The sequence below is a fragment of the Pagrus major genome, chromosome 4 (assembly GCF_040436345.1).
Source record: "Pagrus major chromosome 4, Pma_NU_1.0".
NCBI classification, from domain to species: domain Eukaryota; kingdom Metazoa; phylum Chordata; class Actinopteri; order Spariformes; family Sparidae; genus Pagrus; species Pagrus major.
Genome location: NC_133218.1, coordinates 39807076 through 40052075, shown reverse-complemented (window position 1 = coordinate 40052075; position 245000 = coordinate 39807076). Strand labels below are relative to the sequence as shown.

At 44.4% G+C, this 245000-nt stretch overlaps 11 protein-coding genes across 14 annotated transcripts in view; 3 read left to right on the top strand and 8 right to left on the bottom strand.

Annotated features, from left to right (window-relative positions):
* Window positions 1-17305: 17305 nt before the first annotated feature.
* Window positions 17306-26142, bottom strand: LOC140994329 (uncharacterized). The gene is made up of 8 exons (XM_073463900.1): window positions 26119-26142; window positions 25811-26048; window positions 24887-25590; window positions 24464-24669; window positions 19446-19498; window positions 19266-19337; window positions 18450-18515; window positions 17306-18108 (listed from the first exon to the last, which is right to left on the bottom strand). The coding sequence occupies exons 1-4, from the start codon at window positions 26140-26142 to the stop codon at window positions 24574-24576; spliced, it is 1062 nt and encodes a 353-aa protein (XP_073320001.1). The 3' UTR covers window positions 17306-18108; window positions 18450-18515; window positions 19266-19337; window positions 19446-19498; window positions 24464-24573.
* Window positions 25833-38358, bottom strand: LOC140994919 (uncharacterized). 3 transcript variants are annotated; one of them, XM_073464760.1, is made up of 3 exons: window positions 38024-38358; window positions 28277-28358; window positions 25833-27356 (listed from the first exon to the last, which is right to left on the bottom strand). In XM_073464760.1, the coding sequence occupies exon 3, from the start codon at window positions 27341-27343 to the stop codon at window positions 26237-26239; it is 1107 nt and encodes a 368-aa protein (XP_073320861.1). In that variant the 5' UTR covers window positions 27344-27356; window positions 28277-28358; window positions 38024-38358; the 3' UTR covers window positions 25833-26236. The 3 variants fall into 3 exon arrangements, with proteins under 3 accessions (XP_073320861.1, XP_073320862.1, XP_073320860.1); XM_073464761.1 differs by lacking the exon at window positions 38024-38358 and adding an exon at window positions 31561-31725; XM_073464759.1 differs by lacking the exon at window positions 38024-38358 and having other exon boundaries at window positions 28277-28592.
* A 631-nt stretch (window positions 38359-38989) lies between these two features.
* On the bottom strand, window positions 38990-62317 carry emilin1b (elastin microfibril interfacer 1b). Its single transcript, XM_073463932.1, has 14 exons — window positions 61826-62317; window positions 56237-56362; window positions 54812-55149; window positions 48286-48527; window positions 47895-48068; window positions 46821-47774; window positions 45617-45938; window positions 44674-44901; window positions 44342-44590; window positions 43606-43797; window positions 41887-41994; window positions 40924-40941; window positions 40254-40388; window positions 38990-40047 (listed from the first exon to the last, which is right to left on the bottom strand). Exons 1-14 carry the CDS (start codon window positions 61957-61959, stop codon window positions 39725-39727), a joined length of 3543 nt encoding a protein of 1180 aa, XP_073320033.1. The 5' UTR covers window positions 61960-62317; the 3' UTR covers window positions 38990-39724.
* A 28847-nt stretch (window positions 62318-91164) lies between these two features.
* Window positions 91165-165983, bottom strand: vps13c (vacuolar protein sorting 13 homolog C). 2 transcript variants are annotated; one of them, XM_073464251.1, is made up of 85 exons: window positions 165800-165983; window positions 163866-163909; window positions 163671-163713; window positions 163343-163438; window positions 162767-162799; window positions 160986-161087; window positions 156165-156274; window positions 155917-155976; window positions 155753-155812; window positions 155039-155119; window positions 154412-154469; window positions 153913-154040; window positions 152413-152519; window positions 150923-151097; window positions 148648-148710; window positions 148429-148573; window positions 147113-147213; window positions 146832-146974; window positions 146516-146708; window positions 146297-146411; window positions 145093-145229; window positions 144693-144825; window positions 144446-144563; window positions 144226-144358; window positions 143072-143144; window positions 142740-142840; window positions 142492-142645; window positions 141881-141960; window positions 140564-140623; window positions 140064-140214; window positions 139868-139984; window positions 139678-139781; window positions 139272-139439; window positions 137264-137568; window positions 136377-136524; window positions 136187-136295; window positions 135872-136005; window positions 135515-135671; window positions 135221-135300; window positions 135004-135063; window positions 134425-134578; window positions 134146-134265; window positions 133961-134064; window positions 132545-132712; window positions 131861-132165; window positions 131386-131533; window positions 130250-130388; window positions 129954-130075; window positions 127203-127369; window positions 126463-126710; window positions 125134-125360; window positions 123985-124077; window positions 123610-123843; window positions 123393-123524; window positions 122500-122589; window positions 121861-122016; window positions 121490-121754; window positions 121021-121181; window positions 120807-120928; window positions 120233-120530; window positions 119470-119859; window positions 119063-119167; window positions 118566-118721; window positions 118057-118182; window positions 117813-117946; window positions 117396-117522; window positions 116741-116976; window positions 115202-115346; window positions 114973-115113; window positions 114817-114898; window positions 114415-114484; window positions 113690-113801; window positions 112789-112902; window positions 111603-111733; window positions 111334-111415; window positions 111019-111132; window positions 110589-110664; window positions 110125-110288; window positions 109031-109076; window positions 103459-103582; window positions 99346-99460; window positions 93654-93745; window positions 93402-93525; window positions 92111-92191; window positions 91165-92009 (listed from the first exon to the last, which is right to left on the bottom strand). In XM_073464251.1, the coding sequence occupies exons 1-85, from the start codon at window positions 165897-165899 to the stop codon at window positions 91908-91910; spliced, it is 11121 nt and encodes a 3706-aa protein (XP_073320352.1). In that variant the 5' UTR covers window positions 165900-165983; the 3' UTR covers window positions 91165-91907. The 2 variants fall into 2 exon arrangements, with proteins under 2 accessions (XP_073320352.1, XP_073320353.1); XM_073464252.1 differs by lacking the exon at window positions 162767-162799.
* A 49-nt stretch (window positions 165984-166032) lies between these two features.
* agrp (agouti related neuropeptide) lies at window positions 166033-188098 on the top strand. The gene is made up of 5 exons (XM_073464253.1): window positions 166033-166081; window positions 175402-175577; window positions 186600-186739; window positions 187588-187685; window positions 187785-188098. Exons 2-5 carry the CDS (start codon window positions 175528-175530, stop codon window positions 187974-187976), a joined length of 480 nt encoding a protein of 159 aa, XP_073320354.1. The 5' UTR covers window positions 166033-166081; window positions 175402-175527; the 3' UTR covers window positions 187977-188098.
* An 803-nt stretch (window positions 188099-188901) lies between these two features.
* Window positions 188902-192081, bottom strand: LOC140994597 (chymotrypsin A-like). The gene is made up of 7 exons (XM_073464312.1): window positions 192015-192081; window positions 191506-191609; window positions 191350-191429; window positions 190108-190186; window positions 189841-190021; window positions 189208-189341; window positions 188902-189124 (listed from the first exon to the last, which is right to left on the bottom strand). The coding sequence occupies exons 1-7, from the start codon at window positions 192064-192066 to the stop codon at window positions 188963-188965; spliced, it is 792 nt and encodes a 263-aa protein (XP_073320413.1). The 5' UTR covers window positions 192067-192081; the 3' UTR covers window positions 188902-188962.
* A 10543-nt stretch (window positions 192082-202624) lies between these two features.
* LOC140994598 (chymotrypsin A-like) lies at window positions 202625-206613 on the bottom strand. Its single transcript, XM_073464313.1, has 7 exons — window positions 206547-206613; window positions 206038-206141; window positions 205870-205949; window positions 203805-203883; window positions 203538-203718; window positions 202931-203064; window positions 202625-202847 (listed from the first exon to the last, which is right to left on the bottom strand). Exons 1-7 carry the CDS (start codon window positions 206596-206598, stop codon window positions 202686-202688), a joined length of 792 nt encoding a protein of 263 aa, XP_073320414.1. The 5' UTR covers window positions 206599-206613; the 3' UTR covers window positions 202625-202685.
* LOC140994596 (uncharacterized) lies at window positions 203890-205532 on the bottom strand. Its single transcript, XM_073464311.1, has 4 exons — window positions 204941-205532; window positions 204424-204843; window positions 204130-204367; window positions 203890-204060 (listed from the first exon to the last, which is right to left on the bottom strand). The coding sequence occupies exons 1-4, from the start codon at window positions 205476-205478 to the stop codon at window positions 203994-203996; spliced, it is 1263 nt and encodes a 420-aa protein (XP_073320412.1). The 5' UTR covers window positions 205479-205532; the 3' UTR covers window positions 203890-203993.
* Window positions 206614-215084: 8471 nt separating the features above from the next.
* On the bottom strand, window positions 215085-217811 carry LOC140994595 (chymotrypsin B-like). The gene is made up of 7 exons (XM_073464310.1): window positions 217004-217811; window positions 216464-216567; window positions 216277-216356; window positions 215926-216007; window positions 215660-215840; window positions 215444-215577; window positions 215085-215304 (listed from the first exon to the last, which is right to left on the bottom strand). Exons 1-7 carry the CDS (start codon window positions 217053-217055, stop codon window positions 215143-215145), a joined length of 795 nt encoding a protein of 264 aa, XP_073320411.1. The 5' UTR covers window positions 217056-217811; the 3' UTR covers window positions 215085-215142.
* Window positions 217812-227429: 9618 nt separating this feature from the next.
* Window positions 227430-235164, top strand: galr1b (galanin receptor 1b). The gene is made up of 3 exons (XM_073464309.1): window positions 227430-228140; window positions 229469-229534; window positions 234668-235164. The coding sequence occupies exons 1-3, from the start codon at window positions 227430-227432 to the stop codon at window positions 234983-234985; spliced, it is 1095 nt and encodes a 364-aa protein (XP_073320410.1). The 3' UTR covers window positions 234986-235164.
* A 4242-nt stretch (window positions 235165-239406) lies between these two features.
* The window catches only part of LOC140994328 (transient receptor potential cation channel subfamily M member 1-like), a 39487-nt gene continuing 33893 nt past the window's right edge, over window positions 239407-245000 (top strand). The window contains exon 1 of the mRNA XM_073463899.1: window positions 239407-239490. Within this exon, the coding sequence (XP_073320000.1) occupies window positions 239407-239490 (84 nt within the window). The remainder of the gene's footprint in view (window positions 239491-245000) is intronic.

Sequence of the window (245000 nt, the reverse complement as noted above, 5' to 3'; positions counted from 1 at the left end):
GAACACATCGCTCTCCAGCTATCTGAAAAAGAAGAGAATAGTTTTCAGTGTGTCATAGGCCTGAGGAAGACCCGGAGAGGGTCGAAACGTTGCAGCAGACACACCTTCCTTATTTGTTTAGATTAATATAGATTTTTATTTTATTTTTTCAAAAAACTAATTATTTCACACTCACCTGATGAGTGAGTATTATGATGATGATTGGACCCTGGTCCAACGGGGTGGTCGACGCCGGCCGGCGCGCCAGCCGTACCAGGACGAGAGAGGAGGGTGGACGGAGAGAGCACCTCCCGTTTCCTACCGGAGACGGGACGACTTCCCAGTCTCCGGAGGTTGGAGACGGGATCAGTTCCCCGCCCCTAACCCCCCTAACCCTAACCCTAACCCCTAACCACTCCTTTATCCTAACCCTAACCCTAACCACCTGTAGGCAGAAAACACATAAAAATTACTTCACAAAAACTTACTTCCAATCCACTCAGAATGGCTTGAAACGTGCTCCTGAACAATTTCTGGAAAAACAATTTTCTTAGGGTTACACTTAGAAAAAAATCACTAAATTTCAAGAAAATATAGGTATATATAGACTCCAAATGGCCTGAAACGTGCTCCTAAGCATCTTCTGGGGAACGTTTTTTCAAAAACACTTGGGCGGATTTCACAACTTCCCATTGACTTGAATGGGAGATTTAAAATCGCCATAGCTCCGCCCACGAACATCCTAGGCGCCAATCGAGGACAGATTCGGAATCCTCGTAGCCACATTTGGGGGGGTAGGTCAAGGTCCCATCGCTCTAAAATGTTCCCACGCGAATCGAACATTTTCACTTTTAAAATCGCCATAGCTCCGCCCACGAACACCCTAGGCGCCAATCGAGGACAGATTCGGAATCCTCGTAGCCACATTTGGGGGGGTAGGTCAAGGTCCCATCGCTCTAAAATGTTCGCACGCGAATCGAACATTTTCACTTTTAAAATCGCCATAGCTCCGCCCACGAACATCCTAGGCGCCAATCGAGGACAGATTCGGAATCCTCGTAGCCACATTTGGGGGGGTAGGTCAAGGTCCCATCGCTCTAAAATGGTCACACGCGAATCGAACATTTGTTCAACTGGTTATCATACCCTTTACCTAACCCTAACCCTAACCCTAATAATTGTACCTACTTACCTTAAAAATTGACAAAATACCTATTGGAAATTAAAACATAATTAAAAATTTACCTTATATTTTAAAAAATAATTCCTACTTATCTTTTAATTAATTAAAAAATCCATTTACTTACCTTTAAAAGCTCTACGTACAGAGCAAGGTGAAGCAACGGAAGAAAGGGGAGGATCCACTGGGAGAGTATAAAAGGAGGAGCTTCCGGGAAATAGAGCTCATTCTTGCTCAGACCTCTGTAGAGACAACATCTCACCTTGTGTCAGTCAGAACAGCCAGATTCTTTTTGTTTCAGTGTGCCCAGGCCTGAAGAAGACCTTCACAGGTCGAAACGTTGCCCCTTGGCACACATCTTTCTTTTATTTTTCACACACAAGCACAATCAAGCATTTTCATTTCATATACACATTTATTGTATTTCATATATAATTTTCTTTGAATAAATATAGCAATTATAATATAAATAAATACCTATTATAAATAACTTACCTATAATTATATAAATACACCGCTTTCAAAGCGATGGCTGACGGTTGGACGGAGGTCCGTTATGGCAGGAGACGCCAGCGGCCCCGCCAACCACGATGGGATCAGGGTTACGGGTGGTCTGATGGGTGGAAGGACAGAGCACCTTCCTTCTCCTTCCGGAGAAGGGATAAAGCCCCATTTCCTAACCGGCCAGTGCCTCCCCCTAAGGCTGCTCGTTACGTAGGTCCCCAATCCCGCTCTTACGCGGCAGTGGTCCGTCAGGACAATTCAAGATCAGCCCAGAGATGGAGGGCTCCACAGACCACAGGGTCTGATGTTAGGAGGGAACCAGCTGACCCCAAGCTGGGGAAACTGGTTCGTAAGTTGCACGCATTGATTAAAATGGTGCATCACTTACAGAATGTGGCAGACGAACCTGGAAAACCAGAGCCACGGATGATTACGAGAATGGTGGGGATTTTGTCAGAGATGATAAAGCCGGCAGCCCCTACCCAACGTACAGTGGACATGATAGATGGGAATGCAAAAAATTGGGGTTACAATACCTGTACCATCTTAAGAGACCATTACAAAACAGGCATTGACGAACTTTTGGAGGAACTTTCCGGTCTCCTTACTCCACAGTGGAAGACAGCATTTGAGGTGGCTGTCCGTTGGGCTAGACGGAACTTATCTCGCATCAAGCAGGATGTGATTGACCACACTGAGGCTATGATCACAGCTAGAATCAATGCTGTGGAAACAGAGGATCCGGGAGAAGGGCCGGCTCCACAGCAGACAGTTGCCACAGTTCAGACACAGGGTAAAAAGCAACTTACCAAGAAGAAAGGACAGGCGCCGATTCCACAGCAAACGGTGGCCACAGTCCAGACCCAGGCTAAACAGCAGCCTATAACTAGGAGCTCGGTGGCCACAATGACCGAACAAACTGATGATGAGACAGAGTGGTATCAAGCTGGTGCACAGGAGGAACCTCCCCAGGAGCAGAGGACTCCACGTAGAAGTACTAAGACCACCAGAGGTCCAGGGTCAGCTGGACTCGATGTTTTGCATGAGGAGTCTGAGGACGAGGTAGAGACGGAGGTGCTAAGGGCACCTAGCCGTACCGCTTCAGATTTAGCGCTGGAGGCTCTCTTTGATGAACTGCAGGCAGAGGAAGAGTTGCAGGGAGCTGAGGCTGCAGAGGCAGTTAGGCAGGTTGAGAGAGATGAAGTCCAGCAGGAAGCAAAGCCGGAGGAAGAAATTTTTGAGGAGTCCTTTGACCGTTTTACTTCCCCACAGCCACAAAGATTTAAAGTGCATAGACACCCGAACACCCAAAGAAAACTAACAGATTGGGACTTGGTAGTTCAGAAGAAGGTAGTTTTCATAGGAGACTCGAACCTTTGTAACTTCCCAGATTTTTTCAACAAACACCTACAGGTTGAAGCATTTCCAGGGGCGCATTTCCGGCATGCACAGGCTCTCATGGAGAAGACCGAACCACCGGATGACTTAATAGTTGAAAAAATCATCCTGTCATTCGGCATGAACAGCAGGGGTAACAAAGTAGAGTCTACGGTCAAGAGCCTACAAGGGGCTGTTAGATCTGCAAGACGTAAGTTCCCTTATGCAGGAATCTGGATTCCCCTGGTTAACTTCTCCCCGGCGCTTCCGTTAGAGGAAAGGGAGAACCTGGAGGCTCTAAATAGCCATATTGAGCGGAATATGCCGTACATTCCTCTCCTTCCAGAACACAGGTTTCAGACGGAGGGAGATGACGTACATTGGACAGATGAGACTGGAAGTGACATGTTTGACCACTGGATGGGACTTTTAAACTCCAGCACCCTTTGAGTCTGGAAGAAGAGGGGTTGGAGGGAATACAGTCCTTCAATGCTAAAGACGTTGTTGTCCTAGCAAAAAATTTTAAACTTACTAGACCACAACATAATCTTTTGGTCAGAGGACTATCCTTTATTCCAACTCTAGATATAAGCAGGGATCAGAAAGTACAACTTCAATTGGACATGCAAAATTATCACCGGAAAATTAAATTGGCCACTTATTACAGAAATTCAACTAGAAAGGAAATCTTACCTTTTGTAGGACCTTCAAATTGGACACCACCATTAGAAGAGCTACCACCGGAGATTAAAATTTTAATTCAGGAGGATGAAAACATTTTTAAAAAACATTATAAATTAGTAGAGAAAAAAGCAATATTTCATTACAAGAAGCAAATGCTTTGCGTGAGCTAAAAAATAATAAATTCATTGTAATCAAACCAGCTGACAAAGGACCAGCAGTAGTAATCCTAAATAGAGAACAGTATATATTTGAGGTTGAAAGACAATTAAACGATACCAATTATTATCAAAAATTGGAAAATCCTATTTATATGGACACTATCCCTATGGTGACTAAAATTGTAAATACACTAAAAAAGAAAAAGTTTATAAATTCAAAACAGGAAAAATATTTAATTGGCAATCTACAACCACGAGAAAGAAGATTTTACATATTACCTAAAATTCACAAAGATCCAGGAAAATGGACAATCCCATACGAAATTCCCGCAGGGAGGCCCATTGTCTCAGACTGTGGAAGTGAGACATATTTCACGGCTGAATTTTTGGATCATTACTTGAATCCGTTATCGATTAAACACCCTGCTTATGTCAGAGACACCTACCATTTCATAGACATTGTTAAAAATTTAAAGATCCCTTCAGATTTTTTTCTTTTCCATGGACGTAGAGAGTCTTTACACTAATATTCCAATTGAAGCTGGTGTTAATTGTGTTAAAAACATTTTTGAAAAATATCCTGACTTAAAAAGACCGGATGAGGAACTTTTAAAACTGTTAGAAATCAATTTGACTCGAAACGACTTCATGTTTGATGGTAAATTTTATTTACAAATTAAAGGGACAGCCATGGGCAAGAAGTTTGCCCCGGCGTATGCCAATATATTTATGGCAAATTGGGAAGAGAAAGCACTAGAAATGCAAAATTAAACCGGCATATTATCTACGATACCTTGATGACGTCTGGGGGACCTGGACGGGATCTTTACAAGAATTTGAAGAATTTGTTGAAACTTTAAATTCCCACGATCTCTCTATTAAATTGAAAACTGAAATTGACAAGCAATCTATTAATTTTTTGGACACAACAATATTTAAAGGACAAAATTTTATAGAAAATTCCAAATTAGATATTAAAGTTCATTTTAAAAGTACTGATACACATGCGCTGCTTTATAAAACAAGTTTTCATCCAAAACATACCTTTAGAGGGACAATAAAGTCACAGATTTTTAGGTTTAAACGCATTTGTACGAGAGAGGAAGATTTTTGGGAAGCAGTTAATGCTCTATTCAGGGCGTTACGAAAAAGAGGATATTCTAGATCCTTTTTGAGGCATTGTCTTAAAACCTTCCAGGAAAGAAGGGAGAGAGGTCGTGGAAATTTTATTCCCCTTATTACAACCTATTCTTCAACCAGCAAGATTATTAATAAAAACATCAAGACTAATTTTCATAAGGTCTTGGGAAATGGGGAACTGATTCCAAATTCATCTGTAATTTCAGCATACAGGAGGAATAAAAATTTAAAAGACCTATTAGTTCATGCAAAGTTACCACCATTAACTTGGAAAAAGACACAGAAATTGGACTCACATTTTTCACGATTAAAGTTTATTCAAAATGACAGACAGAAAACATGGACAAGGATTCAACAGGGTTTCTGTCCAAAGTCTAAAAACTGTGTATATGTCATTTATTGTGATAAATGTGGACTCAAATATGTGGGAGAAACCAAAAACACATTATCCACACGACTGTATCAACACAGATATAATATCAGGAACCAAAAAGAAACAGAGACACCGTTGGTTAATCATTTTTTGAATCATGGCTTGACATCTGTGAGAATGGCGGGACTACAAAGGGATATTAATTGGACAGATTGGGAACGAAAAAAGAGGGAAAGGTATTGGATATTTCAATTGGGGACTAGAGAACCATTTGGGTTAAATGTTTAAAAAAATTGATGGTTTCGGGAATTAAAATCTTACACCAGACCAGGACTAAACCCCTAACCTTAACCACACCTTGGTCTTAATCTTACCCACTTTTCTAAAACCAACCCTAACCCTAACCACTTCTTTTTCCTAACCCTAACACCTTTATCCTAACCCTAACCACTCCCTAACCCTAACCCTAACCACAACCCTAACCCTAACCCTTCCCTTTCCCTAACCCTAACCACTCCCCCTTCTTATCACTCCCCTTTTCCAACCCTAGCCCAAACAGGGACCAATTTATGGGTATTTGGGATACAATTATAAATAATTAATAAATAATTAATTAATGAATTAATTAAACATAGGACTAAAAAATTATAAAAACAGTGGGAATATTAGAAGACCATGATTAGGAAGACTAAAATGTAAGTTAAAAGAAATCTTTAGTGTGTAGGGTTAATGGGCCATAGTTTAATTCATAATTATTATTAATTAAAAAATAAATTTAATAAATACAGTAAATATAACATCAGGGTATGGGGGAGAATAAATATATGATGGTTAAAAAATTCTAATTCATTTAAGTAGTGGGCAAAAGTATAATTTATGATTAATATTAAAATTATTTAAAAGTATTAAAAATTATAAATTAAATTAATATAACTCCATGGATGATTAGAGGACAATTGGGAGAACACATTAGTAGTGGTTAAAACATTTTAATTCATATATATAGTGGGCAAAAATACAGTTTATGATAAATATTAAAATTAATAATTTAATAAATATGATTCCATGGACGGGCAGGGGACATTTGGGGGAACACATAAATATAATTTATTTGAGGACAGGTTAATTAGGGAGTGGCACAGAGAGGAAAAACTAAGTGCAAAAAAAGCACATTAACGAATTGAATTAGAAACACCAAATTTTAACTGAAGCAACCAGAGCCTATATAAAGGAGGAGCACCACAGGAGAGCTCAGTTGCTCACTGGGTTCTTGCACAGGACGCATCACTTGCCAGCCAGACCTACAGCTACAGTTTTTAGTGTGTCGTAGAGGCCTGAGGAAGACCGCGGCAACGGTCGAAACGTTGCCGCCTAAGACACACCTTCTTTCGTTGTTTAGTTTAATTTAAAAACAATTTTTTATTAAACAATATTTGTGTATTTTTTTTAGTTTGTCATTTTTAAAGAAAAGAAACTAATTTAAAAAGAAACTAAAACAAGGTGCTCAGAGAGCCGGATGGCGGAGCACCGGGATGATTGGACCCTGGTCCGGAGGGATGGGCGACGCCGGCCGGCGCGCTACCCGGATGAGGACCAACGAGATGGGTGGACGGAGAGAGCCCCACCAGTTTCTGACTGGAGGAGGGATGAAGTCCCAGCCCCCAGATGGGGACGGGATCGATTCTCCTCCTCCGACAGGAGACAGGATTTTTCCCCCTAACCCTAACCCCCTAACCCTAACCCCAACATTTACCTGTAAAACAATGGACAACAATTACAAAACACCGATTTAAAAAATACTTACCTAAGAAACAGTTCATTATACTTACCTTCAAACCTAAAAAAAAGGGGAGGGACTAAGTGGAGGATATAAAAGGAGAAACTCCACAGAGGGAGCTCATTTCGCCCCTAACCAGCAGAGAGGAAACATCTCCTGCAGCCAGTCGAGAGGAAAGCCAGCCTTTAGTTTTTAGTGTGCCAGGCCTGAAGAAGACCTTTTTGGTCGAAACGTTTTTTTTGGGCACATCTTCCTTAGTTTATTATTTTAAACAAAAACAACTGTTTTTTTAAAAACAATTTTATTTTTTATTTTTTATTTAAAAACCAAAAAACTTTTTGTTGGGGTGACACAAAATTCACTAATTGTCAAGAAAATTTCAATTTTCAATTTTTTTTCTCACTTACTAACTCTTCTTTTCTTTTTACTTGCACTTATTACTAACTTCTTTTTCCTTGTTACACTTATATTTTCTTGCCTTTTGTATTTCTTGCTCCCTTTCAGCCATTTCCACCAAACAACATGGCAGAGGTTGAGCTTCCTGAAAACCAGGCTGCTGGTGTACAAAACCACGACAACCTCTATTCTTCCTTCCAGTCGTGTGAGGATGTCAAGGACTTCCTCACCCGGACAGACATTCGGATCCCCCTGCACTCCGCCAAAATGCCAGATCCACCTTCTACTCTGCACTTTGACTTTGACATTGATGGGGTTTGCATTGAGTTGGCTTCCTTCGAAGCAATAAAAAAGGGAATCCACTACTTGTTCCTGCCAGAGATTGGCTTACGCCACTTGAAAAATCAATATTTCCTTTACAGGAAGCACATTGACAGGAAGAAATTTTCCCCCAAATGCATGGAGGTGATGAAACACTGCTGTGGGGTGGTGGTAGCACATCTGGATGGTGGCTACTTCCTCAACCTGACAGCTTTCCCAAAAAACAGGAAGGATCCCTCCTCTAAGCTGTCCACCAAGAGTGGCTATCAAAACATTGCAGTTGACGCTCTGAATGAAGTGGGAGAACACTTCAGACACCTCCTGAAGACATTGCCACCTGAAGACATCAGAAGACCTACAATGCTGAAGCAGAACCTGTCTAAAACTGACAAATTTGCGGTTCTGATCCAGGACCTCGAACTGATTTTAAACCTGCTTCAGCATGGGGTCAAACATGCTAACAGTATAGACGAAAATGTCGTGCTGGTGCCGTCACTGACAAGGTTTGGCCAGAAACTGGACAGTTCCCTCTACCTGGGATTTTTGTATAAATCCCATGTAGTGGGCGTGTCACTGCATTTGGCCTGCACCATAACTGCAAAGGACCCCATTGATGCACCTTATGTGGTCTAGATATGGTCTGCAAGAGAATGTGGGCAAGACCACAAGGGTCTTTAGCGCTCTGGGGATGCACGAGGTCGTGAACATCCAAACGGCTCTGGATAAGCGTCAGTTGGACCTGAGCGAATCACTGCTGGCAGTGTTTCCCAGCCAGCCCCTGCGTTTCGTACAGATGTACGTTGACCCGCCTCACGTGCACTTCACCCCAAAGTACCGGCACCCTGTCAGTGGGTCCATCGTTCTCTGTGGCTTGCAGCATCCACAAAGCAAGCAATCGATTTACAAGGCTGCTGAGGAATACATCGAACACATGAGGGACTGTACTCTGAAGATGGAGGGCCAACTGTCAGCACGGATGGAGGTCGTCATATACATAGACCACTCTTGGGGAATCCCATCAGTGGTCAACCCAATACTTTATTTCAATGAACCGGCCCTTTCTGACTTTCTTGCCAATCACCCGGTCCTGGTCCCATTTTGTGACTCCTCTGACTGCAGTCTGGTGGACCACAACCTCTTCCACACACAACCCGACGAAATTCACTGGACTCCGGAAACAGCCGCTCAGATGTTTGCTCACTGGTGCCTCTACCTGGGTTTATAAATTCGCCTAAAGCAAACACCGCCTCTGCCACCACAAATGCACATCACCCCCCACCGCCACCGGTTTTAACCCAACCACAGGTGTGTGTCACAACCTCCCCCGCTCCTCTCCCTCCCCCCGTCCCACCACTCGCTCGCTCCCTCATAATCCCGCCACTTACACTGTCCGTTTCTCAACTACGCCCGCCACACGTTCCCTATCTAACACTCCGCCCACCACCCATTGCGGCCCCCTCCGAACCACCGCTATAACACCCGCGCAGGCCCCCACCCCCCCACAACCAACCCCCACTGCACACAGTAACGTCCTCAATCTTTCAAAAATATTCACCCCCTCCGCTGCCCAAATGACTCTCCTGGAGAAGGGTCTCACCTTCGTCCCCACCCCATCCACATTTGATCATGCCAACCTCCGCAGGGACATCCACCTCTATCATAGACGTCTTAAAATCATCGACCACTTCTCCGACGAAACATACACACACATACCGTTCACTTTCCCATCCACATGGGAACCGGACTGGTCCACGCTCAGCCGACCCATAAAACAGCTCCTCTCACAAGACATGGCCACCCTCGCATCCTACCAACCTGACCCGGAAAAGACAGACAACCTCACAACCCCAGAAAAACTAGCACTCAAACAATTACAAAATAACCGTCACATCATCATTAAACCCGCCGACAAAGGCTCCAAAATAGTCATTATGGACAAACAACAATATTCCTTTGAAGCACACCGCCAACTCCATAACAATAAATATTACAAAAAAATCGACTCCACCATCCAAACACAAACTCGTGCAAAAATGACCGAAATCATCCTCTCCCTCTATCATACCAAATTTATCTCAGCCAAACAACGCAACTTCCTGTGCGGCCCAGACGACCCCCGCCCCCGCCTCTTCTATTTACTCCCAAAAATCCACAAAGACACTGAAACATGGACAGTCCCTGCGGAGATCCCACCCGGCCGCCCCATCGTCTCGGACTGCGTTCATTTTTTAGACACCATACGCCCCATCACCGTCCCGTCAAACTCATTTCTATTCACAATCGATATTGACAGCCTCTACACCAACATTAACACCACCATGGGCCTGCGCGCAGTCCAAAATGTATTCACCCGTCACCCCGACCCCGCCAGACCCGACACGGAAATCCTCCAACTCCTTGAAATTTGTTTAACCCATAACGACTTCACTTTCGACAACCAGTGGTTCCTACAGACGGAGGGGACCGCAATGGGCCACCGCTATGCCCCATCTTACGCCAACATCTATATGAGCGAATGGGAACGTGAAGCTTTAGTGAAATGCCCACTCCAACCCTGTTTTTATTTTCGCTATCTGGACGATATCATCGGCGCATGGCCACACACCAAACAAGACTTCCTCCATTTCACGCAAATACTCAATGACCACCACCCCTTCATAAAAATCAAACACACACTCCACCCGGACTCCGTCAACTTTCTAGACACCACCATCCGATTTTCACCTGTCTCCGCCACCCACAAATCCTTTATATCCGCCGTCTACTTCAAACCAACGGACACTCGCGCGCTATTACACAAAGCCAGCTACCATCCGCGACACACCTTTAAAGGAATCATCAAATCCCAGATACTACGCTTTCATCGCATCTGCTCCCACGAATCCGACCTCCACGCAGCCATTTCTACACTGTTTCAGAGTCTCCGCAAACGCAACTATTCATCCCGCTTCCTACGTCACATCAAACGCTCCACACTGGCCACACTCACCCTCGTCCGCTCCGTCTCCAACCCTACAAGCGAGGCACCAGCCGGCAAACAACGCACCACAAAACCACTCCCCCCGACAACCCCAACTCACCCCACTCATTACCACCTTCTCCCACAGACAAACCAGACTACATCGGCTGTTGAAAGACAACTTCACCCGTGCCCGCGCAACACACATCCCGCTACATAATTATTCCATTATAGCTCTACGCAAAAATCCTAGCCTCCGTGACATACTGGTCAAAGCCGCCTTTTCCACCCAAACACCGACGCGCACCCAACATCACTCCAGACTACATCCCCAAAAGTTCATTGTCAACTCCCACAGCAAACGCGGCGTACCTATAATACAGTCCCTCCACCTCAACACACCCAACATCGTTTATGCCATCACCTGCAAATCCTGCGGACTGCTGTACGTCGGGGAAACCGGCAAACCCCTGCTGGTCAGACTCAAACAACATCTGGCCCTGATCAGCAGGGGTAACCCCCAAACCAACCTCACACGTCATTTTCACCTCCACACATCAGATAACCTCATCATAACAGGCCTGGAATTGGACCCCAGCTGGACCAGCGAAAGCGAGCAGAGCGCAACTGGATGTCCAAACTGGACACACTGGTACCCCACGGCCTCAACTAGATGCCCCCGTCACCAACCCTCAACTGGCTCGATCATACATAGCTTATCCACATACACACACGTACATACACACACACGCACGCACGCACGCACACACACACACACACACACACACACACACACACACAAACACATCTTCCTCCCCCCGGAAAAATAATCCCCTGCAATAAAATCTAACAACAGGAGAAAAATAAAAAGATATCAAATACCCGGTCTTTGAGCACTTCTTCTTTTATCCCTTTTCTAAGTGTCTTCCTTCTCTTTTATCATGTATAAATGCTTTTTTAATGTTCCCTTGTTATTACTATGTTATTATACTCCCTTGCACTTACTCTCGTTTGTTTTATCAATTACTCTTTGTCATGGCTTGATATTTGCATGATTACAATGACTTGCACTTTTTTTACCCGCACTTATTTTTAATTATTAAATTATTCTTTGTTTTTATCCTTCCTTGTTTTATTATAATATTGCATGTCATCACGTTGCCCTGCCTGGGGACATACAGGCCTGCACTTACATTATGCACTTTCCTTCCATGTATATTTATCTTGTCTGTTTCCCTTTTTTTTCTGTCTCTTTTTACTGGCACATATTTTTATACCTTTTAACTTATTTTAATACTCTCACAATATAAGAGGGAGCCCACTGCCACGAGGGGAGATTCGGATTTCCCTCAGAGGACGACCGCCACAAGCATGCTTCCCCCATTTTAATAAGGCTACTCACATCTTGTGTGGTTTTTCAACATATTTCCTGTACAAATTTGCCTTGTTTTATGAATCGCCTTTTTTATGTCACCCATTTTAACCTCGATCTCCTCTGAGGGCTGCAATCCGACAGCTCCCCCTCCTCGCAGAAACTCTATCCCTCTTCCCTCCCTTGTCACACTCACACATTACCCACACCAACACAATAGCACCATCTTACAAACATATACACACACACAGAGTGAGGACCGAGTAACTGTGCATTGGTAGTGAGGACCACCCTTTCTGCTACACTTGGAGAGAGGTAGTTGCAACTTTTCCCCACTAGGTCACCCCCTGATTCCATTTCCCACCTCAAATTCTTTAAAAACCAAAGTATAAAAATCAGTTTTAAAAACCCAGTTTACTAGTCAAGTGGGGACTTTTTCATGGGCACCATATTAAATTAGTTTGCAGCCAGACAATTTAACAATAACTCCTTTTTTTTGCTCAATAGTCACCCTTTACCACTATATATGTTTGTATATATATTTTAACAAACCAATTATGTAATAATACATCATAATTATTATTATATGAGGTTGTGGCTTATAAACAAGTGGAATACTTACAAAATAATGTTGATTTAAAGTTAGTCAGTCTACTGCACAGAAGCTTAATTGTGTATTTAACATGTACACAGCACTCCACACAGCCCTTACATACCTGGACAAAAACAACACTTATGTTCAGATGGTGTTTGTGGATTTTAGTTCTGCCTTTAACACTATCATTCCCCATAAACTGGTACAGAAACTGAGCAACTTCAGCCTGGGGGGCAGCTCATTGTGCACTTTGATTCTGGATTTCTTCTGCAATAGATCACAGATTGCGAGGGTGGGGAATTTTACATCACATACGCTCACCCTCAACACAGGCATGCCCAAGGGGTGTGTCCTCAGCCCTCTCTGATACTCCATATTCACACATGACTGTTCTTCCGTTCACCATTGTCAAGTTTGCTGACATCAAACAACGAAGCAGCCTACAGAGAAGAGGTACAGCACCTGACACATTGGTGTCTACAAAATAACCTGGACTTAAATATCGGCAAAAGCAAGTGTGAATCTGAGAATTACTCTGAACCTCCTTATCCATGGGGAGGAAGTGGAGGGTAGAGAAGTTCCTCGGAGTCCACGTTTCAGCCAACCTCACCTGGATCATGCACATTGGCCAACACAACAGGTGAGGAAAGCCCAACAGAGACTAGGAATATCCTAAGATATATATCCTAAGAAAGTTAAAACACGCCCACCTACCCCACTCTGCTCAACTTATCAGAATCAGAATCAGAAATCCTTTATTTGTCCCGCAAATGGGGAAATTCCTTAGTCACAGCAGCCAAAGGACAGTATCACACTTAAACAATAATAAAAAGTAAAAAATAAACAATATAATAGAGATAAGAAATAGAATTAACTCGTATATACATAGTATTTACAATATGAACTTGGTATTTACAATATGACATAGTATTTATAATATGAACAGTGTAAGTATAAGCAGTTTTGTATTTTTATTTACAAACATTAAATAATAAATATGGGTATTAAAAAATTGTCCAATTAGTGCAAACCAGAAAGTGTGTGGATATGTGTAGAGTTTAGTATTGCACAGTGCACATGTGAGGTCTACTGGGAGCAGTGCTGGTTGTACAGTCTGACAGCAGCAGGAAGGAAGGACCTGCGATACCTCTCCGTCACACACTTGGGATGTATCAACCTGTCGCTGAAGGAGCTGACCAGTGCAGTGATAGTGACCTGCAGGGGGTGGGACTCCTTCACCAGCAGCGATGACAGCTTGTCCATCATCCTGCTCTCTCCCACCACCTGCACTGGGTCAAGAGGGCATCCCAGGATGGAGCTGGCCTTCTTGATAAGTTTATCAAGTCTCTTCCTATCTGCTGCCGAGATGCTGCTGCTCCAGCAGACTACTCCATAGAAAATGGCTGATGCCACCACAGAGTCATAAAAAGTTGTCAGGAGTGCCCCCTGCACCCCAAAGGACCTGAGCTTCCTCAGCAGATGGAGTCTGCTCTGACCTTTCTTGTATGTTGCTGCAGTGTGATCAGTCCAGTCCAGTTTATTGTTCAGGTGAACTCCCAGGTACTTGTAAGACGTCACCATCTCAATGTCTGTTCCCAGGATGTCCACTTGTGTGCAGGGTTGTTTGCGCCTGCGGAAATCCACCACCAGCTCTTTGGTCTTCCCGGCGTTGAGCTGGAGGTGGTTCCGCTGGCACCAGTCCACAAAGTCCTGAATAAGTTCTCTGTAGGCTCTGTCGTCCTCGTCCCTGATGAGGCCGATGATAGCAGAGTCGTCAGAGAACTTTTGTAGATGGCTGTGGGGTGTTTGGTGGGAGAAATCAGCAGTGTAAAGGGTGAACAGGAAAGGGGCCAGGACTGTTCCCTGTGGGGCCCCCGTACTGCAGACGACTGTGTCCGACACACAGTCCCGAGTCCTCACATACTGTGGCCGGTTGGTGAGGTAATCGAGGATCCAGTTCGTGAGGTGTTGGTCCACCCCTGTGAGCTCCAGCTTGTCCCCCAAAAGCGCAGGCTGTATGGTGTTGAAAGCACTGGAGAAATCAAAGAACATGATCCTCACAGTGCTTCCAGGCTTTTCCAGGTGAGACAGTGATCTGTCCAGGAGGAAGATGATGGCGTCGTCCACTCCGATGCCAGGCTGGTAGGCAAACTGGAGTGGGTCCATAAAAGGACCCACCAGAGGGCGGAGATGGACAAGGACCAGCCGCTCCAGGGTCTTCATCAGGTGTGAAGTGAGAGCAACTGGTCTGTAGCTGTTGAAGTCCTTAGGGTGAGGGATCTTTGGTACTGGTACCACGCAGGAGGTTTTCCACAGCAGTGGCACTTTTCCCAGCTTCAGGCTCATGTTGAAGATATACTCCACAATCCTGCACAGCTGGTCTGCACAGGACTTGAGGAGCCTGGAGCTGATCCCGTCTGGACCCGTGGCCTTCTTCACCTTCATCTTCCTCAGTTCGTTCCTCACCTGGATAGTGGAGAGGGACAGATTGGAGCAGGGGGGCTGAGTGTCGGGTGGGGGAGGTGGGGGGTGTCTGCAGGCTGAAAGCAGTGGAGATGGAGGTAGAGGTGAGAATGGGGCAGGAAACAGGGGGGATGGAAGAGGTGGTGGGGGGCAGCAGAGATGACTGGGCCGGGGGAGGGGTGGGTGTCTGGTCAAACCTATTGAAGAATAGGTTCAGGTCGTTCACCCACGTCTGATCCCCGGCAGCCTGAGAGTCTGGTTTCCTCAGCCCTGAGATTGTTTTAAGGCTTTTCCAGACTCCACTGATGTTAGTCTGCTGCAGCTGGTCCTCCATCTTCCTCCTGTAGCTGTTCTTCCCCTCTCTGATCTTCTTCCTCAGCTCCCTCTGCACAGCCTTCAGCTCCTCCTTGTTTCCTGACCTAAAGGCCCTCTTTTTTTCCTTAAGGAGAGCCTTTATTTCAGGATTAATCCAGGGTTTGCTGTTAGAAAAGCACCGCACAGTCCTGGTGGGTACAGTGTTTTCAACACAGAAGTTTATGTAGTCCGTTATGCATCCTGTTAAACTGTCGATGTCCTCCCCATGAGAAACACACAGTTCTTCCCACACAGTTGAGTCGAAGCAGTCCCTCAGAGCCTCTTCAGACTCCTCAGTCCATGTCTTAACTGTGCGGGTCTCCACTGGTTGCCTGTTTACGAGGGGCATGTACACAGGCAGGAGATGAACCAGGTTGTGGTCAGATCTTCCCAGGGGAGGGAGGGGGGCTGAGTTGTATGCCTCCTTGCTGTTGGCATAAAATAAGTCCAGTGTTTTATTGTCTCTGGTGTGGCAGGTGACATACTGTGTGAATGTGGGCAGCGTGGAGGACAGAGAGGCATGATTGAAGTCCCCAGAGATGAGGAAGAGGGCCTGTGGGTGCTGTGTCTGCAGTGAGCTTGTGACTGAGTGGAGAAGGTCACAAGCTGCATCAGCGTTAGCAGAGGGGGGGATATACACAGCGAGTACGATCACCTGTGTGAACTCCCTCGGGAGGTAGTACGGCCTCATGCTAACCGCTAAAAGTTCGATGTCCTTCCTGCAGACCTGTTCTTTAACAGTGATGTGCCCAGAGTTACACCATCTGTCATTAACAAACACAGCCAGCCCTCCTCCTTTCCTCTTACCGCTCTCTGCCGTCCTGTCCGCCCGCCGCATTTGAAATCCGTCCAGGTTAGCGTCCGTGTCCGGGGTCTGCGCCGTTAGCCACGTCTCAGTGAACACCATGATGCTGCTCTCACGGTAGTCCCTCTGATGCCGGGTCAGCGCCGTTAGCTCGTCCATCTTGTTGGGGAGAGATCTCACATTCCCCATGATGACAGACGGGAGGACGGGTCTGTAGCGTCTCCTCCTGCTACGGCGAACAGCTCCGGCCCGGCACCCGCGTCTCCTCCTCTTCAGCTGGCGGGGGACATCGGGCCGCTCGAGCGGCGGCACCGCGGCGCTACTGAGGGCCAACAGCTGATCCCTACTGTAAACAATAGGGCCGCGTACAGGTTCCCCGGACACGGCCGAAAACAGCGAAAAAAGCAGAATTAAGACCAGAGCGATAAAAACAACTCTGGTCTCCATACTGCCCGGAGAAAGAGCTCCAAAAAGAAGTAAATTAGAAAAGTTAAAAAGTACTAAAAGTTATATAAAAAGAAGAAAAAGCTCAAAGGTGAGCGAGAGCTGCTGTAACAGGCTGCCACTCACGCGGCGCCATTCACGCCATTCTCGTCCATGGAATCAATCATCCATGGAAAGCATCTTGACCTACTGTTGCACTGCAAGATTTACCAGCTGCACAGAGGACAACAAGAAGGACATCTGGCGGGTAGTGAGGGCAGCGGAGCATATCATTCTATCAGACGCTTTATTCTAGGATGTCTGTATTTTGCTTTTGATGAAGATGCCATGCTGGAGCTGTTTAACAGTGTTTCATTGTTTAACAGTGTCAAATAAATTCTATTCTACTTCACTAGTTAAGATGTAAAAAAAATAAAGCAGCAGGTGTCTGTAATTATATTTATTTCAGGTTATTTTGTTACTCTATTTCCCATTCTCTTTACAGAGTATGAAAAAAATACATCCACATTAGAATGTGTTGAATAAAGAACACTTAAGTACCAACCATCTTTTGTAATTATATTACACCTGAATGGGAAAACACTAATAAAGTGACAAAAACATGTGTCACATATTCAAACAGTAGTGTTGAATAAAGAACACTAAAGTGCCAACCATCTTCTGTAATTATATTACACCTGAATGGGAAAACACAATAATAATAATCAAGTGACAAAAACACGTCACATATTTTAACAGTAGATTATGAAATTACATGTCTTTGAGCTGCTAAAAGAACGACAGCATCCACATGTAGAATGTGTTCAATAAAGAACACTAAAGTGCCAACCATCTTCTGTAATTATATTACACCTGAATGGGAAAACACTAATAAAGTGACAAAAACATGTGTCACATATTCAAACAGTAGATTATGACATTACATGTCTTTGAGCTGCTAAAAGAACGACAGCATCCACATTTAGAATGTGTTGAATAAAGAAGACTAGAGTAGTCACACTATTCAAAATTTAAGGTTGCGCGAAGCAGACCTCCTTTTCAGCGTAACAATTCTGTTGTACACTAGGTTTTTAACATCCTTCCAGGTTCTCTTGCCCAGAACTTTCTCTTTTTTTATGCAGTTCATGCACGCTTCTTTTGCTGGTACTCGGCGCTGTTTGATAAACGCATCAAAGTGCTTGTGCACTGCTGTCCTCTCAGCCTCAGACCATCCTCTCCTTGCCTTTGCTAGGGGTGACAAATGACAGAAAACAATGCATACCTTAAATAAACAGGCATCAATAAACATTTTCATCTGTACAAACATAGCTTGCAGGTAGTCACAGATAGCAACCACAGTACTTATGTAGTATACAATTTAGTACCAATTTATACATTTCATTCAGAGTTTTGACCGTGTGGCAAGGCCATGCAAGGCTAGTTCATTTGTATAGCCCCTTAGTTTTTCTCAAAGGGCTTTACACAGCATCATAACATCATCTGCCCTACATCAACTGGGAAAAACTCCCAACAAAACCCCTTGGGGGGAAACGATCTGTATGCTTCTCCTGCCTAGTTTTAGAACCTACTTATTTCCTTGGACTTGGGCCGTTCTCCACTCTCTCTCTCGATCACATGTAGTCCTGGTTCCTGATCTACAACACAGACAGGCAAACATTGGGAGAAAATATAAATATAATTCTGATCATCAAAATCTGTTTAAGTCATCATGTCCGTGTCCAAGATCTGCTGATCTTGCCATTTCTCTGCATTTCTCTCATATGTCTGAGACTTCCCAGATTATATGTACAGTAGCATCTTAGTATTCCTCCTCGCTCATCGGGTCTTAGATTGCATCTCTAGGCCCTAGTTTTTTGGCAATGTGACCAGTATCTTCCTGCCTGCCTTCCTAATGTTCACCCTTTTTGGATTTTCAGTCGAAAGCAGGCTTGTCTCAGCTCCTGCTTTGTGTCCACTCACTGCTCATCTGTTGGCAACCAGAATTTTGCCTTCATCAAAATAAATAAATGTACTAACGGCCTCTGTTTAACAAGTCTGTTTGTGTATCCTAATTTATAATTCTATGTTTTAAGCTTTACGAAATTATTTCTTCAGTGACAAAAATCTCAACAGTACTTTTAAGGATGAAATTCAACAGTTTGGATACTAGAACAAAAAAAATAATAAATTCTGTCAACTGCAACATTTCATTGTACGGTAATTTAGACAGTAAACATCTGGGGCGGTGTTTAGCTCAGTTGGTAGAGGGTGTGTCATTGCGTGTCATTCCCCCCCATCTCTGCCTCCTATTTCCTGTCACTGTCTCTACTATCCTATCGAATAAAGGCATAAAAAGCCAAAAAATATACTTAAAAAAAAGAAAAAAAAGACAGTAAACATCTCACCATCTGTGTCTGACTTCCCATCCTCAGTTCGTGGTTCACGGCGGACTTTCCCTAACAGGTCCGAAGGTGCATCTGTAAAGCAAGAGCAACAATGAGATCATAATACCAGCTGTAGAGAAGGATGAAATTATTAATTATTTTGTATTTTACAACCCATGCTCTGAGTTATAACGAACTTACTGCTGGTTTTCAGAGTCCGAGCCTCATATCTGGGCTCGATCCCACACTCTCATCTACAACAGCAAAAGACCAACGTTAGTCAATCTTTACAGGTTAAAGTCTCGGATCAATACATTATTTAACGGCTACTAAAATAATTCAATAAAGATCCATCTCAAACACAACTGTAATGATGAAAAGGGATATAACAGGTGCAAATATAACAAATTTAAAGTCCCTGCAAGGAACTTTCATGTTTGTTGTAAAGTATATGTTGGCCTTTAATAGTGGAAGAGACAGGAAATGGGAGGCAGAGAGGGAATGGCATGCAGCAAAGGGCCACCTGCAGTCAGGACTGTAGCCTCAACACATAGGAGGCTGCTCTACCAACTGAGCTCAACGATGCCCCTTCTACTTCTTTTATCTAATAAGTTTAAGTAAGGAAAACACAACCACAGGGTACAAAAAGGTTGCATTTCTAAATTCCACTACCATCATTAATCTCACCATCTGTGTCTGACTTCCCATCCTCAGTTCGTGGCTCACGGCGGACTTTGCCTAACAGGTCCGAAGGTGCATCTGTAAAGCAAGAGCAACACAAGTGCAACACCTCTGTAAATATGAAAGGAGACAATGAGATCATAATACCAGCTGCAGAGAGGGCTGAAATTATTCATTCTTGGTATTTTACAACCCATGCTCTGAGTTTTAACAAACTTATTGCTGGTTTTCAGAGTCCGAGTCCTGGTCTGTTTTCTCTTCTTCTGGGAGAGCCTCATATCTGGGTTCGATCCCACACTCTCATCTACAACAGCAAAAGACCAACGTTAGTCAATCTTTACAGGTTAAAGTCTCGGATCAATACATTATTTAACGGCTACTAAAATAATTCAATAAAGATCCATCTCAAACACAACTGTAATGATGAAAAGGGATATAACAGGTGCAAATATAACAAATTTAAAGTCCCTGCAAGGAACTTTCATGTTTGTTGTAAAGTATATGTTGGCCTTTAATAGTGGAAGAGACAGGAAATGGGAGGCAGAGAGGGAATGGCATGCAGCAAAGGGCCACCTGCAGTCAGGACTGTAGCCTCAACACATAGGAGGCTGCTCTACCAACTGAGCTCAACGATGCCCCTTCTACTTCTTTTATCTAACAAGTTTAAGTAAGGAAAACACAACCACAGGGTACAAAAAGGTTGCATTTCTAAATTCCACTACCATCATTAATCTCACCATCTGTGTCTGACTTCCCATCCTCAGTTCGTGGCTCACGGCGGACTTTGCCTAACAGGGTTGGTTTAAAGGTCAATAGTGGAAAAAAGAATTTTGGGGTTGTTTTGTGGTCTGTAATGAGTGGGGGTATGAGTTTGTGTTTAACTGTTTTAGTTACTAGTGGAGCTGCTGAGTCAAGGCTTGACTTCAGTTTACTGTTAAAATTGCCACCAATAAAATCACAGGGTGCAGGTACAGTGACAGCGGGGGAGTTGTGTATGTTCTCAATAAAATTTGCAGCCACTTCAGAACTAAGATAGCGTTTCCTCATGGTTCTCACTGGAGCCTCCTCATGGCTAAAACTGGTGATATTAAAAAAGATGCAGTAGTGGTCGGATACAGCCAAGTCAACAACAGAGGACACACTGGTGGACAGGCCATGTGTTATGACCAGGTCCAGGGTGTGTTCTGTTGTGAGTGGGCTGTGAAACATGTTTAAAATCCAAGCAGTTAAGAAGGTTTAAAAAATCATTTGAGATGGAGTCCGACTTGTTATCAATGTGTAAGTTAAAATCACCAGTTAAAATGATTCTGTTGTATGTAGGGTGCACAAGTGATAGTAGGTCAGAGAATTCACTGATAAAACCACTGGAATGCCTTGGTGGCCTATAGATTGTGAGGCATAAAATAGGAGGTCTGCTAAAAACACTGGCATGGTACTCGAAGGTGGTGTAGTGGTGTAGTGAAATTTCCTTGGATGTTAATGATTCTGAAATAATTGAGGCAGTACCACCACCTTTTTTGCCCATCCTGGTAGAAAATAAAAAATTCAAATTAGGAGGAGAGGCCTCAGTGAGAAAAAATGGTGCGTCAGTGCCCAGCCAAGTTTCTGTTAAAAATAGACAGTCGATCTTATTATCTACTATCAAGTCGTTAATAATAAAAGTCTTGTTTAAAAGAGCGCGGACATTCAGAAGTGCCATGTTAATGGTCTGTGTTGGCTTGGGGTCCTTGGATGACGGTGTGATGGATGTCTGTGGTTTGATATGAACCAGATTTTTAATGGTCACGCCACCAGTCCGGTACCGATGGAGTCTATTGGAGATGATGGGGGGTATGGGGAAAGAGTTACGTGGCGGACGGCAACAGAAGATGCTGCGGTGTGGAGGTCTGTGGTGGAAAGTGATGGTGGGTGAGAGGAAGTGTGCTGCTGGTGCCTGTAGGGGGGGCTGTTACGGGAGGGAGTACAGAGGGAGAGAACCGTAGAAGAAGGATGACGGGGATAGGAAGGTGATGAGGGGGTTTGGCAGGTAAACAGTCACGCACGTGGAGTTGTTTGGACAGCGTGCTGAATATTGCCCGCAAGCATCTGGCTACCTAAGGAGCTGGGGTGGACTCCATCCCTGCTAAAAAGAGTCGGGCGGTTCCAAAACAAATTAAAATTATCAATAAAACCAAAGTTGTGGATCCTGCATGCGGACTGAAGCCAGGTGCTGAGGGCAAGGACTCTGCTGAAATGCTCAGATCCATGGATACGCGCCGGGAGGGGCACGCTAATGAAGACGGCCCTGTTACAAGTTTTTAACCTTTTAAGACTAAAAAGGGTGTTGAAGTCCTTTTTTGTCAGTTCGGACTGGAGACGGGCCGTGTCATTTGATCCTACGTGGATCAACGCCCGGGTGATGAAGGATGGGAGTGAGCGCAGCAGTCCGGGGAGTTTGTCCAGAATGACTGGGACAGTAGCACCAGGGAGGCAGTGGGTGATGGCGTTTATGAAGCGCATATCTCGGGTGTATGAGTCTCCTACAATTGCAGTGGAGGGTGGGAAAAGTGGTGGCAGTCTATCATGGCTCGCGAGGGCCGTGGGAGTCAACACACACACACCCTCCACGTTGTGCGTTAAGGGAGACGAACCCCGCGGGTGCGTAGCAGCGGCCGAGCCGGGGGAGAGGGAAGGGGACCCAGAATGCTCCTGGCGGTGTTGACAGCCAGAGTCAGGAGCGCCCTCATCCCTGAGAGGAGTATCATGAGCCCGGCCGCCGAGGAGACCCTTGGAGCGCCTCAGCACTGCCTCCTTCAGAAGCCTCTGACGCGAGACAGAAGTCGTGGTCCGGGACGACAGCTGTTGATCCGGGGCTCCAGCGGAACGACTCCGCGCACCACCGGATAGCAGTGGAGACGTCAATCCGGCTGAGTGGAGAGCCGCAGCCGCCTCGCCGTCCGGTGGTGGAGAGGGAGCCATGGAGCCCATGGGAGACGGGTCACCGGAGCAGGGAGCTGCAGGGATCGCACCGATCGGTGGCACAGAGGGAGCCGCAGCAGCCACTGGAGCCAGGTCCGAGCTCCAGCGCTGACCATCTCCCGGGTCCTCACCAAGCTGCGACAGAGCCTCGAAGCGATTGGAGAGGCGGAGGGGAGGCGAGCCGGCCCTGAGTAACCACCTCAGCCCATGATCGCTGGAGGTGGGGAGTGGAGCAGGAGGACGGCCATGGGCCGGAGGGATCCCAGGGCACGGTGTCTTGAAGGGCTGCTGAGAGTGAGTTGATCCGTAGCGACTGTTCATGGGCAACGTCGATGAACTGGGTCAACAGGGCCTCTTTGATCTTCAGCGAGTCGGTGGATGTCCTCCAACAGGTTAGCAATCTTCTTATGTGCTTTCTCGAGTTGAGAGTCGTCTCCAGGGGGCACGGAGGTAGCCATAGCACATAGCTTAGCTGTGTAGCTTAGTTTAGCTAGCTTATCACACCAAACAGTTTCTGGGCTCACCAAGTTTGATTGCTTAGAGTAAGTGCTTCTTCGTCTGCCTGTGCAGGTTGAAGATCCTTCAGTCAGAAGAGAAACCTGCGAGCTGCTTCTCAGTCTGATGCCAGCGTTCAATGATACAGGAAGTGGCCGGAAACAATAATGTCTGTCTGCCTGCAAGTCAGTCTGTCTGTCTTACTGCCTGTCTGTCAGTGTCAGTGTGTGAATTTGTTTCTTTTTGGAGGAAGAGCTAATCACAGTTTATTTGCTCATGGTTCTTCAGCCCCTCTGCCATACTAAGTTTTCAATCAATTGCACCTGCATGTTGTGATACCATTTAACAAAGAGAAAACATGCTACAGGATGTTAAGAGAAACACAGATCATGTGAAAATATTACATTATTCCATCTCCTCCTTCAAAAATGATAATGTGAATTATGCGCCTGCCCACTGAATAGAAGCATGAAACCATGAATGCGCTGTTGGGACACTGGGAGGCATTTTTAGTTTAGTTTAGCCGTATGTTGTGGACTCTTTGGTTTAGCCTCAGTGATTCTAGAGATTCTTGAGTTTCTCCAAGACACCACAGAAGCCCCCACGCCACGTCAAGGCAGAGCCCATGTGAGGGTTTGTTTTTTTTTTTTTTTTTTTTTTTCAATGAACTACTGTGAACTAATATTATAAATAAAAATGTCAAACATTGCAACAGCAAAAACATAGATATATATTTACAAACAGGTCTTTTTTTGTTTTGTTTTCAATGAACTACTGTGAACTAATATACAAAATAAACATTTCAAACTTTGCAACAGCAAAACATAGATATATATTTACAAACAGGTCTTTTCTTTCTTTTCTTTTTTTCAATGAATTACATTGTATTAATGAACAAAATTGTCAAACATTGCAACAGCAACAGATTTCTTCCTTTTTCTTTCAGTTCTTTTTTTCCCTCTCTTTTGTTTGCTTCATGTCATCAAGAGCTGTCTCTTGCGCTTGAATGCGTCAAATGACCTTGATGGCAATTTTCTCTTCCTGCATGTTTGTATGTAGTCATGGTATGCAACTTTGTGGCTGACCTGGGACTCTTTGGAAATGATGGATTCTTCGTCCGTGCTCCACTTCTGCCGAGAGTTGGCAGGCAAGCACATGGCAGCTGACACCACGTGGGGGTGTGACTTCGTCCTGGTCATCGACAGCTTCGACATCTTCCAGGGGTTGGACACTCCTTCTCCTCACTGGGCGCTGGTCTCAGAGATGGGATGGTGGTGACTTGTTTCTGCAACTTATACAAATAGAATAATAACAATATTAACAGTAATAACAATAATTGCTGTTATAATGACAATAATAAGAAGAATAGCTTCATTTGCACAGCACCTCAAAAGACACAGTGCTTGGCAAAACAACAACAAAAATAAATAGATAAACGTATAAAAACACAAATAACATATCACAAACAAGTGCTATGAAATGACACTGACAGGCCAGGCAATGCATACCTTGTAGGAGACAGTTGGATGCAGGCTCCAAATCCTCACATTCCTCACCTTGTCCAGGGTGAATTTCCCCAGGATCAGTAGCTGCTGCAGTCTGGCCTGTGACATGCCCCCCAAGCTCATTTGTTGCAGAAGCTCTTTCAGGTGCACAAAATCTATGTAGGCTCCATTCTCGATCAAGGCCACGCATGAGATGAAGGTCAGCGTGTTGAGGAGCAAACCTCCCGTTGTCTCCTTTGGGAGCCTTTGTAAGGCCATTGCCATCCAGGGCATGCCGTGCTCTCTGTACGTCTCCAGGTGTTTGGAAAAGCAGAGGGAGTGCCGCTGAATCTCAGAAAAGACTTGTAAAGTCTTGGAGGCCACGTCAGAGATCTGTAGGAGGGGTTGGTCCCCATGGCTGACCTGTATCCAGTCCTTGAAATTCCACCAGATCCTTCTGGTACTCCGGAGGTCTGTAAACTTAAAGGCTGGAAAGAAAATGATGCCCTCTGCTGTGAAGCCTTGGACGAGGCATTCCTCCACATCCTGTCCTGCATCTCTCAGCAGGGTGCGCGCCCTGCCGAAAGTGTGAGGGACGGGGAAGCTGTCTTTGGTGGCGAGTTGCTTCACATTCACCCCACCCGTGAGCCTGCCAGGGGGTTTGTCTGACCTTAGGGAAGTGCAGGGAAGCTGCTCATTCTGCTTGTATAGGTTCCCCCAGTAAGACCCTTATCAGGGCAGCCCCGACCACGGCCGGTCCAGCTTCCACACACTGACAGAGTGCCCACAGCCTTTCAATGTATGTTTTTTTGCAGTGGGTCCCTGGTCCAGTGATGGAGGGGTGGTGGCAATTCTTCCAGGCTGGCGCTGTTGTGGGGTGCCAGCCCGATGAACCCCCTCTCGTGGGTGGCGCTGCGTTCACTCAAGGGGCGTTCACTCCGGGCTGGCCCACCACCAGGGTGTTGTTGAGCGGTGAGAGTGGATGCCCAAAGAAGAGCTCTTCCAGAGCCAGCTCTGCCTGGAATGAATTCCAGGAGGGGTCATATCTGCCCACACCCTTGCTGTCTCGAAAGGACTTTCCGAGGATGCCGGCCAGGTGGTCGACAACACCCCGCAACGTGGAGAGGAGACCCCGGCCATCCCCTCTGTCCTGGAAGGGCACCAGCAGCGCATGGTCCTGGAAGAGCTTTTGCAGAGCAGACAGGTCAAAAAACTCTCTCGGGTCAAAATCGAAGGGAACATCTTCACCCTCGAACCGCACCACCTGCTCGCTGCGGCATTGCACCTGACACACTAGGTGGCGGCTCAAGTCCTGAACATACTTTAGATAGGTGAGCGCCCTGCTGATAAGGGTGGTCTTGAAGTCTGGGTGGCTCAAACCGCAAGTGACCAGCAACCCACTGTGACAGGGTGTTTGAAAGGCTGGTTGTAATGGATGTGTGGGGCGTCCACGTACAGCTGTAAGAATGTGACTGTGTCGGTTTTCGACAGCACACTCATGATGGCCTGGCCCACGTCCATACTTAGGGTGTTTAAGTTGGGCTGGAGATTGCACGTCTCGTGCATTCCCAGGGTGGAAAATAGCGACCCCCTCAGACCAATCAGGAGGCCGTAACGTGAGAGGAGGAGGTGTGTGTCCTCCCGCACTGCCAGCACCTTTGAGGCAAGGTGGACCGATAGGGACCCCACGGAATCGGAGCCGATCAAGTTGCTGAGCTGCAGGATGTCAGGATCCTGCTGGCCAAACTGCCCGAGGGTGGCGATGACCTGCAAGAAATAGCAGCCGTTGGCCTTCTCGACCGCCTGGTCCAGGAGGCTCAGGATAAATCCTTGATCCACCCTGAGGACTCGGTAAGACACGAGGTTGGTGGTACCCTGTTTCTGGACAGTGGGGCGGGACATGTTCTTCTGTGGCAGGTTGTTGAGGAGTCGGCCAAACTCTTCTGTTACCTCATTTAACTGTTCAGCCGCAAGTATGCCATACAAGCCTGGGTTTTGCAGCCTGAAGTCCGGCTCCATCAGGCTGCTGGGGATAGCGCAGAGCGTGAGAACGTAGCCGCCTGCGGCGTCTGCTATTTTGTGGCCAAGGCAATTTTTAAGTGCCGCCATGCCTTCTGGGCTGCAGCATGGCAGGGACACATGCTTTTTGAGGTAGCTGTACTGCCTTTTGAGCCTACTGGCTTCCAAACGGGGCAGGTTCAAATAACAGATGTCTGCATATATGTCTCTCATGTGACGCACCTGGATCACGATGCCGTTGACGTCAAATGTATACCTGAGGCAATGGGGATTGGTGGGGCTGGTGCAGTGTATGGGGAGGCCGAAATCAGCATGAAGGAATGCACTAAAGTCTCTGTGTTTGCTCATTTCACTTAGGAGAGCTTCAGTGTTGTCTGAGGCCACGGTGATGAAGTCTGCATCCGTGGTATCCGGGGTCTGGTGTGGGGGAGAGAATTGTGGACTTGTGGGAGCCGACATCATCTCAACCTGCAACCTTTCTCCCAGAAAAGAAAAGACACATTAGCAAATTATCTGAGCAAAGTAAAAGATCCTAAATTAATAAAAGCCTTGAATATGTACAGACTCAGTGACCACAGCCTCGCTATAGAGAAGGGTCGTTATAGACAGAGGTGGCTGCCATAGGAGAGACTCTGCTCCCACTGTGACAGACAAGAGGTAGAGTCAGAGCTACACTTCCTCACCTCATGCCCCAAATATCAGGCTCTGAGAAATCAACATTTTCCCCAAATAATAAAAGTACAGCCTGAATTTGAAAACCTAACAGACGCAGAGAAACTACCATACTTACTTGGAGAGGACAGCCAGTGGAACCTAAGACACTTAATTGTTTCTTTTTTAAGTATTTATTTATTGTACATATCATATCACCAACATCCACACTTTCCTTTCTTCCTTTTATTTTTATTTATTTATGTAATCCTTTGCTTTGGCAATATTGTATAACACATTCATGCCAATAAAGCCTGTTGAATTAAATTAAATTGAATTGAAAGAGTGAGAGACAGAGTGGGTGAATGCAGTGTATTCATTTAATCGGACTCATCACTTGATGACGGAGAATCTGACATCTGGTTAATTTGCAAAATAAAATACTCGCGCTCTTCTTCTAATCCTTCAGTCGGGAACACTTCACTTCGTGTTGTTGTGTTAATAACACATACATATAATTGCGGTCATGCGTAATTACGTAATTATCGAGGGAATTTTTCGGTTTCGTAACTCCACTTCGTAATGGCTGCTGTGAAATTCCCACCCTGGTAGCTACCCAGCTTGTCTGTGCACAAAATGGTGAAATAAACTTCTTGTATCTAGACAAACTAGGCTTATGACCTTGGGATAGTTTGCATAATTTTTTGGTTTAATGACAATGTAATAACAGAGCAACAAACTTACCTTGATAACCGAAGGTCAAATGTCACTGTCCCGTGCCCCACAGGTTCCCCGTCCCACGTGACTGCGGTCAGCGTTGCCAGGTCTGTGAAGCAAAGGCAAGAAAAAAAACAACTTAAATTTTGTCTTGTATAATACAGATTCAACATCTGGAACGCCTGGCTTTCCACATACGGGCTTCCTTCAGTTTTAAAACGGGGTAGAGCTCGGTGTGAAACCGAGTGAAAACCGCAGACCTGGCAACCTCTGGGTGTAGATCGCCAGAGAGGTTTTTTTTTCCTTCTTGTTTTTTTTGTTGAAAGCTAGTTGAGAACGGAGGTCAATCAGTCGAGAGCAGGTAAGAGGATTATTAATTGTTCTAATGTTTAATTTGCAGATGTAAGATGTTACCTTCATTCGCGTCGGCATCAACTTATTTGTTACTTCATGGTGTTACTTTTGGATTTTATTTGATGTAAAGGAGGGGTGGGGGGTGGACAATTGGAAAACTGTTTAATTGGCTTCTGCGTCAAGTTTTATCTTTCTTTATCTTTGTGTGCATGCGTGCATTGTGTTTTCACAGATAAAAGCAGTTCACCGAAAGACATTGGTTGTTACAGATGTAATTAAGAACACGCATGTGCTTGTGACTATAGACCTCACCTGATTACAATTGGGAGAAGGTAGTGCATATGCTGATACCTGATGAACGTATTCTCTCTCACACCTCTGTTTTGGAAGGGAGGGCCCTGACAGGCGACTGGTGTATTGCCTCAGGTGCAAGAGGGCGTACAGTGTACTGTCTGTCCACCTTAGGAGGGCGTGCATGAAGGATAACACGGCGGAAGAACGAGATGCCAAATTGTACCAGGCAAAGCAGTCACAGAGAGAGTGGACGAGGGTCGGTAGGTGCTGGGACTACCAGGAACTGTCGTCCGTGGTTCTGGATGAGGCATCTCGCCGGTCCCTGGTTGACCATCTCAAGGAAAAAGGGTTCTTTGTGATCAATGAACCGGTGGAGGGTGTGCAGGGTGCAGAGCCGAGGTTGGTTATGCTCATGACTTGATTTACATTTAAGGTGACTCTTTTTTTTTTATGTCTCAAATGTACATTGCCTTTATGAATCTGTGATGCATGTCAGCTCCTGGATTACTGACTACTTGACAGGCAGGCCACAGTTTGTCCAGGCAGTGTCCTGTCTGATGTGGTGGTCAGTGACTTTCAGTAAAACTCTGAGTCATGTTACCTGCAGAAGTTTTCTGATGACTCAGCTGTAGGCTGGCTATGTACTTGGTCTCAGGCTGGACTCTTTTGAGACCGTGGTGGAGAGGAGAATGCTGAAGAAACTTTAATCCATCATGGACAATGATCAGCACCCTCTCCATAACACAGTAGACAGAAAGTGGAGTACCTTCTCTCACAGGCTGCTTCAGCTCTGCTGTCGAAGGGACAGATACAGGAAATATTTCCTGCCACATACCATCACACTGTACAATAACAGCTAAAACTCTGGTCATAACATACAGTCTCTACGCACTTTATATGTTTGTACACTGCACCTTATATTTTAGTTTTATATATATACACACATATATATATATACACATTTTTATATTACATTTTATATTGCTATGTTAATATCTGTAGGTTGTTCTTTTTATTTCATTATGTTGTCATTGTCTCTGTGTAATGCTGCTGCTAAACTTTAATTTCCCAGCTTGGGATCAATAAAGTCTATCTATCCATCTATCCATCTATCCATTCATCCGGGGAAGGTCCATTCTGAGCACCAGCGTCTGCTGGAGATGGCAGAAGGATGGATGGAGGAGGCGTGCCATAGGCTCCAAACGGGGTGAGCGGCTGTCACATGGTCACACGACCAAATACCGGAACTTCTGCATGGCCATCCTAATGATCACGCACCGCAAACCAGAAAAGACGGTGGTGGATTTCAAAGTAAGCGTCCACGTATTCCAATGTTCCCTCGAGCTGGTTTCTGTTTCCCTGCAACTTTGGCTGTCGAACACTTCAAGTTATTTGTATCCAAGCATACAAAAATAATCCCCCATCACAGGTGACCAAGTGAAACGACAGGCAGTTGAGCCCCGGTGTTGGGGCGACGATCGCGTTCGGAGATAGCGCGGACATCGCTGTTATCAGCGTAGATGAGGATAGGGTGAGTTGAGCGTTCTTTTGGTTTTGTTTTGTTTGTTTTTTTTGTGAAGAAACCATTTTCCACGGACGACTGACTAAAAACAGCTTGGCATTTCGTTTCCCACCGACAGTGGTTCGGTGCATACTTCACGGCCATCAGGCCGCTCTACCTGAAGAGGCAGGAGGAACCAGAAGATGCCCAGGGCCGTTTCTTCCTGGGGATGACGGGACTTCCCGTGGCAATTCCCAGGTCGGACTTGTACCATCTATGGAAGCAGTGAGTGTACTTTTCATTTCTTATACAGGGGTGAGGCAATTTCCCTCATTAAGCGACCAGAACTAGCAGGTTGCTTATGTAACTGGTAATTACTAGTGCTAGTATTGTTAGTTGGTTTGTTCTTCACGTCAGACAAGGCATATTGCAACCACTGAACATAAGCTCTGACTTTAAAATTCCTTTTTCTCTGTCTTTCTTTTCCCCCTCTCCTCCACGACACAGCTGTAAGAAAATCTGCAAGGGAGCGGGCCCGAATCCGCCGTCCGGTACGGCCGAGGCCCCTGGGACATCCTCCCAGGACCAAAGGTAAACATTGTCAGTTTCGGTGCTGACGTCAACATGTCCCACTTCACAACTGCCTGATTGCAATGTGTGCTTTTCTCTTCCTGCAGTTTGGCATCTGCGAAACTGCCATTTGATGACAAATGGGACGCCTTCACAAAAGAATTTCCCATCACCGTCGGTGCCCTCGTGCCCTCTAAAGATGACATAGTCAGTGCCGGATTTGGAGATGAGCGGAGATATTATCACAAGTGGAGGCGCATGCAGCTGGAAAAACGTGTGCTGCATGTCGCAGGTAGGCACCGGCTTTGTCTCTGTCAAACAGATACTGTATGCTGTCTGTGAAAGCTGCTTAGTGTCTCACTATGACAGCATCTCCTTTTCCCATCGTCTGTGTGTCTCACTGACTCTCTCACACACACACACACTGATTGCCTGACTAACTGACTGCCTCACTACTTTACTCACTGCCTTACTCACTCACTCACTCCCTGTCTCTTTCTTCCCAGCTTCCAGTGGCAGTCAGCGTCCGACAAAGGGCCGAGTGAAAGCCATCCTGGCAAAGGAAAAGTGGGAAACCAATGTCCCCTCTTACCAGGATGTGCTTCAGGCACGGGTTTCCCCTGTGAAGAGCGCCATCGAAGATGACCAAGCAGTCATCAAGTCTGTGGTGGAACAAAAGTGGAAGGGGGTCGAGTTAAAGGACTTTGGAGAACCCAAGGGCAAAGGTGAGGAAGGAGAGAAAAGCACAGTGCAAACTTTCCTGTAATGACTTTGTCATGGCAGCAAAATATCAGCTGTTTGTGTTTTTTTTTCTTTCGCTCTTCTGTGCAGGCGTCATCGCCACCATGCCATTCTCTAAAGGTGACGTCGTCTACAATTGTCATGGGAAGACTAAGTTTTCAAGAAATTGCACCTGCATGTTGTGATACCATTTAACAAAAAGAAAACATGCTACAGGATGTTACCAACATCATTTTTTCAAAAAGTTAAACTTTGCCCTTCAATGCTGGCACAACAGAAACACAGATCATGTGAAAATATCACACAAAACATCCAGAATTACCCCAGCAAGCATGCCTACAGCCGCTGGCTACGGCCTGCGGTGCTTGTGGTGCCCGACTCCACACCTCCGGAAGGGGAGGTCGCACAGACTCAGGCCTGGCACCGTTGGAAAGCCGCTCCTCATTTTTTGGGGGGTGCACCTGCCTCCCATCTCTCTGGCACCTTCCTGTCAAAAGATATTCACCAAAAACGGCGTGCACCGGGGTGCACTCCTGCTAAAACCTCTTAACCTAACCCTAAATTCTAACCCTAATTTCATTCCCACCCTGACCTTAACCCACATTGACCAAGCTAGGTCGGACAACCCTAAAACGGTTACGAAAAGATTCCGTATATAGCCCACAGAAGGCAAAATTCATATACGAGGTACGCAAGGATACGTAAATTGCCGGTTAATGGTAAAGGATGAAGGATAGGTTATGGAGAAGGGAAATGAAGAGGGAAAAGGAAAATGGGAAATAAGGGTTAAGAACTAAATTAATTCATTAATATAAATATAATATAAATACAATAAATATAAAAATTCATAAGGGTCACATAATTCATTAAGTTAAAAACAACCCTTTGGGTGGACACCCTCCTCCCCCATCTCTCTCTAGGGAGTGTACATCTTGTTGTGTTGAAAAGCCTTACACTGTAAAATCACTGCAAATACTAAAAATGCTTCTTAGAACTGATTACCCAAGAATATTTAAGCAGCATCAATAATTTTTTTAAAAAGTAAAAAAAAATCAAAATAATGTCCAAGTCTTTTTTTAAATAGTTTCCTTGCCTGTGTTTATGACTTTATAACTGTTGGAAAAGGGTTAGGGGTTAGTTTTCTGAGTTAGGTTAATTTTTTATTTTTTTTTGGAGAAAAAAAACATTGTCAGGCTAATTCAGGTGTTTGCTATTGTAATACTCATTTTGACCACAGGGGGCTGAAGTGCACCATGACATCATGTTCTACATAGGATTAAAATACATTCAAACACAACATACATCTATTATGTGTTTGCAGGTTGTGTCATGTCTTTGATTTGGTGAGGAAAGTGTCACAGTTGGAACATTGTGTTTATCAGCAAGTCAGATTGAACAGTAACATTAATGTCCTCATTGTGATATGAGCCTTTTCATGCTACATCATAGTTAATGGTTATAGCAGCTACTGTCAGTTCAGCACTTTTGTGTTTTATGTTTCTTTTCAAAGTGTCATAACACCACCAGTAGTTACCAGAGGACTCCAGGAGGGGGAGCTACAACTGTTGAGCTGGCTTCATCCTTTGAGTCATTATATACATGATGGGAGGAAAGTTAGTGTTCCTGCATCAGTCATTCAAACACTGCCTTTCTATGCCACATGTTTTCCAAAGGCAGGTGTTGAATGGATACACAACACATGAACACAAGCTTTGGATTAGTTTACAGAACAATGGTCGTGTAAAAACTCCCTTAAACATGTAACATCAGCACTTTAAAGAGACATCTATGTATAATTGTTTAGATACACCTGCCTGAAACTATTCCTGCAGTAAATCCTTCATGAAAACTGTACAGCTCAGTTTTTGTTGAAACTATTTCATAGAGGTGTTGATTCACCTGTATCATCATGTTTGTATCACATTATACGTGCTGGTGTTTACTTTTGATATCGATGCTGTCAGGCTAAATAACAGAGATCCCGCTGTGTTTAACACAATATAGTCCATCAGACTACAAACAGTCCTCACCAATGACAAAAAGTTTCAATACCACATTGGAAAAATACTAGACAGAAATACTGTGGCCACGTGCAGAGGTATCCACTCTGCAGGTTCGGGCTGATGGGACTCTGTGTTCACAGCTGATAAAATGAAACATTCAACCATCTTACCGTTGTGTGTCTGAAGCTGGAGGAAACTCAGCACTCTACGTCCACCTGACAGGTCATTAACAACAGATATGGCTTTAAAAAGTAGTTACTATACAAACACAGTTCAATATTTACTGGCTGTTTATGTCTAAAAGCAAATTAATATATTTTGATATTGTTTTCCTGGTTGTTGCTTGACCAGTACTTGAATATGTAATATTTAGAAGGAAGGTAATGCCACACTGTACATTATTACATCTATTTAGTGGTTAAAACTACAGAATACTTCAACATGTGTGTCACAGTGTAGCAAGGTGAACCACAACACAGTAAAAGACATGAGATACCATATTTAGATACCAGTAGAGGTGGAGGACAAAACAGGCAGATGATCCTGAGGGACACGGAAATCTTCTTCATATTAAAGACAAAAAGAATTTATCCAGTATAAACTATAAACCAGACAGACAACAATGATCCAGTGAAGTGTAGCCTGGCTTGATCTCCTGGAGCTGATGAGCTGCAGGTGTGCAGAGCTGGAAGCCAGAGGAGTAGACCACGCCCACAGACAGGTGCAGGGGGAAACACCTTCTTCTTCTTCTTCTAGTTGGCATCATAGACATATATACATAGATGCCTCATTGAGCGGGTTGGCCCGCTGCTGCGATACGTCGCCGTCATATTGGAAGAGGCAGATCTGCCCCGTGAACTAACACAAGTGAATGGAGTGAACTTTAGAAAGCTCCTTCTACGAAGTGCTGTAAGTTAATGTCTCTCATTTACACATTCACACACGTACGAATATATTCAGGAAACAGACAGGAACCAGAAACAACGTCTGTAATGTTCTCTGATGATTATAAACGTTAACTACTCCTGACATGTTCAGTAAACAGGTAGGCACCAAACCACCGGATGTATTTTTATAATGTTTTTATGAGTGTTTACAGCTGCTACTGTGATGATACATGACGGTTAAATATTGAATCTGTGTCTATAATAACCAGATCCTGACGTGTAAATGTGATGTCTGTTGGAATAAAAAGTACCAACGTCGTTTTTACACAGTGATTTCTGATAATCTAAGTAATAAAATTAACAATCATGGAGACAAATAATTAAAAAGTCCACAAATCAAGATAAGAAACTGCAACTGGCAGTGAGCCTGCTTTCTTTTCTTTTAGCAGTGAAGTGATAAACTCCATGACAGAACATTATAAAATATGATATTGTATAAAATAACATTACATGGTAAAAAAAAAAGTAAAGTTGCAGTAGGCTAGTTTTATAAATATGCACTATATATATATATATATATATATATATATATATATATATATATATATATATATATATAGTTTGTATTATTATTATTATTATTATTATTATTATTATTATTTCTATTTTTCTGCATATTCTTGACTTTGAATGGGAGCAGCTGTAACGCAAGCAATTTCCCGTCGGGGATTAATGAAGTGTTTCTGATTCTGATTAATATATTATGCAGTCAGTTGTCCATATTTAAGTTGACAGTATGGTAGACAGACATCACATTTACACGTCAGGATCTGGTTATTATAGACACAGATTCAATATTTAACCGTCATTTATCATCACAGTAGCAGCGTTACATACGTTGGCAGCTGTAAACACTCATAAAAACATTATAAAATACATCCGGTGGTTTGGTGCCCACCTGTAAACTGAACATATGAGGAGCAGTTAACGTTTATAATCATCAGAGAACATTACAGACGTTGTTTCTGGTTCCTATCTGTTTCCTGAATATATTCGTACGTGTGTGAATGTGTAAATGAGAGACATTAACTTATAGCACTTTGTAGAAGGAGCTTTGTAAAGTTCACTCCATTCACTTGTATTAGTTCACGGGGCAGATCTGCCTCCTCCAATATGGCGGCGACGTCGACGTACGGTCCAGCGCTCAATGAGGCGTCTATGTATATATGTCTATGGTTGGCATCCTTTAAGTTGCATTACTATCTCCATCATCCCTGGGTCTTCACTTGTTCTAACTTCTTTTAACTTGTTCACTTGTTTTCAAAAAGCGACAGATTGCTTTTTTTCCCTCAAACATGTCACAGCAGATCTCTCACCTCTGTCCTTAATCTGGTGGACATTTGTCCTCTGTTACATAACTCCTACAGGAGCTGAAGACATGCTGCATGTTTCTGCTTCCTTACATTGCTCACAATATCCAATTGTGTGCTCTCCGATGATAAACGTGTATTGTTCAGGTTAATGTGTCCAATTCTTAATCTGCTCATCATAACTTGTTCCCATTGGTCGGCTCCACTGTATCTTATTGATCCTACTTTTTTGTATTTTGTGTAAATGTCTGCTCTTAGTTGCACTCTTCCACTATTTTTGCACTTGTTGAATTAATCAGACTGTGCTTTACCCTTCTGATGTCTGTACTTTTTCACATAGGGCCCGGTTGGTTTGCATAGCTTTTTTCCCTTAATAAATGAAATCATCATTTAAACAGCCACAGTCCAGTCTTGACCTGATAATAACACAGCTGTAGCTTTACATTCTGCTGAGCAGCAGGACACGAACAGAAACAGAGACAAAGCTTCAGGGATTTGATTTTATTTTTGTGGCGACAAAAGGAAAAGACAGCAATTTCTTTCAAGTAATGATTACTTTATGAAGAAAGAACTAAGTAATAGATTACTTGAATTGCAGAATGAACGCGTTCCATTACTCGATACAACAGAAAAGTAATCCAAGTACTCTAACGTCTTAAACACTGGTGTTAAAAAGGGTTGGTGTGGTCTGAAGTGTGTGTCTCTCAATCAGAAGAGGAGTGTGTCAGGAAAGGGGGGGGGGGGGGGTGGAGTGGGACACAGGTGCAGACCCAGGGGTGTCTCTAAGCTATCCCAGGGGGATAACCACAAAAATCGCAGTAGCGATAGGCTGGAAATGGGGGAAAAACAAAACAACGAAATTGTAGAGCCACTACAGGTTTCCTTAAAGAAACAATGCACCACAAATGATTAACAAAACCACCACTGCCAAGCAGCTGACTAAAACTAAAATTGTCCAGGAGGCCCAGAAAACTCTAAATGAAAGGCAAAGGCTGGGGTCGCAGCAAACTCTAAAGCACCAACTTATTCACTGGGAAAACTACAGGCAAAATTCTTAGTGTGGTGTTTTCAGACACACTGACAACGGGGAGAACCTCTCACTGCCTCTGAAGGTGAGACAATGAGTCAGCACAGGGCACTGGAGACTCAGGGTATATGAAGGCTCCCCACACCTGGGCTTAATCACCGCCAATCAGTGCCACACACACCTGATTGCAGTGAGTTGATTCTCTCACCACTCTCAGAGCAAGATTGAGTGCCCTCACAGAGTGTGGTGTGGTGTGCTGAAATAGCACAGGCAAAGGTGGTGCAAATGAGCAACAACCAGACCACACCCTATGGTACCTGCAACAGAAAACACCAACAACACGACCTGCCCGGTAACCAAAGAGGCATCATGGGAGTAACCCAACAACTGATCCGTTAACCTGAGTGAGGGCTTGCGTCAACATAAGCTGGCTTTGTGTTCAGGAGTGCTGAGAAGTATTTGTCTCTATAAAATACAAAAACCCCAGAACCCAAACCAAAATGTGATTCCACAGAGCCAAGATTCACTGTATGAAACAAACTAATGCTGAATGTTTTGACCGAGAATGACACAAAGTTAACGAGACCTAATGACCTAATGAGTTCGCGTGGGTTCATAAAGACAGCTCAAGTAAAAACTATCAAATCTAAAATGAAACGTTTCATCATCAAAGATTCCCAGACTTGAAAACACAATTCTGTTTGTGGATTTCTTTGGGAATAAAGAACAAATTAAAGGGGCATCACGCAGTTAATTTGTGTTGTTAACATCATCCAGCTGCTGTCGATCAATAACTGTGTGACAGAATGAACAAATATGACTTTAGATTATCAGTAAAGAGGCTTTTATTGTGTTCCTTAAAGGAAATGTTGAATTTTATCTAAAGGTAGACGACATGGACAATGACAATATCATAACTCTGTCACTACTTCTGTCATTTATTTATCTAATCTTTTCAAAACATTGGTCCACATTCGATGAGGTGCTATAAACAGAATATTGACAACTCGATTGAACCGAGGTTTACCTGCACTGTTCTTGGTTCGGTCGGGAGAAGGCCCTGGTCTTAGCAGCTGGTTCACTTGTCACCAGGTGTTCGTCTTCAGCCAGTTGGTGTGAATCATGTCGGGGGAGGGGCCCCGGTGCAGTCCACTTCTTCATGCTCTGTACTCATCGTTGGACGTCTGCACTGTGATGGTAACTGGCTCCTGTTCGACGATATTGCTTCCTCCTCTTCCTCCTCCCACATCCTTCCAGTATGACCCGGCCTCTGCTCAGTGTGTCTGATATTGTTTCCTTCTTACTTGATGGATGGTTCTCTGACAGAGCTGTGAGCTTCGGGGCTTCACTGATGGACTCTTGCTGCAGGGTCGGTTTTCCACACACCTCACACCTCTCTGTACTTGTATGTTTCTTATGGAGGGTTCTGTTGATGACGTGTGTTGTTTGTCCTGCACCCAAACATTAGTTACCAGGATTACAGTTACAGTCTCAGTATCCTGAGTAAATGTACACACAACACAAATTGTTAAGCAACCTGCTGGACTGACGTGTGTTTAAAACAGGTTTACATGACACTTTCAGCTGAAATCCACTCTGTTCACTACTTTCTCAGTTTAGATAAAAATGATGATCAGTGCTATAAATATCCATCCCCTCTTTAATCCATCAGTTTGTCTTTAGATGGTGAAGAGTCAAGATGGACTGATGGGAAGTTATAACACGTCTAAATGATTCATTTCTTCTCAGGTAGTTTATCCTCAGAACAAACAGCATCATCAGATCACACTGTGTCCATCATCTGTTTAACTGTGAAACTGAGTCTGATTTTGAATATTTCTGTTTTTGTTAGAATGTGTATCAAAGCCTGATATCTTCATCAGTCCCACAGAGCACTACTAGTGTACTTTACATGTACATACACTCAAGTAAACAGTTTAGAATATAGGATTGTAATGCAGTGTGATCTGACCTTCAGTAAACACTCTGAGTATTTATCCGCCACTGAACTTTTATTGATTTGTTGACAGTAAGAAGTGTTGAGTACTTCCAGCCTCGTCTTTTATTATTTGTCCAACATGTGAAACGTGATAACACTTTAAATACATCAATAAAACAAGAGGAAACATTCACAATGTGAACTCATCTCAGTCGTAAAACACAAAATACACGTTGCTTTTATAAAGCGTCAGAGCAATAAGCTTCCTCTGGTTTTCATATTCAAAGTCACACTGTCACACGTTGCTATGACAACGTCTGACCTGCTAGGGGTGGGGCTTAAGGATAGTGATCAGTGTGCATCTGTCTTTCAACAACTCTGTCCACAATCACATTACTCAACATGAACCAATCAGATGATCAATAAGTGTCCAGGTCAGCGGATGATCCAGGATCTGTCCTGTAGCGCCCCCCTCAGGACAAAATGTTCACACCCTAAAAGTGATGGATGGAGTTTGTTCATATTGTGGCTGCGATGGCCTCTGCAGCCTGCAGGGGGCGCTGGGAACACTTCAGTTCAGTGATCCTGGTCTACGTCTGTCCTCGGATCATGTGACCACATCAGATCAGCTGGCTGTCGTCCACATTCAACAAACACTGTTTAGATTAAAAACATCTGTTAGAGGACTGCAGGTTCATTTAAAAGATTCACTCCTGAAACAGGAAATGACATCACACTGTATGGTGCAGCCTCCTGTGGGTTGTCATCAGTCTACTCAGTCTGAACCAATCACATGTCCTCGTACAACAGCATGCCGTTGAAGATGGTGAGCGGCTCCACAGAGTGGGCGAGTTTGCCCATCACCAGGTCGATGCAGACCGTGTCCCGAGTCTGCAGCGGCAGGATGATGTTGAAGACGGCCAGAGATCCCGGAGTGGCTTTAGCCTCAGCCACAGGGTTGTTCTCCAGGCCCTCGGGCTGGTATCCTCCAGAGTCCACCCGGGCCATGCCATAGTTTGACTTGGACAGAACTGCCTCAATCTTCTCGTTCCTATGACCCGTCAGGATGGCACTGAAGAAGTAACGTCCATCCACGGGGGCAGTGAAGATGCCTGAAGATGACAGTCAGGGTGTGAAAGATCTGGAAGAGTTTTTTAACCCCAAATATTCGCTGTAAAACATTCACCAGTCAGCCGTCCAGTTTACTTGTCCTTGTGCTTATCTGTCCTTGTGTTTATTTGTCCTTGTGTTTACCTGTCCTTGTGTTTACCTGTCCTTGTGTTTATTTGTCCTTGTGTTTACCTGTCCTTGTGTTTACCTGTCCTCGGGTCGTAGAAGTCTCCTTCATTGACAAAGACCTTGTCGAAGACGATGGTTCCAGCTCGCTCCATGGGAACAGTGAGGGCAGCAGAGAACGACAGCTTTGGTACATGAGCATCAACACCAGGCAGACCTGAACACACACACACACACATTTTGAAGAACCGAAACTTTATTGAACATTACTGACAGAAACATGTTACTGAGAGACTACAGCAGCCTGTAAGGATTCAGCAGTTGGTTACATCAAACTATTATTATAGTTTATTTGAATGTTTTCCTGTTTTTAAATTGTCATAATTATGTTTTAGTTTCAGTTTAGAAAAGTATTTTGTTAGTTTTCAGTGAGAAATGACCAATACTGATTCATTAAAACAAACTGCACAGCTCTTATTCACATTAATATTTGAAAACATTGTGATGATGAGTATTCTTAGATTTGTAATATATTTGTTATATATTTACTGCTGTGACTTTATCCTTTTTGTTAAAGTGACTGTGAAGAATATTATGAGCCCAGCTGTGCAGTGAAGCAACACTAGCGAGTGATAATAAATAAAAATGTATTATTATCTGTTTACATTAAACAGTAAAAAAATGAATGAATGAAACATTTTCTGCTGTTTTCAGCCAGTTTACGACCATGAAAGCAGAAAAAAAATGTCTACCTGTTTCACCTTTGGGACCTGTAAGAAACCAGAAAATATAAAATCACGAGTAGCCCATAATAACAATAAATGAATAAATAGACACGGAGTTCCAGCTCTGATCCTGTTCATTCACTTTACATCTTAACAAAATCTGCTTCTGACTCAAGTTCAGCTGTTTATTCATCACATCACCTCATCTCTACATCGTGCTGTGAAATGCTTCGTTTCCTCCTGTGAAGCTTGAAACAGTAATTTACCAATCACAACGACAACATATGCAGCAAAGCATCTGAAGATATTATGGTGCAGATATTAAAGAATGGAGGGGAAGGTTGGAGCTAATTGCTGTCAACTGGCAGGTTCCCTCCTGATGGACCTCAGGCCCCTGGGACCATCTACCTCTCCTGGCTTCTGCTGCCTCACATACTGATGGATCTGGATCGTCACACTCTGGGCTCCGCTGGATCCTTGCTCTCCTCTGTTTTACTCTCTCCTTATATCTGTTTTTCTTTAAAATTTGATGCCTCTTCACTCAGATGAGGCACCACTTGGCGATGCCTCATCTGCTCAGTCGTCTCCTGGATCCACACACTTTACATATATTATAATCTGTATCAGATATTCTGTCAATGCAACTTGTAAACTGTGATTTGTTGTTCTGTTCTGTACATGCGACATCTACTGCATGTCCGTCCTGAGAGGATCCTCTGAGGCTCTTCATCAGGTTTCTAACATCTTGTTTTCCTGTTAAAAGGTTTTTTTTCCATCAACATGTGAAGTTGTGTGACTCGTCTCGAGGGTCAGAGGACAGAGGATGTCCTTCACTGTACAGACTGTAAAGCTCATTGAGGTGATGTGATTGTGATTTTTGGCTGTATGAATAAAATTGATTTAATTTGATTTGATCTTTCAGGAGCTCTTTCAGAATTTAATCATACGGTTTCTTCCTTCATAATATCAGGATATATAAATATGTCATACCGGGCAGACCTCGAGCTCCACTTTCACCCTGACGTCCAGGAAGCCCTCGGGGGCCCGGCAGCCCATTGAAGCCTCTTTCTCCTGGAGGTCCTGGGGGTCCAGGCAGGCCTGTGTAATGATACAAATGATCACTGACTTAACTTGAATTTATTTACTATCTATGGAAATGCTTCAATGCATCTAAATAAAGTCACAAGTATTTTAATGTGGTGTTGAAGCAAAGATTCATAGGTTAGCACAAGACAATTACCCATCATTCTCCCTGTTAACATCACAAAGTTTGAGTACACATGTGTTAGCATGTTAGCAGCTAGCTGACTTTTGTTTAATTCATCATGGCAAAGCAAACATTGTGCAGCAACTCAGTTAGTCAGAAACACATTTCATTATGAAACATCATCAAAAGACCGTCTGATATTTAAATGTTACATCTCTTCAGCTTTGTGCTTCTTTTTGCTACATTGATGACATCAGATTAATATTCACTTCACCTACACATCCTCTAACTGATCAGGGGCCTCATTTAAACGATGTGTATGTCACTTCATATGAAAACTTACTAACAGTGTTACAAAGTAATCCTTTACTTAGTTAGTTTTTCATAAAAGTAAGCAGCCTGACAACAGGATTTGCAGTGGAACAAAAACCACTAAAACATGACTCAGGAAAAGAAACACAAACTGAGATATCAGTTCAAAGACATTGTACAGATTGAACGAGGATGTGTGACTCAGTCTGATTCGCTGGTTCACTGCTATCATGATAAAAATCTGCTGTTCTTTATTCTGTCTGTTTGGTTCAGAGGACGACACCTCGACACGGTGGACTGAATCAAATGTGAAGAGTTAAAGACGCTGACGAGGGAACAAAGATGATGATGTCAACATGAACGGATCATATGTGTAACTGTTCATTTCCTCAGTTAACTTTTTTAAACAGACACACAGGTCAAACACAAAGAGCCAATTAACAGCCAGTATGAACATGTGACCTGATTCCAGTAACATTATTATAATCCATCATCCAGACACAGATGAACAGTGTGGGACTGCAGCTGGATGAACTGCTGAACAGTTAACATCTAAATCAAACTTGCAGCTTTTGGAGTTTTGTTATTTTTATATGTTTTGTGTTAAAACAACAGATCCTCTTCTGGGCCAGCAGTTAGTGAGTTAACAAACATCTACAAACTCAAACCTCTGTTGAGCAGCACAGTGCCTACAACACAAAACACACCAAATTACATTTGATTTTTCAGGTATTCAGAACGCTTCAGTTAATGTTTTACGGTTTTTCTCAGATGCTTCAGCACAGTTTCTGTCACAACTTCACTTTATAATGCTCATCACTTCACTTATCCTGCAGGGGGAAGCAAGTCCCTGAAAACATGAAGTCAATGATGAAGCTTCATCACTGCTGGAGTCACGATGGTCAAATGTCTGAAGAAGCAGAAAACACAGATGGAGCTGACGACTGGTCTGCAAATGGACCCTGATTGGTCGGAACCATGATATCAGGGATGGAGGCTCCGTCTCCTCGTCTGCTTCATGTTCAATAACATTCAAGCAAATGTGTCTGAATCTAGTTCATTAGAAAAACAGTCAAATCCATTTTGTCACCAAGACAAAGTGGAACAACAGAAATGTGTTTTGGGACCAAAGCAGCTGAGAAAAGGTAAATCTGCACTGAAACATCATTAAAGAATCAAGTCCAGCTCACCAGTCAGGTCCTGATCAGACAGACTCTGGAAGTCTTTGAGGACCTGGTGAAGGGTCGAATTCAGGCTCTTCATCCTGCTGTAGACGTCCTCCTGGTTCTTCTGAATGAAGTCCATGATTCCTCCGTGATGGACAACCGAGTCATTCAGACCGGAAACACACGTCCACAAACTGGACACATGACGGTTCAGTCCTGAACACGACACACCACAACACAAAAGGACACATTATAATATGGGACACATGACAACACAGAGGACACATGACAACACAGAGGACACATGACAACAGAGGACACATGGCAACACAGAGGACACATGGCAACAAAGAGGACACATGTCAACACAGAGGACACATGGCAACACAGAGGACACATGACAGTCGGGGACATGTGTTCATGTGTTCACAAACGGCCTGCTGACTACCATCTTTTTTATGTTTTGAGTGTGTTGATTTTATTATTCTACTTTTTAACCTTTAAAGTGTCTTTGAGTACCTTGAAAAGCGCTTTATAAAATAAATGTATCATTATCATTATCATTAATATTATTATTATTATTATTATTATTATTATTATTATTATTATCCATTCTTTATGTAAGACATCCAATCAGAGCGCTTTGTTTCCGGGCTACTGAACCGGTTCACTCTTACGAGCACCAATATGAACATATGATATAAATAAACACTTCACTCAAAGATTTGAGTGAAAATAAAAAGATCCAGATGAAGCGCACCTTCCTTGATCTTCAGGATGGAGTCAGAGACACCGTCCAGCCTCCCACAGACTCCCTCCAGCTTCGACAGTCTCTTCTCCAGCCCGTCTCCAGACCTCTTACAGTCTCCCACCTCCACCAGCAGCGTGCTCTCAAACCGCCGGACGTCGCGGTCCATCCCGTCCAGACGGTCGCGGCTGTCCTCGATGTGCTCCGTTACCTCCTGCTGGATTTTGTCCAGCTCAGAGATGATCTTATCTTTGGTGTTTCCTGTCAGAGGATGAATGTGTGAATGTTAGCCATTAAAGTGCAGTAATGAACGCAGAGAGTCACTGTCACTGATCTGGGCTCACCGAGGTCGGTGATGACGCTGCTGTGCTTCTGCACCGTGTGTTCGAGCCCCTTCAGGGTGTCATTGATGGAGCTGAAGGTGAGGATGACCTCGGACAGTTCGCCCTGCAGCGTCTTCAGTTGGTTGTTATTGATGGAGCCTCCGATGACACTGTGGCCGTCTAAAGGCTTCTCAGCATCCAACACAGGTCCACGTCCACCAGTACCACCAGTGTTTCCAGAACCACCACCTACAGGAGGTTTAGTTTGCAATCAACTTTATTTATCTGCTCATAACAACATGTAAACAGGGTTTTTTTTTATATTCACATACATTTAGATTTAGATTGCTGTCCGTGAAATGATTTAGTTCTAGCAAGAGAAAAATGAGATGAGGGTTGAGAGGAGACGACTCGCTGGGAACCAGAGACGTCAACAAATTAGATGTTTGAGTTGAAGCCAGAAAAATTTTCATGGAAAAAGCACATGAATCTATCTATTGTATGAAATTTATCTTATTTTCTTTTTCTATTTATTTTCTGTTTAACTTTATGCGTATTTGTCTGATTCTTTTTCCTGCACTGTGTTGTTCACACAAGTGAATTTCCCCATTGTGGGATAAATAAAGTCTATCTAATCTAATCTAATGAAATATTTGTGTCTGTGATGATTCCTAGTTCAAGAACCAAGAGAGAATGAAAATATAATATAAAATAAAATAGAGACTAAATAACTTTGTCAAAATGGCAGAAAGTGTAAAACACAAGATGACAATCTGAAAGTGTTTTTAATAAATGATCAGACTCTAAACACTTGAAGACAGAACGAGATGCACAAATACAAAGTTATCTCAACATCTTCAGAGGAAGACAGCCAACATGTTTTGTGTTCGTGGATGGATGGTTAGTGGTTAGTGGTTAGTGGGGGTGGGATTTAGTGAAGAATCACTGGATTGGTTGATCTAACCTGTGAGCGTGTCCGGGCTGGTCTTACATTGGCCGGTGCACCTCCTGACGTCTTCTCGCAGCAGGTGGACTTCCTCCTCCAGGTGTGAACAGATGCCAGAGCAGCCTTCACTCCCTGACTCCAGTCTGATCTGGAGTCTGTTGATACGTCCCAGTGCATCCTGGGATTGATTCTTCAGCCTCTGCAGCTCGTCCTCCACCTTCCCACACAACACACAGTCCTGACCCAGAAGCTCCACCTCCGTCACAATCCGGTTGAAGTGCTCGCCGTGGTCCCCCGTCAGAGCCTTGATCTTACGGACATCATGACTCAGGTTCACGACCTCGGTGATAAGTTCCATGTTAATATGCAAAATCATCATAAACAACAGGGACATAACGACTCTTGGGTCATTGTGTCCCTGTTGTGTCCCCTAGGTCCTTCCTGTTCATGGATTTTCTCAAAAATCATAAATTCTTTTGTCCATGTTACTATTTTGTTCAGACACAAGAGACAAAGATATCCACCAGTTACATAAAACCACTGCATGTAATATTACAGCCAGTGAAAAGTATGACATTTGATTGCAGGATGCAGTGATATGATAACATCTTTGAATTTGTTATAATCCAGTGACAAACCAGCAGTCTTAGAATCCAGCTGGAGGATTTTACCAGTTGCCATTACTTTAATAGAAGTTCAAAAAAATCCAGGACATGAAGCTTCATCCTTTGTTCATATAAAATATAAACTAAGGATAAAGATGAGAAATCGGTCAACAAACGAAAAAATTATAATTCCAAAAGGCTCGTCTTCCTTTTCATAAATTAAATATTAAAGAGCTGATTTTATGTGTTGTATTGACTGGTTTATGTTTTTTATTCGTCTTTTATGTAGTTTCATGTTGGATTAAATAATCTTCACAGATGAACGTAAATGAAATGTGTAGCAGTAAAAAGCTAATGTTAACAGACAACATCAAACAGACGACATCACGGTCACATGACTTAAACGTCACCACCACTGAGAGTCTTACTGCACAATTACTATCCAGGTTTACTATAAACTGATCAATGTACAAGTTGTAAAGTCAGTTACTATAGTTTGTAACTAAAGTGGGACCACACATCTTATTTCACACATTTAACCAAAATCAATTTAAAGACCTCGTAGGACTACAGACTACAACAGTCTGTTGGATTGATTAGTGGTGACAGTTTCTCACCTTGTCATTCAGAGAGTCTCCAGACACCGACAGGTCTTTGAGTTGAGTGTTGAAGTGTCGAATCTGATCCTCGTTGGCGACCACTCTCCACTCCAGTGATTTCTCTGTGTTTTCTCCTCCCATCCCTGGTAATCCTCCCCGTGAACCTTCTCCTCCTGTTGGTCGTCCTCCTCCTCCCCACCTTCCGCCTCCATCTCCCCGGTTACCGGTAGATGGTGACCCTCCTCCTCCTCCTACAGATCCTGAACAGCTGCAGTCCTCCAACTTCCTGTTCAGGAGGGAGGTGTTGTTTTCCATCTTCGATAGCCTCTTGTCCTGGTCGCTCACCCTGTCCTTCACCAGGCCCACATCCAGCTCCACATCTGCGATCCTGAAGGTCTGGTCATCAAAACGGTCCAGGAACACGGTCCTGAGGTCGCCCAGTTCTCTGTGGAAGTAGTCCTTCAGGTCGTTCTCCAGGTACGAGCAGCTCTGCTCCGTCCGCTGCACAGTACTGTTGATGCGCCGCTCCACGTCTTTCAGCCGATTGTCCAGTCTGTCCTCTGTCAGCACAACATCCCTCCCACCTCCCCCCAGTCCATCTCCCCCCAGCCCACCTTCCCCCAGTCCACCTCCCCCCAGTCCACCTCCAGCACCAAAACCACCTCCTCCACCTCTGAAGCCACCGTTCTCATTGTTGCTGCTGCTGCCACCTCCTCCACTTAGCTCCTTGTCTAGGCGGTTCTGCAGAACATCAAAGTCCTCTGAGGTCGAGCTGATCTTGCGCTCAGCATCAGTCATGCGGTTTTTGAGGTCATTGACGGTGTCGCAGCATCCTTGAGAACGCACTACATCCCGTCGCAACCCGTCCAGACCCTGCCGATACCGAACTTCCAGGGCGTTCAGCTGCTTCTCCAGAGCTCGAATCCTCTCTCGGTCTTCCTGCTGCTGCCTGCGCAGATCCTCCACACCGTCCTGGAAAACACAGTTTTATCTGACTGAACTACATGTGACTATAGCTGCACAATTTTTATTTCAAGCTGGTACCCTTCATGTTGTTTTTGATTACTGGCTAATTAAAGCAGATTCTGATACCTGACAAGAGGAGCAGGACAGTGACACCCTTGTCTCCAACTCCCTCAAGATCTCCTCCTTTAGCGAGTTCAGCCTTCCTCCACTCAGTCCTCCTCCAGTCAGACCTCCATCCAGGTCATTACCTTTCCCATTCACCAGGTGGTTGTTGATGCTGACCAGAGTTTTATCGTGAGCCTGTTGCAGGAGAAACACGTCAGCAACAGTTCTGATACAACATAAAAACAAAGATCTCTGCACCTATGTCCTCCCTCCAACACATGGTGATAAGAGGGTCCTCTAATGGGGAGTGGGCAGGACTACATCATGGTGATGGATGTTTCATAAGAAGACCAATACAAAACTAATGTCAATGTTTAGATTTGTCTCTGAATCTGAAAACTTTGACACTCACCTGTGTACGGTTGTCCAACTGGTCCAGTTTGGTTTGAATACTGTGAATTGTCTCTTTAATCTCCGGCTGAGCGGCATCAGCAGGGTTTCTTCCTCCTCCTCCTCCTCCTCCTCCTGGTCTGTTGACCTCCTGCTGGCTCTGTTCTTTCATGGTGCTGATGGTGGACTGGAGGTCCTGAAGGTTCTTGGTCAAAGTCTGGATCTTTTCCTCCATCTGCCTCATTTTCTCGTTCTCAGTTCGCCCTAAAGAAAAGGGAGCAGCAATGTCAGAGCTCCTCCAATCACAAAAGCTTTTACCTTCATGGTAACACGGACCAGTATAATTAGAGCAGTTCATACTGGTCACCAGCAGAGATCAGCACAGATAACAGATTTCTTTCTGTTTCTTTAATACAGAGGGAGATTGGTCCTGCTGTTTACTGCCTGTTCACTGAGAAGACACTGACGGGAAACCTCAGCATGGTTCAGTGTCTCAGTGTTTTAATGTGCTACCTGTAGATCACCTGGTCTGTTCTCTGCATGATGGTTGGTTTGTTTTACTGAGTGGATCTACATCTGCTGTGTGATGTGGCGGTGAATGAAAAGGATTTCTATCAGCACTGTGCTAGTCAAACCAGAAACAGTGTTTTATTGTCTTGGACCAAAGAGTCAGTGTGTCCACATGGGTTCAACCCCACTAATGGCACAGTCCAACAACTGAGGACACATGAGAGACACAAGTTTGTCCCCCTCAGTGTTTCACCTGTCAGTAGGTTCATCAGTTCTCTTTTCAACATCTGATCACCTGCCACAAAGATTTAACTTCTGGATATGTTCAAAAATGTCAAGGACTTCCGGTTTGGTGAGCGATGGAGTAGGCAGTGAGTCGGAAGGGCTCTGTCACCGTTCGACATCAATTTGATATTTGCACTATTATTTACTCATTCGAAGCATGGTGAATCCACTTCGAAAGGCTTTCTCCGCAGTTGTTACCTTTAACACTCAATTCATCATGGGTAAAAAAGGTAAAAAGCTGAAAACGAGAGCAGACAAGATGGCGGTTTAGCCTCCGAGCAGCTAGCTAGCAAAGAGCCCACAGAGGACGAAAATGAAGACAACCAGCCGGCAGCGTCCCTGGGGGACATACAGAAACTGCTCGCGGGCATGGAGGAGCGGATTATTACAAGCCTGACGGCACAAATTTCAGCCAGCCACGCCGCCATCACCAGACATGACCAGACAATCCAAGCTATTGAAACCTCAATGAATGACTTCCAGGGGAGGCTAACCATGATGGAGTCCACTGTCGGCAAACTTGTTAAAGTGAACGAACAACTGCAATCAAAGGTGGATGACCTCGAAAACAGGTCGAGGAGGTGCAACATTCGTATAACAGGCATACCAGAGGGGACCGAAGCCAACACCGAAGGTTTGTCTCTAGCTAATACAGACTTATGCCATGTGCTTTGGACACTATACATACGGCGGGGTGTGAAATATTTAATTTATCCATTACTGTTGCTGTTCTCTGTGTTGAACTTGGTGAGGGGGCTGTTTATTCCTACTGCAGTCATGCCTTGGTCACTCTGTTAATGACCCGGCCGCTTTTCCTTTCTCCTTTTTTAATAAATAATGCTGGCTGGCCTCTCCGCTAAGACTGTATAACCCAGGATACCAGTGTCATTTTATTACATTTAACACCCGAAATCTTCATCTACATCATCACTACATCATTATTAGTATTTATCTTTTTTTTTATCTTTTTTTTTTTCTTTTTTTTTCGGGTTGTATCTTTTCTTTCTTTTTTCCTCTCTTTTACATGGACACATTACTAATGTAAACTTTCACCAGAGGAATGAAGGGAAACGGACTTTTATGACAACTGCAGAACTCTATTTTTTTTTTCTTTGTGGTGAAACTAATATATGTTCATAGCCCCTGCCTCCCTGTGATTTTCAACTACAGTGAAGGTTTTAAGGGACAGACTCCCTAATTTACTAAGAACCAGTTACCTTAGTTCACAGCTGTAAAGGTTAATATCCCTTGTTGTTTGTTTACCGGGATTAATGTAGAAAAATCAGCTATTTTGCCTACTACCCAAGGATTTAAACATAATCTATAGAATTATTTCGAACACACCTTTATGCCTTGATGATATCTGATGACATACTCGTCGGTTATTTATAATTTTTCTTTCCAGGCTAACAATACTGCTTTTCATAGTACTGCTACCTAATTATTTGGGCGCTGACTAAGAAACAGTCTTCTTGTATGGCTTTGCTTGGATATTTGTAAAATAGTGGTCCACCAGACTCAAACCTACTTTTTTATGTATTCTATGGAAATGTTTTTCACAAAGACAGAGCTTGAAGTGCAGAGTTAAACAAAGCACAAATGAACAAAGGTACTAGCCGAGAGATAGGGACTATAGGTTTACACACACGTGATTGGAATATTGTTTCTTCTTCTCTTTTTTTTTCTCTTCTCTTTTTCCTCTTTTTCCTCCCCCCCTTCCACCAATGTTTTCTGCTGCTACGTATCCCTCAGACAATACATCGCCTTGTTGTCACTAATCCATTTTGCGTCTCCACCTACTATTCTCCTAAACAAATATGAATAACAATCTCAATAAGGGGATAGACAACGCCACTAAGTTCATGTCCTGGAATGTAAAAGGAGTCAACAACCTGGTTAAAAGACAAAAAATTATATCCCATCTGCAGCAGTTGAAGGTAGATGTTCTCTGCAATGCTAATGCTTCCAGCCTTAAGCGAAGCTGGGTTGGTCAAGTGTTTCATTCCAAATTTAATGCAAAAGCGAGGGGAACAGCCATATTAATTAACAAAAACATCTCTTTTCACTCCCAAGAGGTAATTAGTGACCCCAATGGGCGGTACATTATTGTTATTGGACAGCTCTTTGCCAACCCGGTAATTCTAGTGAACTTGTATGCACCAAACTGCGACGACAGTAATTTTTTCGAAAAACTATTCCTGACAATACCAAAGATTGATAATGCGTACCTCATAACAGGAGGAGACTTCAACCTCGTACTGGACGTCACCCTTGACAGGTCATCAACCAACCCCCAGAATCTTACCAGGTCAGCAGGAGTTGTGAGAGACTTTATGGGTCGGTGCGGCCTTTCAGATGTTTGGAGGTTTCATTTTCCCCACGCCAGAGCTTATTCCTTTTTTTCAAACGTGCATCATACTTACACCCGCATAGATTATTTTTTACTTGACAACAGGCTGTTACCCAAGGTTAGAATGTGTTCATATACCAGTATTGTGATATCAGATCACCGCTTAAGACTACAAACTGAATTTGACCTGTTAACCACTGATGAGGCAACACGTCTTATTATGAAGGCTAGGCACAATGCCTACGAGTTTGGGGACAAAGCGAATAGACTACTAGCTATGCAAGCTTGTCAGGCAGCTGCCTCTCGCTCAATTACAAAGATTCAGTCACATACGGGTGAGATACTGACAGACGATTCTGACATAAATAACACTTTCTTGCGATTCTACTCTGACCTTTACACCTCGGAATGCAGTAATGACTCCGATCTCCCTCGTAATTTCTTTGAAAATTTGACTCTCCCTGCTGTGTCTGAGGACCAAAATACCAAACTGAGCGCAGACATCTCAATTTCCGAAATTGTCATGGCTATAAAATCTATGCAAAATAACAAATCACCTGGCCCTGACGGGTTTACATGTGAATTTTATAAAAAGTTTGCCCTGCAATTAGCACCAACACTCCAAGCAATGTTTAAGGAAGCACTCTCACTAGGGACTCTCCCTATGACGCTGAGACAAGCCTCAATGATAAAGATCCACTTTTATGTTCATCATATCGACCAATCTCTTTGCTAAATGTCGACTTTAATATATTATCTAAGGTCTTAGCTAAGCGCCTGGAGAGTGCAATTCCCGATATTGTCTCACCCGATCAAACAGGATTTATCCAGGGCCGACACTCTTATTCGAATTTGAGAAAGCTATTCAACGTAATCCACTCGGCTCGGTCAAAATATCCTGAGCTAGTAATTTCACTCGACGCCGAAAAAGCTTTTGACCGGGTCAAGTGGAACCACTTATTTTTCACCCTTCGCAAATTTGGCTTTAAAGAGGAGTTCGTCACTTGGGTCAAATTGCTTTACTCCTCTCCTCTGGCATCGGTAATTTCTAATAATACTCAGTCTGCTTATTTTCCTCTTGGAAGGGGGACAAGACAGGGGTGTCCTCTGGTCCCCCCCCCCCCCCCCCGTTTGCAATTTTAATTGAACCTCTAGCAATAGTACTGCGACTCTGCAAGGATTTTAAAGGTATACAGCGGGACGGCCTAGAGTTTAAAGTCTCTTTATATGCAGATGACTTACTTCTATACGTCTCTGAACCAGCCTCATCACTTCCCTCCATTCTAGACATTCTGAAACAATTTGGGACAATTTTGGGATACAAGTTGAATTTGCAAAAGAGTGAAATGTTCTCCTTAAAAGCTGAAACAGATGCACCTCTTTCTAACCCTCCCCCCTTTAAAAGGATCCAAAATGGCTTTAAATACTTGGGAATTGAGATTACCCGCACTTTGTCTACTACTTTTAGAAAGAATTTCACTGCTCTCCTTAACAGTTGTAAACAGGACATGAATAGGTGGGCCTCTTTACCAATCAGTAGCTGGACGTGTTAACCTTATAAAAATGATAGTATTGCCTAAATTTCTATATCTCTTCCAAAACATCCCAATTTTGATTAAAAAAATCTTTCTTTAAAACACTTGATAAAATCATTATTTCTTTCATATGGGGGAATAAACCCAGTCGTATCAGCAAGATCCACCTCCAAAGACCAAAACACTCAGGAGGGCTGGCCCTGCCAAATTTCCTTTTTTATTATTGGGAATGCAACTTTCAAAAATTAATCCACTGATTAGAAGATAAACCAATCACAGGAAGGGCAGACTGGGTGCAATTAGAACTCTCATCATGCCGATATCACCTAGGCTCAGTGATTTGGCACAGCCTTGCCCCTTGTTTGTAATAATTTGACTTCAAATACAATAGTTAACCATTCTATAAGAATTTGGGCCCAATTTAGAAAACATTTTGGAATACAAAGGTCCTTCTATCCTCTCCCCTGTTAAGTTGAATCACGTGTTTACTCCCTCCTGTACAGACCCTACATTTACCCAATGGTTTGATAAAGGGATCAAATCAATTTGTAACTTGTACATAGAATTTGCACATTTGCATCTTTCTCACAACTATCCCAAGCCTACAATCTACCTAATAGCCATTTCTTCCGTTACTTACAGGTTAAAAGCTTCATACAAAAGACATTCCACTCTTTTCCAGATAAACCCACAAAATCACATATAGACTGTATTCTAGAATTGATATCAGACAGTAGAGGACTGATTGCCCAGATCTATGACCTCATTCAGAAAATTGACCCACACTCCACTGAAAACTTAAGGAAGGCCTGGGATTCTGACCTTGGAACAGTTTTCAGCGATGATCAGTGGAACTCCGTCTTAGATCTGATACATACATCATCTACGTCTGCTAAACACGGCCTAATCCAACTGAAAGTCGTACACAGAGTTCACTTTACTAAGGCTAGGTTGGCAAAGATTTATCCGAACCTTGACCCACTATGCCCCCGATGTAGAGGCCAACCTGCAGACTTAATGCACATGTTCTGGCTTATGTCCGAGCCTTTCTGCCTTTTGGATAAGTATTTTTAAAGCCTTCAGTGAGATGTTTGGAACCTGATTAGATCCCGACCCGATCTGTGCCCTCTTTGGTGTAACATCTGAGGAATCTCAAGCTGTCCTACCGACTAAAGCTTATGTTGTCATAGCTTTCACTACACTCCTTGCGAGACGCTTGATCCTTTTCAAATGGAAGCAACACACACCTCCATCCTTTTCTCACTGGGTCAAAGATGTCATGTATTTCTTAAAGTTAGAAAAAATCAAGTACACACTTAAAGGGTCTTTCCAATCATTTCTCAAGGTATGGAGGCCCTTTCTTGATTATTATGACTCCTTACAAGAACCCCTTGATAATGAGTAGGCTCAAACACATACATGACCTTTTGCATTGGTGGAATTTTCCCTCTCCCATTATTTTATGTTTGTATGTATTTATTTACTTTATTTTATCTTTTTTTTCTCTCTCTTCTTCTTTTCTTTTTCTTCTTTTCTTAGTTTTCATTTGGTTGCTTATCCAAGGTCCAATTCCTTAAGTGTGTTCTGTAACCTGTAACCCTATGGGTGAGTGAATGGGTGGGGGGTGGGGGACCAGTGGGATGTTGGGTGTGTGGGTGGAAGGGGTGGAATAAGAAGGAAAGGGTAAACTCAATGGGCCAATGTAACTGAAGAACAACGCACCCTGTGTTTTGGAGATGACTGTGTAAATTGAAATAACATGTACATGTGCTGTATTCTTGTGGGGTAAAAAATTCCAGAAAATCAATTAAACATATTTACAAAAAAAAAAAAGTCAAATCAACAAATGTAACTGAGAATCCACTCACCACCATGTCCTCCACTCTGTCCAGATCCAGAACTGCCTCCTCCATAACCTCCTCCACCCTGTCTTCCTCCTCCTCCCTGACCACCTCCTCTTCCTCCCTGACCCCCTCCTCCTCCATAACCTCCTCCACCCTGTGTTCCTCCTCCTCCTTGGCCACCTCCTCCTTCACCCAGACTTCCACCACCTGGTCCCGGTCTGTTGGTGGATATCTGGGGTCCTCCTTCTCCAACTGGACCGTGGTTGCAGTCCTCTCCACTATAACCTTGGCAACACTTCCACTCCATCTCTGTCACCATCTTGTAGGCCACTTTGTAGCGTGGCCTCATGTAGGTCCGATAGCTGTGGAGACATGAGAGACGTGTTTTAATGCCATCAACCTGCCAGAGACTGCAGATGAAAATTAGCCTGTACGGCTAAATGTGGCACATTTACATGATCGACATTAATTAACGTGCACATGTTAATTAATGTGCATTGTCCCTTTTTTAAATAAATAAACAAACAAACAAACAAACAAACAGAGAAACTGATATGGAGTGATGGAGATGAATCGATAGAAACAGAGTGAAGAGTGAAATGAGTTAAACATCTTCTTTATGTGTCTGAGTGGAGACGAACATTTCTAACAGGAAATATGTTTGTCCACGTTGTTCTCATTTAAATCATCTGTGGATAAATAATCTGTTCAATCTGCTCTGGCGTCCAATCAGAGTGAACATCATGACACGGCATGATGTCATGATGTGGAACGCTTCATGTGTTCCTTTAAAAACGTTTCATGTTCTTCTTCATGTCCAAGTTGAAGTGAAGTTTCATCTGCTGGGGGAGTAACAGGGAGTTACATTCCGTTATTAAAACAGTCACACTTAAACAAAACTATACTGAACAAACTGATCTCAGGTCTGCAGATTTAAACAGACAAAACTCTTCAACTCAAGCTCATCTCCAAACTGAGAGTAAAACTTGATGTTCAGAGGCTGCAGAGAGTCAACAAAGACAAAAGAAACAGAAATACTACAAACACATGTTTGAATAACTTCATGTCAGTAAAACTCAATCTGTGACACAGAAACATGAAGTTTAAAGCGTCGCTGTTGATCTGGTTCCACAGTAAACTTCAGACAGCCAGCAGATGTTTAGATACAGAATCAGAAGAAGATCTGAGCTCCAGCTGAGGTTATTGCAGACATCGGTTGAAAAGAAGAAAAGAGAGGGAATGAAAAAAACAAAGAAAAAGAGGAGAACAAACAACACAGACGGATATTTTGTGTTCCGCATTAAATGTTCCTCATTTACTAAAAGGTGAAGAAAGATTAAAGAACGAACAACGTGATGTCATCATGTCGTCACAGAAACAGTCAGCTGACTGCAGGTCACATTTACACACTGACTCTGTGTGTGTGTGTGTGTGTGTGTGTGTACTCACACCACCACCCTGCTGCACTGTCCACTCCCCCAGCTGCAGGGATGATAATCAGGCTTCACGTAGGTCTCCACTCCGTCCTCCACCACACAACTCACTGTCTTAGTGACGACGAACGCACACCAGTTCCTGTTAAAACACACACAAACACACACACACACACACACACACACACACACACACACACACAACCTTTTTTCTATAACCTGATTACCTCTATATTGATCAGATTTTCCTGATGAATGTTGTAGCATTTCTGTTGGTCAGCTGCAGATGTTGAATGTTAACATCTGTTTGGGTCAACTGAGGACAGAACTGAGCATGTGCAGATGTTTTCCGGTGGTTTAAAGAAGCAGCTGATTCTGCAGCAGACTGGCAGACGATTTCAAAACAGTCTCAGAACTTTTCTTTTTCCTCACACAGATTCAGGGGCCTGCACTTTTTCTCCCACTGTTTTATTTTGAAGTTCATGTTCAGCTAAAACTGGAAAAAAATCTCATGAAAGTCTGAATATTCTACACAGCGACCCTCAAACACCTGCAGACCCTCAAACACCTGCAGACCCTCAAACACCTGCAGACCCCCAAACACCTGCAGACCCTCAAACACCTGCAGACCCTGAAACACCTGCAGACCCCCAAACACCTGCAGACCCTCAAACACCTGCAGACCCTCAAACACCTGCAGACCCCCAAACACCTGCAGACCCTCAAACACCTGCAGACCCTCAAACACCTTCAGACCCCCAAACACCTGCAGACCCTCAAACACCTGCAGACCCCCAAACACCTGCAGACCCTCAAACACCTGAAGACCCTCAAACACCTGCAGACCCTCAAACACCTTCAGACCCTCAAACACCTGCAGACCCTCAAACACCTTCAGACCCCCCAAACACCTGCAGACCTTCAAACACCTGCAGACCCTCAAACACCTTCAGACCCTCAAACACCTGCAGACCCTCAAACACCTTCAGACCCTCAAACACCTGCAGACCCTCAAACACCTTCAGACCCTCAAACACCTGCAGACCCTCAAACACCTGCAGACCCTCTGACACTTAAATTAAAACAATGAAATCATGAATGATCAGTGTTGCTGTCAGACAGAGTCTGTTCTCTCTGTTCTGTAAGATCATGTGTCAGTTCCTCACTGTGTGTGTGTGTGTGTGTGTGTGTGTGTGTGTGTGTGTGTGTGTGTGTGTGTCCTGTTGTGGGTAAAATCTCAGGAAATGTTCAACACATGGTGCTGATGTCGTCAGTGTGATGATGATAAATGTGTCTCTTTGTCAGCCATGGTGGATCAGACTGTGTCTCTTTGTGTTTAAATTTAATTGTGTTGATTTTATTTTTCTGGAATCCAGAACAACAAGCAGGAATTTAACTTTTGCTGCTGCAGACACACAAACGTGTTTAACATCCAGATGTTTAGCGTTCACATGATGATTAATGTTTGAGAAGACAAAGAGAAACTAAAATGTAATGCTTCATCCGAACATACAGTGCATCCGGAAAGTATTCACAGCGCTTCACTTTTTCCACATTTTGTTATGTTACAGCCTTATTCCAAAATGGATTATGTACGTGGTATATTTTCGTTCTTTATTTTTAATAAAGTTGCAAAAATTTCAAACAAACTTCTTTCACGTTGTCATTATGGGGTATTGTGTGTAGAATTTTGTGGAAAAAAATGAATTTAATCCATTTTGGAATAAGGCTGTAACATAACAAAATGTGGAAAAAGAGAAGCGCTGTGAATATTTTCCGGATGCACTGTACAAAGCAACAGGTTTATTATTTCAGGTCACAGAGTTAAATAAGACGATGCAGGTGATTACTGTCATGAACTGAAAGGCAGCTTTGATCAATTCTGAAGTTCAGTTTACAATCAAACAATTCACTTTATTTAAAATCAAACAAGATGAGAAATAACATGATCTTAAATCATAATTAATCCTTGTGTCAAAATTGGTCATTATAATATCCATGAAATTATTAGTTTATTTTAAAAAGCACACACCTACATGAATGAATGTGGCATTTATTTAACAGAGGTGTTTATTAATGTATTAGACGGAAAAAGCTCAGAGAGCTCGCTGAACGTAGCGAACGAGCCTCCAACATATCTGCCAGCTGTAGAGCTGGGAGACCTTAGAAGACTAATCAGGGACAGGTGAAACTAATCAGGGACATGTGAAACTAATCAGGACAGGGACAGGTGTAACTAATCAGGGACAGGTGAAACTAATCAGGGACATGTGAAACTAATCAGGACAGGGACAGGTGAAACTAATCAGGACAGGTGCAACTAATCAGGGACAGGTGAAACTAATCAGGGACAGGTGAAAGTAATCAGGACAGGTGAAACTAATCAGGGACATGTGAAACTAATCAGGACAGGGACAGGTGAAACTAATCAGGGACATGTGAAACTAATCAGGACAGGGACAGGTGACACTAATCAGGACAGGGACAGGTGAAAATAATCAGGGACAGGTGAAACTAATCAGGACAGGGACAGGTGAAAATAATCAGGGACAGGGACAGGTGAAACTAATCAGGACAGGTGAAACTAATCAGGACAGGGACAAGTGAAACTAATCAGGACAGGTGAAACTAATCAGGACAGGGACAAGTGAAAATAATCAGGGACAGGTGAAAATAATCAGGACAAGGACAGGTGAAACTAATCAGGACAGGTGAAAATAATCAGGACAAGGACAGGTGAAACTAATCAGGGACAGGTGAAACTAATCAGGGACAGGTGAAACTAATCAGGGACATGTGAAACTAATCAGGGACAGGTGAAACTAATCAGGAACAGGTGAAACTAATCAGGACAGAGACAGGTGAAACTAATCAGGACAGGGGGGGGAAATGAGACCAAGACAGGAAGTAACACAACATGACACACACACTACAAAATAAAACAGGAAACCCAAACCTTGACAGCCTCATTTAAAAAGACTGAAACCACCAAAGTTACACGTGTTGATTCGATTTGATTTGATTGACTGTTTCACTGTGAAAAAAAACCTAATCAGATTAAAAAATGTCTAATAAAAAAAAATGTCCGACAAGTTTACTATGACATTAGGCCACTTTAATTGTTTCGTCTGGAATACAAATGTAAAATGTAAATACAGTCTATTCTGTATAGACGACAAGATAAATTAAAATAGAATAACGCCATATAAAGAGAAAAAGAAATAGAAATGTGTTCCTGTTTGGGTCGGAGAAGGCAAGGGCGGTGTCGGTGTGGAATTGGGCTACAGAGCAGAAACACTGTCAAAGTGATGACATCACTTCCTGTCTGTCTTCTGTACTGAGTTACAATCATTAATATGTCATTAATCAATAATACATCATTCTTTTATCAGTCACTAGTGTTGTACGTAAAATATTGATATATTGATACAAATCAATTCTGAATATTTGAAACTGCTCTCACAGCAAGTTGACACACACACACACTACACACACAATCACTACACACACACACACACAACACAAACACACACACACTCACACACAGTGATGTCACTCTCTTGAGGAAATGAGTCATACAGGCGTTTGAGTTTTCTGCTGATGACATCACAGCTGCTTCACTGCCAACAGAAGGATTTTCTTCAGCTTCCTGTGAATGAAAACAGAAGGAGGCCGCGTTCTGTTTCCTGTGTGTCCGAAAGAGAACCATAAACATCATCACGTTGTAATGTTCTAATGTTCCACCAACACACAACACTGTGACATCATCACGTTCTAATGTTCCACCAACACACAACACTGTGACATCATCACGTCCTAATGTTCTAATGTTCCACCAACACACAACACTGTGACATCATCACATCCTAATGTTCTAATGTTCCACCAACACACAACACTGTGACATCATCACATCCTAATGTTCTAATGTTCCACCAACACACAACACTGTGACATCATCACATCCTAATGTTCTTGTGTTCCACCAACACACAACACTGTGACATCATCACATCCTAATGTTCTAATGTTCCACCAACACACAACACTGTGACATCATCACATCCTAATGTTCTTGTGTTCCACCAACACACAACACTGTGACATCATCACGTCCTAATGTTCTAATGTTCCACCAACACACAACATTGTGACATCATCACGTCCTAATGTTCTAATGTTCCACCAACACACAACACTGTGACATCATCACGTTCTAATGTTCCACCAACACACAACACTGTGACATCATCACGTCCTAATGTTCTTATGTTCCACCAACACACAACACTGTGACATCATCACGTCCTAATGTTCTAATGTTCCACCAACACACAACACTGTGACATCATCACGTCCTAATGTTCTAATGTTCCACCAACACACAACACTGTGACATCATCACGTTCTAATGTTCCACCAACACACAACACTGTGACATCATCACGTCCTAATGTTCTAATGTTCCACCAACACACAACACTGTGACATCATCACATCCTAATGTTCTAATGTTCCACCAACACACAACACTGTGACATCATCACATCCTAATGTTCTAATGTTCCACCAACACACAACACTGTGACATCATCACATCCTAATGTTCTTGTGTTCCACCAACACACAACACTGTGACATCATCACATCCTAATGTTCTAATGTTCCACCAACACACAACACTGTGACATCATCACATCCTAATGTTCTTGTGTTCCACCAACACACAACACTGTGACATCATCACGTCCTAATGTTCTAATGTTCCACCAACACACAACATTGTGACATCATCACGTCCTAATGTTCTAATGTTCCACCAACACACAACACTGTGACATCATCACGTCCTAATGTTCTAATGTTCCACCAACACACAACACTGTGACATAGAGGTTTTTATTTCTAGAACATGGTTAATCCAGCTGGAACAACGTCTGAGTCCTGAAGAACTTCAGGCTGCTGTGGTTCTGCAGTTGTTGTTGCAAAAGAAGATGGAGAGAACGATGAAAACATGACGACATCAGACATTAATGTGAGGAAGACTATAGTCTCCTCTTCATCGCTCCACACTGACAATGTTTTCAGTGAGTCACAGAGACGTCACATGACTCATGACATCATCAGTCACTCACTCAGTCTGTTTGAACAACTTTTACACTTTTTACACATTAACAGTTTTTACTGTGACTGAAAGAATTATGTGTGTGAGTCTGTTTGTGTGTGTAGTGATTGTGTGTGTAGTGTGTGCGTGTGTTGAGTCTGTGTGTTAGTGTGTGTGTTGAGTCTGTGTGTTTGTGTGTGTGTGTGTGTGATATAACTTATCCAACAGGTGACGAGGAATAAAACTGATCAAACTGTGACATCACACTGACATCATCAGCGCTGTCTGTGACATCACACGTGCAAAACCACTGAGATTCAAACCAGCAACCTCCTGAAACTTCCTGTCCACTTTCACAATAAAATATCTGCCCCCCCCCACACACACACACACACTATACTGGTGAGGTCATCAAACCCTGACGTCACCGCCTCCTCCTTCATCTCCACCCTCATCATCATCATCATCATCATCAGACTTTTCGTGCACGTGACAGCCTACCTGTGTCTGCTGGCGGCGCGAGCTCCGTGCGCATGCCCGCCGGCATACAGGCTGTAGGATGATCGCAGCGGGAACGCGCTCTTGGCGTGTCCGCAGGTAGAGAGCGCGAGCAGCAGCAGCAGGAGCGCGGCCATCCCGCTGGTCAATACACGATCAATACAGCGGATCGATCCTCGATCAGAGAGGGCTCAACTGGCGGCAAAAACTCCCGTCTCCATGGAGACAGAAGGAAAAGTTTCCTCTAAGTCCGTCCGTCCTCCAGACCCATGATCTGGGTCCTGATCCAAACAGACTCCTGTGATCCGCTCCGGGTCCCGCTCCGGGTCCGGGTCTTTAATCCAGGTTCAGTCCGCTTTTAATCCAGTTTGATCCGGTCCCAGTCGGTCCAGCACAACTTTTCACGTGAAACAAAGAAGAAGAAGAAGAAAACGTTGCGACAGACTGAACTAAGAGCAGCTGCTCCTCCTCTTCATCACCGCCCCTCCTCTTCATCACCAACTGACCCCGCCCCTCCCGGAGGAGCAACAGGACACGTGCGGCTCCGCGGCCACACCTGCAGCAGCTGCAGTCCGTCAGAGGACAGAGGACAGATTTAAAGTCTTCTGACTCAACCACGTGACTCTCTGAGGAGGAAACAGGATCAATATTCAGCTTCAGTTCATTTCCAGCAGTTTTCTGTGTAATGTCTGAATGTAAAACACTTTATGAGTGACGTGATTCTGGAGATCAAAGAATAATGAAGGTGTTTTGTTAATGAATTAAAATATGTGCAAATCAAAGCTGCTTAATAAATTAAAGAAATACAAACTGTTGATGGAAACAAAGTTGACAAAGTTCATCAACAGTTTACATCTTATATATAGTTCAGCCCATCATAATTATGATGCTTGATGAGTGTAATGACACACTGAAATAAAACCTCTGAGTCACATTCACTACAGCTTCTGACCTGATCCAGAACCAGCTGAAGAACCAAGGACCAGACTGAGACCTCTGACTCTGGACAGGACCCAGCACAGCTGAGCAGGTGAACTAACTTGTGTTGCTTGTTGTTTAAATGTGTTTGAGAGTAAAAGTGAGCAGATTTGAGACTAAAGGAGGCTCAGAGAGATAGTCCACCAATCAGAGTAACTGTAACTGTAACTGACTGTAACTGTCTATAACTGTAACTGACTGTAACTGTCTATAACTGTAACTGACTGTGACCAACTGTAACTGTAACTGTAACTGACTGTAACTGTAACTGACTGTAACTGTAACTGACTGTGACCAACTGTAACTGTAACTGTAACTGACTGTAACTGTAACTGACTGTAACTGTAACTGACTGTGACCAACTGTAACTGTGACCAACTGTAACTGTAACTGTCACTGACTGTAACTGTGACCAACTGTAACTGTAACTGACTGTAACTGTAACTGACTCTAACTGTCTATAACTGTAACTGACTGTGACCAACTGTAACTGTAACTGTAACTGACTGTAACTGACTGTAACTGTAACTGACTGTGACCAACTGTAACTGTGACCAACTGTAACTGTAACTGTCACTGACTGTAACTGTGACCAACTGTAACTGTAACTGTGACCAACTGTAACTGTAACTGACTGTAACTGTGACCAACTGTAACTGTAACTGACTGTAACTGTAACTGACTGTGACCAACTGTAACTGTAACTGTCCAACTGTAACTGTGACCAACTGTAACTGTAACTGACTGTAACTGTAACTGACTGTGACCAACTGTAACTGTAACTGTAACTGACTGTAACTGTGACCAACTGTAACTGTAACTGACTGTAACTGTAACTGTAACTGACTGTAACTGTAACTGACTGTAACTGTGACCAACTGTAACTGTAACTGACTGTAACTGTAACTGACTGTGACCAACTGTAACTGTAACTGTCCAACTGTAACTGTGACCAACTGTAACTGTAACTGACTGTAACTGTAACTGACTGTAACTGTAACTGTAACTGACTGTAACTGACTGTAACTGTAACTGACTGTAACTGTAACTGACTGTAACTGTGACCAACTGTAACTGTAACTGTAACTGACTGTAACTGTAACTGACTGTAACTGTAACTGACTGTGACCAACTGTAACTGTAACTGTAACTGACTGTAACTGTAACTGACTGTAACTGTAACTGACTGTGACCAACTGTAACTGTGACCAACTGTAACTGTAACTGTCACTGACTGTAACTGTGACCAACTGTAACTGTAACTGTGACCAACTGTAACTGTAACTGACTGTAACTGTGACTGACTGTAACTGTAACTGACTGTAACTGTGACTGTAACTGACCAACTGTAACTGTCACTGACTGTAACTGTGACCAACTGTAACTGTAACTGACTGTAACTGTGACCAACTGTAACTGTAACTGACTGTAACTGTAACTGACTGTGACCAACTGTAACTGTAACTGTCCAACTGTAACTGTGACCAACTGTAACTGTAACTGACTGTAACTGTAACTGACTGTAACTGACTGTAACTGACTGTAACTGTGACCAACTGTAACTGTAACTGTAACTGACTGTGACTGACTGTAACTGTCTGTAACTGTAACTGACTGTAACTGTAACTGACTGTAACTGTAACTGTAACTGATTGTAACTGACTGTAACTGACCGTAACTGTAACTGACTGTAACTGTGACCAACTGTAACTGTAACTGTAACTGTAACTGACTGTAACTGACTGTAACTGTAACTGTAATTGACTGTGACCAACTGTAACTGTAACTGACTGTAACTGTGACCAACTGTAACTGTAACTGACTGTAACTGACTGTAACTGTAACTGTAATTGACTGTGACCAACTGTAACTGTAACTGTAACTGTAACTGACTGTAACTGTGACCAACTGTAACTGTAACTGTAACTGACTGTAACTGTGACTGACTGTAACTGTGACTGACTGTAACTGTGACCAACTGTAACTGTAACTGTAACTGACTGTAACTGACTGCAACTGTGACCAACTGTAACTGTAACTGTAACTGACTGTAACTGTAACTGTAACTGACTGTGACCAACTGTAACTGTAACTGTAACTGACTGTAACTGTAACTGTAACTGACTGTAACTGACTGCAACTGTGACCAACTGTAACTGTAACTGTAACTGACTGTAACTGTAACTGTAACTGACTGTAACTGACTGCAACTGTGACTGACTGTAACTGTAACTGTAACTGACTGTGACCAACTGTAACTGTAACTGACTGTAACTGTGACCAACTGTAACTGTAACTGTCACTGACTGTAACTGTGACCAACTGTAACTGTAACTGTGACCAACTGTAACTGTAACTGACTGTAACTGTGACTGACTGTAACTGTAACTGACTGTGACCAACTGTAACTGTAACTGACCAACTGTAACTGTCACTGACTGTAACTGTGACCAACTGTAACTGTAACTGACTGTAACTGTGACCAACTGTAACTGTAACTGACTGTAACTGTAACTGACTGTGACCAACTGTAACTGTAACTGTCCAACTGTAACTGTGACCAACTGTAACTGTAACTGACTGTAACTGTAACTGACTGTAACTGTAACTGTAACTGACTGTAACTGTAACTGACTGTAACTGTGACCAACTGTAACTGTAACTGTAACTGACTGTAACTGTAACTGACTGTGACCAACTGTAACTGTAACTGTCCAACTGTAACTGTGACCAACTGTAACTGTAACTGACTGTAACTGTAACTGACTGTAACTGTAACTGTAACTGACTGTAACTGACTGTAACTGTAACTGACTGTAACTGTGACCAACTGTAACTGTAACTGACTGTGACTGACTGTAACTGTCTGTAACTGTAACTGACTGTAACTGTAACTGACTAACTGTAACTGTAACTGATTGTAACTGACTGTAACTGTCTGTAACTGTAACTGACTGTAACTGACCGTAACTGTAACTGACTGTAACTGTGACCAACTGTAACTGTAACTGTAACTGACTGTAACTGACTGTAACTGTAACTGTAATTGACTGTGACCAACTGTAACTGTAACTGACTGTAACTGTGACCAACTGTAACTGTAACTGACTGTAACTGACTGTAACTGTAACTGTAATTGACTGTGACCAACTGTAACTGTAACTGTAACTGTAACTGACTGTAACTGTGACCAACTGTAACTGTAACTGACTGTAACTGACTGTAACTGTGACTGACTGTAACTGTAAGTGACTGTAACTGTCTGTAACTGTGACTGACTGTAACTGTGACCAACTGTAACTGTAACTGTAACTGACTGTAACTGTAACTGTAACTGACTGTAACTGACTGCAACTGTGACCAACTGTAACTGTAACTGTAACTGACTGTAACTGTAACTGTAACTGACTGTGACCAACTGTAACTGTAACTGACTGTAACTGTAACTGTAACTGTAACTGACTGTAACTGACTGCAACTGTGACCAACTGTAACTGTAACTGTAACTGACTGTAACTGTAACTGTAACTGACTGTAACTGACTGCAACTGTGACTGACTGTAACTGTAACTGTAACTGACTGTGACCAACTGTAACTGTAACTGACTGTAACTGTGACCAACTGTAACTGTAACTTTCACTGACTGTAACTGTGACCAACTGTAACTGTAACTGTGACCAACTGTAACTGTAACTGACTGTAACTGTGACTGACTGTAACTGTAACTGACTGTGACCAACTGTAACTGTAACTGACCAACTGTAACTGTCACTGACTGTAACTGTGACCAACTGTAACTGTAACTGACTGTAACTGTGACCAACTGTAACTGTAACTGACTGTAACTGTAACTGACTGTGACCAACTGTAACTGTAACTGTCCAACTGTAACTGTGACCAACTGTAACTGTAACTGACTGTAACTGTAACTGACTGTAACTGTAACTGTAACTGACTGTAACTGACTGTAACTGTAACTGACTGTAACTGTGACCAACTGTAACTGTAACTGTAACTGACTGTGACTGACTGTAACTGTCTGTAACTGTAACTGACTGTAACTGACTGTAACTGTAACTGACTGTAACTGTAACTGTAACTGATTGTAACTGACTGTAACTGTCTGTAACTGTAACTGACTGTAACTGACCGTAACTGTAACTGACTGTAACTGTGACCAACTGTAACTGTAACTGTAACTGACTGTAACTGACTGTAACTGTAACTGTAATTGACTGTGACCAACTGTAACTGTAACTGACTGTAACTGTGACCAACTGTAACTGTAACTGTAACTGACTGTAACTGACTGTAACTGTAACTGTAATTGACTGTGACCAACTGTAACTGTAACTGACTAACTGTAACTGACTGTGACCAACTGTAACTGTAACTGTAACTGACTGTAACTGTGACCAACTGTAACTGTAACTGTAACTGACTGTAACTGACTGTAACTGTGACTGACTGTAACTGTAAGTGACTGTAACTGTCTGTAACTGTGACTGACTGTAACTGTAAGTGACTGTAACTGTCTGTAACTGTAACTGACTGTAACTGACTGTAACTGTGACTGACTGTAACTGTAAGTGACTGTAACTGTCTGTAACTGTAACTGACTGTAACTGTAACTGTAACTGACTGTAACTGACTGCAACTGTAACTGTAACTGACTGTAACTGTAACTGTAACTGACTGTGACCAACTGTAACTGACTGTAACTGTAACTGTAACTGACTGTAACTGACTGCAACTGTGACCAACTGTAACTGTAACTGTAACTGACTGTAACTGTAACTGTAACTGACTGTAACTGACTGCAACTGTGACTGACTGTAACTGTAACTGACTGTGACCAACTGTAACTGTAACTGACTGTAACTGTGACCAACTGTAACTGTAACTGTAACTGACTGTAACTGTCTATAACTGTAACTGACTGTGACCAACTGTAACTGTAACTGTAATTGACTGTAACTGTCTATAACTGTAACTGACTGTGACCAACTGTAACTGTAACTGACTGTAACTGTAACTGACTGTGACCAACTGTAACTGTAACTGTAACTTACTGTGACTGACTGTAACTGTGACCAACTGTAACTGTAACTGTAAGTGACTGTAACTGTAAGTGACTGTAACTGTCTGTAACTGTAACTGACTGTAACTGTCTGTAACTGTGACTGACTGTAACTGTAACTGACTGTAACTGTAACTGTAACTGACTGTAACTGACTGCAACTGTGACCAACTGTAACTGTAACTGTAACTGACTGTAACTGTAACTGTAACTGACTGTGACCAACTGTAACTGTAACTGACTGTAACTGTAACTGACTGTAACTGACTGCAACTGTGACCAACTGTAACTGACTGTAACTGTAACTGTAACTGACTGTAACTGACTGTAACTGTGACCAACTGTAACTGTAACTGTAACTGACTGTAACTGTAACTGTAACTGACTGTAACTGACTGCAACTGTGACTGACTGTAACTGTAACTGTAACTGACTGTGACCAACTGTAACTGTAACTGACTGTAACTGTGACCAACTGTAACTGTAACTGTAACTGACTGTAACTGTCTATAACTGTAACTGACTGTGACCAACTGTAACTGTAACTGTAATTGACTGTAACTGTCTATAACTGTAACTGACTGTGACCAACTGTAACTGTAACTGACTAACTGTAACTGACTGTGACCAACTGTAACTGTAACTGACTGTAACTGTCTATAACTGTAACTGACTGTGACCAACTGTAACTGTAACTGACTGTAACTGTAACTGACTGTGACCAACTGTAACTGTAACTGTAACTTACTGTAACTGTGACTGACTGTAACTGTAACTGTCTATAACTGTAACTGACTGTGACCAACTGTAACTGTAACTGACTGTAACTGTCTATAACTGTAACTGACTGTGACCAACTGTAACTGTAACTGACTGTAACTGTAACTGACTGTGACCAACTGTAACTGTAACTGTAACTTACTGTAACTGTGACTGACTGTAACTGTAACTGTCTATAACTGTAACTGACTGTGACCAACTGTAACTGTAACTGACTGTAACTGACTGTGACCAACTGTAATTGTAACTGTAACTGACTGTGACCAACTGTAACTGTAACTGTCTGTAACTGTAACTGACTGTATCTGTAACTGACTGTGACCATCTGTAACTGTAACTGTGACTGACTGTAACTGTGACTGTCTGTAACTGTGACTGACTGTAACTGTAACTAACTGTGACTGACTGTAACCGTAACTGACTGTAATTGTAACTGTAACTAACTGTAACTGTAACTGTAACTAACTAAATGTCTGTAACTGTAACTGATTGTAATTGTAACTGTGACTGACTGTAACTGTAACTAACTGTAACTGTAACTAACTGTAACTGTCTGTAACTGTAACTAACTGTAACTGTAACTAACTGTAACTGTCTGTAACTGTCTGTAACTGTCTGTAACTGTAACTATAACTGTAACTAACTGTAACTGTAACTAACTGTCTGGAACTGTCTGGAACTGTAACTAACTGTAACTGTCTGGAACTGTAACTAACTGTAACTGTCTATAACTGTAACTAACTGTAACTGTCTGGAACTGTAAATAACCGTAACTAACTGTCTGTAACTGTAACTGACTGTAACTAACTGTAACTGTCTAACTGTAACTGACTGTAACTGTAACTAACTAACTGTAACTGTCTGGAGCTTTAACTGTCTGGAACTGTAAATAACCGTAACTAACTGTAACTAACTGTAACTGACTGTAACTGTGACCAACTGTGACTGACTGTAACCGTAACTGACTGTAACTGTAACTGACTGTAATTGTAACTGACTGTGACCATCTGTAACTGTAACTGTGACTGACTGTAACTGTGATTGTCTGTAACTGTGACTGACTGTAACTGTAACTAACTGTGACTGACTGTAACCGTAACTGACTGTAACTGTAACTGACTGTAATTGTAACTGTAACTAACTGTAACTGTAACTAACTAAATGTCTGTAACTGTAACTGATTGTAATTGTAACTGTGACTGACTGTAACCATAACTGTAACTGTCTGTAACTGTAACTAACTGTAACTGTAACTAACTGTAACTGTCTGTAACTGTAACTAACTGTAACTGTAACTAACTGTAACTATAACTGTAACTAACTGTAACTGTAACTAACTGTAACTGTCTGGAGCTTTAACTGTCTGTAACTGTAACTGACTGTAACTAACTGTAACTGTCTAACTGTAACTGACTGTAACTGTAACTAACTAACTGTAACTGTCTAACTGTAACTGTAACTGTAACTGACTGTAACTGTAACTTACTGTAACTGTAACTGACTGTAACTGTCCAACTGTAACTGTAACTGTCTAACTGTAACTGTAACTGACTGTAACTGTAACTAACTGTAACTGTCGTCCTTGAATTGAAAGAAAAGTTGAAAATGATTTTGAACACTTAATGTCACAGAGGAGAAACATCCTGCAGACTTCCTGAACTCAAAGGATGTTTCATATCTGCTGCTCCCCAAAATACACCAGGACAGATGACCCCTAACACACACACACACACACACACACACACACAACAGATAACAGTAGAAGCTGCAGTCTCTCACATGATAACATGACAGTCTGTTGTTGTTCTGTGGGTGTGTTTGATCCGTGTCACTGAGTGAGTTCACCGGGTGGAGCATTTGTCACTGGTTCATTAAAGACACACTGTGCAGGATTGGTGGGTTTCTGTTGGAAGACGCACGTTCAGTCACTCCGCCAGTCACTACAATAATCTTCATACTGATTGACACAGTCACAAAACATAAATATGTTGATGAGAAATTCACATCACAGATGTCTGAAGTACTTCTGGAGACACATTAGGTCAAATCACTTTGTCCCCGTCTGTCCTCACAGCCTCCATTCAGACAAAGAAGACAAAAGGACGAACGCTCAGGAAGAGAAACAGAGGAGGGACCCTTTTCAGGGCGGACAGACAGGAAACAGATGTCAGCAGAGAATCACAGCATATACAAAGTTTGATGACAGAAATTCAGAGTTGTGTAGACGGTAACAAAAGTGAAGAGCTTGGAGCAGCTTCAGGTGTCAGTGGACAGATGATCTCTCAACCAATGAGACCTAAAGAAGGACAGAACTGCGTTGACACAGAAACTACAGATATTAAAGAGAGTCAACAGTTTGATTCCTCATCAGCAGGACAAACACAGACTCTCAACACTAAAGCTGATGGATTCATTGAGACTGAGACTGACACACCAGAACAGTCAGTGTAAGAGGGACGAGGCCAGAATCACGAGAACTAATTTAACATTGAAGAGGTGAAGAAATGAGTGTTAAGTGTGGATTTAAAGGCCTCAACAGAGTCAGCCTGTCTGATGACAGCAGGGAGGAAAAAGCCTTTTTCAACTCCGGGGCAGACAGGAGGACTGAATTCTGACAGCATAATGTTCCAGCTGGAGTTAAAGGTTTACTGAGGTCAGACAGGTATGAAGGGTGAGACTGGCATCAGACGCACCTCATAGTCACATCGGACAATGAAGTGAGGAGAATTTTAGAGTAACATGATCAAATTGTCTTGTTCTGCTTCAGATTCCACCTGCAAAACAAACAATAAAACAGAATAATTTTTACTGTGACGAGTATGTGACAGAATGCAAGCGTGCTGATCAAAAGAAAGGGGACGATCAAATGTTGGACAGTACACAAGTTTAAGAACAGAACATGTGTCCGGCAGGATTTCAAACATAAACAGGCCTAATTCATAATTTCATCATTGTCGTCATACAGCTGAGCAGCGTCAGTGTGGTGCTGGGAAATATTTAAAGAGAACGTTTGAGGCTTAAGAACAGAGCCCTGAGGAACTGCACAGACAATATTGATGCAGTCTTATTATTATTATTATTATTATCATTTTTATTATAGGAAGCACACTGTGCTCATTCACGCGGCTAACTCTAACTCTATTTCTAACCCTCTGCTCAGCTCATTTCTTTCTAACATCACACCAACACATTTGTTTGACTCTCAAACTTCAGTCAGGTTGTCAGACTTCAGAGACACTAATGAATTTACACAACTTTAAAACATGACATGACTCAAGTGACTCAACCTGAACCATGACATCATCACAGACATTAATATTTGTTATTAAAGCAGGTTTACTGTTTGATAAAATGTCTGTTATGTTCAAACAGCAGACGAGTCGACACCTGAACAAACTTCATCCTGAGAAGAACAACAGAGTGAGACAGTGGAAATATGCTTTATCAGATCACACACACACACACACACACACACACTCCCTCCCCGGATGGAGAGGCGGACCACCCAGGCTTCATCACTCAGTCTAACCACTGTTTTCACTTTTATGAGGCTGTTTTTTAAAATGGAGTTTAGTATTAAACACAGTCACATTCCAGACTGAGAGCTTCAGGTGAGACACTTTGTCCTCAGACATCAAACACATCACAGCTACTCAACATATATATTGAAATTTGATTTTTTGTCTTTTAAATAATCAAGAGATTTTTGCTGTTGGAGGTTTTTCCTTCATATATTCTGCTCAACCTCAAAGAATTTCACCTTCTCTCTTTAAGCCTTGTTTATTCTCACACACTAAAATCACAGAAATGACAAACAACTGACCAGAAATGATTAAATGTGCCGGTACAGGAAAACCTGGTCTGACAGTGTGTCACTGTAATATAAAGCTAACTGATGGACCCGACCAGGTCAGACTGGATCCAATAAACACTGAAGGCACTTTGGAGGCAACCTTGATGCTGCTTTTTATCACCTGAGTCCATCTGTTACACCAGATGCAAAAACTGGTTCAGGTTTGGAAGTGATGGTGGTTTTGGTTCAGGTTGGGGAGGGATGGTGGTTTTGGTTCAGGTTGGAGAGGTATGGTGGTTTTGGTTCAGGTTGGGGAGGTATGGTGGATTTGGTTCAGGCTGGGGAGGTATGGTGGTTTTGGTTCAGGTTTGGAAGAGATGGTGGTTTTGGTTCAGGTTTGGAAGTGATGGTGGTTTTGGTTCAGGTTGGGGAGGTATGGTGGATTTGGTTCAGGTTTGGAAGTGATGGTGGTTTTGGTTCAGATTGGGGAAGTATGGTGGTTTTGGTTCAGGTTGGGGAGGTATGGTGGTTTTGGTTCAGGTTGGAGAGGTATGGTGGTTTTGGTTCAGGTTTGGAAGAGATGGTGGTTTTGGTTCAGGTTGGGGAGGGATGGTGGTTTTGGTTCAGGTTTGGAAGTGATGGTGGTTTTGGTTCAGGTTGGGGAGGTATGGTGGTTTTGGTTCAGGTTGGAGAGGTATGGTAGTTTTGGTTCAGGTTGGAGAGGTATGGTAGTTTTGGTTCAGGTTGGAGAGGTATGGTGGTTTTGGTTCAGGTTGGGGAGGTATGGTGGTTTTGGTTCAGGTTGGGGAGGTATGGTGGTTTTGGTTCAGGTTGGAGAGGTATGGTAGTTTTGGTTCAGGTTGGAGAGGTATGGTGGTTTTGGTTCAGGTTGGGGAGGTATGGTGGTTTTGGTTCAGGTTGGGGAGGTATGGTGGTTTTGGTTCAGGTTGGAGAGGTATGGTGGTTTTGGTTCAGGTTGGGGAGGTATGGTGGTGTTCAGTGTTGACTTGCAGCTGTTTCCTGTCAGTTAAAGTTTCTGGTTCTTCTTTCAGGATCTGAATTAATTCTATTTGTTATTTCATATTTTTTTCTTCTGTTTGTCTTTTAGGCTGGTGGACTTCCCTCTAGCATTAATAAAGTACTCCTAGAACTATATGTAGTACATGTAGAGTATATGTAGTACATGTAGTTCTATCTATCTGTGTAATCAGAAACTTAATGATCATTTACTGTCAAAAGACGAAGCTGCTGTTTTGCAGACTGTTAATTCTAAATGTTTCTTCATTAAGTTGATTAAATCTTTACAAATGTTAAAGATTTAAGATATTTAGTGTATCAGGATGCAAATGACTTGAGAGCAGCTGTTTTCCTGTTTGACCAGTAAGATTTTCAACATTCAGAACATGATTTAGTGACCCCAAAGGTGAAAGGTCAAACACTGTAAAATGTGTCTGATGCATTATCTCAGCTCAGCCTGAACACACCATAGGTCAGACTTCAGGGACTCTACTGGACTCTACTGGACTCTACTGGACTCTAATGGACTCCACTGGAGCCGTGCAGACACTGAAGCTGTGACTGAGCCAGACCACAGCCCGTCCGTTCAGTGCAGGTGAGACTGTTTGTGATGATTCACTGCAGAGAGACGGAAAAGTTGTGAGAACACAGAGGAAAACCACTCACACACGTGTCTGTTCAGATGTCTGCTGCTTGTCTGTCTGTGAGGGAATCAAACCAGCAACCTTCATGTTGAAGGATATCCTGTTTGTGTGTGGCCTTTTGGACCAAACTATCATGTGTATTTGTCCACTGTCAGGTCAAAACGTTATATTCTAGTTATCTGTCATGTCACAATGTGACGTCATGAAGAGAATTTAATTTTAAAAGGCCTCTTTGCAGAGCTCCCCTCATCTTCTGCACGACATTATGATGATGATTCTGTTCTTCTGAATCATCTCTGATTGGACTCGTCTTTGGCGTCTAAGTCAGAACAGGAAGCAGGTTGTTCACCTTCAGGCTGAAGCCCCACCCACTGCTCTGTCACTGGTCCGGCCTGCAGGTGATCACCTGGCAGTCAGAGCTCAGGCGTAAACTGTCAACCAGCTCATTATGTCTCCATAAAGACTTTATAATCTTTGTTTTGTCTGCAGCAGCTGAACTCTCCCTGCAGGGATCAATAAAGTTTCCTAATCTGTTTTTAAGTGCAGTCGTAAAACCATAGAAGAAGTCCTGAGGGTCCTGTAGTTTGTGGTATCTTCCATCAGTGGGTCAAAGAGTGAACAGTCTCATCTGTCAGAGTTCAGATCTGATCCTGATGTCTGATGGTTTTAATTTAAAAATAGCAAACAAGGAAACAAGATGGAACATGATTCGAACATTTTAAACTGGAAGCTGGAGTAACAGACTTTTACAGGTTATTAGGATAAAACTCTGTATTTTGCAGATTTGTGTCTGTGGCACCCTGCACTGGCAAATCAACAATTCCTTTCCTGCATACAGCCCAGTTCAATTCTCCCAACGGGCCTAGCAGTGATACCTACAGCTCCCTCAGCACCCATCCTCTTGGTAACACTTTATATTAAAGTCTTTGTATTAGACTTTAGGTAATAAGGCCATTATAAAATGCTTATTAACATTATTGTGTGTTAAGTATGAATTGACCGATCCAGACCATCCCCCCTTAGTTACTGTTGCTGGGTCGGACAAGCTTGACAACAAGAAACATGGCAACACCTGTCCCCATTAGCCGGGTGTCGCAGTGTTTCTTATTCAGGTTAGTAGTGTGGTTCAGTAGTGTGGTTCAGTAGTCTAGTTCAGTAGTTTAGTTCAGTAGTCTGGTTCAGTAGTGTGGTTCGGTAGTCTGGTTCGGCAGTCTAGTTCAGTAGTCTGGTTCGGTAGTCTGGTTCAGTAGTCTGGTTCAGTAGTCTGGTTCAGTAGTCTAGTTCAGTAGTCTGGTTTAGTAGTTTGGTTCAGTAGTCTGGTTTAGTAGTTTGGTTCAGTAGTTTGGGTAAGTAGTCTGGTTCAGTAGTCTGGTTCAGTAGTATGGTTCAGTAGTCTGGTTCAGTAGTCTGGTTCAGTAGTTTGGGTAAGTAGTCTGGTTCAGTAGTCTGGTTCAGTAGTATGGTTCAGTAGTCTGGTTCAGTAGTCTGGTTCAGTAGTTTAGGAGTCAGGCAGCTGCAAGATGTCGACAGCAAGGGAACGATTATTCAGCAAACAACGTATCTGTCCTTTTCCAAATCTTTTAATGTTACTTATAATAGTGAGTAGCACAGGTCTACCCCCTAACCCCTCAGGGGATGGTCCTGTCTCCCTTCCTGTTCACACTTAACACCTCAGACTTCTTGTGTCGGTGCTGAGGACTGACAAACTCTTCTTTTTCAGTCCCATCACAGTGTTCTCACAGCACACTTTATGTTCTGCATGAGAACAGATTGTGAACCAGAACAGATGTTGGGGTACAGTGTGTGTGTGTGTGTGTGTGTGTGTGTGTGTGTGTGTGTAACACACACTCCTGTGGTTCAGGCTGAACTCTGACTGATATCCATCATGGTTTTTTAAGGAATGTTTGGGAATGTTTGGGAATGTGCAGCGGTGGAAAGTGGGTCAGGAATTCTGGGCTTCATTTCTTAACCAGAAACATGGCCGCCACAAATTAACAGAGTTTCAACAGCGGAGGTGGAAACATTTGTGCCTGACTGACAGATGTGTTTCAGCAGGAGGAGGAGAGAAGAACAGGAACCTCCTCAGCTGCAGTGATGATGGAGAACCAGAGGTCGAGGAACTATTCACATCCTTTAGTTAAGTACACGCTCTACAATGTAGTGAACTAGAATGTTTCTTAAAATGTACTTCAAAGTACAAATACCTTAAATTTGTACTTAGTTACTTTGTCTGATGACACTGTAAATTAACTGTACACTGATACTGATGTGTACTGATCTGTTTCCCTGTTTGGATTCTATAGCATACAATAACAGTTTAGACCTCACGTTTCAAAACCGAAGGGTCCTGACCCTCCAAACAGACGTTCTGACTCCTACAACCTGAGGGTCTAGGCCCACCAACCAGACGCTCTGACCCCTTCAACCTGAGGGTCCTGACCCTCCAACCAGACATTCTGACCCCTCCCATCAGAGGCTCTGACCCCTCCAACCTGAGGGTCCTGATGCTCCAACCAGACACTTCAACCCCTCAAACCTAAGGGTCGTGACCCTCCAACTAGAGGCTCTGACCCCTCGAAACAAGGGGGTCTTGACCGTCCAACTAGAGGCTCTGACCCCTCTAACCAGAGGGTCTTGGCCCTCCAACCAGATGCTCTGACCCCTCCTACCTGAGGGTTTTGGCCCTCCAACCAGAGGCTCCAACCCCTCCAACCTGACGTTCCCGACCTCAAATGAACATTATTAATCATTCATCCTTTGCAATATTACAAATGATCTTCTTCTCTTCCTGTGAATTACTGAGTAATTTTGTTTAATTTAGGTCTGTATTTAAAAGAAAAAAAGGAAAAATAATGGCTCGAGATGACTTGGTCAGAACTCATAGACACGAGAGCGATGACGGGTCATCAGTTGACTGGTGGTCAGCTCCCACCAGTTAAAGTCTCCATTCATTGGATGGGTGAAGGTCACAGAACTCTAAAGATCAAATGTCTCTCACACTGACCCATCTAAAACTCAGCCATCTCCAACAGGCTGTAGATCAGCAGTGTTTCACTGATGGAGGTCTCTAGTGTGTGTTTATGGAGTTTTCAGTCAGCTGCAGATTCATGTCAGTGTGTTGATCCACTTCAAAAACAAAGAGCTGCAGATTTAGTCTGAGTCTGCTGCAGAGCAGCTAATCTAAACTGAGCCAACAGTCACTGGGGGGTGGAGAACATACCTGGGGGCCGAGTTAACCCTCGCTCTACTTTTTTCCACTCAGCTCTTTACCCTCCCCCATCCCCTCCCTGCCCTCTCTCTTTGTTTATTTTACTTCCTTCAGGATCTTTGCTTTTCTTTCCACACAGACAGAGCTGCTGCTGCTGCTGCTGAGGAAAAATCACTGAACTGCAGAATTACAGGGTCCAAAAACAGCACAAGACTGTCATCATCAACATCGTCATCATCATCGTTGTCATCATCATCATCATCATCATCATCATCATCATCACCATCGTCATCATCTTCACCATCAGTCAAAGAGGGGGAGAGCAGCTTCAAAAACATAAACTTGAGTTATTTCCTCATTCAGCAGAAAAATATCCAGATTTCATGTTCATCTTATTTCGTCAAGATCAGACCTCAACACCAAACCAAACTGCCCTTATCACCAATACAAACTGCCCTCATCACCAAACCAAACTACCCTCATCACCAAACCAAACTGCCCTCATCACCAATACAAACTGCCCTCATCACCAATACAAACTGCCCTCATCACCAATACAAACTGCCCTCATCACCAAACCAAACTGCCCTCATCACCAAACCAAACTGCCCTCATCACTAAAACAAACTGCCCTCATCACCAAACCACCACACCAAACTGCCCTCATCACCAAACCAAACTGCCCTCAACACGAAACCAAACTGTCCTCATCACCAAACCAAACTGCCCTCATCACCAAACCAAACTGCCCTCATCATCAAACCATCAAACCAACCTGCCATCATCACCAAACCAAACTGCCCTTATCATCAAACCACCAAACCAACCTGCCATCATCACCAAACCAAACTGCCCTCAACACGAAACCAAACTGTCCTCATCACCAAACCAAACTGCCCTCATCACCAAACCAAACTGCCCTCATCATCAAACCACCAAACCAACCTGCCATCATCACCAAACCAAACTGCCCTCATCACCAAACCACCAAACCAAACTGCCCTCATCACCAAACCAAACTGCCCGCATCACCAAACCACCAAACCAAACTGTCGTCATCACCAAACCAAACTGCCCTCAACATCAAAACACTAAACCAAACTGCTCTCATCACCAAACCAAACTGCCCTCGCCACCAAACCAAACTGCCCTCATCACCAAACCAAACTGTCCTCCTCACTAAACCAAACTGCCCTCATTACCAAACCAAACTGCCCTAATCACCAAACCACCAAAACAAACTGCCCTCAACACCAAACCAAACTGCCCTCATCACCAAACCAAACTGTCCTTATCACCAAACCAAACTGCCCTCAACATCAAACCACTAAACCAAACTGCCCTCATTACCAAACCACCAAACCAAACTGCCCTCATTACCAAACCACCAAACCAAACTGCCCTCATCACCAAACCACCAAAACAAACTGCCCTCAACACCAAACCAAACTGCCCTCATCACCAAACCAAACTGCCTTCAACATCAAACCACTAAACCAAACTGCCCTCATCATCAAACCACCAAACCAAACTGCCCTCATCACCAAACCACCACACCAAACTGCCCTCATCACCAAACCACCAAACCAAACTGCCCTCATCACCAAACCAAACTGCCCTCATCACCAAACCACCACACCAAACTGCCCTCATCACCAAACCACCACACCAAACTGCCCTCATCACCAAACCACCACACCAAACTGCCCTCATCACCAAACCACCAAACCAAACTGCCCTCATCACCAAACCAAACTGCCCTCATCACCAAACCACCAAACCAAACTGTCGTCATCACCAAACCAAACTGCCCTCAACATCAAAACACTAAACCAAACTGCTCTCATCACCAAACCAAACTGCCCTCGCCACCAAACCAAACTGCCCTCATCACCAAACCAAACTGTCCTCCTCACTAAACCAAACTGCCCTCATTACCAAACCAAACTGCCCTAATCACCAAACCACCAAAACAAACTGCCCTCAACACCAAACCAAACTGCCCTCATCACCAAACCACCAAACCAAACTGCCCTCATTACCAAACCAAACTGCCCGCATCACCAAACCACCAAACCAAACTGTCCTTATCACCAAACCAAACTGCCCTCAACATCAAACCACTAAACCAAACTGCCCTCATTACCAAACCACCAAACCAAACTGCCCTCATTACCAAACCAAACTGCCCGCATCACCAAACCACACTGCCCTCATTACCAAACCAAACTGCCCTCAACATCAAACCACTAAACCAAACTGCCCTCATCACCAAACCACCAAAACAAACTGCCCTCAACACCAAACCAAACTGCCCTCATCACCAAACCAAACTGTCCTTATCACTAAACCAAACTGCCCTCAACATCAAACCACTAAACCAAACTGCCCTCATCACCAAACCACCAAACCAAACTGCCCTCATTACCAAACCAAACTGCCCGCATCACCAAACCACCAAACCAAACTGCCCTCATTACCAAACCAAACTGCCCTCAACATCAAACCACTAAACCAAACTGCCCTCATCACCAAACCACCAAAACAAACTGCCCTCAACACCAAACCAAACTGCCCTCATCACCAAACCAAACTGTCCTTATCACCAAACCAAACTGCCCTCAACATCAAACCACTAAACCAAACTGCCCTCAACACCAAACCACCAAACCAAACTGCCCTCATTACCAAACCAAACTGCCCTCATCACCAAACCACCAAACCAAACTGCCCCCATTACCAAACCAAACTGCCCGCATCACCAAACCATCAAACCAAATTGTCGCCATCACCAAATGAACAAACCAAACTGCCCTCATCACCAAACCAAACTGCCCACATCACCAAACCATCAAACCAAACTGCCGTCATCATCAAACCAAACTGCCCTCATCACCAAACCACCAAACCAAACTGCCCTCATCACCAAACAACCAAACTGCCATCATCACCAAACCAAACTGCCCTCATCACCAAACCACCAAACCAAACTGCCCTCATCACCAAACCACCAAACCAAACTGCCCTCATCACCAAACCACCAAATCAAACTGCCGTCATCACCAAATCACCAAACTGCCCTATTCACCAAACCACCAAATCAAACTGCCGTCATCACCAAACCAAACTGCCGTCATCATCAAACCAAACTGCCCTCATCACCAAACCACCAAACCAAACTGCCCTCATCACCAAATCACCAAACTGCCCTATTCACCAAACCAAACTGCCCTCATCACCAAACCACCAAACCAAACTGCCCTCACCACAAAACTGACCTCAACATCAAAGTGCCCTCAACATCAAACTGCCCTCACCACAAAACTGACCTCAACATCAAACTGCCCTCAACACCAAACTGACTTCAACACGAAACTGACCTCTACACCAAACTGACCTCAACACTAAATGGACCTCTACACCAAACTGACCTCAACACTAAATGGACATCATCACCAGAGTTGGCAAAAGTGCACACATCATTTGCTCCAGTAGAAGTTCAGATACTTGTTTAAAAAAATACTCTGGTAACAGCAGAAGTACTGATTCAACTTCTTTACCCCAGTAAAAGTAATAGAGTACAGGCTCTGAAATGTACTCAGAGTATCAAAGTAAAAAGTCTCCCTCTGAAGGACCCCCAGGTGCAAAACCGAAAGCTTCAGGCAGTCCTTCATTGGACTCAGCGACAGTCTGTCATCTCATTTATCGAACTTTACGTTATATCACTTGTCACTTTAACTTCCCATTTATTACACAGAACATCTTAAAATTTCCAGTATAGACACTTTACTATAACAATAGTTACCTCCTATTTTATTTTAATGTATATTTATCTTTATCTATCTTAATTTCCAATTTTATTTGCAATTACCTACCTGCTACTTTGTCTTTGTGCAACACTTGACTTTCCCCTCTGGGGATCAATAAAGGATTCTTATCTTAGTTCTTGCAGCCATTTCTGTGCAAGGGGGGCTAACTGAACCTCACGTCATCCAAGTCACTGCCTTTGTCACCACACCAGTCTCCCTCTCTGTCTATTTACGTCTTCTTACGTCTTTGTTTCGTCTCGCTGCGTCTGCCGTGTGTGATGTGCTCTGATAGGTTGAAATCAGTCTTGTGATGTTGGGAAGGCAGCGTGCGATGACGCCAAATAACAATAATCCATAATTTACCTCAAATGCATCAAACTAAAGTAACGAGCCTGCTTGAAGCTGTGAGGAGGAGAAAGTTCAGATGTTTGTGTTCAGATGTAGAGAGAGAAAGTCACAGAGATACTCAGGTATAGTACAGATACCTGGCTGAAACATCTACTGTACTACTACTACTATCTCAAGTACAGTAACTAAGTATTTGTACTTTGTTACCTCTCACCTCAGAGAATCACCAAACCACACTAACCAACCTCACCCAGTAAAAATTAAACTGAGCTGAAACCTGAGCTGAGTTTCGTTCAGTGACGAGTCTGAAGATGATTCAAACTTCAGTAGGTCAAACTTTCTGTTTCTGACTGTGTAGAAATCAAACCTCCTACTCTGCTTGGCCTCAGGCAGCTGGAAGTCATTACACACTCCTCCCCTCTCCTCCCCTCCCCGCTCCTCCCCTCCCCTCCCCTCCCCCTCCCCTCCCCCTCCCTCACACAGCCTGACTGTGTTTCAACACATTATAAATCCATTCAGGACTCAGAGCCAGCAGAACCGGAGCCAAGTGTGTCGACTCAAACAACCATGTTTGCTGGTTAGAACTTTAACACGCCCAACAAATAGCTGAGAGCACTCAGAGAACATTCAGAGAACATTGTAAGAGCACTGAGACAATACAGAGAACACAGAGAAAACAATGACAGACTGCTGAGAGAACAATGGTAAATGGATTTCTATAGAACTTTTCCAGCATGCTGACTGCTTAAAGTGCTTTACAATACTCGTCTCAGTTACACATTCATACCCTCGCGTGGCAGGTGCCAACTGCTCATCAGGAGCAATGTTGGGTTCAGTATCTTGCTCAAGGGTACTTCAACATGCAGCCGGGGAGCCACGGATTTGAACCAGTGATCTTTCGATTACTGGACGACTCGCTCTACCTCCTGAGCTTCAGAACACTGAGAGGACAATAAGAGAACACAGAACAATGAGAGAACGCTGAGAGAATGTAATAGAATAATGAGAGAACGCTGAGAGAACAGTAAGAGAACACTGAGAGGACAATAAGAGAACACAGAACAATGAGAGAACGCTGAGAGAATGTAATAGAATAATGAGAGAACGCTGAGAGAACAGTAAGAGAACACTGAGAGGACAATGTGAGAACACTGAGAACAATGAGAGTGCTGAGAGAATGTAATAGAATAAGGAGAGAACAATGAGAGAACGCTGAGTGAACGGTAAGAGAACAATAACAGAACACTGAAAACAATGAGAGAGCGCTGAGAGAACAATAAGTGAACACAGAACAATGAGAGAACACTGAGAGAGCGCTGAGAGAACATAATAGAATGATGACAGAACAATGAGAGAACACTGAGTGAACGGTAAGAGAATAATGAGAGAACGCTGAGAGAACAGTAAGAGAACAATAACAGAACACTGAAAACAATGAGAGAGCGCTGAGAGAACAATAAGTGAACACAGAACAATGAGAGAACACTGAGAGAGCGCTGAGAGAACATAATAGAATGATGACAGAACAATGAGAGAACACTGAGAAAAAAAAGAGAACACAGAATAATGAGAGAACGCTGCGAGAACAATGAGAGCACTGAGAGGACTCTGAAGGAACATTAAGACAACACTGAGAGAACACTCAGAGAACATTGTAAGAGCTCTGATGGAACACTCAGAACACTGAGAACATTGTAAGAGCACTGAGAGAACACACAGAGAACAATGAGAACATTGTAAGAACACTGAGGGAACACTCAGAGAACACTATGAGAACATTAATAGTTGCAGGAATCAGATCTGAAGTGTTTGATCACCGCAGTGCTGCTGTTTTTATCGCAGAACCACACTCAGAGGTTTCTTGATTTCATATTCTGACAGAACCTCAGAAATGTTCTGCTTGTTTAGAACCAGGCAGCGCATCATCTCTGACACAGATTAAAGTCTGACGCCTGTTGTGGAGACAGAAACCAGTGAAAATTATTTCCAGGTTTGGTTCTGGTGCAGAACGTGTGTCAGGATGTGGGTTCTACCTCCCACAGATCTGATTTAATGAGTTCAACCTCCAGCAGAGAACAAACACTGTGACTCACTGCTGCTGTTCAAACAGTCGCCTGTTAAACTCACATTTACGCAGCAATAAAATCTGTAACACCGACAACAGCAGCAACATTAAACAACAGGCTGCAGGCAGACATGTGCAGGGTAAGGTACCTCCGTCATACTGGTTCAAGACCAGTTTAAAAGCCAATGAAACCAGTCTGACTGAACAAAGACAGACTGGAAGCAACAGAAGATAAAGAATAAAAACCCTCTGTGAGCTGGAGTTTGTATTTGTGGTGTTTTATCAGAAACAGAGGAAACCATCAGAAGACGTTCCTGAACAAACATGAGAATCAGTTTCATATCTGGACTTCACATCCTGAACTTTACTGGGAATTATCATCAAACTGGGTCCAGTTTCCGAAAAAACAGCACGATACATCAGCTCTGATCCAGTGACGGGACATTTTGAGCACACAAAGACTTTTTATCACACGATAACAAAACAACAATGTGAAAGGATCAAATAAAGGCTGAACACATGCTTGTGTTTTGGTCAGTGTGACCTTCACTGACCACAATGTGAAATGTGAAGCTGCTGCAGGAAACTAAAACGTGAAGAGCAGAAGAAGCAAAGAGGTCAAAGTGCTGCAGATGTTTGAGTTAAATGAAGGTTAACGTAAACAGGAAGCTCTCTGTCACTGACGCTGAAGGTTTGATTACAGTGAACGCAGCTCTGCTGTAAACACACTGAGGTCTCAGCAGGTCAGTGAACGCCTCGCTGTCTGCTGCTGTATTTAAAGAAAAGGCTCCTCTTTCTTTTTTCAGCAACATGTTGAAATGGAAAAGAACTTGATTCTCTTTTTATTGGTTTATTTAACAAAAATAATAAATTATTGTCCAACATCCCAGCTGACACACAGGAGCCCAGATCATCACAGGGCCAACACACTGAGACACAAAACCAATCACACAGACGGGCAATTAAGAAGATGCTAATTAACCTGCATGTGTTCGGCCTCCGGAGCAGGAGAACATGCAGGAAAACATGCAGGAGAACACAGAAAGACCTCAGAACTTCTTATGTGATGCGGCAGTTTAACCTTGTCAACCGGTTTAACCATGCTGTCCGTTGGCACATTAATATGTTTATTAATAAACACTGAGTTCATCAGAATGTTGTTGAGGTTGTGATCTGCTGGTCCGAGCGGTGGATACGGACAGACTGCATCAGTAATGTCGGCACATGTCCAAGATGTTTGAGAATGTCCACATACTGTTGAAACGATAGCAGCGCGCCATCCAGGCCACAAGTGTTAAAACAGCCGAAGATACACACCAGAGCTCCGGGATACTTAGCCAACATAGCTTTAGCATCCTCAGCTCCTCGTCTTGATGTTGGCACAGGGGGAAATATAAACAGCTGACCACAACTGTCAGGAATCCTGAGGGAGGGTTCGGTAGGTAAGGTAGGACATCTCCGTTACCGCAGTCAGATCAAGCACTTCAACTGAACATGAAGCTGCTGATGAGAACATCTGATGGACCTCAGTTGATATTCAGGATCAGCAGAACTAAAAACACCCGAGAGCAGGTCCACCTGTCTCCTTCAGGTTTACAGGTGTGGAGCAGCAGACAGGTAGAAAACTCAATCAATTTTTATTTGTAGTGCCAGTTCATTACAGAAGCCATCTGATGACACTTTCAAACAGTACTCCTCGATTCATTTATTTACAGAGACCCAACATTTCCCCCGTGAGCACTCGGTGACAGTGGCGGGAAAAAAACTTTCAACAGGCAGAAACCTGAAGCAGAACCGGACTCAGCGGCTGTCTGCCTCGACCGGTAAAGTTATAGCGGTAGTAAAGTTGTATATAATTATAGTGTTTCTGTTGACGTCTTTACCAGAATGTTCCGTCATGTTCCTTTTTGTTCTTCCTCTGAGCTGCTGAACAGCATGTTCATCAGATTCAGGTAGATTACAGGTGTGTGTCATCCTCCAGGTGTGTGCTCAGCTGTTTTGTGTAATGTTCTCAGACAGCTGATGATTATTTCCTCCCTCTGACTGTACCAACACATTTTATACACATCCTCTACATTTTAACCTTTGACAAACTGACAGACATTCACACAGACCTCAGATCAGATTGAAGGTTGTTCAGGTGTTTCACTGTGGACACACGCTGTCTGTACACCTGCAGCAGCACGTCAACTCTCTGATCACCATCACTGATCCAACCAGAACCACGTCTGAGGTCAAATGATAAAGCAGGTGGAGGCGTTCAGGTACCTGAACACCGACTCAGTCCTGATGGACTCTTCAGCTGCACCGTCTGAGGTCTCAGGTGACATTTTCAAACAAAGTTCAGGGTTTAAATCTGATTGATTGTTTCAGGTCAAACACTGTTATTTAGTTTGATATCAGTGAGGTAATTATATATATTGATCCTCCTCTTTGTATCATTTTTGTCTTGTTTGTCTTTTACTGACCAAGTTCTTGTTTTTCTGTCATGTTCAAAAGAGGACCGAAATGCAGAATTCAGAAGCAGGCAGGTTAAAAACTAAACACGAGCACCCAAATCAAAGTAACAACAAGGGAACAAGGACAAACCTTAAAACCAGAACACAGGGAGGACAGGAGGACAGGAGGACAGGAGGACCGGGGGACAGACGCTGGACCGACATGGAACCAGACAAAGTGACAAAGAGAGAAAGACACAGTGATGGAAGACTAATATGACACAGGTGAAACCAATGGGCAGGAAGACACAAAACAGGAAGTGGAAAGTAAAAAAAACAACAAAAAAACACTTGAGGATAATCTACCAAAATGAAACAGGAAGTCACTAAACTAAAAACCAAACCAGCCTCCGCCTTTTTACCTTTACTTGTATGTGCTTTTATTTTTGCACCTCTCACTTTTTATTCTTCTTCTCCTCTGTTCTGTCCTCCTGTTCTCTGTCCTCCTGTTCACTGTTCTCTCTCCTTTGTCCTCTGTTCTCTCCTGTTCTCTGTCCTCTCCTGTTCTCTCTCCTTTGTCTTCTGTTCTCTCCTGTTCTCTGTCCTCTGTTCTCTCCTGTTCTCTGTCCTCTCCTGTTCTCTCTCCTTTGTCTTCTGTTCTCTCCTGTTCTCTGTCCTCTTTCCTCTCCTGATCGCTGTTCTCCCCTCATATCTGTTATCTCCTGTCCTCTGTTCTCCTGTTCTCTGTTCTCCCCTGATCTCTGTCCTCTCCTGTTCTCTGTTCTCTCCTGTCCTCTGTTCTCTCCTGTTCTCTGTTTTATGTCCTCTGTTCTCCCCTGATCTATGTTCTCTGTCCTCTGTTCTCTCCTGTCCTCTGTCCTCCTGTTCTATGTCCTCTGTTCTCCCCTGATCTCTGTTCTCTCCTGTTCTCTGTCCTCCTGTTCTCTGTCCTCTCCTGTTCTCTGTCTCCTATTCTCTGTCCTCTTTTCCCTGTCCTCTTGTTCTCTGTTCACTATTCTCTGTCTTCTGTTCTCTCCTGTTCTGTCCTCTGTTCTCCTGTTCTCTGTTCTTTCCTGTTCTGTCCTCTGTTCTCTATCCTCTGTTCTCCTGTTCTCTGTCCTCTCCTGTCCTCTGTTCTCTCCTGTCCTCTGTCCCCCTGTTCTCTGTTCTCCCCTGATCTATGTTCTCTGTCCTCTGTTCTCTCCTGTCCTCTGTCCTCCTGTTCTCTGTTTTATGTCCTCTGTTCTCCCCTGATCTATGTTCTCTGTCCTCTGTTCTCTCCTGTCCTCTGTCCTCCTGTTCTATGTCCTCTGTTCTCCCCTGATCTCTGTTCTCTCCTGTTCTCTGTCCTCTCCTGTTCTCTGTCTCCTATTCTCTGTCCTCTTTTCCCTGTCCTCTTGTTCTCTGTTCACTATTCTCTGTCTTCTGTTCTCTCCTGTTCTGTCCTCTGTTCTCCTGTTCTCTGTCCTCTGTTCTTTCCTGTTCTGTCCTCTGTTCTCTATCCTCTGTTCTCCTGTTCTCTCCTGTCCTCTGTCCCCCTGTTCTCTTTTCTCTCCTGATCGCTGTTCTCTGTCCTCTTGTTCTCTGTTCTCTGTCTTCTGTTCTCTCCTGTTCTCTGTCCTCTGTTCTTTCCTGTTCTGTCCTCTGTTCTCTGTTCTTTCCTGTTCTGTCCTCTGTTCTCTGTTCTCTGTCCTCCTGTTCTCTCCTGTTCTCTGTCCTCTGTTCTTTCCTGTCCTGTCCTCTGTTCTCTGTCCTCCTGTTCTCTTCCCTCTGTTCTCCCCGTATCTCTGTTATCTGTCCTCTGTTCTCTCCTGTCCTCTGTCCTCTGTCCTCTCCTGTCCTGTTCTCTGTCCTCCGTTCTCCTGTTCTCTGTTCCCTGTCCTCTTGTTCACTGTTCTGTCATCTGTTCTCTCCTGTTCTCTGTCCTCTCCTGTCCTCTGTTCTCTCCTGTTCTCTGTTCACTGTTCACTGTTCTGTCTTCTGTTCTCTCCTGTTCTCTGTCCTCCTGTTCTCTCCTGTCCTCTGTCCTCCTGTTCTCTCCTGTCCTCTGTCCTCCTGTTCTCTGTCCTCTGTTCTCTTCCCTCTGTTTTCCCCTGATCTCTGTTATCTGTCCTCTGCTGTCCTCTGTTCTCTCCTGTTCTCTGTCCTCTGTTCTCCCCTGATCTCTGTCCTTTGTTCTCTCCTGTCCTCTGTTCTCTGTTCTCCTGTTCTCTGTTCCCTGTCCTCTTGTTCTCTGTTCACTGTTCGGTCTTCTGTTCTCTCCTGTTCTCTGTTCTCTGTTCTCCTGTTCTCTGTCCTCTGTCCTCTGATCTCTGTTCTCTGTCCTCTGTTCTTTCCTGTTCTCTGTTCTCTCCTGTCCCCTGTCCTCCTGTTCTCTTTCCTCTCCTGATCTCTGTTCTCCCCTCTTCTCTGTTCTCTGTCCTGTTTTATGTCCTCTGTTCTCCCCTAATCTATGTTCTCTGTCCTCTGTCCTCCTGTTCTCTGTCCTCTGTTCTCCCCTGATCTGTTCTCTGTCCTCTGTTCTCTTCCCTCTGTTCTCCCCTGATCTCTGTTATCTGTCCTATGTTCTCTCCTGTTCTCTGTCCTCTCCTGTCCTCTGTTCTCTCCTGTTCTCTGTTCTCCCCTGATCTGTTCTCTGTCCTCTGTTCTCTTCCCTCTGTTCTCCCCTGATCTCTGTTATCTGTCCTATGTTCTCTCCTGTTCTCTGTCCTCTCCTGTCCTCTGTTCTCCCCTGATCTCTGTTCTGTCCTCTGTTCTCCCTTGATCTCTGTTCTCTGTCCTCTGTTCTCTCCTGTCCTGTCCTCTCCTGTTCTGTCCTCCTGTTCTCTGCTGTTCTCTGTCCTCCTGTTTTCTGTCCTCTGCTCTCTGTTCTCTCCTGTTCTCTATCCTGTGTTCTGTTCTCTGTCCTCTCCTGTCCTCTGTTCCCTCCTGTTCTCTGTCCTCTGTTCTCTCCTGTTTTCTGTCCTCTGTCCTTTGTTCTCTGTCCTCTCCTGTTCTCGGTCCTCTGTTCTCTCCTGTTTTCTGTTCTCTGTCCTTTGTTCTCTGTTCTCAGTCCTCTCCTGTTCTCTGCCCTCTGTTCTCTGTTGTCTCCTGTTCTCTGTCCTCTCCGGTTCTCTGTTCTCTCCTGTCCTCCGTCCTCTGCCCTCTGCTGTCCTCTGTCCTCTCCTGTCTGTCTCTCATTAGGGTTCTTTGTAAACTGATTTGTAACCTGTTGGATGAAGTCCTCCTGACCTTCACTCATCACTGACACGACGACCTGCAGAGAAGTGATGACTCTTCACTTCCTGTCTCAGCTGTGCAGGAACAGGAAGTCGTTAATCCGTTGTCAAGGAAACCATCAATTTCAGTGATTATGATTCCGTGGAGACAGGATGAGTGGCAGTTTATCAGCTGACAGAAAGTTTACATGTGAGAGAGGAAGCTGAAGCTTCTTCATCATCAGGATCCTCAGGGGGTCGCTGCAGAGCTGAAGATACTGCAGGAGGTGAACTACAGTGTGAAACATGCCTCCTTCTCAGAGTTCTGCCTGAGTGAACACATGAATCAGTGTGACTTCACTTCCTGGTGACATCATTATCTGTGATGTCCATCCAGAATAAACGTCTGCAGACGAGAGCAGCTAACAGCTGATGAATGGAGAACATGGAGAACATGTGACATGTGAACAGATACAGACTTAAAACAGGTGAGAACAGCAGCAGTGACGTCATAATTAATATAAGAATATATGAACTGATTCTTATTAGTGCAGAAACCAAATATACAAATAACACAAAACAGTAGAAACTGTAATATCAACTGAATTATTATCATTATTATTATTATTATTATTATTATTATTATTATAGAGCTAAAAGAGAAAACATCTTTGGTGTTTACATTTTTTAATGTTGTCAGATTGAATCTGAGAGAAATCTAATCAGCTGCATTGATGATTGATCCTGATCGATTCTGTGTTCTCCTGTTCCTCGTGTGGTTTAACTAATCCAGGTTTAACTAATCCTGTTAATTGTCATTCACACAATCTGGTTCTGTGAAAGCAGATTGAGGATTGATTTGTTTGTCCTTAATAACACCACGCTCTTATTCCGAAATGAGGAGAGTTGAGACGATGACCCGCATGAATATGATTGGCTGATTCTCATTGTCACAAAAGAACCGGAATAGAGTCTCAGGAGAACCTTCTTCTGTCTCTCTGTCCGTCTGTCCTTCTCTCCCTCTGTCCCTGTCCTTCTCTCCCTCTCCCTCTGTCCTTCACTCCCTCTGTCCGTCTGTCCTTCACTCCCTCTGTCCTTCTCTCCCTCTCCCTCTGTCCTTCTCTCCCTCTCCCTCTGTCCTTCTCTCCCTCTGTCCTTCTCTCCCTCTGTCCTTGTGTCCCTCTGTCCTTGTGTGTGATGAAACCATTGAATCCATTCCAGATGTTTCCTCCGTCAGCAGCTGATCTGAGGGTCAGATTACCGCAGCAGGATTACCCATGATGCACCGGCAGCTGACTGAGGGTCAGTTCACTCTGCAGAAACATCTGGAATTAATCGACATTTTGGGTATTTTTTTTCTTATTATTGTCATGACAACGACCGCTGTGTGTGTGTGTGTGTGTGTGTGTGTGTGTGTGTTGCGGACAGCTGTTACACACATTAACCTCCATGATGTTTCTTCTTCTTCTCTGTGTTCACCAGTAGAACCAGTGGAATAAGTGTGTCTGCTGCCTCCTGCTGGTTCCTCTCAGAAGTGCGCAGACGTGGTGGTTGTGTACTAACAGCTGATTTGAACAAACAACAAACAAACAAAGGGTTATTAACGCTGAACATCATCAGACTCGTCGCTGCAGGTGAGGTCGCTTTAAAAACGCCTCAGAAAAGTGTTTTAGATGAAACAGCGTGGAACCAAAAACATTTTTATTACAGTTCTCTGGGTCATTTTAATTTCCACTTTGTTTTTTCTTTTGTTTTTATGGTCCTTTAATTATTAACTCATTCATGTGACATCACTGCAGCGTACACGCTACAAACTAATTATTATAGATTAAAACGATTTCTTCCATTTTATCTGAAGAGTGTTGTGTCAGTTCAAACTTATATACTCTTCCGAGTAAAATCAGCTCGTTACAACCTCGACACAAACACAAGTTAATTCACATCCAATCAGCTCATTAATAAATCAAATCAATAACAGCAGAGGTGATGTCTCACTCTTTATAGAGTCATAGATACTCAAGTCATTTCTTCTGTCACAAACAGGAAGACACAAACAGATGTTTGGTTACAGAAAAGATATCAAAATAAAAGTCAAGCTGATTAAAGGTCACATGTAAACATTCATTCTTCAGTTTGTAAACAGAAGTTCAGTATTTTAGTTTTCCATCATGTTGAATCAAATAAAATATCAATAAACTTAAAATAATTTTCAGATCTTTACGTTTATTTCTCTGAAGTTTAATGACAGCAAACATTTTTCATCATCAACACATTTATCGTGTAAATGTTCCTTTAGTGCAAAATGATTTTATGGCTTCATGTTCAAACAGAGACGAACAAACGCTGAAGTAAAAAATAAAATATAACAGAAAAAGAACATTCATAGATTTTAAACAAAATTTTCATCAGCAGGAGGATTTTTGAATTTTGGTTCATTTTAAAAATATTTACAGTTTTCAGCTGTATGAATGTGAAAACAACAATCACATGACTCCAGGTTTTACCCAGAATGCCTCACAGCATCATGACTGTGTGTACATTCAAACCAACAACTCTGCTGAGTCAGCTGTTTGGACGGGTTTACCTGAACAGGTGTCGACAGGAGTTAATTTCCATCTTTGGTTAGAGAAACACAGAATATTAACCTGTTTAATATGATGTAATGTATTAAGATGTAATGTATTATGATTAAGATGCAGATGCAGATGTTTGGGACAGGAAGTGACATCACTGGTTGTTGTTGAGTTTCAGGAAGCGCTGTGACTTCTGTCTCGCCATTCGCTGCTGCTGCCGTGACACCTGAGCATCTGATATGACCACCTGCAGCTTCTGTAGGTAAACATGGTAACCAGGTGAGGGCGGGGCCACACACAGAAACATAAAGTAGTAAAAGAAACCACACACACACACACACACACACACACACATACCTGAGCAGTGCTTGAGTCTCTGAGCTGAATGTTTCTCACCGACTCCTGAACGTCTCGCTTCAACTTCAGCTTCTGCTGCTCCTGGCAGACAGACAGGTGAGAGACAGACAGACAGACAGACAGAGAGACAGGTGAGAGACAGGCAGACAGACAGGTGAGAGAAAGACAGACAGACACACAGACAGGCAGTCAGACAGACAGGTGAGAGAGAGACAGACACAGACAGACAGACAGGTGAGAGACAGGCAGTCAGACAGACAGGTGAGAGACAGACAGACAGACAGACAGACAGACAGGTGAGTGACAGACAGACAGACAGGTGAGAGATCAGGCTTCCTTCATGCTTCCTTCAGCTTCCTTCATGCTTCCTTCATGTTTCCTTCATGTTTCCTTCATGCTTCCTTCAGCTTCCTTCATGCTTCCTTCAGCTTCCTTCAGCTTCCTTCATGCTTCCTTCAGCTTCCTTCAGCTTCCTTCATGCTTCCTTCATGTTTCCTTCATGTTTCCTTCATGTTTCCTTCAGCTTCCTTCATGCTTCCTTCAGCTTCCTTCATGCTTCCTTCATGCTTCCTTCAGCTTCCTTCAGCTTCCTTCATGTTTCCTTCATGTTTCCTTCATGCTTCCTTCATGCTTCCTTCAGCTTCCTTCATGCTTCCTTCATGCTTCCTTCAGCTTCCTTCAGCTTCCTTCATGTTTCCTTCATGTTTCCTTCATGCTTCCTTCAGCTTCCTTCATGCTTCCTTCAGCTTCCTTCCTGCTTCCTTCAGGCTTCCTTCAGCTTCCTACCTGCTTCCTTCAGCTTCCTTCATGCTTCCTTCATGCTTCCTTCATGCTTCCTTCATGCTTCCTTCAGCTTCCTTCATGCTTCCTTCAATGTTTCCTTCATGCTTCCTTCAGCTTCCTTCATGCTTCCTTCAGCTTCTTTCCTGCTTCCTTCAGCTTCCTTCCTGCTTCCTTCATGTTTCCTTCCTGCTTCCTTCATGTTTCCTTCATGCTTCCTTCAGCTTCCTTCCTGCTTCCTTCCTGCTTCCTTCAGGCTTCCTTCAGCTTCCTTCCTGCTTCCTTCAGGCTTCCTTCATGCTTCCTTCAGCTTCCTTCATGCTTCCTTCAGCTTCCTTCATGTTTCCTTCATGCTTCCTTCATGTTTCCTTCAGCTTCCTTCATGCTTCCTTCATGCTTCCTTCAGCTTCGTTCATGCTTCCTTCATGCTTCAAACTTGTGAATTACGTCTATTGAACAGAGGTCAGCAGCGGTCACATGTTTATTAATGAAAGGTGTGATGTGTTTGTACCTTACTGAAGATCTTCAGCTCTGATCCCGACACAGCTGCAGGCCGAGAGAAGTTCTCAAACAAACACTCCCACTCTTTGTTGAAATGACCGACAAAGTCGATCTCCTTCACACACAGAACCCTCCTGCACAGAAACACACACACACACACACACACACACACACACATACACACACACACACAAACACACACAGTAAATGCAAGTGTAAAACAGCAGTCTGAAGAACAGGAGGTGTTTCTGAGTGTTTGTACCTGTTGGTGACGATGATGTTGGTCTTTCTGTGTCCAGGATACTGAACATGATCTCTGAACACTTCACCGTCCAGCTGTTTGATCTCTGAACGCTGCGCACACACACACACACACACACACACACACACACACACACACACACACACACACACATCCTACCTGATCATCATCTGTTCTTCTTATCAATTGAAACATTGCTCTTTGATCAACTCAGACAGGAGCCCTTTTCACACAGCGACGCCGCATTATCACCGCAGCGGCGGTTTGCCAATTCTCCGCCGTTGTTTATTCACACAGAGCCAAGCAGCTCTGGGGTAAAGATGCACCAGAGTGTAATTCACACAGCAAGCTTGCACTGCAGATCCAAAAGAGGCTTGATAGTACATGTCACGATGATGATGGTACGCGTCATGATTATGACGTCTGTGTGTTTTTATCTACGTGTTTCCCCCGGTGTCCTCCTGTTAATCTAAACATGTACCTGCTGACTGTTTATCGTCATATGATGCTGTTATAATGTGTTGTGATTGAGGTCCTGACCCACCAAACATCCTGGAAAGAGACAAAGTTACGTTTTTCGCTCTAAATTACATAATTACATTATCTTCATCAGTAAACAGGAAGCTGTCTGACTCTGTCACTCACGGGGAGGGAGGCTGTTTTTTGGGGGGAAAGTTCACTGAAGTCTCGGTTGGGAGGGTTGACTGTCACCATGACAACAGTAACTACAACAACACAACACTGAAGGAGACAAACACTTGGTGAGTTATAGTTTTTTGCCGACACAGACACTGTTTTTCGGCCAGAAATGTGACGAAGAGTCGGTAGGACAGACAGGATGACAGACAGGATGCAGACAGGATGACAGACATAAGGACAGACGGGAGGACAGATGGGAGGACAGGATAACAGACAGGAGGACAGACAGGAGGACAGACGGGAGGACAGACAGGAGGACAGGATAACAGACAGGAGGACAGACGGGAGGACAGACAGGGGGGCAGACGGGATCACAGACACTTCTCCACTTATAACTGCGGTATTTTTTTCCTCACATAAGTTGCCAAAGACACGACCAGTTACTACGTTACTGTTGTGTGCTCCTGTAACGTTGCTTTGTGGGACATTTCTAAGGATCTGTTTAGTTATCAGACAGTGAACACCATCAGACTGACACGCCCTGCTCCGCGCCGCTGACTTATCCATTCACACTGGTACGGCTCGCCAATGCTGCGCCTCTGATATTACCTCTGACTCTACCTCTGACTCTACCTCTGACTCTACCTCTGACACTACCTCTGACTCTACCTCTGACACTACCTCTGACACTACCTCTGACACTACCTCTGATACTACCTCTGACACTACCTCTGGTACTACCTCTGACACTACCTCTGACACTACCTCTGACTCTACCTCTGACTCTACCTCTGACTCTACCTCTGACACTACCTCTGACACTACCTCTGACACTACCTCTGACTCTACCTCTGACACTACCTCTGACTCTACCTCTGACTCTACCTCTGACACTACCTCTGGTACTACCTCTGGTACTACCTCTGGCACTACCTCTGATACTACCTCTGGCACTACCTCTGGCACTACCTCTGATACTACCTCTGGCACTACCTCTGATACTACCTCTGGCACTACCTCTGATACTAACTCTGATCCTACCTCTGATCCTACCTCTGGTACCACCTCTGATACAACCTCTGATACCACTTCTGGTACTACCTCTGGTACTACCTCTGGTACTACCTCTGATACTACCTCTGACACTACCTCTGATACTACCTCTGGCACTACCTCTGATACTACCTCTGGCACTACCTCTGATACTAACTCTGATCCTACCTCTGATCCTACCTCTGGTACCACCTCTGATACAACCTCTGATACCACTTCTGGTACTACCTCTGGTACTACCTCTGATACTACCTCTGGCACTACCTCTGATACTAACTCTGGTACCACCTCTGATACCACCTCTGATACCACCTCTGGTACTACCTCTGGTACTACCTCTGACTCTACCTCTGACTCTACCTCTGACACTACCTCTGGCACTACCTCTGATACTACCTCTGGCACTACCTCTGATACTACCTCTGACTCTACCTCTGACTCTACCTCTGACACTACCTCTGACTCTACCTCTGACTCTACCTCTGACTCTACCTCTGACTCTACCTCTGACACTACCTCTGGCACTACCTCTGATACTACCTCTGGCACTACCTCTGATACTAACTCTGGTACCACCTCTGATACCACCTCTGATACCACCTCTGGTACTACCTCTGGTACTACCTCTGGTACTACCTCTGATACTACCTCTGGCACTACCTCTGATACTACCTCTGATACTACCTCTGGTACTACATCTAATACTACCTCTGGTACTACCTCTGATACTACCTCTGGTACTACCTCTGATACTACCTCTGACACTACCTCTGATACTACCTCTGGTACTACCTCTGGCACTACATCTGATACTACCTCTGGTACTACCTCCAGAGGTGCATCAGAGCCGAAGCCCTAACCTTTCACCCCTCACTGCATCTGAGACTTTCACACAGAAGAGGATGTGGAGAACTGGCGCAGGGAGGATGGGGTTAGATTGTGTTGGAGTGGGCTTTAAAACAGACTGAGAGGTGACATCTACAGGTCAATACACAGGAAACACAAACATTTTACTGGACTATAATCAATATGAACATACCATCATGTCTGTCTCTTCTTTGTCTTTCACATTCACTTCTTCTTTTTCTGTCTCAATTCCCTTTCACTTCTCCCTCCTCACCACTCTGCTGCAGTTTTTAGTAAAAACCTTTCAAATAACTGACACTTGTCTTTCGTTTTACTCTTGTTAAGTCAATCAAATCAATCTGGCTTCAAATAATCAGCTGTTTATCAGCTAAAATTTCATAGAACCTGATAAAGTCAACATCAGGACGATAATTATTCATACCTGCCTACTTTTAAATGTATTCATTTTCTCGTTATATTAAACGAATGAATCATCTGACACGCTGCAGTCGTACAGCTATGGTTCAGGAGGTCTCTTCCCGTCCATGTGTGCAGGTGTGTGTGTGTGTGTATGTGTGTGTGTGTGTGTGCGCGTGTGTGTGCAGGTGTGTAAACTGTTGTCTGTTAAGATAGAGAAGCACTGAATCTGTGCAGTCCGTTCACCTTACTGCCCCCTCAGACCTTCACAACACACTGTGACACTAACTGGTCCGCATCAACACCAGATACTGACGTCAACCGTTTTTATATGTGAAAAAAATTGTTTGCAGACCTGAGAAATGAAAGTGTGAGTTTAATTTTATTAAAATTCAGACGTCACACGCACACGCACACTGCTCAGCTGACACACACACGCACACTGCTCATTTGACACACACACACACATAGTTAAAGTTCAACAAAAGCAGATGAGAGGTCAGAGGTCGTGCTGAGACACTGATGAATAATAAAATAAATATATAATAATATTTATAATATTATAAAATAATAATAATAATCAGTTCAGAATGAATTATACAAAGAAAATCACAAAGACAGAAATATTAAATATCATATATTCATAAACAAGTTCAGAATGAATTGATGCTAAAACCTTTACAAAAATATTGCTACGATCTACGTGACATAGCACAGCTTTATAGCAAAATAATTTCCACTGCCTGTTTTTGGATAATTAAATTATAAATGGTTGTAAACCAAAAATATTATACAAACTATTATTTATAAATGGTTTAAAGCTGAAAATAAACAAACTACTTCAGTATTTGAGAAATAAAGAGCAGAAATGTTGTCAAACTGTTTGAGGTATGAGAGAGAGATTAGTTTTGGCATGCATAGAAACTTGAATTATCTCAGCACAATATAGATTAGGTTATATATAACAATATTCATAGATTAGAGTATAATTGACAATTAGTATAGATTATTGTAGAAATGAAATTAATTACAGGAGGAGAGAATGAATCATTAAACTTGTCTGAGACAGAATGAATATAGTTTATAGTCTTTAAAAGCACTTGAAGGATAAAGTTGATCCATCCAAACCCTTTTTATTCCTCATCAGGCTGCATGTGACACAAACACAAGAAGAAGAAAAAGAAGAAGAAGAAGAGGAAGGAGAAGGAGAAGAAGAAGAAGAAGAAGAAGAGGAAGGAGAAGAAGAAGAAGAAGAAGACAAACAGAAGTGGTTAGAAGCAGAAATAAGAAGAATCCACAAAGATATTTACTCTGCTGTAAAAGGGAAACTCCACAGAGACTGAAAACACAAACACACACGGACAGGGCCGTGACGACTGCTGAACCACAACTGCTGTACCCTGACATCTGTATCCTGACTACTTCACCCTGACTACCGTATCCAGACTGTTGTACCCTGACTACTGTGCCCCGACTGCTGTATCTTGACTACTGTACCCCGACTACTGTACCCTGAATACTGTACCCCGACTACTGTACCCCTACCACTGTACCCAGACTGTTGTACCCTGACTACTTCACCCTGTCTACTGTCCCCTGACTACTGTACCCTGTCTACTGTACCCAGACTGTTGTACCCAGACTGTTGTACCCAGACTGTTGTACCCTGACTACTGTACCCTGACTACTGTACCCTGTCTACTGTACCCTGTCTACTGTACCCAGACTGTTGTACCCCGACTACTGTACCCTGTCTACTGTATCCAGACTGCTCAACCATGACTACCTCATCCGCACTGTTGTACCCTGACTACTATACCCCGACTACTGTACCCCGACTACTGTATCCAGACTGTTGTACCCCTACTAATGTATCCTGTCTACTGTACCCTGACTACTATATCCAGACTGTTGTACCCTGACTACTATACCCCGACTACTGTACCCTGACTACTATATCCAGACTGTTGTACCCCGACTACTCCATGTAGACTGTTGTACACGGACTGCGACTGCTCAACCCTAACTACCTTATCCAGACTGTTGTACCCTGAGTACTGTACCCCGGCTACTGTACCCTGGGTACTTTGCCCCGACTGCTGTTACCCGACTGCTGTATCCAGACTGTTGTACCCTGACTACTCTTTCTAGACTGTTGTACACGGACTGCTGTACCCTGACTACCTTATCCAGACTGTTGTGCCCTGAGTGTTTTAGAAAAACATTTAACACTTGCATTTAGACGAGACTCAAATCTGAGCTTTCTGCTTGATTATTTTTACAACTGTTTATATCCTTCTTTGAAACTTTCAAAACCTCTAATATGAACATCCCACATTGCCACATGAGTAAAGGAAAGCATTGCAGGTCCGCTTTAATATTTTGTGGAATTTCCCTCAAAAAGTACCTCATGCCTGTTTTCCAACAAACAGCAGAACAATGATGTTGTTAGAACCGTGAGTTGTATATTTGAATATATTTATATAAAAGTTATCAGCAGCTTGTGTTGTTGATATGATTTGGGAGTTTTATATTACTGTAAATAAAATTCCCTCCAAAGATGAACGCGAGCTGAAACTCATGATGTTTCTGACCTTGAGCTGACGCTGTTTAAGTGATGAACGATGCAATTTGTTTTTTGACTGGGCACCTGACTGAAGTTGAGTTGGAGAGATGTGTCCTTTCAGGAAGTGACATTAGGTTGTCATAGAAACAGAGGAAAAGAAAGTGATCAAACCTGGAAGAGGTCGAAACCCTGCGACTCCGTCAGGTCATACGGGCGGATGATCCCATCCTCCCTGATCAGACGCACCGGCCGCAGTTTGGTGACTTCCTCTGTTGACTCCGCCGCTCTGACATCATAGATGACCACACACACACACACACACACACACACACACACACACACACACACACACACACACACACACACAGTAAATAACAAAGTCCAAATCAATTTAAAAACATTAAATCTCACTGAGCTGTTTTTGTTTTTCTCTGTTGAAGCTCATTAACGTCACATGATATGAATAAGTTGAAGTGAAACACGAACTAGAGGATCAGAAAAGTTTGTCTGAGTGAGAGTGTTGAGTTTTAAAGAATCTCTTCAGGTTTCAGCAGGTGAGCTGATTTACGTCATTTCATTAAATAAAAGCTGAAGCAGGTTTCTGTTGAGTGCACATGATGCTGTTAGAGGCGTCTGTCAGGTGGTATATCTCACCTTTCATGACCTCTACAGTGACAGCATGAAATAGTAACATTTAACAGGTTATCACGAACTGGCTGATGTGTCACATGACAGAGGAAGAGGAGGATGAAAATCACTGAGGCAGCTGGGAAATGTTTCAGGATCAGAAGCAGGTTGTCAAGGCGACGACAGATTTACTGAAATATAAATGTTGGAAATGTGTTTTCTGTTTGATTCAGCAAATAAATGATCCAGGAGATAAAATCTGAGTACTTAATAGTATGTATACACATTTACACATATGTTTAAGTACTTTAATGAATTTACAAGTAACTGCAAATATTGTATTTATAAGTATTTACTAATATCTAGATTTGCATGTACTTTCAGATTCACGTATTTCTAAGTATTTGCGAGTATCTATATGTATTTGATAAGTATACATTGCGGTCCAGAAGTCTGAGACTACATTGAAACAATCTAATATTGTCATGTAAACCTGGAAATATCAGAAAGTTCTAGGATTCATTAAGTAAATGAAAGTGTCAGAAGTCAATGTGTTATTCAACTCAAAGAGAGTCTTTCTCAGCATCAAATCGTGTTTAGACTTAAGGTTTCCTAGGGAGCAGAGCTGGAATTCTAAAACACACATCAGTTGTATCCAACGTGACCACACCATCAGAAGATCAATACATCATGCTCAGTCCACTGAGAGATACGTTGAAACGCTTGAGGTGGGCAAAGAAATACCAAAATTTCAAAGTGGATGATGAAAAAAGTCTATTTACTGATGAATCCCAGAGATGGGTCAGGTGTATGTACAGAGACACAATGATACCACAGTGTTTCAAAGCCACAGTGAAACATGTGGAGGAAGATGTTTTCAGACTCCACCCTGACTGAGGAGAAGCACCACTCCATCCTTCAGAGACATGCTCCACCCTCTGGTCTGATCGTTGTGGAGAAGGATTCGTACTGCAGCAGGATAATGAGCCCAGACACCTCAAAGCTTTGACACAACTACCTGACAATAACTACCTGACCTCGACCACAGTCACCAGACCTCAACCACAGTCACCTGACCTCAACCACAGTCACCTGACCTCCTCCACAGTCACCTGACCTCAACCACAGTCACAAGACCTCAACCACAGTCACCAGACCTCGACCATAGTCACCTGACCCCGACCACAGTCACCAGACCTCGACCACAGTCACCAGACCTCGACCACATTGACCTGACCCCGACCACAGTCACCTGACCCCGACCACATTGACCTGACCTCAACCACAGTCACCAGACCTCAACCACAGTCACCTGACCTCCTCCACAGTCACCTGACCTCAACCACAGTCACCAGACCTCAACCACAGTCACCTGACCTCCTCCACAGTCACCTGACCTCAACCACAGTCACAAGTCCTCAACCACAGTCACCAGACCTCGACCATAGTCACCTGACCTCCTCCACAGTCACCTGACCCCGACCACAGTCACCAGACCTCGACCACAGTCACCAGACCTCAACCACAGTCACCTGACCTCAACCACAGTCACCTGACCTCAACCACAGTCACCTGACCTCAACCAGTCACCAGACCTCAACCACAGTCACCTGACCTCGACCAAAGTCACCAGACCTCCTCCACAGTCACCAGACCTCAACCAGTCACCAGACCTCGACCACAGTCACCTGACCTCGACCAAAGTCACCAGACCTCAACCAGTCACCAGACCTCAACCAGTCACCAGACCTCAACCAGTCACCTGACCTCAACCACAGTCACCAGACCTCGACCACAGTCACCAGACCTCAACCAGTCACCAGACCTCAACCAGTCACCTGACCTCAACCACAGTCACCAGACCTCAACCACAGTCACCTGACTTTAACCACATTCAACATTTATGGAGGCACCTGAAGACTGAGAATGTCACACTGTCACATCATGCTGGAGGTCATGAAGGAGGACAAACCAAGTAATAAGATATTCTGACATTCAGGGACACTTTTCACTCAAACTGTTATCATTTGTTATAAAAAAATAATAATAATTACATTCAAAACAAATGAAAACAAGTATTTTGACTGCTGGTCTCAGACTTTTTGACCCCACTGTACTTGTGTGTATTTCACAGCATTTAGCAGTTAATAGTATTTATATACAGTTGTACATATTTGAAGATATTTAAAATATATGGGAAGTTTTCTCTCTCATGTGTCTTCAAGCAGATCTCTGTAGGAGTTCCACGCAAACAAACAAACAAACAAACAAACACCACAGCTGTTAGTATTCCTCCGAATCATCACGCTTGCTAGAATCTGACCAAACTGGCAGAACGCTGTGATCATTCAGTCAGCCAGTCCCTGAGGAGAGCTTCCATTCTGCAGGGGATTATGGGTAACACACCTCCCAAATATCTACACCACATACTGTGAACCTGCCCTTCAAGTGAGCTGATCGATTGACTTGACAAAAAAGGGTAAATGTTGTACACGTATAACTGAACACTCAGATGGTCGTTTGGCGATGTGCAGCATAAGACAGCTCAGCAGGAAGTAAGAAGGAGCTGTTGGTTGTCTGTTATATTTCTGTCTGTCTACCTAAATAAAACCAAACTCAGTGTACGGTACGAGGGCCCAGACCTGAACGATCTGACCCGACCACGCAGTCAAGAGGACAATGCTATGGAGAACGAGTAAAGCAAAGTAAGTTGAGGTCACCTGCGGCAGGTAAGGCCCGTGTCCTTTCCTGGTTGAGGTACAGCTACAGCTGTTTCTGTACGTTCGGCCTGTTAGCATCAGGTGTGACAAGGGTAATAACACGGTTCCTAACTGAAATCTTCTCCAGTTTCAGAGCAGAGAAGGGTCTCACGAAGACATTTTAAAAATGTAAACTGAACTAGTACCTGATTGGTTGTTTGAACACGTCACGCAGGAAGTAAAGATCAAATTGTGTTTGACAGTCATGTCAAGAAAGATCCTGATAGGACAGGTGACTCTCCTCAGGGGCGTGGCCTCTCGACTCACAATGCTGCAGCAAGCTGCGGGGGTGGGGCTTACAGATGGGTGGGGCTACTAGCAGTGTTAAAGTGATGGACGACGTGAGCATGAATCAGTTCAATGGACGATGGATGAAGTTTTTCTTTGTGACACGATGCAGCGACTTACCGTCCATCTGCTGCAAGATGACAACAACATGCAAGAAAACACAACAGCTGCACACTGAAGCTCAGCTCCTTCATCTCACACATCTTCTTAACATATTGATCTGATTGGGATGAATTTATCTTGGGTCAAAATGAAAGAGGAACTGACTGAACCTCTGTACTACACTAACAGAAGACTGATAACAGACTTTAGAGTGAGGGAGGAGCTCAGCTTTAGTGTGGTTAATGTGAAATACTCACACATTAAAACAACAAGAAAAAGAAAGAACCAAACTCCAGGAAACAACAACACGAGACAGAAAAAAAGCAGAAAATGTGAAAATTAGTGAGCAGACAAGAAGAACAGAGGAGAACACGTGAAGCACACAGACGACACAGGAAGTTCTTCACTGAGCAAAATACTACGAGTAAACAAACTCACAGAGAAACTATGTGAGAAAAAAACCCACATGTTCTGCAGCTTGAAGTGAAAGATAAGAAGAGAAGGTTACCTCTGGATGCCCTGGAAGGTGCTGCTGGCCATGTCCACGATGCCGCCTGTTGGCCGAGCGACCACACCCACCAAGCCTTTACCGATGCCCTTAAAGAAACCTGCTGCTCCCTCCTTCTTCGCCCCTGCAGACACATCATTCAAACCACCATCAGATTTGTTCTACTGTGGTTCTAATGCGGTTCTACTGTGGTTTAACAGTGGTTTTACTATGTTTCTACTGCACATCTGAACCACTTAAAACACAGATAGGGTCCCATGGTGGGCCCGGCACAAAGTGTCATTGTTACTTTCTGACCGATGCAGTTGTCACTGTCACGCCCAGCACCCACGATGACCTAATAGCAAATGTACCTGTGCCCACGTGTGACCCCCAGGGCATGCTCTTTTATTGAGATGTGGTCAAGCGCACCGATGGCGCATTGCTATTGAAAGCGATCACGCCACTGTTGGGACTGTCCACATGGTTCTGACGTCGGATTGGCCCGCGTGCAGCTCAATGCTTTAATGCGGCCTCCTTGCCCTGACAAAGCCTTATAAACAAAGGAAAGTGCACCAACCCTAATGTCCCGTAGTTGGCGCCTGCTCGTCACAGCCCCAAGTTTGAAACTCCCATCTCCCATTGTCTGTGAGCGCACCTGAACGCGTCAGTTTCCGCTGCACCGGAGGAGATAAATACAGCGGCAGACCGATTTCAATGCAGTCCCAGAGTTACGTGTTGCTGGAAGCATCGGCTTTCGCCTACGCAGCTATTACTCTAAGGGAGCATACAGATGTCTGGATTTATTTTTCCCACCTAGGCCGCAGTCTTTCATCTCGCTGGACGAGCCAAAACTGCCGTGTTCACCAAACACACTCCGGATCCAGAAAAGATGCTGCGCAACCAGCCTCTCTTTACCTGCCTGCAGAAGGAGGATAATTAAATTTTTCCTCAGAAAACGCCCGCTTTTGCCCGTTTTCTTATTGCCCGTCGACTACGCTGTCTTAACAGCATCGCAGGATGCTGCATCGCCTTTAATCCACGCCAAGGAAGCGAGCTGGATTAAGGAAGACATGACTACAAGTGAGGCTTATTTAGTGTCTGGGCAGATACTATAAGTTAGCGTGTACTGTATGCTTGTGAGCTACATTGTTCTTTGTGAGTTTTGTGGACCGCCGTGTCCCTCTTTTATTGCTGTTCGTTTTTCATGGTAAAACACGTTGTTTGCTTTCCCTTTTCGCTCATTACGAGCTGATTTGAGCCCTCCACGTCGTGGAGCGGGAGTGTTAGCTCAGCCGCCGCTAAGGGCGTTAGCCCATTGTCTTCCTCTCTTTCTCTCTCTCTCTTTAAGTAACCTACATGTACATGTACATACACATATTAGGGGTTACGCGCGCACACACGTAATCTTATGAGCGACCTGTTGGAGACTTATGATTGATGACCTCGCTATAAAATACGTGTGTCTCGTGATATCTCCCTTTTATGATTTCAGAGACGGACGCCTCGTGGTAGCACGTCCAACTCTTGTGGAACCGTAGGTCACTTTCCCTACAAATTCATCTCGTGTGCAATCAAAGTGCACACGAGGCCAACGGTGGTGTAACCGTTGTTTAAATCTTGCGCATTCGTTCATTTGACGAGCTTTACGTGACATATTCACCTCCACCATTTTTGGAATTCTAGACATATGATTCAGCAAAATCTATTGTCCTTTTTGAATTCGTATCCACGCGTGACTTCTCCAAGTCACGTTTCAGCCATTTTTGTAGTCCTTTCAACGGAACACTCCGTGACATCACCCTCCAAGGGAGCGTGACCACCATTTTGGCTCTCGGCCATCTTGTTTATTGGACTACAACCGCCATCTTGGCTCCTCTTTCTTTGTCTCTGACACACACACACACACACACACACACACACACACACACACACACACACACCCATGCTTGTTGGTTATTGATGCTTGAGTTTGTCTTAGTTTAGCTGCTTTGGTTGAGTAATTGATTTTTGTTTATTGAAAGTAATATTGATTTAATCAATTTGCTAACAATAATAAAGTCTATTATATCGTACATAGCAGTTTTCTGTGATTATTTTGTGCATATGTTTTGTAGCATTAGCTGGTTGTGATGGTCAGTGCTCGGATTCATTTCCTTCACTGTTCCTTTAATTGTAAATATTTTACAAATATTTACAATTAAAGTGAACCCTTTTTTGAGACTAATTTTGGTCTGGTTATTGGTCCCTGATTTCAGGGTGGTGCCCCGTTTTTAACGATTTGAAAATCAATTTTATTTATTTTTATTTTATTAATTTTAATAATTATTTTCAATAATTATTAATTCCTAATAACCACACCTGCCCTACCATCCATTCCCAACACCACTGATTAACAAACAACGTGGTCTTCAGTGAATGGCACAGTATTCTGATATTTAAAAGAAGCATTATTCAGGTGCGTTCGCCATGCACATACACTCTAATATAATGATCAGAGAGGCTGCCTTCAGCAAATATCAAGAAACATTTAAGCAGCAAAACTAAAAACTGTAGTAAGAAACTTGATAGGACAGAGGAAACTCTCTCTAACCCTTCTAGAATAAATATTTGTAGACAGCTCTGATGGAGCTCAGGATTTACTGCTTTACTCAAACTATTTCACTGTATGAACCTGAACTGTGTGTGAAGAACCCAGGACTTTTATTAACATTAAATCTTGACCGATTCCTGTTGGGTTAAGCTCCAATTCAGTTCAGTTCAGTCAGGGTTAGTGCAGATCAGTGCAGTCAGGGGCGCAAGATAAAAAAACATGCAAATACAAAAAACCCAAGTACAAAACAAACAGTACAAAAATGTTTCCTGTACATTGAATATACACACAATAAGACAACATAACAATCTCTAAAATCAGTGACCATATCCTTGGTTTTTGTGGCATTTATTGTAGATTGGCTTCATCTCACCATTTGACAAACTCATCTACCACTGGCCCACGCTCAGATTCCTCTTTATAGAGCAGACTGATGATAACTGTATCATTAGTGGATTTCAGGATGTGTCTGTCCACATGCTGGCTTTGACAGTCATTTGTGTAAAGAATGAGGAGACAGGACAGCCCTGAGGAGAGCCGGTGGAAGAGAAGCACCGTTCTGACAGAAAGGGTCTGAGACCTACATGTTAAAAAATCTACAATCCAACTCACAGATTTACATCAAATAAATAAGCATTTTTTTAGCTAAGGCATGTGGCTGAATAGTATTAAACGCAGATGAAAAATCCAGTAATTAAAGTAATGCATGTGTGCCAGGACCTTCTAATTGAGGCATCCTCTATTCCCACTCAAACCCTATATACAAACTGCATAGGGTCTAGATCCTCGCCCACTATTTCCACCAGTTTCCCTTTGACTAGCCTTTCAAATGACTAGGTGACAAGGGATGTCAACGCCACTGGTCTGAAGTCATTTAGCTCCTTAGGGGTTCCACGTTTAGCCACCGGGACGTCGATAGATGCCTTCTATAACTTTGGAAACTCTGACGGAGCTGCTCTGGACAAAACCTCAGCAGTCTCCCTGTGATACCATCTGGCCCGGAGCTCTTATTTGTCTTATTTTTCTGAAGTACTACCTCAACATCATGAGATTCAAACATCAGGTTTGAGTTTGTAAGGGGGGCAGACTGCCTGCATATCATCAAAGTCATGGGTATCAAATCTGAAATAAAAAGTATTTAGTGCTTCAGCTAAGTCTTTGTTGCTATCATAACCTGCAATGCTAACTGGCTGGTTTTGAGTTTTTTGCTGGCCCGTCAGTTTCCTCATTCCGTCCCATGCTGCATTCGGTTTTCCTCAAGCCTATTTTTCTATTGTAACTTGGCCCTCTTTATTTCCGCTCTCTTTGCCTCTTTTTTATCTGTCTCGTCACCTTTAAGGAAGGCCCTTTGTTTTCCATCTAGCACATTTTTCAGGTATTAAGTGACCCACAGCTTGTTATTAGGGTACACTATAACATGCTTCTTAGGAATTACAGAATCGTCACAAAATGTGATATAACCTCATACAGTGTCAGTGAGTTCATCAATATCTGAGGCAAAAGTGCTTGAACACAGACCGATCCGGACAGTCAAAGCATCCCTGTAGTTTAAAAACAGCATCATCACTCCAAACCTTGACTTCTCGTCTTCACTTTCTCCCTCACAAGCGTTGGCCTGTACACAGACGTGAGATAGATGGTGCTGTGGTCAGAGGAACCAAGCGGTGGCCTAAGAGAAGCCTTGTATGCTCCTTTTATGGAACAGTAACACAAGTCCAGAGTCTTATTTTTCCTAGTAGGGAAGGTGATGTACTGGTAAAGATTCACAGATTTATTCAGTTTGCGATTACTAGAATCTCCCACTACCAAGCACGGGCATCAGGGGAAGGGACTGGAGTCTTTGAGTCACCCTGTAGATGGTGTCAGAGGCAAACTGGGTGTTTGCTTTTGGGTGTATAGACAAAATAACTGGGGGAGCTCCCTGGAGAGACAAAATGGACGGACAGAGACAGACAACAATTCTGTTGGCTGTGCACATGGACTCCCTGATGGTGACATTATTGCACCACTGTTGATATATATACACAGACTCCGCCCCCTTGGGATTTCCCCGTAACATTTGTGTCCCTGTCTAGCCTGAGCCATGTCTCACTGAAGGCCATAATGCAGCCATCTCTGTATTCATGTAGATGGACTGTGTTTGCCTGCAACTTGTCGCACTTGTTTCTGAGTGACTGTACATTTGCAAGGATTATAGAGGGGAGCGCCGCAGTTTCTGCCGTTTTAATCTAAGTCGGACTCCTCCTCTTTTCCCATGTCTCTCATCTTTAGCGGAATAATTTCTATCCCATTCATGAGTCTTGTGCTAAGAGATCTCCGTATTTAGATCTCGAATGAAGAACGGGTCCATATGCATGTCCACGCTGCAGGTAATAAATATTGTCCTTATTAGAGACGTATTATTTCACCAACCCATCTCCCGTCCACACATGTAAACATCTGCATTGTAAATCAATAAATTCTGATAAACTTTTAGTTTTCCTTCATAGACACCTGATACTTCTTTTGTCTTTATTATGAACATCTCAGAGCTTTAGTGTCTTATTATCAGAATTATTAATATTTAATCTTTGTCTTAGGTTTAATTAAAAGAATTTGTAGATAAAATATGAACAGAAAGTCTGCTGAGCCCTTTCTTTCCAAAACAAATAAATTATTCTTTTTTTTTTAATGACCCACATGGACTCACACCAGCCTACACCTCCTCCATATTCTAGGTCCAGACTGCTCAGATCCAGATCCAGGTCCAGATCTTAAGTTTTTTCCAGAGATGACTGGAAATCAAAGGTCCAAGGCTGGATTCAAACCAGCAACATTTCAGTCCATGGTCCAGTCTTTGTCTCTCAATCGTCATTACTATCATTACTTTGAAATCTCACCGTCCCTTATAACTGCATTTAATTAATAATCAACGTTCATTAGTTACAGTTCTGCCCAGATGATTCTGGTTCTGTTGATTTTTATAAAACAAGTGAGACAGATACACTGATGGTCACTTACCCTCCACAGGTTTGGTGACGATGCCCGTGACTCCGCCCACAACTCCCTGCAAAGACACTTCCTGTTATTGACCTTCATCACTGATCTCCATTACTGACCTTCATCACTGATCTCCATCACTGACCTTCATCACTGACCTCCATCACTGACCTCACTGACCTTCATCACTGATCTTCATCACTGCCCTCCATCACTGAACATCATCACTGACCTCCATCACTGACCTCACTGATGTCCATCACTGACCTCCATCACTGATCTTCATCACTGACCTCCATCACCGATCATCATCACTGACCTCCATCACTGACCTCACTGATGTCCATCACTGACCTCCATCACTGATCTTCATCACTGACCTCCATCACTGATCTTCATCACTGACCACTATCACTGACTTCCATCACTGATCTTCATCACTGACCTCCATCGCTGATCTTCATCACTGACCACTATCACTGACTTCCATCACTGATCTTCATCACTGACCTCCATCACTGATCTTCATCACTGACCTGCATCACTGACCTTCATCGCTGATCTTCATCACTGACCACTATCACTGACTTCCATCACTGATCTTCATCACTGACCTCCATTGCTGATCTTCATCACTGACCACTATCACTGATCTTCATCACTGACCTTCATCGCTGACCACCATCACTGAACTTCATCACTGATCTTCATCACTGACCTCCATCACTGACCTCCATCGCTGATCTTCATCACTGACCACTATCACTGATCACTATCACTGACCTTCATCACTGACCACTATCACTGACCACTATCACTGACCTTCATCACTTATCTTCATCACTGACCTTCATCACTGATCTTCATCACTGACCTTCATCACTGACCTTCATCACTGACCTTCATCGCTGACCACCATCACTGAACTTCATCACTGAACTTCATCACTGACCTTCATCACTGACCTCCATCACTGACCTCCATCACTGAACTTCATCACTGATCTTCATCACTGACCACCATCACTGACCACCATCACTGACCACCATCACTGACCACCATCACTGACCTTCATCACTGACCTCAGATCAGCACATTGCTGAGTGACTTCGTACCTTCAGCAGTCCTTTTCCTCCTTTAGCCAGACTCTCTCCGAAGTCTTTGGGTGGTCGGTTCATCTCCTCTCGTCGTTTCTGTTGGTACTCTTTATCCATCGTGATGGCCGCCAGACCTTTACCCACAGAGCCCGTGATCCTGGAGACCATACCCGCAGCACCACCTGCAGGACACCAACACATTAGTTTGACTCAAGTGACATCACTCAAGGACATTTATCAGACTTCATACAGCTCCTCTGGACTTAGTTAAGGATTGACACTACTTTAAATTCCACTGCATGTGTAGTGGATCTCATTAACACCTGGAAACACCTGAGGTGGAGAATCACTGGAGTTCAACTGTAAAGTTTCCTTAACTCAAAGAAGTGTTTTAAAATCCCTGCAGCCTAAAAATATTTAATAAAATATTAAAAGAAGAAAATAAAGTAGCTCTTCAGTTTGTTTGTTTGTTTGTTCCTTACCGACGGTGTGACCCAGCAGGCTGCGGACTCCAATCACAAAACCTTCAGCAAACTCCTCCGGACCCTGAACAGCCCCCTGATGAACACACAGCAGTGTCACACGACTACAGATACACAGACTAGAACCAGACCAGAACTTGACCTGAACCAGGTCAATCCAGTCAGTCCAGGTCAACATGTGTCAGCATACATAGCTAACGAGTTATGTGGGCAAAGCCACAATTCGTGGGTCAAAGTTTGCATTTCCACAGAATGAACTGATGTCATCTTTCTGCCACGTTGTGTTGAAGATGTGTTTGTTTCTGACACAGAAAAAGCTGATTTGTGCGTCCGTGGTTGATGTCAGGGTCAGGACAGGTCTACAGGAAATGAATGTAAGTCTATATAAATTACCCAAAAGTGACATGAACCAACACATGTGTTGTGTTACCTGGAAAGGTTCATAGAAGAAGGCCTCCACTCCCTCAGACAGACCTCGGATCAGTCCAAACGGGTTTCCCAGGACGTCAAGACCCAAAACCAGAACATACATCTGCTTCAGGAACTGTAGCCAGAAACAAATATCATCTTACATCAGTTGTTTTCTTGTTGACACCAAAACTGACATTATATGACTCAAAATGGCAACATCAGGACAGAGCACCTCTGAACAAGAACATGATCCAACAGAGGAGAGACAAGAAGAAGAAGAAGTGAAGAAGACTTTAGGATGAAGAGTTCAGGGTTTTGATGGTTACAGTTTTACCTGTTCAGTGTAGTGTCGGACCACCGCCCACATAAGCTTCTCTCTGCGGTAAAACTGGTACTTCACCTCGAAGAAGGCCAGCCTGATGGAGGAAGACAGAAAACACCCGACTCTTACTTTGGACTGAACAAAATACAGTCTGGCTTTTTACTGGAGGTCAGCTACAATCACACTGCTCCACAGACACAGTATGGGAGCGCAGGAAATGATCCTTACATTTTTTTATTTAAAACTATTAGTCTCCCATGTAATTTCCACAAATAACTCACTTGAAGATAAGGTCATCAACGTCGGTCAGTGTTGCTCCGATACTTTTTAGCAGCAGGTTGAGAGACTGAACGGCTGCTACCTCCTGAGCTGAGTCCTCACCGCTGGAGCCGAGAGACAGACTGAGATGGAGCTGAAACATAAAATATAAATGCAGAATTCTGCAGACACATTTTACACGTACACAGAAACACACCAACAAATGCATGTAGAGCAGAATCAGGCAGATACCCACTGATAATTAACATTTAAAAGAGAACGCTCAACTTTTTAACCAGCTGAAATCAGCCAGAGACGCCCTCCACTCCAAAGCCTCCAGACTCAAGAGCTGAGCCCAGAAAAGAGCCCCTATGTCAGCTGGTACTGAGGCTGAATGCCCCCTCTCAGACAGTCTGACCAGCCTCACAACAACACTGCTCTCCAAACACCAATCAGAGGAAAGCACATTATAACACAATGTAAAGAAACCTGCCTGGAACATTGGAAAGAAGAAACTAAAAGCCAAAGTAGATCAGAACGTTATCTCGCCCTAAAAAGAGACGATGAAGAGCAGAACATCTCTCTACTGTCAGAGATAGGAAGCAGAGACAGATGCTCACCAAGTACAGGCTCAGTGACCACAAACTGACCATCCAAACAGGAAGACACAAACAATCACGGCAACCAAAAGACAACACAACATGTGGTCACTGCTGGACAGGTGAGGCTGAGACAGAGATGCACTTTCTCCTACAATGTAAAGCATTCAACGAAAGCAGGAACATTTATTTTAACAAGTTCAACTCTGTAATCTCAGAGTTCAAAGAGCTGAACCACCTCTCAACATTAAAATACTCCTGGGAGAAGGAGACAGGGCACACACACACACACACACACACGCACACACACACACACACTGTATATACTGTATATATAATTAATGTAAATCAATCTTGGTGTTGTGTTTGTGTTATTTGTTGTGTTCTGTCCAAATGTTTAGACAGGTGCTTTGGCAAAATTGTTGTTGAACTTTCATGCCAATAAAGCCCCTTTTGAATTTGAATTTGAAAAATATAAAAACAGAGAGACTGAGATGGAGCTGAAACATAAAATATAAAAAGAGAGACAGACTGAGATGGAGCTGAAAAGGCAGCAGAGTGAACAATTTTTAGGTTCACAGAAGAAGCTTGTAGCTGTATGTCTCCTCACCTTGATGGGTGAGATGTGGAAATGTTCGAAGAAACTGAGTCCTGACGCGTCGGTGAGCGACGCCTCCATCAACTCCGCCTGCAGCAGCTGCAGATCTCTGTCTAGCAGCCGTGACTGAAACACAAACAGCAGCTCCGTCACATGGCTGATCGAGGATCAAAACATTTGAAGAGGCAATGAGGCCAATACAATCTGATCAATAATACAGAAATACAATGGAAGAAAGGACCAACAATAATAAGACAATAACAAAAAAACACATTGGACATGCTGGAAATAAAATGGTGTACTAATAATAACTACGTTTAAAAATGACATTTAAAAGCTGTCTCTGATTCTGCAGCTTCAAGTCTTCAGGCAGAGTTCAGACCTGTTGAACCAGGTCTCCTTTAGTCCTGAACCAGGACCAGCAGAGTCCTGCCTGAGGCTCTAACTTAAAGGAGAGCAGCAATTCAGACATGTAAGTGCATGAAGAGCTTTTTAAAGGAGATAAGTAAAATCTGAAACTGACTGGTAACCAGTGAAAAACACTGAAACAGAGCTGGTCTGGTCCTGTTGTGTTTGTGTCTGTGTTTGGTACCAGCCAATGGCCTGCAATCATTTTTGTCCTGAAATCCTGAATATGAAGAACTACAGTAATGTAAGATGATGTAAAAGCATTAATGACCTTCTGGATATCAGAGAGAACAAAGAACGATCTTCCCTGATGTTCCTCTGTTTTAAATCAAAGGTCACGACAGGCTTGTGACTGCAGGTCTGACATGTGAAAACATGAAGTCAACATGTTTCTGTAAAGTGAGATTAACAGGAACAAAAACTGATTTCAGATTGGTTTTCAGTTCATCACATGAACCCTGTGTGTGTTGGGGAGTTGAACCATCAACCTGCTGCCTTGCTCTACCTTCTGTCTGTCGGCCTGCGGGTCAGCAACAGGTGTCAAGACAGCCAAGATGGCTCCCAGGAAACCCTGATCGATTTTCACTGCCATCTCCTGAACCAGAGCCATGAAGTACCTGAAGTACACAAACAAAGTACTTATTAACGTTCACAGAGATTATGAAGGACACAGCTCCACATCAGAAGGGTCAGCTCCTGCACATCTCTTACCACATTTAAACTGAGTCACTTCACCCGGGTCACCGCTCTGCTACAGGGGAACATGTTCAACACATGATGCAGCAACGTGCTCCAACAGAACAGTGTTCGGGAGGTGACCAAAACAGAGAAGCTAACAGCTGTTAGCTTGTTTAGGTTTGTACCGCTCGCGACCAGGTTAGTAATAAGTTGCTATGTTCAGTGTGTAGGTTGGGAGCTCGCAGCTTGTTCTTGTTTCCCAGCAACAGGGATTTAAAAAGACAGTAACGCACAGATAGTGGAAGGACAGTCTACACTCAGTGAGTCACACTAGGACTGAGGAACCCAACTGACTCGTCCTCCATTGACGAGACAGAGCTGAAGGACTTGAGAGAAGACTTGTCCATTTCTGCAGGTTCACCAGGTTAGGTGACTAGAGCTCATTTTAAACTGGTTAGAGCTCATTTTAAACTGGTTATGACTCATTTTAAACTGGTTATAGCTCACTTTAACTGGTTTCCAATCACTCATGTTAAACTGGATGTTACTCACTTGAACTGCATGACGCTGCTGTGCTGGTTGAACCTAGTGATGATGGACACGTCGATGAACGGCTTCGGCTCTGTGGAGGCAGAGTTTAGACTTAAAGATCAAACTGAAACACAGAAACTTTTCAAAGAATTAATCCTTACACGTCTTTATCAAACATTTTTTGTTATTCAGAGCAGCAGAACCTGACGCCGCTGCTCAGACCATCAGTCCCAGTTTGAATCACATCAAAGACTCTTAAAATCTTTTGCTCTGGAGAAAAACACTTTTATGATTTAATGTTAAACAAAACTGGATGAAGGAAACAGGTGGTAAATCTTATTGGTGACAGACTTTCAGCTCCTGGAGTTAAGACGCTGAACAGGTGAGATCAAACATGAGAAGCAGGTAATAATGAAGACCCACCTGAGTCCAGAGCGATGGATTTTGGAGGAGGAACAGGATGAAAGACGATGGGGAAGATGGCACCTGGCAGCTGGTTATCTACCTGCACACAAAAACCACGTCAGCCATTCAGGAGAGTGTTTCTAAAGGTGTGTATGTGTTCAGGTGTGTGTTTACCTGCAGCCAGTGCAGCTGGGCCCTCAGGCTGCGCTGGTGCAGCGACTGTTTGAACTCCACCTGGATCCCAGACAGGAAGTTCCTCCTCACCGGGCAGGAATACGGTTGACGCATCATCATGGTGGCTCGGCTGAGGTTCACCTGACGACCAGTGACATCACACACTCTCACCAGCTCTTATTGTGTTTACATTGTGTGTTTGGTGTGTGAGTATGTGTTGACCTCTGACCTCCAGGTTGGTCTCCAGTTTGACCCAGCCCCCCTCAGTCTTCCCGCTCAGCTGACTCTGGTAAGTTTTCTCCAGCAGATTGATGTTTTTCTGACTGAACGGCTTCCAACGATTCTTTGGCTTCATCTCCCAGACCACACCTGAGCTGTAGCACACACACACACACACACCTGAGCTGTAAAACACACACCTGATCTGTAGCACACACACACACACACACACCTGAGCTGTAAAACACACACCTGATCTGTAGCACACACACTAACACACACACACACCTGAGCTGTAAAACACACACCTGATCTGTAGCACACACACTAACACACACACACACCTGAGCTGTAAAACACACACCTGAGCTGTAACACACACAGACACACACCTGAGCTGTAACACACCCCCACACACACACACACACCTGAGCTAACGTGTTACCTGGTGATGATGTGTTCACCTGGCGACGCGTTCACCTGGTGATGACGCGTTCACCTGGTGACAGGGGCGGGCTGGCTATAGGGAGGTTCGGGAGTATTCCCGAACGGACGGTCTGTTCCAGGCCGAACTGGCCGGTGGTCGGAACGTTTTTTTTACCCCATAAAACGGCCGCAGGTGGCACAGAGCGGAACGTCAGACTGGGTCAATCTAATATTTTGCATATTAAGGGGGGATACGAGCTGCCCCTCCCAACTTGAGCTGATCCTTGTTTCTATTGAAATGTGATTGGCTCAGCTGCTCAGTCAGTCATTAAACCGTTATTTTCCTGTTTAAAAAAAAGAAAAAAAAGAAAGAGGAGCGGGATTAATTCAAATTAGCAAACATGCTAAAAAGAAAGAAGCCGGAGAAAGAGATGGGTGGAGCAGAAAAATTAAGGGCAAAAAAGAAAAAAAGGTTAATACAGGATGCAGCCAAATGCGCCAAATTAACAGAGCTTTTCCGTGGTGGAGGGGCGAAGGTCAGCGCGGCTAGTGTCAGCCAGGCCAGTGACGACACGGGACCCAGCAGCTTCGGGCAGACAATCAATGCGGTATGTCGGGCTGCGTCGGGTCGGGTTGTAATTTTCAGGCCCATTGAGAACTCTAGTTTGTGTTTTGGATGTCTTCAGGGCACACAGAACTAGGCTTTCCACCGATATTTTGCATTTTATGCAATTTGTGAGATCGGCCGTAATGTTTTTTTTGTTGTTTTTTTTTAATCTTTATTGACAATAGATCGCCCGTAATGTCTTAATTCACCGATCCGATCAATGACGTCATTGTCCTGCAAATAAAGTATTCGTGTTAAAATTACGGTTCCACGTTCGTCCGTCATGCGATCGGATAAAAGGCCTCTCCAAACCAAGCTCCCAGGCTGAATTTCCATCCCAGCCCGCCCCTGCATGGTGACGACGCGTTCATCTGGTGACAACGCGTTCATCTGGTGACGACGCGTTCATCTGGTGACGACGCTTTCACCTTGAGGTGACGCATTCACCTGGTGATGATATGTTCACCTGGTGATGATATGTTCACCTGGTGACATGTTCACCTGGTGACGTGTTACCTGGTGATGCCGATGTATGCGATCTCCTGCCGGCCGGTGTTGTTGATCAGAGACAGTCCGAGGTTTTGTAGCGACACCTTCACTTCCTGTTGGAACTGTTCCAGCTCCTCAGCCTGCCGAGCCTTCGTCACCACAGCAACATCCTCTGTGAACAGCAGCACCCGCTGACGTCCATCCAGGAAGGAGACCCAGTGGACCTGAGACAGGCTGTCATAGGAGAACTGACCCATCTGGTCCTGAACCACACAGAGACATGCTGACTGTCAGGGGAGGACTGAGGGATTCTGGGGTGTTTTCATTTTTAAAAGCTCCACATAATAACATTGTTTTTATCATTTTTATCTGGTTATAAATTAATTGATGCTGACATGTTTTCAGAAAGCTTCCTGTCTCCACATCTCGCTCACACTGGTTCTATTCTTGGTCTTCTACTTTTTCAATTCATTCAAAGCGTTTGTCCAGTTACTGTACTGATCTAGATTATGAAAATAAAAATGATAGATCACAAACCAACAGACAGAGTACGTTCATGCTGAGGCTGTGATTTTACATCACATTTCTTTGTCACACTCAAGTTCTTTGGAACAGTTTTTGCAGTTTTTGTTGTTGATGTTTTGCGATCTCGCACTTCTTGGTTAACAACATGGTGTCCCACCTTCAGCAGATCCAGCTCTCCAGAATGTTCCATGCAGCTCCAGCTGAGTGTTCGGACGCTTGCCGGGTCGTCCCACGCAAACAGCCGAGCCTCGCCGGGGTTCAGCTGGTGAACTGCCGCCGAGCCGCTGAGCAAAAAACAGAGAGAGGGGAGATGGTTCCCATTATACGATTTCATCGTACAGTGATTCAACTTCAACACGACTCATCATCATGATGTGTAAACATGTGCTGACAAACCTCCTGGAGCCAGGCATGGGAGGGGAGCTCCCACAAAAAATTTAAAAAACTCAAAGGATGTGAAATGTTTGTGTGTGTGTGTTTGTGTGTGTGCATGTGTGCATGCGTACGTGTGTGCGTGTGTGCGTGTGTGTCGGTGTGTGTGTGTGTGTGTGCGTGCGTGCGTGTGTGTGCTGACCTCTGCTTGTAGCTGATGGTGACCCAGGGTGTGTGGTTGAGCAGCAGAGCCGGAGCTGCTCCTTCATAATAATCTGTGAAGCCGATGATGGTGGAGAGATCAGAGATGTTGACATCCACAATGATCCCACCGCACTGAAAACACACACACACACACACACACACACACACACGTAAGAGGCCCTGAAATGTACCAAACTCAGATACTAGCGTCAGCTGATGTGATTGGTCGAGCAGACACTGACCATGTCGAGGCTCAGAAGCGTGCCGTTGTCCTGGCGGTTAAAAAAGAAGAACTTGGAAGTGGATTCAGATCCGACCACACGGACACACAACTTCCCTGAAGGGTTCTCGGGCCACAGAGGGAGACACTGCAGAACCACAACAACACATCAACAACCACACAACGTAAATCTTGGTATTCTGAGCTGCTGCTCTGTAAGACTGCAGATATAAACCAGAGAGCAGGAAACACTGGACAGGAAGACCTGCTGGGCCACAGTCCTCTGGTGCCATCAGTTTGGTCTGTGGAATGGCTCTAAATACTACAGTACCCATGAGCCTAAGCAGCTGTGACTATGGAGATGCCTCCATTGAGACAGTTCCGTCAGCACCGCAGCTACTAAACTCATTCAAAATCTACAGTCTGAAGCTCTCTGATTGGACAGTTCTCACAGCAACGCTCTCTGGGAGGTGTAGTGTGTAGTGTAGTGTCCCACAGACAGACTCAGGCTGAGTCAGGAGTCATATTCACCTCTGTGGAGGAGATGTAGTGCCACCTGGTGGAGGTCTGGCTGGTGACTTCTCCCACCTCCAGCTCGTACGACGACTTGTTCACCAGATTGTAGAAAGGACTCATGGTGACGATCCTGGTCAGGTTAAAACTGCTCATCTGGATACTAACTCCCACCTGGACAAACAAAGAAGAGCTGTGAAGCCAGCGGGCTATTCACAATTTCAAAGATGAAAAGAAATTTGTGGCATTTTTGTAGGAAATTAGAAAAACATGAATCTTCTATCAAAATTGTTTGCCTTCATTTTCCCTCAATCAACTTATCTATGAATCGACTGCTTCAGCTTCACCTTCCTCTTGACTCGACCACACAGTCTTCGTCATCTGCTCAGTTTTCATGGAAACTGTATGTTTTACATGTCACAGCTGGCTTGGAGATTATAATTTAGGTTTTTAAATAGTTAAATGACCAAAATGACCAAAATCTTTTATCTGAACAGAGGCGGGTTTTTAGTTACCAGGAAGTCCATGTTGTTGGTGGGACAGCGGACACAGCCGTAACTTCCCACCGTGTCCAGAGAGAAAGCATCAGACCAGGAGCTGGTGGAGACACACAACTGGAGCTGCAACAAACAGCAACACACAAGTTTTTGTTCAGCGGCTCAAGGAAAAAATAAATCAGTACAAACCCAAATGTTTTGTAGGACCTACATAAAAAGTTTACTCTGAAGGTAAAGACAAGAAATTTGGCTCAAGACACACAAATTTGGATGCAAACCCAAAAGTTTGGTGGAACCCAAAATATTTTGAGGGAAAGGATGTGTTTGTCCTGACAGTGGCGCTGGACGAGAGGTCATGTGATCATTGGAGTCTGAAGTTTTATTAACAGACGAACATATCTGAACCTGTCCAGGTGTTTTCTCACCTTGCTCTTGCTGAACAAGTTCTTCTTCCTAAAGGAGAACAGGATGATGTCTCGGCAGTCGGCCGGGTGTTTGACGTTGACGTCCTCAGCTCGGTACTGCAGCACTCGAGACGTCTTGTTGATGATCCAGTACGGGCTGAAGAGGGACAGCAATAGGCGGCTTGCTGTCCTCGTCATGTGAACGCTCACGTCCAGAGTCATGCTGGTGTCTGAGTCGCAGGTGAGACACACGGCGAAGAACTCTGGCATTTCCTGTTCGATACGAATGTGTCCGTGCCAGTCGCGGCCCTGATACCTCATCAGCACCAGCGACATGATCTCACCTGAGACACGAGCGTTCAGGAGGTCTGACGTGCTTCCTTCCTGAAGCTCGTAAGAGTCTGCTGAGCTCTGAGGAGACAAGACCACATCAGACCACATCAGAACTCATCAGTTCAGACCAGACCACATCAGACCTGATCAGATCACATCAGACCTCATCAGGCCACATCAGTTCAGACAAGATCAGATCAGACCTGATGAGACCAGATCAGACCAGACCACATCAGATTCCATTAGGTGCAGAAGACATAAATCTTAAGACTGACTAGTTCGTTTGTATAAATAATGAAGAGAAATTAATTTTGTGGATCATCTCACAGATTTGATTCTGATTCACATAAATTAACAAAAATCAATAAACTTGTTTCTATATAAAGATTTTGTATTGACCCTTTAATGTTATTTGTTTTTGTCTCTATTTGTTCTGGTTTCTGTGGTGTACCTCCATCATGTAGCGGACAGTGTAGGGTAGCAGGTTGCGTAGCGTGGCCACGGGGTGGAGGTGGATGACGTAGGCGGGGTCCCAGTCCTCCTCTCCGTGGCTGGCGATGTGTCGCAGGTCGTCAGGGACGGCCAGCGTGCTGACCATGAGTGGCAGCAGGCTGCTGTCGGCCGCTGGACACTGAAGCACCGAACGCACCTCAGAGCTGCGGTGCACCTGCTCCTTCCACGCGACGCAGGTGGAGGACGGGCTGTACTGACCATCCAGACATCCCGCTGGACGCACAAATAACTGACATCTGGAGGTAGAGGGGATAAAACTCCACTGTCAACATCATTTGTACACCTGGAGCAACACCTGGAGCTGAACACCAGAGGAGCTACAGACCAACAGTGAGAACACTGAAACTAAACATGCTATAGAAACTCTGGTTACAAGGTTGACGGACAGATATCAACCAGAAACAAACATGAAGCACTGACTGAAATCAGACATGAAAACACTGACAGTGCTGCATGCTAACCAACAAACACTTAGTTCCCTCGTGCCTCTGAGCAGGGCAGTGTGAGTCTACCTGTATGTTTCTAAGGCGATGTGAAACTCTCTCTCTGGTTCGGCCTGTCCCACGCTCTGCAGGCTCCTGGATGTTGGACAGTACTTCATGATGGTGAACGGCACAGAGAAGTGATTCTTTATCTGGAAACACAGTGAGAAAGAAGCCGTCCTGCTGTCAGTTCATGCTGTCACAGGAATGTATGCTGAGGTTTGTGAGTGCTTGGGAGTCAGACCTGCAGTGGCGAGCGGACAGTGATGACCTTATTGCCATCTGCAGCGTCGATCTGCAGCAGCACAGAAACCGCTTCCTGCAGCATCGGACCGCGGATGTTGTAGAGGCGGCGACCCGGTTTGTCCACAGCAATGTTGGAGATCTCACTGTATCCGGAGGGAACTGCGGGTTCAGAGACACATCAGCCACCTTTAATGTTAATTCACACGTCATCATTTACGGGTCTACAGGTTCTTCTGTTGGACAGTTTCCATAACCAGATATTAACACTGTCTTGGTCAGCGCTGTCACTCAGTGCTAATGGAATGGTACTGATCTATTATCTACCAGTGGTGTATGCTAAGTGTTAGCATGAACTCTGCTTCCAAACAACATATTCTGCTGAGCGAGAAAACAGATCAGAGCTGTTGCTTGTCTGTTCCTTCTACATGTAACAGGATGAGACTGTAGTGACAGTGAGGCGTTCTGACCGATGGTGAGGTTGAACAGGCCGCTCTCTTGACGTTGAAGCGCTGACAGTTTTCCTTGTGACGACGGTTTGAACATGGAGTGTTCCAGGTCCATGCTCTGATCCACAGGCAGCTCGTGTAGTTTTCCTTGTGCTGCTGGACCCACCGGCCTCAGGTTGGCGCTGTGCTGCACGATGAGAGGAATCCCGAGAGAGTTTCTGATGGTGAAGGGGGCCTTCTCCTTCAGAGAGTAGTCGAAGGTGGAGGCGGTGCCCTCAGAGAATGCCTGATCAAAACAATGTTAGCGGTTGGCGTTGGTTGTTTCTGCTGCACAAAAACTCATATTTTCGCTTTCTGATAAAGGCTGTAGAAGATGTGGTGCCGTGTTGTACCTTAGCGAGGTTGTGCAGGACGTTGAGGCTGCACTGAGAGACGGTGATGTTCATGGTGTCTTTGGAGCAGATGTTGATGGCTGTGCGAGGTTCTGGAAGAATGACAAAGTCATCCCCGTGGATGGGACTCTTGTCCTGGACCGGGTTGTTCTTCATCTGAAGGAATGAGGACAAAAAGAAGAGATTTTTCATCAAATGTTTTCTCCCCTGATTCGTCCTCCTGGATCCGTATTCTTATATTTTACAATCATACAGTATATCTATTTTTTAGAGATGTTCAGATACCTGAACATGTGTATCGGCCGGTACTAAGTAAAGATCTGATACCAGTGCTTAGAAAAGAAAAAAAGAAAGATATGCATCCATTTTATCCTGGTTAAACTTTAGAGTTGATTATTTTGGATCCCTCGACATGGCATATTTCTGTCACCCAAGGACAAATGTGAGTTTGTTGACATGTGCTTGGTGATATTACATACTGGCCCATAAAAATATGTTGAATTCAGGTGAAAACCAACCCATTTAAATGTCATCATAATTCATATCATAATTTGTGATTATTTTGTTGGTCTCTTCTGTACACATGACATCTGTGTGTCTTGAAGAGCTGTCACTCCTCTGGTGTTTCAACAGATTTACCTCAAGCTCCAGGTTCCACCTGCGTCTGCCGCTGTCGACTCGTTCAATCAGAGGCTCCCACACTGCATGGATCTCATTAAAGTAGTTCATCTACACACACACACACACACACACACACACACACACACACACACAAAACAGTGTCAACATTATAAACCATTCATGATCAACATGTTTATTTGTTTCAGTCACCACAGCAGCTGCAGCTTCAAATTGAGTTTTAGGTTTTCACTGACTCTGATGAAGTCAAAGTTCACAGTGACAGAAACATCTCCAGCCAAACAACGCAAGTCAGATGCTAAGTCAAGTTTTCTAAGATCGGTTGAACATGAATTTAATGTTAGGTTAGGTCACGTGTGAAGGACAGGATCAGGTGTGAAGGACAGGTTCATGATCAAGGGTGAAGGACAGGATCAGGTTCAGGTGTGAAGGACAGGGTCAGGTTCAGGCGAGAAGGACAGGGTCAGGATCAGGTGTGAAGGACAGGATCAGGTGTGAAGGACAGGTTCATGATCAAGGATGAAGGACAGGTTCATGATCAGGGGTGAAGGACAGGGTCAGGTTCAGGTGAGAAGGACAGGGTCAGGTTCAGGCGAGAAGGACAGGGTCAGGATCAGGTGTGAAGGACAGGATCAGGTGTGAAGGACAGGTTCATGATCAAGGGTGAAGGACAGGTTCATGATCAGGGGTGAAGGACAGGTTCATGATCAGGGGTGAAGGACAGGTTCATGTTCAAGGGTGAAGGACAGGTTCATGATCAAGGGTGAAGGACAGGTTCATGATCAGGGGTCAAGGACAGGTTCATGACCAGGGGTGAAGGACAGGTTCATGACCAGGGGTGAAGGACAGGTTCATGACCAGGGGTGAAGGACAGGTTCAGGATCAGTTCTCACCTCCAGCGTCATGTCAGCTCTCAGCTGCAGAAGAGACGACCAGTTTTTTGCTGACCCATTGAAGGAGGACTCAGCCAGCAGCAGAGGGATAGTCCGATGACCCAAACCAGATTCCAGAGTCAACTGGACCACCTGTGGGACAACAACTCCTTGTCAGCTGCAAAAAGACGTGACCACCTTTCAGAATGAAATATTAGGAGGAGCTGAAATGTCGTACCTTGACCTCTGCAGCAAAGCTCTCACCCTGGTTGCGTCCGTCTGGCTCTCCGAAGCTCTCGGTGACCTCGGCGGCCTGGTCAACCCCCAGGAACCAATAGTTACAGCTGTAGATGTTCATGACTGACCAGAGGTCATTGACCTTCGAGTTGGACTCCTGCGTCTGCTCGTCACGCTGCTTTGTCGTCATGGCGGCTGTTATAGTCATCACAGTGTTGAGGATGAACGGAGAGATCTGTAGGACAAACTGATGATGAGCTCACTGACCATCTGTTTACCAGCTGGACCCTCACCTGTCATTTGTCACTTGCTGTTGGATTGTTCAGTTCAGTAGACCCATAAATACATTTTTACAAAATGTGACACATGAATGTACCTTGACAATGACTTCCTCCACCGTTACAGAGCCATTTAGTGGCTGGTTGGGCTGAGTTTTTGTTTCCAGGGCAACCGAGCAGGGTCGCAACACCTATTGAACGGAGTCAGACAGACTGGTGAGTCAACAGTTTGAGCTGCAGGTGAAGACATGTTAATGTCACCTCCTGCAGCTCGGGAGGAGAATCTGCAGTCTGGACAACATGTACCTGCTGCTGTGTCCCCACATGTGACCTGCTGCTGTGTCCCCACCTGTGACCTGCTGCTGTGTCCCCACATGTGACCTGCTGCTGTGTCCCCACATGTGACCTGCTGCTGTGTCCCCACATTTGACCTGCTGCTGTGTCCCCACATGTGACCTGTTGCTGTGTCCCCACATGTGACCTGCTGCTGTGTCCCCACATTATCTTGCTGCTGTGTCCCCACATGTATCCTGGTGCTGTGTCCCCACATGTGACCTGCTGCTGTGTCCCCACATGTATCCTGGTGCTGTGTCCCCACATGTGACCTGCTGCTGTGTCCCCACATGTATCCTGCTGCTGTGTCCCCACATGTATCCTGCTGCTGTGTCCCCATATGTATCCTGCTGCTGTGTCCCCACATGTGACCTGCTGCTGTGTCCCCACATTTTCCTATCTTGCTGCTGTGTCCCCACATATATCCTGCTTCTGTGTCCCCACATTATCCTGCTGCTGTGTCCCCACATATGATCTGCTGCTGTGTCCCCATGTGTGACCTTCTGCTGTGTCCCCACATGTATCATGCTGCTGTGTCCCCATATGTATCCTGCTGCTGTGTCCCCACATGTGACCTGCTGCTGTGTCCCCATATGTATCCTGCTGCTGTGTCCCCACATGTGACCTGCTGCTGTGTCCCCACATTTTCCTATCTTGCTGCTGTGTCCCCACATATATCCTGCTTCTGTGTCCCCACATTATCCTGCTGCTGTGTCCCCACATATGATCTGCTGCTGTGTCCCCATGTGTGACCTTCTGCTGTGTCCCCACATGTATCCTGCTTCCGTGTCCCCACATGATCCTGCTACTGTGTCTCCACATGTATCCTACTGCTGTGTCCCCACATTATCCTGTTGCTGTGTCCCCACATGTGACCTGCTGCTGTGTCCCCACATGTGGTCATGTGATCTTACAGTGGTGACAGCCTTGGCCTCATTGTCTCGGATGAAGGGGCAGGCAAGGACCTTGAGCTCTCTCAGGTTGGCTCTCATGTTCTGTGTCCCATCGTCCTCAATTTGCAGGGTGAAGTCACACTGAAACGAGGCCACGAGGGCAGGGGCGTCAGCCTTCATCAGACTGGCCACAAACACCACCTCCGGGTCCACGACCACAGCCCGAACACGAGTCCTAACTGTTGGTGCTGCAGAGAGAAGATGAGATGTATTCAACATGTCAGAATAGGTTAGATCCTACTGTAGTTTCTATTTCTGTTTATTTAGTTTGTCTGAATCTTAATTCTTAATTATTGTTATGATAAATAATAAAGAGAAACACAACTCTTCAGGTAACTCTAAGTTCTGTATTGAAGTCAACAGTTTGTTGAAGACGTTTCACGTCTCATCCAAGAGGATCTTCACTTCAAACTAACTGGAGGAGCTGCAGGCTTTAAACTTTGTGTGGGAGTGTCCTTACAGAATATGGTGGTGTGCTTACGGAGTGTGGGAGTGTCCTTGTGTAGTATGGGAGTTTCCTTACAGAATATGGGAGTGTTCTTACATGGTGTGGGAGTGTCCTTACAGACTATGGTGGTGCCCTTACGGAGTGTGGGAGTCTCCTTATGTAGTGTGGGAGTGTCCTTACATAATGTAGGAGTGTCCTTACAGAGTCGTTAAGGACACGTGTGAGCTCTGAGTTTCAGAGTCGTGAGGGCCACTTGTGGGTTGTTGACCCAACTGGCCTTCATGTGGGTTGTAAAGTCTAGGTGAGCCCAGGTGCATAACATGACCTGGATGAGTGAGAACCTTCATCAACCCAGAGAACTGTGTGTCACAGACAGTCTGTCTGTTCTGTCTGTAACTGTTGCCTTTCAGCTGAATTATCCACAAACATGCACATGATTCACCTGCTGATCTGAGCGTCAGTTGAAGCAGACATCATCAGTAATTGGATACTTCAAAAGGACTAAACTGAGATTTACTTAACATTTTAAATCTATTTTACCTCAGTGGTTTCCAACCTCATACCACACCTACGACCAACCTTCTTAGATCAATTTAAAGCATTAGTATTTGTAAGACAAAGTAAAGATTAGAACAAATTCTCAGAAAACTGAGCCTGATTCTGTGCAGCAGATTCTGTTAATCATCTCACAGCTCAGATGTGACTGTCCTGACCCTGTATCACTGTAGTAAATGTTACTTATTCACTGTGATTTTTTTTTTTATTTTGCTTTGTTTTTAATGTTGCTTTTTGTTAGATATAGGCAGACCAGCCCTCCCTTTCTGTTGGTTTCTGGGTCTCACCAGTCTTGGCGTCGGCTCGCGGCTCGGTGGTCTGTCTCAGCGGCAGTCTGTCGCTCGCTGCAGAGGTTGGATATGAACTCTGTGGCAGAGCCTGCAGGAAGAAATCTGTGACGGCCATCAGAAACTCCACGCTGGCACACACGTTGAGTTTCTGCAGAACAGCCACCACCTCCCGCTCTCCAGCGCTCTGGCGATACGTCACGTCGATCATCGCCTCAGAGCTCTGCTCATCTCTCCGGCCGACCATCCTGCAGAAACACAAGAGAGTTAACACAGGCTTCTCTGAGACTGAGACCATAATCAATATCATTAAACATTGATAAACAAAAGATTTACAGCTGTCACTACAAACTACCTGATTTTAACCTAAATGTATCCAGAAGAGAATTCATATATGAAAGTAATTCTACATATTTTGTTGAAGAGATTTATTCTAAAGCCCAAAATACAAGTTTCACATATTTTGCTGTAAAGTGAGGTTTGCTGTAGTAAAACTGTTGAGGATTATTTAGTGAACAGATGTTCTGTTCTGACCAACACAAAAAATGTGAAGTTAAAGAACCACAAGGTGTCAGCAGAGGTCTGGAGTCAATCAACTTGCAACCAAACTAACACTCTGAAGAAGAAGAGAACAGAGGAGGAGTTGTCTCTTCTGGACATTTCTTCTTCTCTTCCTGAATAAACTAAGATTCATCAGACACACTCTCAGACAGGCTGAGAGAAAGCAGAGGTCGTGTTACCGTGAGGTCACCCTCTCCATGCCCATCCTCAGGTCGTCCAGAGTGCAGGCGGTGAGGATCGTGGTCACCTCCATGCTGCCGTTGGTCAGGATCCTCCCTGAAGTCTTCAGGAGGTGGAGGGTGAACTCACCCAGTCTGAGGTTCTCCTGGTGCTGCAGGTCTGACGGCTGCACACAACAAGAACAACAATCAGACACAAGGTCCAACAACCAGAGGGCTGATCCGGAACCAGCTGATCCTGGACCAGCTGATCCTGAACCAGCTGATCCTGGATCCTGGACCAGCTGATCCTGAACCAACTGATCCTGTTTGAGGTGATTTAGGCCGTCTTTAGGATCGGTCGGAACTTTAGGATTTTCGTTTTCAAAATTAATCCAAAAATGAAATGGCATTTATCCTGAAGAATAGAAAACGGATCGATGATAAAGTCTTATGATCACAGTTCATCACTTCAATCAACTGAGACCTGGAAGCCCTTGTTTTGTTTTTTTCGGTCACCTTACAGGACCTGCTCATGATGATAATTACATATTCTTACATTCACTGTTTAAAAAAAGAGTTTTAAAAATATGTTTCTTTATCTAGCTGCTTTCTTAACAAATAGAGACCAAAAAGCAAAAGCCGTGTTTCCAACCAAAGCACTGTTGGGACCCACAGATGAAGTCATTCATTGTGGATTTCAAAATGGACTCTGAACTGAACTCAGTGTCCCAGAATTCCCCATTGTTCACACCTAGGTGCAAAATTCAGCTTTGAGCTACTATTGGTCAGGGTGGCAGAACCCCCTCTCATCAGAGAGTCAAAACTCCAGCGCCTCTCTTCTCCTCAAGCCTCTCTTACTCTAACTCCCTCCACTCCTTCGACTTCTTATCCTCAAGGGTTCCTCTCCATTTCCCCCCCACAGGGCTGCCTGCCCTCAAGATCTCTTCTTCTGGGCCTAACAGCTGTGGAGAGCTGCAAGCTGCATTTGCAGCAGGCCCAAAGAACTTCTCCTCACTGCAGCGACACGAGGTTCTGCCAGTGTTCCTGATCAGTTAGCACCAGCAGCTGTGACACAAAGCTTGCCAGCTAACTTCACAATCTAAGGAACACCAAGCAAGTTAGCACCGAGCTGCTATCCCTGCAAAGGAAAGGAGCGAAATGTTTCCTCCTCTGCCGACTTTCATCCGTCCTTGCACAGCAAGAACAGCATTCAACACTGGAATCCCAACGTTCTCGCACAGGACTTTAAACTCTGGTTAATGTAACGCATGTGTGTTCAATTTATGTGTGTCCACTGTTTGAGTGTTATTGTGATCTCAGGTCAGGTTATTGGTAGTTTGCTTTCCTAGACGGCTAATTCAACATTAGTCGAATGACGCTTCACACAGACTCAGGGTCTTTGCATGCAACTAACCATCTTCTATAACCTGGCATCACGTCACACACACACACACACACACACACCTGTATATAGTACATGTTAGTTAGTGTGTTTTCATCTTTGTGTTAAATAAAATACTTTTGAACCTTCATTTTGTCTATTTAATATTGTACAAGAGTGAATGTTGCCGACTTCGACTCTGTCAAGAACTCCAAAATCCTTCGACCATCACAGCTGTTATGGTAATATTGGTTGTAGTTATTAAATTAATTATTAATCAGAGTTACAAACAGTTTAGTACCTTTTCTGAGACTGATTTGGTGAATTGGCTCTTTTCCCTTCTTCAAGGGTGGTTCCCCGAGGTAATCTAATGTAAATTGGATCTTATTATTAATCGTAATTAATAATTATCCCTGATAATCATTAATTATTATTGATAGCCAAATTTAACCCAAAACTCCCTGTTACTGTTGCATTAAGCACTACATTATGGTGCCTCGTGTGATGTGAGCACAACAGCACCCAGGAGCTAGTTTAGCAAGAATTAAAAGGTTCCTTCAACCTGTGATTGCCCGTGTTTCCACCACCGTCTAAAGACTGCAAAGATTTGACAAATTAGTCTGCTGACGTATGAAAAAGTGAGTGCTGATGGTGATCATTTTGTGCACAACGATACAAGAATGATCTTTAAACCCATCTGATTAATGCTTTTTATGTTACTCCATGTTACAAAAACACATCTAAGAGAGCTCCAGAATTGAGTCTCCTGTTGTCTTGAGCCTGAGGAGAAGAATGACCATCAAACCCTGATCAGAGGACCTCACATCACTACTGCTGATGGAGCTCTTTAATGTCATGAACTTCTGGTTTGTCAGCATTTAGTTAGAGAAAATTATCTAACATCAAAAGTTTTTTGGAGTTGAGGCAACAACAGTTGAGTTTGAGACATTTTGGAGGCTTTTATAGTAAGACAGATAGTAGAAAGTAAACTTGTAGATGGGTGGATTTCCACACATGCTCAACTCATTTCACTTAAAACAGTGACATTATCCAGGAGGAAGAGCTGATCGCAGGAGCCAATCAGCTCTGAGTAGGAGAAACTTTATATGTGCCTGAAAGGCAGAATCCACCATCAGTGTTGGACATAAGAACGTCATGAAGAGCAGACAGACAGTTCAGGATGACACTCGTGTCCTGTTGACATAATAAAGAATCCAAAATCAAAAGAAAAGTAAAAAAGCTGCTGACTTGTCTTTCATCAATCTTCCACGAGTTTCCTCATCGAAACATCAGGAGGAAATGCACACAGAACTTTCCAGAACACTGAGAAAACCTAATCAGGAGTCTGCTTAAACCCATCAGCAGCTGTTCTTTATGTTCTGACTCACCTGGTTTGGGTCATTGTTGTACAGAACCAGTCCAAGAGACTCAATGTTGAAGTTAAACTTCATGGTCTCCAGAGCTCCGTCCTCCTCTTCCTCGCTGATTGCAGTCGGCTTCCCAACATCACCTGAGCTCGTGAGTTATATTCAAGATTAATAATTAAGGTTAATAACACACATCATATCAACACAACACTGAAAGATCAAAAAACATCACAATTATAAAACTGATCTCATCAGTGACATCAGCTGGGAGACAGAAGCTGAATCAACATAAATATGTGAATATGAATCTGTCAGACCTGTCGGGGGGCCTCCGGCTGCTTGCAGCTGCACGCCGGCCTCCTGTCTCAGGGCGGCGGGCTCCAGACCGCTGGCCTCTCCCAGATTCTCCATCAGGATCCTCAGCAGCACCTTCAGGTCGTCCTGACTGAGCTCCACCTACAGACGGAGCACAGACACTGCACTCATTACAGACACGAACACTGACCTGGTGATTACATACAGCTGTGACATAATGTCAAGACCTCTACAGACTCAGGTCACTTCAGTAACGATCCTCTAGGAGGTTAAAGGAACAGTACAACATACCTGTGTCAATAAATACAGCAGTATATTTACATTAAAGAGTGATGTAATGCGTCAGAGACTCGGTTAAAATAGAAACCACGTTTAAAGATCATGGAGCGGATCGACTCCAGCAGCGACTATGCAGCAGGATTTCATGGGCGTTGATGTGCAGGGCAAAGCTCTGGTCATCAGGCCGATGGTGAACGTAGATACGAAGTTTTTTCAGATGGAAAAAGGTTCAGAAACAGATTTCAGTAATTGAAGGTTTGTAGTCATTGGACCTGCCAGTCGGCCAGAAACACGTCCTATAACAATCATCTCTTCAAATCTGACCGGCAGTCATCACAACCCTGATCCTGATCACGATGTCTAAAGCGTCTCCACGGGTCAGATCACTACAGACGACACAGACACTAGTGATGCTACACTTCAACACTACAGGAGAGGACTGTCCTCAGAGAGAACTGTACCTTCGGTGGTGTACATGTTAACTGGTTGCAAAAACAAAAGCAGAGGAGTTAGAAACAGAAAACAATGAGTCAGTGGTTATACTGGTCTTTGAATGTGGAATGGTTTCAGTCACTAGGTTCAAAATGAGTCCAGCATCACAGTAATTATTCTATATACTTTGTTTCTGTTTTTTCAAATCAGCTCAGTGAACTGAAGACATCGTCTGTGGACAGACAGTGAGACGGATAAAAAGGGACAATACCTCCATTAGTCAAAAACATCTGGACGATGCTTCAGAGAGTCGGTGTCACATTCTGCTTCAATAACAAACAGGTCAAACCCGACTGATTCTGAAGAACAGAGCCAGGCTGGAAAAAAACAGCCATCAGTACTGGGCTCCTCCTCCTCCTCCTCCTACCTTCATGGGCTTCAGATCTCCATCGATCTCTATGGCAACCATCTTCTTGTACCAGGAAGCTGCCAGGTTCCTCTTGATGTTCAGGTGCAGGTTAACTGGTTCTAGCAGCTCGGTGCCGGGTTGACCCGACGTCCAGTTGCCACAGGTCCTGATGGACAACAGGTACCACAGTTGAAAAAAAAAAGAATGCTCCTTGAGAAATGTTATACATGGTTTATTTAGACAATGACCCAGTCTGTATTAAGTGTGTGTGTGTCACACAGTCCTGACTAAAGAGGTCACCAAGAAAAAAAACATCTTGAGGTTATCTTGGTTGTCAGGTTGTCTTGGTGACATCTTTAGTCCTGACTAAAGATGTCACCAAGACAACCTGGTGACCTCTTTAGTCAGGTGACATCTTTAGTCCTGACTAAATGCTGCAGAGTCTCTCTGCTGTCTATAGAGCAGATCCCTGGACCTGAATCCACTCACTGACCTGGAGAGTTTGAGGTGTGTCAGCTGGACGTTCATGTTGTCAATGACTACTGGCAGCGGGCATCCGTCCACAGTCAGCAGAGAGAAGCTGTTTCCCACCGTGATCAGACCCAGGTCCATCACAAGTGCATTGTGGGAGGTGGAGGACTGTGGGATGATGATGAGGGGAGCCTTCAGCTTGATGTCCATGGACAGACGGAAACTCTTCTGGGCGAAGTCTCGCACGCTGGACGCCGCCTTTTCCGCTGCCTGAGCCGTCGCAGCGCTCAGAGCTTCTTTAGCAGTCTGGAAGTTGTTGGTGAAGTTCTGAATGAAAACAGACACAAACAATGAAAACTGTCACTGACTACTACACCAACATAAAGCCAACATTAAAATCTGCATTCGAAATATCTTTATTATCCAGAAAATGGAAATGACTTATAGTGATCAGAAGGTTACTCTACTATCACTATCAATTCAATAAAAATGTCAAACAGTTCTGTAAAAAAAAAAAAAAACATTCAAACCCACAAAGAAATAAAATGACTCAACTTATCGTTAGTATTGAAAAAACCTGATGCAGAGTTACATGAAGCGTTTCAAGCTTTTATTGTTTCTGACACAACTAGAATAACGTTTTAATAACATCACATTGTTCTTTAAAAACAAACGAGTCATTCTGACTCAGCTGTGTGAAACTCACCAGCAGAGACATGATGAACTTGTGCAGGTAAACCACCTGAATGCAGCCCACGCTCAGCTTCACTCTGCCATCAGTTTTGGAGGTGTCGGCGTAACCAGCGCCCTCTGTGGCATTAGGAGTCAGACTCATGGTGAAGCTGAACACCTCATCACCCACGATGGAGATGGCCTGAAGGACAGTAAGGGTCAACATCCTTTATTCAACAGGACTTCAGCGGCAGAGAACAGAGTTAAAGGAATAGTTGCTATACTATGCTGTATCTGCCTGGAGGCACGAGGCTCCTCACAGCGTTTGCACTACGGAAGCTGCACCGGACAAGATGAACGAGACTCGCAATAGATACACACCGGTATTTACTTCCTGCTGTGAGTGTCAAAGTTTCAAATCACCAGTGCAGCAGATCCCTCTTGTGTTTGTGTGTCGCTCGGTCGCTCACAGCAGGAAGTAAATACCGGTGTGTATCTATCGCGAGTCTCGTTCATCTTGTCAGGCGGCTTCCGTAGTGCAAACGCTGTGAGGAGCCTCGTGCCTCCAGGCAGATACAGCACAGTGACTGTTCAGGCTGTAAAATGTACTAAATGACGTTGTTTCCAGTAAACTCTGGATGTCGCCACTTCAGGACACTTGGATTGCACCGGACGAGCAGTATGGAGGAATATTACAAAGTTTTTGTGTAGTTTTATGGACCTTTTCCTCTCCACTTACGCTCGTTATATGGATTTTGCTGCAGGAGGGAACCCTGCGGGTCTCCAGCTGCACTTTGAGGAATAAGAAACTACACTGGACTTCTCATCAGCATGAGGGTGAGTCCATAATGACTGAATTTCGTTCTAGAGTGAACTATTCCTTTAAGTCATCTGAAGCAGTCCAGGGTAGTTTAAGGTAATCCAGACTATGTCCGATTAATCCTGGGTAGGACCTTCAGCATACCTGACAGGATTCTAGTGTCATCTGTGGCAGCACATGGTGCTAAAGCAGAGTCTAAGACACATTAGAAACTCAAGAAATCAAGGCCGGTGTGAGTGCTCTGAGGCAGTCTGGAGCTGTCCACAGTAGTTTAACCTATACATAATTTACTGTAAACTATAATTTGTGCTTGAAATCTCAAATCTCTCTTATATGATCCCAATCAGTGCCATCAAACCAAGACCTGCTTGATTCTATTGGGACAAGTCTCTACGCAATCCTGTGGTGCAGCTCATCTAACACTAAATTCACCAGGGCAACTTTCAAGAGCAAGTGAAAACCGGTTTATGTAAAATGTATGAGGAATAAATGTAATATCATCAGTCTTGATGCCAGTACTGAAAGAGAGACAGACAGCTTACAGAGTCTTGAAGCATTCAGAGTGAACTTTGTTTCTGATTAAATGTGATCTCTATAATCGGCATTACCACACTAACACAACTGACTGACCTTCTTGTGGATGCTTTTCGGATCAACGTTGAGGACGATGAAATCTCTCAGGCAGGCGGTTAAATGAGTTTGTGGTCCTTGCATCAGCAAAGAGCCATTAAGACCTGAAAAACACAACACATCAGGTAACTTAGGGTTAGTGCCGATGAAAGAAAGCAGAAAGAAACTCAGCTGTTCCTCAGTACCTTGGATCTTGATGTCAGCCATGTTGCAGCTCTGGTCGCACACCAGGACATTGAAGGCTCCCAGCGTCATCATCACCTTCAGGTCGATGATCTCATTGTCTGCAGGTGACACCAGGGCAGCTGACAGGAAACACAACAATAAGACAAGTTGAAGATAGGCTGAAAGTATTTCAGATTTTGAGGACAACGTTCAGACTTTTAGACCCACAGAGCGGCAGTTTGTTTCACTGCACTTTTAACAGGATGACATTTAAGATCGTTTTTGTGAGTTGTACTGACTGGACCTGGTGGACACCGTCTTGTCCTCTGTCTTTGGTCTGATCTCTCTCTCTGGAGACAGGACGCTGCCAGACGACAGCGCTGCCGACAGGAAGTTGATGGCCGACAGCAGAGCCTCAGTGTGAAGCATGAGGTCGAGAGAGGTGAAGGTTACCTGCAGAGAGAGAGAGAGTTAATGAGTGTAATATTCATCTGTAACACTTTATTTTACTTTAGGCCTGTAATTTCAGAATAATTTTAAGTGCTTTCTAGGAAAATAAACTCTGTAGTTTAGGGGACAGACTTCATTTGTAGAGCTTCAAAAGATCAATTTCGACTAACTGCACGTGTGACCTGCAGACCAACGTCTTCAAATTCATGTTCCCCACAGTCACAACTAGGAATCAGAGTTCTTTCAAAGCCATTCCATGAACACTATTAGGAAATTAAGAACAAGACAGCATTGAATAGAAAACACTTAGCTGTACGTCATTGTTCATCTGACCACCAGAGGGAGCCAAAGACTTTCCATTTCCCACTGGAACATTAATTACATGATTGTGGGAAGAACAGCTGATCAGTGAGTGTGGACAAACTCACGTTGATCATCTGCTCCGTGTTCTTGTAGACGGTGGAGAAGTTCGGCCCCGAGCGGTCGGCCTAAAGAAACACAGAAGTTACAGAAGAAACAGATGTTCAAGGAGATTAAATGTCTTTATTCTCTGCTCAAGGGTCATCTTGTGCTCTCACATATGATAGCACACCTTGTGCACCTCAACAGGTAATCTGTGGAAAAGTGAGTTAATGATGTCATCACCTTGAAATACTGCACTTTGAGCAGTTCAGCTCCAGACTCCACTGAAGAGCTGATGAGACACAGCGGCTCACCACTCGAGTCTGAAACCAGAAGAAACCAAAAAAATCACGTCATGGAAACAAACAGCTGCTGCACATGTTTCTGTTTGATCAGCGGCTTCCTGTCCACACAGGAACCAGTTGGGACGGCAAAGAAAACACTACAGGGTGTAAAAGTAAAAGTTGATCATCATGGACCTTTACACACAGAGGAAGGTAATTATCACTCAGTCATGGTCTGCTGAGGGGCTCTGACCTTTGAACTCCAGGCACTTCATTGTGATCTTGTTGATGTAAGTTGTGGCACACATGTCATACTTCCTGACTTTGGTGTCGATGCCAAGCTGAGCGACCTGAAAAACCAGGAAAGGTGACTCCTTCTGCTCTCTGGGCTTCTTCAGGGTTAGCAACACCTTACGGAGGAAACAGGAAACAGAATCAGATGAATAAGACACCTGCAGGCTGGTCGGCAGAAAGCTGCTGTGTTGAGGAGAAATCCAAACAAAGTGACAAATGATTCCTGATCACACTGGGAGCTACAGTAACATTTCTGTTTCAAGAAAAATTTTTCAAGTCTGGATGAAACTTCTCACAGCATTTGCAGATTTCATACCTCTTTGATTTCAAAGTTGAGGAGAATATTGATCGTGTTTTCCGTCAGACCTCCATTGGTGGCGGCCAACACACCGTCAGATCCCGTCTGTAACGACACCACCTCGGCCTGCTGCTCAGCAAGCTCTGCCTTCTCTGAGGAGGGAAACCAGTCAGTAAAAATCTGATTTTCTGTTTGCGTCTGATTGGGGAAATTAACCAGATTCACACCGGAGCTCAAAGGTAGCAAGGTTTTATATAACACCAGTGTTGATGCACAGGTGAAACATCATGAGTTTCTGTCAGATTTCCCATCATGCACTGAGAGTAAAGTTACCTTGAGCCACCTGTCTCCTGACATCCATGCTGTGTTCTTTACTTCCCTCCCCGATGTTCTCCAGCAGGATCTTCATCAGCACGCCAAGGTCTTCCTCACCCAGACTCATCTGACGAGCACGACACAGTTTCATGTCTCACTCCGAGGAACGTTACATCCAATTAAACAACACCAAACATGTGAGACCTACGGTGAGGGACCGGAGGACTCCCTGGACCTGGACCCCGGGGATCTTGGTGAACCACGAAGCAGCCAGGTTCCTGGTGATGAGCAGCTCCAAGTTGATTGGCTGGAGGATCTCGATGTCGGGCTGCAAGGAGTCTGGCTTCAGCGTGGTTCTAAGAACACATATTCAATGTTTAATCAGCATTCTGTTTTTATCCACGTGGTCGTCATCATGTGTGAGTGATCAGCGCAGGAAGTGTCGGTGTGTTCAGGGTCGCTCAGAAACACAAACAGCAAATATTCACAGTTTCTGCGTCTAATCAGAGGTTCTGCCCTGATGAAGACGCTGTGACGTCACCATTTTAAACCAATACTACAGCAGCTGATTGGTCTATTCACAAAATTCTGCCATTTATTTTGTCATCTTCACCTTCAATCATACAGACAGAGAGAAGAGGCTGACAGGAAATGAGGAGAAAGACTCTCTGAAGATTCTCAGGAGAAATTATTGCGTCACAATAAAGTGGAGTTCTGCTGTCAAGATGCTCCGATCCTGCCGTCTGTTCGGACCTCATCCTTTCTCCTCCCTGCCTGTTAAATCTTCTAAGTCAAGAGAATAATAATAAACACTTGTGAATAACGCAGAATGTTCTCCTGTTTTGTTGTATTACAGAGAGTCAGCTTTAAAAAATGTCTGCTCATTTGTTTGTTTGTTTGTTTGTTGTTCTGGTTCTGAATGATATTTCTTCAGTTTAGTGAATTCACTGCGTTACTTCTTTGTTCCCTGTGTGACTCTGAACATTTTTCTTGTTTGTCCGATCAGGCTGATTTCTGACTCAACCACAAACCGGTTTCTAGATAAATAAGTAAAAATGGACCTTTTTGTTTTATTCTGAGGTTTTGTGTTGATACCTGGAGAGTTTCAGCTGACTCAGCTTGACGTCCATCTTCTCCACCACTGCCGGCAGAGAGAAACCTTCAGCCTGCAGCAGAGAGAAGCTGTTCCCCACCGTGATCAGACCCAGATCCACCACCACGGCATTGTGGGAGGTGGAGGACTGTGGGATGATGATGAGCGGAGCCTTCAGCTTGATGTCCATGGACAGACGGAAACTCTTCTGGGCGAAGCCTCGAACGCTGGACGCAGCCTTCTCCGCCGCCTGAGCCGTCGCAGCGCTCAGAGCTTCTTTAGCCGTCTGGAAGTTATCAATGAACATCTGAAGAACAGAATACATCAGCAGTGAGACAACAACCAACCCAGCGTCACAGGATGAAGACGCCATGAGGAGCAAAGTCAGAGGGAGCCGATGTGAGGCGTTCACTGCCTGGACGGAGTGTACGGTCATTTCTGTTTCATAAACCTTCAGATGAATTAAATGAGCCTCTGACTGATAATCACGTCATTCATTTAACTCATAAAACAACATGTTTCTGCACGTACACGTCAGCTGGTTCAATAACAAACTTTATCGTATAAAGACGATTGATTGAAAATAAACGCAAACTTTTCAACGTGTAAACGCAAAAACACATTTATGAATCAATAATTGTAGGAATAATCAGAGGTTAATTTAATCAAATCTGAAGTTTTTCAAACAAATAAAGTGCAAAACCATTTTCAAGGAGGGAAGTGAGGTCACAGGCAGAGTCATGTGACTGACGGGGGGGGTGATGGCAGCAGAGTGAGTAGCATAGCACTTATGGAGGAACTGTTATGAAAAGCATGAGTTTCTGTTTTTTTGTGCCACTGTGATGTTTGTTAAGGTAGTATTTTTGTTAAGGTGGTACTTTTTAGCTTTTCTCTCCTTCTGGGTCAAACTGGGTTCAAACATCATCAATGAACTGGTTCTGGCTCAGATTAACCCAAGTTCACGATTAAAAACCAGCCGTGAAGTCGAGGACGAGGGTTGACCTGATCACAGAGGCTGCGTCATATTCTGAACCTTAACCCAGATGATATTTAAGGTGGACTGGGGTGCAGTGGAGTCGCTGAGTGAAGCTAAAGCAGAAGGATTGATGCAGTTCAGAGCTGCATGCTGGACGCTGTACCTCATCAGCAGACCAATACTGAAAGATAAAAGAAGCCTGAAAGAACAAAACACATGAACAAGACCAGAAACATGAGAGACTGTAGAGAAAGACATGCAACAAGAGACACCACACACACACACAATCATTTCACACTGCCATGTTACATATAACGCATATATATTACAGCTACAGACACATCAGAGGTTAGAGTTCATTTTAATAATGTGGAGATTTTCAAAATGTTATTTCCTTTAAAACTGAGGAGAGAACCTGCCGACTTCACTCATCACCGGTCCTGTTTGTGTCTGTAGAAGATCTCAGTGTCTCATTAATCCCAAACAGTGAAAGTTTTAGTCCCACAGACATTTTGTGTGATATCATCCTGAACTCGAGTTACACTGACACACACCTGTGACAGGTAAGACTGTCAATGCTAACTGCTACGGTTCGATTGGTCAGCTGGTCAGGTGGTTTGCTTGCTGGTTGGTCGGTTGGACACTCAACATTTTGTCCAGATCGGTCTGTACCGACACCGATTCAGGACACTGCAGAACATATCTATCAAATGTGAAGCACGGCATTGTGGGATTTCTAGTAAAGAAATAAAGATAATAAAATCTCATGTGTTTGCAGTGCGATGACTTCCTGTTGATCAGACACACAACACAATACACTCAAATAAATATAAAACACTTTTAAATAAATTTAGATTCTAAAAAAAAAAACTAATGCAACTGAAAAACAGAAACATCAATTACACAGAGCGTGTGCAGACATATGTGTGCTTAAGTATTCATGTACAAGTGAGCTTGTGTGTGTAGAGATGTATTTATGTTTATGTATTTGCACATATATAAATGTGTGTGTCTGTCCAGGTGTGATATCTGACCAGCAGCGACATCAGGAACTTGTGCAGGTAGACGATCTGGATGCAGCCCAGACGCAGTGTGACCTTCCCGTCCACCTTCGACGTGTCACTGTAACCCTCCCCCTCCGTCGCCCCCGGAAACAAGCAGAGTTTGAAGCTGAACACCTCCTCACCCATGATGGACACCGCCTGTAGGGGGGGAAGAGGAGGGAGGACAGCATCGTCTCATAGAGCTCATGAAGGTGCTACTATCACTCTACTGTTACTCCTGATACTCGTCCTGGTTCTGCTGAAGATTTAATCCAATTAAAACAACAAGGCACAAACTGGAGCTCATCGTTCATTCGTGTATTTTTATACGGGATCATAAAACTAAATCTAACAAAGTGCCTGTATGAGAACTAAACAGTGAACAAGTGTTGGGGACCTTTCTGTGGATGGTTTTGGGGTTGACGTCTGTGACAACGATGTCTCGGAGTCGAGCGAAAACCTCCGTCTCCTTCGCCTGCACCAACACTGATGCATCGATTCCTGCAGGGCAGCGACAGTCAGGTGACGCATTAATGAGTAAAACGTGTTGGCGTCACTTCAGTTTGTGTTAAAACATGTTTCGGTACCTTGGACTCTGATGTCAGCGATGCTGTGGCGATCGTCACACACCTCCACATGGAAACAACCCAACATGGCGAACAGCTTAAAGCTGAACACGCCGCCATCTTTGGTTCCTTTAGACACTGGAGAGAGATCAGAAACATGACGAGCCAAACACATTTTAGACGAGACATTCTGACACACCTGTGAGGAGACACTCACCTGTCCGGCCCTGTCCACTCTTCTCCACCTGCTGTTTGGTATCTCGGTCGCGTGCGGCGGAGAGTTTTGGTGGCACGACACTGGTCAGGTAGGTGATGGTTGACAGCAGAGCTTTAGTGTGAAGGAGGAAGTCCAGAGAGGAAAACTCCACCTGAAACAGCAGCAGGTGAACAGCTGTGAGACACCTGTGAACACCTGACTGTCAGCTGAGAGGAAGAACAAGACACTAAGAGACAGAAACACAAATATAATTAAATTCTACTTTTAGGAGCCCCTTTTACTTCAGCTTTCATCAACACCACACCCCTCCACCCCTCCACCCCTGCATCCCTGCACCCCTCCACCCCTGCACCCCTGCACCCCTGCACCCCTCCACCCCTCCACCCCTGCATCCCTGCACCCCTCCACCCCTGCATCCCTGCACCCCTCCACCCCTGCATCCCTGCACCCCTCCACCCCTGCACCCCTCCACCCCTCCACCCCTACACCCCTCCACCCACCTTCAGGGTTTGTTCGGTGTTGTTGAACAGAGTCTGGAAGCTGGGACCGCTCGGGTCGGCCTGCAGGACGACACACACACACAGAAACATGTTCAGATGCGGAGTCGGTATGGTGTGTGTTCATGTGTCTGAACCACACACACACAAACACACACTACTTGCTTCATCTGTTTGTGGTGCTTTGACGTTTCAGTCACAAAAATCTTTGTCGAGACACAACAATCACACAGAGGCTGTGTCCCATGTACAGAGGCTGTGTCCCATGTACAGAGGCTGTGTCCCATGAACAGAGGCTGTGTCTCATGTACAGAGGCTGTGTCTCATGTACAGAGGCCCAGGGTTCGAGTCAGACCTGTAGGCCTTTGCTGTGTGTCAACCCCCCTCTCTCTTATCCCGTATCGAATAAAGACATGAAAGGCCAAAAAAGTAATCTGAGTTCTTTAAAACTCGTGGCCACATTATTATGAACGGTATCGTGTGTCTTTTGTTATCCATTGTGATCCTTTTATAAATGTGTTTGAGAAAATGTAGATGGATGAATTCAGAGCTCAACATATTTTATGATCTCCTCAACAAAGACTCAGCTGTGAAGTCTTCTCCGCCTGCAGAGGACCGGCCTCTGTCAGTGAACTCCTGCTGGGAGTGAATATAAATAAGGCTGCTGGTCCAGATGATTACCTGGACGTGTAATAACAACATGCTGATGTTATTACTGACACCTCATGTTCCCTCCTGCCTCACGACAGCAATCATCGTCCCTCTGCATAAAAAGTCTAAAAAATTAAATTAAATCTTTTTTTAAAAATGTACATATATTAATTTTCTTTTTATTGGCCATTTGTGAGTGGATTGTAATGTGACTTATAACTGAGACCTCCTCCGTCTCTCTCAGTTGCCTCTATCAGCCTGTGGACAATTTGTTGAAAAATGAGTTGAAGTTGTTTTAAGCTGCTGGACTTTGCATTTCTTTGTGAAGGACGCACGTCAGATTTTCTGCGACAGTCCAAAGGATTTGACCTTAAATTTATTTAATTAGTGCCTCGTCTTAGAGGCTCTCTGCACTCCGCTAACAGAGAGCAACAGTAGCTAACGTTAGTTTAGAAATGAAGTCCAATAACATAAACAACTGGCTTCCAGCACAGTTCTAGAAATTAATCTTGACTGTGTCTGTTTGAGTAAAGTTTTCTTGGTCTTTGTTTGGTTTGATCTTTATTCAGGCAGCATTATATATTTGCAGTGTTATCCATCACTTCATTCATCACTCCCAAAAGTTTTTCTGTCACTCATTTAACTTCACGTGAGTGTGTGTGTGCTCACCTTGATGAACTCCACCTTCAGCAGGTCAGAGCCTTGCTGCTCCGAGGAGCTGATCAGGTGGAGCGGACGATTCATGCCGTCTGAAGACAAACACATTAAACCACATTACATCACATGACCTTCCTCAGGACCCATACCAAAACTAGTTTTAGTGATCAAGTAGACCGGTAAGTGTAACCAAGTACATTCACTCATGTTCTGTACTCAAGTACAATTTTGACATACTTGTACCTTTTCATTTTCTGCTACTCTGTATTTTAAACTCCAATACAATTGTTTGATAGTCTTAGTTACAAGTTACTTTGAAGAATCAAATTTTCAATAGAAAATACAAATCAACTACTAAATTACAACAATTACAATTTAACTGCCCAGCAGTGTATTAAGTCATTAACATGAGCTCCATCTTTACCAGCTGCAAGTGCAGGTCGATTTTTAAAGGATGATATAATAACAATAGTTTGGAGAAGAAACAGCTGTTAGCAGATTGATCGGCTGATTATAGGGCAGCTGTGGATCAGGAGAGCCGGACGTTTGTTTTTTGGTGATTACATGATTCATATAAGGTAGAAATCATAATCAAATAATAATTATTATTATAGTTATGTTACCTGGTACGTCGCAGTAGTCAAGTGTGACTCTGCGCAGGTATGAGGTGACACTCATGTCGAAGCTCCGCCTCTTCCCTTCAGCTCCCAGCTGACGGACGCTGAAGGACAGGATGGTCTTCTCCTGGTCCACCTGTCGGGTCAGCTCCAACAGCACCTGAACACACCAGACACTACTGTCTCACATAAACTTAATATAACTATGACTCTAAGCCCCTAACCCTGACCTGAGACCAGAGAAACAAACAAACCTCTTTAACTTCAAACTTGAAGTGAAGGTCGGTGAGTTCCTCCAAAGCTGAGAGCTGGTGATCCTCATCTGTCGACTTCTCGCTGGTGTCTTCATCTGAATCTGAACACAGCACACAAACACTAATTACAACATGATAATCAACATTAAAACTTAACATTCAATAAACAGGTGGACGGCTTCACTCCCTCCGTTAAATAAATAAATAACTAAAATTAAGAAACACACCTGTAACCAATTTGTAATTCTTTTGTTTCATATCAGTTATGTGACACTATCAGTTTTTGTGATTCAACAATGTTTAACAACCAATCGGAGCGCAGCAGCACCGACCTGTTTCCAAGGTGTCAAGGAGTGCGGGGTGAAGGCTGAGCGCTCGAGGTCTGACCTCCGCCAACGACAGCACCTGCAGCAGGAAACACACCCAAATATGGTGACATCAGTCCTGAGCTTCAGTTCAACCGTCACAACCCAAATTTCCTGTCACACCCTAAACTTTAGCTGTCAATCCTTAAACTTCAACTGTCACTCCCCAAACTTCAGCTGTCACTCCCCAAACTTCAGCATCACTAAACATATCTGAAAACTCTCCCGACAATCCCCAAAGACATTTTTATTTAATCCAAACTTTCCCTGTCAATCCCCTAAATTTCCCTGCTCTGTGACAGCCATCATTCTTCATCCCTCCTCTGAACATTTTTTGTCATTTTTTGCTGTTACTCCCATAAATATGCCATCATCACTGCCCTAAACTTGGCCCTGGTACTCTCCTAAACTTTTTTTCTGTCACACCTACAGACTTCACCCGTCACTCCCTAAACCCTTTCACGTCAGGTTCAGACAGGACGCCGAAGCGCAGCGATCGGAAATTCTCGCGCGAGCCACGGCCCTTCTGTTCACACCAGACACGAATTTCTCCACACCGGTCGGCAAGCGGCTCTGCTCCTCAGCTGTTCTGTAGTCACACTTGGAGCTGTTTTTCACCATAGGAAATTAAATAACTGCATAAAATTACAACCCCATGTTTTCCTGACAACTGTAAATGTATGTCCACTTCATAGTAATGAGTAGTTTTCTGTCAATCGGGGTGTTTAATTATCAAAATAGTTTTATTTTGAAATTTGTTGTATTTTTAAAATCGACCGGATTCTCTCGTTGTTGCTTTGTTTGACTTCCTGCCTGGCTTGAAACATTCGGCCGCGGCACGCGAAAAAAAAAGACCAGATGCCGCAACGATCGCTGCACGGCGTGCGCCGGCAGTGGAGCAGAGCGCCGCGGCGCTACCTATGTGAACCATGGGCGCCAAATCGAAAATGGCTCTGCTCCTCAGCGCTTCGGAGCTAATTGTGGCGCTTCGGCGTCCTGTCTGAACCTGGCGTCAGAGACTCATTGACTGACTGAAGCTCACAGTGACAGTTTCACCTCCTGAATGGTTTGTTTATTTCAGTGGGTGCGGCTACAGTGGGATCGGGCTGTATCAAGTCTACCTTCTCTGTGGGGGTGGAGGGGGAGGAGCCTGTGTTGGGCAGTGGGATGCTGTCGACCAGGTCCAGAACGTTCTGGATCTTCTGGTCTGAGATCTTAATGTGCAGCAGCGGCAGCTCCCCCGACACCTTGAACCTGAAGCACAAACACTCAAAATTACTGACACAACATGTACAGGTGAGTGAACAGATGAGTCAGCAGACTGGATACCTGGAGTCATACCTGGGCATCCTGGCATCCTTCTCCACCATACACTTTGCCAGCTGGACAGTGAAGTCCATCGGCTGGAGGATGTGTTGAACTGATGAACCCTGCAGCCGAGCCGACTTCCAGGCCTCACCTGGAGGTCATTTACAACTGAATCAATGAAGTATGGACTTCCAGGAGGTGTGTCCTTGTTGTGTAGTTGATGTGTAGGTGTTGTGTAGTTGTTGTGTAGTTGTGTAGATTTTGAGTAGTCATAGTGTACCTGACTTGCTGTAGAGCACCTGGACTCTTCGAAGCTCCACGTTGTATCTCTCGTAGGCTCGATCCATGATTTCCTCCAGAGAGGAGAAGGAAGACGAGGACGAACTGAGACCGCTCTGCTCAACACTGTTCAACTACAGACACACACACACGTTACATTCAACAATGTTCAACTACACACACACAGCTCGGACTACTGAACTTTGTGGTCTTAAACTCTCCTTTCATTCAGTCTGAACAGAAAAAACAACAATTTAAAAACCAGATCATAAACCCCAAAAAACTTTTAAAACAATTTAAATGAAAAACATGATTTAAATTTCTAAATATAAAACCTTTAAAAAAAAAAACCTGTCTGACAGCAGTTAATAATAAAAGTCCAAATAAAAATGAATATTCACCTGCAGGCTGCCAAAGTCCACGATGATCAGGTCCGATGTGTTGCTATAGAAACCACACTTTGGTACTAGCAGGTAGGACGGCTTCAGGTCGATCCTCAGGTCCAGGACCTTCCTGGTCTCAATGATGTGAGACAAACCTGCAGAAACCAGAATGCATCAGAGTCCTGATAAGGACCAGACTGTCCTCTACCGGATCAACTGAACTGAGGAGTCTCACAGCCTGAGGACAGAAGCTGCTCTGTAGTCTGGTGGTACGGCACAAAGCGTCATGTTTTGTCCACAGGAGGCGTCACAATCAACAAAACATTAATGTTCCTTGAATTAGCTTAATGCTAACTTTGCTATGAAGCATGACATGCCAACATTTATCAGTGTTTCCCACAGAATCAGACTTTAATTGTGGCGGTGGCTGTCCAGCTGGGGTACTATAGAGCATGCAAACTCGAGACTTCCGCCAACCGAGACGGCTAACTTTCGGTTTAGCGCCAAGCTAACTTGGATGGGGATAAAATGTAATCGGGTGGCTCTTCTAGACTCTCCAAATTTTATTGGACCAAATTGCGCAAATGCTGACAGTAAAACAAGTCATCTCACGGGTTGCGAGGCTTTTATTACCGTTTTACAGATGCGTGTTTCACAATGTTGCATCACATAACGATATAATTACACAGCTTGGCCACGATTAAAACTGGCTTCAAGGCCTGGGGCTCTTTGTGGGGGCTTGATCTCGACGATGAGGCCAGCCGTCTTCTTTGCAGAGGAAATTACGGTCAAGCCAACTGTGTTACATAGTCCTCCTCCTCTTCTTCGTTGGTTTTACCGGCAGACTAAAAACCACACCGCCATCCACTGTATCGGAGTATATAACATCATGCTATTCACTGACGGTGCCTGTCTTGAGTGAGTGAGAACGGGATGCACGGCTCCAAAAAAAGAAAATCAATATGTGGTGGCCAATGTTGATATTGTGGCTGACCGCCACAAATAAATTAATGTGTGGGAAACACTGTTTATGTTTAATATTGTGCAAATTCTCTTAGAAATACAATCAATCAATCAATAAACACAGAGAGATAAACTGTTTCTGACAAAACACATTTCAACACCGGACTCAGACTTGGTGAAAAGTTGAAGCTCGAGCAGCTGTTCTCAGACTCCAGGTGATTCATCCAATAAAAACCTGTTAACATCTGAACCAACTGACCTGTGGCAGTTTTCTCTTTGATCTCCTCCAGTTTGGAGAGCGTGGCTGAGGTCAGCACCTCCAGATCGACACCTTTCCCCGTCTTGAAGAACTCAGCCAGACTGTTGACGGTCAGCTGGAGGACAAACAGCAGGAAACACAGGTGTCACTCTAGTGGTTCATTACCTGTTCTTACAAGTGAGTCATGTGATCTGAGGTCACATCCTGCTTCCTGTTTACCGCGTCGTAGATAATCTCCACAGGCTGAGAGTGAACTCTGAGCAGCTGGTCGGCCACACTCTCCTCGGGGTTTAACTCGAACATGACGCTGAGCAGAGAGGAAGAGGCGTCTCCCACTGAGGCGATGAGTGAAGGTACCGCCCCCTGCTGCTGTAAGCCTGTAACGTACCAGTGCTGCAGTGCCGCCTCCACCCTGCAGGACCACAGACGTTTCATTCATTAACAAATGATAAATTGTTTGGTCATGTCCACCATACAACACAGACACCACACAGGTCAAACCTGCGACAAGTGGTCACAGGATGAAGAGGCTCACCTGAAGGCCTGGGCTCCAGGTCTCTGAGAGATTCTGGTGCTGAGGTCGATCATCTGGACTTTGAGGATCTCTGGGACGTCCGGCTGCTCTCTGACCGTCACAGAGGTCCTGAAGAGCTGGAAGGTGACAACCACGGCCACGTACTGAGCACACACACACACACACACACACACACACACACATACACACAGTTACAGTCTCAGTCATCAATAGTGGATTTAAACAGTCTGTCCCGATGGTGGATTTAAAGGGAAAGTTAATAAATCAGCAGGTGTGTTTACCTGTTTGGGTAAAGCTAGATTGTGAGAGCTTCCACTGTAGCCAATGGCAGTGTAGAGTTTTTCTTTTTCGTCAGCCGTCATGAGGTCCTCCAAACCTGAACCTGAACGTGAGAGGCAGAAATGTGTTTAGTTCACTGAAACATAAAGTCTCTACCAATAAAACATCACCTGAACACCTCTGACAAACCATCATCCTAAATCCCTTCATGTCGACCAAAACACAAAGTCATCTGAACACCACATGATGTCAAATCAAACACATCAACCGTCCAATCATCCAAACATCAACATCAAGAATCATCCCAACATCAACCGTCACGAATCATCCAAACATCAACATCAAGAATCATCCCAACATCAACCGTCACGAATCATCCAAACATCAACATCAAGAATCATCCCAACATCAACCGTCACGAATCATTCAAACATCAATCGTCACGAATCATTCAAACATCAGCCGCCAAGAATCACCCAAACATCAACTGTCAAGAATCATCCAAACATCAATGTCAAGAATCATCCGAACATCAATGTCAAGAATCATCCAAACATCAACTGTCAAGAATCATCCAAACATCAACCGCCAAGAATCATCCAAACATCAGCCGTCAAGAATCATCCAAACATCAACTGTCAAGAATCATCCGAACATCAACGTCAAGAATCATCCAAACATCAATGTCAAGAATCATCCGAACATCAGCCGCCAAGAATCATCCGAACATCAATGTCAAGAATCATCCAAACATCAGCCGCCAAGAATCATCCGAACATCAACGTCAAGAATCATCCGAACATCAACTGTCAAGAATCATCCAAACATCAACGTCAAGAATCATCCAAACATCAACTGTCAAGAATCATCCAAACATCAACTGTCAAGAATCATCCAAACATCAACTGTCAAGAATCATCCAAACATCAACGCCAAGAATCATCCAAACATCAACTGTCAAGAATCATCCAAACATCAACTGTCAAGAATCATCCAAACATCAACTGTCAAGAATCATCCAAACATCAACTGTCAAGAATCATCCAAACATCAATGTCAAGAATCATCCAAACATCAACGTCAAGAATCATCCAAACATCAACTGTCAAGAATCATCCAAACATCAACTGTCAAGAATCATCCAAACATCAACTGTCAAGAATCATCCAAACATCAATGTCAAGAATCATCCAAACATCAACTGTCAAGAATCATCCAAACATCAGCCGCCAAGAATCATCCGTTGGATTTTGTTGTTTTTGTAATCATACTGATGATGACAATGATCTCATTGGTTGTTTTCAGATGAGTCACTTACTCTCTGTCTCCTGGCTCTCCTCCGGCTCCTGCTCCTCCTTCTTGGCCTTTCTACCAAAGAAGTTGCTGAAGAAACCTCCTCCTCCTGCCTGCTTCTGCCCTCCCGCCGCCTTCTTCCCCACCACCTTCTGTCCCGACCGGATCACCTGGAGGAGGAAGACGATCTGTAATTAAACTGGACTCAGGTCTGTGTGTGTTCCTCAGTCTTTATCATGTTTACCTCCATCTGGGCCTGCTGCCGGGCCAATGTGATGTTGAAGACGTCCAGGACTTTCTCCAGATCCTGCAGGAAACAAACAGACTCCATCAGCAGGTCAGTAAATGTAACACAGATCATCTCTATCGGACTGAGGTCAGTGAATGTAACACAGATTATCTCTAATAGACTGAGGTCAGTGAATGTAACACAGATTATCTCTAATAGACTGAGGTCAGTGAATCTAACACACATTCCAGCCTACAAGAAAACTGGGTCTTATTTTAATCTTCAATATTCACTATCAGGTCTGAAACTTTGACACCTGTATTTTATCTTCTGACACAAAAAGTGTAAAAAGCTCTTCCAAGACTCTCAGAGTCCACAGTGACATCTTCAGATATTTCTAAGTGTTGTATTGTAGTCAACTGGACTTCTACCACCTTCTTCCACCTCTAATCCAAGACTCTTCTTCACTTCTAACTAACTGGAGGAGTTGCAGGCTTTTAAACCATGTGTGGGAGTGTCCTTACAGAATGTAGGGGTGTCCTTACAGAGTCGTTGAGGACATATGTGAGCTCTGAGTTTCAGAGTTAGGGCCACTTGTGGGTCTTTGACCCAACCAGCCTTCATGTGGGTTGGGTCTGGGGAGGGAACTCAGTACTGCATTGTACGTCAGACAGATCCCCCCCCCCCCCCCCAAACCATCTGTCTTCTCTGGACAAGATGTTTACATTGTGGTCCTCAAAGGAATGATTTGTCTCCTTCAGATTGGACAGCAGAGTCTTGACCTGAGGAGTTGGCCTGCGACATGAGGAATAACGATGTTGTTACGTTTTCTTGTCTCCTCCTCTCTGTCTGCTCTGGATCTTTTAGCGGTTTTGACAAAGGTCCAGTTTGGGTAGCCACAGGTTTTAAGTTCTCCCCTGATGTGCTCATGGATTAAAGCAAAAAAAAATCTTTTGACTGAAATGTTTTTTCGAGCTGTAGCCAAGTCATATTTCCAATTTGTAATTTGTGAAACATGTTACAGGGCATTTTAGTTGACACATGCTAAAAAAATAAGATAAGATTTACAGCCTCACCCCACACCATGTTCTCTAATGCAGACATCAAGTTTAAATATTTGACCAACAGTGTTTTACAGGAGGATGATCTGAACAGCTGTTCTATTCACACTTAAAATGTTTTTTGTCTTTTCAATGTAATTTTCAATCTATGAAATCAATCTGTGCCTTTTTTTGCCAAGCTTCTCTCAAGTTTTACTCTTTCAAATAATAATAACTATCTACAGAACTTTTTAGTACGCTATTTTTCTACTTCCTCTTCTCATCATCATTACCATTAAGTATTATTATTAATAATATTGTTTAAAGTGAGCCTCTTATCGTTTAACAGAAAAATACATCATACAAGCAGCAACTTTTGCAGCCTTGTCAGTCTGATGGCGAGTTATCACCTTTCTGTCATCACTAACACACTGTTAATAATCAAAGAAGCTCTGAGGCTTTGTTATATGTTAATACAAGATTTCAGCATTGAGCTACAATCAGGCAACATTCATGATTCTGTACAGTCAAACTAACCAAAAACTTCTTATTGATCATTATAAAGTTTCAGGGCGTTCCTGTAACCATGGTAACTCACGGTGCCAGAGGGGAGGGAGAGACGCTGAATGAAGCCGTTTACACAGATACACTGCAGACAAAGTCCAGACTATAGTTGTTATTTCACACATGTAGCACACAACAGGAGACTCTCCGTGTCAGACGGGTTCTCACGTGCTGACTAAACTCAGCTGATAACGTAGCAGCGCGACGAGTCCTTGCTAGCTAAGCAGCTAAACTTTAGCACCGCTCCGTGCTGAGATCCCGCCCTGTGTGGGTCACTACACTGTCATTGGTCAGGCGCGCACACGCTGTTAACGATACAATTGGCTGTAGAGTGTGACAATCTGTCAATAAAAATCAGCCAACAGTTCTCCTCCGATCTACATTGATCTCACAAGTCGCCTCTGTTAAGTTTGAATGACGGAAATCCGTCGCAGCGACGGAGAACTTTAATCCATGTGTGCTTCTGTTCCTTCTCCTTGTCCATCCTAAGGACAAAACACCCAGGCATAAACAGAGTAATGTAGTTGATGATGTTCAATGCAGCCAGGGCTGCACAGATTTGTATAGTGGGGAGACAAAACAACCTCTCCATAACCGAATGGCACAACACAGGAGGGCCAACTCCTCAGGTCCAGACTCTGCTGTCTGTCTGTTTAAACCAGGTGTTTGTGTACGTTCGGCAGCACCTGGACATGTCGCTCGGCGTCCTGGTTCGGTTTGTTCTGACTCAGCAGTTTGGTCTTGTAGGCAGTCCTGTAGGCCTTCAGGGTCTCTCGGTGCTGTCTGATGTTGGACCAGGACCACATGTGACTGAAGCGTCTGATGTGGACCTCCACGATGCTGTTGAAGGCATACCTCCACCTGGAACAGACACACAAAACAAACACACCCAAAACTGTCAGATTTACCTGAAACACCTGAAAACAGCTAAGAGCCAACGCCATAACTGGATCACATGATCTCTCTCTGCTGATGTCATCAAGTCAAATGTTACCTGTGGTTTGTCCTCTGGTGTCGCTGTCAGGACGAACCTTAAACAAACATCAGATATCTGACAGGCCGCCTGTGAGTTAACTATCTGATCTCCAGAGGATAAACCTGTTTACATGTCAGTGACATGGTGACGTTTCCTCAGGTGTGTGCCTCAGATGCATTCTTCAGATGTGTTCTTCAGGTGCGTTCTTCAGCTGTGGTCTTCAGGTGCATGCTTCAGGTGTGGTCTTTAGATGTGTTCTTCAGGTGCGTTCTTCAGATGTGTTCTTCAGGTTTGTTCTTCAGATGTGGTCTTCAGGGGTGTTCTTCAGATGTGGTCTTCAGGTGCGTTCTGGTCTTCAGATGTGGTCTTCAGGTTTGTTCTTCAGATGTGGTCTTCATGTGCGTTCTTCAGATGTGGTCTTCAGGTGAGTTCTTCAGATGTGTTCTTCTAGTGCGTTCTTCAGATATGATCTTCAGATGTGTTCTTCAGATGTGGTCTTCAGGTGCGTTCTGGTCTTCAGATGCGTTCTTCAGAAGTGGTCTTCAGGGGTGTTCTTTAGATGTGTTCTTCAAACGTGGTCTTCAGATGCGTTCTTCAGAAGTGGTCTTCAGGTGTGTTCTTTAGATGTGTTCTTCAAACGTGGTCTTCAGATGTGTTCTTCAGAAGTGGTCTTCAGGTGAGACTCAGTTCAGATAAAAGCCTCATTTTCAGGTTTTGTTTTATGTCGTCTCATCCAAACTTCAGGGATCTAAATGTTTGTGTTTCCTGCTGATCTGGAGGTGAGTTTTTTTAAACTTTTAGATTTTTTCTTTGAATAGTTGGTGTTTATTTATTCATTATTCATTCATTCATTCACTATTCATTCATTCATTCATTCATCATTGGCTGCTGTGACTAAGGAATTTCCCCATTTGCGGGACAAATAAAGTAATTCTGATTCTGATTAAGTTTTTCCTTCAGGCTTCACTGATTACATAGAAACCAAATTTCACACTCAGAGGTTTATGGGTTTTTCAAATGACTTGACGCAGTTTTTTTATCTTTAGCACCAGCCTCAGGACTGAACGAGACAAGTGACCAGGAGGGTGTTTGTTGATGTAATGGACTGTGCAGCCTGTAGGAGGCACTGACAGGATGTCAGCGTTGTTTCAAAGTAAAAGTGCATAAACCAAACTGTGAACAGATTTCGTTTCCACTGACCAGAGTCTTGCACTGCTGTGGACGCAGACGTCAGGCCTGAACTTCCTGTAGGGTGCGTTTTTCACCATGCAGTCAATGGACTCCAGCAGCTCCACCATGGTCAGGTACTGCAGAGAGCAGAACACATCAACACCTTCACAAGACTGAAGATAAAAACACCATAAGAGCTGTTTTCAAAGAAAAGGAGGCTGTGGTGAGACAGTAAACCACATGACTCAGTGACACATGTGGTTTGGACACGATGCATCACACCTACACCACGTGTCTTAACCATCAGTATTATCTGCACATCTAAACCCTAGTCTTAACCTCGTGTCTTAACCTCGTGTCTTAACCTCGTGTCTAAACCTCGTGTCTAAACTTTGTGTCTAAACCTTGTGTCTAAACCTTGTGTCTAAACTTTGTGTCTAAACCTTGTGTCTAAACCTCGTGTCTTAACCTTGTGTCTAAACCTTGTGTCTAAACCTTGTGTCTAAACCTTGTGTCTAAACTTTGTGTCTAAACTTTGTGTCTAAACTTTGATAACAAATAATCACGTCAATGAGCAAAGCAATTCATTTAGCAGAATGGTTGCCAAGCAACACAAAGAGGCAACCACAGCAGAAAACGTCTCACACACGTTTGATTCTGTCTCTCACCTGTCTGTCTGTCTGTCTGTCTGTGTCTCACCTGTCTGTCCATGTCTTACCATCTCTGTCCGTGTCTCTGTCTGTCTGTGTCCCACCTGTCTGTCCATGTCTCAACTGTCTGTCTGTCTGTTTGTGTCCCACCTGTCTGTCTGTGTCTCACCTGTCTGTCTGTCTGTCCATGTCCCACCTGTCTGTCTGTGTCTCAACTGTCTGTCTGTCCGTGTCTCAGCAGTCTGTCTGTCCATGTCTCACTGTCTCTGTCCGTGTCTCAACTGTCTGTCTATCTGTCTGTGTCTCACCTGTCTGTCCATGTCTCAACTGTCTGTCTGTCTGTTTGTGTCCCACCTGTCTGTCTGTGTCACACCTGTCTGTCTGTCTGTCCATGTCCCACCTGTCTGTCTGTGTCTCACCTGTCTGTCTGTCTGTCCATGTCCCACCTGTCTGTCTGTGTCTCAACTGTCTGTCTGTCCGTGTCTCAGCAGTCTGTCTGTCCATGTCTCACTGTCTCTGTCCGTGTCTCACCTGACTGTCTGTCTGTGTCTCACCTGTCTGTCCATGTCTCAACTGTCTGTCTGTCTGTCTGTGTCCCACCTGTCTGTCTGTGTCTCACCTGTCTGTCTGTCCGTGTCTCAGCTGTCTGTCTGTCCGTGTCTCACCTGACTGTCTGTCTGTGTCTCACCTGTCTGTCTGTCTGTCCGTCTCTTACCGTCTCTGTCTGTGTCTCACCTGTCTGTTTATCCATCTTTCACCTGTCTGTCTGTCCGTGTCTCACCTGTCTGTCTGTCTGTGTCTTACCGTGTCTCAACTGTCTGTCTGTCCGTGTCTGTCTGTGTCTTACCGTGCCTCACCTGTCTGTTTGTCCGTGTCTCACCTGTGGTTTGGTCATCTCGATGGCGATGTTCTGAACCTCCAGGTGCAGGTCGGCTTTGGGACTTTTCAGTTCCAACTCTGCGTTTGGGTTGATGATCATTTTAGCCGAAGCAAAGATCGGCTTGAAAACTACAAATAAAAGAACCAATCAGCGAAGCGTAAATATTTACAAACAATCAGCTGATGATCAATACATGATTCATTTGTCCGCCTCTTCCTGACGCCACATCAGATGTCAACAACAACAAAAATAATATCAGTTTGTTGTTTGCAGCAGCTTCTCTGATCTCAGTAACGTGTTTCAGAAAACAAAGAACTAACAAACTAAGAACACAAGCAAGCAGCAGAACTTACCGTTAACATAATGTTAACATAACATTTCACATAACGTTAACATAACGTTAACATAACGTTAACATTACATTCACATAACGTTTCTGTCAGCAGGAGTTCAGGACTAAAAACTGATGTTGGTGTTCTGATCTGTGTGAAGAACTCACTGTACTGATAGTGAGGAAGCTCCTGATCCTTACTGCTGATCCCACACTTCAACTGATCCTACAGGAGGAGGAGGAGGAGGAGGAGGAAGAGGAAGAGGAACAGGAGAAGAAGGAGGAGGAGGAGGAGGAAGAGGAAGAGGATGAGGAAGAGGAGGAGGAGAAGGAGGAGGAACGGAAGGAGGAGCAGGAAGAGGAAGAGGAGGAGGAAGACGAGGAGGAGGAGGAGGAGGAACGGGGAAGGAGGAGCAGGAAGAGGAGAAGGAGGAGGAACGGAAGGAGGAGCACGAAGAGGAGAAGGAGGAGGATGAGGAAGAGGATGAGGAGAAGGAGGAGGAACGGAAGGAGGAGCACGAAGAGGAGAAGGAGGAGGAAGACGAGGAGGAGGAGGAACGGGGAAGGAGGAGCAGGAAGAGGAGGAGGAAGAAAACCACACACCGTTTTTAATAAAATAAAAGAGATTGAATAAATGAACGTTTCTTTAAAGATAAAATCAGTCAATACTAAAGAAATACAGTCAGCAGCTTCAACAAACAATAATGAATTTAAGAGTCAATAAAGACTCAAACTTCACTCATTGCTCTTCAACATGTTTCTGCGGGCTGCAGCTGTGACGCTGCTGACACTCACCACGATGTCTTCCCATGATCCTTTGTAAAAGATGGGACTGTTGACGTTCCAGTAGGCACAGAGACACTCCAGACGACCCAGCTGACACAAACACACACACACACACACACACACACAAGTCAAACACACTGACTGTGTCTACATCAAACCAACCAATCAGATGAGTCAAATATAGTTTATTTAAAGTGAACATCTGTCAGTTATAACGTTACTATAACAACAGCACTGAGGTTAAATAAAAGTCCAGGTCTTATTCCAGACTCTAAGAAACTGTGCACTTGTAAAGATTGAAGTAAAATCCATGAAAATGAATCAGTCTGGATCCTACAAGCGACACTTGAGTGTTTTCAGATACTGACGTTCTCTGGTTTAATAATTTGAGAGGAATCACAGATTGTCTCAGGGGGATAGAATAGAAGTGATCTGAGTCCTGGTTCCTGTGGAGCTCTGGATTTGACCTCACAGCAGCAGGATTCAGTGTTCATGGAGACGGTTTCTGACAGAGTCTGTTTGTGAACTTCAGTTTTAACTCATTAAGACCTGAATTTAATAAAGTATTTTGTTATTTACAGATTCAGTCTCCGTGTGTCCATGAACACAGAGAGCAGGTGAGTCAGATAACTGTTATGAAGCTTTTCATATCATATTCAGATCAGGTTTCTCTGACCCGACTCTAAGAATCAGTCAAACAGACAACAGACAAACATCTGTCACCTTGTAGATGATCTTTGCTGCTTCGTTCAGGATGCACGACTTCCAGTTTTCATCAGTCGTCTGAAAAATGAAAAAAAGCAACAGGTTACAGGTGTGTGTGTGTGTGTGTGTGTGTGTGTGTGTGTGTGTGTGTGTGTGTGTGTGTGTGTGTGTGTGTGTGTTACCTGCAGGCTGAGCTCTGACAGTGTCAGTCCCATCGAGAGGGGGCGCTGTGGGTCTAACAGCTGAAACAAACAAACAGGTGACAAGCTTCACTTCCTGTATGTTGGTACAGGTGAGAACTATGGCGTCACAATGAACAGGTGAGCTTTAAATTGACTCACTGTCCACCTGACTGTCAGACAAACACAGGGCCTGACCCTGGATCAGACTTTGAACCTGAACCTGGAAGTGGACCTGGATCAGTACTCACGTCGTCCTCATAGCGCAGGTGGATGCTGCTGATCTTCACCTGTAGGTTTTTGATCACTTGAGTGGCCAGTTTCTCCACAAATGTGTCCTTCTTCTCCTCCTGAGGTTTCTCTGAAAACACAAACAAACAACAGAAAACTATGACAAGAGAGCTGAAACCAGGACCTGATCAGACCTGGACCGGAACAGACGCCATCCACAGACCAGAATCTGTTTGACTTAAAACTTTACATCATCTCTAAACTTCACATCATCTCCAAACTTTACATCATCCCCAAACTTTACATCATCCCCAAACTTTACATCATCCCCAAACTTTACATCATCTCCAAACTTCACATCATCTCCAAACTTTACATCATCAGAAACAGATTTGTGACAGAAGAAGACAAAGAGATTAGACGATGAAAATAAAAATGTTGTAAGTCATAATTAGAGTAAAATTTTGGGATACTAAATGTTGAAGACAGAAGAATTGAGAAGTAAAGTCAGAAAAATATAAGCCAACTCAGTAACAGGCTGCTTAGCCAGAGAGCTGATGACATGTTGAACATTAAAGAGTACGGTCTAGACCTGCTCTAACTGGATGGGGTCATGAGATAACTTTTGTTATAGGAATAAAGATTGACTGATTTAATGAAGATGGAGAAACGTGCTTCACGTTCAGTCTGACCTCTGTCAGGATCACACTCATCTTCTTCCCCCTCAGAGAAACCACAAACCTCACCTGTTTTGTTGTCGTGTCGTTTCAGCTTCTTCAGGCCTTTTTTGGCCTTTTTATGTTTTTTAAATCCTTTTGAGACTTTGGCAGCGTTAAAGAGAGAGACGGAGGTTAGTGAGAGAAAAGAGCGAGAGACAGGAAGCAGAGACATTGAATTCACAGACAACGTTTAAACCAGCAGCACCGTCACAGGTGGAGGTGAGAGATCAGCCAATCACAGACAGTTATGTTAATGACACAAACTGCTTAGTCAACATGTTATTAACAGTTTAAAGGATCAATACGTCCAGTAAATGGAAATAAATAACACTATACACTATACTATAATACTGCAAAACTATGAGACCAAAGAAAAGAAACGTGTTTCCCTCCTCGTCTTATATTTAATGTTGGATCACCTGAGCTGAAGTATGTTTTATATAAACTCCTGAACACCTGGATGATCTAAACACCTGGAGGATCTAAACACCTGGAGGATTTAAACACCTGGATGATCTAAACACCTGGAGGATTTAAACACCTGGATGATCTAAACACCTGGAGGATTTAAACACCTGGATGATCTAAACACCTGGATGATCTAAACACCTGAGGATTTAAACACCTGAGGATTTAAACACCTGGATGATCTAAACACCTGGATGATCTAAACACCTGGAGGATTTAAACACCTGGATGATCTAAACACCTGGATGATTTAAACACCTGAGGATTTAAACACCTGAGGATTTAAACACCTGAGGATTTAAACACCTGGATGATCTAAACACCTGGATGATCTAAACACCTGGATGATCTAAACAGTGGACAGGTTGTCAAAGAGCTTCAGGAGGAACTGTAAACGGACTGAAGGATTAAAACTTTCAAAAGGTTTTTTAACCTTTGACGTGTTTGTTGAGCTTTTTGTGTGTGTGTAATAATGTGTGTAACACTGTGTGTTACTGTGCGTGTGTGTGTGTTACCGTTTTGCGGCTCCTTGTAAACAACACTCTCCAGACTGAACAGCAGATCTCCAGTTTGAGACGCTGACAGCAAACGCAGCATGAACAGTTCAGATGGCATGTTAATACACTCATCTGGTACTGGGCCCAGTGTGACCTCCCTACTGGTCTCAACACACACTGAAGATACACACTCGGATCAGAGTCAGCTGGTGAGTCAGAGGTCAGTCAGAGGTGAGAGGTCAGTCAGAGGTCAGTCAGGTGAGTCAGAGGTGAGTCAGAGGTCAGTCAGGTGAGTCAGAGGTGAGTCAGAGGTGAGTCAGAGGTCAGAGGTGAGTCAGAGGTCAGAGGTCAGTCAGAGGTCAGAGGTGAGTCAGAGGTCAGAGGTCAGTCAGAGGTCAGAGGTCAGTCAGAGGTCAGTCAGAGGTCAGAGGTGAGTCAGAGGTGAGTCAGAGGTCAGAGGTGAGTCAGAGGTGAGTCAGAGGTGAGTCAGGTCAGTCAGAGGTGAGTCAGAGGTCAGAGGTGAGTCAGAGGTGAGTCAGAGGTGAGTCAGGTCAGTCAGGTGAGTCAGAGGTGAGTCAGAGGTGAGTCAGGTCAGTCAGAGGTGAGTCAGAGGTGAGAGGTCAGTCAGAGGTCAGTCAGAGGTCAGTCAGAGGTGAGAGGTCAGTCAGGTGAGTCAGAGGTGAGTCAGAGGTGAGTCAGGTCAGTCAGGTGAGTCAGAGGTCAGTCAGAGGTGAGAGGTCAGTCAGGTGAGTCAGAGGTGAGTCAGAGGTGAGTCAGGTCAGTCAGGTGAGTCAGAGGTGAGTCAGAGGTGAGTCAGGTCAGTCAGGTGAGTCAGAGGTGAGTCAGAGGTCAGAGGTGAGTCAGAGGTCAGAGGTGAGTCAGAGGTGAGTCAGGTGAGTCAGAGGTGAGAGGTCAGTCAGAGGTCAGTCAGAGGTGAGTCAGAGGTCAGAGGTGAGTCAGAGGTCAGAGGTGAGTCAGAGGTGAGTCAGAGGTCAGAGGTGAGTCAGAGGTGAGTCAGAGGTCAGAGGTGAGTCAGAGGTGAGTCAGAGGTGAGTCAGGTCAGTCAGGTGAGTCAGAGGTCAGAGGTGAGTCAGGTGAGTCAGAGGTCAGAGGTGAGTCAGAGGTGAGTCAGAGGTCAGAGGTGAGTCAGAGGTGAGTCAGAGGTCAGAGGTGAGTCAGAGGTGAGTCAGAGGTGAGTCAGGTCAGTCAGGTGAGTCAGAGGTGAGTCAGAGGTCAGAGGTGAGTCAGGTGAGTCAGAGGTCAGAGGTGAGTCAGAGGTGAGTCAGAGGTGAGAGGTCAGTCAGAGGTCAGTCAGAGGTGAGTCAGAGGTCAGAGGTGAGTCAGGTGAGTCAGAGGTCAGAGGTGAGTCAGAGGTGAGTCAGAGGTGAGTCAGAGGTGAGAGGTCAGTCAGAGGTCAGTCAGAGGTGAGTCAGAGGTCAGAGGTGAGTCAGAGGTGAGTCAGAGGTCAGAGGTCAGTCAGAGGTGAGTCAGAGGTTAGAGGTGAGTCAGAGGTGAGTCAGAGGTCAGAGGTGAGTCAGGTGAGTCAGGTGAGTCAGAGGTCAGAGGTCAGTCAGAGGTCGGTCAGAGGTCAGTCAGAGGTCAGTCAGGTCAGTCAGGTCAGTTAGGTCAGTCAGAGGTCGGTCAGAGGTGAGTCAGAGGTCAGTCAGAGGTCAGTCAGAGGTCAGTCAGGTCAGTCAGAGGTCGGTCAGGTCAGTCAGAGGTCAGTCAGAGGTCGGTCAGAGGTCAGTCAGGTCAGTCAGAGGTCAGTCAGAGGTCAGTCAGGTCAGTCAGAGGTCAGTCAGAGGTCAGTCAGGTCAGTCAGAGGTCAGTCAGAGGTCAGTCAGAGGTCGGTCAGGTCAGTCAGAGGTCAGTCAGAGGTCGGTCAGAGGTGAGTCAGGTCAGTCAGGTCAGTCAGAGGTCAGAGGTGAGTCAGGTCAGTCAGAGGTCAGAGGTGAGTCAGAGGTGAGTCAGAGGTCAGTCAGAGGTCAGTCAGGTCAGTCAGAGGTCAGTCAGAGGTCAGTCAGGTCAGTCAGAGGTCAGTCAGAGGTCAGTCAGAGGTCGGTCAGGTCAGTCAGAGGTCAGTCAGAGGTCGGTCAGAGGTGAGTCAGGTCAGTCAGGTCAGTCAGAGGTCAGAGGTGAGTCAGGTCAGTCAGAGGTCAGAGGTGAGTCAGAGGTGAGTATGAGGTGGGTCAGGTGAGTCAGGTGAGTCAGAGGTGAGTCAGAGGTCAGAGGTGAGTCAGGTGAGTCAGAGGTCAGAGGTGAGTCAGAGGTGAGTCAGAGGTGAGTCAGAGGTGAGTCAGGTCAGTCAGAGGTGAGTCAGAGGTGAGAGGTCAGTCAGAGGTCAGTCAGAGGTGAGTCAGAGGTCAGAGGTGAGTCAGAGGTGAGTCAGAGGTCAGAGGTGAGTCAGAGGTGAGTCAGGTGAGTCAGGTCAGTCAGAGGTCAGAGGTCAGTCAGAGGTCGGTCAGAGGTCAGTCAGAGGTCAGTCAGAGGTCAGTCAGGTTGGTCAGAGGTCAGAGGTCGGTCAGAGGTCAGTCAGAGGTCAGTCAGGTCAGTCAGGTCAGTTAGGTCAGTCAGAGGTCGGTCAGAGGTGAGTCAGAGGTCAGTCAGAGGTCGGTCAGAGGTCGGTCAGAGGTCAGTCAGAGGTCAGTCAGGTCAGTCAGGTCAGTCAGGTCAGTCAGAGGTCAGAGGTCAGTCAGAGGTCGGTCAGAGGTCAGTCAGAGGTCAGTCAGGTTGGTCAGAGGTCAGAGGTCGGTCAGAGGTCAGTCAGAGGTCAGTCAGGTCAGTCAGGTCAGTCAGAGGTCAGTCAGAGGTCGGTCAGAGGTGAGTCAGAGGTCAGTCAGAGGTCGGTCAGAGGTCAGTCAGAGGTCAGTCAGGTCAGTCAGAGGTCAGTCAGAGGTCAGTCAGAGGTCAGTCAGGTCAGTCAGAGGTCAGTCAGAGGTCGGTCAGGTCGGTCAGAGGTCAGTCAGAGGTCAGTCAGGTCAGTCAGAGGTCAGTCAGCGGTCGGTCAGAGGTCAGTCAGAGGTCAGTCAGAGGTCGGTCAGAGGTCGGTCAGAGGTCAGTCAGAGGTCAGTCAGAGGTCGGTCAGCGGTCGGTCAGAGGTCAGTCAGAGGTCAGTCAGAGGTCGGTCAGAGGTCGGTCAGAGATCAGCCCGTCTCACCTCTGCGTGCAGCCATCTGTAGCGCCTCCTCGATGCGTTGCAGCTCTCTCTGCTTCGCCTCCTGCTGGTAGCGCTCCTCCTTTGCTGCATCGAACTTGATCGCTGAAAAAAACATGAAAAAATCAAAAACAAAGTGACACATTTTGTCTTTCAGTGACCTGCTCAACTGACTGAAGCTGCAGGATGAGAGCGACAGGACCAACAGCATCGTTACAGGGTGGTTAGCTTCATGCTAGCCACAGCAGATACACAGACGACATAAACAGACAAACAGCTGCTGTCAGTGAATCTGCACACATTCTGTTTTTTGTTTCATGAGCTCTGTGAGTTTCTCTCACTCAGTCTGAACGCTGCCTGTTCTCCAGGTGAGGTGAACACCTGCCAGTGTCTGTTCTGATCTCCAGGTGAGGTGAACACCTGCCAGTGTCTGTTCTGTTCTCCTGAACTAACTGAAGAAACTAGAGACTCAACAAAAACTCTTGTTTGTTCCAATAAGGATCCAGGTGTGTCTGTGTGTGTTTAATGCGTTTTAAAGGGAAACTCCATCTTTTCAGGGTCCAACTGTCTCTTCCTGCAGACTAAAGTTCAGTTTCTTTCAGTCACTGCTTGTTTCTGAAGTTTTCTTCATGAGGAACGTTATATAACACTCTTCTTCTTCCTTGATCCTGAACTGTAGAACCAGACTGAGTCAGGACTCAAAAACTGACCGTTTCACTGTGTTCATCAGTTGGTTTTCTGCAGTTTAACCTCAGAGACCAAACGGACGCTGCTGACAGGAAGTCAACTGACAAACAGAGCAGTTTCTGACCTACAGACACAAAGTCGGACTGATTACAGCTCAGAACTGATCAGTGAAAACACGAGCAGACGACTGGTGAGTCCAGATGGACACAGTCACAGTTTATTAACTCAATGCAGCCAAGTCTTCACTACAAAGTCCAGAGTCAGGACTCAGTCACTATCTTTGTTTAATGTTTTCAGAAATAATGCACAATTTTAAATATTTTGTTCTGATTCTTTTACATCAACTTCCTGTCATCTCACATGAAACTGATCTTGCTCTGTTTTTATTGTCGTTAAGTTAAAATATTTGATCATTTCTGAGCTGAATGACTTCTGTTTTCTGTCGAGTCACTGAAAGTCAAATGTGTCATGTGACACCTGTGCTGCTCAGGACTCTGATACAGACACCCTGTAGGTGAGTCATTAACTTTAAATTAGTTTCCTGTGCAGTCCAAAAGATTGTTACAAGCCTCCACCCTGCTGACATGACAGCTCCGGTGTTTCTACAGAAACCAGAAAATCCTCCAAAACCTCCCAGAGACCCCGGGATCGGATCGGACTGGAGTGAACCTCAGATTTAGAAGAAAATCCCAGATTAGAAACCAGGAAAATCTACATGAAACATCAGAGCTGTGAAGTAAAAAGGTTCAAGAGGACCAGAGGTGGAAACAGCGAGGGCTGCACGACGTGTTAATACACTGACTTTAAACAATATTCAACTGCAACAGACACTTTTTCACTTAACTTCTCATTCACAGTTTAATGTATGTAGAAAAATGACGTATCCACATACAGACTGGTTCACTTTAAACCTCACCGTCACCGTGATGTTCAGTCTGACACCAGGCTGGACTTATTACGGCACAAAGAAAGGAAGCACATCAGCTGCTGTTTTCCTCAGTTATTATTATTATGTAGACATCGTGCAGCCCCACCAAGAAGCACAGAAACTGGATCAGACCTGAACCTGAACCACCACCTGAGCCTCGGCCTCTTACCGTTGTATGGACACCTTTTCAGTTCAGATCCAGCTGGAACACACACACAACAAGTGAGAACACACACTCCTCCATCTACATGTGTGTCGATACGTAGAAACTCCACCTCCAGACCAGACCAGCCAATCAACAGGCTTTATTCAGCAGGTGCTGTACATCATTCTGACTACGGACGCAGCACCGCTGACAGTTTAACGGATGTGTCATCGTGAAGTTTCTGCTATCAGAACAAACATTAAGCTGTGTAGACGTCTCTGTGTGTCCCTGTGATCCTGAGCACCTGCTCTTGATCTGGTCCCACAGTCAGACCTGGTCCCACAGTCAGACCTGGTCCCACAGTCAGACCTGGTCTGGTCCCATGTTTGACGGACTCATCTCAGCGTGTCTCAGAGCTTCACGATCTCTTATTCTTTTAAAAACAAACAGAATCATGTGGCTTCATTCTGAAACATCACTTGTACAAGACAAAGGTCACCTGACGGAGGTGAGCAGCCTGACATGTGACTGGCTGATCTGGTGATGGAGCGGTCTCATTAGACTTGAATCTGTCCACAGAGCGTACAGATCAACACTTACTGGCTCCAGGAACAACCAGCAGGTACAGACCGTCCAGCGTGGCGACCACGGCGTCGTTGTAGAGATTCTTCCAGGGAATCTTCAACGTCAGCTTCCCTGAAACACAAACAGGACATCAGTTTATCAGCTCAGTGGGTTTTTGGTTTGACGCACTTCCTGTCCAGTGGAAGTGTTGAGTTGTTTGTTTTCAGTTTGTTTTGTGTTTTTTAATAAGAGAATCAATTTAAGTAATTTAATCAATCGACAGATACAAACTAAATCAACGACACTCCCTCCAAATATTAATCACAACATCCAAGAATAAAACGTTTTCAGACTTCACACTCACCGATCTGTCCGGCCTTCACTCTGAACGGAACATCAAACTCACTCTGAAACACAAACACACATTATTACACGATTATCATTTTAACAATCAATCATTCAGTACGTTAAGTTGAGTGAGTGGACGCCATCCGACGTCTGATATCAGAAACACTGTGGCTGATGACATCATAGGGATGGGGCGGGGCCTCAGACTCACCAGAGCGTTCTCCTTCACCTTCAGGTTCTCCAGGACAACATTTCCTGCAGACAGACACAACGAAGTCATTAACTCTTCATCATCGTCATCACGTCTGTCAGGCTCACATTGTGAGCAGGTGACCGTCTAACTGACAACATTACATTTATTACATGAATATAAACTAATGATCGTGTCCTTCACACAGCGCCCTCTGGTGGCTGCTTCACTCTGCTGACACATATCATCCAGGTGACTGTCATAAATGGGTTATTTTAGGACACTTTGGTAAAATAATAAAGGTGATGGTTCATGTTTTATGAACGTTTCTTCTGCAGCTGTACAAACTATTCAGATGACTGAGGTAACTGGCCGCCATGTTGGTTATCTGAAGTGAACACGTACTCCTACTTCCTCTAAAAGATCTAATAAAGAATCTTTTACTTACTTTTACTTACTTTGATACTTTAATTACATTTCACTGATATCCCTTCACTTTACTGAAGTATTATTTTGAGTGCAGGACTTTCACTTGTCACGGAGATGATTGTATGTGAATACTTGTTCCAGATCTGTAGAATAAATATTGAACTCTTTCCTGGTGGAGGTTTGTGTTTCCACCTTCATCAACACGCAGCCACTCAGAGCTGCCAGCTGATTGGTGGAGCCTGTTTGTGAGTGTCTCAGGTATGTTTGACTCCCACAGGTGTGACAAAGACATGAGAACAGGTACGAGGAAGCTCCAACAGATCCAGGCTGAACTGTGATAATGTCCAACAATAAACATGATATTATTAAACGGCTCTGATGATCATAGACACATCATCAATACTTCAGGTGGATCAATAAAAGATAACATGAAAATCAGAACTTCTGTTCCTGAAAGACCAGTTTTAGAAACACATCTTCTGTTCAGTGTGTGTGTGTGTGTGTGTGTGCGTGTGTGCGTGTGTGTGCGCGTGTGTGTGCTGGATCAGGTTTCTTTACATTCACACACACTGATGACGTGTTAATGGAGGATGACACAGTTTCCTGTTTCTGCTCTCAATAATAACAAGTGATTTTTTTAAAGACAAACTTTGTTTTATTTTATTCTGTTTCTCACATGAACTCCTCGTGATGAAGATAACAGTGTCCACATGATAACTGTTAAACTCTACTGGACACTGTGTGTGTGTGTGTGTGTGTGTGTGTGTGTGTGTGTGTGTGTGTGTGTGTGTGTGTGTTGAGCTGATAAGCGGCAGGTTTAAATTGTCAGTTAACTGAATGAACCCTGGTGAGACTTTGTGTCCATCTGTCAGTTTAACCGTTTAGTTTCTGGACATTTTTAAACTGATCCTGGGTCAGATCGATACCCACTGTGTGTGTGTGTGTGTGTGTGTGTGTGTGTGTGTGTGTGTGTGTGTGTGTGTGTGTGTGTGTGTGTGTGTGTGTGTGTGTGTGTGTGTGTGTGTGTTGAGGGTGTGTTTGTTTACCCGATTACTGACGCTCTGTCTGAGAATTAGCACACCGAACCTCGCTAGAAAATCTGATAATTGACTGTGCTTGAGGTGAATTAAAACCTGACCGCGGTGACTTTCTGTTCCCTGTGACTCGCTCTCCACTTCGGCATAAATGTAACGCAACAATAGTCCTTCTACTTAATGAACTGACAGAAGCTCATACTCATAAGAACCCGCTTCCGCCAGCGTCTCTGTGTGTTTTGGTGGAGGCATGGCGGGGACAGCTGGAAAAGCTTTGATTAAAATTAAATAAATTAAAGCCGGTCGGTGGGTTGTATTAAAGCCGAGTTTTAGAAAAGAACATGTTCTTTAACATGACCTGTTCAGACATGTTCTAGTATATGTTAATATTTGTTCAGGAAGGAGAGAGTTTTAAAATGTGGTATTTCTGTACGGAGTCCGGCCTCTGTCCGTGTGCCACCGCGGTGGCTGCTAGCTAGCTGCTGAGCTCACCTCCCCAGATCCCGATCTTGAGCTGGGACTTGTCCAGGTTCTCCACGTAGTCTCCAATGAACCTGTTGAGCAGGTCGCTGACCAGAGACTCGAAGACCATGACTGAAAGCTCCGGGTGGGACCCTGCTGAAGGGTCGCTGTCAGCCTTCACCTGATTTCCGCTTTCGGATGAAAACAGGAATCAACGATCGACTCTCTCTGGGATCGACTGCTGGGTGTCATCGATTAGTGCTGCCTTTGTGTTAACAACATTGTGGGAGTGAGATAGAATCGATCAGTCAGGTAACGATGAGTCACACAGTCTCACCTTACTAACTGTCTGTCTGTCTGTGTGTGTGCCTGTCTGTCTGTCTCTGCCTGTCTGTCTGTCTGTCTCTGCCTGTCTGTCTGCCTGTCTCTGCCTGTCTGCCTGTCTGCCTGCCTGCCTGTCTGTCTGCCTGTCTGTCTGTCTGTCTGTCTGTCTCTGCCTGTCTGTCTGTCTGTCTCTGCCTGTCTGTCTGCCTGTCTGCCTGTCTGCCTGTCTCTGTTCCACATAATAAACTTGCCGAAATAAAAGTAATAAAACTGTAAAAAAAAAACCCATAAGCCACATTTTCACTGAACTTATCAGAAGTAAAATTCCAGAAAGTCTCATCAGAGTTTATATTCTACAAATATGACACATTCAGTCAAAACCTGAAGTATGACAGAGCTGACAGTGTGGAGCAGGACGTGTCCTGGAGGAGGACGGGCCCTGGAGGAGGACGTGTCCTGGAGGAGGACGGGCCCTGGAGGAGCACGGGCCCTGGAGGAGGACGTGTCCTGGAGGAGGACGGGCCCTGGAGGAGCACGGGCCCTGGAGGAGGACGTGTCCTGGAGGAGGACGGGCCCTGGAGGAGGACGTGTCCTGGAGGAGGACGTGTCCTGGAGCAGGACGTGTCCTGGAGGAGGACGGGCCCTGGAGGAGGACGTGTCCTGGAGGAGGACGGGTCCTGGAGGAGCACGGGCCCTGGAGCAGGACGTGTCCTGGAGGAGGACGGGTCCTGGAGGAGGACGGGCCCTGGAGGAGGACGTGTCCTGGAGGAGGACGTGTCCTGGAGGAGCACGGGCCCTGGAGGAGGACGGGCCCTGGAGGAGGACGTGTCCTGGAGGAGGACGGGCCCTGGAGGAGCACGGGCCCTGGAGCAGGACGTGTCCTGGAGGAGGACGTGTCCTGGAGGAGCACGGGCCCTGGAGGAGGACGGGCCCTGGAGGAGGACGGGTCCTGGAGGAGCACGGGCCCTGGAGCAGGACGTGTCCTGGAGGAGGACGGGTCCTGGAGGAGGACGGGCCCTGGAGGAGGACGTGTCCTGGAGGAGCACGGGCCCTGGAGGAGGACGGGCCCTGGAGGAGGACGTGTCCTGGAGGAGCACGGGCCCTGGAGGAGCACGGGCCCTGGAGGAGGACGGGTCCTGGAGGAGGACGGGCCCTGGAGGAGCACGGGCCCTGGAGGAGGACGGGCCCTGGAGGAGGACGGGTCCTGGAGGAGGACGGGCCCTGGAGGAGCACGGGCCCTGGAGGAGGACGGGCCCTGGAGGAGGACGGGTCCTGGAGGAGGACGGGCCCTGGAGCAGGACGGGCCCTGGAGGAGCACGGGCCCTGGAGGAGGACGGGTCCTGGAGCAGGACGGGTCCTGGAGGAGGACGGGTCCTGGAGGCAGTCTGATCTGATCCTGTTTCAGGATTTTCACAATAAGGGCGTTTGTTTTTCCTTATATTTATAAGGAACACTGACCTCCAGTGTTGCCTTGGTAACAGCTCAGTTGCTGTTGATCAGGACAAACACGTCTTATTAGGAGTCATTTCCTGCTGATGGACGGACGCCGTTTGCCTGATTTGTGTTGAGTGCAGCTGTGACATCATCAGCGTGTCACAGTTCAGAGAACCGGGCGCCATGTTTGCAGACGGAGGATGAGGAGGACGAAGAGTTTAATGAAGGAAGCAGCTGATCTAATGTTCTCAATCAAACACACTGAGAGGATCATTACTGAGACAAACAGCCCATAATACTCACAACAGGAAACACATGATGATCAATCACAGACGAAAAGGACAAAAACACAAACAAACAAACAATTAACACAAAGTGATTTTTCTAAGTAACGAAACACAAACATGATGTTTGTTCACAGAGAAACAAACAGACACACAAACCAAGTTAAGTCCATCTGGGACAGACACGGAGCTCCGTCTCTGAGGGACGGTCCTGGACTGAACCGGTCAGCCACAACAGTTCACAACAACATGAATCATGATGTTCTACAACAACACAATCAGATACACACGAAAGGAACAACACATGACAGTCATCACATGACTGGTCTCTGCAGGTCTCTGCAGGTCTCTGTTGGTCTCTGCAGGTCTCTGCAGGTCTCTGGTGGTCTCTGCAGGTCTCTGCAGGTCTCTGTTGGTCTCTGCAGGTCTCTGCAGGTCTCTGGTGGTCTCTGCAGGTCTCTGTTGGTCTCTGCAGGTCTCTGCAGGTCTCTGCAGGTCTCTGGTGGTCTCTGCAGGTCTCTGCAGGTCTCTGGTGGTCTCTGGTGGTCTCTGCAGGTCTCTGGTGGTCTCTGCAGGTCTCTGCAGGTCTCTGGTGGTCTCTGCAGGTCTCTGGTGGTCTCTGCAGGTCTCTGCAGGTCTCTGGTGGTCTCTGCAGGTCTCTGCAGGTCTCTGGTGGTCTCTGCAGGTCTCTGGTGGTCTCTGCAGGTCTCTGCAGGTCTCTGGTGGTCTCTGCAGGTCTCTGTTGGTCTCTGTTGGTCTCTGTTGGTCTCTGGTGGTCTCTGGTGGTCTCTGCAGGTCTCTGTTGGTCTCTGTTGGTCTCTGCAGGTCTCTGCAGGTCTCTGATGGTCTCTGCAGGTCTCTGTTGGTCTCTGTTGGTCTCTGCAGGTCTCTGTTGGTCTCTGCAGGTCTCTGTTGGTCTCTGTTGGTCTCTGCAGGTCTCTGTTGGTCTCTGTTGGTCTCTGTTGGTCTCTGGTGGTCTCTGTTGGTCTCTGTTGGTCTCTGCAGGTCTCTGTTGGTCTCTGTTGGTCTCTGCAGGTCTCTGTTGGTCTCTGCAGGTCTCTGTTGGTCTCTGTAGGTCTCTGATGGTCTCTGTTGGTCTCTGTTGGTCTCTGCAGGTCTCTGTTGGTCTCTGCAGGTCTCTGTTGGTCTCTGGTGGTCTCTGTTGGTCTCTGATGGTCTCTGTTGGTCTCTGCAGGTCTCTGCAGGTCTCTGCTGGTCTCTGCTGGTCTCTGCAGGTCTCTGTTGGTCTCTGGTGGTCTCTGGTGGTCTCTGCAGGTCTCTGTTGGTCTCTGCAGGTCTCTGCAGGTCTCTGTTGGTCTCTGTTGGTCTCTGCAGGTCTCTGTTGGTCTCTGTAGGTCTCTGATGGTCTCTGCAGGTCTCTGTTGGTCTCTGTTGGTCTCTGATGGTCTCTGGTGGTCTCTGTTGGTCTCTGTTGGTCTCTGCAGGTCTCTGTTGGTCTCTGTTGGTCTCTGCAGGTCTCTGCTGGTCTCTGCAGGTCTCTGTTGGTCTCTGTTGGTCTCTGATGGTCTCTGTTGGTCTCTGTTGGTCTCTGCAGGTCTCTGTTGGTCTCTGCAGGTCTCTGTTGGTCTCTGTTGGTCTCTGTTGGTCTCTGATGGTCTCTGCAGGTCTCTGGTGGTCTCTGGTGGTCTCTGCAGGTCTCTGATGGTCTCTGCCGGTCTCTGTTGGTCTCTGCAGGTCTCTGCAGGTCTCTGTTGGTCTCTGCTGGTCTCTGCAGGTCTCTGCAGGTCTCTGTTGGTCTCTGTTGGTCTCTGCAGGTCTCTGATGGTCTCTGGTGGTCTCTGGTGGTCTCTGCGGGTCTCTGCAGGTCTCTGTTGGTCTCTGCAGGTCTCTGTTGGTCTCTGGTGGTCTCTGCAGGTCTCTGTTGGTCTCTGCAGGTCTCTGCAGGTCTCTGTTGGTCTCTGTTGGTCTCTGCAGGTCTCTGTTGGTCTCTGTTGGTCTCTGTTGGTCTCTGCAGGTCTCTGTTGGTCTCTGATGGTCTCTGGTGGTCTCTGTTGGTCTCTGTTGGTCTCTGCAGGTCTCTGTTGGTCTCTGCAGGTCTCTGTTGGTCTCTGTTGGTCTCTGCAGGTCTCTGCAGGTCTCTGCTGGTCTCTGGTGGTCTCTGCAGGTCTCTGTTGGTCTCTGGTGGTCTCTGTTGTTCTCTGGTGGTCTCTGCAGGTCTCTGTTGGTCTCTGCAGGTCTCTGCAGGTCTCTGTTGGTCTCTGTTGGTCTCTGTAGGTCTCTGTTGGTCTCTGCAGGTCTCTGTTGGTCTCTGTTGGTCTCTGCAGGTCTCTGTTGGTCTCTGATGGTCTCTGGTGGTCTCTGTTGGTCTCTGTTGGTCTCTGCAGGTCTCTGTTGGTCTCTGCAGGTCTCTGTTGGTCTCTGATGGTCTCTGTTGGTCTCTGTTGGTCTGTGCAGGTCTCTGTTGGTCTGTGCAGGTCTGTGCAGGTCTCTGCAGGTCTCTGCAGGTCTCTGTTGGTCTCTGCAGGTCTCTGTTGGTCTCTTGTGGTCTCTTGTGGTCTCTGCAGGTCTCTGTTGGTCTCTGCAGGTCTCTGCAGGTCTCTGTTGGTCTCTGTTGGTCTCTGCAGGTCTCTGGTGGTCTCTGGTGGTCTCTGTTGGTCTCTGTTGGTCTCTGCAGGTCTCTGTTGGTCTCTGCAGGTCTCTGGTGGTCTCTGGTGGTCTCTGCAGGTCTCTGTTGGTCTCTGCAGGTCTCTGGTGGTCTCTTGTGGTCTCTTGTGGTCTCTGCAGGTCTCTGTTGGTCTCTGCAGGTCTCTGCAGGTCTCTGTTGGTCTCTGTTGGTCTCTGCAGGTCTCTGATGGTCTCTGGTGGTCTCTGTTGGTCTCTGTTGGTCTCTGCAGGTCTCTGTTGGTCTCTGCAGGTCTCTGGTGGTCTCTGGTGGTCTCTGCAGGTCTCTGGTGGTCTCTGTTGGTCTCTGATGGTCTCTACAGGTCTCTGTTGGTCTCTGGTGGTCTCTGCAGGTCTCTGGTGGTCTCTGCAGATCTCTGCAGGTCTCTGATGGTCTCCACAGTGATCAGGAGAACACCATCAGACCACAGTGCCTCGGCTGCTGACCTGGACTTCATATTCAGACAGGTGGAGCTGCTGCAGGTGTGGAGAGACTCACCTGTCCTCCTGCTCAGACCAGGTGAGGACAGACGCTACGCGAGGACGAGCTGAGTCCAAACACTGAGTGAAGAATTCATTCACATCAGTCTGGTTCTGAAACAAAGATCTGATCTGAGCATATTATGGGATGTTTCATGTGTGTAACTGTACGCCTCACCTGTGTGGACTTCAACGTGTGTTGTGTTGTGTTGTGTTGTGTTGTGTTGTGTTGTGTTCTGTTGTGTTCTGTTGTGCAAACAGACACACACAGACACACACTTTAACAAGGTGACATCATGGATATAAACAACAGATAAATGTTAGGTAAGGTTTAATGTTTAATGTTTAATGTTTAATGTTTAAGGTTTAATGTTTAATGTTTAAGGGTTAATGTTTAATGTTTAATGTTTAATGTTTAATGTTTAAGGGTTAATGTTTAATGTTTAATGTTTAATGTTTAAGGGTTAATGTTTAATGTTTAATGTTTAATGTTTAAGGGTTAATGTTTAATGTTTAATGTTTAATGTTTAAGGTTTAATGTTTAATGTTTAATGTTTAATGTTTAAGGGTTAATGTTTAATGTTTAATGTTTAATGTTTAAGGGTTAATGTTTAATGTTTAATGTTTAATGTTTAAGGTTTAATGTTTAATGTTTAAGGGTTAATGTTTAATGTTTAATGTTTAATGTTTAAGGTTTAATGTTTAATGTTTAAGGTTTAATGTTTAATGTTTAAGGTTTAATGTTTAATGTTTAATGTTTAATGTTTAAGGGTTAATGTTTAATGTTTAATGTTTAATGTTTAAGGGTTAATGTTTAATGTTTAATGTTAATGTTTAAGGTTTAATGTTTAATGTTTAAGGGTTAATGTTTAAGGTTTAATGTTTAAGGTTTAATGTTTAATGTTTAATGTTTAAGGGTTAATGGTTAATGTTTAATGGTTTTAATGTTTAAGGGTTAATGTTTAATGTTTAAGGTTTAAGGTTAATGTTTAATGTTTAAGGTTTAATGTTTAATGTTTAATGTTTAAGGGTTAATGTTTAAGGTTTAATGTTTAAGGTTTAATGTTTAATGTTTAATGTTTAAGGGTTAATGTTTAATGTTTAAGGTTTAATGTTTAAGGTTAATGTTTAATGTTTAATGTTTAAGGTTTAATGTTTAATGTTTAAGGGTTAATGTTTAAGGTTTAATGTTTAATGTTAATGTTTAAGGTTAATGTTTAATGTTTAATGTTTAAGGTTTAATGTTTAATGTTTAATGTTTAAGGGTTAATGTTTAATGTTAAGTTTAAGGTTTAATGTTTAATGTTTAAGGTTTAATGTTTAAGGTTTAATGTTTAAGGTTTAATGTTTAATGTTTAATGTTTAAGGGTTAATGTTTAATGTTTAATGTTTAATGTTTAAGGTTTAATGTTTAATGTTTAAGGTTAAGGTTTAATGTTTAATGTTTAAGGTTTAATGTTTAATGTTTAATGTTAATGTTTAATGTTTTAAGGGTTAATGTTTAAGGTTTACATGTTTAAGGTTTAATGTTTAATGTTTAATGTTTAAGGGTTAATGTTTAATGTTTAAGGTTTAATGTTTAAGGTTTAATGTTTAATGTTTAATGTTTAAGGGTTAATGTTTAATGTTTAAGGTTAATGTTTAAGGTTTAATGTTTAATGTTTAATGTTTAAGGTTAATGTTTAATGTTTAATGTTTAATGTTTAATGTTTAAGGGTTAATGTTTAATGTTTAATGTTTAAGGGTTAATGTTTAATGTTTAAGGTTTAATGTTTAAGGTTTAATGTTTAATGTTTAATGTTTAAGGGTTAATGTTTAATGTTTAATGTTTAATGTTTAAGTAATGTTTAATGTTTAAGGTTAAGGTTTAATGTTTAATGTTTAAGGTTTAATGTTTAATGTTTAAGGTTTAATGTTTAAGGTTTAATGTTTAAGGTTAATGTTTAATGTTTAATGTTTAATGTTTAATGTTTAAGGGTTAAGGTTTAATGTTAAATGTTTAATGTTTAATGTTTAATTGTTTAAGGTTTAATGTTTAATGTTTAGGTTTAATGTTTAAGGTTTAATGTTTAAGGTTTAATGTTTAATGTTTAATGTTTAAGGGTTAATGTTTAATGTTTAATGTTTAATGTTTAATGTTTAAGGGTTAATGTTTAATGTTTAATGTTTAAGGGTTAAGGTTTAATGTTTAATGTTTAATGTTTAATGTTTAATGTTTAAGGGTTAAGGTTTAATGTTTAATGTTTAATGTTTAATGTTTAATGTTTAAGGGTTAATGTTTAATGTTTAATGTTTAATGTTTAATGTTTAATGTTTAAGGGTTAAGGTTTAATGTTTAAGGTTTAATGTTTAATGTTTAATGTTTAAGGGTTAAGGTTTAATGTTTAATGTTTAATGTTTAAGGTTTAATGTTTAATGTTTAATGTTTAATGTTTAAGGGTTAATGTTTAATGTTTAATGTTTAATGTTTAAGGTTTAATGTTTAATGTTTAATGTTTAAGGGTTAATGTTTAATGTTTAATGTTTAAGGGTTAAGGTTTAATGTTTAAGGTTTAATGTTTAAGGTTTAATGTTTAATGTTTAATGTTTAAGGGTTAATGTTTAATGTTTAAGGGTTAATGTTTAAGGTTTAAGGTTTAATGTTTAATGTTTAAGGGTTAATGTTTAAGGTTTAATGTTTAATGTTTAATGTTTAAGGGTTAATGTTTAATGTTTAATGTTTAAGGTTAATGTTTAATGTTTAAGGTTTAATGTTTAAGGTTTAATGTTTAATGTTTAATGTTTAAGGGTTAATGTTTAATGTTTAATGTTTAATGTTTAAGGGTTAATGTTTAATGTTTAAGGTTTAAGGTTAATGTTTAATGTTTAAGGTTTAATGTTTAATGTTTAAGGTTTAATGTTTAAGGTTTAATGTTTAAGGTTTAATGTTTAATGTTTAATGTTTAATGTTTAATGTTTAAGGGTTAAGGTTTAATGTTTAATGTTTAATGTTTAATGTTTAATGTTTAAGGGTTAATGTTTAATGTTTAAGGTTTAATGTTTAAGGTTTAATGTTAAGGTTTAATGTTTAATGTTTAATGTTTAAGGGTTAATGTTTAATGTTTAATGTTTAATGTTTAATGTTTAAGGGTTAATGTTTAATGTTTAATGTTTAAGGGTTAAGGTTTAATGTTTAATGTTTAATGTTTAATGTTTAATGTTTAAGGGTTAAGGTTTAATGTTTAATGTTTAATGTTTTAATGTTTAATGTTTAAGGGTTAATGTTTAATGTTTAATGTTTAATGTTTAATGTTTAATGTTTAAGGGTTAAGGTTTAATGTTTAAGGTTTAATGTTTAATGTTTAATGTTTAAGGGTTAATGTTTAATGTTTAATGTTTAATGTTTAAGGTTTAATGTTTAATGTTTAATGTTTAATGTTTAAGGGTTAATGTTTAATGTTTAATGTTTAATGTTTAAGGTTTAATGTTTAATGTTTAATGTTTAAGGGTTAATGTTTAATGTTTAATGTTTAAGGGTTAAGGTTTAATGTTTAAGGTTTAATGTTTAATGTTTAAGGGTTAATGTTTAATGTTTAATGTTTAATGTTTAATGTTTAAGGGTTAATGTTTAATGTTTAATGTTTAATGTTTAAGGGTTAATGTTTAATGTTTAATGTTTAAGGTTTAATGTTTAATGTTTAATGTTTAATGTTTAAGGGTTAATGTTTAATGTTTAATGTTTAAGGTTTAATGTTTAATGTTTAATGTTTAATGTTTAAGGGTTAATGTTTAATGTTTAATGTTTAAGGGTTAATGTTTAATGTTTAATGTTTAAGGGTTAAGGTTTAATGTTTAATGTTTAAGGTTTAAGGTTTCATGTTTAATGTTTAAGGTTTAATGTTTAAGGGTTAATGTTTAAGGTTTAAGGTTTAATGTTTAAGCTTTAAGGTTTAATGTTTAAGGATTAATGTTTAAGGTTTAAGGGTTAATGTTTAAGGGTTAAGGTTTAATGTTTAAGGTTTAATGTTTAAGGTTTAAGGTTTAAGGTTTAAGGTTTAATGTTTAAGGTTTAAGGGTTAATGTTTAATGTTTAATGTTTAATGTTTAAGGTTTAATGTTTATGGTTTAATGTTTAATGTTTAATGTTTAAGGTTTAATGTTTAAGGTTTAATGTTTAATGTTTAATGTTTAAGGTTTAATGTTTAAGGGTTAATGTTTAAGGTTTAAGGTTTAATGTTTAAGCTTTAAGGTTTAATGTTTAAGGATTAATGTTTAAGGTTTAAGGGTTAATGTTTAAGGTTTAATGTTTAAGGTTTAAGGGTTAATGTTTAAGGTTTAAGGTTGTTATTATGAAATATTAAAAGATTTATAATCATTCACATTTTCAGAGTCGCTGAAATTAAAACCTTAAACCTTAAACATTAAACCATTAGAATCATTTTAAGTTTTGTTTGTTTATATTTGGCTTTATACATACATGTTATTATAATTAGTGATGTCATTTCCCAGAAGCCCCTCCCCCATTAGGCTCCATCTGATGTTTCTCCACAAGGTCACAAACCTTTATGATGACCGTGGCCATGCCCCCCCCCAACTAGTCATGTGACCCGCGAGACGCACCCTCCAGGTCTTTAAATGGTGCTCGTCCCCTCGAGACGGAGACAGACGACAGGACACAGCCACAGGTGAGTCACCTCTCTCTGACAGTCAGGGTCTCTCTCTCTCTCTCTCTCTCTCTCTCGCTCTCTCTGACAGTCAGGGTCTCTCTCTCTCTCTCTCTCGCTCTCTCTGACAGTCAGGGTCTCTCTCGCTCTCTCTCTCTCTCTCTCTCTCTCTCTCTCTCTCTCTGACAGTCAGGGTCTCTCTCTCTCTCTCTCTCTCTCTCTCTCTCTCTCTCTGACAGTCAGGGTCTCTCTCTCTCTCTCTCTCTCTCTCTCTAACAGTCAGGGTCTCTCTCTCTCTCTCTCTCTCTCTCTCTCTCTCTCTCTCTCTGACAGTCAGGGTCTCTCTCTCTCTCTCTCTCTCTCTCTAACAGTCAGGGTCTCTCTCTCTCTCTCTCTCTGACAGTCAGGGTCTCTCAATTTCAATTTCAAAGGAGCTTTATTGGCATGAAAGTTTAAGCAATTTTGCCAAAGCAACAAAACACAATATACAATGTTGACACAGTAAATAATTACAGAATAAATAATAGATATATGATTAATAATAATGATAATAATGATAATAATAAAACAAATAAATTAATAAAGAAAAGAAAAGAAGAAGAAAAGAAAAGAGAAAAAATAAATAAATAAATAAATAAATAAAAATAAAAATGGAAAGTGTGTGTGTGTGTGTGTGTGTGTGTGTGTGTGTGTGTGTGTGTGTGTGTGTATGTGCGTATCAGTGTGCAGGTAAGTGGAGGAGATCATGTCCGGTGTTTGCAGCTTCTCTTTTTCTGTGGCAGGCACTAACATATTTTGCTGCATCTGCAGCAGTGGCACTTTTCTCTCCCAGTAAATATTGTATTTTTTCTGTGTCTGGGAGTTTGTCAAAATTTGGGGTTGTGTGTGTGATTTTGTTGTAAAGTTTTGTTCTGATATCTGTGTATTTGTCACAGTGCAGCAGGAAGTGCTGCTCTGTCTCCACCTGTCTGTGTGGACAGAGCCGACACAGCCGCTCCTCTCTGGGCAGCCACGTCTGTCTGTGCCGGCCGCTCTCCAAGGCCAGGTTATGGCTGCTGAGTCTGTACATAGTCAACGTTTTCCTCAGTCTCGGGTCGGTTACAGAGCTCAGGTATTCTGCCATTGTGTATTGTCTGTTTAGGGCCAAATAGCATTGGAGTTTGCTTTGGGTTTTGGTTGTAGATGTCCAATAGTTGATGTAATTGTCTTTTTCTTTTGCTATAATTTGGTGGGGCCGGATTGTGTGAGGGCGGTCTTGGTGCCCGGTGCTGTTGGAGCTGAGCCTGTGGACCAGCTGGCTGAGGGGACTCCTGTCTTTGCTCTCCTCTTGGCATTGTAGGGCTTTGTAGTGGTAGGAGCCGGGCTCGCTGGCTTTGAGGTGTTGGTAGAATTTTATGGCTCTTTTTTGGATCCGAATTAACAGGGGAAATTGGCCTAATTCAGCTCTGCATCCGTTGTTGGGGGAGTTCCTGTGGACTTTGAGGATGCTTTTGCAGATCTCTGTGTGCAGGCTTTCGATTGGGTGTTTGTCCCATTTTTCAAGGTCTTGGTTGATGAGAGGGCCCCACACTTCACTGCCGTATAATATAATTGGTTCAATTATGGATTGGAATATTTTGATCCAGATTTTGACAGGTATGTCTATGTTTGAGGATTTTTTTATAGTCCAGAAAGCTCTTCTGCCCTTATCTCGGAGATCTTTAATGGCCAGATTGAAATTTCCCGTCGATGTGATGTTTAGTCCTAAATATGTGTAGCTGTGTGTGTGTTCTATGTCTGTAGAGTCCAGGTGGAACCGGTGTTGGTTTTTCTGACTCTTAGGTCGTTTCTGGAAGACCATGACTTTTGTCTTTTCCAGGTTAACGGTCAGGGCCCAGGTCTGACAGAACTTTTGCAGGTGATCTAGCTGTTTTTGTAGAGCCTCCTTTGATGGAGCGAGCAGTATTAGGTCATCTGCAAATAATAAGCATTTGACTTCTATGTCAGAGAGGGTGAGACCAGGGATATCGGACTCTTCCAGGGATTTGGCCAGTTCATCTATGTAGATGTTAAACAGGGTGGGGCTCAGACTGCAGCCCTGCTTCACTCCTCTACTTTGGGGGAAGAAGTCTGTTTCCATGATTCCAATTTTTACAGCGCATTTATTATTTATGTACATTGTTTTGATGATATCGTAGGTTTTTCCTCCAATACCTTTTTCTAATAATTTTAGGAATAGACCATGATGCCAAATTGAGTCGAATGCTTTCTTGAAATCTACAAAACAAGAGAAGATTGTGTTTTTGTTTTGGTGGACGTGTTTCTGGACGAGGGTGTGGAGGGTGTAGATGTGGTCGCTGGTTCTGTGTTGTGGTGTAAAACCAGTCTGACTCTTGCTCAGGACATTGTGCTCACTGAGGAAGTTTTGCAGACGGCTGTTTAAGATGCTGCAGAATAACTTCCCCAGGTTGCTGCTGACACATATGCCTCTGTAGTTGTCTGGCTCGTATTTGTTTCCACTTTTAAAGATTGGAGTGATGATCCCTCGGCTCCAGGTGTCAGGAAAATGTCCAATGTTCAAAGTCAGATTGAATAGTTTCAATATGGCAGTCTTGATTTTATGGCTGCTGAACTGAAGCATTTCATTTAAGATGCCATCAGGGCCACTTGCCTTCCGTGACTGCAGGTTCTGGATCTTAGCCAGCAGCTCCCCTTCACTAATTTCATAATCTAAAGGATTTTGGTTGTCTTTAACGATTGATTCAAGGGTTTCTAGTTTGTTGAGCAGATTATTTTGGGCTGAATCCAGAGTGATTGCACTGTATAGGTTTTTAAAGTGGTTTTTCCATATTTCCCCGTTTTGAATAGCCAATTCTTCCTTGTGTGATTTGTTGAATGAATGCCATTTTTTCCAAAAATTATTTGAGTCAATGGACTCTTCAATGTCTTTAAGTTGGTGCTGTTCATGCTGCTCCTTTTTAGCTCTCAGTGTTTTCCTATATGATTTCAGTGTTTCCCAGTACTGGAGGCGCAGCTCATGATTGTCAGGATGTCGGTGTTTTTCGTTGGATAGTTTCCGGAGTGTTTTTCTCAGACACCTGCAGTCAGAGTCAAACCACTTTTCATTAGCTGAGTTTGAACTGTGACGCTGAGATTTTTTCAGATTGGACAGAGATGCTGTGTTGTCAAATATGAAGTTAATATCCCGAACAGCCTGGTTCAGGCCGTCACTGCTGTGGGGATATGAGGTGGTGATAAAATGGTCTAACTGGGATTGGATTGTTGGATGACCGATTGCTTTTTGGTAGTCATCCTTGCTATTACTTGTCCATCTATAGGGTTGTTTGGAGCGGTTGAGTTTGCTGGGCTCTGCTACATGGGGGTCTGTTGGTGTCTTCCTAATGTACAGGGTGATTTTGCTGTGATCAGATAAGGGTGTTAGGGGGCTGACGGTGAACGCTCTCAGACAGAGGGGCTCTAGGTCTGTAAGACTATAGTCCACTGTGCTGTTGCCAAGAGGAGAGCTGTGTGTGTAGAGACCAAAGGAGTCCCCTCGAAGCCGACCGTTGACTATGTACAGACCCAGCGTGCGACACAACTGCAGCAGCTGATGCCCATTTCTGTTGACGGTTTTGTCAAAGTTGTTCCTGTGCCGATGTGAAGGAGAGGGGATGTTGATCTGGCCCGGTATGTGTTTGTCTCCATGTGCATTAATCAGATCTGGTTCTGTGCCTGTTCTGGCGTTAAGGTCACCACAGATCAGCACGTTTCCCTGTGTTTGGTAGAAGCTGATTTCATCTTCAAGAATGGAGAAGCTGTTTTCGTTATAATAAGGGGACTCTGATGGGGGGATATAGGCTGCACACATGAATATGTCTTTGTCTGTGGAGACAACCTCTTTTTTTATTTTGAACCAAATTGAAAAATCTCCTTTTTTGAGTAATTCTATTGAGTGTGTGAGGTTCATCTTGTACCAGATCAACATCCCTCCTGAATCTCTGCCTTGGCTGACACTTTTCAATTTGGTAGATGGGAAAAGGACTTCTCTATAACCTGAAGGACAACCAGTGGACACGTCTCCTCTGTTCCAAGTCTCCTGCAAAACAATGATGTCTGAATTTTTTAACTCTCTATTAAAGTCTGGGGTCCTGCTTTTAAGGCCAAAAGCAGAGGACCTCAGACCCTGGATGTTCCAACATGAGATAACAAACGATTTAGATTTCATTAAATTCTAAAACTCAAAATGTAGCATTCAGTGTTAAAAAATGAGATAAACTTCCAATCCTAGTGTAAATGAAGAGATCGGTTTTAGAACATGTTAGGTATTATCTTACCTAATAATAATATAACTCTTTAAAATGAATGAATAAATAATAATTAAATAATTAAATATAATAATAATAATAATAATAATAGTAATAATAATAATAACAATAAATAAATAAATAAACACTCTAGGGTTGTCTACTGTGTTTGACCTATCAGGTGGGAGCAGAGCAGGCTGAGCATGTGCTGGATGTCTCTCAGTTGGCTCTGTGGGGGTGTAGGGGTGGGGTTGGAGGTTGGAAGGGTTAGGGGGGGGTCTGCTGCTCTCCTCACCACCTGAGCGTAGCTCAGTGGGCCGGGGCGTGGCTCCTGGTGATGGTGCTGGGGTGGGGCTCTTGGGGGGAGGAGGGGCTCTGGTCGGGTGTGAGGGGGTTCGTAGCTGTGCTGGTGGGGTCGTCGTGTAGGGGGATGAAGATAGTCAGGTCTCCGTGGGGGTGGTCTGGATGGTCTGGATGGCAGTCTGGGGGTGCCGCAGTCCGACCTGCTCCTTCTTTGGGGAGTGGACTGGTCTCGGTTGAGAGCGACGTCCTTCAGTGTCCGGGCGAAGATGGGGACGGTGTTTTTAAGTAGATGGACATAGTCATAAAGGCAGCTGATGTCCAGGGTGGGGTGGTGGGCCAGGTGGACGTTGGGCCTCAGGACACAGTCTCTGGAGACGCTGCTGTTGATCCTGTGGATGGTGTCTGGGTGGAAATCTTTCCTGGGCAGCAGGGTTGATATAACCACTCTACTGTTTGGGAAGGTGCTGGAGGCTTTTTCTATCACTCCTTTGAGTGACTCTGACACTCTCTCCTGCTGCGTCTTCAGCTCGTTGGAGCCGGTGTGGATGATGATGTGACTCGGAGAACCCAGACGCTCCTCTGACAGCAGCTCCATGGCATGTTGGCTGGTTGGGCACCAGAGTTTGGCCACCTTGTGGTTGGGGAAAAGTTTCTTTTCATTTAAGAACTTTCCATTGGAGTCGATGAGGATGACGATGTCTGGCTGCTGTGCCAGTCTGGATGGACGAGGGGTGGAGTCATCCAGTGGGCTGGGGGGTGGTCTGGGTGTGGTGTTGGTCTGTGGACTGGAGGGAAGCTGCTGGGTGGGTGGAGCCTCTTGGTCCTGGTGTCTCTGGGTGGGTGGAGCCTCTTGGTCCTGGTGTCTCTGGGTGGGGCTCCCAGGGTCCTGGTTGTGGTCTGGGTGTGAGTCCTGCTGTCCTGTCAGGTCTGGGGTGACTCTGTCTGTCTCCTGGAGCTTCTGTGACAGAGAGGCCAGCTCTCTCCTGTAGCTCTCTCCCTCCTCTCTCAGCTCCTTCACCTCCTCTGTCAGGGCGCTCAGCGCTGCCAAGTGGTTCTCCTGGTGCTGCTGCAGCTCTCTGATCTCAGTCCTCAGGGTGCTCAGCTCTGTTTTGTTCTGCTCCCTGTCCTGCCTCAGTCTGCTCAGCTCTGTGCTGAGGCTGCAGGCCTCCTCCTGGTTCGGCTGATGGCTGATCAGCTCTCTCAGCTGGACCAGCTCTCTCTCCAGCTCACTGAACTTCACCTTCATGTCGGTGATGGTGGAGGTCAGCTGGGGGTCCTGGGCCTGTTCAGAGCTGGGGGGCTCACTCTTCTGGTCAGCAGGGGGGCAGGTGGGGGTGGAGGTGGTGTCTGTGTCTGGCAGGGTGTGGGTGTCATCAGATAGGGGGCTCTTCTCCTGCTGGGCTCTTTCCTTTAAAAGGGGAAAGTCCAGCTCAAACTGCCTGAGGTTTCCCTGCACCATGACAGTCCCATTCTTGTATATGTTGACTGATGTCATGGGGGAGTCTGGGTCTTCTGCTTCTTTGACCTTCAGTTTCCAGCCATTACAGATGCCCTCTTTCTTCACAGAGGGGTAGTGGGTCCTTATAGCAGTGTGCCATGCCAGTGGCTGCTCTGTGAAGAAGATCAGGTTGCTGACGTCTCCATTCTTGTAGGAGTCAGAGAAGAGTGTCTCTGGTCTGTCCTTCATTACTTTCTGTTTGTGTGCCTTCCTGGCACTTTCATTTTTGAGATCTTGTGTGTAGAAGAGAGGAACAGCTCCTGTCTGAGCTGAGTCTGAGGCTGCAGGGCTCTGCTGCTGCATCGCTGCTGTTACAACTCCTTGGTAACCGTTGCTAAGGCTTGCAGTCTTGTTAGCTAGCTGTTAGCTTTAACTGAAACTAACTTAAATTAGTTTGTAGGTAGTTATTTTGTTTTTTATAAGCCCTTGTGCAGGTTGTATTGTCTCTGGTGTTCTCACTCACTTCCTCTTCTTGCTGTGTTCCTCCTCTTACTCGTTGTCAGGTGTATTTGTTGTCTTCAGGACAGTTTGACTAACTGTCAGTTTGTCAGTTGGCTGGACTTTTCTGCTGGACTCCTCGGTTCAGATGATTTCTCCAAGTTTCCTTTGGCGTTTTCTTTTCTGTTTTTCTTCTTTCAGGGAGGTAATTCCTCTAAAAGTGTTTCCTCTTCAAAATTTGTCACAAAATTGAAAGTTTATCTCATCTTAAAACACAAAAAAGAGATAATTTTCAGGAGCTCATGTTGCTGCTAACTGCTGCGGAACTCTCGCTCTACCTCTCTCTCTCTCTAACAGTCAGGGTCTCTCTCTCTCTCTCTCTCTGTGACAGTCAGGGTCTCTCTCTCTCCCTCTCTCTCTCTCTGACAGTCAGGGTCTCTCTCTCTCTCTCTCTCTCTCTAACAGTCAGGGTCTCTCTCTCTCTCTCTCTCTGTGACAGTCAGGGTCTCTCTCTCTCCCTCTCTCTCTCTCTGACAGTCAGGGTCTCTCTCTCTCTCTCTCTCTCTCTGACAGTCAGGGTCTCTCTCTCTCTCTCTCTCTGACAGTCAGGGTCTCTCTCTCTCTCTCTCTCTCTGACAGTCATGGTCTCTCTCTCTCTCTCTCAATTTCAATTTCAAAGGAGCTTTATTGGCATGAAAGTTTAAGCAATTTTGCCAAAGCAACAAAACACAATATACAATGTTGACACAGTAAATAATTACAGAATAAATAATAGATATATGATTAATAATAATGATAATAATGATAATAATAAAACAAATAAATTAATAAAGAAAAGAAAAGAAGAAGAAAAGAAAAGAGAAAAAATAAATAAATAAATAAATAAAAATAAAAATAAAAAAGGAAAGTGTGTGTGTGTATGTGCGTATCAGTGTGCAGGTAAGTGGAGGAGATCATGTCCGGTGTTTGCAGCTTCTCTTTTTCTGTGGCAGGCACTAACATATCTTGCTGCATCTGCAGCAGCGGCACTTTTCTCTCCCAGTAGATATTGTATTTTTTCTGTGTCTGGGAGTTTGTCAAAATTTGGGGTTGTGTGTGAGATTTTGTAGTAAAGTTTTGTTCTGATATCTGTGTATTTGTCACAGTGCAGCAGGAAGTGCTGCTCTGTCTCCACCTGTCTGAGTGGACCGAGCCGACACAGCCGCTCCTCTCTGGGCAGCCACGTCTGTCTGTGCCGGCCGCTCTCTCAGGCCCGGCTGTGGCTGCTGAGTCTACATAGTCAACGTTTTCCTCAGTCTCGGGTCGGTTACAGAGCTCAGATAATCTGCAGGGAGTATTGTGTGTTTAGGGCCAAACAGCATTGGACTTTGCTTTGGGTTTTGGTTGTAGATGTCCAATAGTTGATGTATTTGTCTTTTTCTTTTGCTATAATGTGGCGGGGCCGGATTGTGTGAGGGCGGTCTTGGTGCCCGGTGCTGTTGGAGCTGAGCCTCTGGACCAGCTGGCTGAGGGGACTCCTGTCTCTGCTCTCCTCTTGGCATTGTAGGGCTTTGTAGTGGTGGAGCCGGGCTCGCTGGCTTTGAGGTGTTGGTAGAATTTTATAGCTCTTTTTTGGATCCAACAGGGGAAATTGGCCTAATTCAGCTCTGCATCCGTTGTTGGGGGAGTTCCTGTGGACTTTGAGGATGCTTTTGCAGATCTCTGTGTGCAGCTTTCCATTGGGTGTTTGTCCCATTTTTCAAAGTCTTGGTTCATGAGAGGGCCCCACACTTCACTGCCGTACAATAAGATTGGTTCAATTATGGATTGAAATATTCTGATCCAGATTTTGACAGGTACGTCTGTTTGAGGATTTTTTTATCGTCCAGAAAGCTCTTCTGCTCTTGTCTCGGAGATCTTTAATGGCCAGATTGAAATTTCCCGTCGATGTTATGTTTAGTCCTAAATATGTGTAGCTGTGTGTGTGTTCTGTGTCCGTAGAGTCCAGGTGGAACCGGTGTTGGTTTTTCTGACTCTTAGGTCGTTTCTGGAAGACCATGACTTTTGTCTTTTCCAGGTTAACGGTCAGGGCCCAGGTCTGACAGAACTTCTGCAGGTGATCTAGTTGTTTTTGTAGAGCCTCCTTTGATGGAGCGAGCAGTATTAGGTCATCTGCAGATAGTAAGCATTTGACTTCTCTGTCAGAGAGGGTGAGACCAGGGATATCGGACTCTTCCAGGGATTTGGCCAATTCATGGATGTAGATGTTAAACAGGGTGGGGCTCAGACTGCAGCCCTGCTTCACTCCTCTACTTTGGGGGAAGAAATCTGTTTCCATGATTCCAATTTTTACAGCGCGTTTATTATTTATGTACATTGTCTTGATGATATCGTAGGTTTTTCCTCCAGTACCTTTTTCTAGTAGTTTCAGGAACAGACCATGATGCCAAATTGAGTCAAATGCTTTCTTGAAATCTACAAAACAAGAGAAGATTGTGTTTTTGTTCTGGTGGATGTGTTTCTGGACGAGGGTGTGGAGGGTGTAGATGTGGTCGCTGGTTCTGTGTTGTGGTGTAAAACCAGTCTGACTCTTGCTCAGGACATTGTGCTCACTGAGGAAGTTTTGCAGACGCTGTTTCAGATGCTGCAGAATAACTTCCCCAGGTTGCTGCTGACACATGTGCCTCTGTAGTTGTCTGGCTCGTATTTGTTTCCACTTGTAAAGATTGGAGTGATGATCCCTCGGCTCCAGGTGTCAGGAAAATGTCCAATGTTCAGAATGAGATTGAATAGTTTCAATATGGCAGTTTTGATTTTATGGCTGCTAAACTGAAGCATTTCATTTAAGATGCCATCAGGGCCACTTGCCTTCCTTGGCTGCAGGGTCTGGATCTTAGCCAGCAGCTCCCCTTCACTAATTTCAAAATCTAAAGGATTGTGGTTGTCTTTAACGATTGATTCAAGGGTTTCTAGTTTGTTGAGCAGATTATTTTGGGCCGAATCCAGAGTGGTTCATATGATTTCAGTGTTTCCCAGTAGTGGAGGCGCAGCTCATGATTGTCAGGTTGTCGCTGTTTTTCATTGGATCATTTCCGGAGTGTTTTTCTCAGACACCTGCAGTCAGAGTCAAACCATTTTTCATTAGCTGAGTTTGATCTGTGACGCTGAGATTTTTTCAGATTGGATAGAAATCTCTCTCTGTCTCTCTCTCTTAGTGATCTATAAAGTGTTCACTGTGTTGAAGCTGATGTTGGTTCTCAGTAGTTCTGATGTGGCCTGGTCACATGTACAGGTGATTTGGTTCTGCAGATAAAACTGAGACGACCTGATGGAGACTGAAGACTTTAGTTCTGAGTTGACTTCAAGCTTTTCTCTCAGTTCTGGACGGTCCAATGTTGCATTGTGATGTTTTGGTTGGTTGACACACACACACAGACATCACTGACATGATGAACTGAGATCAGAAAGTAATCAGAGTACAGCTGCAGAACTTCACAAGGTGTCATCTGTTTGACTGTGACATGAACGGAGGTGAGCTGGTGCTGAATACTAAAGCCGAGACGACCACGTTCCACTGAGAACACATAGAACCTCCCCCTTAATGTCCTCGGGCGTCTCTATGAATAAATCTTAAATAAAATATTAAAAACACTTTTCTGTTTCCAGTTTAACATGTCAATGCAAATATTCTATGAGTAACAGCAAGACTGTAAGTAACTGTACTTAGTTACTTGATGAGTTCTGTGATGTTCTTCAGATGTATGAAAGAGTCAGGATTCTTCTCCTTCATCCTCTTCTTCCTCTTCCTATTCCTCTTCCTCCTCTTCCTCTTCCTCTTCTTCCTCTTTTTCTTCCTCTTCCTCTTCCTCCTCTTCCTCTTCTTCTTCCTCTTCTTCATCCTCTTCTTGCTCTTCTTCTTCCTTTCCTCTTCCTCCTCTTCCTCTTCTTCTTCCTCTTCTTCCTCTTTTTCTTCCTCTTCCTCTCCATCCTCTTCTTGCTCTTTTTCTTCCTCTTCTTCTTCCTCTTCCTCTTCATCCTCTTCTTGCTTTTTTTCTTCCTCTTCTTCCTCTTCCTCTTCTTCTTCCTCCTCTTCATCTTCTCCATCCTGTTCTCCATCCTCTTCTTGCTCTTTTTCTTCCTCTTCTTCTTCCTCTTCATCCTCTTCTTCCTCTTCTTGCTCTTCTTTCTCTTCTTCTTCTTCTTCTTCTTCCTCTTCTTCATCCTCTTCCTCCTCTTCTTCTTGCTCTTTTTCTTCCTCTTCTTCCTCTTCTTCTTCCTCTTCCTCTTCATCCTCTTCTTCTTCCTATTCCTCTTCATCCTCTTCATCTTCTTCTTGCTCTTCTTCTTCCTCTTCCTCTTCATCCTCTTCATCTTCTTCTTGCTCTTCTTCTTCCTCTTCCTCTTCATCCTCTTCTTCCTCTTCTTGCTCTTCTTCTTCCTCTTCATCCTCTTCTTCCTCTTCTTGCTCTTCTTCCTCTTCTTCATCCTCTTCTTCTTCTTTCTCTTCTTCTTCTTCATCCTCTTCTTCTTCTTCTCTGACAGGATGTTCGGCTCTGTGCTGCTCTGCTGGTGCTCCTTCACACTGCTGCGTCTCTCTTCTTCTCTGGTTCATGGAAACATCCAGCTGGACGATGGTCCGGCTGCTGCCCGCCGTGCCGAGCCCTCATACCTGTCTGAAATGGGTCAGTAACACCTGTCCAGTCCGAGAGCTCCAACCGCCACCTCACCTGTCACCTGACACACAGCAAGGCTGAGGAGTCCAGTGTGTTGCCTCAGAATGAGTCTTTATATCTACAGAGGGAGTCGGCCATGTTGGACCCCCATGTTTCTACAGGAGCCCAGAACCCTGACTCTACAGAGGGACTGTAGGGGAGGGTAACATGAGGGGTGTTCAGTTGGTTACAATCAGCATCCTTTATTGTAACCACAGCGGTGGGATGAAGTGATGCTGTGTTCACACATCATTTTATTTCATCACAGTGACATCAGCTCATATTTCAGGGTAGAACATCATCACTGATAACCACCGGCTATCGTTAGCATTCAGATACTTCCGAGCTGACGTTACTATTTTGTTATACGACAGGAAATTAATTCTGAAATATCAACACTCATCTTGGACACGATGAGGCTGGAAGTGAAACACACCGGATGTAATCAAACACTAATGTTAGCTAAGAAGTGGTTGAATGCTAACGTTAGCTAATAGACAATCAAATATGTTGTTTTAGTTTGAAATATGACTCGCCAGATTTTCACCGTCCATCACTGCTTCAGTTGCTGATCGATTGGCTACCGATGTGTCAGGTTCTCTACGTGTATATGACCGACAGCAGCATCACATCATCACTGTGTTTTTGAGCTTCCCACCATGACATCAGAGGAAAATGGCCACCGTGTGAACATAATCAATTCTTTTAAGTCACTTGGTAAATAAATGTCATGTGATCAGGAACAGCTGACTTTTCTATAAGATCGCAGACGACAGGTAACACAGTAGGTCCGCTGTTTTCTGTCTTGTGTCCTGCAGACAGAAGCCACGCCCCCGACCCCGTGCTTGACCCCGCCCTCCTACCCGTCGACTCAATGGAAGATCACTTCCTGATGGATGCAGGGTCCTACGATGAGGTGGGTGTGGCTTATTTGACCTCTCAGTTAACAGATTTAAATGTGACTGCAGTGAGTTGATCTGTTTCCTGTTTCCGGACACTCACTTCCTGTTTCCAGGACTCTTCGGCAGCCTTACAGCTGCAGGGTCGGGCCATGCGTTCACCTCGTCGCTGCATCCCCCACCAGCAGTCCTGTCTGGGTTACCCTCTGCCCTGCTGCGACCCCTGTGACACCTGCTACTGCCGCTTCTTCAACGCCATCTGCTACTGCCGCCGAGTCGGCCACACCTGCCCGCCCAGACGCACCTGACGACACACTTGACGACGCACCTGGCGACGCACTTGACAATGAGGTGTTGTGAGGAGACGTGCAGACAGAAACCTGTTGATACTTTCTGTTACATGTTGGATAAATGTGCTCTTTGTGTAATAAACGACTGCTGAGGAAAATATATTTTCAGATGTTTAAAGTGTTTTGTGAATAAAAGACAACATGATAACAACAACGCTGATTAATTAATTAAAATAAGATGTGTTCACTGAGCTTTGATGTGTTGCTGCATTTCAGTGAAGCAGCTGGTTTTCTCTGCTTCAGCCTTGCTTGTGTTGTAAAATGTAGCAGAAAGTCAAACTTGTGTAAAAGATGTCCTGTAAAAAATATGACTGATGCTAAGCTAGGCTAACAGATGCTGCCTGCAGCTGTGTACTGAAGACTGTGTTCAGGCTGATACGGTCTTGACGTCTCCATGTCGGGGGAAACTAAACACATGTTTAAAACCTGTCGTGTTACGATCGTCCTCCTGTCCGGAGATATTTCTGATTGGTTATGAATTAAATGTATGATTGTGTCGTTAAGTCATTAATGTTTAATCTTATAGTTTAGTACCAAACTAGAGCTGTAGCTGCATGAGCGACTGCAGGGTTAGCGAGTTAACCAGTTAGCTAACTTGTGTTTTGTGTCAGTAAAGACAACATGCTGATTGATTCATTCAAATGACAGAAGAATGTGTTTAATGACCTTTAGAGATGCTGGTGTATTTTGAGTCAGGCCAGCTGTTTTCCTCTGCTGCCAGTCTTTATGCTAAGCTAGGCTACCAGCTGCAGCTGTGTAGTGACGACTGTGTTCAGGCTGATATGGTGCTGACGTCTCCCTCTCAGACAGACAGAGAAGATCAAACTCACTGTTTGACTTTTTCTTTACATTCAGTGTGAACAAACGACAACGACAGCACTGCTTCAGTTTCTGTGTTTTATTGATGATCAGCTTCAAACAGGAAGCTGCCCTGTCAGACACGCTCAGTTGGCAGCAATGGTCGTATCCATCCAGGCGCGGAGCTCGGTGACGCGGGCGTACACGCCGGGCATGGTGGGAGTGCAGGTTCCACTGCCCCAGGACACGATACCGACCAGAGTCCAGGCTCCAGCCTTCTCACAGACCAGAGGACCGCCAGAGTCGCCCTGAAAACAACAAACAAGCATGTAAACAACAAACAGCAGCTCAGATCAACACTTTGACAGGAGCTTCATGTGTCACCACCCACCATGCAGGAGGAGGCTCCGGAGGCTCCAGCACAGATCATCAGGTTGCTGATCTTGCTGCCCCAGTACTGACGGCACTGCTCATTGGTCAGCAGGGGGAGGGAGGCCTGCTGCAGCAGGGCGGGGGTGTCAGGAGCTGCAACAGACACACACACACACACACACACACACACACACACACACACACACACACACACACACACATCAGGATCACAGCTGGTCACACTTCAGTTGACTTGTTTGAACAAAGCCAGCTCGTCTCTTGACTTGACCCTCACTGACCTCTGATCAGTTCAAATTCAAATTCAAAGGGGGCTTTATTGGCATGAAAGTTTAACAACAATTTTGCCAAAGCATCTGTCCAAACACTTGGACAGAACACAACAATCAGTTACAGTCTTTAGCTGTGACTCAACACAAAGTGAGTCATGTTCAGCTCAGTGTCAGATTCCCACAAAGACCCACAGACCCCTGAGCTGGACTCCAGCTGACTAACAGAGCGTGTGCTTCTGTGTGATTGGTTATCTCCATGTGTGTAGTTCATTTGCTGTGTCTTTGTCTGTGTGTGTGTGTATGTGTTGTAGAGACCCCGCCCTGCTCTGCTCTGATTGGCCGGCTGATGCAGGTGCTCTCACCGTTGTAGCGGGTCAGGCCCCAGCCGCTGGTCACACACCTCATGCCTCCGGGGAAGTTGTCAGCGGTCTCAGCCACACACACCGGGGAAACACGCACACCCATCTGAGCGGGGCTGGCCAGCTTGATGAGCAGGATGTCGTTGTTGATGGTGTAGCCGTTGTACTTGGGGTGCTTGAACACCTGACAGGAAATGACATCATTATGAGTGGTGGACACACGAGAAGGCACCGTGATGAGATGAGACACAGACGTTGTTTGTCACCCACCTTTCCGACCTTCATGACCTGGATGGACTCAGCGTTGGAGGAGCGGTCGTGTTCTCCGAGGATCACACGGTGGGACGTCCTGCAGGGAAAAGGACGGAAACGTCAGGCGGCCATTTTGTGCCAAAAACATCTTTTGACAGGTGACTAATGGGAGGCGGAGCTTCGTGTAACTACAGAGCACCTCAATGGTTAAGACAAAGGTGACAGGATGAAGGTGACATGATGGAGGTGACAGGATGGAGGTGACAGGATGAAGGTGACATGATGGAGGTGACAGGATGGAGGTGACAGGATGCAGGTGAAAGGATGAAGGTGTCATGATGGAGGTGACAGGATGGAGGTGACAGGATGAAGGTGACATGATGGAGGTGACAGGATGGAGGTGACAGGATGCAGGTGAAAGGATGAAGGTTCAGGATGAAGGTGACAGGATGGAGGTGACACGATGGAGGTGACAGGATGCAGGTGACAGGATGGAGGTGACAGGATGGAGGTGACAGGATGCAGGTGACAGGATGAAGGTGACAGGATGGAGGTGACAGGATGAAGGTGTCATGATGGAGGTGACATGATGGAGGTGACAGGATGGAGGTGACAGGATGAAGGTGACATGATGGAGGTGACATGATGGAGGTGACAGGATGGAGGTGACAGGATGAAGGTGACAGGATGCAGGTGACAGGATGAAGGTGACAGGATGGAGGTGACAGGATGAAGGTGTCATGATGGAGGTGACATGATGGAGGTGACAGGATGGAGGTGACAGGATGAAGGTGACATGATGGAGGTGACATGATGGAGGTGACAGGATGGAGGTGACAGGATGAAGGTGACAGGATGGAGGTGACAGGATGGAGGTGACAGGATGAAGGTGACATGATGGAGGTGACAGGATGAAGGTGACAGGATGGAGGTGACAGGATGGAGGTGACAGGATGCAGGTGACAGGATGGAGGTGACAGGATGGAGGTGACAGGATGAAGGTGACAGGATGAAGGTGACAGGATGGAGGTGACAGGATGAAGGTGACAGGATGGAGGTGACAGGATGGAGGTGACAGGATGCAGGTGACAGGATGAAGGTGACAGGATGGAGGTGACAGGATGGAGGTGACAGGATGAAGGTGACAAGATGGAGGTGACAGGATGCAGGTGACAGGATGGAGGTGACAGGATGGAGGTGACAGGATGGAGGTGACAGGATGCAGGTGACAGGATGAAGGTGACAGATGAAGGTGTTTACCTGACGTTGCAGTGAGCAGCTGTCACCACCCAGTTCTCGTTGATGAGAGAGCCGCCACAGAAGTGGAAGCCGGTGTAATCCTGAAACAACAGAGAGACGACGTGTTTATGAACACATCATCTGCGTGTGTGTGTGTGTGTGTGTGTGTGTGTTTACCTGCAGGGACACCTGCCAGGGCCAGGAGTGAGGCACCGCCTCCTCACCGTTCACAATACGAGAGTAACCGGTGATGATTGGTCTGATGGCGGGAGTGCCGCAGCCTGGTGACATCATCATGACATCATGAACAAGGACATGGTGAAACAGGTGCAGGTGTTAATACTCAGCTCTTCATACTGAAGTTGATGTTTATGCTGCAGTCAGTGTCTTCATATGATTGTTGACATGTAAAATAATTGAAGACTGATCTCTTCTGACTGTCAGGAACATTATAATGTAACATTTGTTGACGTCACATCAGCTGATCTGAGAGCTGCAGACATGATGTGTGTTATCTTTAACGTCCTGAAGAAGCTCATCCACTCATCATCACCTGAATCATGTCAAAACAATAAATCATCTCAAATGTGGGCCAATAATCAATCAAGCATAGATTATGGATGAGAAATAACCCAGCATGCTTCACTCCCTCAGCTGTGACTCTGATGGTAAAGAGTTTGTCTCACCGTAGGCGGCGCCGGCGAAGGCGAGGCAGGAGAGGATCCACAGGAAGGCCATGGCTCGATCATGTTGGGTCTGTGTGAGCCTGGAGCTTTTATACTGCCGGGGAGCGGCGTGATTGGACGAGACAGGAGGGGACATGTTATCAGAGAGGGTGGGAGTTTGGACAGGTGGAGCTGACGGAGAGTTTTCCACCTGAGGAGGCAGGAACACGACAGTTAGAGACGAGACACAGCAGCCAATCGCAGAGCAGAATGGTCTCTGCTGACCTCACACTGTTAATGTAAAGAAAATACCACGACAACTGATTTCACACACAAACGACTAACAACAGCTGAACACATGTCCCCTTCAGGGTTCATCTGTCACTTCCTCAGCTAACAGTGAGGGTTTGATTGATTGATTGATTGATTGATTGATTGATTGATTGATTGATTGATTGATTGATTGATTATTGTGTCATTCTGCCAGCTGTCATGTTGGTTCAACACGGCAGCCAATCACAGAGCAGAACACTCAGTCCAAACTTTCAGGTTTTTATTTTTAGTTCGATTCACAATCAGAAAGTTTCCAGCGTCAGGCTGCAGCTACAGATTCTATCCATTATTGATTAATCTGTTCAAGATATCATTCACTAACTGACTTGACTGTTGGTTCATTGTCTGTTCACTGTGTTATAAAGTTTAGAGTCAATGAATGAATGTTAATCAATGAGTTGGTGGTGAATCATTATTCATCAGTCTTCAAACTGAAGCCTCGTCCATGACATGAAGGACTTTTCTGTCCTTCACAAACAAACTGGATGAACTCAGTCGGTCAGCTGTGATCCTTCTCATCACTGCTCCTCTGCGCCTCACTCAAACTGATACCGGTCCCTGACCTGAACCCTTTAAAGTACACGATGATCCAACTCAAGCCTTCGTCACGTCCTTCAGATTTCATACCTGTCAGATGATCTCAGTAGTTCACCAACTTCAAGAGCCTCTGGATCATAAACACTTTTTATTAAACATTTCAGAGTATCTTTGATGAAATCCAGTCATGAGTTGACACATCACACTGAGACTGCCCTCATCACTGACACAGTTCATCATGTTATGATAAGTGGGTCAACACCAGGTCCACTGCTCTGGGCCTTACATTAAACAGACTCACGTTCAGTTTGGATCTTAAATATGACCTGAACAGAAAGTAGTTGTTTATAAAAACTTACTTGAATGTTGAAGTGATCTCATCACACTCGATGTGACGTTATGTGTCTGAGCTGTTTGAACGACGTGCAGCAGCAACTTCAGCCTCTATCACTGTGTCATCTGACTTCAGCCTCCATCACTGTGTCGTCTGACTTCAGCCTCCATCACTGTGTCGTCTGACTTCAGCCTCCATCACTGTGTCGTCTGACTTCAGCCTCCATCACTGTGTCCTCTGACTTCAGCCTCCATAACTGTGTCCTCTGACTTCAGCCTCCATCACTGTGTCGTCTGACTTCAGCCTCCATCACTGTGTCGTCTGACTTCAGCCTCTGACTTCAGCCTCCATAACTGTGTCCTCTGACTTCAGCCTCTATCACTGTGTCCTCTGACTTCAGCCTCCATAACTGTGTCCTCTGACTTCAGCCTCTATCACTGTGTCGTCTGACTTCAGCCTCCATCACTGTGTCCTCTGACTTCAGCCTCCATAACTGTGTCCTCTGACTTCAGCCTCCATCACTGTGTCCTCTGACTTCAGCCTCCATCACTGTGTCGTCTGACTTCAGCCTCTGACTTCAGCCTCCATCACTGTGTCGTCTGACTTCAGCCTCCATCACTGTGTCCTCTGACTTCAGCCTCCATAACTGTGTCCTCTGACTTCAGCCTCCATCACTGTGTCCTCTGACTTCAGCCTCCATAACTGTGTCCTCTGACTTCAGCCTCTATCACTGTGTCCTCTGACTTCAGCCTCCATAACTGTGTCCTCTGACTTCAGCCTCTATCACTGTGTCGTCTGACTTCAGCCTCTATCACTGTGTCGTCTGACTTCAGCCTCCATCACTGTGTCCTCTGACTTCAGCCTCTATCACTGTGTCGTCTGACTTCAGCCTCCATCACTGTGTCGTCTGACTTCAGCCTCCATCACTGTGTCCTCTGACTTCAGCCTCCATAACTGTGTCGTCTGACTTCATCCTCTATCACTGTGTCCTCTGACTTCAGCCTCTATCACTGTGTCCTGTGGTTCTTTCTGTTCCTTTGAAATGAAGAATGGAGATCAATTTAATCGGGAAGTTACACTTTGGATATTTGACCGTTAACTAAAGAAATTATTGAATTGATTTTCAGAATTTTATCAGTTATTCTTTTGTCTGTCAGAATTAAATGTCCCCAAACTGGGTCCAGCTGGTGAGAACAGATCAGAAACATGTGAGTGATATTTAACAGTGACGCTCATTTATTCTTTCACATCATCTAAGTCATCGTTATTCTTTATATTCAGGATTCAAAGATAAAAAATGATCTTGCATGTTCAAATCCAAATACAAGATAACCAGATGACATCATCATGATTCTGCTGATCACCTTTAAAGATCTTTTATTCACAATCTGGTTTATTGGCGAGTAGGTTTTCACATTGACCTCATTGGTATGTTGATGCTGTGACAGCAACAGGCAGGTTCAGACACAGACGGTGAGCCTTATTCATTTAACATGAAATAATCCCAAAAAATAAACAAGAATCCAAGAAATGCAAAAATACAAAGTAGACTTAGACTTTCTTTATTTGTCATTCAAATGAGACCTCACAGTGCAGATCGGTTGGCTCAGTATGGCACAGGACAAAGAAACAGCAGCAAGTATTTACATAAAATAAATAATAAAGAGTGTAAACATAAATACTATATAAAATATAAAAATATATTGCACAATGTGTATTATTTATATTGCACAATCAAGTGAAGCAGTCCTGAGCGGGTGTGTGAGGGAGGACGGAGGGATTTTTTTATTTTGTGTTTAACAGTCTTATGGCTTGTGTTATAGAACCTGGCTGTTCTGCTTCGAAGGCTGCAGAACCTGTTTCCACAGTAAAATAAAGTCCAAACACAGCAAAGTTCAAACCAGTAATGACGAGAGTGAAGCAGAAACATAAAGCCAGAAAACAGACCACAGACACGGGACACGAGACACGAGAGACGAGACACGAGCAGTAACATGGGTGAGAAACACAGGGACGAACTGATGAAGACAGAGCGAAGCACACAAGCTTAAATACAAAGAAAACTACTGAGGTCACGAGGTGCAGCTGGAGCGAGGCGGGCAAAGGATCGCAAAAACACTGAGGGAGGGAAAAGCTGCAGAGCCGGTGTGGACCACAAGAACCTGATGGAAAAGCTGCAGAGCCGGTGTGGACCACGAGAACCTGATGGAAAAGCTGCAGAGCCGGTGTGGACCACGAGAACCTGATGGAAAAGCTGCAGAGCCGGTGTGGACCACAAGAACCTGATGGAAAACTGAACACTGGAAAAAAGGCAAAAGACAACACAAGACCAGAAAACACGATAAAACACAACGAAACACAAACACAGAACCGTGACAGATGGGTCACAGTAAGTACTGTGGAAGTAAATACGATCAAAGCAGGTTCAGCAAGTCCAGAAGGTCTTCGCTGATCTCCTGTGTGGGTTAGGGTGCCTCAGGAAACAGGACTCTGTCAGTCCTGGTTCAGGACTAAAGCAGTCCTGGTCTAACATGTCTCAACTCTCACTTTAAGACCATATCAACTCGTTTCTGCCAGTGTTGTTTAAAGGTTTGATGATGAAGATGATGAAGATGAAGATGATGATGAAGATGAAGATGAAGATGAAGATGATGATGATGATGTTGATGATGAAGATGATGAAGATGATGATGATGAAGGTGATGATGATGAAGATGATGATGATGAAGATGAAGATGATGATGAAGATGATGATGACGAAGATGATGATGATGATGATGATGATGAAGATGATGAAGATGACAAAGATGAAGAAGATGATGATGAAGATGAAGATGATGAAGATGACGAAGATGAAGAAGATGATGATGAAGATGAAGATGATGATGATGATGATGAAGAGGATGATGTGTAGCTTCTTTACAGCCCACAGTCTGTAACTCTGAAGCCTGATGACAGGATGACATTTACATCTGGATTCTGCTGACAGTCTGACAGTGAACTGAACACAGACAGAGACAGACAGAGACAGAGACAGACAGAGACACAGACAGAGACAGACAGAGACAGACAGACACAGACAGACACAGAGACAGACAGAGACAGACAGAGACAGAGACACAGACAGAGACACAGACAGACACAGAGACACAGACAGAGAGAGACAGACAGACACACAGACACACAGACAGCGACATAGACACAGAGACACAGACAGAGACAGACAGAGACACAGACACCAATAGACAGCGACACAGACACAGAGACACAGACAGACAGAGACACAGAGAGACACACAGACAGACACAGACAGAGACAGACAGAGATACAGACAGACACAGACACAGACAGACACAGACAAAGACAGACAGAGACACAGACACAGAGACACATACAGAGACAGACAGAGACACAGACAGAGACACAGACAGACACAGACACAGACAGACACAGACAGACACAGACAGAGACAGACAGAGACACAGAGAGACACACAGATGGATACAGAGACAGAGACACAGGCAGAGACACTAGACAGATACACAGACAGAGACACAAACACAGACAGACACAGACAGAGACACAGACACAGAGACATAGAGACAGACAGAGACACAAACACAAACACAGACAGACACAGACAGAGACACAGACACAGAGACATAGAGACAGACAGAGACACAAACACAGACAGACACAGACACACAGACAGACACAGACAGACAGAGACACAGAGAGACACACAGATGGATACAGAGACAGAGACACAGGCAGAGACACTAGACAGATACACAGACAGAGACACAAACACAGACAGACACAGACAGAGACACAGACACAGAGACATAGAGACAGACAGAGACACAAACACAAACACAGACAGACACAGACAGAGACACAGACACAGAGACATAGAGACAGACAGAGACACAAACACAGACAGACACAGACACACAGACAGACACAGACAGACAGAGACACAGACAGACAGAGACACAGAGCCAGAGTCCGCCCGTTTCTCTCCCAGGCCAGTACGGAGGTGCTAATGCATGCTTTTGTTTCTTGTCTCTTGGATCACTGTAATGCACTGCTCTCTGCTCTTCCCAAAAACAGAACTTCAAATCTCCAACTATTACAAAACTCAGCCGCACGCGTGCTGACGAGGACCAGACGGCGGGAGCACTGAGGTCCTCCGGCAGAGCCGGCCCGAGGCATAAGCGAACTAAGCGGCTGCTTGGGGCCCCCAACCGAGAAATAGTTATTTTAAAAATTAAAAAAATATTTATTTATTTATTTATTGCTTGTGTAGTCAGGTGAACAAGAGACCAGGACTGTTTTCAGACTGCTAAGACAGTGTTTTATTATTCTGTAGGGAATTATTACTATGTTAGCAGTTTCTTTTTGTTTAGGTGACACTGTCACTTTAAGAGCGGCGCAGCGGTAGGTTGCACGAGATCGTGGGAGATCACAGCGTTCTCATGCAGAGTTAGTTACACAGAAGTAGCAGTAGTGGGAGTGAAAGACGGACTGCTGAGGTGTGTATTTTGATGTCGTGTGTGAAACAAGAATGGTTATGAGTATCAGCAAATAAGATGATGATTAGTTTGATGATTTGTTTTTCTGTTTTTTATTTTATTTATTCAGAAAGAGCCACTACTGTTGTCTAGTCAAGTCTAGAGTCACTTTTACAGTACAGTGAGGAAAAATATTTTGTTTGTTTAATACTGATTACCTCAAATCCTCAAAATTGCAGTATTAATGCTGTTTGTTTTATAAATTGCAGTCAGGGAATAAAAGACCCACAATAATTATTCTACTGTGTCCAGTCTCCTCATTTATGACCTGGCCACACTTGTTTACAACAAATGCAATCTCTGCTGTTGTATTTTGTTATTTTTCAATTCAAGTTCGGTAAATCACACTTAGTGCTTCACTTTGAATATGAAAGTTTAAAATCAATTGTGAATTTAGTACCCTCTAAGGTTAAAAGGTGACTGATTTGGTGTAAATAACAACTTTATTAATGCAGGGGTCTACCAAGCCCAGGGGGCCAGAGGTCTAGAGGGGCCAGGAGCCCCAAAACATTTGTGGCATGTGAGCAAGGATGGATTACTGAATGAGCCTACCGGGCCCAAGAGGTCAAGGGGCCCTGAAGCCCAAGTCGTTGCGTGAAGTCACTACCTCAATAAGTCAAAAAGCAAAAGGCTATGAATCTGAATGAATTTAGGTATTGCCCTTCTCCAGCTGGCCGTCCCAAAAATGCACCAGAATACAGGAAATCACATCTACCAAATTCAGAATTTTCTGGGGGAGGACCTCCAGAACCCCCTTCCCCCATTTGCACCCACTTTCATACAAATAAGGTGGGGGGGTCGTTATGCATCTGTGCCCAGAGGGACAGTAGTTCATAATCCGTCACTGTATTAATACAATTTATAATGTAACATTATAGTGTGACATTTGTGTCAATAATTGTCAAACACAGGTGACTCCGCGGTGGTGGGAGGGGGGCCCCAAATCAAATTCTGCTTAGGGCCCCCAAAAGGCTTGGGCCGGCACTGTCCTCCGGCACCGGCCTTTTATCCATACCAGAACCCAGAACTAAAACCCACGGTGAGGCGGCATTTAGCCACTATGGCCCCCACCTGTGGAACAGCCTGCCGGAGAGCCTCAGGCCTGCAGAGACTGTGGATATTTTTAAGGGAAGGTTAAAGACACCTTTTCAATCAGGCTTTTAACTAATATTTTAAATTCTTCTTACGTTCTTATGTGATTCTACCTTATTTTATGTTGTTGCTTCTATCTTGTTTTTTAAGACGATATTAATCTTAAATAACTTAATTAACCTTTTAACTGTTCACTCCATTTACTTATCTTTTGTCGTGGTTTTTATCCTATCTTATGTTTTTAGTTTTTTAGGTTTAACTCCAGTGTTTCGTCAGGGGGTCCTCCACACTGGGAGCTGTGTCTGGGCTGCTGCTGGAGGTGCTGGCCGACTGTTGTCTGTCGGGGTCGGGGGGCCTGAGCGCTGGTGCCCCCTGTGGCACAGCCTGCGACTCCTCCCAGTGTGGACGGCCCCAAAGCTGACGCTTCCTCAATCCTCAGTGCCATGTCTCCCTATTGTCAGTAGTGAGAGTGTGCAGGTGTGTGTGTGTGTGTGTGTGTGTGTGTGTAGTATGGAGGGTGGGAGGGAGGGGCTTTCTTTGTAATTGTTTTGTCTTTCGTGTGTAAAGCACTTTGTGTTGCATGTCCGTGCATGAAAAGTGCTCTATAAATAAAGTTTTGATTTGATTTGATTTGAAAAAACACAGACAGAGACACAAACACAGACAGAGACACAAACACAGACAGAGACACAAACACAGACAGAGACACAGACACAGACACAGACAGAGACACAAACACAGACAGAGACACAAACACAGACAGAGACACAGACACAGACAGAGACACAAACACAGACAGAGACACAGACACAGAGCCATCAAATTCTACAACCACCTAAAATCAAGTGACCCCCAGAGTTTCCACTACAAAGCACTAAAATCCCAAGAGATGAACTTGGTCAGCTCGCCCTGACTCTCAGCTCCCTGACCTCAACACCAGACCCTCAGGACAGACCCCAAACCATCCGGCCCAACCAAATCATAAGCAGACAGAAAGAGAAATACACCACCTACTGGAAAGACACCACAAAGAACCACAGCAAAATGGATTGTTATTCAGCCTTAAGCAGGCCGTACACAGTGGCAGAATACCTGAGCACTGTACCTGAGCACCGTACCTGAGCACTGTACCTGAGCACCGTACCTGAGCACCGTACCTTAGCACCGTACCTGAGCACCGTACCTTAGCACCGTACCTGAGCACCGTACCTTAGCACCGTACCTGAGCACCGTACCTGAGCACCGTACCTGAGCACCGTACCTTAGCACCGTACCTGAGCACCGTACCTTAGCACCGTACCTGAGCACCGTACCTTAGCACCGTACCTGAGCACCGTACCTTAGCACCGTACCTGACCACCGTACCTGAGCACCGTACCTGACCACCGTACCTGAGCACCGTACCTGAGCACCGTACCTGAGCACAGACTCAGAAAGACTCTGAGCAGATACAGACTGAGCGGACACAGTCTGGCTCTGGAAACCGGCCGACACAGACAGACCTGGACTCCCAGGGAGGACAGACTCTGCTCGCTCTGCTCACAGGGAGAAGTAGAGACTGAGCAACATTTTCTACTCCGCTGTGACAAATAGAAACAAATTAGACAAACGTTCTTCCCCAGATTTAAAAACCACTGTGAAGAATTTGAGACACTTCCAGATGTAGACAAATTAAAATATGTTTTAGGTGCTGCAGACTAGCAGCTGAGTATGTGTCCTCCTGCCACAGACTGAGGGACGACCACGGAAACACCACATAGGAGCAAACAGCCGACTCTGTTCCTGTAAATATGTTGTGATCAAATGATTTTCTTTTGGATGTTTTTTTTTTTATTTATTAATTTTTTAAATAATATTATTTTATTGTTATATGCTTTGGCAATATAAGCACTGCCTTGTCATGCCTTGACACAGACAGACAGAGACAGAGACACAGACAGACAGAGACACAGACAGAGACACAGACAGACAGAGAGACAGACAGACAGAGACACAGACAGACAGAGACAGAGACACAGAGACATAGAGACACAGAGACATAGAGACACAGACACAGACACAGAGACAGGCAGACACAGAGACAGAGACACAGACAGAGACACAGACAGAGACACAAACACAGACAGAGACACAAACACAGACAGAGACAAACACAGACAGAGACACAGACAGAGACAGAGACACAAACACAGACAGAGACAAACACAGACAGAGACAGAGACACAAACACAGACAGAGACAAACACAGACAGAGACAGAGACACAAACAGAGACAGAGACAAACACAGACAGAGACACAAACACAGACAGAGACAAACACAGACAGAGACACAAACAGAGACAGAGACAAACAGACAGAGACACAAACACAGACAGAGACACAAACAAAGACAGAGACAAACACAGACAGAGACAGAGACAAACACAGACAGAGACAAACACAGACAGAGACACAAACAGAGACAGAGACAAACAGACAGAGACACAAACACAGACAGAGACACAAACAAAGACAGAGACAAACACAGACAGAGACAGAGACAGAGACACAGACAGAGACAAACAGAGACAGAGACACAAACACAGACAGAGACACAAACACAGACAGAGACAAACACAGACACAGACAGAGACAAACACAGACAGAGACAAACAGAGACAGAGACACAAACACAGACAGAGACAAACACAGACAGAGACAGAGACAGAGACATACTTTTATGAAAGACTAACTAAGTAAAAGACTGCTTGAATTGCAGAAGTACTGCGTTACGCTATGAAGTTACTGCAACTCTGCTGCTTCCTGTCTCAGTGGTACGTTGACTTTAATGAGCTCTGCTGAAATACTTCAGAAAGCTTGTTTGTAATCTGTTACTTCTGCAGGTGTTTTGTTCAGAAGGCTTCCAGGTTGAGTACCATCTCTGTTTGGATCAGTACTCTGTGGATCTCATCATGTTATGCTGTAACTTTCTCACCAACAGTTACATTAATTATGTTGTTTTGTGTTTAAGTAATATTTGGAGCTTGATGCTGTTCTGTTGTTACCAGAATAACTGCGACATTACCCCCGTGACACATGCTGCTATCAGAACCGCCGGCACCACGGGCCGGGTCGCACAGCGTGCTTTAACCAAGTCAGACATTCTCCTGGTGTTGCACAACGCTGAAATCAGCAGGATGAAGAAAAGGTTTCTGTTTTCCTGGTTTCCATTCTGTTGTGCTTGTTATGTAACCTCCTGTTTTAAATCAAATGTTTCAGTCAGTCTTAAAGAACTTTAAATTAATAACCATTAAGAAGCTCAAAAAAACTAAACACATGTTTAAAACCTGTCGTGTTACGATCGTCCTCCTGTCCGGAGATATTTCTGATCATGTCGTTAAGTCATTAATGTTTAATCTTATAGTTTAGTACCAAACTAGAGCTGTAGCTGCATGAGCGACTGCAGGGTTAGCGAGTTAACCAGTTAGCTAACTTGTGTTTTGTGTCAGTAAAGACAACATGCTGATTGATTCATTCAAATGACAGAAGAATGTGTTTAATGACCTTTAGAGATGCTGGTGTATTTTGAGTCAGGCCAGCTGTTTTCCTCTGCTGCCAGTCTTTATGCTAAGCTAGGCTACCAGCTGCAGCTGTGTAGTGACGACTGTGTTCAGGCTGATATGGTGCTGACGTCTCCCTCTCAGACAGACAGAGAAGATCAAACTCACTGTTTGACTTTTTCTTTACATTCAGTGTGAACAAACGACAACGACAGCACTGCTTCAGTTTCTGTGTTTTATTGATGATCAGCTTCAAACAGGAAGCTGCCCTGTCAGACACGCTCAGTTGGCAGCAATGGTCGTATCCATCCAGGCGCGGAGCTCGGTGACGCGGGCGTACACGCCGGGCATGGTGGGAGTGCAGGTTCCACTGCCCCAGGACACGATACCGACCAGAGTCCAGGCTCCAGCCTTCTCACAGACCAGAGGACCGCCAGAGTCGCCCTGAAAACAACAAACAAGCATGTAAACAACAAACAGCAGCTCAGATCAACACTTTGACAGGAGCTTCATGTGTCACCACCCACCATGCAGGAGGAGGCTCCGGAGGCTCCAGCACAGATCATCAGGTTGCTGATCTTGCTGCCCCAGTACTGACGGCACTGCTCATTGGTCAGCAGGGGGAGGGAGGCCTGCTGCAGCAGGGCGGGGGTGTCAGGAGCTGCAACAGACACACACACACACACACACACACACACACACATCAGGATCACAGCTGGTCACACTTCAGTTGACTTGTTTGAACAAAGCCAGCTCGTCTCTTGACTTGACCCTCACTGACCTCTGATCAGTTCAAATTCAAATTCAAAGGGGGCTTTATTGGCATGAAAGTTTAACAACAATTTTGCCAAAGCATCTGTCCAAACACTTGGACAGAACACAACAATCAGTTACAGTCTTTAGCTGTGACTCAACACAAAGTGAGTCATGTTCAGCTCAGTGTCAGATTCCCACAAAGACCCACAGACCCCTGAGCTGGACTCCAGCTGACTAACAGAGCGTGTGCTTCTGTGTGATTGGTTATCTCCATGTGTGTAGTTCATTTGCTGTGTCTTTGTCTGTGTGTGTGTGTATGTGTTGTAGAGACCCCGCCCTGCTCTGCTCTGATTGGCCGGCTGATGCAGGTGCTCTCACCGTTGTAGCGGGTCAGGCCCCAGCCGCTGGTCACACACCTCATGCCTCCGGGGAAGTTGTCAGCGGTCTCAGCCACACACACCGGGGAAACACGCACACCCATCTGAGCGGGGCTGGCCAGCTTGATGAGCAGGATGTCGTTGTTGATGGTGTAGCCGTTGTACTTGGGGTGCTTGAACACCTGACAGGAAATGACATCATTATGAGTGGTGGACACACGAGAAGGCACCGTGATGAGATGAGACACAGACGTTGTTTGTCACCCACCTTTCCGACCTTCATGACCTGGATGGACTCAGCGTTGGAGGAGCGGTCGTGTTCTCCGAGGATCACACGGTGGGACGTCCTGCAGGGAAAAGGACGGAAACGTCAGGCGGCCATTTTGTGCCAAAAACATCTTTTGACAGGTGACTAATGGGAGGCGGAGCTTCATGTAACTACAGAGCACCTCAATGGTTAAGACAAAGGTGACAGGATGAAGGTGACATGATGGAGGTGACAGGATGGAGGTGACAGGATGAAGGTGACATGATGGAGGTGACAGGATGGAGGTGACAGGATGCAGGTGAAAGGATGAAGGTTCAGGATGAAGGTGACAGGATGGAGGTGACAGGATGCAGGTGACACGATGAAGGTGACATGATGGAGGTGACACGATGGAGGTGACAGGATGCAGGTGACAGGATGGAGGTGACAGGATGGAGGTGACAGGATGCAGGTGACAGGATGAAGGTGACAGGATGGAGGTGACAGGATGAAGGTGTCATGATGGAGGTGACATGATGGAGGTGACAGGATGGAGGTGACAGGATGAAGGTGACATGATGGAGGTGACATGATGGAGGTGACAGGATGGAGGTGACAGGATGAAGGTGACAGGATGCAGGTGACAGGATGAAGGTGACAGGATGGAGGTGACAGGATGAAGGTGTCATGATGGAGGTGACATGATGGAGGTGACAGGATGGAGGTGACAGGATGAAGGTGACATGATGGAGGTGACATGATGGAGGTGACAGGATGAAGGTGACATGATGGAGGTGACAGGATGAAGGTGACATGATGGAGGTGACAGGATGGAGGTGACAGGATGAAGGTGACATGATGGAGGTGACAGGATGAAGGTGACAGGATGGAGGTGACAGGATGAAGGTGACAAGATGGAGGTGACAGGATGGAGGTGACAGGATGCAGGTGACAGGATGGAGGTGACAGGATGCAGGTGACAGGATGAAGATGACAGGATGCAGGTGACAGGATGAAGGTGACAGGATGGAGGTGACAGGATGAAGGTGACATGATGGAGGTGACAGGATGCAGGTGACAGGATGAAGGTGACAGATGAAGGTGACATGATGGAGGTGACAGGATGGAGGTGACAGGATGCAGGTGACATGATGGAGGTGACAGGATGAAGGTGACAGGATGGAGGTGACAGGATGAAGGTGACAGGATGAAGGTGACATGATGGAGGTGACAGGATGAAGGTGACAGGATGGAGGTGACAGGATGGAGGTGACAGGATGCAGGTGACAGGATGAAGGTGACAGGATGGAGGTGACAGGATGAAGGTGACAGGATGGAGGTGACAGGATGAAGGTGACAAGATGGAGGTGACAGGATGGAGGTGACAGGATGCAGGTGACAGGATGGAGGTGACAGGATGGAGGTGACAGGATGAAGGTGACATGATGGAGGTGACAGGATGAAGGTGACAGGATGGAGGTGACATGATGGAGGTGACAGGATGAAGGTGACAGGATGGAGGTGACAGGATGGAGGTGACAGGATGAAGGTGACATGATGGAGGTGACAGGATGCAGGTGACAGGATGAAGGTGACAGATGAAGGTGACATGATGGAGGTGACAGGATGGAGGTGACAGGATGAAGGTGACATGATGGAGGTGACAGGATGAAGGTGACAGGATGAAGGTGACATGATGGAGGTGACAGGATGAAGGTGACAGGATGGAGGTGACAGGATGAAGGTGACGGGATGAAGGTGACATGATGGAGGTGACAGGATGAAGGTGACAGGATGGAGGTGACAGGATGGAGGTGACAGGATGCAGGTGACAGGATGAAGGTGACATGATGGAGGTGACAGGATGGAGGTGACAGGATGCAGGTGACAGGATGAAGGTGACAGGATGAAGGTGACAGATGAAGGTGACATGATGAAGGTGACAGGATGGAGGTGACAGGATGGAGGTGACAGGATGAAGGTGACAAGATGGAGGTGACAGGATGCAGGTGACAGGATGGAGGTGACAGGATGGAGGTGACAGGATGCAGGTGACAGGATGAAGGTGACAGATGAAGGTGTTTACCTGACGTTGCAGTGAGCAGCTGTCACCACCCAGTTCTCGTTGATGAGAGAGCCGCCACAGAAGTGGAAGCCGGTGTAATCCTGAAACAACAGAGAGACGACGTGTTTATGAACACATCATCTGCGTGTGTGTGTGTGTGTGTGTGTGTGTGTGTGTGTGTGTGTTTACCTGCAGGGACACCTGCCAGGGCCAGGAGTGAGGCACCGCCTCCTCACCGTTCACAATACGAGAGTAACCGGTGATGATTGGTCTGATGGCGGGAGTGCCGCAGCCTGGTGACATCATCATGACATCATGAACAAGGACATGGTGAAACAGGTGCAGGTGTTAATACTCAGCTCTTCATACTGAAGTTGATGTTTATGCTGCAGTCAGTGTCTTCATATGATTGTTGACATGTAAAATAATTGAAGACTGATCTCTTCTGACTGTCAGGAACATTATAATGTAACATTTGTTGACGTCACATCAGCTGATCTGAGAGCTGCAGACATGATGTGTGTTATTTTTAACGTCCTGAAGAAGCTCATCCACTCATCATCACCTGAATCATGTCAAAACAATAAATCATCTCAAATGTGGGCCAATAATCAATCAAGCATAGATTATGGATGAGAAATAACCCAGCATGCTTCACTCCCTCAGCTGTGACTCTGATGGTAAAGAGTTTGTCTCACCGTAGGCGGCGCCGGCGAAGGCGAGGCAGGAGAGGATCCACAGGAAGGCCATGGCTCGATCATGTTGGGTCTGTGTGAGCCTGGAGCTTTTATACTGCCGGGGAGCGGCGTGATTGGACGAGACAGGAGGGGACATGTTATCAGAGAGGGTGGGAGTTTGGACAGGTGGAGCTGACGGAGAGTTTTCCACCTGAGGAGGCAGGAACACGACAGTTAGAGACGAGACACAGCAGCCAATCGCAGAGCAGAATGGTCTCTGCTGACCTCACACTGTTAATGTAAAGAAAATACCACGACAACTGATTTCACACACAAACGACTAACAACAGCTGAACACATGTCCCCTTCAGGGTTCATCTGTCACTTCCTCAGCTAACAGTGAGGGTTTGATTGATTGATTGGTTGATTGATTGATTGACTCATTCTGCCGGCTGTCAGGAGGTGATTCATCCATCAGATCAGGGAGTTGTTGTGTTGTTGTTGTGTGTTTGTTGTCTTCAGTGTTGGCCCCCAGTTGTTTTGAGCTGGAGATCATGAAACACGTCCCGTCCTCGTACGTGGGAGCGTATGTTTCAGAAATGTTGAAATTTAATGTTGTCATTTTGGTACTTTTCTTTTGTTGATGTTTTAGTTTTATGTTGTGACAGCGTTGTGTTTATGTTATGGTTAGGTTTAGGTACATAAACAACTTGGTTAGGAGAACATCATGGTTTGGATTTAAACACCTGGTTCTGACTCCACAAAAACGGCTGGAAAATGTCTCTACGTGTTGTTAACAGAATCCAGTGGACACACAGTCAGCTCACAGATGTGATGTGTGAGTGTGACAGCATGTTTCCTGCCAGTTTCATTTGTTAGAGAAGATGTTGTGTTACTTTTCTTAACCTAAACTTAACCTTTGGTTAAACCATTGAATAGTTCCAGAGTCAAAGCTCTGATAAGATTAGTGCTGGACAGTATCAGAAACCTTTTAAAGGAAATAATGCAGATGTGACTTCCTGTCTTTTCAAGGCTGGGTTACATGTGAAATCAGAGGGGTTACATGTGAAATCAGTGGGGTTACATGTGAAATCAGTGGGGTTACATGTGAAATCAGAGGGGTTACATGTGAAATCAGTGGGGTTACATGTGAAATCAGTGGGGTTACATGTGAAATCAGTGGGGTTACATGTGAAATCAGAGGGGTTACATGTGAAATCAGTGGGGTTACATGTGAAATCAGTGGGGTTACATGTGAAATCAGAGGGGTTACATGTGAAATCAGTGGGGTTACATGTGAAACACATACAAATGTTCATGTGAAACTCGTCAAAACTCTCATCTCATGATGTGATTAACTGAGCCTCCATCACTTTATTCACTGATTTTGGTGAAACTGGATCATATTTTAATGCATAAATGTTTTCTGGTTATCTCTCTAATGTGCTCTGACTCTGCCTGAACCCTCTGATTTAAGAAATGATGGTTATGCTTATTGCTCAAGTAACCGCTAACAACGGCTAAATGTACCAGGCTCCAAGTGAACAAGGCTGGTGTCGGGACCGAACACAAACTCTGAGACCAGTTTGACAAAAGGAAATGCAGTTCTGAGCTGGTTTACAGAGTTTGGCTGCTGTCAGTGTCGCAGAGCGTCTCTGTAACACGAGAGGAGCTCACACTAACATCACCTCTGACTTTTATTTGGTCCAATGACAAACAAACAAAATGTAGAATCAGGAGTGTGTGTGAAAGGATCCATGTGGAGAGCTGAATGATGGTGTCCATCATGGTGAAGGAGAGAGAACCAGAGCATGGTCTGGAGCCAGCTTAAATACAGGTGAGCCAGGAGGCACAGGTGAGCCACATCTGCTCTGACGAGCCCACAGGCACATTCAGCACTACTATTATTACAAGTTTACCTGTACAATATATGTCCATTTAATAATCTTATTCTATAATCTCACAAAGACGTGAATCAAAACACACACTTTGATCTTCCAGTGAATAAACTGTGTGTGTGTGTGTGTGTGTGTGTGTGTGTGTGTGTGTGTGTGTGTGTGTGTGTGTGTGTGTAGGAACATGTGTGTGTTTCCCAGCAGTGTGTTTATCAGCAGCAGCTCGACTGAACGTTTCACACGTTGCATCAGGAACTCTTGTGACCTTCAGACAGACTCATGACTGTGTTCATGTGTTCATGTGTTCATGTGTTCATGAGATCATAAACACTGATTGTATTCATGATACTCAGAGTCAAAGGAAACTTGTTCTCAAATATCTGATCTGACAATAAGAATAATCAGAAAACTCCATCCTCAGTGTTTCAGAATAATCTGTCTAACTGACTGTCTGTCTGTCTGACTGTCTGACTGACTGACTGTCTGTCTGTCTGACTGTCTGTCTGTCTGACTGACTGTCTGTCTGTCTGTCTGTCTGACTGTCTATCTAACTGACTGACTGTCTGTCTGTCTGTCTGACTGACTGACTGTCTGTCTGTCTGACTGACTGTCTGTCTGTCTGTCTGACTGTCTGTCTAACTGACTGACTGTCTGTCTGTCTGACTGTCTTACTGACTGACTGACTGACTGTCTAACTGACTGTCTGTCTGACTGACTGTCTGTCTGTCTGTCTGACTGTCTTACTGACTGACTGACTGACTGTCTAACTGACTGTCTGTCTGACTGACTGTCTTACTGACTGACTGTCTAACTGACTGACTGTCTGTCTGTCTGACTGTCTGTCTGACTGACTGACTGACTGACTGTCTGACTGACTGTCTGACTGACTGACTGACTGACTGTCTGTCTGTCTGACTGTCTGACTGACTGACTGTCTGTCTGTCTGACTGACTGTCTGTCTGACTGTCTGACTGTCTGACTGACTGTCTGTCTGTCTGTCTGACTGTCTGTCTAACTGACTGACTGTCTGTCTGTCTGACTGTCTTACTGACTGACTGACTGACTGTCTAACTGACTGTCTGTCTGACTGACTGTCTTACTGACTGACTGTCTAACTGACTGACTGTCTGTCTGACTGACTGACTGTCTTTCTGACTGTCTGTCTGTCTGACTGTCTGTCTGACTGACTGACTGACTGACTGTCTGACTGACTGACTGTCTTACTGACTGACTGTCTAACTGACTGTCTGTCTGACTGACTGTCTGTCTGACTGACTGACTGTCTAACTGACTGACTGTCTGTCTGTCTGACTGACTGTCTGTCTGACTGACTGACTGACTGACTGTCTGTCTGACTGTCTGTCTGTCTGTCTGACTGTCTGTCTAACTGACTGACTGTCTGTCTGACTGGCTGTCTGACTGACTGTCTGTCTGACTGACTGTCTTACTGACTGACTGTCTAACTGACTGACTGTCTAACTGACTGTCTGTCTGACTGACTGACTGTCTGTCTAACTGACTGTCTGTCTTACTGACTGACTGTCTAACTGACTGACTGTCTGACTGACTGTCTGTCTGACTGACTGACTGTCTGTCTGTCTGACTGACTGTCTGTCTAACTGACTGACTGTCTAACTGACTGTCTGTCTGACTGTCTGTCTGTCTGTCTGACTGTCTTACTGACTGACTGTCTAATTGACTGACTGACTGTCTAACTGACTGTCTGTCTGACTGACTGTCTGACTGATTGTCTAACTGAATGACTGACTGTCTAACTGACTGTCTGTCTGACTGACTGACTGTCTGACTGACTGTCTGTCTAACTGACTGACTGTTTAACTGACTGTCTGTCTGACTGACTGTCTGTCTGACTGTCTGTCTGTCTGTCTAACTGACTGTCTGTCTGACTGACTGTCTGTCTGACTGTCTAACTGACTGTCTGTCTGACTGTCTGTCTGACTGTCTAACTGACTGTCTGTCTGACTGACTGACTGTCTAACTGTCTGTCTGTCTGACTGACTGTCTGTCTGACTGTCTGACTGACTGTCTAACTGACTGTCTGTCTGTCTGACTGACTGTTTTTTGATATTTTCAGTGAAATGCTTTCATTGTGAAGATGTGAGACTTTATTTTGAAAGGATTGATACTTGTCCATGTCACTGTCAAAAATAAACAGTTCCTGTCAGGAAGCTGCACCTCTTCACAATAAAAGCCTGTTTAATGTTAGGCTGTAGCGCTGCAGGGTGATAAAGTAATAAAGTGGCAATGTTCCTTTAATTTGATCAATGATCAGTGATCAATGATCAGTGATCAATGATAACTTGACATCTTGATTTGTTCAGTGAATCTTTTTAGATTTCATACATTTTATTTTAGTTGTTTTTATCAACTCGTGTTTTCTGTGTTTTTGTTTTCTGGAACAAACGTGAGGCAGCTGAAACTTTCTGTCGTCATGGAAACACAAATATAAGGTGATGATGTCATCAGTTATGTGATGATGACCATGATGAATAATTAAGGAGGGCAAAGGTCGCGACTCTCCGCTGTTTGTTATATCAGCCTGCTGAATGATTGATTATTGATGAGCGAAAGAAGAAATGTTTTTTTTTTTTTTTGATGTTCTGATGTTTACAGAATCGAAATTAATCTGAGAAAGAAACATTTTAATCAGCTGTCAATCAAACCTTTTCTTTATTGATCTGTTAACTCATTATCAGTGATTTATTAAATGTTTTATTGAGCTGACGTTCTGCCAACATGAAGAGTCAGTAAACTGCTCCAGGATCAGTTATTGTATGAGACTGTTGGTCCTAGTTCTGGTTCTGGTTCTGGTCTTGGTCCTGGTCCTGGTTCTGGTTCTGGTTCCTGTGAGTGTCTCAGCTGAGATGAAATATCAGATTATATTTTTGACACCATGTTGTTGTGTGATCGTCATGACTCCACATTATGTAATGATCTAACAGAACAGTGTTCTCTGTGGTGGACCGACCTCGGGCCTTCAGTCTGTTCTCCTCCAGCTGATTCTGATCAGGTTACCTGTTCATTCTCTCTCATTAAATATTATATATATCTGATGTATATATTAAATATTTTTTATGTTTACCTGCTGGACACCAGCTGTCTCCTCCACTGTAAACGCCATCCTCAGTGTTTCCGGATTACTCTGGACCCATTAAGCTACAGCAGCCCGGCACCACTGCTGACAACAGACCCACAACCATTTTCATCTTTTTACTCCAATGAATTCCCAGAAGTCAGGAGAACTCTGTTGTAAAGTATGAGGACGACACCGCCGTCATCTGACGACTTTTCCAGCAAGCAGAGGGAGCTGGCTGCAGCAGCTGTCAGCACAGTCCATGGGAAGACTGTAGAGGTTGTGGACGAGTATAAATACCTGGGCACAATCTTCGACTGCATGTTGAAATTTGCCCAAACGCAGAGGAGATTCTCAGGAGGTGCCAGCAGCGGCAGTATCTCCTGAGGAAACTCAACACGTTTGGGGTCAACACAAACATCCTCCGGACATTTTATTACTCATTCATTGAGAGTGTCATCACATTCTCAATAACCTGCTGGTTTCACTCCACCAGCCTGCAAAACAGGACCCGCCTGCAGAGCGCTGTCACAGTCTGCTCTAAAACCATCGGACTTCCGGTCAGAACACTCAGAACCGTGTGTGAGCAGCAAACACTGAGGACAGCTCAGGATCCGACAGGACCCCTCACACGCTCTGTTTCCAGTGTTTGAGTAGCTCCGCTGCCCGGGCTGCAGGACACAGAGGAGGAGAACAACCTTTGTTCCCAGAGCTGTTCAACTCCTCAACTCCCAACCATCCCTGCCCCACTGCCTCCCTGCTCTGCCCCACTGCCTCCCTGCTCTGCCCCGCTGCCTCCCTGCTCTGCCCCGCTGCCTCCCTGCTCTGCCCCGCTGCCTCCCTGCTCTGCCCCACTGCCTCCCTGCTCTGCCCCGCTGCCTCCCTGCTCTGCCCCGCTGCCTCCCTGCTCTGGACCCTTCTGTGTCTGCTGTCACCTGACGACAGATACTTCTGTCTGCTGTCACCTGACAACAGATACAGAAGTATCTGCTGCCACCTGACGACAGATACTTCTGTGTCTGCTGCAACCTGACGACAGATACTTCTGTCTGCTGTCACCTGACAACAGATACTTCTGTCTGCTGTCACCTGACAACAGATACTTCTGTCTGCTGTCACCTGACAACAGATACAGAAGTATCTGCTGCCACCTGACGACAGATACTTCTGTGTCTGCTGCAACCTGACGACAGATACTTCTGTCTGCTGTCACCTGACAACAGATACTTCTGTCTGCTGCCACCTGATGACAGATACAGAAGTATCTGCTGTCACCTGACAACAGATACAGAAGTATCTGCTGCCACCTGACGACAGATACTTCTGTGTCTGCTGCAACCTGACGACAGATACTTCTGTCTGCTGTCACCTGACAACAGATACTTCTGTCTGCTGCCACCTGATGACAGATACAGAAGTATCTGCTGTCACCTGACAACAGATACAGAAGTATCTGCTGCCACCTGACAACAGATACTTTTGTGTCTGCTGCCACCTGACAACAGATACTTCTGTCTGCTGCCACCTGACAACAGATACAGAAGTATCTGCTGCCACCTGACAACAGATACTTTTGTGTCTGCTGCCATCTGACAACAGATACAGAAGTATTTGCTGCCACCTGATGACAGATACTTCTGTGTCTGCTGCCACCTGACAACAGATACAGATACAGTCGTCCTCAAAATTATTCATACCCTTGCTAATTTTTGTGATTTACTATTTTTGTGATGAAATGACTGCATTTTTTCCAAGTTTGTTTATGAGTTATACGTGACCAACAAGTGAAAGAATGACAACAATACACAATACAAGAAATTCTTCATTTCAGGGGTATTTTATTCAAGGATTCCCAAAAAATGCCATGTTCAAAATTATTCATACCCTAGTCCAATGTCTTTCTTTAATAGTCAAAAGCATAGCCTTTGTTTTTTATGACTGCTTTGAGACGATTCTTGTATGTGTCCACAAGCTTCCTGCATGTCTCCTGTGGGATGTTTGCCCATTCCTCTTTTGCGAAAGCCTCAAGCTGGGTCAGGTTGGTCGGTTTCCTAGCCATCACTCTGGTCTTCAAGTGATGCCACAAGTTCTCGATGGGATTCAGGTCAGGACTCTGACTTGGCCATTCTAGGATGTTGACATCATTGTCCTTGAACCATTTCTTCACTACCTTGGCAGTGTGTTTGGGATCATTGTCTTGCTGGTACGTCCAGTTGTGGCCAAGCTGTAGTTTCTCAGCAGATTCCTTCACGTTTTCATCAAGGATCCTGATGTAATCTTCCTTTTTCATTATTCCTTGGACCTTGACTAGGTTCCCTGTGCCACTGGAAGAGAAGCATCCCCATAGCATTATGCTTCCACCACCGTACTTGACTGTGGGCACAGTGTTCTTTGGTTTATATGCTTCGCCTTTCTTCCTCCAGACATATTGAGCATCCATATGGCCAAATAACTCCAACTTGGTCTCATCAGACCACAGGATGGTTGACCAAAAGTTGGGATCTTGCTTCAAATGACCTCTAGCAAAGGCCAGGCGAGCCTGCACATGTTTCCTCCTGAGCAGCGGCGTCTTCCGAGGCCTATGTCCATGGAGACCTCCTCTGTGCAAGACTCGCTCAATGGTGGACCGTGAGACCTTTGTCCCTGCTTGGTCAAGCGTTTCAATTAGGGCCTTGGTTGTGGTCTGGGGGTTGTTGTTGACCTCTCGGCATATTTTCCTGGCAAGTTTGGGGGACACCTTACGCTTCCTGCCACGCCCGCTGAGGTTTTTAACAGTATTGAATTTCTTGTACTTGTTAATTATGCTCTGGACGGTTGCCACAGGGACATCATACTGCTTTGAAATGGCCTTGTAACCCTTTCCTTCACTGTGGGCACGCACAAGACGTCGACGTAGGTCTTCACTGAGCTCCTTCTTCTTGACCATGATGACCAGAAATTGAGAATGACCAGAACACTTTTCCTCTATTTATACTCTTCTGGAAAGATGCTATTTTTTTAAATCAGTGTTTAACATTTGTTCAACAATGTTAATGGTATTTATTCCATTGTAACATTTTGAAATGACCACAGGACAAAGATTTTTGTTGAGATATTGTCAGGGGTATGAATAATTTTGAACATGGCATTTTTTGGGAAACCTTGAATAAAATACCCCTGAAATGAAGAATTTCTTGAATTGTGTATTGTTGTCATTCTTTCACTTGTTGGTCACGTATACCTCATAAACAAACTTGAAAAAATGCAGTCATTTCATCACAAAAATAGAAAATCACAAAAATTAGCAAGGGTATGAATAATTTTGAGGACGACTGTATGTCTGTACCAGACCTCAGAGCAGCTTCATTCCCCAGACTAAGACCCTGAACTCATTCTCAACACTTAATTTTGTAAAATAGTTTTGTTTGTATTGATTCTTCACTCAGCGTAAAGGAACTTAAACTAATTTGTTTTTTGCAGCCTGGTTTGTAAAAAGACACATATATATTAACCTTGAGTCTTTGATGTATGTCACTACTTTAAACCAAAGGATTCGACTGAAAGGACACAAATTCAAACACACATAGTCGGTGATGTTCACTGTTTTTATTATCAGTCATTGTCCACACACTGGACTTCCTCTGAGCTTTTAGTTGGCGGCGAGGATCTGGTCGACCCAACCACGGAGCTCGGTGACACGGGCGTAGACGGCAGGAGTGGAGGTGGAGCAACGGCTGCTTCCCCAGGAGACGATACCGACCAGAGTCCAGGCGCCGTTGTTCTGACACACCAGAGGACCACCAGAGTCTCCCTGACAACAAATAAACAATAAACAAAAGTGATTAACATGTAAAAAAAATCTCCTAAAACTTTAAGCCCAACACAAAAAAACTATGTGACAAAGTCATGTGAGGGAGGCAGGTGAGACAGGTAGGTGGGTGGGGCCTCACCATGCAGGAAGTGGCTCCGTCTCCTCCGGCACAGATCATGACATCAGAGATGTTGCTGCCCCAGGTCTTCTTACACTGCTCGTTGGACAGCAGGGGCAGGGCGGCCTGCTGCAGCTGGTTGGGAGTATTGGCAGCTGTGGGAGACACAGGACACACAGACTCACTTCATGCTGCCCTTTCATAGTAAAAGTAAAACTCTTGTCCTATAAATCTCACCATTGTACCGGGTCAGACCCCAGCCGGAGGTGACGCAGGTCATTCCAGCAGCATAGTTGTCGTTGGTCCCGGCGAGACACACGGGGGACACATTGGTGCCGAGGCGGGCGGGGCTGGACAGCTTGATGAGGGCGATGTCGTTGTTGATGGTGTAGGGGTTCCACTGGGGGTGGGTGAACACCTGGGGGGTGGGGTGGGGTAGGGGGGTGTTAGTGGGGTCAGGATGGTGTGTTCTCAAAGCTTATTGGCTGATGGGGGGTTCTCACCTTGGTGGGCTTCAGCACCTGGATGTCCTCGGTGGAGCCGTAGCCCCTATTGTGCTCTCCAGCGACCACTTTGTGGTAGGTCCTGACAGGAAACAGGAAGTAAGTTCACCAAATCTCACAAAGACACTTCCTGTTAATACTTCCTCTTTTTTGATGATTTACAAAGTTTAACCTGAGCTGATTGGATAATTTAATACGACACAAAGTTTATCTTCAAACATGTTTCAAAGTCTTTAATATGTTCTGATGTTCGACTTCTTAATGTCTTCAGGAGGAACCACTGAGACACACACAGGGTGTTGTGTTGTGTTGTGTTGGGTTGTGTTGTGTTGTGTTGTGTGTTGGACTAACCTGACATTGCAGTGAGCGGCGGTCACCACCCAGTTCTCGTTGATCAGAGATCCTCCACAGAAGTGGAAGCCGCTGGATTGCTGAGAGAAAAAAACTGGACTGAGTAACTCAACAAAGAAGAAGAAGAAGAAGAAACAGCAGAAGAAGAAACAGAGCTGTTTGTGTGTGTTGACATCAGCTGTCTCACCTGCAGAGACACCTGCCAGGGCCAGGAGTGAGGCACCGCCTCCTCACCGTTTACGATGCGGGCATAGCCGGTCACCTGGGGGGGGATGGCGGGGTTGCCGCAGCCTAAGAGGACGACAGGAAACACACTTAAAGGACTATTCTGCTGAAGCTGCTGATGTGACTGAAGTGTGGACACAGGAAACTGCTGAGTCATGAGTTATTTTAAAGGTAAATGTGTGAAACTGAAGCAGCCAATCAGAATCAAACGTGACTTTAACCACAAAACTCTTCAATCTGAAAAGAAAAACATCCGTTAGACTTCCTGTTGGTTTGTGTATCTGATTGGACTGTCTCAGGAATAGGAACTTTACTGTTTGTTCAAATAAGATCAAACTTTATTGAAACAGTTGATGGTTAACGGTCAGCAGCAGGTTTAATGTGTTTCACCTCTGATGAACGTGTCTGTGACTGAGCTGAGACTAGACTCAATCTGTTGATGTTTTATAGATTAACATATTACTAATCTGAGTTTATCAGCATGTTACGGTCTGTGTCTCACCGTAGGCGGCGCTGACGAAGGCAAGGCAGGAGATGATCCAGAGGAAGGCCATGGTGATGAAGATGATGTGCTGGAGGAGCGAGCTGCTGTTTTATCCCTGAACCCTGCTGGGCCTTGGCCAATCAGAGCGCTCCCTGGTTGGTCCAGCTCAGCTGTCAGCTGCTTATCAGACCTGAGGCGGCCGCGGCGTTCTCACGAGCTACACGCCCCAACCTCTCGCTCTCTGATTGGCTGATAATGCAGCACACAGAAACCAGTCAGTACATGTTGTTTCGATCCAAACTGAACTTTGGTTCAATTCACTGATCTCAGATCTGATGACTGAAAACAGATTCCTCTCAGCGAAAACATCAAGATGAAGAATTTAGTTTGTCATGGTTCCTTCGTGTTTACAGGATGTGATTTTTATTTTTCTCTCTTCACTTACAGTATTTATTAATTTGGTGATTTTTTACTTTCATCTGATTTTGATCAGATATCACTTAAGAATTATTACTGTGAAGAATGTATTGAATGTTTGTCGCGGAGTTTTATTTTGTTGTTCAAACTGTTTCAGGATGTTTGTAACTACGCCTGTCACAATAAAATACACATTAACTGAATAACTTCATATTTCTGTTCTACACTCACTGTGTCAGAGAGCAGTCAGCTGATGTTTCTGTGTAAAACTCATTACATATGTTGTTATTAGACATGTTCAGTATCACATTATTCATGTCATATTTTATGTTGTGGGTGATGAATTACAGACATGATTGTTGCAGCCAGAGCTGTGATGTCACCTCACAAACAGATCAGTGAGTTTAATCTGAAGGAACAAAAGCACAGAAAACTTTATTTCCATCAAACATTGCTGGGTGTTTTTGTTTTCATAAGCAGTTCATCAGAAACACTTTCATCATAAAAACTTTAAGAAATGAAAATGAATCAGAATCGCTTTTATACGTTTTCTAAGTTCACACATACGAGGAATTTTCTGTGGTCTGTAGGTGCAAAACAACAAACAATAATAAAAATACTTAAAAGACATAAAACTATGAACTAAGAATGTCCAGATTTATCCAGTAGTGCAAAAAGTTTGACCTGGATTGTTCGAGGTCGCAGTAGATATATCAATGTGCAAATTAAGACTGTCAGGTTACTAAAACTTACATTAATGTAATGTAAGTGAAGTGGGAGGAAGGGGGTCAGTGTCAGTGGGGTCACGGGTCCTTGTTAATGAGGCAAATTACAGATGGGAAGAAAACTGTTCTTATGGCGAAAGGTTCTGGTCCTGATGGAGCGCAGCCTCCTGCCAGAGAGGAGAGTCTAAAATGACGTTTGATGATGTTTCTGCTGCAGTTGTGACAACAGACGACTGTTCAGTCCTGACGTGTCTCCACTCACACAGCTCAGGTGTTTAAAGACTATTCTGTCATATTCATCTCGTCGTCTTTTTTGTTTACGTCACACAGTGGTTAGTTTTCTGTACATTAAAACATTAAAACAGAGTCATGAATCATGAGACTGAACAGCTGCTGTTACAGGTTCAGACTGTGTGTGTGTGTGTGTGTGTGTGTATGTGTGTGTTTGTGATGTTGCTGACCAGACTGGTGTGTGTGTGTGTGTGTGTGTGTGTGTGTGTGTGTGTGTGTGTGTGTGATGTTGCTGACCAGATTGGTGTGTGTGTGTGTGTGTGTGTGTGTGTGTGTGTGTGTGTGTGTGTGTGTGTGATGTTGCTGACCAGACTGGTGTGTGTGTATGTCTCATTACATATTTTTAACACACAGTAAAAAACACAGCAGCTGTTGCAGCTGCAGTGTGTCAACATGTCACACTGATAACACACACACTGTGTGTGTGCGTGTTATCAGTGTGTCTGTGCTTGTGTACAGTCAGCACTCTGAATGTGGGAGGAATTCAACATGTTCACTGGTTATTATACTGTAAAGAACAGTTGAGGTAAAGTTATTATACTGTAAAGAACAGTTGAGGTAAAGTTATTATACCGTAAAGAACAGTTGAGGTAAAGTTATTATACCGTTAAGAACACTTGTGGTAAAGGTATTATACCGTTAAGAACACTTGTGGTAAAGGTATTATACTGTAAAGAACAGTTGAGGTAAAGTTATTATACCGTAAAGAACAGTTGAGGTAAAGTTATTATACCGTAAAGAACAGTTGAGGTAAAGGTATTATACCGTAAAGAACAGTTGAGGTAAAGGTATTATACCGTAAAGAACAGTTGAGGTAAAGTTATTATACCGTAAAGAACACTTGTGGTAAAGGTATTATACCGTAAAGAACAGTTGTGGTAAAGTTATTATACCGTAAAGAACAGTTGAGGTAAAGTTATTATACCGTAAAGAACAGTTGAGGTAAAGGTATTATACCGTAAAGAACAGTTGAGGTAAAGTTATTATACCGTAAAGAACAGTTGAGGTAAAGGTATTATACCGTAAAAGAACAGTTGAGGTAAAGTTATTATACCGTAAAGAACAGTTGAGGTAAAGTTATTATACCGTAAAGAACAGTTGAGGTAAAGTTGTTATACCGTAAAGACCAGTTGAGGTAAAGTTATTATACCGTAAAGAACAGTTGAGGTAAAGGTATTATACCGTAAAGAACAGTTGAGGTAAAGGTATTATACCGTAAAAGAACAGTTGAGGTAAAGTTATTATACCGTAAAGAACAGTTGAGGTAAAGTTATTATACCGTAAAGAACAGTTGAGGTAAAGTTGTTATACCGTAAAGACCAGTTGAGGTAAAGTTATTATACCGTAAAGAACAGTTGAGGTAAAGGTATTATACCGTAAAGAACAGTTGAGGTAAAGGTATTATACCGTAAAAGAACAGTTGTGGTAAAGTTATTATACCGTAAAGAACAGTTGAGGTAAAGTTGTTATACCATGAAGACCAGTTGAGGTTAAGGTATTATACCGTAAAGAACAGTTGAGGTAAAGGTATTATACCGTAAAAGAACAGTTGAGGTAAAGTTATTATACCGTAAAGAACAGTTGAGGTAAAGTTATTATACCGTAAAGAACAGTTGTGGTAAAGTGTAACTCAACAACAAAGAACTAGAACTGTGACAGTGAGCTGATGAGGGAAGTGGGAACAGGTGTGCAGGTGGACGGAGAGGCTGGAGTGAGAATGAGGATGAGGACACCTGGTGGACAGCTGGAGGACAGCTGGAGGACAGCAGGTCAGAGGGAGTGTGACCTGATGAAGTGACAGTAGAGGACTGAGGGAGACTTTATTTATCCCAAATAAACAACATGTAACAGGTGATCATATACAGAAATATAACAAGTTTACAGTAAATATCAGAAATCTAAACTGGTGAACAACAAAACAAACACACAAAATATACACAACATCAAAACATTCAGGTTCAGTTTGTTTCTGCACAGTAAAAACATTCTACAGATAATCTTGTGTATGTTTATTGTTTATAAGAGCAAATATGTTTTATAAAAACACCGGACCACCGCTCACACCGGACCACCAATTGCATCTAAACTCGCCATTCTACCTGACAAGAGGTCCACTCCTGCTGGCTCCTGCTGCCTCCAGGTCTCCCGAGAGGGATTCCTGGCGTGGCCTCATCTTCCTGCTAACGGCGCGGTCATTCCTGTGGTCTCAACCTGCATCATCTTCCGCCAGCTTGTGTCCACCTGCTCATCCCACCGGGATCTTCCCGTCCTGCCGTGGTCGGCTGCCGGACCCTAGCTGGTTTCCTCCACTGACCACCACCGATCGGGCTGACAATCTCCTCACCTCAGCGCCACCGCTAGGCTAGCACGCCAGTGGGGGCCTCCAGGCTTCCTCTCCTCCTCACCAGACTGCTGGTATGCTGTGGATTATCCCGTGGATACTCCTCGGGTATACCTCGCTACTCCTTCCCCGGACACCCTGCTCCTGGACACAAGTTAGTGCTAGCTAAAAGCTAGCGCTCGGCAGCCAGACCATGCCGCTGCTATACTCCAACTCCGACCTCCATGCTCTCAACCACCACCTTCGCCCGAACTGCATGGACACTATCATTGAAACTGGACTACTACGCAGCGGCCGGCCTCCACACAGAGGTTCTGGCCGTATGTTCACCTACAACTCTTCATCCGCAAACTCCATCCCATCCATCTTGTCCTGCCGCACCACCACTTCCTCATTATGTCATCACAACAACAAACGACGCGTGAACCCATCGAATCTCCGCCCACTTCCTCAGTCCTCCCAACCTGTCATAAAGCAACGTCACCTGAAACTGGCTTTGCGCAACACCCGCTCACTTAGCAATAAAAGCCACATTATGCATGAATTCATCACTGACAATAACCTGGACATATTCTGCATGACTGAAACCTGGCACAAACCCCTGGACTACTTCTCCCTTAATCAGACCACACCCACCTCATTCACTTATATTGACAAACCTCGACCCGAGGGGCGGGGAGGTGGTATTGCTGCCATCCACAGAAAGGACATTAAAACATCCACAATCCCCATTCCTGTTGCCCATTCTTTGGAACACATCACCTTCAAACTCTCTGGTCCCACTCCTCTGGTCACTGCCATCATCTACCGCCCCCCCAAGCCAAATCCCTCCTTTACCTCCGACTTCTCGGATTTTCTGACCCACCTATCTGCCATCTCTCCTTCAATTCTTGCGATTTTAACATCCACATGGACACAGACTGCAAATCTGCCACTGACTTTCTGGACTTATTACACTGCCTCGACTTCACCCAACACGTCAACTTTCCCACCCACAGCCGTGGTCACATCCTGGATCTGGTCTGCTCCACTGGTTTCACGATACATCAACTCTCTAGTCTCAACCTCAACATCTCCGACCACCTGGCAATTACCATGGATATCGTCATCCCTCTCCCCACCCCAAAAGACAGAAGCAAAATATCCTACAGAAACCTAAAAATCCACCCCCCCCCCCCAGCCCTCTCAGCCTCTCTTGATAGTGTCTCCAAGGGACCTGTCCACCATCCTGACAGGAATGAAAAGCCCTACTGCGCCCTGGACCCCATCCCATCCTCCCTGGTCAAGAACTGTCTTCCAGCCATTTCCCCCCTAATTACAAAAATAATCAACTCCTCCCTCAGCTCTGGTTCAGTCCCTCAATCACTCAAACTGGCAGCTGTCACCCCCATTCTCAAAAAACCTGGACTCAACCCTGACATTATGGCAAACATCCGGCCCATCTCCAACCTCCCTTTCTCATCAAAAATACTGGAACGCACCGTCACCACTCAACTCAGAAACCAGCTCATCTCCACCGTCCTGTTCGAACCTTTTCAATCTGGCTTCCGCGCTCAACACAGTACCGAGACAGCCCTCCTCAAAGTAACTAACGACCTCCTCCTCTCTGCAGACTCCGGCCACCTCAGCATCCTCATCCTCCTGGACCTCACTGCAGCTTTCAACACCATCAACCACTCCATTCTTCTCTCCCACCTCGAATCCTCCCTCAGCATCACCAGCACTGCCCTCTCCTGGTTAAAAACTTATCTCACTAACAGACAACAGTTCGTCCACATCCACAACTGCACCTCCTCCACTGCTCATCTGTCCCAAGGTTTCCCCCAGGGTTTGGTGCTTGGTCCACTCCTCTTCATCCTATACATGCTCCCCCTTGGCAACATCATATGCCGTCATGGTCTCCGTTTCCACTGCTACGCTGACGACATCCAAATCTACATCTCCACTAAATCAATCACCACTGCCACCCACTCCACACTCACCCACTGCCTCACTGAAATCAAATCTTGGATGCAAACTAACTTCCTCCAACTGAACTGCAACAAATCAGACATGATCATCATCGGCCCCAAATCACTCATTAAAACTGCTCGCAACTTCTGCCTCAATCTGGACAACTCTACCCTGTCTCCCTCCCCACACAGTCGCAACCTCGGAGTCATCTTTGACAACAACCTCTCCTTTAAAAACACATAAATCAAATCACAAAAACTGCCTTCTTCCACCTCAAAAACATAGCCCGTTTCTGCCCATCACTCGCCGTCTCTGCTGCAGAAACCCTGATCCACGCCTTCATTACCTCCAGACTTGACTACTTTAACAGCATCCTCTATGGCACACCATCCAAACTGCTAAATAAACTCCAACATGTCCAGAACTTTGCTGCTCGCCTGCTCACCCACACCCGTGACCACATCACCCCCGTCCTCCAAAAACTCCACTGGCTCCCTGTCCCACAACGGATTCAATTCAAAATACTCCTCCTCACTCACAAAGCCCTCCACAACCAGGCCCCCCCCCCCCCACCTCACCGACCTGCTCCACCGCCACAACCCGTCCCGCACCCTCCGCTCCTCCGGCGCAAATCTCCTCATTCCACCACACAGGACCAAGCACCGAACCTGGGGCGACAGAGCTTTCTCAGTAGCTGCCCCTTCCCTCTGGAACTCCCTCCCCACACACATCAGAGACTGTACAGACTTCACTACTTTCAAAACACTCTTTTTAAAACTGTTTTTAATGTATAACTTGTCTCTTTTTGTATTTTTATTGTGTTGTTTTTATTATTCTGCTTTTTAACCTGTAAAGTGTCTTTGAGTACCACGAAAAGCGCTATACAAATAAAATGTATTATTATTATTATTATTATAAAAAGTGTGATGCTGCAGATTATCAGCAGCGTGACAAACTGTGAGTTAACTGAGCCTCACTGGATCCTTCTCAGTTTATGACAGGTGAGACTCACGGGTCATTAATTATTGATTAATTATTGATTAACAGGAGTTTTTTTTTTTTGGAGACAAAGTGAAGCTCAGTGATCAGATTTATGAAAGCTGATTGTTGTTACACAACTTCTCCTCTAATTCTGAGACAATCAGGTGATGAACAGACGTCGTTCAGTCCGTCTCTCTGTCCTGAAGTCTTTCTCTGTCTCAGATCTGCACTGAACAATAAAAAATGATGTAAAACTTCATCAGTTTGTTTCCAGCAGCTCGTTAAAGTCCCTCATCAGTCTGTCAATGATTGAATCTGCTCAGCTGCTTCCTTTGATTCAGGAAGTTTAATAATGAAGTGAGAGAGAAGAAGACAGAAGAGTTTCAATCACTCACACTCTGCTTCTTGTTAGAAGGAAGTCACATGTCAGGACTCATTAACACGATGATTCAAACAGACACAGCCCCAAACTTCGCATTTAAGTCACTCAGTAAATTGGCTCCTTAGACGACTGACACAGATCAATAACTCTTATAATAAATCAGCTTGTTTCAACAAACTGTGTCTTCTGTTCGCTGCAGTTATCTGACTGAAACAAGAAAAAAAGCAGCCGAGTAGCCAAGAGTAGCTCCAGTTCAGTTTAAATTAAAAGAAGGTTACAGTGAATGTTTAGTTCATTCACAGATACACTCAAACCCAACTCAACACTTCCTTCACCTGTTTCAAATTAAAAGCCCTCCAGTGTTTCAGTGGAAAGCACTCTTCATTTTTAACAGGGCTTTTATTTTGAAAAACTGGCAGGCGTGCAAACAACAGTCAGAGAGGGTAAAAGGCTGATTTTATTATATTATATTATATTTTATTATATTATATTTATATTTTATTATATCATATTTTATTATATTATATTATATCATATTATATTATATTATATTATATTATATTATATTATATTTTATTATATTATATTATATCATATTGTATTATATTATATTATATCATATTATATTATATTATATTTTAGTATATTATATTATATCATATTATATTATATTATATTTTAGTATATTATATTATATTATATCATATCATATCATGTTATATTATATTTTAGTATATTATATTATATCATATCATATCATGTTATATTATATTTTAGTATATTATATTATATCATATCATATTATATTATATTATATTACATGATTTAATGTCTTTCTGTTGTTTTAGTCAACGATTGGAAAAACTGTGTCTGTACTGCAATGAATCGTGGGTAATACATCTGTAAAGTCAGGTGAGAGTCCACCTGAGGACCGTGTGGGTTCTGACCAGACCTAGAAACTGAACACACACACGCACGCACGCACGCACGCACGCACGCACACACACAGTCATAAACATGATATTGTGTGTGTGACATCATAAATAATCAGACCTTCTGTTCTCTCTATCAGTGATTGACTGACGACGCTGTTTTTACTTCCTGTTGTAGCTTTTATAACAAAAGTACCTGGAGTTACTACAGTGACTACTGTGAGTACAGTTACTACAGTTACTACTGTGAGTACAGTTATTACAGTACAGTGACTACTGTGAGTACAGTTACTACTGTGAGTACAGTTACTACAGTTACTACTGTGACTACAGTTACTACAGTACAGTGACTACTGTGAGTACAGTTACTACAGTTACTACTGTGACTACAGTTACTACAGTACAGTGACTACTGTGAGTACAGTTACTACTGTTACTACTGTGAGTACAGTTACTATAGTACAGTGACTACTGTGAGTACAGTTACTACAGTGACTACTGTGAGTACAGTTACTACAGTGACTACTGTGAGTACAGTTACTACTGTTACTACTGTGAGTACAGTTACTATAGTACAGTGACTACTGTGAGTACAGTTACTACAGTGACTACTGTGAGTACAGTTACTACTGTTACTACTGTGAGTACAGTTACTATAGTACAGTGACTACTGTGAGTACAGTTACTACAGTGACTACTGTGAGTACAGTTACTACAGTGACTACTGTGAGTACAGTTACTACTGTTACTACTGTGAGTACAGTTACTACAGTGACTACTGTGAGTACAGTTACTACTGTTACTACTGTGAGTACAGTTACTACTGTTACTACTGTGAGTACAGTTACTACAGTGACTACTGTGAGTACAGTTACTACAGTACAGTGACTACTGTGAGTACAGTTACTACTGTTACTACTGTGAGTACAGTTACTACAGTACAGTGACTACTGTGAGTACAGTTACTACAGTTACTACTGTGAGTACAGTTATTACAGTACAGTGACTACTGTGAGTACAGTTACTACAGTGACTACTGTGAGTACAGTTACTACAGTTACTACTGTGAGTACAGTTACTACTGTTACTACTATGAGTACAGTTACTACAGTACAGTGACTACTGTGAGTACAGTTACTACTGTTACTACTGTGAGTACAGTTACTACAGTACAGTTACTACAGTACAGTGACTACTGTGAGTACAGTTACTACTGTTACTACTGTGAGTACAGTTACTACTGTTACTACTGTGAGTACAGTTACTACAGTACAGTTACTACAGTACAGTTACTACTGTGACTACAGTTACTACTATGAGTACAGTTACTACAGTACAGTTACTACTGTTACTACTGTGAGTACAGTTACTACAGTACAGTTACTACTGTTACTACTGTGAGTACAGTTACTACAGTACAGTGACTACTTTGAGTACAGTTACTACAGTGACTACTGTGAGTACAGTTACTAATATTTTTGGGTCAGTGTGCAATGAGCTGAAACTCAGGCTTCTTGTGTTAAACTCAGACTGGTTGTGTTAAACTCAGGCTTGTTGTGTTGAACTCAGGCTTGTTGTATTAAACTCAGACTTGTTGTGTTAAACTCAGACTTGTTGTGTTAAACTCAGACTTGTTGTGTTAAACTCAGGCTTCTTGTGTTAAACTCAGACTGGTTGTGTTAAACTCAGGCTTGTTGTGTTGAACTCAGGCTTGTTGTATTAAACTCAGACTTGTTGTGTTAAACTCAGACTTCTTGTGTTAAACTCAGACTTAAGTTAAACTAAAGACATGTTTGTGTTTTTGTTACCCCAGAATGAGTCTGTACATCTACAGAGCATCCACCATGTTGCGCCACCATTTTTCCACAGGAGCCCAGAATGGACAAACTGGAGAGACAGAGGAGGGAGGGTGAAGCGAGGGGTGGTCAGTTGGTTGCAGTCTGCAAACTCACCACTAGATGCCACTAAATCCTACAGACTGAACCTTTATTGGAAAAAGATCAATTAGTAACTCAGTGAAGTGATGAAACAACGAGACACCACACGTCAGAACTTTAATCATCGGGCTCAGCAGGAGAACAGACGACTGAGTGTTTCTTTGTGTTGTGACATGAGAACATCTTGTTTTCTGTTAAGAATATAGATTTGACAGTTCAGAAATGAAACATTTTGTTCTTGATTGTGTTTTCTGTCATTTCATTGAAAATAATCTCATCTTCTGCTTCCTGTTGGTTTTTCTCATTACATTTGTTTTATTGTGAAATGTGCTGACAGGAAGCTGTACGTCATGTTTCCGTTAACTTGCCGTGTCTCCAGCAGTCAGTGGACTGTTTGATCCGGATCATGGACCTGGTCTTTGAGCCAGTCTGTCCTCTGCTCCTCCACCTGCTCTGACCTCCAGCTCCACCCGCAGAGCTCCAACATGCTGCAGCCGGGAAACGAGTCGTCTGCCTGGGCTGACCTCCGGGAGTCCAACCGGTCCGAGACGGCGGCGGAGGGCGACGGGTCCGGGCCGGAGGCGGTGGTCGTGCCAGTGGTATTCGGGCTGATCTTCGTGGTGGGGGTGGTGGGGAACTCTGTGGTGATGGTGGTGATCGGGAGGGTGAGGTACAGTGGCGGAGGGAGAGTGAGTGGGGGCGGTGGGGGAGGAGGGGTGAGGCGCCCCGGGAACCCGACCAACATCTTCATCCTGAACCTGAGCGCGGCGGACCTCCTCTTCCTCCTCTTCTGCGTCCCGTTCCACGCCACTATCTACTCGCTGCCGCAGTGGGTGTTCGGAGCCTTCCTCTGTAGGTTCGGACACTTCTTCTCCACCGTCAGCATGCTGGTCAGCATCTTTACCCTCGTCGCCATGTCCGTGGACCGCTACGTCGCCGTGGTGCGCTCCCGGAAGGCTCCGTGCGTCCGGAGCCGCAGGAACGCGCTGGCCGGGGTGTGCGTCATCTGGACGCTGTCCCTACTGTGCTCGGTCCCGGTGGCCCAGCACCAGGTCCTCACCAGCCACCCCAGCGCCCCCAACAGCACCTTCTGCTGGGAGCAGTGGTCCGGAGCCTCCAAACGCGCCTACAGGGTGACGGTCCTGGTGCTCGGGTACCTGCTCCCGCTGCTGCTCATCAGCTGCTGCTACACCAGGGTCAGTTCAAAAAAGAGCTCATTTAACAGGATAATGTTTGACTGCCGCTGCTGTAAAACATGATTAATAACAACACAGGGGCCAAAGTGCGCGCACGAAGTCCTGATGCTCATAAAACTGTGCGTAAAACAGGCGCCAAGCGCGCGGAGACGACATGGGGTAAGCACCCGGGGGCTGTTTCAAAATAAAAGACATGTAACTCAGGCGGTGTAAGAGTGCAGATTGAACTGGGTCGCTCCTTTGATATATTCATAAAATTCTGGTGTGAGTTTTCAAAATAAAACATGAAGTGGTTGAAGAGTCGCAGAGTGATATTTAGGAAATCCTCTAAATATCCTCACTCCGTAGGAACAATACAAATGTTTAATGACAAATATTTTTAAATTTTAATTTTAATTGAACTGCTCAGCTCGTCTCCATGGCAACAGTACTCATTTAAAATGAGACAAATGGTCAGAAGAGAACTGAAGCGGTGGAGAGACTTTTATTGTGTGGACGACCAGATTTGACCTGTTAGTTAAATAATTAGTTAGTAATAATAATTCACTCAGTTCAGTTCTTATTGACGATGTATCTGTTAGAAAAGAGCTTCAGTTCACTCACACATCACACAGTTTACAGCTGGAACCAGTTCACTGGTACTTAAAATAGTTCCTGATTCATTTTCATTTAAGAAGAAACTGATAAACTGATCAATCGTTTCAGCTCTAAAACACTCACAAATGAATAAATTAGTGACATCATCAGTTATTTTCAGATCCAACAAATATTTGACTTTAAATTGATTATAAAAATATATTTTAATGATTCCAGAACCACCAGTTATCTCATAATTCAGTATTCACACTGTTAATCAGTGAAACGTGTTTAGTTTCAGCAGGATTATTACTGATTGATTTTAATAAAGGAGGTGTTGACAAGTCAGATTCAGGTTTTTTATTCATCATTTTTATTCTGTCGACCGACTGATCTGAAACACTCGACGTGTTTTGGTTGTTTTTCTATTGTCAGTGACGTTCTAACATCTGTTCAGAGGCTAACAGATGGAACATTTACAGATTATTGATCTGCACTGATGCTGTTAACAAATATAAAATCATCTTTATTATTTATTTGTTTCAGAATATTTTGTTAAAAGTCTGCAGTCAGCTGTGTGTATGTGCTCTTAATGTGAAGGCACACTTCCTGTCTGTTTGTCTCTAACTGTTCAGTTCAGGTGGATTCAAACAGTTTGTACTGACAGACTTCCTGTTTAGAGATGAGCTCAGTTATTGATCACTTACTGATCATAAATATTGATTCCCTGTCACTGTTTGTTTTTCCCTCAGGTTTTATTTCATCTGCACAAAAAGATGAAGAACATGTCCAAGAAGTCTGAGCGCTCCAAGAGAAAGGTACAGTTCCTCCTCCTCCTCCTCATAAAACTGTCTGTGAGTGAAACGTGTTCGGGGTCAGCAGACTGAGCGGAGGGTCGGAGGTTCAACTCAACTGTTTTCAATCTCACTTTTAGAAATAAGATCCGGGTTCTGCAGGTTTCTGTGGATCTACTTCTGTCTCCAGCTGTCTGAGGGTGTGGACTCTCTTTCTCTATTCTCCTGCTGATTGGCTGATTGAATCTCTGTATTCTCCTGCTGATTGGTTGATTGATGGAGTTATTGATCAAACAGCTGCTGTTCACAGGAAACATCCACACCCTTCACAGCCAATCAGCAGTCAGCTCTCACTCTGATGAAGAACATCAGTCATCGTGTGTGTGACCATCAGCACAGTTAATGATGATGATGATGATGATGACGATGATGATGATGATGATGATGAGGATGATGATGATGATGATGAGGATGATGATGACGACGACGACGACGACGACGATGATGATGATGATGATGATGTCTTGTTCTAAATGTTTCTTTTATCCTGAGAGGGACAGGAAGTTATCAGCTCTGCAGTCTGTTTCTTCTTCTTCTGTCTCACTGTGTGGAGGCAAGTATTCAAAGGTGGAACTTCTCTTCAGTTGTACATTTGTTACATCAATATCACTGAGAGCCGTCATGTCACCACACATCTCCACCACGTCTCCACCACACGTCTCCACCACTTGTCTCCACCACACGTCTCCACCACACGTCTCCACCACACATCTCCACCACACGTCTCCACCACACACGTCTCCACCACTTGTCTCCACCACACGTCTCCACCACACGTCTCCACCACTTGTCTCCACCACACGTCTCCACCACACGTCTCCACCACACATCTCCACCACACGTCTCCACCACACGTCTCCACCACTTGTCTCCACCACACGTCTCCACCACACGTCTCCACCACACGTCTCCACCACACGTCTCCACCACACGTCTCCACCACACGTCTCCACCACACATCTCCACCACACGTCTCCACCACACGTCTCCACCACACGTCTCCACCACTTGTCTCCACCACACGTCTCCACCACACGTCTCCACCACACATCTCCACCACACATCTCCACCACGTCTCCACCACACGTCTCCACCACACATCTCCACCACGTCTCCACCACACGTCTCCACCACTTGTCTCCACCCCGGTTAGAACAGCACAGCAAAGGCTCAACTGCCTACAGAAACTTAGGAAGTTTTACTGAGGATCAAAAGAAATCATCCTGACAGGAAACATCACAAACTGTCTGGTTGATCACGGCCCAGGACAGGACGGCTCTACAGCGGCTCATTAAAACCACCAGAACATCACTGGTTCCATCTACAGAGCATCAGTGACATCAGTGAAGTGAGACGTCTGCACAGAATCCAGAGGTTCTACAAGACGACACCCACCCAGACACAGTCTGTTCACCCTGCTGCCGCCTGACAACAGATACAGAAGTATCTGCTGCCGTACCACCAGACTACAGAGCAGCTTCATTCCCCAGACTGAGAATCCTGAACTCATCCTCAACACTTCATTTTATAAATTAGTTTCTTATTTGTCAGTTTTATTATTTAGTCATTCATGTAAATGGTTTAGTTTTGAACCAAACCATCATTTTATACTATCTGCCGGACCAAAAGAAAACCGTACTGAAGGCGTGACGAGCGGCTCTGTGTTAGTAGATTAACGACCCCCATCGGTCCTGTTACCCCCTCGGGGTCGCAGCGGTCCATCAACACTCTGACAGGTGAAATCTGTCCAACATCACAGGATCACAGAGACGGTTGGGGAGGCCACCGAGGTTGACAGGAGACAGTGAGCAGACGTCCTGAGCAGCAGATCACAGATCGGTTTATGGCAGGAACAAAGGCTGCTGGGTAAATATTTAGACAGCAGGACTAAGAATAGACGAGATTCCCTCAGACGCCGACTGATTCAAGTTCATTCATGGCAGAAACACTCTGTGCAAACAACCACACACTTTCGTATTGTAGACAACATCAGATATTCATCTTTATATTTATTTAACTTTAATACATTTATGACAACAATGTTTGATTTCTGCAACAGCAAATATGTTCTAGAGAAACAGAATGTTTGTAATAACCTGTCAGTTATTAGTTTTCCTGCTGACAGTAAATCATGAGGGAGGTGTTCATGGTTGTGTTGAGTTCTTTATCAAGCAGCCAAATCACATAAAACACATGAAGTCATATAAAACAACTGACAGCAGGACGTGAGACTTTATGATATTTGACTTGTATCTGCAGCCAGCAGTGTTTATGTGTTGAGACCAGAAACAGTTAAAAGAGAGAATATTACAGTTTTTGCCTAATGCTTAAACACTAAAAGTGGTTGCTATGCCCAAAGCATCACAACCTCTAACTTAGGTGACCATGCCCTAAACAAAAGGACCAACCCTGCAAACACAATATATGCTTTGCACTGTGTTTGAAATTCTCCAAAACACTTCTTGCAAAACACTACACACTGTTTTTTACATAAGACACATTGTTCAAAAAGGAAATCTCATGCAATCATTGGGAAAACACATCTATTTAAAATACAAAACACAACTAAAATTGGAAAAGCACACAGACTCACACACATGAAAACATTTAAAATCTAATTGTAGACCAATCAGTCTAAGCCATAGCACTACAAATACACCAATACACATGATGTGAGCTCAGCTCCTTTGTGCCAACTTTGGAAACATGGAGGCAGAAAGAGGAAGAGGGAGAGTAAGAGCAGCAGCAGGACGAGGAAGAGGAAGAGGCCGAAGAAGGGGAGCAGGCAACAGAAGGAGACAAATATCTGATGACATGAAGGCCACTTTGGTGGACCATGTAATAAATCATGGCCTTACAATAAGGGGGGCTGGGCAGAGAGTCCAGCTGGCGAGTCGAAATCTGGCTTCGTGAATTGAGAGAGCAGATCATCGCAGATCAAATAACCTTCGCTGACATCAACACTGTCAGCATATCTACACTCTCCCGCATCCTTAAAAAGCACAACATTTCACTGAAGCAGCTGTATAGAGTGTGAGAGTAGTGGCCAATTGCCAACAGTAGACAGGATCCATAGCCTAAATGTCTTCCAATCATTCCCTTACAACACTATGTTTTGTAGAACACTCTAGTTGTACCATGTCTTTGTGTTTTTTATTTTACTTTTGCAAAAACCTGAAAAACAAAAAAAAAATCTGAAGCGTTTCCATTTTGTTTTCATGTGTCTAGATCAACTGTAGTGGATCAATCTTTCACAAAAAAAATCTGTATGAGTCTTTTAAAGTCAAAAACCATCCAAAGTACTGAATACAGCTGTGTTTTGCATAAAGCACATCTGTGTGTTGTTGCTGCTAGGAAAGAGTAATTCAAAGGTGCATGTGTTTAACGTTTTGATGCTAAAAACAGTTTTGAAATGGGATTGTTAGGTTTTGTTTCAAGAGTTTCATTTTGCCGTATAAGTTAGTTAGGAGTTTATCTTCATGTGCTGTGTCTTACTCGGCCTGTGTGTTAAGTTCTGACACAGTGAGCCAAAGTCTGCAACATGTGTGTAAGCATTCGGCAAAAACTGTAACATGAGATTCATCAGGTGACGTTCAACATATCAAATTAAAGGTGATGACATGTTAATGTCAGCCGATGAAGTGCTTTGACCTGTTCAAAGTTACGTTTCGTTATGTTCCGTCACTGTGCTGATGGTCAGGTGAGGTTTAAACACAGAAGCCACCTGCTGAGGAAAACTTCATGTTTCATCTTAAAATACCTGATTCTGTCTCCACAAACTCAACTGGAAAATGTCCTGACGTCTCCTTTGAAATATCCAGTGGTTTCACAAAAAGCACATGAAACAAAAAGTTTTACGGTTTGTCTGCTGAAGCTAAGACGACCTGAGAGCTGGAACATTTTATTTTAGTCCCTGAACATCAGTTCTGTTGTCAGTGTCTCTGTTTGTACATGTGAAGTGGACAGACAGCCGTCCTCCTCCTGTCCCCCTGTCTCTGTTTGCTTTATAAAGCTCTGATTCTTTTCTCCTCATCCATCACTGACCCACCTGCAGTTGGACCCATTCACACAAGAATCTGGAACATTTCTGGATCTGTCCGTCTGTCACAGGCCAGGGCAGATATTTCACTTCACTGCTGGTGGGACAATAAACAGAAAACATTCTGAAGGGGACACCCCTGAATGTTTTTATGTACAACCTGGAATATTCTAGCCCCGTTTGTGGCGACAAAACCAGGTGTTTTTACTGAGCCCTCCGGACCTGTGCAGTCGTGTTTGTTCTGACTGGAACGTTTGGTTTCTAACCCAAACCAAACGTTTTTTGTTCTTAAACCTAAAACTTTGTAACAAGAGAACAATAGCACCTTTCTTTTAAGTTAACTTGTGCAAAATACCTACTTACTATGGTCCGCCAGCACCACCAGCAACACAAGCACTGCCACACTCAGACGCTCCACAGAGACAGGTGTGTGAGGTGCAGGTTGATTGGCAGTGGACCAAACCACTGTGAGACATATGGTGTGGGGGGGCATCTTAAATTAGCACAAGTGTTTTTATATACTTTCAAATTATATGTTTTCACTGATAAAAGTTACTGAAGGGGACAAATCTCTCTTTCTCCTAGAAAGGAAGGAGGTGTGAGAACCCGCGTTCCCCCGTGATTTACAGCTATGGTCACCTATGGTCCTAAAGTGAGAACATTTTTATAAATGATGTGTTTGGAGTATCCAGCAGTGTTTGGGGAGTGATGATGTGTTTGGAGTATTCAGCAGTGTTTGGGGAGCGGTGATGTTTTTGGAGTATCCAGCAGTGTTTGGGGAGTGATGATGGGGTTTTCTTTTTTGGGAGTATTCAGCAGTGTTTGGGGAGTGATGATGTTTTTGGAGTATTCAGCAGTGTTTGGGGAGTGATGATGTTTTTTTTTTTTTATTTGAGTATTCAGCAGTGTTTGGGGAGTGATGATGTTTTTGGAGTATTCAGTTGTGTTTGGGGAGTGATGATGTTTCTGGAGTATCTGGGGAATGTTCAGATTTAAATCTGGTCTTTGAACACACCGTCCTCTAGATTCAGGCTGATGTTCTCTGTGTTCTCCTGCAGACGGCTCAGACGGTTCTCCTGCTCGTCACCGCCTTCACCATCTGCTGGATGCCTCATCACATCATCGCCATGTGGGTGGAGTTTGGCACCTTCCCCCTGAATGACGCCTCCTTCGCCTTCCGCATCGTTGCACACTGCCTGTCTTATGGGAACTCCTGCGTTAACCCCGTCCTCTACGCCTTCCTGTCTGAGAATTTCCGTAAGGCCTGCCACCAGGTCTTCACCTGCCACTTCCTGTACCGGCCGCCACCCAACAGCAAGGTGGTTCGTTTCCGCATGGAGAACTTCTCCACCACGCACTCCACCATCGCCATATGAAGGACGGACACGATCAGATAAATGAGAACAAAGGGAGAGCGTGTCTGATCAGAGGCTGATGGAGGAGGTGTACAGCAGCATGTAGGTCACATGACACCAGGACAGCTTGTGATTGGCTGCTGTGGACAGGCTGAACGTGTCTGGTTGTAGAAGAACAGAAAATGACTGAGTGAACAGAAAACCTCAGGACACATTCAGGATAGAAGAAATGAAACAAACATTCATCATTTTCAGTTTGATTAAGATCCATTTTTTCTATTAAGTCCTCTGAAGAGAAATCTGCAGGAACATCACACTTCAGATGAAGGAACACTGACCCTGGTTCAGTTCTGTACATGTTTTAATATGTTTCACATGTTTTATGATGTTGTATGTTCAGATCTGTGTGATGGTTTTCTCTGGGCAACATGCTCAACACAACACCTGCAACCAGAGATGAACCAAATATCTCAGGTTTCACTTTCCTCCTTCTGTCATCAGGAGCTGAAATGTGCCTTCTGACTCTCCGTCCTCGAACACGTTAGTGTGGTTCTACTGAAACATGAGTACAGACGACCAAACCTGACTGATAATGTTAAAACAACTGTATAATAACACAGTTTAATTTTAAATTGACATATTACATTTTTGTCATTCACTTCACAAACTATTTTATATTTTTGATAATGTTATTATAAATGGAAGGTAAAGTGTGTCCTCATTTATTTTAATTTAAAGATTTTTAAAAGACGTAATGATTTTTTTCTGGTCGTTTTTGACGTGAAACGTGAAAAATTATGGATCAATCAAATATTATCAAACTTGAACATGTTGAATTACAGTCGGAGCTGTCGGTCACTATATGATCATGTTATTGAGTTTACACATAATCAATCATTTTACAGAACTTCTTCAGAGAATCTTCACTTCATGATGTCTCAATATTTATCTGTTTCATTTATTGATCTGTAAAAGTCAATGAAATCATTTGAATCTTGTGTTTTCAGGTTTCACAGAATTCTGTTTATTAAACATTACATAAACTGAATAAAATGTTTATTGTCAAATCATAAAGTGAAAGAACAGATAATAAAGTGATCAGCTGATCATGTTCATCCTGTCAGCGTTTTTTAGGAAAAGACAAACGTGATAAATATGTTCTGAAAGACAGACCCGATAAATATGTTTTGACAGACGGACCGGATAAATATGTTCTGATAAATGGATCCGATAAATATGTTCTGACAAACGGATCCGATAAATATGTTGATCACAGTGGGTCCACACGGATGAGCAGAACTCTGAACACTGTCACCATGTTGACCCATCAGAACTCAGTAACCACGGGTCAGAACACACCCATCTTCAAACTCCGCCCTCATTTTGATCTCAACTACACACCTGTTTCACAACACAACGTTTCATGACTGCATCAGGCTCAGATCAGGCAGACAGACAGACAGGCAGGCAGGCAGAGAGACAAGCAGACAGACAGACAGGCAGGCAGGCAGGCAGACAGACAGACAGACAGACAGGCAGGCAGACAGACAGGCAGGCAGAGAGACAAGCAGGCAGGCAGGCAGACAGACAGACAGGCAGACAGACAGACAGGCAGGCAGACAGACAGACAGACAGACAGGCAGGCAGGCAGACAGACAGGCAGGCAGAGAGACAAGCAGGCAGGCAGGCAGACAGACAGACAGACAGACAGACAGACAGACAGACAGGCAGGCAGGCAGGCAGGCAGAGAGACAAGCAGGCAGGCAGGCAGACAGACAGACAGGCAGACAGACAGACAGGCAGGCAGGCAGACAGACAGACAGACAGACAGGCAGGCAGGCAGACAGACAGGCAGGCAGAGAGACAAGCAGGCAGGCAGGCAGACAGACAGACAGACAGACAGACAGGCAGGCAGACAGTTGTGTGTCCTGTGATAATGAGTGTTGTTCCCCTGCAGACAGTTGTTGTGTGTTTATTCACAGTCTTCATGTGACCACCAGATGGAGCCAAAGTCCAGTCTAAACTCCACACAGACTTCAAACAGGAAGTTCAATTCAGGACTGTGACTCGACCCAGCAGTGATGTCACAGTGTAACACCTGGAGCACACCTGTACGTCTCTGCAGCCAGGTGAAGGTGTGTTGTGTTCAGAGCTTCCAGTGGAGGCCGATCACACACAAAACATGTCACTGCCACTCGTCACAAAGCAGAGACACGTCTGTCTGATCCAATCAGTCACACTTGGTCTGTGAGAGACATACGTCCCCCTGGACCTCCATACGTCCCCCAGGACCTCCATACGTCCCCCTGGACCTCCATACGTCCCCCTGGACCTCCATACGTCCCCCTGGACCTCCATACGTCCCCCTGGACCTCCATACGTCCCCTCTGGACCTCCATACTTCCCCCTGGACCTCCATACGTCCCCCAGGACCTCCATACGTCCCCCTGGACCTCCATACGTCCCCCAGGACCTCCATACGTCCCCCTGGACCTCCATACGTCCCCTCTGGACCTCCATACTTCCCCCTGGACCTCCATACGTCCCCCTGGACCTCCATACGTCCCCCAGGACCTCCATACGTCCCCCTGGACCTCCATACGTCCCCTCTGGACCTCCATACTTCCCCCTGGACCTCCATACGTCCCCCAGGACCTCCATACGTCCCCCTGGACCTCCATACGTCCCCTCTGGACCTCCATACTTCCCCCTGGACCTCCATACGTCCCCCTTGACCTCCATACGTCCCCTCTGGACCTCCATACTTCCCCCTGGACCTCCATACTTCCCCCTGGACCTCCATACTTCCCCCAGGACCTCCATACGTCCCCCAGGACCTCCATACATCCCCCTGGACCTCCATACGTCCCCCTTGACCTCCATACGTCCCCTCTGGACCTCCATACGTCCCCCTGGACCTCCATACTTCCCCTCTGGACCTCCATACGTCCCCTCTGGACCTCCATACTTCCCCTCTGGACCTCCATACGTCCCCCTGGACCTCCATACGTCCCCCTGGACCTCCATACGTCCCCTATAATATACTACAGTATTTATTATATATATACACTATATTTATTATATATACACAGTACATTTATTATATATATACAGTATATTAATTATATATACTACAGTATATTTATTATATATATACACTATATTTATTATATATACTACAGTATATTTATTATATATATATACAGTATATTTATTATATATACTACAGTATATTTATTAGATATATACACTATATTTATTAGATATATATACACAGTATATTTATTAGATATACTACAGTATATTTATTATATATATACACACTATATTTATCAGATATATACCGTATATGTATTATATATACAGTATATTATTATATATATACAGTATATTTATTATATATATATACACAGTATATTATTATATATATACAGTATATTTATTATATATACAGTATATTATTATATATATACAGTATATTTATTATATATACAGTATGATATACACGTTCTGTCTTAGTTGATTTGATTTCAATCTAATAAACAATAATAAATAATAAGCAACATTGTGTGTGTGTGTGTGTGTGTGTGTAAACTGCTTTAAAGTAGATTTACCTTCAATCACCATTTATTTATTAAATCTCCGTCCATCACAGCGCCGCCCGTCCTCCGTCCACTAATCCTGATTACACAGGGTCTCCGCCTGTCACTGCCCACCACACAGACGCCTGAATGCATCACAGTGCCAAGTACAGCACCGACAGGGGGACGAACGGGACGAGACGGAGGAGACAAAAGCAGGGAGAGAAAGAGAGACAGGAGACGGAGGAGACAGGACATGAGGAGAGACGAGGAGAGAGAAGATTGGAGGACACAAGAGACAGAGGAGACAAAGAGAGGAGACAAAAGTCAGGAGTAGGAAGGAAGAGAGAGAAGACATTAGGAAACAGGAGCAGAGAGGAGGACAGAGTGAAGACAGGGGGCAGAGGAGCAGAGAGGAGGACAGGAGCAGAGAGGACAAAGGAGGACAGAGGTAGAGAGAGGGGGCAGAGGAGACAGAAGGAGACAGGAGGTCAGAGAAGGACAGAGGAGGAAAGAGGTGGAGAGAGGAGGACAGAGGAGAACAGAGGAGACAGGAGGACAGAGGAAGAGAGAGGAGGAGAGAGGAGGACAGAGGAGGACAGAGGAGACAGGAGGACAGAGGAGGAGAGAGGAGGACAGAGGAGACAGGAGGACAGAGGAGACAGGAGGTCAGAGGAGGAGAGAGGAGGACAGAGGAGACAGGAGGACAGAGGAGGACAGAGGAGACAGGAGGACAGAGGAGGAGAGAGGAGGACAGAGGAGACAGGAGGACAGAGGAGGAGAGAGGAGGACAGAGGAGCAGAGAGGAGGACAGAGGAGCAGAGAGGAGGATGAAGGTGGAGGACAGCTGAACGTGTCAACATGGACAGCAGAGGGAGGAGAGGAACCAACGGATCGTTCAAACGCTCATCCATCAAACGCAGCGCGTCCTCTGGATCACAGAAGGTGAGACGGACAACATTCAAATTCACACAACTTTATTTAAAACTGTGACAGAGACACATCAGGCAATGAAGCAACAGATGGACATTTCCATATAAACATGGAGACTGTCTGAGAAGACATTTGTGAAACACAAGTTTAAAAACTGTTAATGTGACTGAGTGAGTGACTGATGATGTCATGAGTCTCTGACGTCTCTGTGTGGAGCGATGAAGAGGAGACTGTAGTCTTCCTCACATTAACACAGCCTTCTTCACCTGCTGTTCATCTCCATCAGCCAATCAGCTCACAGTCACACAACAAACAGTCAGTCAGTCCTCTGACTTCAGTCACAGTTTGATTTGCTCAGCTCCTCTGGGGGCGGAGCTCTGCTACTGCTCATCTGATTGGCTGATGTTGGACGGTGATGGACGATAGTTCGTTCAATCAGAGTGAGTGTTTTCAGCACACTGAGGTGTGTCAGCATGTCCACACCAGCTGCTGTCATCAGATTCCTCCCACTCAGTGTCTCAGTGTCCTAATGTCTCAGTGTCTCAGTGCCCTAATGTGTTGGTGTCCTAATGTCTCAGTGCCCTAATGTGTTGGTGTCCTAATGTCTCTGTGTCTCGGTGTCCTTATGTCTCTGTGTCTCAGTGTCCTAATGTGTCAGTGTCTCAGTGTCTCAGTGTCCTAATGTCTCAGTGTCTCAGTGCCCTAATGTGTTGGTGTCCTAATGTCTCAGTGCCCTAATGTGTTGGTGTCCTAATGTCTCAGTGTCTCGGTGTCCTTATGTCTCTGTGTTTCAGTGTCCTAATGTGTCAGTGTCTCAGTGCCTCGGTGTCCTAATGTCTCAGTGTCTTGGTGTCCTAATGTCTCAGTGTCCTAATGTCTCAGTGTCTCAGTGTCCTAATGTCTCAATGTCTCAGTGTCCTAATGTCTCAGTGTCTTGGTGTCCTAATGTGTCAGTGTCCTAATGTGTCAGTGTCTCAGTGCCTCGGTGTCCTAATGTCTCAATGTCTCAGTGTCCTAATGTGTCAGTGTCTCAGTGTCCTAATGTCTCAGTGTCTCGGTGTCCTTATGTCTCTGTGTCTCAGTGTCCTAATGTGTCAGTGTCTCAGTGTCCTAATGTCTCAGTGTCCTTATGTCTCTGTGTCTCAGTGTCCTAATGTGTCAGTGTCTCAGTGTCCTAATGTCTCAGTGTCTTGGTGTCCTAATGTCTCAGTGTCCTAATGTCTCAGTGTCTTGGTGTTCTAATGTCTCAGTGTCCTAATGTCTCAGTGTCTCGGTGTCCTTATGTCTCTGTGTCTCAGTGTCCTAATGTGTCAGTGTCTCAGTGTCCTTATGTCTCTGTGTCTCAGTGTCCTAATGTCTCAGTGTCTCAGTGTCCTAATGTGTCAGTGTCTCAGTGTCCTAATGTCTCAGTGTCCTTATGTCTCTGTGTCTCAGTGTCCTAATGTCTCAGTATCTCGGTGTCCTAATGTCTCAGTGTCTCAGTGTCCTTATGTCTCTGTGTCTCAGTGTCCTAATGTGTCAGTGTCTCAGTGTCCTTATGTCTCTGTGTCTCAGTGTCCTAATGTCTCAGTGTCTCGGTGTCCTAATGTCTCAGTGTCCTAATGTCTCAGTGTCTCAGTGTCCTTATGTCTCTGTGTCTCAGTGTCCTAATGTCTCAGTGTCCTAATGTCTCAGTGTCTCAGTGTCCTAATGTCTCAGTGTCCTTATGTCTCTGTGTCTCAGTGTCCTAATGTGTCAGTGTCTCAGTGTCCTTATGTCTCTGTGTCTCGGTGTCCTAATGTCTCAGTGTCCTAATGTCTCAGTGTCTCAGTGTCCTTATGTCTCTGTGTCTCAGTGTCCTAATGTGTCAGTGTCTCAGTGTCCTTATGTCTCAGTGTCTCAGTGTCCTAATGTCTCAGTGTCTCAGTGTCCTTATGTCTCTGTGTCTCAGTGTCCTAATGTCTCAGTGTCCTAATGTCTCAGTGTCTCAGTGTCCTAATGTCTCAGTGTCCTTATGTCTCTGTGTCTCAGTGTCCTAATGTGTCAGTGTCTCAGTGTCCTTATGTCTCTGTGTCTCGGTGTCCTAATGTCTCAGTGTCCTAATGTGTCAGTGTCTCAGTGTCCTTATGTCTCTGTGTCTCAGTGTCCTAATGTGTCAGTGTCTCAGTGTCCTTATGTCTCTGTGTCTCAGTGTCCTAATGTCTCAGTGTCTCAGTGTCCTAATGTGTCAGTGTCTCAGTGTCCTAATGTCTCAGTGTCCTTATGTCTCTGTGTCTCAGTGTCCTAATGTCTCAGTATCTCGGTGTCCTAATGTCTCAGTGTCTCAGTGTCCTTATGTCTCTGTGTCTCAGTGTCCTAATGTGTCAGTGTCTCAGTGTCCTTATGTCTCTGTGTCTCAGTGTCCTAATGTCTCAGTGTCTCGGTGTCCTAATGTCTCAGTGTCCTAATGTCTCAGTGTCTCAGTGTCCTTATGTCTCTGTGTCTCAGTGTCCTAATGTCTCAGTGTCCTAATGTCTCAGTGTCTCAGTGTCCTAATGTCTCAGTGTCCTTATGTCTCTGTGTCTCAGTGTCCTAATGTGTCAGTGTCTCAGTGTCCTTATGTCTCTGTGTCTCGGTGTCCTAATGTCTCAGTGTCCTAATGTCTCAGTGTCTCAGTGTCCTTATGTCTCTGTGTCTCAGTGTCCTAATGTGTCAGTGTCTCAGTGTCCTTATGTCTCAGTGTCTCAGTGTCCTAATGTCTCAGTGTCTCAGTGTCCTTATGTCTCTGTGTCTCAGTGTCCTAATGTCTCAGTGTCCTAATGTCTCAGTGTCTCAGTGTCCTAATGTCTCAGTGTCCTTATGTCTCTGTGTCTCAGTGTCCTAATGTGTCAGTGTCTCAGTGTCCTTATGTCTCTGTGTCTCGGTGTCCTAATGTCTCAGTGTCCTAATGTCTCAGTGTCTCAGTGTCCTTATGTCTCTGTGTCTCAGTGTCCTAATGTGTCAGTGTCTCAGTGTCCTTATGTCTCAGTGTCTCAGTGTCCTAATGTCTCAGTTCCCCAGTTCAGACTTCGAGGGGACCTGGTTGGCCACTGGTTCCTCTGGGTTTACTGGTTCCACTGGTTCAACTTGCTCTACTGGTTCCACTGGGTCTACTGATTTTACTAGTTCCACTGGGTGTACTGGTTTCACTGGTTCCACTTGTTCTAATGGTTCCACTGGTTCCACTGGGTATTAGGGCTGTCACAAAAAATGAAGTTCGAACAAAGTTGAAATGACACCCAAGTTATTCGAATGAATTTGAATAATCCCCCCCCCCAAGACATTATTTTCATTATTTTCTTAACTCCACAGGCCGTCTAACGTCACATTCATGCAGCACTCGAATGTTAATATTAATTAAGGTAAAACATAGAACTGCTAGGCAAGCCAAACGGCCCGTCGGCCCAGCTTAATTTCTAATATTATTAGCCAAAAACACAAGTCTATCACCGTGATCGGGATCAAGTGCGGCTCTCTTTTTATTTACAATATTACCTGCCGACGAGAACACCCGTTCAGAGCGTACAGAGGTTCCTGGCACACACAGGTATTTACAAGCCACTACTTCTCAGGTGCTTTGGTGTCGTGATTGTCCGCTCAGGACGGCTTTGCTCGCTAGTGTCCTCCATTTTCGTAGCAAACAACATAATATTACTAGCTGAATTGATAGGTCAAGGGTCAATAGGGCGTGCAATAGGTCAAGCTGATAGTGAAGAGCGCCCTCTGCTGGATCACAAGGCGAACTGCTTCAAACGGTCTGTTGCGCTTATAGACTGTACATTTTGATTTCGAACAGGTCATTACATTCGAATAAGAACTTTTCCCCCCACTTTCGAACGAATTTTCGAATAAAAAGTGACAGCCCTACTGGGTATACTGATTCTAATATTTCCACTGGGTCTACTGGTTCTACTGATTCCACTGGGTCGACTGGTTCCACTGTTTCTACTTGTTCTACTACTGGTTCCATCGGGTATACTAGTTCTGCTGGTTCCACTGGATCTACTGGTTCAACTGGTTCCATTGGGGCTACTGGTTCCACTGGTTTTACTGGTTCCACTGGGTGTACTGGAGTCTCTGGTTTTACTGTGTGTACTGAGTCTACTGGTTCCACTGGGTCTACTAGTTCTGCTGGTGCTGGGTGAAGTTGAACCCCATTCTGACTCAGACTGGGTCCAGTTCGTTGGTGGGAGTGACTTACAATTTGCTGCCCTCTGATTGGCTGGCAGCTGCAGGTCCACTTCCTGTGTGTGTGATGTCAGAGCTGGTTATGTTGGTGAACATCATTAATCTCATTTAAACCCAAATAATCCTCCAACCTGGTTCTGTTCCATTCTGTTATAAAAACTCAACCTTTATTAACACCGAGCACGGCGCCGAAACATTGTGACATCGTTTTACATTTAATGAAGTGCTTTACTAAAGTACTCTATTTACTAAAGTAATCTAATTACTAAAGTACTGTATTTACTAAAGTACTGTATTTACTTAAGTAATCTATATACTAAAGTACTCCATTTACTAAAGTACTGTATTTACTAAAGTACTCCATTTACTAAAGTACTGTATTTACTAAAGTACTGTATTTACTAAAGTAATCTATTTACTAAAGTACTGTCTTTGCTAAAGTACTGTATTTATGTAGTTAAAAGTACTTTTCTTGAGTATTTCCACTCTCTGTCACTTTATACTTCCACTTCACTGCAGTTCAGAGGGAATTATTGTAGTTTTCGCTTGAACCTGACAGCTGGCAGATTAATATTTGATCAGTTTATAATAAATGATGTTATTGATTATTGGTTATTGAAGGTGAGGCGGGTTTGAAGGGTCTCTGCTGGGTCTGAAGGGTCTGAAGGGTCTCTGCTGGGTCTGAAGGGTCTGCTGGGTCTGAAGGGTCTGCTGGGTCTGAAGGGTCTCTGCTGGGTCTGAAGGGTCTCTGCTGGGTCTGAAGGGTCTGCTGGGTCTGAAGGGTCTCTGCTGGGTCTGAAGGGTCTGCTGGGTCTGAAGGGTCTCTGTTGGGTCTGAAGGGTCTCTGCTGGGTCTGAAGGGTCTGCTGGGTCTGAAAGGTCTCTGTTGGGTCTGAAGGGTCTCTGCTGGGTCTGAAGGGTCTGCTGGGTCTGAAGGGTCTGCTGGGTCTGAAAGGTCTCTGTTGGGTCTGAAGGGTCTCTGCTGGGTCTGAAGGGTCTGCTGGGTCTGAAGGGTCTGGACTGGAGTCTGGCTCCAGGTCTGGATAAAATACTGTTGTGTCGAAGCTCGACAGGTCATGAGACTCCCAGGATTACCTCAGACCAGAGTCATGAGACCAGCTCCAACAAAGACCCTGCTGCCTCACATGCTCGTCATATGAGCCCGCTCAGCTGCAGAAACTCCTTTCTTGTGTCTGGTCCTGTACTGAGGCTGCAGACTGAGTCAGAGACAAGCCTGGTGACCAGAGAGAGACACTCGGTCTTCAGGGAGCCTCCTGGTCCTCACAGAGCCTCCTGGTCCTCATGGAGACCCTCCTGGTACTCATAGAGCCTCCTGGT

Bases quoted from the DNA above. Each gene is read 5' to 3' on its own strand.
- LOC140994329 (XM_073463900.1), bottom strand. From the start codon at position 26,142: ATGCCGCAGCGAGCAGGTGGTGCG. The intron at 26,049-26,118 runs GTTCGAGGGTGA...GCTCTGCAAAAG, and splicing joins CGCAGCGAGCAGGTGGTGCG to CTCTTCCAGGACCATGCGCT. The intron at 24,670-24,886 runs GTATGCATTGCC...TATTTGTATAAG, and splicing joins ATCCAACTGTCTCCTACAAG to TTGCAGAAACAAGTCACCAC.
- LOC140994919 (XM_073464759.1), bottom strand. From the start codon at position 28,422: ATGTTGAATCTGTATTATACAAGACAAAATTTAAGTTGTTTTTTTTCT. The intron at 27,357-28,276 runs GTAAGTTTGTTG...TCTGGGAGAAAG, and splicing joins TTTGACCTTCGGTTATCAAG to GTTGCAGGTTGAGATGATGT.
- emilin1b (XM_073463932.1), bottom strand. From the start codon at position 61,959: ATGGCCGCGCTCCTGCTGCTGCTGCTCGCGCTCTCTACCTGCGGACAC. The intron at 41,995-43,605 runs GTGAGCTGGACT...ATCATTACACAG, and splicing joins GTCTGATCAGGACCTGACTG to GCCTGCCTGGACCCCCAGGA. The intron at 40,048-40,253 runs GTAAACACAAGG...TGTCATCTTCAG, and splicing joins CTTCTACGACCCGAGGACAG to GCATCTTCACTGCCCCCGTG.
- vps13c (XM_073464251.1), bottom strand. From the start codon at position 165,899: ATGGTCTTCGAGTCTCTGGTCAGCGACCTGCTCAACAGGTTCATTGGA. The intron at 115,347-116,740 runs GTAACACGTCAC...TGTGTGCTACAG, and splicing joins GCATACATCGGCATCACCAG to CTCAGGTGTGGTCTGGGAGA. The intron at 92,010-92,110 runs GTATGTGTGTGT...GTTTACCTACAG, and splicing joins GAGACTCAAGCACTGCTCAG to AAGCTGCAGGTGGTCATATC.
- agrp (XM_073464253.1), top strand. From the start codon at position 175,528: ATGGTGCTCGTCCCCTCGAGACGGAGACAGACGACAGGACACAGCCAC. The intron at 175,578-186,599 runs GTGAGTCACCTC...CTTCTCTGACAG, and splicing joins ACGACAGGACACAGCCACAG to GATGTTCGGCTCTGTGCTGC. The intron at 186,740-187,587 runs GTCAGTAACACC...TGTGTCCTGCAG, and splicing joins CTCATACCTGTCTGAAATGG to ACAGAAGCCACGCCCCCGAC.
- LOC140994597 (XM_073464312.1), bottom strand. From the start codon at position 192,066: ATGGCCTTCCTGTGGATCCTCTCCTGCCTCGCCTTCGCCGGCGCCGCC. The intron at 189,342-189,840 runs GTGAGAGCACCT...TGTCTGTTGCAG, and splicing joins GGGCCTGACCCGCTACAACG to CTCCTGACACCCCCGCCCTG. The intron at 189,125-189,207 runs GTGGGTGGTGAC...TGTTGTTTTCAG, and splicing joins CCGGAGCCTCCTCCTGCATG to GGCGACTCTGGCGGTCCTCT.
- LOC140994596 (XM_073464311.1), bottom strand. From the start codon at position 205,478: ATGTCACCTTCATCCTGTCACCTTCATCCTGTCACCTCCATCATGTCA. The intron at 204,844-204,940 runs CTCCATCATGTC...GCATCCTGTCAC, and splicing joins TGTCACCTTCATCCTGTCAC to CTCCATCATGTCACCTTCAT. The intron at 204,368-204,423 runs CTGCATCCTGTC...CCATCATGTCAC, and splicing joins TGTCACCTTCATCCTGTCAC to CTCCATCATGTCACCTTCAT.
- LOC140994598 (XM_073464313.1), bottom strand. From the start codon at position 206,598: ATGGCCTTCCTGTGGATCCTCTCCTGCCTCGCCTTCGCCGGCGCCGCC. The intron at 206,142-206,546 runs GTGAGACAAACT...TGATGTCACCAG, and splicing joins CTTCGCCGGCGCCGCCTACG to GCTGCGGCACTCCCGCCATC. The intron at 205,950-206,037 runs GTAAACACACAC...CTGTTGTTTCAG, and splicing joins CCTGGCAGGTGTCCCTGCAG to GATTACACCGGCTTCCACTT.
- LOC140994595 (XM_073464310.1), bottom strand. From the start codon at position 217,055: ATGGCCTTCCTCTGGATCATCTCCTGCCTTGCCTTCGTCAGCGCCGCC. The intron at 216,568-217,003 runs GTGAGACACAGA...TCGTCCTCTTAG, and splicing joins CTTCGTCAGCGCCGCCTACG to GCTGCGGCAACCCCGCCATC. The intron at 215,305-215,443 runs GTGAGGCCCCAC...ATTTGTTGTCAG, and splicing joins ACGGAGCCACTTCCTGCATG to GGAGACTCTGGTGGTCCTCT.
- galr1b (XM_073464309.1), top strand. From the start codon at position 227,430: ATGCTGCAGCCGGGAAACGAGTCGTCTGCCTGGGCTGACCTCCGGGAG. The intron at 228,141-229,468 runs GTCAGTTCAAAA...TTTTTCCCTCAG, and splicing joins TCAGCTGCTGCTACACCAGG to GTTTTATTTCATCTGCACAA. The intron at 229,535-234,667 runs GTACAGTTCCTC...GTTCTCCTGCAG, and splicing joins CTGAGCGCTCCAAGAGAAAG to ACGGCTCAGACGGTTCTCCT.